The 231,178-nt window shown below is 37.9% G+C and overlaps 10 protein-coding genes and 1 long non-coding RNA gene across 19 annotated transcripts; 6 read left to right on the top strand and 5 right to left on the bottom strand.

Annotated features, from left to right (window-relative positions):
* Positions 1–7,002: 7,002 nt before the first annotated feature.
* LOC134815365 (cytosolic carboxypeptidase 1-like) lies at positions 7,003–57,734 on the top strand. Of its 4 annotated transcripts, none has more exons than XM_063823893.1 (28): positions 7,003–7,099; positions 8,067–8,188; positions 17,304–17,371; positions 18,642–18,708; positions 18,969–19,109; positions 20,102–20,208; positions 20,974–21,050; positions 21,409–21,528; positions 21,726–21,897; positions 22,449–22,572; positions 37,927–38,072; positions 38,170–38,286; positions 38,770–38,884; positions 39,048–39,183; positions 39,447–39,585; positions 43,082–43,234; positions 43,456–43,587; positions 43,787–43,894; positions 44,059–44,215; positions 44,392–44,630; positions 44,769–44,919; positions 45,098–45,237; positions 55,185–55,319; positions 55,484–55,609; positions 55,729–55,905; positions 56,191–56,315; positions 56,473–56,509; positions 56,924–57,734. In XM_063823893.1, the coding sequence occupies exons 1-27, from the start codon at positions 7,077–7,079 to the stop codon at positions 56,483–56,485; spliced, it is 3,330 nt and encodes a 1,109-aa protein (XP_063679963.1). In that variant the 5' UTR covers positions 7,003–7,076; the 3' UTR covers positions 56,486–56,509; positions 56,924–57,734. The 4 variants fall into 4 exon arrangements, with proteins under 4 accessions (XP_063679963.1, XP_063679962.1, XP_063679961.1 ...); XM_063823892.1 differs by having other exon boundaries at positions 39,444–39,585; XM_063823891.1 differs by lacking the exon at positions 56,473–56,509.
* On the top strand, positions 21,342–70,594 carry LOC134815367 (uncharacterized). Its single transcript, XM_063823898.1, has 4 exons — positions 21,342–21,364; positions 68,952–69,087; positions 69,287–69,396; positions 69,582–70,594. Exons 2-4 carry the CDS (start codon positions 68,953–68,955, stop codon positions 70,198–70,200), a joined length of 864 nt encoding a protein of 287 aa, XP_063679968.1. The 5' UTR covers positions 21,342–21,364; position 68,952; the 3' UTR covers positions 70,201–70,594.
* Positions 45,968–47,837, bottom strand: LOC134815707 (uncharacterized). Its single transcript, XR_010160278.1, has 3 exons — positions 47,291–47,837; positions 46,449–46,898; positions 45,968–46,237 (listed from the first exon to the last, which is right to left on the bottom strand). It is a non-coding gene; the product is annotated as an uncharacterized LOC134815707 (long non-coding RNA).
* Positions 70,595–74,999: 4,405 nt separating the features above from the next.
* Positions 75,000–76,282, top strand: LOC134815430 (uncharacterized). Its single transcript, XM_063823965.1, has 2 exons — positions 75,000–75,959; positions 76,076–76,282. The coding sequence occupies exons 1-2, from the start codon at positions 75,321–75,323 to the stop codon at positions 76,280–76,282; spliced, it is 846 nt and encodes a 281-aa protein (XP_063680035.1). The 5' UTR covers positions 75,000–75,320.
* A 1,973-nt stretch (positions 76,283–78,255) lies between these two features.
* Positions 78,256–109,589, top strand: LOC134815366 (small ribosomal subunit protein bS16-like). 4 transcript variants are annotated; one of them, XM_063823894.1, is made up of 10 exons: positions 78,256–78,552; positions 94,928–95,002; positions 96,909–96,965; positions 99,864–99,932; positions 100,092–100,184; positions 101,748–101,867; positions 103,021–103,278; positions 105,447–105,608; positions 105,777–105,810; positions 108,816–109,589. In XM_063823894.1, the coding sequence occupies exons 1-9, from the start codon at positions 78,370–78,372 to the stop codon at positions 105,792–105,794; spliced, it is 1,035 nt and encodes a 344-aa protein (XP_063679964.1). In that variant the 5' UTR covers positions 78,256–78,369; the 3' UTR covers positions 105,795–105,810; positions 108,816–109,589. The 4 variants fall into 4 exon arrangements, with proteins under 4 accessions (XP_063679964.1, XP_063679965.1, XP_063679966.1 ...); XM_063823895.1 differs by having other exon boundaries at positions 78,277–78,552; positions 103,024–103,278; XM_063823896.1 differs by lacking the exon at positions 100,092–100,184 and having other exon boundaries at positions 78,277–78,552.
* A 3,795-nt stretch (positions 109,590–113,384) lies between these two features.
* LOC134815597 (uncharacterized) lies at positions 113,385–126,860 on the bottom strand. 2 transcript variants are annotated; one of them, XM_063824148.1, is made up of 6 exons: positions 126,635–126,860; positions 126,094–126,200; positions 117,829–117,864; positions 115,899–115,987; positions 115,289–115,436; positions 113,385–114,088 (listed from the first exon to the last, which is right to left on the bottom strand). In XM_063824148.1, the coding sequence occupies exons 1-6, from the start codon at positions 126,741–126,743 to the stop codon at positions 113,876–113,878; spliced, it is 702 nt and encodes a 233-aa protein (XP_063680218.1). In that variant the 5' UTR covers positions 126,744–126,860; the 3' UTR covers positions 113,385–113,875. The 2 variants fall into 2 exon arrangements, with proteins under 2 accessions (XP_063680218.1, XP_063680219.1); XM_063824149.1 differs by lacking the exon at positions 117,829–117,864.
* A 17,075-nt stretch (positions 126,861–143,935) lies between these two features.
* On the bottom strand, positions 143,936–180,098 carry LOC134814673 (eukaryotic translation initiation factor 3 subunit D-like). Its single transcript, XM_063822839.1, has 9 exons — positions 180,095–180,098; positions 156,754–156,903; positions 156,449–156,562; positions 156,050–156,241; positions 155,752–155,903; positions 147,283–147,489; positions 146,494–146,733; positions 144,862–145,014; positions 143,936–144,392 (listed from the first exon to the last, which is right to left on the bottom strand). The coding sequence occupies exons 2-9, from the start codon at positions 156,898–156,900 to the stop codon at positions 143,978–143,980; spliced, it is 1,620 nt and encodes a 539-aa protein (XP_063678909.1). The 5' UTR covers positions 156,901–156,903; positions 180,095–180,098; the 3' UTR covers positions 143,936–143,977.
* Positions 157,578–161,241, bottom strand: LOC134815429 (mitochondrial import receptor subunit TOM40 homolog). Its single transcript, XM_063823964.1, has 7 exons — positions 161,086–161,241; positions 160,104–160,291; positions 159,834–159,943; positions 159,455–159,555; positions 159,195–159,306; positions 158,367–158,550; positions 157,578–157,635 (listed from the first exon to the last, which is right to left on the bottom strand). The coding sequence occupies exons 1-7, from the start codon at positions 161,239–161,241 to the stop codon at positions 157,578–157,580; spliced, it is 909 nt and encodes a 302-aa protein (XP_063680034.1).
* On the bottom strand, positions 178,269–179,501 carry LOC134815428 (craniofacial development protein 2-like). The gene has a single exon (XM_063823962.1). The coding sequence runs from the start codon at positions 179,499–179,501 to the stop codon at positions 178,269–178,271; it is 1,233 nt and encodes a 410-aa protein (XP_063680032.1).
* A 4,968-nt stretch (positions 180,099–185,066) lies between the features above and the next one.
* On the top strand, positions 185,067–186,872 carry LOC134815427 (uncharacterized). Its single transcript, XM_063823961.1, has 4 exons — positions 185,067–185,276; positions 185,747–185,797; positions 186,036–186,082; positions 186,467–186,872. Exons 1-4 carry the CDS (start codon positions 185,067–185,069, stop codon positions 186,504–186,506), a joined length of 348 nt encoding a protein of 115 aa, XP_063680031.1. The 3' UTR covers positions 186,507–186,872.
* Positions 186,873–189,325: 2,453 nt separating this feature from the next.
* Positions 189,326–197,030, top strand: LOC134814699 (von Willebrand factor A domain-containing protein DDB_G0292740-like). Of its 2 annotated transcripts, XR_010160189.1 has the most exons (20): positions 189,326–189,488; positions 189,690–189,822; positions 190,384–190,523; positions 190,832–190,993; positions 191,267–191,406; positions 191,552–191,642; positions 191,787–191,893; positions 192,031–192,227; positions 192,561–192,673; positions 192,785–192,910; positions 193,157–193,290; positions 193,769–193,920; positions 194,092–194,192; positions 194,446–194,554; positions 194,748–194,846; positions 195,032–195,301; positions 195,345–195,406; positions 195,612–195,746; positions 195,886–196,020; positions 196,308–197,030. XR_010160189.1 is itself a non-coding variant. In XM_063822879.1 (19 exons), exons 1-19 carry the CDS (start codon positions 189,375–189,377, stop codon positions 196,406–196,408), a joined length of 2,664 nt encoding a protein of 887 aa, XP_063678949.1. In that variant the 5' UTR covers positions 189,326–189,374; the 3' UTR covers positions 196,409–197,030. The 2 variants fall into 2 exon arrangements, 1 of the variants encoding a protein (XP_063678949.1); XM_063822879.1 differs by having other exon boundaries at positions 195,032–195,406.
* The last annotated feature ends 34,148 nt before the right edge of the window (positions 197,031–231,178 follow it).

Here is a 231,178-nt window from a genome sequence, read left to right as displayed (position 1 = left end):
ATGTCAGGGTACTATATAAAGTCGAAATATAAACTGATATCTTCATTAATAAGGAGGAAATTTCAACGATTTCGAAATTTTTCCTTTAAAAACATTTCCTTGTGTTTAAATAAGCATATCGGTCGATCATTGACTGAATTTGCCACTTAATACTCATTCAAGTTGGCATTAAATTCATATATAATGACATTAAACTGTCGCGGCAAAGCAGAATTTGTTGGAAATCACGAATGAGCAAAATTCTCACCTTTCGCACGTGCAAACTTTGAGCGAACGTTGCGTGCGCATCCAATATTGAATCGCCGTAAATTTTTGCATGTAATTGTTTTATATATAGTTTGATAAGTATGCAAAGTTTCAAACTATTTCAAGAAGAACTGTAATCACAACGGCACTCTAAAGTTGACAGAAAATGACGAAAACAGCAATTTTCAGTGATTTTAGCGATTTTCTATCAATTTGGGCGTGTCCCCACGTGTGCAACTTTTTGATTTTCAACTTTAAAACTAGCCTAATGCACAATTTATACCTATAGGAAGCAGAACTGAGCTCCACAACCCAAGGCATGGCCCAACACCAGAGAATACTAAATCGCAAAATTGACCTTTTTATAAAATAATTTCTCAAAAAAGCACAAACTTCAATGACGAATATCTTTATGAAGGAGCAAGCTAGAAAAACTTTCCGGTAGATTTTCAGAATGCTTGAACAATTATCTAAGATGAAAATTTCGTCAGATTTTGAATACAATTACTTTTTAATGGTGTAAAATCATTTTTTAAAATTATTACTTTGTCAAAAATCAAGTTTTAAAAACGGCTAACTTGATGACGTCATTAAGGGGTGTTCATGACGTCAAATAATTTTTGTATACAATGTAAACTGAAGTGTAAACAATTATTTTCAAGACCTGTGGTCGGAAATGGCTGTATCTTTTATACTTTTGAATCTATGGACAATTAAATACAGGCTACAATTGACTGGCAAAGCGTCTATCCCTGAATATATATGTATATCTATCTATGTCACGACAATCTGTCGTAAAACAGGGGTTCTAGAAAACCCACTTCCCGATGTTCCTGAAACCTGAAACTTTTTTTGCAGTCGATTTGGTGAACGTCTAGACGCCCTGAAAAATTTCAGATCTCTAACTCGATTTTAACATGGTTTTTAAGGCACCTGAATATGGCGATTTTGGGTTTTTTACCGAATTTCGTATAACAGTGCTGGCGAGTATTTTATGCAAATTTCTTAAAAATCTCAACATAACTATTTTTTATTCCTGTCATCTCAGACATCAAATTAGAATGTTTTGAACTAAAAATAAATCTGCTGAACGACTTCCGATGAGTCTTAATGCCTGAAAAACTCCTGCCGGAGGCGGCGGCCTTCGGCCGCCGCCTCCGGCCGGAGTGCACGCTTCGCGTGCACGAAAGAGGCTTGTAACGTGTACCAAAGGGGGTATAATAGTAAAGGGGGTATAATAGTAAAGGGGGTACATAGTAAACCCACAATAAATGCACCGGTCGTGCTTACCAGCACTGTGATATAGGGGGGTTCGGTCTTGATTACGGTTGATTGCGGACGACCCCTTATGAACAATGAAGGCTAGGAAATCATTTATGAGACTCAACACTTGTACTATTTGTATCACGTCGTGACCCTCAAACGACTATCTTACCTGGGGACCCCAGGCTATTATGTTCATAAACATAAAGATTCGGCGGAATGACAGGCTGAGCGCCGCCCAGTAAACGAGTATCCAGTATCGTGGCGTAAGCCACGATACAGCCGCGCACTCATGCGCAACAGCTGTCTACAGCATGTGCATGACAATTTGACGGATGTTACTCGTCTAAATTTCTTCGAAGTAGCACGCGCCGCTTTCTTCTCGACATGGGCCAGACCATTAACAATGGTCAACATGACATAATGCACTATTAAACATATATCACAAGGCTGAATGCAGCTGTATAATCAATATTTGTAAACAGTAAAAGTTAAGACGAGCGCCAAGTTACATTCAAGTTTACTTGCATGGTCCCAGGTCTGGCCTAAACTGATCGACGTTAAATTAACGTAATTACCGAATTGATTGACTTAATGTCAACCCTTTCAGATTCTTGCTCTGCAAAACTAAGCAATTGCTTAATAATGATAAATCGCGCGGTGCGTTGTTGTAGCGCGATGCGTTACTGGGCACTCAATTATGCTTTATCTTTGGTTGACGATGTCAACCCATCGAAATTGTTGCTTTGCGAAGCAGAGCAACGATCGACGATGAATATGAATGCTAGTTCGCGCGGCGCGTCGAAGCGGAGAAGTCCTCCAAGCTTTATATCACAACGTCTTCCAATTAGTATTACCGAATAATTTGAAAAATCAAATTGACTCATGTTGCGATTATACTTGACGGATGTTACTCGTCTAAATTTCTTGAAAGTAGCGCGCGCCGCTTTCTTCTCGAAATGTGCTACAATTAAGTAGCGCGTGCCGGGCCAAACCATTAACAATTGCGATCGTCAAGAGACTGCGAGAATTTTCACAGTACCAAATTTGTTATACCTTTTTGGAATGGTCAGTGAGTTTCGCTTAGGTGCCATATTTGACGGTGCGCGGCTTTTGGAGCAAAATTAGGTGTAAAATTTCAACAAAATTGTCATATGGGAACTTGTATCACGTTGTGAACCCCACGGTCGTTTCACTACAGGGGAGACGCGCACTCGTGCGCGGCGGGTCATACAACGTATGACAAATATAATTGGAACTAGGAAGTATTATCAATTATAATACTTCTCATATAACAATTTTGATTCACGATGTCAATCCTTCGCATCTCGCCGATCTGCATACGTGTGGTTGCGAGAAGCATTATTTGTTGCGCGCGCGACCCAGTAGTGCATCGCGCTACAAATAACAATTTTGTTGAAATTTTTTATTGTTTCCTAAATAATGTGCTGCATTAATCAATTTGCTCTATAACCAGAGCCCTCTCGCTTGCAGTAGCGCGCGACCACTTGCAGTAGCGCGCGACCGCCGCCGCGTCACGCAGTACGCGTATACACATGGCTATGTAAATCAATCAATAAAAATTAAAATCAAATCTTTTCCATATGCATTCAAAATCAATTTATGCAATTAAACAAATCCCTTGAAATACTTTTAAAAATAATAACCCTGTCTTACTTACTTGGGGACCCCACGCTCTAGCTATAATATTCATAAACATAAAATAGAGATTAGGCGGAATGACAGGCTGAGCGCCGCCTAGTAAATGTCAAATGTTTTACCAGCTTGTTGCATAATCAGGGGGCTGATTTACCTGGGGACCCAGGCTATTATGTTTGGTGAAATTACAGTAATTTAAGGGACTGGTTTGGAATGAGTGTCCAAATTACATCGATGATCTAGTGATGCTATTTTAATTTTTCATATGCAGCAAAACTATATCTATTGAATCAATAAATTTAGGAGACCACTTGCGCTATACTAATGCGCTATACTAATGCCAATGCTCTATATAATAGGTGCAGTTGCAGTGTTGAAATGTGTTAAGAAATAGAGAAACAAATTTTTTTTAGAGAAACAAATTTGAATTTTGATCTTTATTACAGATTAAACATATCATATATAACCATAAAAGCCGCGCGTCGGCTGATTGCCTCAACTTGGATTCAGGCACGTAGCCAGGGGGGGGCTAGGGGGGCGGCAGCCCCCCCCGGAAAAAATCGAACCCCAGAAAAAAGATAAGCCCCCTAGTCCCCATGGTCGCCTGGTAAGAGGGCTGTGTTTATGACTGCAGTCAGTCAAAGATTTGAACTGTGGATTAGTAAATATATGTCATTAAATCCAAGCAAACATTCTAGAAGACTTCTATAATTATAGTCAATAGTGTCCCCTAGACCGTAGGAAATGTAAAAATCTTTAGACGATGAGGCCTGAGTAAGTCGTAAATTCTGATTGGAGAATGCAGATTGCTGTTGTGAAGTTACCAAATTTACGTGAGTACTTGATTCTTTTCAATCCCAGTTTATTGCTGTCCTACAAATTTCTTTAATGCCAAATGTCGTCTAAAACACCCTGTTTCGCAAAAAATTTCCGGGGGGCTGAGCCCCCCTAGCCCCCGCCAAGGGGCTCCGCCCTGGACCCCGCTGGGGGCTGCGCCCCCAGACCCCTGCCGCAGCTTGCTCGCTGCGCAGCTTGATTGGACGCGTCGGCTCGCTTCGCTCGCCGACAGCCCCCCTCAAAGAAAAATCCTGGCTACGTCCCTGATTGGATTGGTAGTAATTTCAGTTTACAGAAGCTGAAGGACGGCAGCTCAAAAGCCCCAGTGGACCATCGGAAAGATCAAGGACTCGAGTGCCAATAGTGGCTTTTTCGAACCCATTTTCGCCGATTTGCTGTGGTCCAGATGAGCCGCGCCCTGCTGCTTAGCGGCACATGATGGTTTTTGTTTAAATACTTATTTAAATTTAAGCGATAATTCATTTGGTGGTTTACAGTTTTTGAATCATGTTCATCATTTATTTTTCGTTCAATTATCACGTGTTTACAATTCAGTCATACCATGCATAGTCAACATTGTTGAGGCAACCAGCTTCCGCAGTTCAATAATTGGAGACCGAAAAATATAAATTGATCGAAATTTACAATTCATCGTTATCAAATATAGTCAATAATATTCTTGATTCCATTTAGTACATAATAAGTTGGTTTTATTCTCTTGCAACACTACTGCACAACAAAAACTGCGCCTGTCCACCAGCAACAGCGCAGTCATAGGTGTGCAGCCAAAGCTAGGCCACACACCCATGGCCGCGCCGGTTAAACAACTCTATATTCAATCGTTATATTAGGAAATTTTAGTTAATTCTTTGATCACTCTTCAGTGCCGGTGGGCAGGCGCCCCGCATAGTTGGCTTTCAAAATTTACAGTCTCAAGAAAGCCGAAACGGTAATCGAGTCCCGGAGCAGAACACACATTTAGAAAATTGAAAAATTAAAATTAAAATAAAAATAACAAATTAGAAATTAAAAATTAAAAATTACATGACTACGAGAGTCCAGACAGGCGACAAACACACAAACCGGACGAAGAGAGGACCCACTGCTGAATTCGACATATAATGAATTGTTGAAAACATAATGATTCCTACACTAATATGATCTTGAGGCATGCCCTGCATGTACTGTGCGAGTACATTGTAAATAATATCTGATAAGATGGGCCAAAAATAGCGGCACAGCGCGCAAAATGCGCGGCGTGACCGCCGAAATTTTATACTTTAGACATTAACATTTCAATCGGCTTTAGCGCTCAGCATATCTTCATTGAGTAGACATTAGAATTTCAGTTCGTTGGAATCAAAGTTCAGTTCACACCAATCTATTTCGTCGTACCTGGACTGCATGCCGAGTAACTCCTTTTTTATTGTGGATTTCACAAGGTTCGTTGATGTAGAGAAGTTGATATTGCTAGCAGTGTTTCTACAATCGTTCCACATTTTTGTCGATTGATATATGAAGGAGGTGGATGGGGTTGGAGTGATGAATCGATCAGCACGTCTTGATGATCTGTGAAATAGATTTAGGAGTGGGACTGGGCATTCTAATTTATTGATTTTGAACATTTCCAATAAACATGTGTGTTTGAACAAACTGTGTATGGTTAGTAAACCATTTTTCTTAAATAGCGGTTTTGTGTGCTGTTTTTCATAGAAGTCGCTTCCTAATTTTTGCTTGTCTTTACTTCGTGTTCTAGCACAAGTTCTAAACTTTTCTAAGTACGCCTCTCGGTTACCAAATAGTATTCTAACACATTTCTTCTGAGTGATAAATATTGGTTCAAGCCTGTTGTTACTAAGGCCACCCCATACTGATATCCCAAATCGCAAGTGTGATTCAAATAGTGTGTAGTACAGTTCTTTGTAGAGTTTTTCTGGAATAATGTGCCGTATTCTACAAATTTTCCCACTTTCACATTTCAGCTTTGTGTTGAGCGACCGTATATGAGCATCCCATTTAAGCTGATCATCAATAATAACACCAAGAAACTTCACCTTTTTGACTTGCTTTATTACTACATTGTTTATTACTATATTGACAATTGACAATGTTGTTGCATTTCTATGGATTTGCAACATCGATGCATTAATTTCCCCCGAGGCCCGATTCATGGCTCTTGAGAAGAACTAAGAAGCCACATTTCTCGTTCGTGTGAGGTTGCATTAGGCTTTAAGTATTATTTTGATCAGTCAATATTTCAAGTTCGTCAGGTAGAGTTGAACACATTTATATCCACAATCGATACACACATGTATTGATTGTGGGATAAAAATGCTTTAAAAACAAAAAGTTTATTTTTTGGGCTAGAAATGCAAATTTGCATCATAAACATTTTGCCCTATTTCAGGTTATTATACGGAGAAAACGAAAATAGTACAAACATGAAATTAGTACAATATGCTGTTACGAGTATTATCTTCTCGATACATTAGAATCATAAAACCTAGATTTTAGATCTATTTCTGTCTGCTGAATTGATTAAAAAGGTCTTATTTAGAGCGAATTGCAACAGTCAAATTTGTCAAAACTGCTAAATTAAGCTAAATTTTGAGCTAACTTTGTCTGACATCAATACATTTGCTGTTTAAAAGCAATGTCTTTGAAGTGAAATCTGGCTAAACTACCCCACCTTTGCATATGTCCACATCTATAGCATATTTGATAACAAAATGATTTAGGAAAGTCCCTGTCCAGAAAAAATTCAACCCTTCCACGTCATGTACTTACTTGTCTGGCTTACTAAATGTAAAGCAAGCCAGACTTCAGGCTTTTCTGACCCCCTCCCTCCTCTAAGCCACTTTACACATAGCTATTCTATAGAAATAACACTATTGTAGACTTTTTCAATCCCCCCGCCTGGTTTACATAACACGTGAACGATCCCTAATTTCATAAAGTAACAAAAGCGGATTTGGTTTATCCAAGATTTCTATCTCTAGGGAATGTAAGCAAACTCTGCTGGATCAAATGCTGCAATGATTCATCTGTGACTGAGCGTTGAGGGGAGCAACATGTCCAACCCTAAACCAAGCAGGTAAATCCCCACTGTATGGATGAAATTAGTTTTATTCTTTTGAATTAAAAATACCATGATATGAACATTCTTTTAGTATCCAAATGGTACTACACTAAAACACTTGAATATATTTTGTCAGACACTTAAATGATTGGTATACATTTTTTGAACTTAATTCGAATGAACACAGATCTCGTGACCTTAAATAAAACTATGAAAGAGGACAGGTCTGAGGTAAGTCTATATTATATGATACTAGAAAGCCTGTGGTCACAGTTAGGAAGCTAATAGTATTCTTTGGTACTGGTAGTCAGTTTTAATCGCATCAAAAAGTATTCATCCCCACCGAAGATACAGTCGATTTCGACAACCCTTGTTACTATGGTTACTATGCAACTTCTTATTTCTCATCTAATTTGCACGTGGGCGGTCGTACAGTAAATACAGACAAACAAAATCTTTTGAATTATAATATTGATAATACACTCAGTTCGTTATATAAAGACGGTTAACTTTGGCGAAGGCTTCAGCGTCTTTAATTTTGACCATTTTATAGGCTTCACTGTCTTTAATTCATCGCAACCCGTCATTAATTTTGCTGATAAAGTAAGACTAAGGTCAGTGTGTGAAATGTGCTTTATAACATCTGATCTATTTTGAGACCTGTTGTGGCATCTTTAATTTTTCAATTTTGAAGCCTTGGCGTCAGTGTATATTGTTGTTGAGAAATGTCCATGGACCTTACCCTTTGCTATGTGGTTATCATCATTTGGTTTGAAACAGACTTTATTAGATTATAGAGGTATAACTTTCATAATTAGCTATTGCTTATAAATTGTTATGTGGTGTTCAATATTCATGAATACCTACTTTTCCAAGTTTTATGGATGTAAGGGGGACACATGCTACAAACGCCATATAACTATAATCTTTAAAATGAATATGAGAATCGTTTTCGGAATCATGTAATTTATTCACTTTGCAGCTCGAGGGTGTCAGGATTGCTTCAAGTGATAGAAAGAAGTGCTGGAACTGGACTTGACGACAAAAATGTGGAGAACGTCTCACAAGCAACTGCTAAAATCCTTAGAATGCTCGGCCAACAAGGTGAGGTGAACAATAAGAACATTTCAATATCTCATGAGGTGTCTAAGTGAGATATTTCACATATTAAGTATTATTATCATATTAAGGTTTTCAAATTTTTGAAATGCCAAAAATGTGGTTCTTTATCTTTTATAAAGAGTGAAGAGATACATAAGCTTAAGCTGGTAGTTTGATATTTCCATGTTAGATTCACTTTATGTTAAAATAGAATGCCTGTTGTCAAAGGGAAGGAGATAACAGACTCTTTTTCACCCTATCCTGCAACATTAGTTGTTTATTCGCTGAATATTTTGCATATTCTGCATATTCTGGAATATTAACATCTTCTTTCGAATCTTTCAGTTCACAAACAATAACACTTATTTTCTATCCTGTTTTTTATATTGGGTCTCAACAGATTTACGTCTGTTATATTTTTGCACTTTACGGTTCCGGTAACTGTATCAAAAACATTCTGAATTCTGTCCCCGAAATTACGTAGAGCATTTTACGAAAAGTTCATGATTTCCAAAGTAGCATGGCCGGTAGTGTTCACAGTATTCAAAGGGTTACGAGATATAGAGACTTATAGAGAGCTGAATAGTTGAAACTACTGATAAGGGACAGCAAATAACATACAAGTTTTTTTTAATTAAAATAAAACTTGTATTAATAATGATCATTAATATGAAATACGAATTTGTCATATCGTTATTTCCCAAATGTTTAACGGTTTTACTTTAACTTATAAGGCTGCCTGTAACTTACTGCTGACGCAGGTTTTTTTAGTATATAATCAATTTTTAAAAGATTTCATTACGTCGATGCATGTTTATGATATAATATGTAGACACGTATCTATTTCAGATATGCCTATCTGATACACTGACACAGCACTCGAGTGCCCCGGGGGCACGAGGTGTCTGTCTCTGTGTAAACACGCGGCGAGTGTTTACACTCAAATATATAGTTTATGAGAAGTGTATATGAATTATAAATGAGAGCATTTTTCAGTCACGTGACAACCCAAGGTCACTCCAGTAAAAGCCCGGACGAATCTATATAAACAAATTTAGAACCATTATTGACATTAACACTGTGTCAGTTTAAAAAGTCTAAAAAATCATGAGCAAGGTTTAAATTTAAAACGTACCAGACCCCTTTCCCGAAAGTTTGGAATTGATGACAATGCAACAGTAACGTGTACACACTGCGTTATTGTTAAAAATTTCTGTAGTTCGACCTCTTCTCAAAAGTCGCGTACCTACTCTACAGCAGTACACACACTGCACCGCATGCCCATTTATTTTCCAATGTTTGGTCAAATGAGCATGGGCGTCGACGGGGTTGCTCCCCCCCCCCCCCTCCCCCCTTAGTACCTGTCCAATGATATTATAATTCGAAAAAGTTGTCGTCTTTTCCATTCGACCATTTAACTCTAGAATATAGCTGGACGTTACTGTGAGCCGAAACAAGAACTAGTGACTGGCTCCGAGACGTAATACACGATAATCTGACTATTAATAAACCGCTAACTGATCGCGTTTATAAGATGTATTAGTTCCTGTATCAAATTATGCTTGTTGAGACGTTTAATAATCGGCGAGTGTTATATGTTAATATTTGAATACATTTCAAGATGACCCGAGCCAGAGGATCATTGTAAGTCGGTAAGGAATATTGTTAAGGAACATTGTTAAGGAACATTATCAAGGAACATTGTTAAGGAACATTGTTAAGGAACATTATTAAGGAACATTATTAAGGAACATTATTAAGGAACATTGTTAAGGAACATTGTTAAGGAACATTGTTAAGGAACATTATCAAGGAACATTGTTAAGGAACATTATTAAGGAACATTGCACCGTTCAAAATATATAACGTATAAGCTGACATTTGGGGAAGGGCCTAGGGGGAATGGGGAGGGTTAACTCAAAGTAAAGGCTGCAATATGTAGTATGTACACAACAGCTTAACTTCCACAATAGAGCTGATTTGGAACCATCAACCAACAACCATCACTTATGATCACTGTACGGAGGTTATCGTTGTTGTTTTATCTACACGATATATAGTAATCTATGTACGCGATTCTTTTTTGCATCATATCTAAGTTGAGGATTAGCGTTAGGTGCCATTTAATGACAGCGAGCGACGGCTTAAATTTAACATACCAATTAGTTCAATAATATTTAGAATTCTTTAATTTTTCGAATAAGGAAGCAATTAACACGTTTTACCCAAGTTTTGTCATAGAAAAAGCATCATTAAAATGTTCATTTTGAAGTCGTATATATTTTGATATCTGGAGTTGAAGGAATGATTTATAAAGTGGACGTGGTCAATGTTAAGTAATAACTTATGTCTGAATTCTGAAATGTTGGCATGTCAATGGCAGCATGCATCGAGTAAGTGTTCAGTCGGCGTGGCCCGAACTTCCCTTTTCATTCCCACATCTATAGCATGCAACTTGCAACCCGTACATCATCACACGACGGGGCAATTATAATTCAGCGCGCTGTTTTCATGTATAATATGCTGCACGATTTATGACATTCTGAATCATGGTATAATCTGAATTATTTGCATTCGAGCCGGAACTGAAAGATCTTTCCGCAAGTAATAGGGAGCGACACACAAACACACATTTAGCACAACAACACGTGTCAAGACAGTCGTGGAGCGCCTCCCCACTGGGAAGGAAACACCCACTCTCGTTACTCACCACTCTCAATGACGTTGTGGCAGCAGAACGGTTTGGTAGTATAGGAGAAGTCCCCTCCGTGTTGTAGAGAACACGTGATCTCCTCATCTCCGGAGAGAGTGAACTCGTTATCACATGCCAGTGTTACTGTAGAGCCGATAGGAGCAGGAAGAGAAGCAGTTTTCATGTTCTTCCAGGTCGGATCTAGTTCATCACATTCTGAGGTGAATATATTATGATGAATGGTAGTTAGAGTGACAATTAGATTGTTCCAATATAATACCCCACTACAGTAATATTGTAGTGGGGTATATTACGAGTGAAAGTTGCGATGCAGCTAAATAGTTTGATCTTCATCTGTTAACATGGTAAGAGTAAGAGACCCACAATTAAATATTGCAGTTAAAAAGTCTACAAATAACGAATATTTGATGACCTACCTGCAAGTCGCCACTTAGTCACTTTTTCAAACATAATCTTAGTAGTACTTCTCTCTGACCACTTGTTCACACAATCTTCCTCCACAAAGGTGAAGTCCCTCACAACCTTGTCATTGCACTGGCAATTCAAACTCTCACTGGTAAACTTCAGTGTCCAAATACAATCGTCCTCTATTTCCACGTTAGAAACGTAGTAATCTTCAAGATTACTTGTTGTGAACCTAGAATATATCGAGTGTTTGTTGTTGATTTTACTCGGTTCTATACCCGGTACTGATAGGAATGTTTATATTTGTATCGCTGTTTTGGATTTGTGGTAAGGGCTTCAAAATTAAACTACTACCAGTAATAATAACATACCCGTCACAAACAGACAGATGACTGGCGAATTTTCCGTCCTTTTTCCCAAGCCGGAACTGTCTGACATTACTTTCGCCTAACACTGAAAACTTGACCGCCGCAAATATTCCTGCAGTCGTTTTTTCGTCGTCTTTGAACTGTATAACTTCTCCTTCAATTTCAATGTGCTCTTCCTCATACCGGGTCCAATCTAAAAATTCATCGTATAATGATTTTTTTTCATTCAAGAGATAGAAGAATTTCATCGTATGTTTTAAATATCTGTTGGGTCTGTAGGTATCTCGGGAAATAGTTTTCATGCAGTTCAACATTGGAAGTTTATAAAAACTTATAATCTACCTGTGGACTGTGAACATGTTATCACAAGAGCTGTTAGTAAAGTGAACAACATCAGCTCTTAGAACACCCCGCACCCTCTATACTGCATCACTAGTAAAGAAAAACGTTAAGGAATTTGTATAGTAAAACATTTGTAACCGCTGAAAATCAAATAGCTCACAAGCTCAGACATTCTTCCGCAAAATAGCTTATTTTTCAAACGAGTACATATTTTGCAAAAAACATCTACTTAAAACAAGTATATAATATACTTGTTCTAAGTATTGTATAATACATATTGTGACATTGAGTCTAGCTGACAGTGCTGTTGATACTATTCAGCCGAAACAAACAATGATGGAGCTCAGGAGTCAGGAGCAATTAGATATTAGTGCAAAAACGCGAGCTTCAATAGACTTGTCAAATAATTTAATTAAGGCTATGGGGAGGGGTAATTGTTATTCAATATTTTAGGTGCCATCTGCTTCATTCTTTGGCCCATTTTTGTAACATTAATAGCATAGCAGCTGACTCAGTAATTATTGGTAGTTTACTGTGCGTCAAGAATATAATATATTACTTTGAACTGTCGGTTACTTTGAACAAACGCCGCAATGATTATAACATGTCAAAAAAATATCACAAAATGTCGCTTTAGGATCCAAATAAGTATTTCTTAGCACCGATCAAGAGTTGAAAAAACTAAAAATAAACTTAAAGAAATATATTACGCTTCAGAATCCAAATAGCCCGTTTCTTAGCACCGTCCACAGAACTAGAGCTCAGAACTATTAATAAAATAATAAATAGCTCAGACGGGGATTAGTTTTAGGGCTGGTTTCAAGGACTAGATTAGATCTGGTGACTCAAGATTTGGGAGGTAATCTATGATCTGCTCAGCTGTTAGGTGCTTTTATAACCACCGAGAAATACAGAGCCTAGTGTGCGCCAGGCTTCCACAAAAATGGGGTTAAGTATTAGATTAGACTGTATGATATTGTAGAAGTAACTTTCTTCTGCTCGACTAACAACTGTTTTTCCTGGACACCTCTTATTTCCGCTCTAGTTTTCTTTGTAATTTTGGTGGCGGAAAATGAAATCTCACGGATAAAACCTAATTGATCCTGATAGAATTTAGTTTTGAGCTACAACGAATCCTGGTGCCCATTCATCAGCGTGTATATTGAGTAATTATCTTTCATTACTATAAGTAGCATATTATCATATTTGCTATTTTAGAAGTAAAGAGTTTTTAAAAGTACGAAACAGCTCTGTGGAATTAATAAAGTACTCCTGATTCATTATACGTAATCAAGTTTGCACTCAGTCGCCTCATTGCATTCTCAATTTCAATAAAAGAGTCTAACAATTTATAAAGCAACATTGTGATGACCACTACAGTATCATGCCACATTCTCTCCCCTCGCCTCTGTATTGGTCAGGACAACAATCACAGAGCTTGCAAATAACTCCAGATCAGCAGAATACCAACCTTAAATGTGACTTTTCCAACCATAAAGAGCATGTCAACAAGTTTCTGTAAAACCACCACACTCGTGAGTCTGTTGAACTGAATAGGCAGATTCAAGACAACTGATATAATGTTTGCCTGATAGTTGAAACGTGTAATTCATGGAGTTTAGCCAATTCTTAGTTTGTTATCAAAAAGCGTCTGTAGGTAAATGTTTGTTAACTGTAGAGTGTAGGTTGAACAGTTTATCTGTATTTTTTATCCAACATTGAACAACTTATCACCAGGCTGATCAAGTCTTAAGAGGATACATTATATAATATACATTTATCACAGTGGGGGGGGGGGGGGGGGGGGTGGGGGATGCAACAATTTCGCCATCTAGATTATTCAGTATTCTGTCAATATCTGGATAATTATAAATTCCTTATCGAGCAGCAAATAGAAATGCGTCCTAGTTTGTTGTAATATGTCTCATATTTACTCTGACCAAACATCTATCGGGATCCATTCACATTGGCTGATAGGCCATTATAATTGACGCGCTTAATACTCTGAATGTTAATATGTATCTTTTTCCATATTAAGCCGAGACGGCAAGCTTAGCGAATAAAATGTTTCCAACTTTAATTTTGGCCAAAGCTTAAGGGGGCCGGGGGGGGGGTCTTCATCAAGAGATCGTTCAAGCCAAAATTTTGAGATAGGCCTTTAAAAATTTTTTATTAATTTTTGAAAATCTTCGACCTGAAAAAATCGTAAAAAAACGAGGTCCAAGATTTTCAAAATTGAATAAAAATTTTTTAAAGGCCTATCTCAAAATTAGGTCCTTAGAACATATCCTGAAAGTTTCAGTGTAATTGCTCAAAAAATGTAGGAGAAGATAGATTTTTAGACTCGATTTTCAGAATTTGCGATTGAAAATCGCTCGCGCAATACAATTACACATAAGCGCTGACCTTAGACCGGCGATAATTTCGGCTAGGAACAATATTTTTCCATGGGACCAAAAGCAGCTCGTAGATATCACTCCCTTCTACCAGAAACAACTATAAAGTCAATTTCGAGAGAATTTTGATGAAGACCCCCCCCCCCCGGCCCCCTTAACAGTGTTCAGCTATTTCAGTTTAAGTACATATTAATTACATTTTTTTTATTGAAATCTTTTAAATCAATCAATTACATACAAATTACACAATGGTATATTAAACTACAAAATATACCCTGTGAGAAAGTGTTGATTTGCAAGCTAGTTTACTATGCAAAATACTTAAAATGTAATCAATTGACTTGTGGGTCACCAAAAACCAGATATCGAGTGCAGATGCAACTCCTGTACAAGCATATTTAGAATGGGCCCACCATGCAAAGTTACAAAAGTTACAAAATGTGTTCACGAGGGCAGCCCTGTGTCTGCAACTTACTTTAATTTACTTTAACTTACTTTAACATAGTAGCTTTGTTATAATATTACTATTTACAATATGATACACTGAGTTACACGTTGTTCAAATATGTCCAATTGTAATATGTACTGGCTAGATTGCAGTATATTATACTATTATATTGAGTATAATTGCAGTTTGAGCGTGTTGTGATATAATATTGTAATATACAACGTTGTGATAATATGTAGAAATATATTGCAATATATCTAGCATTACAACACACAGTAGTAATGTAATGGTGTATACCTATATCTGTAACCCTCTGTATCCCAGACCACTAGAAGATCATGACAATTTCCCATATTACAGGACCATATTAATACACATGTAATACGAGTGTTCACGGTCTGTTTCTGAACTGTGTAATATAACACATGATTGTGTGTACTACTACTCATTGCACGGTTGGTGTTGCAAGCAGGAAGGTTCTCTTTAGCTGGGAGATTTCTTTGTTATGATTTAAGTTTTAATCAACGTTGAATAAGTAAATATTATTATTTAACAAGATCATATTATGTAGTACAAATCTACCGTGGTTTAATAACATCTTCACGCCGTAAACTGTGCAAAAAAATAACGCGTGTAATCTACTCGCGTATCGTAACATTTTTACTGTCGGAAAATATTTGTAAACTTGGCTGCAAACAAGTGAGATCCCTATAATAACTCTCCAGTAAAAATTGTACGGAGATTCGGTTTTGAGGCTTCTTCGCCAGTTACCGTAGTTTACATGCTTTCCTCAAGTCTAGGGCTTTGTCATGTAGAAAGTATATGAAACATCATAACGAATGTCAAGATGTTAGTCCTAGACAAACCCCTACCAGCTCTGGTGTGAGACAGATATTTGAAATATTTGATGATTCACAGTGCAGTGAATTACTTCCAAATCCCATAATGAGGGATAGTTTTTCTGTTAAGCTGTTGTCACAGTGACATGGAATGCTATGAATCTTGTAGGAACCCCGATACATTTCTATCAATCAGATAATGTTGGACCGGTCGGATAACTCGGGTTCATATTACTGTTGCAATACTGCAGTGTTATAACCATTTCACAATTACTTCTGTTATCTATACAGCTCGTGAAACTTCAGTTTATCACCCCCCCCCCCCCTCCCCAGCGGGTGGAAACTGACAAAAACTAATTTTATACACAGCCATCACGTTTAGTAGGATGAATAACTAAAATAACCAGTCTGTGTTTTTACTGATTTTGGTTGTATCAACTTTTAAACAGTTGACACTTTGACACATTTAATTCTGGACCAATAACCTGTCGTATCTGTTGTTCAAGAACAACGTTTCCCTTCCAAACAGTTTATATAGATAAACGGACTTACTTCTTGATGGATCTAGACTTTATACATGATAATTACAACTGCAGAAAATACGGGAATTTTCAAATTTTCCAAAACTCAGCCGGCTGATGCATAGCAGCCCATCTTTCAAACTGCAACTGCAGCATGTGTAATATGGTGTAGATACTTCTAAATGAGAGATCAACCCAAAGTTTCCCATAAACATAATTACCATATATCATACATAATATTGTACACAACATATCTCAGCTTATCAGATCTGATAATATGTTTACAGTGCAACTTTAACAATCAGATCTACATACTTTAAAGATAGTGGATATGTTATGAGAGAGTCATGTCGCTAAGCCTACAGTTACATTACCATGCTCCTCAACTATAAAATATTTCCCCAGCACGATATACAGAATATTAAACTAGCTGCGGGGATGGTGTAGGCGGGATATTGTGTTGTAGCTCTCCGATCTTGGCAGATTTCACTTGATACATGTTATTTACAAGGAGGATGTATCAGTATACTACATAATTATTAAGTATTATAATTTTCTACACGGTAAAGTATATAGTATATACTATATATATATATAGTATACTGATGTCTGATATAGGTATATTCTAAAAATAATAACTAAGATTATGATCGCTGCTTGTAAATGACGCAGCTCGCAGATAGTCTGTAGAAATTAATAAAATTTTTGTACATTTTCTCATACTTTGCTCAGAAGCAGCCCCGTAGATATATATGGTATGGAGGAGAACCACATTTTTTTTCGACACAGTTTTAGCGCTAACAAAGTTAGATATATAGATTCCCATTGCTAGATAGGAAAGTTCTAAGTTCTATGTGAGTGTTAATTACATAATACAGTACAATATATGCACAATATTATCATGATATTTTGAATAATGTTTTTTACAAAAGCCGGTACTAAAGCTTCTTATCAATCCGACAATCCACAATTCTGTACTAAATTGATTAATTCTGTATATATTTACGTCTTCTGTATATATTTAAGTCTTCAGTTTACAAATAATACCTACCATAAACAATTATTCTCAAACAATTTCTACCTCAGAGAAGACCCTGACGGAAAGCATCCTCCGAAAATCCAAAGTTTCACAATCCCTTGTGACTTTACTCATGGTAAGCGATTTAGTTTGCTTAGTCGATAAATTAAAGTCAACTTATTAGTTTCTTAGTAACCAGTTTAGTTAATATTTAAAACTCTTGGCTATAATTACCAACTCAATTAGCTAATTACCTACCCAAACTAGTTTATGTAACATATTCTGTATGTTTGAAAATTCGTAAAATATATTTACTAAAATAGCTCTCCTTTGAAATACTCACAAAATACTGTCGTAGAGTTGTCGCAATTTGTCAAAATATGTAACCCTATCTAACCATTTATTACACGAGTATTGAAATCTAATAAAATATCCTTACATTACATATTAGAGCGGACATTTTATTGGATTTTACTGGGAATTCAGTAAATATAATATCACGTACTAGCCTTTTACCTTACTGCTCACCTTTATAAGTAATAAGTTTGAAGTTTTAACAAAGTTTCGCCATTTATACGGAATGGAAACAGAAAAACAGTTTTAAAATAAGTTGAAATATTTAAATGATACTTTAACTCTTTTGAAACCCCTCCCTGAACTTTTAAAACTAAGAACTTTTAAAATATTGTTAACTTAGCACTTAGCAGGAACCTGACCTGATCAACAGTCAACCCAGCTATAATACGCCTAGTGAATCTAATACTACCTCAAATCTAATTACAAAACTAATGAATACTCACATTTAGCTGTGGTGGGATATTACCACTGGTAGCAGTAACTTATAGTAGCTGCTCTTGTTCTTTGATACTGACATTTTACTACGGAGTGAAAATTAATTGTAGCATGCTTTTCCGTACGGCGCACGCAGAAGTGTGCTCATATGTCGGTAGAAAACCGGGCAAGTACCTGATATGCTGTGCATATCATGTTAATTCAATGTGTCCTCCAGAATTCGTGGCAAATTTAAAATTTCGGTGGATTTATATGAAACGCGCAACGACATGATTGTGATTCAAGGTTCAGACGGTCTTTGTTGAGTGTGGATTTTCGAAAGAGCGCACGAGCGTACTTATCAATATTTTGTAGAAGTTGTAATACCAAGAGTCAAAACAACCCTTCTCGTCCATAACGATTTAATCTTCATATTAAACTTATTAAGCCTTCTTGGCTCACTGATTAGGAGATGTGCTGATGAGTGCTTCATGTAGTACCAACGTGCTGCATGTTCTGCTTCTCACACACAAGTTTAGCAACGCAGGCTGCATTTTCTGTAGAAAATATTACAAATGAGCTGAGACTGCAATGATATTACTTTGTTATTATACTCATGTTGGTATGTATTTCAGACGACTCAAGACGTGGCCCTCCATCTGAATACGGTTCATATATTAGTTCACATCGCTTCATCATCAAGTAAGCAAACATACTTCTATAAGAGCGCAAGAAATTCAAATCCCAATCGCCGAAATACCCTAATTTAAAGTTGAACTTCTAATTAAATAATCCTTAATTCGGATTCCTTTGTTGAAGTTAACTTCGCACGGGCCCACATCTATATTTTTTACTAAAGTCAGTTTACAATAACTTGCCATACGGATACAACAATGAAACAGTTCTTACCCCCCTCTCAACCCCCCTTTCCCAACCCCCTTCATCACAACGTACCCTCCAAGACAGCAAGTGTACGAGGTTGGTGCGACAAGGAGCCCCTCACGCCCTGCTAAGAAGTGTTGCTGCCACATCACGTGTCCGACCCCTACTCGAGGAATTGTGTCTTCATCAACACTTGTTACTCATCAAACTTGCCACCAAGGGTTAGTATTTAGGGGTTATCGAGTTTGCCATTGTGGTAACCGTTCTTGGAATTCCACCGAAGTATTATGCTAGAATTGCAACGAAACTCGATTACTATGGACTTAAACTGTATCTCTTTCGTAATAGGTCTCATTAGATGCATTTATTGTCTTCGGTGGAATTCCACCGTGGAATTGAAATGTGATCTCGCTTGAAATTGGCATCATTAGATGCAGGTTGAAAGCGGTGACCGCTTGAAATTGGCATCATTAGATGCAGGTTGAAAGCGGTGACCGACAACTAAGAACCTCTCATTCCAGCTAAATAGAGATTTCCCGTTACATCACGATCAATTGCGGGATAGAACTATCGATTCATGGATATTTGGAGGCGTCCGATTTCTAATTTATAAATCGGTTTTCTATATGACTGATCAACTTTATCACGACTTTGTCAGGCTTCTTGAGTTCTGCCCTGCAGTAAAATCAACAGTTTCTTAAAGGGTTTGCTAGTCCCAAGAATATTCACTAATATTCACTTATATTCTAAGTTTAAGCGAGGAAATAATATGTTTTGATAAACAAACAATTCTAAAGAAACAAACCGTGCAAATACAAGTGCCCTGTTTTAAAGAACAAGCGACGGCGTTGAAATTGTAACTTATTTCTAAGTTTTCTCCACAAGTAGCTGTCTCAATTCCTTGCTCTTGATCAACACAATTGTGTCACGCCTTCCGTCAAAAATGCCAACTTTAAAGTGCCAATTTAAAATCACTAATCAATTCAGAACTTGTAGGATCAAACAAGTTACAAGATACAAAATATCGAAATCTAAAAATGTATTTAAAAACATTAAGGAAAAACACGAGAAATTCTTTCATTAATTAATTCACTTCTAAACCACAACGCATCAATGTGACAGTAAAATACACCGTATTATCATTCTTGCTGTCTTCACAAAAGAAGCTATATATAATTACAGTATAACCAACCACGGTTCCACCTAACTTCAGAGAAGAAGCTAGCTTTGAAGGCGCGATTGTGTGGTGTTGTGACGGTGACGCTAGACCTTGCTAAACAGTGCATCAACAACATCGACCTCAGTTCACCCTTACTTCAGGTTTATACTGTTTACTTGTGCAAAAATAATCCGGCTTGATTAAAAAACGTTATAACTGCTATCTTTTGCCCAAATAATCCGAATAGATTTGCTTAATGATGTCGAGTTTTACCAATACCCTAATATCATGAATAACAAATCGACGTAAAGATTAAGAACATCGTAAAAAGAGTCCTTACGAAAAACTCTAAAATGATGATTTCGTAATACATAGCAATTATCGCTGAAAAATTAAATCCCGACTGATTGCCGCCGACCTTACGCTTCGACCTTCACCGACCAATAAGCATCATGTTATTTTCGAGCAATCGATTGGAGCTTCTGAAATAGTAATTCGTCCTTTGACAATTTTATATCTGTGTCGTGACTGTTGACTAATGATCAAATAATTCATGCTTACCTCGGCGAATGATCATCGATTATGGGTAATTATCCAAGAGAAATTGGAAACGAAACGCCCAATAAAGCAGGGATTACAATTATTTTTATTTCAACTGCAGTAAATCGTAATTTTCTCATATGAAACGTGGCCAGATGTTAAGACGATTCCTGTAATTTAACGTGGAGATATTTTATAATCGCCTATTACCCCAACCGATGCTCATCTTAAATGGTCTATTTCGGATTATTATTGTAGCATGGAAATGGGAACGATAGGGACTGAATCTATCGTCAAACGTTAAGACTAAGAGAGCCTTCAAGCGTGTTTAAAAAATCTATGTATATATTAATATTGAAATAACCTAATCTAAATATATTGAACAGGTGCTAAAGATTTACGCTACCAACCACTCCAACTCCTTATCGCTGGTTAAAAACGGTGTCCTCAACCTTATAGAACGGTACGTCCCATTTCCTTGACTTCGAATCTAGGAAATTCCTTCAAAAATTCCTTCAATTGCTTCCTTTCAAAAACATTTTCATCAACCAAATTATTGAGTACTTCAAGTCTGATCTGTAACCTTCGTCCTTCCCACCGTATCCCAACACCAACTCCTCTCTCGGAGTTCAATAAATTTATTTGCATTCAGTTCTTAAAACGACCTGTTTACAGTTGTTGTCCGCAACACGCCCACACACCGTGCAGTACTTAACTATTTAATTAAGTTAAACTCTTTAAATACTTCCAACACTACTATATAACAAATAATTTGAGATTAAGAGCTGTTTAAAAGACAAAATAATATTAAAATATTTCAGATATTTCTCAATGTACGGTAAACAAAATATAGCGGTGTTCAGATACGCTCTGGAACTGTATACACAGGTACTGGCTATACGGGCCAACGCTGTCAAGGCTGCTGCCAACGGCGCTACAAGGTCAGAACCAACTGTTTAACTGTTACTTGTTTGAAGTGTGGGGAAATTTTGGGGATTTTTGCCTCCATAATATTGAGGGGTATCATGAAATGATTTTGAATAATAAAAGATTCTTGATGTACAATTTGTTCACCCAGTATTAGAACTGGAAGATCGTATTATTAATAAATTGCACACGGTTTAAGGTAATATTACAGGAGAATGTTGGATCTATTCAACTACTGGACGGATCTAGACAAGCTCCACAAGTTTGTGCACATAAGAAAGTCCATACTGAACTCTATTAAACATCTGGTGGGAAATGAGAGCGGCAGGAAGTCTCTGATAAAGTGTGATGGTATATCAATACTATACGCTACTGCTAAACAGGTTGGTTCAATAGGTAATGGTTTGGAGATCATGACTTTAACTTGTTTTAACAGCGATCAATAGAACGAGTTAGCCACTGTGCAAAACATACTTGCGTCATCTTCCAACCAGTATAAACACAATTCAAGTCTACTTTTCTTTTTTTTATAAAACAATTATTTAATAAAACGTATTTATATATAATCAAATTTGATGTAAAACATCAAATTCTACGCACCAAAATTCCTAAACCTAAGAATTCGCGTTGCTGTTTTAGTCGCGGCATTTACTTAATCTGTCGACAATAAAATGCATAACTCGTCGGAGAGTTCAAAATTAAATTGCATTAACAATTAAGCATCCATTTTCCTGCACAAAATGTATGTAAAGTAAATTTCCTCTACCGTCGCTCTCACGTTTTTTATTTAATCATCAGCTTTAAAAAAGGCATCAGAAAATGCACGTCCAATTTTAAGACGAACCACAAAATTCTCAGCACTTTTTAATATTGACAAATTACGTTTGTGACGTGAACTAAATGGTGCTAGAATGTTTTACAGTATGTATTACAGTCTGATGAGATGAAGCAGGAGATACAGAGGAACTGTTCCACTCACACCTCTTCAGACTTCAAACTGAGGGTCACTGTTAATACACAGGATATATACAAGAAGACAGACACTACCAATCCAAACGGTAAGTTCCATTCTTACAAGCCGGACGTGGTTTATATCACCCAACAACATTATGCCAGTCCACTCACCAAATTAATCAGTTTTCAATTTATTATGGTTTGTGTCAATTTAACTAAACGTGTACTGGATAGAAACCTTTCATCAACATCACATTTGTATCCTGGACAGAGTTTGTATTAAATCAAAATCTTTTCAAATTTTATATAACATTATCAACGACGAGGGCTATAAAATATAATGTAGAAAATATGCAACCGTCTGTAAATATGACGGGTATCCAATACACAGTTATTTCCTAGCAAGCTATGTCTGGGAATACACTGACGCCTTTTAACTCTTTAGGAACAGAAATAAAATCAAATTGTGGGATGTGAAAGTCATGCCTGGACGATCATTGTCTCTGCCAGCACTGGTTTTATTGTTGTTCTTAATGCAGTGAACTCTATCTGGTTCTGATCTCTGTTACTCTGATAACTGTTTCTTCTACGGTTCTTTCGGGACATGCACACTTGATATAAGGTACTTATTATATGGTACGAAGTTACCATTGACATGGAGGCCTCTGGCCTAGGACGATAGAATGTAATAACTCATAATTGGTTCGTTATCATTTCACAATAAGTTTCAACTCCTGTACAATTGGTAGTATATTAGCCGTAAGAAACTGATGCCGTGCTTCTTTCGTAGCCAATGTCGATAAAGCACCGCCCAGTTCTTTATAGCTGATATGACAACAGCTGTAGAGTGTAAAAACAAACCTGTCTCATCTTTGTAATGCTTTAACTGGTCTATTCAATTTATCAAATATTTGATATTCTTTTAATTGTGGTCACCAACCTAATTGAAATCAAATGAATTTTTTCCTTAGTTAATTTTTAAAACAGAATCTTTGCCGTATATAATATATACGTGCGGAGAAGCAAATACTGTGTTTCGTTTCGTATTAAATGTATCAAATATATATGATATCAAGTATGCTTTGGGAGGCGTCGTCTGTTAACAGTGCTCTATCGGCTAGTCAATAGCAGAATACAAGATGAAACGACGTTTTACATCAAACAAATGTTTCGATCAATATCAGAGCATGAGCTCTACTTGTGCGTGTTATCAAATATATCAATACCAGTCAGTTTATAGCCTGGTCAGGTTCATTTAAACACGTGACAGCTGCTTATGCTGTTGACATATCAACAAAGAGACCTGATCTCTGAAAGAGCCACTGTATTTCTTTCTCACGGTTTGTTGTAGAAGTGTCTTACAACACGTGCAGTGAACATACTGCACGTGCACATGCGCGAGTTGTGGTAGCATGTCTGAAAGCTGAACATGCCCAATATGCGTCAACTAACTATTCGCCTGCATTCGAAACGGGGAATATTTAGAAATTTTCACATACCGCTCCGCTAGCAGCAGATATATTAAATTGAGTCAATGTTTTTAAAAAGCCCACGTGTTTTCGCATGAACGTGTCAAAATAGAGTTTCAGCCCACTCATATGCAACTCCTGTTGCCCCCGAACATAACTCAACTGTCGTTAAAAAACATAATATTATCTCCGCTGAACATGCTCTACTTCGCATAATTATGCTGGATTTATTCTGGAATTGGAGGCGATTTAAAAAGTGCACAAAAAGCACTTAAGAGAAGTGTGCAGGGGACCACACCGCCACCTGGAGTGAGCAGTACCGTCCCACATGTGGGTGGTCCACAACTTTACTTGCCATGTCTCAGAGAGAGAGCGAGAGCGAGAGAGAGAGAGAGAGAGAGAGAGAGAGAGAGAGAGAGAGAGAGAGAGAGAGAGAGAGAGAGAGAGAGAGAGAGAGAGAGAGAGAGAGAGAGAGAGAGAGAGAGAGAGAGAGAGAGAGAGAGAGAGAGAGAGAGAGAGAGAGAGAGAGAGAGAGAGAGAGAGAGAGAGAGAGAGAGAGAGAGAGAGAGAGAGAGAGAGAGAGAGAGAGAGAGAGAGAGAGAGAGAGAGAGAGAGAGAGAGAGAGAGAGAGAGAGAGAGAGAGAGAGAGAGAGAGAGAGAGAGAGAGAGAGAGAGAGAGAGAGAGAGAGAGAGAGAGAGAGAGCGAGAGAGAGAGAGAGAGACTCTGATAATAAGACTCCTTGTTTTTTCCTGCGTCGGTAGCCGATATGACTTCTCGAGTAGCGGCTCTCGGTTATTTTAAGTAGTGCTCTTCTGATTGGAGAGGCGTGTTTGTTTTTGTTTTTTCACGTTGTGGCACGTACGGAATTTGGTTTTCGGCACTTGTTTTCGGAAGGTTGCCCTTTATTTCCAGCTACTGTCAAAAAATGGTAGCTCACCCAATCAATACCTCTTCTTAAAATCCCCAGGTTGCGGGGTTAGCAGCAGGAGTTGTTCTTTTTATAGCTGAACAAAACCTCTAACTTCATTAGAAAACTATTAACACGTCGTGTTCTGTTCAACTTTCAAAGGAGTGTGCACGAATTTGCAGCTGTGCGAGCCCGACATTCAGATCTGAAGATACCGTAACGCAACCAGCTTCTCGCTCTGAATTTAATCAATCACAGGTCGGCCAAATTGTTAAAGTAGCTGCACGTTAGAGTTCACGTCAGATTGCCACCAACTGTTATCAGTAACGGCCGGCACATGTTCAGCGGCACATCATACTTAGGAGAGATACTTATCTCCTGCTGGAAACTTCCTCTGAGGTCAGAGTGGTTTTGTAACTTGCTTTTCTGCGGTTTAATTTTGATTTTTTTAAAGCTGAGCGGTTATGTTATTATTATTTGCTCTATTATAGATCATATTTTTGGTTCTCCCCCTGTCAACTCCATCTTAGTCAAAGTCATGGAGTCACCAAGAAAATATAAGTAAAATCAATTTTTGTTGAGATCTCCTCGATGAAAACAAAGACCCACACCACCAAATTGTTTACCTTTATTAATTAAGAACTTCACTCTATCATGATAGGTTAAAAGGCATCGTCACTCACAGTTCAATTTCATTATAATGCTGCGAATATGGTCAAAGTACTGACCGTCAAAATTTTTATGATACGTACCATATATTGCTTGCGTGTGAGTGGCAATTTCTGTTACTGGTGTCAGTTTACAATTGTTCATTTTTAGGTGGTTAACTGCTGATTTAATGCCCAATAAGCCAATAGAGCGAAACTACTATTTTCCGCGGAGTTTGTGAGAAAAAAACGGTAAATCGGGGTTTTGTTGGTTTACATTGTGCTCGTAAAGCCCTATTTTTGGGATTGAGGTAGCCGCGATAAATCAGGGTTTGCGGTATGTCGGGGTTTTACAATTTACTGTACTTGATTTGGTGGTATGCTGTATAATACTAATAGAGTGGTTGGTAGCTCAATTGAAAATTAATACCCTGGTGTAACTGTTTTGCAAACAGAGTATGTTTCTTAATTTATGTTAATTTACAAGATTTGAGAAAATATATGGTTATTTTAGGAATTCAAAAAATTGCCGGGTATGGCATGAGTTGCATTAAACCACAAATATATCCAAATTATTCCGTCAATTAGTCATATTAATATGGCTACCATATAAGCCTCTTTTACCGCTGACATAAGCCATTTAATTAGCCTTAAGATTAGCCACTTCTACCACTTTTTGGCCACTTTTATCATAATATGCTATCCACTCTTACCGTTGATTTCAGTGACTTTTGCCACTTTGGGCTATTAGCACCTCTTTTTCAACACTCTATCGGAATAACACATGAACTGGGTAATTTACCGTTGTGAGTCGTGGCACGAATATGTATGTAACATCGACAGGTCTGACTGATCCTATTCTTACTATATTCTACAACACTACACATAACAATATTCTAATATTCTAATATATATATTTAAATATTCTAATATTTTGGGTATTGTTAGACCTCCTTTACTTGTTTCTCAATGGACAATGAGGGACCTCCCATGTCTTGTGTTTTGTTTTACTATCTTGTCATACGGATTACGGTTACTAAATATTATTTTTCCTTTTTCATAACCCCACCCTATATCTATTATAAGTCTTGCTGCTAACACCCAGGTTTTTTCTGCAGATTAAACAAGTATTCAAACACGTAATCTGCCATGTAGAGGGTACCCACTTTCCAGCACACTGAAGCGATATTTTTGTCGCAAAATCTTAGATGTAATTTGTGAAATACTTTTAATTGTTATTAGGTACCACTAGTATCATCTGATTAATTTGGGAATTATTATTTTTTGTTATTTGACATTTTTCCGCTGTGCGTGTACCTGATTTTCGTTGGCCTGCATACCACTCATCTCTTGTTCCAAACTTCCGTTAACTGGTCTCCGGCAATCTTAAAACGTGTCCGAACCACTGCAGTCGAGCAGAACCGATGGAAGTTTTGATGAACACAACACCAGCACGCCTGAGAACGTCACCACTTTATCGTCAAGATTCTTCTCAGGGAGGTGAGATGGAAAACCTCAAAACGTTTCATCCGCATTCTGCATCTTAGTTGTTTGAGCTCCTTTCTCTTTGCTTGTTCTCAGCGCCGTATTGACTGAGATCTTGAAGAAATCACCATAAACTTCAGAAACTTATCAACTTCTTGGTTAACAATAGCTGTGAAAATCAGAAGAGTTTAAGTTGTATGGCAGGTAACCATCATTATGAGAAGACAATGGATTATTGTTTGAACGTTTTGTCAGCCTATGATTCCTATGTAGTATATAATTTAACGGACTTGATTTTTCTGAATGGATTTTTTTGAGACGATTTAGTTGTTTGTTGCTGAATATTTCAACCCACTCTTTAGAACGACTCTGAAATGGCTATTCCCTAGCACTTGTGTCAGTTGCTATCCATTATATGGGCGTGGTATACAACTACAAGCACATTATGTCATCTTAATTTACATTTCATTACCACGATAAAGACTTACATTACTGAAATACAAATCATTACAATGCCCTATGATCATGTCGACTAAGATAAAACCCGATAATAAGCCTGTATCTTGATGACGAGGTATAATATGTACTTGGTGATATCGGCACAGCTTTCCTTTTATTAGGTTTGAAAGTGGCCTATGTTTAACTGCAGCCCGCTTTGTATGTGCCGTCGTTTAAAAGTATTTCTGAATTCTTGAGAGGATTGTTTTCTGTAGCATTTCGCTGTGATTTTTTGTTGGTATATTTAAATTTTAACTTTCAGTAGAGTTGCTCAGATTTGTGTAAATTATTTATCTTATACAGTATCTTTACCGCATAGGAGCGGGGCAGTAAATACTGTGTTTCGCTAACTTTCGTTTCGTAGTATATTTGTTATTACGTTCTATCGAGCGTTGATTTGAGCTAAACATCCTTCAACCATCAACAACATATTTCCCTTCTTAAGTTAGTTCCGTAATCTTAAACGTTGCAATTTCAGTCCAACAAGTGCTGAAACAATATATACCCCACCTCTCATCATATTATAATAATACGTAATAATACGTGCAGTTTGCGCGGTGCTGAAATAGATAAACGTACGTGACGCTACTTATTCCATTATAAAACTGTAATATACCGTATAATATACCTTATGATTTAGTATAATATACCTGTGTTGGGTGATGGTGTGTTTAATACCATCCCCCCCATCTCATGTTACACACTACTACTCACTAAGTCACTAGTGAACTATCCCTAATTTAACAGCAGGCCCCTGTTTAGTGTTTACTGTTTAGAGCTGTTTATAACACTTATACGTCACAATATTATGATATTTGAATATTATAGTATATTATTCTAATGTTGTGCGAGCTCTTGGTTCCTCAGATAGGGACCTTCCTTTTCTTTTCTTTTTTGTTTTGTTTTCTCCTTATTACAGTGCTACAGTGCTACAATGCTACAGTGCTACAGTGTACATCACACCTACAGCTGCTAGATACAGGATTATGAATTATGAGCAATTCTAATATCATGTTACTTGTGAACTATTTACACTATTTGTAATTTGACCAGTGATTATGTTTTATCTAGTTGCTGGCTGACAGTGGTCCTGTTAAGAGTTGGTCCCTGCCCCTTGATAAGATCTAACCAGGCCTGGTACCCGATGTTAATGAGCTTGCTGCTGTCCCGCGGAACACCATAGCTCCGTATCACAACATCGTCAACATTTTATGTTTGTGACCTGTATTGATTATAACAGCAGGCCCGATGGTTACAGTTCATGACCGCTGATAGGTGTCTTTCATTGACCGCTCAATTTTCCATTGTAATATTTCAAATCATGGTTTTATCTTTTAATAGCGGTAGTGGTATAGTGGTAAAGTGGTAATGGTGGTGATGATACTTTTATGGAGGGCTTGAGACAATATTTATCAAACATTATTACTTTGATAATTAATAAGGTCTATCAGATGGTGGAATTTAATGTGAAGAACCTTCAATCAATTAGATGAAGCATAAAAATAGCTGTCACGTAATACAACAAAGCTGTAAGTTGGTCTTGGCACGTCCTGACAACGCGGTCATATTACTAGCTAAAGCAAGGATTTAGGATACAGCACTCAACATGGTAGAATTATAGGCAATCAGCGGTCACAACATGCAGTCAACGATGCTTAATTTATAGGCATTCAGTGGTCTTGAGTGACCTACTACTTTGAGCCTGGGCATGATTGAATGCTTTTAATCAATAATAGTCGCGAGTTTAAATTTATATTGCAGTTTTAAATGTTGCTAATTTGTTAAACACGTATTATAACTGGTTCTTAGTTCAGTTTAGCTTGTTCATGTATATTGTTCTAGAATGTACTTAACATAGTTTTAAAACTTCTTCTCAATTACTTTGTGTGTTATTAAATCACAATTCAACAGCTGTAATATCTAGATATTGTATACGGACGGGGAGATGTTGAAACATAATGTTACATTGATTACTGAGTCACTATTATATAACTTGGGCTTCTTCGTCTCGTCATCATCTTACTTCATCATCGCCAACAAATATGACCTTTTCTATCGTTAAATTTCGTGTAGGTGACCTTTAACCTCACCATGACCATCAGTAGATCGCTTCTCATTTTACATTACCGTTACGTTTTGTTTTGTTACGTTTTGTTACGTTTTGTTTTGTTACGCTTGTGTAGCTCTCCCCAATGTTTTGTTCTCTGATTTTGTTGAATTAAGATATAGAAATGTATAAGGGTAACAAGTACTTGATAGGTCACCAGAACGAGGAAGGTAATATGATTGTTATGTTTTTATCTTGATCTGCTTGCTTATTTTAACCTGCATTATGTGCTTCGGCCCCTATTCAATTAAATATATGCATAATAATTTGTCACTACACTGCGATCATGCTGTTTTTTTCGCATTAAACTGAATCGTCGTGGAGATCAAAATATAAACAAATGTTGTCGGAAAACCTGACGGAACAACATTGAGCATTATCTTATCATGCAATTTAAATCTCGTAAAATGGTAATTAATTATGTAATTATGTCAATATCAATATGTAAATATGTAATAATATATAAGGGCTGGATTACATGGAACAATGTATCGGAGGGCGGGTATCCAGGAGCCTAGCTGAGCGACACGCTGAAAGAAGGAAACTCAATATTACGAGATGTTGGGTGGAAGGTTCAGGTAATGTTCTTCTTTCCCTGGTTTCCTCTTACCTTTTAGTGGTTTCCTCTTACCTTTTTAGTGGTTTCCTCTTACCTTTTAGTGGTTTCCTCTTACCTTTTAGGGGTTTCCTCTTACCTTTTAGTGGTTTCCTCTTACCTTTTAGTGGTTTCCTCTTACCTTTTAGTGGTTTCCTCTTACCTTTTAGTGGTTTCCTCTTACCTTTTAGTGGTTTCCTCTTACCTTTTAGTGGTTTCCTCTTACCTTTTAGTGGTTTCCTCTTACCTTTTAGTGGTTTCCTCTTACCTTTCCCTGGTTTCCTCTTACCTTTTAGTGGTTTCCTCTTACCTTTTAGTGGTTTCCTCTTACCTTTTAGGGGTTTCCTCTTACCTTTTAGTGGTTTCCTCTTACCTTTTAGTGGTTTCCTCTTACCTTTTAGTGGTTTCCTCTTACCTTTCCCTGGTTTCCTCTTACCTTTTAGGGGTTTCCTCTTACCTTTTAGTGGTTTCCTCTTACCTTTTAGTGGTTTCCTCTTACCTTTTAGTGGTTTCCTCTTACCTTTTAGTGGTTTCCTCTTACCTTTTAGGGGTTTCCTCTTACCTTTTAGTGGTTTCCTCTTACCTTTTAGTGGTTTCCTCTTACCTTTTAGTGGTTTCCTCTTACCTTTTAGTGGTTTCCTCTTACCTTTTAGTGGTTTCCTCTTACCTTTTAGTGGTTTCCTCTTACCTTTTAGTACAGGGAAATCCGTCTGAAAAAATCGATTTGCCGACACACAAAGCTTACAAAGGATTTTTGACGTTTTTGAGTCCTAATAGGTGTCCTTTATGGCTGACCAACTTTTCCAAACTTTTCCACGTGTCTTAAGGCCACTTTTTGCCACTTTACCACTTTTTACCACCTTTCTTGTTTGTCAAATATCTTTAGTTGTGAACATCGTAGAAAGTTGCAGATTAAACGAGGGTGTTCATATTATCAAGAAGAAAAACTTTTGTTTAGACAATTTTTTCCTCAGATAATCAATTAATTGGATAATTATCAATTAGCTAATTAGCAAAAATTAAACAATTTTTTATTGGCTCAAAATGATTGGAATAGCTTGAAACACGGAGAAAAGTAGTTTTTAGAAAAACTTCGAAAATTTTTCACTTACATTTTTTTTCAAGACCTTGGAAAAAATTTCGAATTTCCGACAAAAGTTATCAAATTGCATGAAACGTGGAGAAAAATGCTTAAAAAAAACTTCGTGAATTTTTGTTTTCAAGAATACTAAAATCACTTATATTTGTAGTTGGAGTTCAGTAAATCTCGGCAGATTTTAGTAATCAGGAATTATTAAATCGAAATAGATAAAAGGACTGAAAGTGAAACTGAAAAACGTTAACCACAGGATATTAGAGTTTTATAATTAATTACAGTATATCCTTATCGATTTTTACAGAAACTGCACCAAAGGCACATTTAAGATCGAGCCGATAGCCTGCTGTACTACGATAATATGTAATAAATAAAACATCTCTGAGTCTGTACCGTCAATCGTGCTAATCTGAACCAGCCTACCTGGATTACCATCTACCTCTTCTTTTCATCAATAATTAGACCTAGTTGTGCAAGAAATGTGATTTATTATAGCTCATATTGCAATTAGTGGGTGATGTAAGTACTTATCGAGCTGTATTCATTCACAATAGTAATATACGACACAATACCTTTGTATTAAATGGCCCTTAATGCGGTATATGAAACGCTTTATACCTCGATAGACCCGCTATAGTTTATCACGAAAACGTCTACTTGGCCTCATGGCTCATTTACAGCTCGAAGAAGGCAAGAAGAGACCATGGATAACAAGGAAGAGCTAGGAAATAGGAAACAAGTGTAAATACACCTTCCAACATCTATTGTGACTTGTTTTCTATTGTTCTGCATACCACTTCATTCGCTATGCGAGATACCTCATACCTCAAATCACCCCCATATGTCAGGGTTGGCTAAATTTAAAAAGAGTAATATACGGGCAAAGGTAAGATCTAGATACGAGCGTCGGACATGGGCAAGAGCCGTGGGGTAGTAAAGAAACGGTAATGATTATGCTGGTTTGCAATCCGGATGTTCTGAAGTAAAAAGACAGGTTCTTGCCGCAGGATATTTGGGGGCCATGATGATAAGCTCGGGATCAACGTGGGACGGATCGAAGAACATTAAAATGAGCGAGTTGACATTTTAGGCTTTCTGATGTTTTCTTGCCTTCTTCGAGCTGTCAATGAGCCATGAGGACAAGTAGAAGTTTTCGTGATACAGTAAAACCTCTCTATACCGGCCTTTCGCGGGAGAAACGAGAAGTGTACGGTATAGTCTATAGATTTATAGAAACACCCCGATAAAGAGCGTTTCATATACCGCATTAAGGGCCATATGATGTACACGTATTGTGTTTTATTGTGATAGTGTGATTGAAAACAGCTCGATATTATTTACAGACCCATCAAATGCGATATGACTCATATTGCATTTGGTGGGTGATGTAATTATTAAGAGCTATAATAAATCACATTTCTTGTACAACTCGGTCTAATTATTGATGAAAAGAAGAGGTAGATGGTAATCCAGGTAGGCTGGTTCGGATTAGCACGATTGACGGTACAGACTCAGAGATGTTTTATTTATTACATATTATCGTAGTACAGCAGGCTATCGGCTCGATCTTAAATGTGCCTTTGGTGCAGTTTCTGTAAAAATCGATAAGGATATACTGTAATTAATTATAAAACTCTAATATCCTGTGGTTAACATTTTTCAGTTTCACTTTCAGTCCTTTTATCTATTTCGATTTAATAATTCCTGATTACTAAAATCTGCCGAGATTTACTGAACTCCAACTACAAATATAAGTGATTTTAGTATTCTTGAAAACAAAAATTCACGAAGTTTTTTTTAAGCATTTTTCTCCACGTTTCATGCAATTTGATAACTTTTGTCGGAAATTCGAAATTTTTTCCAAGGTCTTGAAAAAAAAATGTAAGTGAAAAATTTTCGAAGTTTTTCTAAAAACTACTTTTCTCCGTGTTTCAAGCTATTCCAATCATTTTGAGCCAATAAAAAATTGTTTAATTTTTGCTAATTAGCTAATTGATAATTATCCAATTAATTGATTATCTGAGGAAAAAATTGTCTCAACAAAAGTTTTTCTTCTTGATAATATGAACACCCTCGTTTAATCTGCAACTTTCTACGATGTTCACAACTAAAGATATTTGACAAACAAGAAAGGTGGTAAAAAGTGGTAAAGTGGCAAAAAGTGGCCTTAAGACACGTGGAAAAGTTTGGAAAAGTTGGTCAGCCATTAAGGACACCTATTAGGACTCAAAAACGTCAAAAATCCTTTGTAAGCTTTGTGTGTCGGCAAATCGATTTTTTCAGACGGATTTCCCTGTACTATTTCCCTGGTTTCCTATCACCTCTGAGGGGTTGCCTCGTTTCTGCCTGGTTGAGAAGTCGTATTCTGACTTCTGAGAATATTAGTATTATTAAAATATTTGGTCCCTCAAATGATGAAATGTATACCTAGTTGGTCCCTACCATGATACTTGAGCTTAAAACAATCTTATGAAAGAATAATAATATCAAGCCAAAAAGAGACGACCTTTCTCCGGCTGTCAATTATTTCACTAAAAGTTGCTTTACATCCAGTATAATAGGCCAGCTTCACATCTTCATCCAGCAAAAATACTGACCATCTCGTCTATACGTTGGCACTGTATTGTTACATGTATCAGGATTCAGGAGGCTGAAAGTCTGCTACTGTAGATGTGTCACTGTCAATCTCTCTATTGTATATATTATTATTACCTATTTGACCAAAACCCATAATCATGGGTAGAGTGTACCGCTGCCAGTGTCTCTCTTTTCCAAAAAAAAGGAAATGATATTAATTTGAGGAACCGTCCGCTAATGCAAATTGATACCGAGAATGAAATCGGTCGCTCGCTTTTCCCATTCATTCACGGCTAATGAATTGTAATAAAGCTTATTAAATGGGAAAAGCGAGCGACCGATTTCATTCTCGGTATCAATTTGCATTAGCGGACGGTTCCTCAAATTAATATCATTTCCTTTTTTTTGGAAAAGAGAGACACTGGCAGCGGTACACTCTACCCATGATTATGGGTTTTGGTCAAATATCATCTCTTTTTGATTATAATGTCAGGATAATTTACACAGTCGAAACTTCATTAATAAGGAGGTAATTTCAACGATTTCGAAATTCTGCCTTTGAAAACGTTTCCTTGTGTTTAGGTAGGTATATCTGTCGATAACCGACTGAATATGGCACTTTTTACTCATTCAAGTTGACATTAAATTCATATATAGTGCCATTTAAATATCGTGGAAAGCAGAATATATTCGAAATCACGAATGAGCAAAATTCTCACCTTTCGCACGTGCAAACTTTGAGCGGACGTTGCATGCGCATACAATATTGAATCACCGTAAATTTTTGCAGAGAGGTATTTAATATATAGTTTGATAAGCATGCAAAGTTTCAGAAGATTTCAAAAAGAACTTGGATCACAACGGGACTCCAAAGTTGATAAAAATCGTGAAAATCAAAATTTTCAGTGATTTTAGCTATTTTAAATCAATTTGGGCGTGTCCCCACGTGTGCAACTTTTCGATTTTTAACTTTAAAACTAGCCTATAACACAATTTACACCTTTAAGAAGCAAAATTGAGCTCCACAACCCAAGGGATGGCCCAACACCAGAGAATACTAATTCACAACTTTTGTGTTTTTATAAAATTATTCTTCAAAAAAGCACTAACTTCAATAGCAAATATCTTTATGAAGGAGCAAGGTAAGAAACTTTTCCGGTAGATTTTCGGAATGCTTGAACAATTATCTAAGGTGAAAATGTCCTCAGACTTTGAATAAAATTACTCCTTAATGGTGTAAAATTGATTTGAAAATTTCTTACTTTGTCAAAAATAAAGTTTTAAAAACACTTAATTTGATGACGTCATCAAGTGATGATGATGACGTTAAATTATTTTTTGATACAATGTAAACTAAAGCTTAAACGATTATCTTTAAAACCTGTGGTTCAAGATGACTGTATTGTTTATACTTTTGAAAATACGGGCACTTAAATGTAGGCTACAATTGAATGCCAAAGCGTCTATATATATATACATATATACATATATATACTTCACGACAATCTGTTGTAAAACAGGGGTTCCAGAAAACCCACTTCCCGATACTCCTGAAACACGAAATTTTGTTTACAGTCGATTTGGACAAGGTCTAGACGCCCTGCAAAGTTTCAGATCTCTAACTCAATTTTATCATGGTTTTTAAGGCACCTAAATATGGCGATTTTGGGTTTTTTACCTAATTTCGTATAACATGCTGGCGCGTATTTTGCGCTAATTTCTTAAAAACCTCCACATAACTATTTCTTGTTCCTGTCATCTTTAACATTGAATTAGAATGTTTTGAACTTAAATATACCTGCTGAACTACTTTCGATGAGTCTTAATGCCTGGAAAACAATAAAGGGGATATAATAGTATAGGGGGTAAATAGTATTGTGAATATAAGGGCGACGGTAATGCTTGCCAGCATTGTGATTATCAGTGATAATATCACGGCACCGGTTTCAAAACCGTAATCACAACAAGTCTGTTACTTTCCTCCTCCCTCCTCTTCTGTCACTATCAGCTACTTAGGTGCGCTATAATCTCTCTGTTTGTTAACACAGAGCTAATCATTACGGCACCGGTTTCAACAGAAAAATCACAATAAGTCTGCTACTTTTCTTATCGGAAAACTTTTTACGTTAAGCACAGCCTGTTTTAAAACATGCGCTCTCCACGTACTCCGGACTAACTTTCAGAAGCGCAAATGGCGCTGTTTAATAAGGAAAAAATTTTAAAGACTAAACGTTAGTGGTTACTTATATTGTTGGCGTTCCGGACTTGTATGTTGAGTATTATAGTGGTAAGATCATTTGTTATGACTTACGGCTAAGTAGGTTCTAGAATGTGTTAACGGGAAGTTATTGAGCCGATCTGTCAGTCAGTCAGTGTCTTTTTTTGCTGATTTTTGAAGTTTCTCGCCCGGGGTTCTATTTGCCTTATGAACTAAAATCAGAAAAGCTTCGGACCATATTTAGATTAGGATTTACAACAATTATCACACGATATGAGAAATTATACAGCTATAACTTATGAGCAAACTAAACGATAACCCTGACCATAACAGTTAATGGCAGCCGCTTAAAGCTCGAAATTACAATTGAATTTAAGCTAAAAGCTTGAAAATAAGAGACCAGCTTTTTCGCAGACGTGGTTTGAGTAACCTTTCGAATGAGAAACATATGTTTCCCTAGAAATATAAAAACTATCTTCTTCATAGTTTAAGATCCCCCTCTGCCCGCCCCTACTACCCATAATCCATATGATATTTAACACTTCTGTCCTTTAACCTGATAAATAATAGGTATTCTTTACCCTTGTAACCGACTTGTAGTGTTTAACTCTTTCCTCCTTCTCTAATCTCCTCCTCCTCTCCTCTCCTCCCCTTGTAGCTGATAGTGTAATATCAAATCTACCGTCTCTGTGATTTTGGTATGCACTAATTTGCCACAAGCACGGTAAGACCACACTCATCTTGTTAAACGGGCAGCAAAGTAAGGTTAATACAAAATTACGTACCACGTACATATACAGCAGAACTCCCCAAGGAATATATCTGCAACCGACCAATCACAGCCCTCCCTCCACTCTCATGACCAGACCTGTCCAATGAGCGGCCGGAGCGTTTAGCGGATTGTAAAGGTCACACTGCTCAGTGTGGAGGCCGGGGGAGGTTACTGTGTACGAGGACTGTATCCCCGGAACTGTAGCCCCTCGTGACCTCCACTAAGCAGTACTCCGTTCTTCTTCCCATACCAGCTGGCAGCTGGGAGGACTGCGAGTATTTGAGTGTGTGGCCTGGTCGTGGTGCAGGTGGCAGGTCGTCGTGCAGCTGTCCGGCCCGCCATTCTACGACGTGGCATGCAAACCTCCAGCAAGTCTTCATTATCCATGTACTCAGATTATCACTATATTCTTGCCGCTGTCTGCTCCGTTCTACATCTCCGCTCCAATCTAGCGCTTATAGTTATACCAGCCCCATATTTGTAGCGTCCCTCGTCACCTCCCCCGTCGGATATTTGTAGTTCCGCTCCTCGGGGAACCTCCACGGGGAGGCCTGATCAGTCACGTGTGTGTTCCCTGAGAAGGGTCCTGGACCCATGCTCCACAAGAAATGTGCCAAGTCTAAGAGGCGGAGGAAAAGGCGGGTTAACAGGATCCAGCCGGAACCAAAACCTGTTATTAAACTTCCTGATGTTATTGACCCCACTGTTTTACTCGTTGCTAATGATGCAGGTGATTGAACCAACTTTTTACTGTTCACTGTTGCAGGTTGCTCATGATCATGGTGATCGGAAATTAATCAAACAATTACCTTTATTAAGTGATCGTCAGGACTTTTGTTTCTGAATTAGTCAGCTTTCAAAACATTTAGGAAATTGCTAATAGCGCAGGGAGCTATGATCACGAATAAAAATTTGTTTGCTTGTTCCACAAGACATAACATGCATGGTCTTGACACGGATATCACATTTAAGAAACAAAATCATATCATTAAACTATCCACATCACTACTCTAATTCTCACCATCTTCTCTATTTTAACTTAACATTTAAGAGAATATTAATCCAGCACAGACATTTTACTCTTAGGTAAAGCGATTGACAACCTAGCGCTGACATGCAGCCAGATCATCCGGAAATCTATGCCGAAAGTGTGTCTACCAATCCCCTCGCTACACGGCCCCGTTTACTTTGACGAATCATCACTCGACCCAACAGATCCGTATCTCCTTCAGGTACACTTCATGTAGTTTCTTAAAAAGTTAGGCCGGTTAAAAATTTATTGAAGTTTTGGCATCTGTCTCCGTTATCTTTACACCCTCCCCTCACCAGGAGTACAAAGAAGACGGGTATGAAGACGAGGACGAAGCCCCTGCAGAAGAAGTCCCTCTCACCCTCACCAATGTAGAGGACTTCTTAAAGTTTTTCCCCGAGCTCACCGATTATCAGGTACATCTCCTCAATTCTTTGGTTAGTACTTTTAATTTTAAAAACGTTGTTTGACTTTAAGAAACTGCCTCTTTAAATCTCAGAACAAAACTACATTCTTTCATCAGACTCAGAACATGTGCGTGAATCTGGTTTTACGGTCTCAAAAACAATGCATTTATAAAACTCAAACCAAATCGATCAAACCAACTTTGAATGGCGGTTTGAGGATTGCGTCTGACAATTGTCAGCTCTAGTTACAGTCGAGATGGCTGATGTATAAAACCACTGACCCATCTACTAAGCCACTGACCCATCTACCAAGCCACTGACCCATCTTCCAAGCCACTGACCCATCTTCCAAACCACTGACCCATCTTCCAAGCCACTGACCCATCTTCCAAACAATTCACCACACTACATGCTACATAACTCAGCTAAATATACACCTTTGTGGTCTGTGCACAATTAGTTACAAATAGTTACTGAACTTTACTGCTTCAGAACAACAAGGTAATATTGGATCAGCTGTCAGAGTACCGTAAGGAGTTCATCACTCTGGTACCACAGACCCCAAGTAACAGTCAGAACGAACTGTCAGACGAGCGCTCGGATACAGGTTATTAATGTTTAGTATGATTAGATAGTTAGCAGTTCTATGATAAACTTATTTATTGACAGGATAGGATTTGTTGGGTTGATGAACCATAACTTTGCTGCAGAAGATTGTACCCTCGATAAAAGTGATTCACACTGACTGTTAACATAACAACATTGACCAGGTCCGATAAGTGTGATAGTGAAACCTGTCCTCCAAAACGGTTCCTCGCAGTCGATCAGATCTCAGAGCAGTCCTAAGAGCTCCGGATCCGACCCTCTTAGAAAGATATCTAACAGCTGTGACCCCAACCTTCCTCCGTGAGTACTCTCCCTGCAAAGATCACGACTCTTTCGTCAAGTTATATTTTCTCTATCGTACTACATCAAAGTTGTAGATCTGTAAACATTTCTAGCTGGTTTTTATCACCCATAATAATACATAATAGTTAATCGATCAATTATCTGACGACCAGCTCATTAATTAACTAACTCATCATTTAATAACCAACTTATCATTCAATAACTAACTCATTATTTAATAACTAACTTATCATTCAATAACTAACTCATTCCTCCAGAAGATCAGTGACCTCTAAGAGATCATGTAGGAACGTGAAGTCTGTAACCAACTCTCTGAGCAACATGTCGCTAGGAGATTCCCCCGTTCTAACTGCCTCCTACTCGCCTCCCCCTGCTAAAGCAGTCAAACACTTCGCCAAGGTAATTGGTTGTTAACTGACCATTTGTTTGTTATTTCTCACGTATGTTTCTAAAGTATGTAGTAACTGGATTGTGACTAGCCATCCTTTAATTGTTTCTCACGGTTTTTGGCTTGGAGGCAATTGGTTGTTGACTAGCCATTCATCTACAATTATTTCTCACGTCTTAATTTAATGTATTTTTCTATGAATTTCTAATTACGACGTGTCTGGCACAAGAAGGAAGTCAATCTGCGAGGTGTCACGTGATCCGACTGTGAACCATCTTGTTACCTGATCTCTGGGGTAATGTCACTGGTTGTTATGAGAACCATGACACCGAGGTTATGTGATCCCTGTAAAGCGTTTGACTGCTCAAATAACTTACTATAGTCGCATGATCCACTCAAAACGAACAGACGAGACATGACTTGATGCTATTTGAGACCGATCACATGCAGGCAAATACACAGTCACAAGGATCAATTAACAGCCACATGGATCAATTAACATTCAACAGTGGGGTACTAGTAGTAGTATATATAGACGTACGAATTACACAACAATCATTCTCTTACCATTCCCAACTATTACTTCCACTCATCTACCAACTAACAATGAAGATGCCCTCAACTCTCCAAAAGCTCAGAGACAGAGTCACCTCCAGGAGATCCCTCCCTCACCGTCCTTTCACCAAGAGATGCGTCTCTGCTCCCTCCTGTCTCTATGATGTTAACCTCAAGATGCTCTCCGAACCACAGCCTGAGCTCAAGAAACATAAACTCTCCTCTCACAGCTTCAAGTCTAGTTTGAAGTCTTTGAAACGTCTTGGTACCACCCTAGCTCCTCCCTCAACCGGCACCCCTCTCCTAACTCGGGAACACACTTCAGAAACACCCATACAACGCTCCAGTCTTTCTTTGGTTCGATCCAAAAGTAGGAGGAGGAGATCAGTAGCAGTAGCCGGGCCCCTGTCACCTGTCTGCGAAGAACCCTGTCCTGACCAATATTGTTTAATGTGCTCACTTGTGAAACCTGAGCTGAAGAGACGACACAGTTCTATTATGGAACCAACCTTCATGAGGAACTTCTATTGAGACCAGATTTGGAGACCTCTCGTTGAAACCTTCCACTAATTATTTTATTTATAATATCAAATATGTGATATAAGCTGTATCTATCTATTTTCAATGCACAAATACAAGTTTACATTCTGGATACCCACGTCTAATAGGCAACATAATTTAATGTTTCTGATGATTCCGTGTATGCGACGGGAAAATGCTCTTTTCGGGTAAATGAAATTTATTCAACGTTCCAATGTCACTACATCAAGTGTATAATGGATTATTATGACATTAACTTAAATCAAATTACAAATTACTAAGAATATTCAACAGGTAAAAACTACCAGACCCATGTTCCTTTTTCGGCGATCTGTCCAGTACTTCTTTGCGCAGGAAGGAGTTATTGATTATACCAGACAACTCAACCCAATATGGACTTTTCCTAGACAGGGTAGCTTGGGAAAATAATTATAAACCCAATCAGTCTGCCTCGTAGTTAACTTTGAAACAACAACTGCGCCCAATCGTTACTAGAAATATAGAGATCACTTGAACAGGTTTCCAAACACAGCTCTACTAGTTTAGCTGCTGTCTGGTTTCTACTGCAATAATTTCAGGGAAAATATACAGTTAGGGTTCTATCCAAAGATTTTGAGATACGTGTGTTCACGAAGCGTGTCAGAAAGGATGCGTTTTAATCAGTGGCGTAACGTTGCCTGTTGGCGCCTCCCTGTTGGCGCCCCCTCCCTTTTTGGCGTCTCTCCCTAAAATTGAACAAATTAGGTGATTTTAGAGGATACGCCGGTAAAATCTCTAAAAAAGTATGTTTCTAGATCAAAACGCGCCGTTTTGCTAGTACCTCAGTTAAGTTTTTCAAAATTGTCCCACATTCAAACGACGATTTTGCGCCCCCCCCCCCCCCCCCCCCCGCACAGCGGGGTCAGCGGGGCCCTTCGTTGCGCCACTGGATTTAATGCTCCCCAAGCATCAAAAGGCACGAGATCTGAGCCAAGGCAGGCCCTCTTAACTTAACTTAACCTGAAAATCTGATCTACAAAATTGTCGGTTCAGTTGTCGTATTCAGGTGCAGTTGTCGTATTACCTGGGTTCAGTTGTTGTTTTGGGATTTAGGCTTGGTCACTCCTAAGAACGGGCAATCTCCGAAGTGGTAACCGCAAGCTAATCTGCTGTTACCCCAAATAACAAACTATCTGGTAATCCTTGTTAAAATAGGGGCCGCAGCTAAACATTACAGCCATTAGAGCCTTTAAGGACTGTTCAATGAAGAGTCGCTGGATCGCAACAGGCAGTCTATGGTCATTAATGATTTGGTAATATTTTGATAGTAATAATATGAACCCCAAATATTGCCGTGTTTAAATCGTGTTCTTATTACGACAAGATCCCTAAAGCCAGGGAAATGTGATCTCGGTACGTTTCAGCTGTCAGCACGTTATCACCAGATCAAATAACGGCTAGATCACTTGATCTACCAAAAACAAACTGACGAGATATGATCTGATGATGTGACGCTGTGTTATCTGAGACTGATTACATCCATACTAATAATAATTAACATGAGTCAGTTAACAGACTGATGCTGGTATAAATAGAAACATGAAGTAAACAAGTCATTATCAGTTCTTCTTACTCTCAACAACTACTACTCATCTACCAACTAACTACTCTCACAATGAAGATGCCCTCATCCCTCAAGAAACTCAGAGACAGAGTCACCTCCAGAAGATCTCTCCCTCGCCGCAGTTTCACTAAGAGAACTATGTCCGCTCCCTCCTGCCTCAACGACGTCAGCATGAAACTTCTTACAGATCTCCTGCCTGTTCCGGCTCCAAAGAAACAGAAATTAGTATCCTCCCACAGCTTCAAGTCCAATTTGAAGATTGTCCGACGAACAGTAAGCACTCCTTTCTCTACACCTGACATCAGCTCGGAGACCCCAATTCAACGATCTAGTCTGTCCCTTGTCCGGTCCAAGAGTAAGAGGAGATCAGTAGCTGTACCACTCTCACCTGTCTGCGAAGAACCCTGTCCTGACCAACATTGTTTAATGTGCTCACTGGTGAAACCTGAACTGAAGAGACGACACAGTACTATCATGGAACCAACCTTCATGAGGAACTTCTATTGAGCCCCTCATCATTTGCAACCATTACATTAAAACTCACTTTCCTGCTTTTTATTCTGACATCTTCACTTCGTCACATCTCTGGATCCAAATTTTAAAATATTTTTTTGTATTGAAAATGTATGGTATTCTGTATTCTATCTATTTACCAACAATATTTATGTTTCATTTAAAAGAAATAATTAGTGGGGGTGCTAAAAAGTTTACTTTTTCTATCCCTATCGCTCTCCATAACTCCCTTCACATAAACTCCCTTCACACAGACAAGCGAGTCTGTATTATTTATTAACGAACCAATTGCTCAGGTTGCAGCCCCAGACATGTACTCACACCGACCTCCCCACTACTTGGAGCAACTATACGACCCGATACAATCAGTACAGAGAACTCTTATGTTACTGGATATTGCTCGGGCTGTTCACCCGGAGACACTGATCAACAGGATCGCTTACGACCAGGTTTAAATTATTATTGTGATCTTGATTAACAATATATCTGTTTTTCCTCCCAATTATTAGATGCTAAAACTGTGAATCCCTGGTTCACACACTATTGAGAATGACCAGCATACAAAAATCCGCAGTGTACCGTATACACGACCTTGTTGTTATTACTCTGCGCTGACTGATCAGGTTTGTGACTGATCTTAATTTGTTGCCAACAATACCCCTTTGTACAGGACGAGTTAGTAAAGACAGAGGAGCCAAGTAACCACGCCCTCAGCAACATTAAGTGGGACCCTGCCCTCAGAAGATGTAAGATACTCCCCTCTATTCCTCAGACCAGACTTAACGCAGATCCTCCTCTTGATGTGAGCATGTTTTACTATTTTTGTCTTTTACACAATTATGTAATATCCGGATCAGAACATCATTTATTAGTCGAACACTACAAATTTTGCATCAGAATCTTTACACAGCCCTTATATTACTTTTAGATAAACTTATTTATTTTTAAAATACTTTTAAAATTCGTAAACTATTCATTAACTCTACTAATTGTCCGCACAGGTACTGAGTCAGCACATGAACGAAGAGAACTCAACAGGAACGGTTAATATCCCTATTCTACAATTCGAATCGCGGCACGAGTGCGGGAATCTCCGTAAAGCTATTCAAGTAAGAATAACTTTTGTTAATTGTCTTTATTCTTTAGAATGACTGCACATTCTGGGTTTCAGTTAGTGTGTGCCTCATAGATTTCATAGACTGCAGCTGTTGAAAACACTGCTAACTGAGCGAATTCTGTTAATAACCCAAAATAACAAAGTTACAATCCCCAGGTGCGGATATTCGAATATGATCTAGTGTTAAATTCAGACATCGGCTCCACCCGGCACCACCAGTGGTTCTACTTTGAAGTCCATAACATGGTCGCTGATTTCCCCTATAGGTTCAATATCATTAATTGTGAGAAGAGCTGCTCTTCATTTACCCAAGGTTTGTGTTTTTCGGTTTATTACTATTATCTCAGCAATATCAATTTCTTAATTTCGACAACGAAAAAAAAACTACCAAGCCTTATGAAACTTTAATAAATGCATTTGAAACCATTTATGGGCATGATCGATCAGCAGCCCTTGAAGCGGCTTGAGTAAATACTGGTCCCCACACAGGAATGCAGCCGCTGTTATACTCGGCCCACGATGCGTTAACAAACGGTACAGGATGGCAGCGATGTGGTAAACGTATCTGCTACTACAAGAACAACTTCGTGAGGAAAGCAACAGAGGACACGGGTAGAGCAAGTGCGGCACAGAACATGCACACTCTTACCTTCACTATCTGCTTCCCCCACTCACATGATACCTGCTACATAGCCTACCATTATCCTTACTCTTACTCTTCTCTACAGGTTAGTGTCCGTGTGTCCGTGTGTCCGTGTGTCCGTGTGTCCGTGTGTCTCTGTCTCTGTCTGTCTCTGTCTCTGTCTCTGTCTCTGTCTCTGTCTCTGTCTCTGTCTCTGTCTCTGTCTGACACTCCCCTCTCCTAGGCACATCTACTAGAAGTACAGCACCTGCACGGTATAAGCTCGGTGTTAAGAAGACAGACTCTGTGTACCTCAATAGGGGGTAACCCTGTAGACCTCCTCACCATCACCCAGTTCTCTCCTTCTCACAACAAATCCTCAGCTAACAGCATCAGTATGTTAAGATAACGTTGCAGTTTTATCTCTTGAAATGGACGAGTATTTATTTATTTACTCACTGTTTTTTGGAATTGAATGTCCATGTCGCTCGGAAAAGTGATATTTCTGTAAGATTAGCTAGTGGAATTTTAAACTAATCTCCTAGCCTGTCAAGTAACATCTATAATCTTCAGACGATAGAGAATACGTGGTTTTATCAGCCCGGGTGCATCCTGGCGAGTCTAACTCTAGTTGGATCATGAAGGGGGTCATCAACTTTCTTATTTCTGACAGCGAGAAAGCACAGCAACTTAGGAACAAATTCGTCTTCAAGGTAAAAACTAGTAACTATCTTTATTCTTAATTATCGGTACAAAGCAAACTATGCAATTGTCAAACTATAAGTTTCATGTTTGAAAAGCAATCTTCAGTGACATAATTAACATAAAAATGGCAAACATAATACAACACAGTGTTCCTTTATCAAATTTTATAATTAACAATTAACAATTACTCAATACTACTAAACCTATATAAATAACTACAAATCCTAATAACTAATAAATACTAACTAAATATGTCTAACTAAGAATTTCCTAGAGTGCCTACATTTAGAAATAATTTCTGATCTTTTATTAATAATGCCTGGGGTTTTAAGTATGTATAGTTTCTCGTCTAAGCAGAGGCCACAATGCCCCGCTCCAGCCTTATATTTCTTCGATTTAGTAATAATCTTCCAGTCTATGCTATATTCAATCATCTTCTCCTTGAGGTCCCATATCAATTTTGATAACTCGGTACTCAGTCGAGCCCTCAGAAAAAGGGCTCGCTAGCTACAGCTAGTAGAGCCCTTTTTCTATAAGAGAAGAAAACCAGTTTTATTCTTAATTATACTGTTAACACAATGTCCGTAAGATTAATAATAGAGCAGCTATATTCAAACTTCAGAAATTTAATATAGTTTATCAAATCCTAGAACATTAAATTGTCGCGAATCTGCTTTTCAAATAATAATTTAATCGGTTACGATGATATGCACTCTAACTGATTCTTATCATCTTCATAGAAATCACAACAATAGTGCCGAAATGTCCTAACTAGTGCTAAATTGTGCGGAAATGGCCAAAATTACGAATATGTGCGGAAATGAGCCAATAGTGTGGTGCCACACCCGCCACACTTACATGTTGCCTCTGAAGTCTGAATTTGATGACAAAATAGTTTACTGGTCGACCGTTTCCTAATCTAAACATGGCATCCGTCCAGACCGTCATGGAAATATGTCTTGAAGAACTCTATTAGATTCTGTGTCACTGGCATCCCTTTAAAATGTCCTGAAAATATTAAGTGTGAAAATTAACAGTGAAAAATATAGTTCCATGTGATAGATAACGTGAGATGTGAAATCTAAGCTTATTTTTTGTTTTTCCAAATCCTATCCTTACAGCCTGCCAAATGCCAATCATCGGTTATTCTATTACCAAAACGTCTCTTATTCAAATTAGGTAAAATATTTCTTCAAACAGCAAAAAACTGTTAAGTTACTCAGTTTTTCCCAACTTTTGTAGAGGATTTGAAGCATGTCTTCCGTCAAGACTTTTTCAAAAAAAAGACGATGTGTATAGCACATCCCAATGCGAAGAATTCGTCAATCTAAAACAGTCGTACCCAGAGATACTCTTCTTTATCTTTTCTAGCTCCTCCTCTAGTTCCTCCACATCAGCCAGAGTTTCGTTCAAGTTGTTTTGTATTTCCTCTAAGTCCTTCTCTGTCTGGTTCAACTGGCTGATAGTTGTTTCAAGGTTAACTACAGCCTCTCCCAGCTTCGTCTCCGTTTGGTTCAGCTTTGTCTCCGTTTTTCTGCTTTGTCTCCGTTTATTCCAGCTGTGTCTTTGTCTGGTTCAGCTGTGTCTCTATTTGGTCCAGCTGTGTCTCCATCTGGTTCAAATTTGTCTCCGTTTAGTTGAGCTTTGTCTGTGTTTGGTTCAACTTTGTCTCCGTTAATGGAGTGTCAAAGACCAATTTAAAAAAGATATTGATACAGATAGCGTGGCTGCGTGGCATATGAAATGTGCTTGAAGTATTGCTAAATTATCAAAATATATTTACCGTTAAGTTTCATAGTTCTCGTAAATGTTGTCAGATGTGTCATCTACACTAGGAGAACTTCCCTCTTCTCCACCCAGGTGCACTCCACTTGAAGCATTATAGGCAACCTTCCCAAGTCCCTTATCTTCTTTCTTTCCCTTCCTTCTCTCACAGCAGAACAGCAAGCTCATAGCAATAGAGACTAGCATTAGGAGCCCTGTGGTACAAGCTAGTACCGGCACTAAGATAAGTTTACTAGTGACTGCATACAATTGTTTCCTCATTACCTTTAGTTGCACTTCTTTTTGGTTCAGCTTTGTCTCCGTTTTGTCCAACTGTGTCTCTGTCTGGTTCAGCTGTGTAACTGTGTTAGAAAGCTGATCTGTAGTTTGCTCAAATTTAGCTCCAACCTCTTCAAGCTCAGATGACTTCTTCGACAGTTCCCCTTCTACAAACTGGAGCTTCTTTTCAAGTGCACATGTTTCGATAATTTCACCCACATCACCAGTTCTTGATTGCTGCAGAATTTGTTCCCACTTTAGCTTACGAGTTTCACCGTGTTTCTTCTCAATATCAGAACAACGTCCTGCAGAATACAGTTCGCTCACTTCAGATGATCTCAGCCTCGTGGAAAAGATGTTTAACTTGTAAAGTTCACCACCGAAAGCTTGATGGGATTGAAATGATCCACCGTAGGAATCCTGATCTTGCCCCAAAACAAGATATCCATCTGCAGTCAGTCTCCTTCCTGAAGGAGTTGAGAAGGAACCAGTTTGTCTGCCGTTGTGGTGAATTGTGGCTGTCAGGGAAGCAAAACTCCAACATAAGCAATAATGATACCACTCTCCTACCACAACACCAGCTTGACTTTTTACATTTTTGTTATAACTACGGAATATAGTATTTGTGGTTCCGTCATCCACAATGACAATCTCGTTGTCATTTGAATCGCTTGTCGCGTACGAGAACCAGTTCTTGGTGGATCCAACTCTTAATTTCCTTATCCAAGAACACAGGGAAAACGCTTCGGAGAAGGGTTGCATGTTGGGTTTAAACTTGATAAAATCTCCCACAGTACTCCCAAACTTAAGTACCTTGTAGGATTTGTCATCTGCAGTAGTAGATATTATCAGGACAGTCAGGATCATCACTTGACAGGACAACTTCATCTTTAGAGTTCGCTCTAATAACAGTCGCCGGATTATGGGAAAGGTGTAGATGTGAAAGTAAAAAATAACAAAGGGATGTTCTTAAAACGTCAGATCTGCCGTTTTCTGACAAAAGTGCTTAAGTAACACAAGGCGCATTTTGTGCAAATTGACTTTAAAGATTTCAATTCTGTAATTGCTCTGGGCTAGCTGCTGTCAAATTAAAACTGCACCCACTATGTTTCTAAGGTGCTTTGTCGACTTTTGAGACTTATGACAAGGTTTCATCATCCTAACTTCTCGGAAAGTGCCTCAAAATCACAAATTATAGTTTGAATTTCTTAGAAAAGTGCTTAAGTACAGCCACATCGGCAAAAACTCCATGTTCTGATGAAAATGACCCGTTCAAACCATTGGTCATCGAAAATAAGACGAAAAATGAGCCTTAAACTGTTGTGATGAAACACTTGTTGTAATATTGGGACACGCTGAAATAGAAATTTCGTTTTCTGAGTAAAGTGCTTAAGTGCACCAACATTAGTGGGAACTTTATCTGCAATCATTCTGATCTAAAAATCTCCCCACCCAGCGGATTAAAAAATAGTGGCAACGAGCGGGAATGAAACGTTGCAATTCCTTATAAAATTTTGTTTTCGAATCAGAATTCTACCAGCATTTCGACGCTTGTTTTGACGAAGAGTCGATTGGTGATAGTACGGGATAATAATAAATAAGTTTCTTTCTTTAGAAATTAAATTAAGAACTCAGATAAGGCTTTCTTCATAAAGGCCAAGGTTTTGCGAATTATCTATATTATATTTTAAAATTGACGAATTCCCTTCGGCAACGGGGACATAAAGAAAAAAAACTGAAAATTGACTTTAAAATGACCCTCTGGCGTGACCAATTTCAGCTCGCAAATGGAGTTGAAACCTCGCCATTTTTAGCAGGGTTGTAAATAAAGGATAGGAATAGGCTAAAGCATTCTTATAATTTTGATTAAGGCTTTAGATTTTCTATAATTAACGTCGGAAGTGAGGTAAAATAAACGTTAGAATAATGGCGTTATTTTAACAAAGGTAAACAGCGTCGTTGCTAAGCAACATCAATGATCAAGAGATTTCACGTGCACGAGCAAGAACAGATTAGCAACGCGCGCTGTCATGCTCTATGATACGTCATAACTACTAAACTAGCTCACATTACAATTTACGCTATGACTATCCATAACTTTGGTTGTGATTGATGTTTTTTGATGCAGTAAAAGTATTAAAGGGAATACTTAAATAAAACATTTATCGTTATCGGCAAATAAAAATCCATACAATTTATATTACGGAGCTAGATCGTAGATAGATAGATGATAACAAGAAACTATAACATAACTGATTTTAAATTTCCTTGAATAAAGCGTTCAGCTAGCGGATGTACAGGTTTGAGGAAGCCTATGAGCTAGGTAAGCAGATAACTTAGTGTTTACCATGTTATAAGGCACAACATTCATACTCGAAAAAAACTTTAAAATCGTACAAGAAAAATGTATGGTCAGGAACAGGTTGTAATAATACGGAATATTAAAACTTTCCCTTTGATCACGAATCAATACTAAAAAAGGTAGTTTGATAACAGCGTGAATATGAGGTATATAAGATGAGCTATAGAAATGAATAGATATGTTTCGCTCTATAAGGCAGCTGACCCAGGCCGAGTCTATCGAGCACAAAATACAAGGATGAAACATTTTTCCTGTAAGCTTGTAGTAAAAATATACTACTACTAGCTTGTTGAGTATTACATGCGATAAGCTATTCTTACTTTACATCACAAGATCCAATCATGTCCTAACATTCCCTACTCAAAGTCAATATCCCATTCACTGTAATTGATGAGCTAAGAAGGTACACGAAACGTTTGTGAACAATGTTGCGTTATCCTGATCCAGCCATTGTCGTGCGAAGTACCTACAGCTTTACCAGTTTACACGTCACGAGGCACACTGTTCCTACTCAAGTATTGTATCCTACAAATATTCTCTCCAGATACTATTTATTCAGGGAATACTATCGAGAATATATCTATTTATATTTAAAACTTGACGAAAAAATCCATAATTTCTGATTCGGAGACGAACACCAATCGAAAATTTGCTTCATTTTAGGTCAGGCAAGCTAAAACTCTGCAGTCTCAACTGATTAGAGAATAAAAATTTTAAAGCAAATTTTGAAGTATATTTTGAAAAGTTCTGCATTGACAAATCGGCAATTTTGACTGCGAAGCTAGCGTTTCTGAAGTTTATGACCATCACCAATCGATCCGTCATGAAAATGTAGATGTGTAAGTACCGATTATATAGCGTCAGTTGACAGAATCAACATTTAATTAAAAGTATAATGGCACTTAAGCACTTAATTTGTGAGAAAACGAGCTCGTTTTCACAAAAGTGCTTAAGTGCAATAAATTGTTTTTTCCAGGCCAAAAGACCCACGATCACCAAATTGCCGTCACTAGGCCAGTTTTGGACGTAGAAAACAATGCCACCATTTTCAGTTCCCGAAATGGCACCATTTTTGAAATAAACGGCTCCCGTTTTCCAAAATGTTACTTTTGCACTTTTCTCAGAAAAATGACCATTCTTTGCATTTTAAGGGGTTCCAAAAAGGGGGTTTCGGGGGTCGGCGAATGTATCCAATGGTCCTCAGGGACAGTTCTTGACCCAAAAACAAAAGTTAGACCAAAAAACCCGAAATTTCCAAAATGTTACTTGAGCACTTTTGTCAGAAAACGGCAGAGATGATGTTAGTGATAAGAAATGAAGGCTACGTTGTGAATTGTCATTAATTTAACTTACTGTGTGAGTATTATGCGAGTATACGTGGCTCCCGAAACTCGAAACTCGAAAGTCAGAATCATATTACATGCTAGGACGGATTCTTGATCTGTAGGTGGCTTTTTTCATTAAGTTGGGAGGCCTGGCACTTCTTATCATATTCGCATCTGAATAACCATTCAAGTTGCTGGAATATAATATATATTAGGACAATATTATGATTTTATGTTACCGTTAGAATGCTCATAATATAAAAGATCATGTTGAATCTTCACCAGTTTTAAATACAGATTGCAGTACGGAAAATCCATATTTTAGTGCAACATCAGGACAGTGAGGGGTTTCCCTCAGTTTAGTGTGCTCCAGTATTTCATGGAACGAAATTACATTATATCTTTATATGGGATAACTTACACCGTATACGTTATCAAATCGCGCGCTTAATTTCAACCCTCTATAGATGTAAGATGTTATTTATCACAAAAATCATTGGGGTGGGACATACTATAAAAAATTGGTAAATTTTAAAAAGCAAATTAAATGTCCATGGATATTCCATTGATATTCTTACTTAATATTGTATATAGGGGTGTAGGAAGAGGGGGGGGCAGATTCGTCTTCAAGGTAAAGACTAGTAACTATCTTTATTTTTATTTATACTGTAAACACAATGTCTGTAAGATTAATAATTGAGCAGGTATAGTCAAACTTCAGAAATCTAATACAGTTTTCAAATCCCAGAACATTAAATTGTCGCGAATCTGCTTTTCAAAAATAAATTTAAAAATCATAATTTAATCGGTTACGATAATATGCACTCTAACTGATTCTTATCAATGAGTTTTCCTTCATAAAAATCACAACAATAGTGCCGAAATGTCCCGAATAGTGCTAAATTGTGCGGAAATGGCCAAAATTGCGAATATGTGCGGAAATCAGCCAGTAGTGTGGTGCCACACCCGCCACACTTACATGTTGCCTCTGAAGTCTGAATTAGATAACAAAATAGTTTATTGGTCGACCGTTTCCTGATCTAAACATGGCATCCGTCCAGACCGTCATGGAAATATGTCTTGAAGAACTCTATTAGATTCTGTGTCACTGGCATCCCTTTAAAATGTCCTGAAAATATTAAATGTGAAAATTAACAGTGAAAAATATAGTGCCATGTGATAGATAACGTGAGATGTGAAATCTAAGCAGATTTTGTTGTTTTTCCAAATCCTATCCTTACAGCTTGCCAAATGCCAATCATCAGTAATTCTATTACCAAAACGTCTCGTATTCAAATTAGGTAAAATATTTCTTTTTTGAAAAAGAGAGTCAAACAGCAAAAATCTGCTAAGTTACCCAGTTTTTCCCAACTTTTGTAGAGGATTTGAAGCATGTCTACCGTCAAGACTTTTTCAAAAAAAGACGATGTGTATAGCACATCCCAATGCGAAGAATTCGTCAATCTAAAACAATCGTACCCAGAGAAACTCGTCTTCATCTCTTCTAGCTCTTCCTCTAGTTCCTCCACATCAGCCAGAGTTTCGTTTAAGTTGTTTTGTGTTTCTTCTAAGTCCTTCTCTGTCTGGTTCAACTGGCTGATAGTTGTTTCAAGGTTAACTACAGCTTCTCCCAGCTTGGTTTCCGTTTGGTTCAGCTTTGTCTCCGTTTGGTTCAGCCTCGTCTCCGTTTGGTTCAGCTTTGTCTCCGTTTTTTCCTGCTTTGTCTCCGTTACATATTTCGACAATTTCACTCACATCACCAGTTATTGATTGCTGTAGAATTTGTTCCCACTTTAGCATACGAGTTTCACCGTGTTTCTTCTCAATATCAGAGCAACGTCCTGCAGAGTACAGTTCGCTCACTTCAGATGAACTCAGCCTCTTGGAAAAGATGTCTAACTTGTGAAGTTCACCACCGAAAGCTTGATGGGATTGAAATGATCCACCGTAGGAATCCTGATCTTGCCCCAAAACAAGATATCCATCTGCAGTCAGTCTCCTTCCTGAAGGAGTTGAGAAGGAACCAGTTTGTCTGCCGTTGTGGTGAATTGTGGCTGTCAGAGAAGCAAGACTCCAACATAAACAATAGTGATACCACTCTCCTACTGCAACACCAGCTTGACTTTTTACATTTTTGTTATAACTACGGAATATAGTATTTGTGGTTCCGTCATCCATAATTAAAATCTCGTTGTGATTTGAATTGCTAATCGCGTACGAGAACCAGGTCGGGCCGGGTCCAACTCTTAATTTCCTTATCCAAGAACACAGGGAAAACGCTTCGGAGAAGGGTTGCATGTTGGGTTTAAACTTGATAAAATCTCCCACAGTACTCCCAAACTTAAGTACCTTGTAGGATTTGTCATCTGCAGTAGTAGATATTATCAAAACAGCCAGGATCATCACTTGACAGGACAACTTCATCTTTAGAGTTCGCTCTTATAACAGTCGCCGGATTAATATTATGGGAAAGGTGTAGCTGTGAAAGTAACAAAAAACAAAGGAATGTCCTTAAAACGTCAGAAGATGTTAGTGATAAGAAATGAAGGCTACATTGTGAATTGTGATTAATTTACTGTGTGAGTTTTATGCGAGTATACACTATACGTAGACTAGGGGGGTTTGGAAATGCTGACGGTTGCTGACGGGAGGGGGATCTGAGCCTTGCTGACGTCAGCAGAAATGTAACGTGAATTTTGGCAAACATTTTTGTTTCAAATCAATTTTATTAACAATAAAACTTTGCTAATTTCCTTAATATTAGTACCTCGGTGAACTGAACTCTGTTGACCAACTGTTTAAATCAGTCGTATACTAATTTTTCCTGCTTACACCCGTCAGCATTTCTATACGAAAAACTTACTAATCGTACTGATCAACTAAAGGCGTACTCAAAACGTGAAAAATGGAAAAATAGTTCAAAGTTTAGTACTAAATTATAAATGATATGGTTTATAATATTAAGCATAGCTGTGGTCAATTTACTACCGCCCTCATCAGATACAAATTTCAATTGTGGCAGTGCAATTGTTTCGTATTGTAGCTCAAACTTGGCTCTCCTTCAAAGTTTTATCTATGTTGGTTTTGTACCCGTAAACTCTTAATAACTTTTACGTCTTTGTTTTTCGGAGTCAGTCGATACTTTCCCTCATCGTATCATGTCCTAATACCACCTAGTCATAGTATGTAGTACTATTATAATAGGGTACTATTATAGGGTCACTAAGGCGGGGTTTGTTGACATACCACCATTAACATTATTGTGCACCGACTAATTATATCAATTCCATTGGTATCGACGTGATGAGGGACAGTCTACACTTATAGCTTTATAAGTTTATAGTATTAGTTATACTGATAGCTTCAAAAGTTTGAGCTGGAATATTGAACAATTGATTTGTGGGTATGGGAGCGTTCACATTTCAGGACGTCAGCAGCCGAGGGAAAGGGCGGGTTTGGAAATGCTGAACGGGGGGCCGGCAGGGGGGGGGGGGGGGGGTCTGAGCCTTACAGAAATGTAACGTGAATTTTGGGAACAATTTTTGGTTCAAATCAATTTTATTAACAATAAAACTTCGCTAATTTCCTTAGTATTAGTACTTCGGTGAACTGAACTCTGTTGACGAACTGTTTATATCATTCGCATACTAATTTTCCCTGCCTACACCCGTCAGCATTTCTATACCCCCTCGATGGTTGACGGGAGGGGGGTAAGTATTAAGTAAGGGGGTTAAGAAGGCAAGGGGGTCTGGCAAATGCTGACGTCATTGGGGGGGGGGGGGGGTCTGTAAAATTGGCTAAAATCTTGCTGAATGCTGATGTCATATGTGAACGCTCCCTATGCACCTTTTTCAAACCACATCTTTTTACTATTTAGCAAGAGCTGCTGGCAGGCTATAATATACATTTAAAATAATTGTAATATTTGAATTTTGAATCGTTCATAATACTGTGTTTGAAAATGATCTCCAATGCCAAATTGCTCAGCTAGGCCTTTTGCACGGCGAAATTTTCTCCATTAATACTCATCTGGAATTTGGACAGGATGCTGCTCGCGGCGGTCCTGTCATAAAGTTTAAACTTTAAACTTTTTACAGCCATGGTTGACACTGAATGTTTCGCAGTCGCTGTTTTGACATTCAGGCGCACAGCGCACTACATTTACACCCCTGATTGTATAAACTGATAATAATTACATTACAATAACTAACCCTATACTCCGCAGATAATCCCCATGTTGAATCCGGACGGTGTTATCAATGGTTCACACAGGTGTTCCTTATTAGGGGTTGACATGAACCGACAGTGGATTAATCCGCATCCAAACCTTTACCCCACCCTGTACCACACTAAAGGAGTGGTTCGTCTGTTTTTTATAACTTCTCTGTTTCTTAATTTGATATCACGTTTCCTTTTATCTTCATTACTTATTTTGACTTTTTTTCGCCAGTGATGAGCTATTTACACAGAATAATGACTACCCGCATAGCATAGTGAGAAGCTGTTACCCATGTTTAACTTCAGATACAGCTGTTAGTAGCACTAGGTAAACGTCCTGTCTTGTACTGTGATTTCCACGGTCACAGCCGCAAGAAGAATGTCTTTATGTACGGTAACATCACTCAACCAGCAGATAATGCCACTGTCAAGGTAACTTATTATTTTAGTTTAAATTAGTTGTTTCTTTTTTATGTATAGTTCCATCGACAATAAACATAATCCCTAACTCCCTCTGTCAACTTTATCTCTAACCCCTCTCCCCATCTCAGCTACTCCCAACAATCCTGGATATCCACGCCCCAGCTTTCTCTTTCTCCAACTGCTGTTTTACGGTGGAGAAGTCACGTGAGAGTACAGCACGAGTAGCACTCTGGAGACAGTTCGGGATTACACGGAGTTACACACTGGAGAGTTCTTATTGTGGTGCCGACCAGGGTCTTTACAAGGTACAAACTCACATTCTACTTGTTGACTCACATTCTACTTGTAGACTTTACAAGGTACAAACTCACATTCTACTTGTAAACTTACATTTCAACTGAGGGAGCAAAGCCCAGACTATACATGTTGATCTAGAATCAAGATAAAAGCTAATTTTGATGATCATGTACATTATCAGAAAGAATGCACTTTAATTCACTTCACCCTATTAACTAAAGCTATTATTTGTTGTCAGATGGTTCTGTATCCATGATAATTTCCCCAAACTATAACCTGACTATAAAACTCAGGGATGTCAGCTGGGTACGCAGCACTTAGAGGAGATGGGGGCTAAGTTCTGTGAGGGTATCCTCATCATGTCCTCCGCTGATCAACCTTGCTGTCTAAGCGATGAGACGGACGAAGACGAGGACAGGTAAATACTCCAGACAGACAGACAGACAGACAAACACGCTGACTGAGGGTTATTATGCTTTCCAAGGAATTTGTTTTCGAATTTTAACTTTAACTGACTGATCGTACCTGGATTTCATCACATTATACCAGTTTTTGTATGCATTTTCTTTGTACAGAACCAAAAGATAACGTTTGGATATACAAAACTTCAAAGTATGTAACGTGTGCTCCACTTGATAGACTGCAGCTAAAAACATAAAATGTCTATCAAATATTTATAGTAGAAAGACTGGATTACTGGTGGGGATGTGTTCGTAAAAACTAAACGTGTCCCCTTTAAAAGAGTCTTAATAAATCTGAGTAATACTCATCCTATTCTGCCCGATTTACAGCAGCTCCCCACCAGTAGTCAAGTTCGAAGTTATGTGATTCTGATTTGGTGTCCTTGATTTGGTGCTATTCATCTGCTTTTGCTTTCCGTTAAATCAACTCCGCTGCTCCGATTTGAAATTATACACGGGTAACCTAAATCACTTAACAATCAGTAAAGTTTAAAGTTATTGTTAAAGGCTTATTGAAACTGTGTAACAAAGTAATTTAATAAAGTCGAATACCTTTCCTTTTCAGTTATTTTTCTTCCGATAGCGACGACTCAGAGGATGACGATGATTCGAGTGCTGAATGAGATGAGCTGATCACACCTGATGATGACATCACGTGACATTTTATGACGTCACTAGTTACTCCGCAAGACCACAGTGTTGGTCCAGAGACTGACCAAATGCTAACTTTAATCAGAATTCAGATGATGAGATGTGTTTTTATTATGATATAATGGCCTTGAAAGTAAATAGGTTCACTTTCTACATGATATGATTTCATCAGGATCCTGTTTTATGGATTCTTCAAACCATAGGGTGGGCCAAGATTGGCTTGTAATGTTATATTGCGTTGGCCTCGTGGAATTGTGTGAAACGGTTGTTCTATCCAAATTGATGTGAAGGTAATTTTGGCCCACTGCTCAATGTTAATATATAACAATAGTTTTACTCATGGGTAGTTTCACTTTTAGTTACAATATCAGATTATATAGTGATTAAATAAAGAATGTGTATTGTGATTTTTATGGGGACAAAGATTTTAACTTGTGTCTAAACAAACGGGTAATATTCTAGTGGTACTTTAGTTAATCATGTACATTAAGTTTTATGATTTTACTTAGATTACGAGGAATTGATGGCCTAACAACACAAATACATAAAAGTAGATCATTTTGTTGAACTGATGATAATAATTAACCTTCACCTTAATAGAGATGATATTGATTAATTGATTGATGAATGCTGGTATGTTGAAATGAGAATATAAAAGTCATGAATGTAGAATAATGTGCTTCTGTAAGTTGAAGAGTTTTTGAAGAATTTATTCCTCATTATAATACATGTTTTATTCGTCTGATTTTAAGCTCACACATGTTTGATGGTTCATAGAACGACGGTTTTGTTATAAAGCCCAGACTTGTGATGATCAGGGTCTTAACAAGGTACAAACTCACATTCTACTTGTTGACTTTACAAGGTACAAACTCACATTCTACTTGTAAACTTACATTTCAATTTTCAACTGAGAGAGTAACGCCCAGACTAAAGATTTTGATCGAGAATCAAGATGAAAGCTAATTTTGATGATCATGTACATTATCAGACAGAATGCACTTATTCACTTCATCTTATTTATATTGGCGCAATATTTGTTCTTGGATGTTTATATATCCATGCTAATTTCCCCAACCTATAACTTGACTATAAAATTCAGGGATGTCAGCTGGGTACGCAGCATTTCATAAAACGACTGTTTTGTCCCCAATCGATGGCTTTTGAAGCAAAGTCATCATCGAGGGTAAGAAGTCAATATGATTTCTCAATTTTCTTCGGGATTTTGACTTCCAGTACCTCAATATGGTTTCATACCATCATCAATTAACTGACTTACTGGTCTCTGGGCAAAAATTGTATCCAATCTGTCAAATTTGTGCTCAGAAATTTTCATATATGAAAATGGGACAGAAATTGGAAAATATGAATTTTCGTTTTGTTAAGCTTTCTCCCACGATCGAGCTTCCTCCGATCGAAATCAAACTTGCAGCACCTCAATCGTGTCATTTTTCATCTATAGTTGACTGATTAATTGATTGCGGGAGAGAAATTTAGTTAAAACTGTGAAATTTGGTTCCTGGCAATTTCAACTTCAAAAACCGAAAATGGGACAGAGAATGGGACAATATGATTTTGCAATTTTATTCGTGATTTTGAATCCCAGTACCTCAATTGGGTTTCATGCCATCATCAATTAACTGACTTATTGCTCTCTGGGCAAAAATTTCATCCAATCTGTCAAATTTGTGCTCAGAAATCTTCATATTTGAAAATGGGACAGAAATTGGAAAATATAATTTTCGTTTTGTTAAGCTTTGCCATTTATAGTTGACTGACTAATTGGTTGCGGGTGAGAAATTCAGTCAAAACCCCGGGCTGGACTGGGGATGCAGTGCAGCCTAAAACACGGCCGGGGACACCCTCTGTTGGAACAGAAGGAGATTCTGAGAGGGTATTTGAGACAGGTGTGTGCTTGTTGATCTGGTTACTTGTCACGTGCTTGTTGATCTGGTTACTTGTCACGTGCTTCTTTATCTGGTTACTTATCACGTGCTTCTTTATCTGGTTACTTGTCACGTGCTTCTTCATCTGGTTACTTTTCACGTGCTTCTTTATCTGGTTACTTGTCACGTGCTTCTTTATCTGCCAACTGATGTGTTCATTTATTTGGTAACTTGGAGGTTATCTAATATTGTACTGTATCAGTATTACTATTAGTAAACAAAACAACTTACTATGCTTTAATTAAACTTTTCCTTGGTTGACGATGTCAACCCATCGAGATCGTTGCTCTGCGAAGCAGAGCAACGATCGACGATGCGAAGCAAGAATGCGAAGAATGCGAAGCAAGAATGCTAGTTCGCGCGGCGCGTCGAAGCGGCGAAGTCCTCCAAAACTTTTCCTAGATAGTTGAATAAATAAATCACGTTTGGATTTGGTAGGGTTACATTTTTTATGTTTAATTTATTTTAATGACTCAAGAAGAAATACAAATTATTGAATGTTTTTCTGTGATCTACAAATATCTTGCCAATCGGTAAATAATAATTAAATTAATAATAACTGTTTAAAATTTCATATAAAATTTCAAATAAATTCCACGCTCCATAATTGGAAAAATGTAGTAAACCAAATGATCAGTTAAAATATATTAAAAGTGTCTTAGAACGTGTATAACTGGATTTGCACGGTTATTTGTTCGAGTGATTAAACATTCAAAATACCATTGAAATATACATTAACTGTAGTCTGTTCAGATTTTGTTATCTATTTGCAACAAGACGTTATCACAAGATTTGCATTGTACTCGGGTGAACCATATGAACAGCTTTGGCGACAACCAATGGAACTGTCCCCGAATGTTATTGGTTGTGTATACCCATTACTGTTTCTAATCGTGTAAATTCCCTTCATATGTCCGATATACCTAGTAAATCCCACCGGGCAACTACCACCTTTAGATAGAAAACAGTAGGATCCCTCTGGCCAAGAAGCAGGTTCGTTCTTTAACGAGGAAGTGGTACTTTCCAACTCAACCTGTTTCTCTGCAAGGCTATCCACTTTCCCATTTGTAGTTGACAGGTTGCTTTTCAACTCACTTGTAAGCTCTTTAGATTCATTTTTGAACTGGACCATCTTGCTTTGCGAGTTTAAAAGTTCACTCTTAAGCTCTTCTATGTCGGCTTTAGATTCGTTTTTCAACGAAGATGTTGCATCTGCTAACTGTACCATCTTGCTTTGCGACGCTGAAAGTTCGCTCTTTAGCTGCTCAATCTCCGTTCTTGCTTCATCCAATTGTATCGTCATCTTTGTCGTCATAGAAGTAAGCAAAGATATGCTATCTTGCATCGAAGCCATTAGGATACCCTTGAAAAAATTTATGATTAACGAATCGCTCGTTGGTACCCATGGTTTCGTTTGAACGATATCTGTATGGTTTAGAATCTGAATATTGATTTTAGAAAACTGTAGCTAGCATTCTGCATTTGGAGTGAAGGTTTACTGTAGATTTCAAATCATTTTGAATCGTATTAATTTATTATCACCATTCCGATTTAATATCACTTACCGATTCTGGTCGTCGTCGTTTAGCCTCAGCTCCCCCAAGTAGAATGCAAAACAGAAGTATAGCGCAGGAGAATGCACGTAACCAAGCAGCCATTATAGCTTTATAGCTAGTTCTAAGACCAAAGTCTGGGAGATATTCACATGTTATGATCACGTGATAATGGTATCTTTTATTATAATTATGTTAGCAATGTAATTATGCGATTGAGAATAAAAATTATGATTATGTTGAATTTAAGGCTTCAAAATCTCAGGAAAATTTTAAAAACTTTTTGCGTTTAAGAATAATATTTGTCAGACCAGTGGCAGCAAGGCTACGCTAGTGTCGCAAGAATAATACAAAGCTAAGGAATGGAAACTGATCGCTGCAGGGAAATAAAGCAGCAAATTAAACGTTGAAATTTATAACTATAAGTTACTTTCCAGACTAATTTAGTTCAGTAACGGCGTGACTGTGAATACAGTAACGAACTGTTTTACAATAGAACCGGACCCTTTTTCGAGGAAATTAGTGTTTTTGTTGCTCAAAAGGGGAACTCTCGACCCAGTTTAATTAAGAATCATTATCAATTATGTTATCGTAGAATGTACCAGGAGGAGTGGCTGATAGGGGTAGGTGACAAATTATGATAATGTTGAATTTTAAGGCTTAAAGAATCGCAGGAAGATTTAATAAACTTACTGCAACACAATTCATGTCTTCTGAGGTGCAGAATCAACTAGGAACTCATTAACCGCTATCTTTTACGGATGTGCCACTTGCTGAGGTTGCCGGCCACAATCAATCAGCCGACCTTAACTCACTTAACTTTTTAAATAAATCGTACAGTATTCAACTCGAAACAGTACCAAACGATCTCATCCAATGGTGAACATGAAACATCGTTCATCAAGTTCAGGTTGGAAGAAGAAACAAGAGTCATTAATTCACTGCTAACTTAAGAACGACAAATTAAGTCTACCATAAATTTAGTCAAACTTTTGACTAAAATTGTTGTAAACCAAATTTCATGTGACTAAAATTTTCGGCGACTAATTTTGAAGTAGACCAAAATTTTAGTAGAGCATATACATATGTATATATTAAGTCAGGATCACGGAACTTTATATTTTATATTACCTTAGGGCCAACAAATTTGGGTCACAATAAATTTGGTTACTATAATTTTGGTTACTATAATTTTAGTCACAAATTTCGCAAATTTTTAATCTACAACAATTTTAGTCACATTTTTTGACTTTTCGAGACCATTTTCCATTCCATTTATTTGATTTTTCCATTATTAAGCTATAGTTTTTTTTTCAATTTCGCATATAAAGTCATACTTTATAGTGAACTAAGTACAGACAACGGAACACATGTATCAGAAATTTCCCATGGGCCCACGTGCACACCGCGCGCCAAACGGTCACGTGGACAAATTATCAACCTCGTGATCCTGTAACTTACACCATACACGCGTATTTTGGTAAGGAGGAATATTCTCGATCTGGGAACATTCCAACGGCGAGCCAACATGTTAGTGTTACATACATTAGTTACATATCATAGCTGATAGCATACAATTTCTTATTACAAGCAGTAGGGACCTGATATGTGTATAACAGTTATTATTATTATTATCAAACTTTACACAAATCCAAAGTAGTTACTAAGAACATCCTAAAGACCTGATAAGTCTACTTAAAAGACTTGTAGAACTGAAAACTTACTATAAATACAAAAAATGGAACTTAAAACTGAACTTATCAAAAACAAAAATTATGCAAAAATTGAACTTAAAACTGAAATTATCGAACTAATCAAATTTAAAATAAATTTCTCCACAATTGGCGGTTCGAGGCTAAATACCTTAAAGTCTGTCAAGTCGTCACTATTATTCAAATTAATATTTCTTTTATTCAAATCGTCTAAAATAGTTTTAAAAATATTACATTGATGTCTACCAATCCTTCCCCTCATATTTGACATACTATCAACAGCAAAATTTAGAGCTAGTTGTGGTGGTGAGTTGCAGTCGCTACGAAGAATGTGCCCAAACATTTTCCAGCGGGATTTATGAACTCTCTCTGAGAGTGGAGTTACATTGCAACGAGCATACAAGTCCTTGTTGCTGATGATGCGGGGATAGGTCATGTTGATGATACGCCTTAGATGTTTGCGTTGACACACATCAACTTTATTGATAATGTTCTGTGGAGCTGCCCAGCTGTTACAGTTGTATAATAAAACAGGGGTAACAAATGCTTCATACAGCTTGATTTTTACAGGAAGAGAAATGCGGGATTTCTCTGCCCATACCTTGCTGTATTTCTCAAAGGCAACGTAAGCAAGGATGCATCGGCGAGAGATATCAGCCTTACTGCAGAGCTTGGATCCAAGAGAAATAGTGTTGCGCCAGGGCTCTCTGTTCTTCACGGGTTCACCCTTGGCGTCTACCTCGTCCTTATCTGCAATGTAGAAGTGGACATGTTCTGTTTTGTCCTCGTTCACAAACAGGTTCCATTCTTCAAGGATCTCCTTACATATGGGCAGCATTTCTTTAAGAGTTTCCTCATCCTCGTCTGCAAAATCGCCATCGTCGGCGTATTCCCATTCAATAGGCATGAGGGTCTCGGGGTTGAACGGTGGGTTAGGCCGAATGGTAATCACTACTGCACGGAAGTGGTATAAAGCTCCAGCAAAGTACAGTGTGAAGAATGCACCAGATGCAGCATCACCTTGAAACGAACCCTCGGATGTTTCAAACTCTAAGGAAATGGTGTTGTTGATTTTTATCCTCAATTTGGTGTTGGAGAGCAAGTATCTCGCCAAACGAATGTCATCCTCACAACAACCAGCATCAGCCAAAAGTTCCAGGATAACTGATCTCTTGATGGTATCGAAGGCCGAGCTCATGTCGATTCCCATCTTGTGGAACTCCCATCTCTTCTCTTTAACAACAGAAATCAGAATTCGTTGAGTCCAGACAATATTGGCACAACTATGACCAGCCTTGTAGGCATTTTGCCATGGTCCTGTGTACTCTGCAATTTGTCTTTGAATTCTGTGTAGGGTAATCAAGGAGAGCAGTTTCCTAGTTCCATTCAGAAGGCAAAGAGGTCTGAGGCTCTTTAGAGGTCCTTTTGGTTTCCCTGGCTTCTGAAGAGGGGTTAGAAACCCTTCTGTAAAAGAGGGTACATGCTCATGTACTTCAAATGATCGATTAATGAGACATGCATATTGCTGGAAAAATACAGGTGGTGCGTACTTCAGCAGCTCGTTAGGAATCTCATCAGGACCTACTGCTTTCCCATTTTTCAACTTTGAAGCAGCATATTGGACTTCTAAGGAAGTTATAGGAGTATTCAGAGGACGTGGGGGTCCAGTGAAAGGTACCAAAGGAGGGTCTGAGCTGGTGTAGTGATTTTTAAACCACTCTCTAATGATACTTGCTTTCTCATCGTCACTTGCAACTAGCTGATTTTCAGAGTTGAAGACAGATATTGGCTCTGACTCTTTGTTGGCAGCAAGAGCTCTGGTAGCCTCGAACATCCTCTTCGTGTCATCTGCAGCGTTGATGGTGTCAGCTAGTTGGTTGGCTAGAGCTGTCTCTAGCACTTTAAGACGTTTATTGATATCGTTCTTGAGTTTATTGATACGTTTTCTCAATACTGTCCTGTCTCTAACTGAAATTGTTGTTCAGTTCTTGTAAAAGTTTGTGTCTCTCGTCAGACATATCACATACATGCTGATCTGATGAATGATGATGTCTTTGGGTTTTCTTCTTGACACCCACAGTGTTAGAGGCTGAAGACTTGATAGTTTCAAACAGCTGTTCGAATCCTGTCTTAGTGTCAGCGGAAGGTGAAAGACTGTCAATTTGCTGAGTGACAGTTTGCTGGTACTGATCTTGTAGTTCCTTGTTACAAACCAGCGATGTCGTGTTGTACCTTTTAGCAGCTGATGTTCTGTTTCGGTATAACTTAGTTTGCTGCCTCAGGTCTATGGTAGCTTTTACAATCTTATGATCAGAATGTAGTTTAGCTCCTGCATAGGCCCTTGCAGCATTGAGAAAAACAGTGCTGCGTGACCGGCATAAAACATAATCAATCTGAGAAAAATAAGGGCGACTTCTTTTGGTCTTCTTGTCTTTCACCCAACCAGTTCTTGTGGTTATATGACGACTGGAATGACGAAATGCAGTGTTTGCAGCAAACAAACCATTAGAAACAAGAAAATCCAATAATCTCCCACCATTTTCATTTCGTCTTCCAACGCCATGCCTTCCAATGTTCTTATGAAGGCCATTTTGATAGTCATGATCAGACCTTTTGCCAAGTTTGGCATTGAAATCTCCTAGGATCCAGATTTCGTGTCTTGCAGGCACATTAATTGCTTCCTGAAGCTCACAGTAAAACTGGTCAGTAGCAGCCGGATTTGATAAAGTTTTTGGGTTGGTTGGACTGTAACAGTTCACGATTCGCATTTTGCATGGTGGTTTGTTAACAAACTTGGATGGAATAAAAAAGTCCATGAACGCAACTCGATCACTGATCTGATGAAATGAACGGAAATAATGATTTACACGAGCGTTGATTAAGAAACCCAGTCCACCATGACGTCCTGTCTTCTGATCAAACAAAAGGAGGCGATGATTTCCTGGTAGTTTCTTATCCTCAAACTGACAAATTTTAGTCTCTTGAATCCCTATAATGTCCAAGTCATACCTGTCACAGTCGTTAGCAAGCAAGTACTGCTTGTCTGTCTTCGTCAAACCTCGAACATTCCAAGTAGCAAAGCCGAGAAGAGCAATTGGTAACAAGGATTACGGTGACCAGTTCTACAGCGATCTTTCGCGTAGGGGTAGATAGTCTGGTTGCAGCAACCATGCGAGTCCATCACGAACTACACGCCATCCTAGAATATAAATATAACAGTTAGCGATATTTAACTGTTTATCATAAACATATGACTTATTAAGGTACTTATCAAACAGACTACAGAGTTCTCGCGAGTAACGTGACGTCATTATCGAGTGGCTGATCACGTGGCGCTTCCCGCTCACCTCAGGACAGATGTATGTATGTGTCCGTTCGGTCGCGCAGTGCGCACGCAATCATTTCACAAGTTTATTCAGTCAATGTAGTGTGAAGAGTCGAGACGTCTTGAATCTTGATATTTCGCTTGTATGGCTATTGCCTATTAATTATTATTATTGTATTAGCTTGTTTAACTTTAAGGTTAATTTCTTATTGGTTCATCTTCCGCCGCCTGAAATGAAGTCCCAGATCAATCGACCAATCACAGTTAACCTGTAACTTACCCAACACCCATAATATAATTATTACTGTTTACAATGAACTTAACTTAACTTCCTATACTAACACATTGTTTGGCTCTAACTGCATCAATTTCACTGATCTCTTTTTTTACTTTACTTATACCTACTATATATTCAATTGACCTCTTCTTGCTTCGCAGCTGTTGTACATTTGCATATCATATCGACAGTATAAATAAATTATCCGTATCGTATGTTGGTCGTTATATTAGTATATTGTATTGGCCACATCGCACACACTGCACAGTGAAACGTATTGTGATCGGGTCTCGTTGCCCACTAATAGTTACATCAGTTTGTTTAGTTACTGTCACCATGGCGGGTTAAATTTGGCGGTTTTTCGGAAATTCCGCCATTACATTTTTAATCGCCACAAAATTACCCGCCATAAATATACGAACTATGGTATGTAACGTTTCAACTCTCGAGATAATATCTTATATCAGGAACTTAAGCTTCATTGATGACTGATATATGACTGATCACCTCCTTAACTCGTGATCACCTGTTGTTGTAGATAAAATGACTTCATACTAGGAAGTCAAATCAAATTTGTCCACCCCACGTTGTTTGATAAGTGCTGACATTTGCAATTATTATTATGTAAGTATGTATCTCCAACTCATCGCTTACGGTCAGTTGCTCGGAAAACACTTACTATTCAACTTGTAACTTGATTCTTCGGTTTAATCAGTGATCATGATTCTTCATGCAGTGTTGAATATCCACCTGCTTACGATTATATTCTACAAACAAAATGAGTAATCTTAGTTGGAAGGTTACATCTAAATTATTACTAATTACACATCTTAACTTTTGCGATTTTGAGCTCATTCTTGGACCTTCACTTTATTGGTATCATTCTTTGTAGTGGGACAGTATTCTTTGTTGTGGGATAGTTAGTATGTGGGACCAGGGACAGTATGTATGTATAATACCCAAAATCCAAATCGTTTTGCATAATATGTAAATATTTAAAACTCTGTGGGGTACACGCATCCTACTACTAGAGTTACACACAGTTGCACGTATAATTTACCGTGTTAATAAGGACCTTGTGGCACTCTGACCACTCTTTCGACTTTTGGGTTTCAGCTGTGTTCCTTATTGGCCTTGCTGTGCTCTATACCATGCATAGGTTCCCATAAGACTAAATCACTGGCAAGTAGCTCAGGATGTCTGATGCAGTGTCCCGCCATTTTTAATCTCCTGCTTCGTAACTTGTTTGACAGCCTTGGTAGGCTACCATACAAAGTTATATTGCTGACCTTGTCCTTCCATGAGATACCCAGCAGTTTGCTGATCAGTGCTGCAACATTTGATTACGCATCCCATATTTACTAGTGTTACACACAGTTGCACATAATTTACTTACATACAAGTTACCGTGATAAAGGAACTTGTGGTACTGTGACCACTGGCCTCTCTTTCGACTTTTGGGTTTTGTTACTTATTTGTGTTATTTAATCTCATTAGTATACGGATGAGATCACTTCATTTCAAAACCCAAAAACCAAATTAAGCCTCGCTGAGATCATTCTATCACCCTGTACTTGTAGATCATTATTTTATTCTGAAGCCCCTACTTTTTTCATTGTCAAACCTCAACCCCACTGCCTGCACCAGTTCGCTGATTTGGCAAATGTTAGTTTAGGTGGCAGATATGCCAGATTGGCCGGTGTTATTTTCTCTCTCTTCATATTATTTTCTCTCTTCATATTATGTTTTATATTCAGTACCTGCATACTACAATGCACCGAATGAGCATGTATAGGAGGGAGCATCATGAGGTTTGAGTCCCTGATTATTCCTTATAAGGAGATGTATAAAACTAACACGTTATCTTACATCAACACTTCACCGTAAAGTTTTGCAGTCTGCTATCGTTCAGAGATAAAGCTGGTATTCAGCGTCTCTTCCAGCATTTTTCTGGTAATTTCGTTAACTTACGTAAGGCTACTGACTTCATTTGTTCAGAATGCACGTGTTTTAGATAAGGAGTTTTTCTTGCGGCGGCGGGCGGACTAAGATAAGGATCAGTGGTGTGGACTGCCATTTGCACTGCTTTTGCTTTGTTTAGTTGTCGGATTCAGCTGAACCAGGTCTCCTCAAATAACCCCTGATCCCTTCGTCCTGTGTGTTGTTTATCAACTTTGGGAAGAGTTTAAAGTATCGCCCGAGTAGTATCTTGGCACGCATAGGATTGGCTATCGATGAATGAGAACGTGCACTTGTTTCAAGCACTGAATGAGTTTGAACTTCAAACTCGAAGGTTTCTACTTCTAATGTGGATCCTCTAGTTTCGCATAATTCGCATTAATTTTGTTCAAGCTATTACTTGATGACGTATATGTTACCTTACTCGGGAATATTATGACTGGGATAAAGTGGTGGGTTTTGGAAAATTCCGCCATATTTTTCCCGGTCATTAATTTTCCCAGTCATAAATTAACCCGCTATAATGTTCCCAAGTAAGGTAAACTAATAGTAATACATTTTGATGCTTGGTGGGTTTTGGAAAATTCTGCCATATTTTTCCCGGTCATTAATTTTCCCACTCATAAATTAACCCGCTGTAATATTCCCGAGTAAGGTAGATTGGTTTTGTAGAGTCTGGCAACCCTTGTCATCTATACTCCACAGGACGCTTTTTGAAATATAATCATAGATAAGAGAGTCATACATTAGAAATTGGTCTTGGATTACATATTGGGCACGGTCTAGGTACTCAGATCGCTCTTTTGTGGTTCTCAGGAATAAAAACTCTGTGAACAGAAACTGAAACCTGAGAACGCATCGTGCAAGGACCTACCCCTCATACTTTACTTTACTCATTGTAAATTTTACATAACATTTCTGTTTCTCGGCCGCCTCTCTGATTTCAAAGATTTCGAAAAAATTTGAATCTGAAAATGAAACTGTACTTGAACTTTCTTTTATTTTTTGAAAACAATTCGTGGAACAAAATGTGACTTATTAAAAGATAATCCTCACAGTGGTCCTAGTATGCTACAATCAGTTTTATTCTCAAATTGTCTCCTCTCAAGTTTTAGGAACGATATTCGGTCACACGCTTACTACCAGACTAATCCATCTTTACTTTTCTAGGATGTATCTCTACCAACTAGCCAACAACTTAGGGCAGATCCCACCATGCCACGCCTCCAAACTGGGGCACCAAAACGACAGTGGTCCGTACTGGTGTGTGCTCGCTAACACTCCCCACGGTCCCATACCGGGCAAGGTAAGTTCAAATCCAGGTGACCTCTTGTTCTAGTAAAGTTAAGTTTAAAGCTACCTCATAGTTACCCCCGCCCCCCCCCCCCCCCCCCCCCCCCCCCCCTCCCCCCCCCCCCTCCCCCCCCCCTCCCCCCCCCCCCTCCCCCCCCCCCCCACTACTGGTGCATGCTCAAGAACACACCCCACGTGACATTACCACACAGGGTCGACAAGGAAGAGCTTGGTATCCGTACGGTGGGAAGGAGCATGAGACCTCTAGCTTCTCTTATATCCACATGATGCCTGGATGTACTCTTTCTCTTCATAGGAACAGGTAAACTATCATTACACAATAAACTATTATTATATTACGTTGTTTATCAGATCTCGAATTAATGAGCATCTCGTGAGTTGTGCAATTCTATTTCCCCTGTGGGTCTGGTACTTCCAGGTTCTACTGAAATCTAAAAACTATTTACTAATTATAATTAGGTAATTAACCAAGGTTTTATTTTCCAGCGGACCCCACGCCCCTCACGGTGCTCTTGATCTAGGAAGAATGCAGGACGGCTCTGTGTACTTTGTTGTGGTGTGCCACACTCCACACGGACAAATTCCCGGAAAAGCTAAACTGCACACCCCAACTGGTCCTAAAGGCTGGTACTCGTTCGGAGGTAAAGAGCACGAGATCAGGGACTTCTCCTACGTCGTGGCTCACTCTCCTCCTCACCAGGGAGGCGGTTACTCTCCAGGACACCCTCTCTCTCCTGGAGCTACAGTCAGACTAACCTCCAAAGCTCACGGGAAAAATCTGAGGATCAACCAGAACGGAGTTATTGACGGTAGAGGAGGTAACGGACCATGGGCTACCTTCACAGTCCACAGTCGGGGACCTTACATTGCACTGTCTCTAGCCGCTCATCCTAAAAGGTTCCTGGCCATCAAGAACAACATGCTCACTGAGGGTACTGGTGGCAAGTTCTGTACGCTGATTGCCAAGCACCATCCTGGAGATGGAACTGTAACTCTTGAGTCTGCCGAGCACCGCACCCAACATGTAGGAATACTTCCCAGTGGGGACATTAAAGGACCACACCAGACAGGACAAGGGGATCATGGCAAATTCTACGTCAACTAGTCAGACGGAGATCATGTTCGAGATTCATCGCTTTCTGGATTACCATTAATGACCAGTAGTCAGCGCACCCTTGATTTCTGTTTTCAAATGATATCTGTTAATAGTAATACTCTTAGTCTTACTCTTTTCAATTTTATTGTTTTAGCTAATTATTTTTTCCAACGAATTATATTTTATGACTCGTATTTTTAATTGCAATTAATGTTCATGTGAATTATTAGCTGTTTTGAGAATCAAAAATATTTTAAGCATTAGGGCATGACACCTCACACCAGTAGCGTTTGTTATTTTTATCCACAGAAACGTAAATGAATTCGATTTTCATATAATTTAATTATCATTATATCAACCAGTATGTTTTTGTTTTTGCTTTTAAAGGATCCGTTTTTCTACACCCCTTGTTTTTATGAATTCGTGTAGAGTGTAGAGTGTCAGTGATAAATCATCATCCGGTCCATGGTGTCTCAAATGTGCATAAAACCGAGAATATCCAGCCAAGCTCAGAAAAAACTGGGTTCTGGCTCTGCCGGATATTAATTCGGTTCCTACCGTGATGTAAATAATTAGCACATCTAAATAAAATGAAAGTAAATGGAATGGAATAATGTGCTTGCATGAGCTGATTGAAAGTAATCAACCTCGTGGAAATCTTTTAAATTGCAATTTGTTTTCGAATTTCTTAAAAAACGTAGCGAAATTTCATGCCAGAATTAAATAAAAATGATCAGAAGCACGCGGTAATTGTAACGTCCGTTACTGTTAGTAACCCAATTCGGAGGTCGTGTTGTTTGACAATTGCAATTGGATAATCTGCCAATTTCAAAATGTATGCGTGGAATTGGAAAGCTCGCGGTTCACACATACAAGGGAATAAAAGGACAATTAACTCACGGTAAACACACTCCGGCCCCCCAACCCTTTGCAACCAAAAAATTTGTCAATATTTCTCTTGATGTCCCTTCAATATGCGGTCTCTCAGAAGGCTCTCACTGCATGTCCCGTGATCAGCTCACATCAAGGCAGACAAAAACCTGAGTATATATGACATGAAACACACTTATGACACATGCTTTTGTAACGACTGTGTTTTGCTGCTTTAGTTGTTGTAGTATAAGTTACACAATCCGAATATTGTTCAGGGATTTTCATGATCGTGTGATCAAGAAACCATGGGCTCTAAATCTCGAGGTAAAGATAGAGTCCCGAGGAACTCTGGAAACTCTCAAGAAGAGTATGAACCAGTGTTCCAGGCACCTCCTAACTCACTAGATTTCAGTAACTACCGTTCTCCTGCCACTTCACCTACTAACTTAGCTTCCTCCCCTGAGCACCTGGTATCGGATTTGTCTCCTCCGCTAGAACCAGGACAGTGGAACCAGACGACCTGGAACACCAACAGGAACACAAAATCTCCTGCTGGCATCTTTAGTAACCTGGCGTTCAGAGGACCACACTCTCCTGAACCAGCGGACCTTCCCTACTCACTTCCCGTTATCTCCAGATCAACTAGATCCAGTGAGGAGAGCAGATCTGGAGATCTGGACCAGCGGACTCTGGCCAGTATCCTGGACAATCATCACAGCTCCCTGCTCGGTTCAGTTCGGTCTGCTCTGGAGATAAACAACAGTTTCCTGCACTGCAGACTTGAGGAGGTGGTGGTGGAGCTGGGAGGGTTGAGGAAGGATCTGGAGAGGGTGAGGAACAGAGGAAACGGGGAGAAGAGGTTGATGGAGTTGCAGGTCCAGCTGGACAGGGAGAGAGAGATGAGGAAGAGGCAGGCTGCTGAGCATAATGCAGAGATGGAATGCTTGCTCAGGCAGCTCTCTGACGTCATGTGAGGTTATAGGTCCAGTTGAGAAATTATCAAACGTCCTCAGTCCTCACCGTTTTCAGTTGATTTCTAAGTTTAGGTACAACTGTAGGCTTGATGCTTTTTCAGCTGGTTCCGGTTAATGTTATCCATGTTAGTTTCGTAAGCTAATTTACCTGGGGACCCCAGGCTGTTATATTTGCGTTCATAATCATAGAGATTAGGCGGAATGACAGGCTGAGTGCCGCCCAGTAAAAGATAATTTGTAATGGTCATATATATGAGCAGTTAATATGCTGTGCAGCAGTTGTGTGTATTCAAGTAAATTTGAAGGTTGTATTCGAGTAGTGCGTATTAAAGTTTGCAAGGTAATGGATTATCATAATACGCAAACAACAACTGCAAACTGCCAGCATCAGGCTGAGCCTAAATAAATTTAGGCTATTTTAATTGTTAAAATGACGAGAAGCCGGAATGCAAAAAAACCCACAAATGTGGTAAATTGGATTTGTTACATTCAAATGTTATTGTTGGTTTGGTTATGCATGGTACATTGTGATTTACTTTGGGTATATTAGATACGGTCAAACTTAATAGGGCTTGAATCAATTAAATATTGAATCATTCATTAATGATAATTAACTGTCTGCTGCCACAAACAAACCAATTAATTTGACTACATTATTGTAAGAACTTTTTCACTTTATCACTGATAGTATAGCTAACTTGAAGTTTTGTCGATTTTTACTAAAATCGAATCAGCTTATGAGTTAATGAAACTTTTGTTGCGAGCAGTTTTTTGCAAATAACTAAGCAGTTCTCAGGTAATTTTTCCTAATTAGAGTCTTTCTTTGCCAAGTTGAAGTATTATTTTTATCGCCGACTAGACTAAATAATTTCGTTGAGTTAACTTTTATAATTTCACCACATCCATTCATTGCACTCTAATTATTTTCCGTCTCGACTCTGTGATGGTAATAATTGTATTTTGCGGTTTAAAACGTCCGTTGATTGATTAAACAATGTCCAATAATCAATTATTTTCATTCCAGTATGTTACAATAAAACCTATCTTTCATTTTATTGAGTTTGAAAGGGAATTAGAGATGTGTGAAGTTGTGGTTTCTAGCTGAAAATGGTCGTCATTCTTCAAACACAAGATTTATTCATATTGATATTTTTAAATTTGATCTCGATTGTTACACCTTAACGCCTTGTATTAGGTATCGTTCATTTACCTCCCCCAACCCCTCCGTAATCACTTTTACACTTCGCAATTGTGTAAACCCACAGAAACCCTCTCCACTAGAGCTTTCTATTTAATATGTGAACGAACGAGCCTAAAATATTAACAAATAATGATGTAAAGGTTAATCGTGATTAGTGAAGGATTTGAGTTTTTATTCGACAATAAAACTAGCTGTACAGTGAAGATATGACCGGAAAGTTTGGCTCCGTTTTTTCGAAAAACGGAAAGGTAAGACTGTAAGCTATAAATATGGTTGCATCATTGCCCTTTTTGATGTGGGTGATTTTAAGATTCGTTGTTGTGAGTTCTGTTGGGATTGTCTCCACTTAGTTATTATTTCGCTGTTTCTGTTCCTGATCAATCCTGTCGATATTACAATATAAGAATATAATTACAGTCTTGATACTAAATGAAAGTGGCCTGAATGCAGGATACATTTATTCATTAATTTCTCAACCAGCAGACTGTCAATGGTATTGACACGTACGTGATCGACATAGTATTGTTTGATCATTTTTAAGTTTGAGTATACCTAAAACGCTCGGCACTGCTCAACAGCGCCATCTCGCAGAATATTATCAAAAACACGGTCATGTGCAACATATGAAGTTCAAAAGTTAAATTGAGTTGGGTTTATTCCTATTTGTGTTATTATTTAATTCTGCTCCAGAACATTGTATAAATAGCCGCGGTGCGACGGAGACAGATAATCCAATTAGTATCTGAAGCCTTGCTTTTACGTTTCATCTGTTAAACCGTGGTTTACCGTGATATATGTAATAATCTAATATGGCTGTTTTAAAGTCAAAAAGTCAGCCAAAACGAACCACCAAAGGTGATCAGTGGCTTCCCTCAACAACTAAGTCCAATCTTAGGGAATTGAAAAATAATGTGAGTTTTATAGCACCCATTTTTAGAGTTGTATAATTGTGACGTGATATCATTATGTGGTTGACAATTTGTTTTTGTTAATTAGCCTGAGTGTATAATTTCATGAAGTTATTTTAGAATTATTGAATATTGTCCTAAATTCTGTTGAATTGTTTGAAGCAGTTTGTTTCTCGTTGTGGTAATTTTCAATATTTCTTTTTATCATTTTTGATCAACTCTAAGGATCAGTTACAAAAAAAGCTAATGTTTTGATGTGAACGTTTTCTGAGTGAAATTCTAACAATAGGATTGTCAATTTGCTGACTTGAAAATTATTTTTATCCTTAGATGGCTGACGAAGACGAAAAGCCAGTACCAGGTATTATTATTTTATGCTTAATACGCTGTTTATCTCAGAACAAAATCAGAACAAACACAATAATCCCAACATAACTTCTTCAATAATTCATATGGCGCTCAACCAGTCATATCAATAAACGAGGGTAATAGAGGGACGCGGTCGAGCAGGTCTGTTGTGACTGCGATTACCGTTAGAATGATCAGCTAATGGCATCGACTAACCAAACTATTTCATCAACTGTGCAACCTTTCCAGCTTGTTACTTTAGTAATAATAATTCTATCCACCCAGATGCAGAAATAGCACCAGAGATCGCTCCAGCTAACAGTAACCAACAAAACCAGGTAGACCAAGTTTACTTCAATCTTTATTTAATATTCACTCTTTAATAAACGCAGGAATTATTATATAAGAACTTTTTTTTCACTAGCTGTAGTAAGCCACCACAATTTGTTTCTTTACATTTCATTCTTGTTTCAAAAACATTACTGTGTCGCGTACCAATTGTGACTCTTAGAGACCAATGTGATTATTTCTTTACTTAACAATACCCGACAGACTGACGACAAACCACTGACTAACAATCTGGAGAATGTAGAGAATGTAGAGAATGTAGAGAATGTGGAAAATGTAGATCCATCAGAGGTTGCAGATTGTGCGGATGCTACCCTAGCTGATGCTGCCGATATAATCACTGACGGTGGCTTCACTATCACTGACGGTGGATTCACCATCACTGAGGATGCTGCTACTCCAGTTCCTGCAGAAGAAGGTGATGATTGTAACGATGGTGAACGAGTCAAACAGTTTGTTAATGAAGAGGAGGAGAAGATGGTTGGTGGTGATGGTGAGCAGGAAGAAAATAAATGTGAGCCGGATGAGAACACTATCTCAAACAATGATCAGGAGTCCATGATCATATCAGCAGTCACCCCAACACCAGCTACAGTTGAGACAGAAGATAAAATACTTAACACAGCACCTCGTGAGGAGGAGCATATCATCAGTAAGGCTCCTTCAATAGACTCCTTAAACAAGGCTCCTTCAATAGGCTCCATAAACAAGGCTCCCTCAATAGATGATTTACAGACTCTTGATGAAAAGAGCTTGGTATCTGAAGTAAATGTGACAGGACAACCACTGAGAAAATTATCCACCCCCATGGCAGGCTTTATCGAGGTCGAGGAAATAGATCTAGATCAAGGAGGATCAGGGCCTAAAGATGACTTTGTGGTGATTGGGGATACGAATAAGAAGGGTGAAGAAGGTCTGAGGAATTTAGTGAAGGATCATGAGAAAAGACTGAGTTGTGCCTCAATTTCCGTCTCAAAACTGTCTTCGAGAGACAAAGCTAGGGTGAAGAGGGTTTCGGAGAAGAATCTTAAGACGATCAAAAAGGAAGTTGAAAAACTGAAAGAAATTGACCTAGACTATTTGAAGACATTGAACAGACACAATAATACTGTTGACGTGAGTCGCGACTTTAAATAAATCAAATCCAATCACTGTTACCGAGTCAGATCAACTAATCGACTGTAATCATTTCGTTAAATTTGCAAATATTAATTTATAAAATGATTTTCTAGAAGGAAGAAGAGAAACGGAAAAAGAAGAAAAAGAAGAAGGAGGGCGAGAACATAAAGCCGGGGGAGGACAGGACGATAAAGAAATCCAAACGAGTTTTCATCGAGGGAGATAAGGAAGTCATCGTTACAATTACAGAAGAGACTGTAGTCAGACCGATAAAAAAAGGGAAGAAGTCCAAAAATCGTAGAAAGGTACGACTAAGATAATATCTATACTTATAAAATAGGTACAGCCAGAAAACTTCATATGTAAGCGATTTTTAAGGAAGGAAAGGAAATCATTTAAAAAGATTTATGACTATCCACGTTCGTATTACATATTAACTATTATCTAAAAAAAAGAGCGTGCTCTGTTATATTAAGGGGACATACACCAAAACCTTTTTTGCCGGAATTCGGGATTTGACTTCATATTATGAAAATATAGATAAAAACAGTAAAATTGGATACATTGAAAAATTCTTTTGAGAGTAAACGCACTTTCGAAAAAAAATTCTTTTTGGAAAGTTTTTTAAATTTGATAAAGTCTGTCACTGAAATATTAATAATTTAGTAATTTTAAAAGTTTTTTGGCTGATTTTGTTACCGAACATTATTTACAATCCGTACAAGATCAGAAGCCCTCTAAAAGATCATATAATTGAACAATAAATGACAAAGTTACAAAGCAAAGTTGAAAATCAGCTTGATGAAAGGATGATGATTAACTATTCTACACTCGACTGTCACGTGACTTTTTCAACCTGTTCTCTAGCTGGTCCTGACGACTATTCGAAACCCTAACCCTTTAATCTGATCCCAACCCTACTAACCCTAGCCCAATCCTTAACAAAAGCATGCAAGGCATACGGTGAAACCCTAACCCTAACGAGATCAGAAATTAGACTTACTTCCTTCATCCTTATACGGTCATATCACGTGATCGGGACAATTTTTCGCCAATATCTCGTTAGGGGAGCATTTTAACCCTATGTCATGGGGTTGTAGCGCGATGCGTTACTGTGCCGCGCCGCGCACTTAATAAGGCCGATCTCTGGCTAGATCGGCAAAATGCGCTACTGTGCCGCGCCGAGCTGCCATGAATTGACATCGTCAATTAAGTCATGGGGGTGATTCGGAATCAGCGTCCGAAAAATACATCGATTGAAGTTGGTTTCAACTGCATGCCGGGGGCCTTTTTAAAACAATCTCGAAGATCTACTGTAAAGTGATTTAGCTAAAATTTAAAATATTGGAGGACAATTCGTCGTTGGAGGACTTCGCCGCTTCGACGCGCCGCGCAAACTAGCATTCTTGCTTCGCATCGAAGACAAGATCGTTGCAGACAAGCTTGTCGAAGACAAAATCGTTGCTCTGCTTCGCAAAGCAACGATCTAGAATTGAAGGGTTGACATCGTCAATCAAACTCCGCCGCTTCGACGCGCCGCGCAAACTACAAACTAGCATTATTGCTATCTATTCTACTTGTGAAACAAGCGCGTCACGCAGTACGCGTAGACACATGGCTTTGTGAACTTCGCATCGAAGCAGACTGCAAGAGCGTTGCTTTGCTTCGCAGAGCAACGATCTGGAAGAGTTGACATCGTCAATCAAGCTAAAATATAATGTGTACAATTATGATTATACTAAAATTATTTGAAACCGTACCAATGTATCGTGACCACCTTGTATTATTGCAATTATAATAAGGCCAAACATTTTTTAATCATTTTATCATACGCGGAAATAATTAAATTTTTACCCAAAGCCAAAAATACCATTATTATTTATTATTATTAGTTATTATGCAATTTCCTCAATATATTAAAAGATGAAAATCAAAATTTTTGCAGGTTCATATCAAACATATTTTGGGTCTGAACAAATTTAAAATTCTTGTGTATATGATATAAAGTACTCAGTTTAAATTTTACTAATTCTATAAACACTTTTTTGATACGCTTTCGCATGAACCCACTCCTCCAACAAATTTGACAATGTATGATAAATAATATAAATGATTTTGTAAAGTTAAAATGTTCCTTACATCTTAGCTTTATAATATTGTTATTATAAAACATAAAACACCACACGCTCACAGAATCTTTAGTTTATCCATCACGAGCCGCGCGCACTTATCAGAAATATTCCATTTTTGTGGAACAAATATTTCGCTTTGGATAAAATGGTTTCGCGCTATTTCATGCCAACTATCTGCTTTCACAATCTTTTCAAACCACTTTTGCTTGAACCACATTTTAGCTTTATACACTGATCCCTGCCTATTACCAGTCGTCTTACGCCATCTTGCTACCATGGTATCAGAAACTATCGCAGAAACTGTCAACGAAACCCCTGTAGTCATAAAAACTGAAGTAGACCTCGAGAATCACACCGTGGAGGAATCCGACTCAGAGAAGAAGGATTTGCCAGAGAAGAAATGCGAGGAGCCGGAAGTTGCTGATAACAGAACTGCAGAGGAAGCACCTGAAGACATTGTAAGTTTTATTTCATGTACGGCATCTTTAGTTGTTGATACCCGAGAGTCGAGTGACCCGTCATATTTTCGATCAGACCTGTAGATCATAGTATCACATTTCGAGTTTCAGAGATTGAACCCAATAAATACGAGCATAATCTAATATGATATAATCGAATTTGTTGAATAATTTATGGGTTGGGACGTTTTGGTATGTACATAGTGGAGTGAAACAGACATATCCATTTAAGGACATCATTAGATTGCGAGTTAGGACTCTAAATTGTCAATGCTATATTATTTGTCCTGGTGAACAACCGCAAATGTTTTATTAGCAGCGGGCATGTTTGTACCTCTCACCCCTCGTGAGCATCGGAAACATTGTCTTCATTTTAAGATTCAAGGGAGCGTAGCTGTAGAATTGAATTGCTGCCAACAGCAAATGGGCGATTGAGACTAAGGAATTTTACGTAACTCTCCTTCAAATTAGCGGCTCACTTTTCATATCGTATCCCTGTCACCTTGCCAGGATCCCTGCGAAATTTCCAAACTTCTTCCTTGATCCCGTATTACGCCATTTCATCCTTATCTACTCTTCTATATCTAACGAAGCCACTAGTTACTGAATTAATACCCGTCTATATTGAATAGCTGTCGATACTCCCCAAATCACCAGGGTTACGTCACCCCAACTAGTCTCTCTGATATTTATAGAACACGCCTTACCAAGATACTGTCCTGATTTCTCTGTTAAGTTTGCCAGACCCTTTGCTGCCGTGGTGGCTCCAGTATCCCCCGGATGTACACTGGAAGTGCTAATATATCTCTATCTCTATAATAGCTCTCACTAGTATTATGTAGTGTGTGTGTGTGTAAAGCTGTCAGATTATATCCCACCACTGTAATTAGTGGGGGGAGCTGATCAGCCCGCTGACCGGCAAGCTAGAGGGGCGTGTGTAACAGTAGCCTCCACTTTTCATCACCCGCTCCTCCCAATCCCCTGCTTCCCTCAACACCACCTGACCTCCCCCACCAATCACAGCCCACCTTGTCACTATGAACAGCCAGTCAAACTCCAGCTAGCTATCACGTGACAGCTTATGTCACTATCTCTAAGTTAAGAAGACCGTCAAGACACTTCTTCCTCAACACAGCAGGGTTTGCTGCGGGGATATACTCCCTCAGTGTTCGCGGCTAGTGTCGCTACCAGCGCAGCTCCATGCTCAGCAACAATCTCCCCGCGCAACTATCCCTAGTAACCCTAGCAACTAGTTACCCTAGCAACTATCCCTGTAGTTACGCCTCGTCATAATTTCTGATGATCTAATGGGAGGTAGTTCCGACAGATACTACTTCTCTTCTGTACCTGTCAGCTCTTATGAGATGACTTAATCTTGTACAGCGTCTCCTGCTTTAGGTCTTTTAGGGAATTTCTGAGTTTCATCTTAATCAAAAATTCTGGATTTAGGGTTGCCTTTTCATTTGAACTACTCAGTGTTAAGATTGAAAGTGAGCCAGGGCAAAATGTATGGCCTTTTGATAAGTCTCCTTTGTCATTTACAATTTCTGTTTGGGCATCTTTCTTTTGACTCCTTTGACGGCAATGATCAAAACTATACAAGCCACACTCCTTTAAACTAATAATTATCTAATTTCATATAGTTCTCTATATTATATATTATACATTCGAAGTCGAAAATTTCTTTAGAAGTTGCAGGTGTTAAATTTGCAAGCGGCTCGTGTACGTGTTTTTTACGCTCTTTTACTCCTACGAAGAGAAGATAGTCATTAGTGAGTCAGTACTTATCTATTGGTTTATCTTATGGGTAATTTGGTGCTTTTGTTAATATCCATCGGACGTAAATTAAATGAGTTTTTGTTATTCGATATTCTTAAGAAATTATATTTTATTTATACCGTTAGTTATCAGCTGCCTTATCAGGGCTCAATAAATCATGAATTAATGGTGGATGGGGTTGCTCGGTAACTTTCTTGATAAATTGTCGCTGATTCTCGGTAATTTCGAAACAAGTTCTCGACGTTTCTCCGGTTAAAGTTTATTAATAAGACACCGCTGCTGTATTTTAACTCAGTAGTACTCGTCATTTGGCCAGAGTCGTCGCTTGTGACCTGGATCTGTGTCAATGGTCAGTAGAATATCCCGTAAGTTACTGTTTTATAATACGTATCTATAAGAAGCTGTGCCCACCAGGGGCGCTATTACCCAGATACACACTGGTCACAATATCCCGTGATAACAAACAGGACGCAGTACAATAAGTAACAATCTCTCCAAACCAGGACTACTCATCTTGCAAGTCATGTGACATAGCTTACTCAACTCTTATCAACTCTAATTATCCAATTAGCAAATCATTACTCAGTAAACACTCGTTCTAACTTAACTGTAGGTGACAGATGTTCTTTAAGCTGAACAGCTCGTCAGTCACTATTTCTTTAATTTTTATATTCAACATATTTTAAGTTTTATCCCCAAGTCACAGATCTATTCGACACATTTTTCTGTTTTATCTTCAAGTCATACTCATGTTAATAATCCTTTCTGCATTGCCGCTCTACACATGATAACGATTGTGATTTTCTACTTAAAACTGCGATCAAACTCAACTCCACACGGCTCTTATCTAATACCTAGTAATCTCCCAAGTTTTACCTCATCATTAATATCCTCGCTTATTCTCCTACTCTACTGCCGCTTATCATGACGTACTACTACCACAGTTAACCTATATAACCCCTCCACTCTCCAGTAGACCGGTATCACGTGACAATAACCTCCACAATTAAGTTACATTAGTTGCAGTACAATTAAGAGTATTGCTTGCTGACTCCCACTGCAGACCACTTCACCCTCCCGACCAATATATTATAATGTTTTACTGCCTATCCAACGTATTACAATATATTATAATGAAGCTCTAAAGAATATTAATACAGATAATGGAGACATTGGGAGCTAGAGAGACAACTCCGTTATTGTGATTATGTATAGCTACAGATATAGCTACAGTCTGCAGTAGCCTACAGATCCTGTGTTGGTATTGGCGGGAGTTGCGGTGTTGCGGAGTTGTCCTTGTCGAGCTCTTATCATTAGCTGTGTAGCTAAATAGCGTGGTGGTCTTTAGTTTAGGCTTTTGTTGATTGTAGCCGTGTGGAATGTGGATTGTAGCGTAATTTACGTTCAATCTGGAATCTGGAACTAACTCTGTTACTAATTCTGTTACTACTTATATTAACTCTGTCACTAATTCTGTTACTTTCAATTGTTAATGGTGAGTTTTATTAATATTATATAATATGTACGCGCGGCTGCAGCGTTTCTTTTTCAAGCTGTTTTTTTGTCGAGACATGAAAGTTAAAGTTGTCTCTTTTTGTTTCAATCTATCAGTTGTAATCAGTTCAACATGATATTGGATACAAATACTGAAAGTGAGTTGTAAGACTTAGTACTAGTGTATAATGTAGTACACACTGTAGTATACCTCACGTGAATACACTACAGGAAGTGGATTACAGCTGGTTAACATGGGCTAAACAATGAGCCCACACATGCCTCCCTAACTGTAGTCATCTAAGTAGCAACTCTCACTGAAATTACAGTACTTTAATGTACGCACAGGAACCGGGTGATAAAGTCACCTGACACGGCGAAAAAGTCACGTGGTTAGCTGAAACCAAGCCGGTATTCTGCAGTGGTTTCAAAATAAGAAAGACCGTCGTCTATTCTGGTCTAAATTTAGAAATATAGTTTCTATTTTGGAGAGCGTAAGTGAGAAAGGTGGTATATTGAGGAAACACACGTACACAGCAAGAATACTGTCTGTTTAGGAGGTCTAACCGGTGAAGCACGGTCCATTCTGTTACAGGTCTTTCAGTGAGAGAGAGTTGAAACACTGAAACATCTCTATTGCCGCTCAAGTGGGAGGGAGGGAGGGAGGGAGGGAGGGAGGGAGGGAGGGAGGGAGGGAGGGAGGGAGGGAGGGTGGGAGGGAGGGAGGGAGGGAGGGAGGGAGGGAGGGAGGGAGGGAGGGAGGGAGGGAGGGAGGGAGGGAGGGAGGGAGGGAGGGAGGGAGGGAGGGAGGGAGGGAGGGAGGGAGGGAGGGAGGGAGGGAGGGAGGAAGGGAGAGAGGGAGATGGCACTGAAACATCTCTAGTGACTAGCGACTACTGTGGAATGTGGATAGCAGTATCCTTAACTTCATATTTAAGTCGTTATCCGGATATATAAGACATGATGTCATGCCCCAGTGATAAATCTAATTGTAAATAATTTCTGGCAGAAAGAGAGAGATCATTCTCCCTGTAATTTGATAGAATCTCCTCGATTTTCTGAACCGGACAAGTATTACGTTATCCGGCTGTACCCGGTACTGCTATTACCTACCTATACCTCTTAGTCTATCACAGCCATTATTAATAGTCATTACTTCCTTTCAATACGAGATCCAAATTGTATCTTGAGTATCTAGTTTTTCTATCGAACAATCTACGCTAACAGTACCTGATAAGATGTTGTGGCATTGTTCGTTCCCGTGCATTGTTCGCTGCCTCCCCACATTTCCCATCCTACCTATCTTACATATCCTACCTATCTTACCTAGTACCTATCCTACCTTCCCCTCGTTACAGCGACAAAGCAGGTCACATTAAGAGCTGTCACGTCATTGGTAGAGCGGGAGATTTGCGTTAAGAACTGCTGTAGCATGTACCCTGGTTTGATAATGACCTCTGTAGGCCAGGATAATACATATGTTTATATGTATGGAGGGTAGGGGGCAGCTGCCTGATGCTTGGAACGTGTTCTCGGACATGATCTCCTTCTTGTTGTTATTACTCCTCCTCCCGCTCTCTTTTATCTGATAATAAGAGTAGTTTCACAGGGTGATTTTTGGTTTTTATTGTAGTAAAAGTAAGGTATATTATCTGGTTAAGGAGCCGAGGTAACATATGTGGGTATTATGAGGAGAGGGGCTAGTATAAGTACACACTCTCAACCACCCCCTTACAAAGGCTCCTTGAACAAAGAGAGGAGGAATACGCCTGTGTAATTATAAAGTCTGCACCCCCTCCGACCCGGGCGATTGTGTAGCTTGAAAGGTTCTTGGCAGGGGCAAGTCACGTGGGCACATGTTTGGCGAGGTATTGGCTGGATGCCAAGGGGCTGAGGAGACCCCGGGGCCCACGAGAGAGGAGTTAAGCGTGGTTTAGTAATCGTTTGCGTTGTACAGCTTGCCTGTGGTTGTGTTTATCTTGAGGTTTTGTGTTATGCGGGGAATGAATGCTATTGTTTCTGTGCTGACCTTGTACATTCCTTACGCTCCTCAGTCTGCTCTTCGTACCTTTTATAGCTCATAGTATATACCACTATCTGAAACTATATTCTAGACACGATCTTACACTCGATACTCCTCTTCATTACCGAATTGAGAGTTGTTTAGAAGGGGGGAAATAGTTGGAATTTTTGGCAATGAGTCATGTTCCTGTTGATGTTAATTTGTAAACCGAAGTTTGATAAGTAAAGAAGGCTTACTTTCCGTCGTTCCTTGTACGACAATGTTTTGACTGCCTGTAAATCAGATATCTCTATTTTCCCTATATTTCACTCGCATTAACCCGTACTTATCCTGAGTGTGAGGTAATTGTCGTGTTATTTTCCCTCGAAATACTGGTATTATTACGTCGTTTAACTGGTATTTAACTGGTATTTATGTCGTTTTCTGACGCCAATATTCCTTTCCCTGTTCTTTCGTATCTTGTCATCGTTATTCGTATTCTATTCTAATTCTTCAAACCTCTGCTGGTTACGAAATAATATCTATCAACACTTCATGCTCTGTACAGTGCACACGCCCTAAAATGACGCTGCAGCTCTGTTGTCTAATTTTAAGAAAAAAATTATCGTTTTTTGCTATTGACGTCTTTAAAACCTGCCAACATTATTTAGGTCCGGGATTATTTTTATCAGAAAGTCAGGTAGTTAGTTTTCAAGTTCAAACACAGAAAGTGCTCAGTAATACAATTTGCTGATATTTTTATAATATATATTGTTTATGTGTTACATTTACCTTTCATCTAAATTTAATATTTAGGCTCCGCCGAACTCCTAAAAAGCCAATATCTCAGTTTATTCCATATCTTGTATAATCGATATTCTCATTCAACCCACAAATTATATGCAAAGACCAAGCACAAGCTTTAATGGGAAGCTCGCCTTAATAAGAAAGTTTCAGTTACGAAATGGCTTCGAATAATATCACTCAACAGTCAACACCCTATATCCTGCTGTGCACGCCTCTATTATTCCTACACACCCTGGTCTGGTCTAACAATGAAAAAAGTTCAGATTTAGAACTTCTCAACTTTAATCCACACACCCAGCTCCCTACTTCACAGTCACTGTTTTTCATAGTCCACTCGAGTGTTCAGTGTTCAGTTCACTCGAGAACATAAGTTAGCAGCATCTTACCAGGCTTCGAATAATCTGAGGGAAGGTTACAGTAAGTCGGTGACTCATTTAAAGGATTCGAGCGCTTTTAAAGGTATTCTGTCGAGAAAGCGCATTTTAAACGCTTCCCGTCAGTTTTTAATACTTTCAACACTACTATATTATAACAAACAATTTGAGGAAGCGATGTAACCAATATATTTAATGTTGCCATGGGGTGGCAAGTCCCCATTCATTGCAGTTACTTAGTTCGGAGAGATCACCGTCTCATAGTTACAGTTTTACTGCCTCTCAATATGAGATCCAGTTAAGATGACTTTATCCGCGGGGTTTGTGTAAGACAGAGAGTTGCTGCGGGATTCTGATAGGTAATACCGGTGAACTCATGAACATTTAATATATAGTCACGGGCGTCGTTCCTCCTCAAATTCCACAAATATGATTCTCGGTGCTTTTTATTTGTTGTGTCATGTCCGTAGCACGTGATCAGCACGTGTCATGTCCTCAGCACGTGATTCAATCGTACCGGAAACGCTTACACGATGTTTTCTGTTCTACAATTTTTCGGGATTCTTCGCTCGAGATTGCCCATATTTGGTGTGCCTTTTTTTTCAGTACTCAGATTCTAGTGCATGGTATGTTATGGTACCTAAACTACTCAAGCTATTAGCTCCGCTAACGTACTGTTCCTACTGTTATAAAAATAAGGAAATGAACAAGAAGGAAGTCTAACCAAAAGGCTCCTCTATGCAATATTTCACCAGCTTGTTTTATCAGCGGCTAGGCTCTTCTACTATTTCTTAGACTCAGCAAATGGTCACTAAAAGGATTTACCAGTTTTACCTTATTTTCTCAGACATTAAAGACAGTGGAAATGTAGAAATGTTAGAGAATAAAAACGGTTGGAACATGGTTTACCCTGGTTACCCTGGCAATCACTGAAGACACAGCGTCTTGGCAGTCCACGGCACCAACTAATCTCTTTTGTAAACTTTGTTACAAGTTACTACAACGACCTTGCTAACGTCTCCTTTGTTAAAACTTGTAGTGTGTCATTCTGACAGCTGTTTAAATCACCAGCATAGTTTTAACTCTTTGAATTCTTGCAATGCAAAAAACCAACAACAATTTCTCTCACCATGAACACTGCTATCAGTGCGTAATTTTCCTGGATTTCACTCATTTTTTAAACTTCTTCTATACCACAATCTAAAATGTAACTCAAGTTATGATAAGCCAAACCCGTTTTAAGTTCTCACAACGAACAGGTTCAGCCTTCCTTCGCAAGATACCATTACACAGATTCAACTTGTTTAACAGGTGCTAGGGTGTCGCTTGTGTGTCGTAGCGTGTCTCTCAGATTTTAAAACTCTCTCAGATACTGACTCAGTATTACTGAGGAGCGTGCCCTCACTTCGCTCTGTCATCGTCTGCTCCTTCATCAAATACTTCGCTCTGTCATCGTATGCTCCTTCATCAAATACTTCGCTCTGTCATCGGGAGTCAGGGCACGGCATGTACTCATCTCAGATTGTCGAGCTGCTTTTAAACTTTCTGTTTTAACGTATTTTTGTGACCAGGATAGTTAGGAGATGTTTTCTCGGAGCGGCACTCTGCAGCCATCTTTTGGGTTTTCTCCGTCTTTTATCCACTATTTCTCCTCACTGGTTTATCCAAACTGTGCAATGTTTTTTTCTGTTTAGGGGGTGGGGGTCATGAGTTATTTTGAGAGTCCCGACGAAAATAACAAATTCTCATTCTCAAAAATTATTTTTGAGTATTTTTGAGAAAAGTTTCCAGGAGCGAGAGGCGAAAAACTCATTCTCAAAAATTGATTTTGAGTATTTTTGAACCACATTACACTGACTAGGAGGAACCCGTCTAACCCTAAAGTGGTGTCAAGACTCAAGAGACTTAAATAATTATTACCTATTTAATTCGCGTTTTTGACACCACTTGGGGGTCCAAATTTTGGGCTCTAAAACTCCTATTTCTTGGCCAATTTTTTATTTTTTCATGCTGATTTGAAGGCCATTAAAGCATTTGACCCAGTCAAAAAAGTTTCAGTTGTACATCTTTTACGGTTTTTGCGGAAAGTCGTGTTAAAGTTGATGCCGTGGTGTCAGTAAAATGGCACGGATAAATAAATACAGGGTGGCCCATAAGTGACTACCCACACGCAACCTCTTAATAACTCACGTAATTCGTCTCCAAATTGCACCAAAATTTCAGAGATTATAGATATGGGTCAAACTTAGATTTCCTGAAAGTTTCGTAAGCCACGCCCAATTACAGTGGGCGTGGCGTGACACTCCCTCTTTTTCACTATTGTCTTCATAAAATGAGAACGCTTTAAGCTAAGAACTCAAAATTTTTTGCACACATTTGGCTTGATAATTGAAAACCTTTCCCAAAGTTTCTGCTTATGGGCCGGCCTATACAGCTGACTGCACCTAAAACGCTATCACACGAATTTATGGTGGTGTCACCATTTCAGGGCTTGTTAGCCCTGCTAGTCACAGGTTCCTTTTGAGTTCTTAGCTTAACTGTCCAAGCAGAATGTGGATCCCTACTTTGAGGACGAAATCTGGTACAGCGACAAGGCCATATAAACGGATATGTCAACTCCCAGAATGCAATTCACTGGGGCTCTACTAGACCGGATGAAGTGGTGGAGAGAACGGCTTTTCCTGAAAAGGTCACGATCTGGTTTTTATCCTAAAAATTTGTGTTTCCCTTTCTAGCAAAGTCATCATCGGTATCCAATCAAAGCCTAATGAACCTCATTAATACACGCTAACGCCTTACTCTTGATCAGATTGGGTGACGAGATCACTAATTGAGTGCAAATATCACTGACTGAGTGCTCGGATCACATATCCGATGGATTTTAAAATGGTCATAACTCAGCCATATTTAAACCAATGAACTTGAAACTTTTGGAAAAGTTTTCAATTATCAAGCCAAATGTGTGCAAAAAATTTTGAGTTCTTAGCTTAAAGCGTTCTCATTTTATGAAGACAATAGTGAAAAAGAGGGAGTGTCACGCCACGCCCACTGTAATTGGGCGTGGCTTACGAAACTTTCAGGAAATCTAGGTTTGACCCATATCTATAATCTCTGAAATTTTGGTGCAATTTGGAGACGAATTACGTGAGTTATTAAGAGGTTGCGTGTGGGTAGTCACTTATGGGCCACCCTGTATATATATATCGTCTCGCTTTATATATAGTAAGATATGAAGAATGATTTGGTAATTGGTATATCACTATTTTTGAGTGGACAATTTTTGAGAAAATGAGAAATCCATGCTGAATTTCTCAGATTCAAAAATAATTTTTGAGACATTTTTGAGTATCCCCGGCGACTTCCAATCAGAAATCAGACTGAAACCCCATTAAGTTGTAAATACTCGTTTAAAGTCATTAACACATGTTATAACTCGTGCTGATGTGATTTGTCCCTCGAAACCCCTTGTCAGGATTCCTCTGATAACGTTACAGACTAGGACTAGCGGGATAGTTCCCTCGTTATCTGCCGTGATATCACTGACACCTACTAGATAATAATATCACGTGACCTTGCTAGTGATATACGTTACTCTTATCTGTTAACTGGTCTGATAATTAATAGAGGCACCGGGGGGTTACTGTTGGCTATTTACTGTTAGGATTTTTGGGATTTTAAAAGACACATTTTTGACATGGTGGAATTGTTGAATCACTTAGGAATTGTTTTTTACCATCTCCTATCCAAACTTTTCCAAAAACTCGATGGTAAAACTGATGGTACCCCCCTGGCCCCATGAATTGTCAGTTTATATATACACGTGCTGAAATCGGATTGTTAGTAGCAGTTAACACAATAGTATAGGCGACTAGATAGCGAGGTATGACTGTAGTAGTTGTGTTAGTATATTGGAGGAGGAGGAGGGGATCAAGTAACATTTCCTGCTCTCTGTTAACTTTCAATTGTTTGCTCCTTGATCTTGACGCTTTTCTCTTATTTTCTATGCGTAAAAAAGGTGTGTCCGACCTTTTTCTTCCTATCTGATGTATATTCTGTTTCCCATTTTGCTTAATGTGTGTTTTTACTGTCTAGATTTGCTAAGCTCTGACAGCCCCAGCATTTGTGTTGTTCTCTACAATAGTTAAAGTAATTAGCTGCTGCACGGTCCGCTGTGTCCCTTATATTTTACATTTTGCAAAACAGCTCTAAACTGTCACCTGTCCTCCCTTTTGTTGAACCCTTCTTTTCAAGCTCCCACAGTGTAAACGTGGTAAAGCTAGAGCTTTGCACAGTGTTTAGCTCAGCAGGTATTAAAGATCCCTCGCTCCACAGTTAACTAGATAACATCAGCATCTCCTCAGAGAAGTGTTTGCTATTCAAAATGGCAGTTATGTTTAGTACTCAGAATAATAGTTAGTGTTTAGTATTCACAGTTATTATAATATGGTAGTTAAATCTTTTAGCAGCTATAAATATGATATCACAATAATATGTATTTAGTAATTAGTATGATATCATCCCAGAGTGAGAGATTACAGATCTATCAACCTCTCTCCTCTCTGGAGCAAAGCGGCGCCGTGCAGTACCTCATTTTGTAGTAGCCAGAGACAAGGTCTCAGTTACACGGACCAAACCTCCTGACAGAGTGTAGTGATGTCACGTGACCAAGTGTACTGATGTAACGTGACATCTGAGAGTTAGACCCTGGTAAACTTTAGTACTGCTAATTAGACTGCCTTGTTGTTCACAGATCAATATCCAGCCTGAGTAGCAGCAGTAGGGGGAGTCTCTTGTGGATACATGGGGTCGGGGTTTTGTTGCGGGGAGGAGATGCCCTGAATTACTGGATATCTCTATATCTGCTACACACTTACAGGTCTTTGTACCCTTTGTGGCTTTTACCTTTATCTCCTGAGTTTTGAGTCTTGTTTCTTGCTCTGAGCAGACTTTAATGGTCTCTTTACCGCGGAACATCAGCTTGGTATTCTGAGAATAGTATGTATTATACGTGCTCTCTTAAACGAAGGTTGCTTTTTAGTTTGGCCGTGTTTAGCTAGTATGCAGTGGTTCAGTACCATGCACTTAGTTTCTTATCAAAACAAACCTTGTCAGAAGGATGCGGATGACGTCATGTCACACTATCCTTGCTTTTGATTGGAGAATCGCCACCCCACGTGACTAAATACTGGCTTCTCATTGGTTGGCGACAATAGGAAGGGTCGTACCGCAATTAAAATTGTTTGTTTTACTACCTACCTTGCCATTTTTCTCCCCCCAATCACAACCCTCTGTTCTGATCACATGACCAGGCAGACCAATGGAAGAGTGTCGTGTCAGAGGGTCCCGTTGCTCGCCGAGAACAGCTGTCTCAGGTTAAACCTACTCTCCTCTTTTCTCAGTTATTTGTGGGTGATGTGGGCGAGGACTGAACCACTTGTCCTTGTTAATTTGGTTTACATATGTCATTTTTAACTGATGTTCAACTTTTGTGGGCAGTTTTCATGAGTTTTGGCGGTTTTGTTTTTCCCAAGCTGTAAGTTGTTACACTTCTAATTTGAAATATTTAGTTCTGCGGTCAGACCTCTAGGCTAATTCTCTACAGACTGTATGCGCTATGATTTCATCCTTGTGAATGTAGCGCTCGTATTTAGAATTTAGATCATCACTAAGAATTTCGACCATTCGGCTGATGGATTCAGTATCAAGTGACAAAATTTTGATTTGCGAGTTATTCTGGCATATTCAGGTTACCCTCACATGTTCTAGTAGGTTGAAACATTCCGTGAAATGTTCGATATCGTCAAGTTCTTGATGTGAGAGTAGGGTTGAGGTCATGTAAGGCAGTTTGTGAGTCATCCTGTAAAAGTACCACTAGAGGAAGTTACCGCGGCAGTATCTTTGAACATATTCACAAGTATGGGTACCCGTGTATAATAACATATTATGTCTACCCTTAAATAATATTATTTTATTATATTACATTATATTATATATTATTTTAATATTATGTGTACGCCATCATCGAAGTCACGGGTGGGTCTCTATTTAACTTTGTGCTTTATTTAGCTTTGCGCTGTTTTCTGTGAGAGTTTAGCCGGACCAGGAGAAGGTCATTGACGCTAACTCTGGCCTCTCTGTTCGTTTGCCCCAAATTGTATATTATAACTTTATGAGCTAGACTCCACCAGCTGTGGCAACTGCACCTGTTGCCCTAGTTTAATATGTGTAATACCCATGAAGGGACCTCAGACCATACATTCACTATCTCTTATATATGTCCCCAGTCTCTCTTAATTAATATTCGTCCTCTTCGTTCGTGATTATACTCTTTCGAGTTAACTACCTCTAGTTAATTCTGGAAACATGGCTTTTATTTAGGTTTTATAGCCTATTTTAGTTCTATTTAGTTCATAGCTTTATTCTATTTTCTCGCGTGTAACAGTAAGGAAGAGTTACCAGATCATAGTTAGGTGTATAACATGAGACTGATAAGAATTAGACAGATTACCCTACTTTATTGTAAACCACTGCCCTCATTTCTTTTGTTGCAAATAACAGGTTTTATCTTGTAATCTTGTATCATGACTTCCAATGATAATCAGCTATGATGGTAACGTCTATTCGTGATTTATAATTCGAGACTGCTCATGTTACCTTGTCATTCGTTTGTCACTGTGTGAGAATGTCACTGTGTGAGAATGTCACTCTGTGTTTGTCACTATGCTCGTACGCCATTCTCAGAATTATAGTTCGGTAGATTCTTTGTTGAGGTCATTAAGTTTAGGTTTAAGTTTTATACGCTTTGAAGGTTTAAGAATTGTAATTTTATTGAAGCTGTCTATGTGTCATAATGGAAACATTCTCAAGATTCAAGGCTTCACTTTCATTAACGTTTATCAGAGCTAAAATAAGCTGTAAGTTTTTCAGCTTTGAAGGTTTTAGCGGCAGTTTATGCTCGTCTAACAGTCCAGAGGATGACAGTTGTTCGTGGTATTGGCTACTCTGTGCTGACCTGTTAAGAGCTGACCTTACGCTCTGCCCGCCTCATTTACAGTTCAACACATATGATATCACTTAGTTGTAGAGTGCGGCATAGATTTAATACTCGGCATTAGAGTAGCGTAACAGTTATGTAGACGTTGTCGTAGTATTATAATAGTAGTATTATAATAGTAGAATTATAATAGTAGTATTATAATAGTAGTATTATAATAGTAGAATAATACTAGTTTAGTAGGGATAGGTTTACAGTAGCATGGTGAATGGTCATAGTGTAATGTGTATTGAGATTACATAGTAGCATAATAGCAAAATATTGGTATTATAACGAATATAACGAGGTGTAACAGATCTCTGAATATTATACCCTAGTATTCTTTTATTTTACGCTTGTTTTCATTTGCACTAATAAATTGTCTCAACAGATTGTAGAGTAACACTGTTAACTGTAGACACAATATTAGTTGTATCGGAGAATACCACCAGGTAGCTTGATCCTCCCAGTCCTGATTCCTATAATTCTATCTCAATACAGATCAAATTATCGCTGCTCGGCAAATGTCGTCAAAAGTCGAACTAGCTTCATCCTCACCATGCATCTTAGTGAGGAATGCCATCTTAATTGTACGTGATTTTGTGAAGTTTAGAGCACGAAGAGCTAAGTGCCCAATCAATTTCAGGACAAAGGAGGCTAGTTGCATATCATGAGTAACCACCATTTATCTGGAATTCGAACTAAAATCGTTCTCTGGATGACAGTTAGCCCACAGTTAGCCATGCACTCCCATTCCGTAAATCTCTAAGTTTCCAATACAGTATGTGACATTTCATTACAGTTGGCGCCGTACTTGCCATTTGATCACGTTTTATTTTGATCATAACGACATACCGCGCCGGCCATATGGCATTGCTTGAGGGCGTAACTCATTCGCTGAGTAATAAGTTAGTGTTACGCATGGAACTACTTCAATGACTCTGCCGATTGCTTTGTCTGATAACTGGTAACCATTTGTACGTGACTTTTCGTTCGTGACTTTTCTAAATCGTGGACCACACAAACGAGGCTAATCGTTTTTGTGGGCATGTCGTTTGTCTCCCAACAGACTATGGTTATCTCAACATTGCGCGGGATATTCTCATCTCTCGACCAAGTAGCGTACCTTAATGAGTCATACTCACCTAATTTGCTTATGAATTCCTCATCAAATTGCCATAATTACACACACAAACTCACCACAATACTTTGATGAGGTCCAATTAGTTACACATTGCTCCCACTTGCCTCTCTTGATTGGGTCCACGTGCCTCTGTTACCAGCTTATTGTCCATATTTCCAGCTAATTGTACGTTAATTGAGTCTGATTGGACTGCTCAAATAGGACCATCACCTAGATCTTCCATCAGTTGGAAGTGTGGCAGATAGTAGGTAATTTATAGTGTTGTTTGAAGGTATGACGAGTTCTGGTAATTGTTACGGTGATATGTAACAATAGTATTATCCGACAAATTGTAACGGAGCCCTGATTTCGAGGATCAGTATCGAGCGCATATCTGCTAGTTTTGTTGTGTTTGTTCAGGTATTTTGCACGAGTATTTTAACAGTTTTTGGCCCAGCAATTCTATCCAGAGAATATCCTTGAAATAACCGCGTAGTGGCTGCCTGGCAGCCTTACATCTTGGCAGCATGGCAGATACTTAGCACTATGGTGACACTGAAATGTGCCTGTAAGGCGGATGTTCTGCTGGTGGATAACGTAAACATGAGAGCGTGGGAGAGGAGGATGTCCAATAATAATAATAATAATACCCCCTCACCAGCTCCACTGTTTGCATATTTTCATATCATTATTTTCATATTTTATATCATTACGAGAGAGCTGCCCTATCATCATCATTACATTCCGCCGGTCCCCCTAATATAAGCTGCTTGTCGATTGTTACTTATGATTCAGTTACACCGCCTCCAAATCACGAACGTTTCCTTTCTTCATACTGAGAGCTGCTTCGGTATTTGCGAGGTATTCGACCTGCTGCAGCCGTAGATTTCTAAAATCTCAGTATTTGTAACATTCCCAACATTTATATTATAAGTTATCAGAGTACTCGATTATAAGACAAATCACTGTTGTAATTTCTGAATAATTTCTACTAGAGTCCCTCATCTTACAATCAATTCTGGAAACATTCCAAAAGTTAAGAATGAGTAGTTGAAGAAGCAGCAGCCAGCAGCAGCTCTATAACAGAGAACTATTTTGTCGTATACAGTGTCAGCTATTTAGCTCCGGGTATTTTGAAGATCATGAGTTAAATATTTGCAATATTAAACCTCCCCATCAGTCCCGACTTATCTGCATTCCAGCGAGCATTCCAATATCAGGATGAAATACATTCTGATCCCCAGCAGCGGACCCTGTACTTAGTTTGTGCAGCTACAGCAACAGGATATTAGCCCCTCTTTGATTAGATTCTATTGTGCTTAGTTAGCTGGTCGGTTGTTTAACAGTTTCTCTTTATATTGTTTATATTGTCTCATCTTGTTTGTTTTATAACGTATAATGTGTGGGTGTGTGTGGGCGTGTAGCTAAGATATTCAATATTCATCTTGACGGGGATATGATCAGATATAGTCTAGGGTTGGGTTCAATCTACTTTTATAAATTTCGTTTTTCGATATTCCGCTTCTGGAATTCGTTTTCTTGGTATTTCAATAATTTGACGTTACATGAAATATTCATGATCACAAGCGCAATCTTTCAGAACTTAAGTATTTTTTGTGGTATTTTAACAATTCAAAGGATGCCGTTACAATGTTACATGTTATATTTATTATCGTATCAATTACCATGTATGTGATTCAATTTCTGAGCTGTTTTCTTAGAATAACTCCTCATATTTCAATACTTATTCGTTAAACATTTAGGAAGAAACAGAAGAAAACGAAAAAGAAACAACCCAAACACCAACAGCAGACAACAACAGAACATTTTCCAAAAAAGTAAGTTCTGCCTTGTTTATTTATATTTTTAGTTTTGATTCCTCAGACCCTAAACTTTTAACTTAAATCCTGACTCCACCACTTTTTTGTTGTCCTCTTTCTTTTTTTTTTAATTTCAGACTGACAATGTTGATATTATTTTCTAACCAACCAGACTCCAAGGGGACAGATTACCGACCAAACTACTTACCATTATCTTGATCGTTTTACACAGGTATCCGAATTAGCCATTCAGGGAATTTGAAATTATTGATATTCAGGGCATATTGGTAAAAGCGCCATATGCCTCTAATCTGACTACCTTACTTTGCATCGAGATTAGAATAAACTGTTCCTAAATTTATAACACATAATCTGATAGGGCCTAGCGGTAGTTATGAAGTATCTGATTTAAGATGAGGCCCCCTTAAACTGCACCATAGGTACTTGATAAGGCTCACAAATTTAGAGCCAGCGTCATGCTAAAAAGGGAAGGAAACATATCATACCTGTTTGTTTAAAAAACTGTAGTCGAATTTAAAATAAGGGTCAAGTGTCAATATTAAGCTGCAATTTCATTGGTGTGACCGAACCGAACTTTTCATTAAATTAGCCCTGCCTTCAGTTCATCTGACAAATTCAGCTTAAATTTCGGTCTGTGATTTTAAGAAAGATACGTTTTGTTATAAAAAAAGTTTTGTATTATATTTGAAAGCTGTGGGAGCTGTCATCAAGGATATCTGAAAGTATGAAAAGTATCTTCTTTTTTAATTGTGTGTTAATTCCTTTTAAAATTATATTGCACAAAATTAAACTGCACAAACGTGTTAAATATTACATGTTTTTTCAGCTGTTTGAAAGTTAAAATCACGACCAAAATGGCCGCTTATCAAACCGTTTAAAGATTAAGAACTGATTATGAGTCCAGGATAAAAGAGCTAATAATAACTCCGATAATGTTAATGAATGGAAATCTGGCGCCGGTGAACGTCTTAGAAAATGAGAAAACACTTCTTATCGCACCAGTTCTGGCTATGTTCACGATTGACCCAATTTTTCTAGACTTTTCTCGGTTTTTTCTAGATCCTACCATCTGCTATTCATTAACAAAAATGAAACAAAGGTCCTAAATGAAACCATCTGTGAACTACTGCTACTGATTCGTTCAGAACTACACCAATCAAACGACTCCCAGCACGGCCCTCGTGGTCAGCCACCTCCCACGAGGTCAGTCTCATGTTTAAAAGGGGGTATAATTTAATACCCTTATCAAATCCTGTCAGCGTTACATTTCACCTTGTACTCTGACCGGTGGCGGGTTCTCATTGGTTACGTCTGTGTCACGTGGTTCACTGATTTAGGTGATGAGATAACTACGGACGTTTTTAACGATCACTTTTCGTTTTTTGTGTGATTCTTCCGTCTCTCAAACCTTGGTCAGGTAATGATAGCGCCCTTATTGTTTAACCTTTTCAGTGTGTACTAGACTGACAGACTGACATTGAGTCATGGCTGTGGAATGTGGAGAGTAGACATATTGACCGACTCAATTTGTATAAGTGCCGACTGACATAAGATTATGGGAACATCAAAATCATTCAAATTGGTGTTGATTGACATCTTTATTTTGATATCTCTTTTTAAATCCGTTCTAAAATTGTGAGGATAGTATTTAAATTTCGATTCTAATCAGCCTGGCCAAGTTTTAATTTTGTTATAATGAAATTATTTTAAACTGACGAGTTACATTCCACACCTACAACTGACTATTACTGCTTATCTCTTGCGCGCAATTCCTTATCTTATCTTTTTAATCCCACTCGTTTAATAGTTGTTATCTTGGCATTTTAGCTGTAACTTTCGAGGCTGAAATTATAAATGAGAGTAAAATTTGTGGTTCAAACTTAACACCTTTCATCCTTTTCAGGTTAACAAGTCAATAAATAATCTCAGAAGTAGTTTCAGAAAAATAATGGGATCTAACGTAAGTGATTCCAGATTTATTGAGTAATTATTCATTGCTAATTGATCTAATTAAGTGATAATTTAACAGTAATTTGAATTTAACTACTGATAATTAAGTGATACTAGCTACTGAACGCCGATAGTTTTACAAGTGGCACGAATGAGAGAGTGAGATAATGGGGTGAGAATGAACTTGAGAAATAATTGCAACAGTGATAATTAAATATGCAAATTTGTGTATTTAATCATATTATATTTTCACATCAGAAAGAAAGAAATTGTGTGATTCGTGAGTTCCTCGCGCTAGTGTGTTGTTAAGATGGCGACTGTTGTGCTCCTTCAAACAGCAGTCAACATTGCGACATCACAGCAACATCCCACAAATTAATAATACTCCCTAATCTTAAAAGAAAAGAATGAAAATTGTGAGTTGACATGATGCGCCGTGCTAAGTTGTGTGCCTAGCCCTATGCGGCCCGAGTAGTACGCTCAGTACTGAATAGTCGTCTGCTCGTAGTCTCAGTTTTACAATTGATGAACGTATTCTCCTGTTGCACAGTAAAACCGGTGTGCGAGTTTCATTTAAAGTTTAAATATAATCTGTCTTCCCACGTGAATCAAACTCCTAATCCATTTGGACTTTGTTTGAGCGGCCGAAATTCTCGATTCCGTTTTAACAACCAGGACTAAGCCATATGATAGTGTTATAAAATACAAATGATAACATGTTATGTTTGAATGTTACATCATATTTATAATATTCAAGTTCCAACTTTTATATATAATATATGATTGATAAAGTTAAGCTAAAGATAACACGTTACTTCAAACTCCATAACCTGTCTCTCTCCACAATTGTATTAAAGATAACGAACAGAAGTAACCACATTAATTCTCTCTCACAACTCCAATAAAACACGTACCAGCTAATGTACTGGAACATTCCACAGTTTCTACTAGGTGTCCCACCTGCATATATAATGCGCCCCTGTTAACCAGGTGCCCCTGTAATGATAATACCTTCTAATTTGTACACTGTATTTACTCACCAGGGGAAATGGTTCTTTAAAACGGGGAGCCGTGCTAATTCTGGTGCGGCTGGGGTTGATGTGTACATTTTTTAGTGGTGTTCTCACAAATAGTTGACAAAAAAGCGTTGACTCTGCGATGGTTGAGATGGTCTGCTGGGAGGTTGATCAAATTGTGCTGGTCTCAAGGTCCGTGATAACAGAATTAGGTGGCAAATATACAGGCCCCTGTAAATGGTAGATAATGTTGCTTAACAGCAGCTGTTAAAACGGATATTTTGGCTATTTTACTCCCCCAAAATGCAACATACATAATATATTGACCGTTACTTTGCCTCTTGTTACAGTCTCTTTGTATAGAATTTAAAGGAATATTCCAGGAATTACCACTACTCTCCCCTGCCCAAGCTCATACCTGGCTATATTTACATGACCAGCTGGTTGCAGCAGAATCCTCTCTCTCACAGCCCGTGTAGTTATAGTACCCAGCCTCCTCTCTAGTCTCCACACGACCCCTACCATATGTGTGCCGTGTTTCACTCTAGTTACCAACAATAGCGTAGTAACCAACCTAGTTACCAACCTAGTTACCAACTTTACATCGTAGTTACCCAGTACCTGGCTCCGAGTTAGGCCTCCCCGTTTGTTACTCGCTCTCTGTGAGAGAGAAAGAGTTGATTTGTATCTCAGTTCCTGTCTCCACAAACTGCCCTTTACCGTAAATACCTCGGTTCTTGTTCGGTACTTGTCGTCATTTTCCGGTATTTCTTTATGATTTAATGCCGCACGGCGAATAAATGGCCCTCCTTAATTCCCCCGTGATCTCCATAACTTGTTGTGTATTAAGAGCTATAATAATAATAATGACTCACGACTAGATCTCTAGCTCGTTTAATTAGATATCCTTTTTATTTTCCATTTTTCTTGGACATGAATACTGAACTAGGGGTAAATACGCTTAGGGAGTAGGTATTTACAGCAGAGAGAAAGAGAGAACCCAGAAAAACGACTTGAGCCTTGAAAATGGTAAGATTTGATCGAGACGTCTGGTTGCAGTACTATTATATGATGAACATTATAATATCACGTCATTCTGTATATATATATCGCTCGTCTAATTGGCTTGTTTTGTACTCTAGACAATATAGATGAGCTGTAATAAGAATATTTTGTAAATCTGTAAAGTAAATAGTACAAATGTGAACTGATGCTCTAGGATCGGCTGGTCATTTTCTAATCTCGGGTTGGTACCGAGCGTGGATAAATTATACAATTTAAAGATCGAACTCCCGCGAGATGAAGTAAACTGATTTACTGTCTGTCATTAAAGAGTTCGCCGAGTCCAGTAAATGATCCTCAATTAGGTCAAATGGTTCTCCCATCTCTCTCTGACCTGACCTCGTTTCCAGAAAGCAGCCAACCCAGGCGTACCCCCTGAGTATCTGCTGCCGACAAATATGGTTACAAATACCAGGAGCATTGTTACCAAATGCCAATGTATCATTTAGTGGGAGACAGATCTACTGTAATGACATATGTGAAGGGTTGAAATATTAGGATGGGTTATTTTCATGCCAATTATCGTCTCTATTTGTCAGCAGCCAAACCCTTTATTACTTTGTAAACAAGTGATTAGTGCTAGTAAGGGTGATTTAGAGATAATACCTACTGTGAGCAGAGTGGGGGGGGATGGTCATTTAAGTGAACTCGTTAGTTAAATACACCAGAGTACACAACTTCTAATAGTTAAATCAGAGAGTGTTAAATTCAAGGATGAGAAAGAAATTGAATATTCATTAGAGTGAAAATGTCGTGTGTGCGGATAGGGCGCATGTTTCCGTACAAACCCAAAAAAAACCTCTGATGATTAACCCAAAGTTCCCTTACAGGCAGACGCAGCTGAAGCCGCACCAGAAGTAGCCCCAGAAGAGACCCCAGTAGAGGAAGCAGCCGCCGAGGTAAGAACTTCTGACTTTCCGAGAACTTGTGAAGTGTGTGATAAGTGCGGGCGTGTGTGTGAGTGAGTGATAAAGTGTGACTAGTGAATATGTGAGCAAGTGTGATAATCTATTGTTTTTTTTTTCTTTGTCCCCTGTACAGCCCGTTACTCGTACTAGGAAGTCAACACTGAAGACAAAGACTCCAAGAAGGATGAAGATCAGGAGAAAGTGGAGGAAGTAGTGGAAGAGGAGGCTGCCGCCCCCGAAGAAGTAGGTCCCCCACGTGTCACGTGATACCCCTGTCTGGATGACTCTGACAGCTGATTCATGGGTCCTGCTTTGCATGGCTCATCCAAGTTTCACCGTATGTGCAAGTATTTGGACGAAATTTGTGTATGAGATTATTTTGCGTTTGGAAAGAGGATTTTGCTCCGATATCGTCCAAATGTTTGCCAATACGGTAGCTTCCATCACGTATTGATCTCTGATTCTGATCTTCTTCAATGCTTTTCGGAGGCAGTTTGGTTAAAACCACAGATTTGTGTTTGTGTTCATATGTAACTAAGTGAAAAGCATCTAGATTCAACAGCATTTTATGATTTTGTTTTGGGTAGTGTGCACTTTGATTTGTGTGTGTTTATATTTCGGTTGAGATTACCAACTTTTTTCACAAAAACAACCGTCTTGTAGAAGAAAAGTAAGAAAAATGGTAAGAGTAAAGAGAAGAAGGCTAAAACGAAAGCCGTCAAGCCTAAGAAGGCCGACAAGCCTAAAAAAGCTAACAAGCCTATTAAAAATGGCAACAAGGAAGACATATTGGTTACTGACGTAAGACCTATGCTGACAATAAGTGCCCGTTTAAAAACTATGATTGTGCCGATAGTGAATATGTTGTGTTTATTAACATTGTGAATTTTCCCATTTTCAAGCAAAATTATCAAGCAATTTTCGTCGGTTGTCGCTCTTTTCAATAGAATTATTATAAGCAAGTATTTTTGAAAAGCTGTTTAAGCTCTGAGTATGTTTATTGTTCAGTGGTTACGTTAACGTCATGAAAGACACTGCAGTCATCAAGTTAGATTAATTTTCGGTTTCCGATTTGCAGTGAAATATGAATAAAACTCGTTTTGAATGATGTGTACTCGTTACATTACGTAGCTACACGTCCAACATTAAATCAGTGAGGATTTACTCCTGACTGAGCTGCTCTAAAAATGTGGGTTTCTGCAACAGTTCTTGCGAAATAGTGCATTAGTTTAGTGTGTTTAAATGGTGGATTGATTATGCAGATTCTAGTAATACCCTTTATATGGTAATGCACTCTCTTTTCATCCCTCGACAACTTACCAAGTTTGATCCCACTTCCCATCCCGGTCCCATTCTTAACGTATCCTAAAACCTAAACTTAACCCAATCCCCGACTAGTGACTGTATCCTCCTCCAAAACCGTATGACCTCAGTTTCTAGTCCAATAAAAGTGGATAAAATGAGATGAAATATCCGCTCTTAGTCAGCTTACATTATGGCACATGAAGTACCAGAATCATATTTTCCCCTTAACCTTTACCAGACCACCATTTAGACTAAACTTCATTTAACATTATTGTGATTTTGCGCTGAGAAGAAATACGGTACATCATTACTTAGACAACCTCTTGTGAATGTGAAAATAACGCTGTATATAATTTGTACTAACCTTCCTAACTATTAAACTGAAATATAAATTTTCCAGCACACACTTATTAACAGCCTAACACCGACTTATCATCTCTACACTGACAAGACCCACATTCCGCACATAGTTTTCGTTCCATTATCGCTAATCATTTTCAGGACGCTGAGGAGAAGCAGAGCGAAAAGGAAAAGGAGGATGAGCCCAAGGGAGAACCAGTGAAGAGACAGAGCACATTGTCTAAAATCAGGGATTCCTTCAGGAAAAAGAAGAAGACCAAGGTTTTTATTATTATATTATATATTATTTTATATTTCATTTATTGCGTCTTTTACCGACCTGTGTTTTCTCACGTAGCTGTCAAAGCTCGGATTTTTGAAAAGTCGTGTGGTGTAATAGTATATTTTTAGATATTATTTAATTATCTGAGAAGACTTACGGAATTCAACATATTTTTCTCAACACTTGGAATGTCTCTGTAATTTCAACTAAACGACTGTGTAGGGACAAAAGTAATATAATGGAGAGAGAGAGAGTACGTGACATTTTCCATCAAAAGTGTGGGTGTAGTAGAGTGATGAGTATTGAGTGTGTGTGTGTGTGTGTGTGTGTGTGTGTGTGTGTGTGTACATAACATTAAGGGTATATCACAATGGGTGTGTGCAGCATATGGGATTTCTTCATCCATTTCATGTCACCACCATTCCTGAGAACTCACAAACCTCAGCTCGTCATATTTCACAGTAACTCATAACATTCCGACTACATGGTTCTAATTTTAAATAAATCGCGGGAAATTATCTGCTACCAGTCACCTCTCCGAACTGCCACACTGCATCAACTAATTTAGTATGACCACATCAAATACGTCACACTACATGATATATCATCCAACCGTTCCAAGCAGTGGGAGAGACCCAAAAGTTATACTTTCTAACATATAGCTCTTCGTCGATTATTCCATATTTGGTGTGTCCCGATAAATTAAGTGGTTATCTAACCGTTCCGCGCGTACACCTCGAGATTAATAACTTACACTCACATTCTCTGTCATGCTTGGTATTTGAACATTGCATGTCATGCTGGGAGTTCGAGAGGAGACTAAATTGGAGTTCATTTCATTAGAATGGTAGGGTTTTCTCTTCTACTCAGGGAACACACTGTATGAGACAAAGTTCCCATTGTAGCGGTGAGAGTCAGAAGTGAGCGTAGTGTGGACTCTATAGTGTTACAGTGAGTAGTACAACTCAGCGAGTAGTCTACAACTACTCAGGTATATCAACTTATAGAAGTACTTGGAGAGAGGTGAGATTATTTGTGACTGACTCTATTAACGGATCTATTGGACATCTTGACCAGTGACCAGTGACCAGCTGGACACTCCTCAGACAACACCACATATCATTGTTCCCCTTCTAAATATCTCCACACCAGGAGCCAGCTGCTGCTGAAGAAGAAGCCCCCGCCGCTGAAGGTGACGCCCCTGCTGCTGAAGCCGAAGCCGAGGCACCCGCTGCCGAGGAGGCACCCGCCGCTGAGGAGGAACCTGCCGCCAAGAAACCAGGCTTCTTTGCCCGATTACTCGCCAGGTTCAGGAGGAAGAAAGCACCCAAGGCAGAAGCCGAAGAAGCTCCAGCCGCTGAAGAGGAAGCTGCTCCTGCCGCTGAGGAAGCTCCTGCTGCTGAGGAACCCGTGAGTTTTATAATCTCCGACTGACACTTCTGACTGGACAGATGACTGACTCTTCTAGAACAATATGATCGTTCTGAACGACAGTTCTAACTGACAATGACGGATACCCAACCCAGAAATTGTTACAAGTAACAATCCAATTGGTCGGAATAATTACCTGCTGATAAACTCCGCGAATTAGTTTGAACATTTGAAATGCTTCAACAGTCTGGACAATGTCACTCCCCCAAAACCTGTGATACCACCCTTACTATTACTAACGTCTAACATATCTCTACCTTTACAGCTGTTACTCTTTTATATCTCGTCTAGACTGATAATATATGTGACCCTTACTGTAACTCTTCTAAACAGTTAGTACAATAGAACAGTGGTCGCCAATATTTCCCTGGGTAAAACCATACACAAATGTGTCCCGGCAGCTGTCCCCCCGGTAAAGCCTTACACAATATACTCTGTTTTACCAGTCAGCATGGTCTGTATCATGTCCCTGATAACTCCTCCCCATCTGCCTGTCCTGGTATACCCCTATCTCTCTCTCTCTCTCTCTCTCTCTCTCTCTCTCTCTCTCTCTCTCTCTCTCTCTCTCTCTCTCTCTCTCTCTCTCTCTCTCTCTCTCTCTCTCTCTCTCTCTATCTCTCTCTGAAAACTTATAAGGTTCCACATATCCTCCGAACTTCATATCTCTTCTTTTTTTGTCCTGCATTTCTCCTTATTTGGAGATCGTAACTCTAAATATTATTAACTTGAAACAGTTATGTTGAGTGTTTTAAAATTATTCTGTTACTTCCAGACGATACTGCGCTGATTACTGCACATCTGATATATAGGCTTCCTTTTCAATGTGACATTGTTCAGTTTGGACTTGGTTCAACCAAAGGTTTCTGAAAGAGTTCATAGCATAACCCAAGGCAGATGGCTATTATTGGCGGTTGTAACTTTAAATATCATTAACTTGAAACAGTTATGTGGGTTTTAATGTTCAGTTTGGACTGGGTCCGCCCAAGGTTTTCAGAAAGAGTTCATAGCATAACCCAAAGTAGATGGTTATTTTTGTCAAGAAACAGCCAACACCCGTAATTAGGAGGGGTTATTTTTACCTGGCCTTGTTAAAACCTACCTACAGTAATTACTCTGGATATAATATCCCCAAATATAGCACTTTTATTCAACATGGACTAGATCACCGCCGGGTTTAATTTTACCCCTCCTACATTATACCTCTCTCTCTCCTCAACTGTGGGTGATTTAATCTGTTTGTTGGACTGTCAACTTCAGATTAGGAGTGGATCCCTCACTTAGTGTTGACAGATCTGAACTACCAGGGTTTCTCCTGATCCTGCTTCAGGAGCACGTCAAGCTTAGTTGGGAGGCGTCCTCGGAACTCTGGCTACAGTGTCATGTCAGCATATGATGTGAATACTGACAAGTGCTTGACAGGGTAAATTACTCCGTCAGGAGAGAGAAGGGATAGAGGGGATGGTTGAGATAGAGAGAGAGGGTGGCTGTTTTAAACTTATTATCCTGTCATTAGGTCACTGAATTCCATTGGTTGACGTTATCATATTAAACGAGACATTAGTCCGTATTACTCCGCTTCCTCCCTCACAAGAGCTCTATCTCTACACACACGGTTACTAATTAAACTAAGAATGTCTAACCCACTCTACATGCTACATATTATAATATACCTGTGTGTGTGTGTGTGCACTACGTGCACTGCCTACTCCTGCTGAGCAGGAGTAGGCAGTGCACGTAGTCCTAATAGTTCACCTGTCAACACCACCCCGACCACGCCCTTTCTACAACTTCCTGTAGTTCTCTTTATCATCTACTTCAACCTTCTTTTATCCTTTCAATTCCCGAATTAGAGTTGAATTATCGGCGATTAAAGTTTAGTACTTGGGACTGGGTTGAACCCAGCCAGGGGTATCTGTAATCTTGATAATAACGCATATTCCGATGTAATTGGGTTGATTGGTGTGACACAACAACGGACTTAACATCCGACTGACTGTCCATATTCTATTTAATGGTTACCCCTTATTTCTGGCGTACTAAGTTTCGTTTTGACAGCTGCCATCAATTATTCCCATACTTGAAGAAACTGCCCTCTTCGAATGAAACCCTCCTTCACTAGACCCCTCTTTGAATGAAACCCCTCACAGGTGCCAGATAATGAAGCTGCTGCTGAAGAAGCCGCCCCTGAGGAACCCGCCGCCGAGGAGCCAGTAAAAGCTGCCGAGCCAGTTGTAGAAGAAGCTAATGCAGATAGTAACGTAGTGATCGAGGCTAAAACGGAATCTCTGGTTGAGAATAATACAGCCGAGGTGGGTTTTTCTTCAGTTAAAAAGTGTTTTTTGCTTTTAAAACCCTCTTCAGTTTTGCCAGTGCAGTGATCGGTTAATATATTTCTCGCGTTTTGTCCGTGATTTTCGGAATTGTCCGTGAGACGGCACGTTTGAATATGTAATTTTAACATGGTAACATTTGTTCAGGCTGTAGCTGTCGCCTAAGTTCCCAGTTAACATGGTAAGTTTATCACCCATCTACCAACTCTAGCCGCTGATTCCGCATGTGCTGCTCATGATTTATACCATTTCGGAACACAATGATTGTTTCCTAATCTCCACACAAACAGTGCATGAATATCCCCATTATTACCCCATTATTCCCCCATTATTTGCACATTATCACAGTGCCACGTCTGCCACCTCGGACCTGTAGCCCCGGCTATTCTAAGTGCTCCCTCACTATACCGGAAGAGCACACATAATATGAGAATAAGGGGAGCGCGTGTGTAAGATTAGTGTGTACCTTACACACATACCTCTGTTATAATAGACTCTTAATAATGCTAATATGCATGTTTACCAAGTCGATATGTCTCGGCTCGATCACGTATAAACAGTACAGGGTCGTTATTCCACGACAAAGTATATATGATTGGAGTGAATATTCCAGAATATTGGTGGAATCTGGCAGAAGGCCAGGTACCCTTCGATATTATACATGTGTTATTAGTTATTACATATAGCCGGGATAATGACCCCTTAATGCGGCCCTCAGGGCTGGATATATCACTCACCACTCCCTCCCCTGTTCCCAATTAACACTAATTAAATGTGTCACATGTCACATAGTGCGTGTGTAAGTGTACAAGGTAACTTGTCGCGTGACTGGTTACCATGGTAACGTGACTGGATATGTACTAGCTGGTATTCTCGTCCCTTTGTGTTAAATAAAAGGAGAGCTGTAATTTGCAGAGTACAGCGTTGTTATTGTTATAACCATGCAATGGTCCGGTACGAAGTCGAGTACAATTGTAGTACAATGGGTAAATAGCTGATACTAATGGTACTAGCTCGTAATCTCGGGGAACTAGTCGGTAACAATGGCGGGGGATTGTGAGCACTGATTCATGATTGTAGTGGTAAATACCCTAAATAGTGGTACAGTGAAACCACGATTTATCGCGCCCATATTTACCGCAAACCCCGATTTACCGCGGACATATCTTTCCCCCAAATATGGCTTAACGTGCATAATATAAACTAACAAAACCCCGATTTACCGCGGACCCCGATCTATCGCGGATGTTTCCTTTCTCCCAATCTCCGCGGTAAGTCGGGGTTTTACTGTAGAATGTACCATGGTAACAATAGTGCCATAGTGATACCAGGGTTACAATGTCAGTATGATCTGTGGTGTCTCCTCTATTAATAAGTTAATACACATCTCGTTACAGGAAAATAGACTCTCTCCTATCTGAGACAGGACTGCTGGACGGTACGTCACATTTACAAACTTACTTACTTACTTACTTACTTACTTACTTACTTACTTACTTACTTACTTACTTACTTACTTACTTACTCACTTACTTACTTACTTACTCACTTACTTACTTACTTACTTACTTACTTACTTACTTACTTACTTACTTACTTACTTACTTACTTACTTACTTACTTACTTGCTTACTTACTTACTTACTTACTTGCTTACTTACTTACTTACTTACTTACTAACCAACTTACAAAACTCCAAATTGAAACTAACAGACTTACTCCCGAACACACATTTTCCTACAAACACTACAAAACAGCAGTCCCCTAGAAACAACCTGTCTTAAGGATTCACATATTACGTAATCAGCTGAGGGGGGGGGTTTCCGAATGATTACGCTAGTGTACTTTTGACACAATAGCTATGTGTAAAACTGATTACGGAGGGGAGGGGGCGGGGGTCAAAATGTTCCAAAAAATGATAACGTAATATGTGAACGACCTCTAATTCATAATTGTGTCTCCTAAAACTCTTGGTCCACTGAAATTTTGTAATTTTCATGTTCTGTCAAACAAAACATGTATTAGATCCGTCGTATGTCAAAGTCAAAGTAGTTGTCTCTTGAAGTCAGTCTGTCATTAAGGCGAATGTTGAGACCGCTCCCTTTTACAAATTGTTGAGTAATTTCAACTCGATGACACACCAATACTTATTCAGGCTCGGGCAGGTAGTGAATTGCCTTTGAGATAGATAAACGGCGGGTTTTTGGAATTACTGGACTTATTTCCGGAAGATCCGTCATGATGTTCCTGTAATATAAATAACAAATTACGCGTCTCAATTACACAGTGACTGGGTATTATTAAATTTTCATATTTAATCTCCCGGAATTAGGACATGTATTTAATTGTCGTCTCGTGGGGGAGAAGGAGGAAGAGGGGGTGGGAGAAGGAGGAAGAGGGGGTGGGAGCTCTTCATCGGCATTGACCTCTTACCCATTATATCTATAATACGAAAATGGAAGATTTTGTTTCTATAAACTTTCGGGAAGGTGAAGAATGGTTCTCTCTCTCTCTCTCTCTCTCTCTCTCTCTCTCTCTCTCTCTCTCTCTCTCTCTCTCTCTCTCTCTCTCTCTCTCTCTCTCTCTCTCTCGTTATTCTAAAATGCTATGGTGAAATTTGTGGTGACCCCCACTCGTACAAGACAATCCCTCCATTCTTCACGATAACGACAGTTCAGTCCACAAAGAACGGTCTTATAAATATTCAGCATGCTCCTCACATTCCCACATGCATGATACCCTATTAGATCACTTTCTTAGATTAAACCTTCCTCACTATCACTTCACTATCCATATTTCTCTTGGTGTGGATTAACTCATATCACTCGTGAAGCATTCCATGTCTTTTTATTGCACCATTACATGTTGTTCATTACGTGTTGCTTGACATGATTGGAAAGCATGATGGGATGTTTATGATAGGGCACGGCTCTCAAATTATCTAAAGGTGATTTTACTGAAAACTGTGTAAAAACTCCGCTTAACTTATGTTTTAATCCAAGAATGAGCAGGCTAACCTGCCTCGTTGCAACGCTTTATTTCTTAAAATATAGAGAAACCGTCACAGTTCCTTTCAGAGCACTTTAAAATTCCCTAATGAAATAAGACCTTCACAGGGTTAAGTAAAATGTTAATGTTAGCTGCTGTAACTACTAAACATGTGTCTTACCTATCATTTTCTTCCAGGTTACAGTCCCTTAGTTGAGCCGAGGAGCCGAAAAAGAAGTGACGCTGATCACGCCTCTTGTAAAAAGACTACATATTTCTGCATGCTGAAAATAGAGGGACCATCCCTCCTCGAGACTCGACTCAACACTACATCCCTTTTTTACTTCTTTTTCGCGCTCCCTTTTTATGATTTTGAATATTACAATATATTGATGCCCATTTAGATTTTTGAAGAGACAATTAGTTCTGTTTTATTACTTTTACACTGAAAATTCTGAATGAAAATTCTGAATGTGACACTTCTGACCAAGGAATGAATTTGCTGGCCCCTGTTATTTTACAGGGCATAGTTTTTTACTATTTTCGACGTTATTATTTGACGTTGTTACCATAGTAATATGACGTTGCCACTGCGCAACTCCTATAGCCGGCACGGACGGAGATGACTGAGTCTAGGACGTTTGTTTGATTTATCTTTTTGTTTGAATGATGACTTGATATGATACATCAATATTATTATCATGGTACCTTTTGAAATTATTTGGTTCCACTTTCATTAGCTTATGTTCGGTGAGACCGTACTTATACTAGATGTATGTTTATTGCCTTACTCCTTTAAGAGATACGATTAAATTATATTTCATAACTTGGTGTTTATGTTTCACAGTTTTGATTTAGCAACGGTTAAAACAGGCACTTTAAAATTCAACGATTGGTATTTTTATTATTAAAACAAGTGAATTTGTGGTGTTAAATTGTAGCAACAATAAATTCCGTTTTACTGTGATATAAGAGTCTCACTTCAATCAAAGTATTATAATTTCGTCTACAAAAAGGCAGATGTACCAATTGAAGGTTTATTGCTATTTTCTGGGTATTGGGATAGACTTGTCGCTTTGTATAAAAACACAGAATGCTCCTTTGTCGCCACCCTATCTCGAATCTCGATCATCAAATTCAATGTCTCAAGAAGGTCTTGATGAACTGACTACTAGAGTAATTTTCGCTCACATGAGAATGTCCTATTACTAGGAGGTTTATGATACTAACAACCAGCAGGTCTTAATTTGAGAGCGTTAAGAGGGGTAACAGTATTTTGCGTGTTGGTTCATTCGATAGCAGATGGACCGGAGGCCTTCGTGTATGAGCTTATACTGTCGTTGGACGTTGAGCTTAGGATCCTATAAAAGTGTGGCATTTTATAGATTGGAACAGTCTTTTCACTATGAATTGGAATCCCGGATCAATCTGGTTTGCCCGGGGTTGAAAAGGTCAGTATGTTCCGAATTTGTTCATTCCTTTTTGGCGAAAACATTGTGTCTCACGTATACGTCGGACGCGGATAATTCTGACAAGATTAAACCGCTGAGCACGTACGTTCGTAACGCATGTTATAATTTGGAATTGGCGCGCACTATTTCCACCAAAATTGAAGGGATGATGATTAGCTAATTAATATGTAATACCTAAATAGTTCGTTTAATTATGCATTACGGCGGGTTAAATTCGGCGGTTTATCGGATATTTCGCCATAAAAAAACTCGCCGAGTCAACTTTTGGATTTCTGACCGGGTATATGTCATAATAATTATATCGTGTTCGTTCCTATTTTACTAATTGCTTTAACCAGAGCCCTCTAGCGTGCAGTACGCGTAGACTCATGGCTAGGTGAACTATTTTACATGGCTTTTACTTATTTACTCGCCCAAAAACTTCACGTGAGTTTGGTTTTTATGTTCACATAGCCATGTCAATGTGTCTACGCGCGCGCTCACTAAATCGTCTATTATTTTGCTTTCCCAATTAATTATTAGCAATAAGGAAGTACTACTACTAAAATGACAACGAACCACTCTGACTATATATACTACCGCGATAAAAAGAGTTTTGATATGATGCAACATGGCAATATCTCGTCTCTGAAAACCACAAATGTTGACTTGTCCGCGGGCGCGGAACGTTTTGAGTGAACTTTATTTGTATCACGTGGTGACCCCCACGGTCGCTTCACTATAGTGTCTTCGACGCTACAGCGTCTTCGACGCTACAGGGGGACGCTACAGGGGGAGCCGTGCACTTCGTGCGCGGCGGGTCATATTGTAGCGCGATGCACTACTGGGTCGCGCGCGCATCAAATAATGCTTCTCGCAACCACATATGCAGATCGGCGAGATGCGAAGGATTGACATCGTGAATCAACGGGTCATACAACGTATGACAATGTTACCCAAGTATAATATCTCAGTTGATATGACATGATAAGTATTAGTTTGATATAATGAATAGGTAGTAAGTTTGAATTGATAATAAGCATCATATTACCTGGGGAACTCTTGTCATACGTTGTATGACCCGCCGCGCACGAAGTGCGCGGCTCCCCCTGTATCGTCAGGACGATACCATAGTGAAACCATAGTGAAACCATAGTGAAACGACCGTGGGGGTCGCAACGTGATACGAGGGACCTCAGGCTATCATGTTTATAAACTGAATAGAGATTCGGCGGAAATGGAATGATGGCTGAGCAGTGAGCACCACCGCGCGCCCAGTAAGTATTATAGTACGGTATCATCAATCATTTTGACAGTACTTTTTTGTTTATTAAAACCAAAGTATTTAAGTAAAAACACCTCGCTATGGTCGGGCTCTTACTAATTCGCTCGCCCAAACCATGCCAACAGTGACAACTTTTGCGCGTCTCCTTGATTCACGATGTCAATCCTTCGCATCTCGCCGATCTGCGTGTGGTTGCGAGAGGCATTATTGGATGCGCGCGCGCGACCCAGTAGTGCATCGCGCTACAACGCGTCTCCTAAATGCGCGTTAGTTATCTATGATAATTTTAGCGCCTGCGAACCACATGGTGTGCCTTGCACAAAGTTTTGTCATACGTTGTATGACCCGCCGCGCACGAAGTGCGCGGCTCCCCCTGTAGCGCGATGCGTTACTGTGCCGCGCCGCGCACTTAATAAGGCTTCTCACAGCTTCTCTGGCTAGATCGGCGAGATGCGCTACTGTGCCGCGCCGAGCTGCCATGAATTGACATCGTCAATTAGCGTCGAAGATGCTACACTATAGTCGAAGACGCTACACTATAGTGAAGCGACCGTGGGGGTCACCACGTGATACAAGGGTAACACTTGTAGCGCGATGCACTACTGGGTCGCGCGCGCATCAAATAATGCTTCTCGCAACCACATTCGGTAGATCGGCGAGATGCACCACTGTGCCTCACCGAGCTGCGAAGGATTGACATCGTGAATCAAGGGTAACACTAACAGGTATAAGCTAAAATTTCACTTGACCATTGTTAATAATTTGGCCTGGCGCGCGCTACTTCGAAGAAATTTAGACGAGTAACATCCGTCAAAAATTTTACGCAAAATTGACTACCGCGCGCCAATAATTTTGACAGTGACACCCTGCTGTACTATGTACTACAATTGACAATACTTGTAATTTTATTTTGAAACTGCAAATAAAACAAAAACGCAGTCTGGAAGCAAAATTGGATAAAAGTTTGCAATATGACTGGTAAATTCGCGCGGTGGGTTTTCAAAATTTTTTCTGAAAATAATATTGGCAATATAAATATTATTGATAATGTGTGAATGTGGGTTACGACGTGATACATACAACATAACATGATTGACACGTGATACAGTTTTTAGTACAATATAATTAGAAAATAAAGTTAAGCGGCGCGCTTTTTCGAAAAAATATAGACGTGCGCTGCGTAGAGTGATTATTATTAATCATCATCCGGATAATAGTGATACTCGGATGATGATTAATAATCACTCTACACTCGACTGTCACGTGACTTTTTCAACCCGTTCTCTAGCTGGCCCTGAACGACTATTCGAAACTTTAACACTCTTACCTGGGGACCCCAGGTAAGGCTATTATGCAAATAAAGATTCGGCGGACTGACAGGCTGAGTGCCGCCCAGTAATAACACTATAATCTGATCCCAACCTTAATTGACGATGTCAATTCATGGCAGCTCGTTGATACATGTTACATATAACAAATATCAGCGGCGAAAAATGGCATGCAACGTATGTCAAGCAGCTCGGCGCGGCACAGTAGCGCATCTCGCCGATCTAGCCAGAGAAGCCTCATTGAGTGCGCGGCGCGGCACAGTAACGCATCGCGCTACAAATCCCAACCGTAACCCTAACCCAATCCCTAACAAAAGCATATGCTGAAACCCTAACCCTGACGATAAATTTGACCAACTTCCTAATACGGTCATATCACGTGATCGAGACAGTTTTTTTGCCAATATCTCGTCAGGAGAGCATTTTCATCCTGTCATGGGGGGTGATCCGGAATCAGCGTCCGAAAATACACCTAATCCAAGTTGGTTTCAACTTTCGGGGGCCCTTTTACTTTTATAGAACAATTTAGAAGATCGAGTGTAGAGTGATTAGGCACGCTCGTCATCATCCATCAACCTTAGTAAATCAATGAACAATCGTGAATCGGGAATAAGCTTGTATAAATTGCTAGTTGCCAAGGCTCTGAATGAACAGTTATACGTGATATTAATATATATTAGACCGACGAAATAAAAACAATAAATTAGTCGTTTATAGAAAATTCGAGAGATCAATCTCCGTAATATATATATAAAAACAATCAATAATTATTGTAAATTAGTCAATTAGTCAGCACGTCACGTGAAAATCATTTTATAAGAACCGTCAAAAATCATATTCATCTAGAGAAAATTGAGCGTTGGTAAAGGCACTAAAACATATTGCTGTAAAATGTCAAACATGAGATCTGCGAAGGTTCGAGAACATCCTTGATTGACCCCGCCAATCAGGCAACAAGACACTTCGATTTTATAAAAATCAAAAATCCAATCACTTTATTTCAATACCAGGCAATAAAATTAGGTAATATTACAAATTTCATATGACATTTACATTTCAATTTGGAATCTTATAATTTGGCCAGCCCTAATCAAGAAATCTGGATTTAATAACAATTAGCTATGCACCACAACTAGTCCAGCTGAGCATGTCCGTCTGTGAGCATGTCCGTCGTTTTATCTGAGTGTTAAGTGTTCAGGACTCCTCGTCAGAGTAGTCGCTGTCGCTGTATTCCTCGTCACTGTACGGACCCTCGTCGTCGTAGTTGTCCCCTTGGTCGTCAGCATCGGCGTTCTGAGCGGCAGGCTCCTCCGGTTTAACCTCGTCTTGGGCGATTGCAATGTTTCGATGTTTCATTGCTTTGAAAAGCTCGGGTCGGTTGGTTTCTTTGGTCCTGACTTCTTCGTCCTGAGTGGGAGAACGAATTAGTGATTGTTGGAGACATCCGAAACTCACCGGCTCTTACTTTAAATGGCGTGAAATTTAAAATACGCTTGTAGTTGTAAGTCGACAGATATCTGTGATTTTGATTGGATTGGGTATTTTCGGAAATTCGATTCTCAGCAATATGATTAAAGGAGCGTCTTGTAGCAGCTATAAAGATTCAAGCTCTTGGTTGTAATAAGAAGGATTTAACCGTACTGACAGGAGCAAGGCCGATAGCTCGGTAAAGCAACAGCAAGACCGATAGCTTGGTTTATATGTTTTACTCAAGGAACTCAGGCCCCTAAGTTGTCCTTCAGTTCTAAAAAGAAAATAGGGTTTAAAATATTGGTCAAAGGATCTTATGACTACAAACAATGTGCACTACAAACAATGTGCATGAAGGATTTAAAGAATCTCTTAGGAAAGCACAGTTAAAGTTGATATGGTGGTACTGGTACTGCGTCTAGTATTAAGGTAGTTTACAATTCTATTAACTTTCAGAACTATTCAATACTTCGATCATTCCATGTTTAGCGCACTAGCTTTTAGGCTTGATAAAATCGGCAAATTTTACCGATTGTATTTTAATTTGCTCCGTGACTATAGCAGATTATTGGCATAGTTTTAGATGAGCCTGGTGGATGATATCGATTTCCTTCTCTCTTGCTAGATATGCTTTGTACAACATGTCCATTTCGTCTCCCCACACGGTAAAAGACTCCTTTCGTATATAGAACTGACAGAACGAACATTACTGCAATTATAACTACTAAGCTATTCTGTGTTACAATTTACTTCAGCTATTGATTACTGAGGAAAAAATGAGAATCTCCACTTGCTCTTTAAAACAAAATACATCAGGTATTGTCGACGTTTCGGCTATATGCCTTTGTCATGTATCTCTCATTTCGTCCTCAGTAATTCATTGTGACTAACCCACTCAAGAGAGCGAACAATAAAAAGTATTATAAGTTATATCTTAATAGTAATACAAATAAAGTTGTATATTATTAGAAAGTTGGAGAGGATTTCTTCTAGATGCTTCGCAGTCTGCATAATATCAGTTGAAATTCAAAATGATCCAGTCTAAGATAATTCTAACCTCTCTAGATTCACATGAGGCAAAAAATAAAGAGCTTGTGAAAAAAATTCCCATCTTCTCTGTGTGTGCATTGGACGTACCTCTTCGATGATTTTGTTTCTCTTAGCGAGCATTTTCTGCAGTTCCGACGACATACCATCGTTGGGGTCTACCTTGTGCTCCTTTCTTTGTTTAATAGGGCCTGCTGTTCCCTTCTGTCGTGCTGCTAACACGTTTGACAGCTCCGTGCTGTGAAGAGGAGGAGGATTAGTTTGAGATAATTACTAATTGGATCATGAGTACAACAAAACCTTAACCTCAGGTTAAGTTAACCTGGTAAACTTACCTTGTGTATCATTTTATTAGAGAAGCATGAAGATTGAAGACCGTATAGAGTTATAGTCTTCCGTAAGGGCTGCAATCACCTTCGGGTTGCAGGTTGCATGTATAGGTTTTTTCTATTATGTCGAGGGGAAAAGGTGCAGGAGACCACCTACTCCACGATGGCATCTGATGCCACAATACAATACAATACAATACAATACAATACAATACAATACAATACAATACAATACAATACAATATGTATGTCGAGGTGAAGGATAGTATGCTATTAGCAGGAACTGTGAGGGTGAAGTTTGGATTCAATTTTTTCACAATCTCGGCAAAACTTGAATACTAGTTAATACTAATCGAAACTTGTAAATTTACCTTTTCTTGTCTGTGGCAGTCTGTTTGGCTCTGGCGTTGATTTTCACCTCTTTGGCGATAGCTGCGATTGCGGCGATGTCCATGTCTGACTAAAAGAAACCGAGTATTAATTAAGAGTCATTATAGAATAAAGTAAACGTTATAATCTAGCTCAGTATTATGTAGAATAAATAAAGTTTAAACTTTTAACAGTAAGGGTAAGCGAGATTATAAGTTGAACACACTAAATAATTTTACAGCGCATAATTAGAGTAGATGGTAGCATTGTAATTAGCGCATAATTAGAGTAGATTGTAGCATTGTAATTAGGGCACTACATCTAGAGAGGTATTGTATCTCTACTAATTATTCATTTGTTGTAACCGCGGGTTGATTATTTCTACACTAAACTTAGGAAGGCTGTATAGTATACTGAACAAGCACTGTGTTTAATACTAATAGTATTAGTAGTGGTAGTAATAGTATTAGTACTAGTAGTGGTATTAGGTGGTATTAGTTATAGTAGTGGTACTAATAGTGTTTGCAAACAAAGTTGGCACCTGAAAAGTGAGATCATCATATTACATAATGTCTACACCATTTTAAAAGAGTATTTCTATAAGCAAACACACTGTAACGGCACCAACAAACACTATTGAGAGAATTTAAACAAAACACAGTTCCCGAACCAGTGTTATTATTACTAATCTAACAATATGCAAGAGAGAAGAACTGGATACTATTAAACGTTTTATCATAGCTAGTACTGAAGAATTTTAGATATTTTAGTTTCATTCCCTTTTTATTGCATACAGTTTAAGTTTTCTAGCAGTAGTAAGTTTTAATGTTTTTTCACATCTCGCTCACAATCAGTAACCACTCACTATATTTTCACTCAAATAGTGTATACACCATCTCACATGTATTGTATCTTTTACCTTATCATCTGTTATCACTTACATCTTAAATCATCTGTTATCACTGTACGTATGTCATTCCATCACACGATCACAATCACGTACTTGCTGTTTAGTGGATGTTTTAAGTTTATTGAATAGCAGATCGAGTAGTGTTGTATATATATAGATTTTGATTCTAATTTTAGTCGAGTATTTGAACAATTTGTTGTCGTTTAGCCATTTTTGATTAATAAAAATTTTATGAGACAGTTTTCTCACATATTTACCAATTTTGTCAGCATGAATAAGAAGTTGTTACTTTGAAACGTCGTTTATCCTAACAGTGCAATATCATTTGTCGCAAATCAGAATAATCAGAAACTATTTGGAAAAACCCAAAAACTGTCTAATATGCGATGTGTATTACACACTGTGTAACTGTGTATTATACATGGTTTCTATGAGTACACACACAGGCTAACAATGAACAATTTCATGCGAATGTCATGCGGTTGATTAGATCGTTCGTTCGAGAAGGAATGAATTATACAGGGTGGCCCAAAATTAACTTTATGTCAGCTGGATTACTTGGAGATCTACTCGACTTACAACACCTGCCGTAATCTGACATTATATGGTTAAATCGGGGAAACCATCTATACCCATCCTTTTAGAAAGGGAGATAAAAATCAAAGATGTGCAGCTGATCGCATCATGCGCTGTAACAAGGATTAAAAATAGCTGCTGTTAAACTTGCAGAAAATTTTACTAATACAAATTTCAGCTCTTTTTAATTACAAATCGGTAAGAGAGAAGCATTTAACTACCCCAACTACAAGCTATCTTAACTGTACTGCGAAATCAGCACCATGCCTCTCATATATATAAACTGACAGTATCTTAATCAATCATGCCAAAGAAACTGCTGAGAATTGCTGAGTATAACCGTGCTAATTGCGATTACTTGACAGTTAACTGATCTTACACTGCCGTCTGTCACCGTTAATTAAATTGCATGCACTAATTACTCTCCCGGATAGAAGTTAAGCTACCTGTCTGCTGTTTATGTGCTCTTGATCCGCTGGATCCTGTGTGCAGTAATAGGATCTGTTATAAAATCCTTGTTTTAAACGTTATGCTCCTCTTTTTTAAACGTTATACTCCTCTTTTTTAAACGTTATACTCCTCTTTTTTAAACGTTATACTCCTCTTTTTTAAACGTTATACTCCTCTTTTTTAAACGTTATACTCCTCTTTTTTAAACGTTATACTCCTCTTTTTTAAACGTTATACTTCTTTTTTTTGAACGTTATACTCCTCTTTTTTAAACGTTATACTCCTCTTTTTTAAACGTTATACTCCTCTTTTTTAAACGTTATACTCCTCTTTTTTAAACGTTATACTCCTCTTTTTTAAACGTTATACTCCTCTTTTTTAAACGTTATACTCCTCTTTTTTAAACGTTATAAATGTGCTTTTTACGGGTGCAGGTGGTTATTATTTTGTTGTTGAACTTAGCTGAAACCGCGGATTTTTGAATTTTGTTTAATTAGTTTTTAAGTTTTTCTATTATAAATGGGGTTAAAAAGATAGTGAGGACGGTGTACTGGGAAGAATTAAATAGTTTTCAATAAAAATGTTGCACGAAAAAATAATATTAAAAAAACCTTTCTTAAACTACCAGACAACTGACTAAAAAAAACGGCCTCAAACTCAAAGAGGAACAGCTTCAACTAATTGACGACCAGCCAAATATGCATCGCAATACTCCGCATACTTTGTTCTAATAAATGGCGTCCAGACAAATTTCGGGCATATTTTGTGAGACTCACTGAACTGGGAACCACTCAGCTGTTAGATGATCCAGGAAAATGGAAATCATCGGACGGGGGGAGCTGGCACGTCAACTTGCTCTAACTTCCTTCCCCCGCTAAATCTGAAGTCAGGCTACAAAGACTGTAACAACAACATATGAGTTGCTGAGTGACAATCTGTTAACGACGTGACCTCCAGTTGTCCATGACGTTCTTCCGGGATTAGTAAATTAACACTCTCAAATCTTAATCTATTGTTGTTAGTTGAGTGGTGTAAGTTAAAAATGGACTATTTCGCTTATTTAGAGATGTCAAAATATATCGGCCCACGTACAAATCACAACTGTCAAGGGAGTTCAGGGAGAAAGGATTAAAATACTTAGAGGGGGACGGAAACAGAGGAAAATAAGAGACGAACCATGTTAACACTATATAATATGTTAACACCCCTGCTAAAGTCAGTTAACAGACAAAATAACAGCGATGAGCGGCATCAAATGATCACAAAGCACAGTTACTACACTAATGGACAATCTCATACAAACGATAAAAAACATAAAGGAGTTGATGTGACTTAATACTGAGCGGTACGCGAAATCTTAAGATTCCTGAGTACAGTAATGACGTTACTGAGAGTAACTTGATCGTAATCTAATTTTAATGATAAGGAAAAACAGGGAATTATTTTGTTGATAATAACTCATTGTCCATATTAAATCTAATAAAATACTCCTTTACTTTTAAATAAAGTTAAAGAGTTGGACGTGCAATAGAGCTGTGTTAGCTAACAGTTACCAGTAAAATATACAGAGTAATATTCCACAGAATTTGACCCGATAATCTCGCATGATGCTAAAAAGCCAAAAGGAGAAAGTATTACTGGATACCGGAGAACTGCAATGACCAAAGGAAAGAAACATAACCCACACACAAACTACACAGTACCAAACTACACAGTACCAAACTACACAGTACCAAACTACAAGGACACTGGCAGGATAATCAAGTAAATTACAAAATTTAAACAAAGTTCCGCCCTAACAAATTACAATGGCACGTTGCACTGTAAGAGCCAAGAGGTAATATCAGATTACAAGTACCGACCCCAGCAAGACACAATCCTTAAAGCAAGCTTGCTAGAAAGTGAGAGGAATGTCCTGATATATACGTTATGTGTGAGACGTATCTCATCTTAAGAATTGGAGGAGTTGTTTTCTACTTTGTACTTCCGACTAACAGTGCAATATTAATTAACATTACGCAGAACTGTGCTGAAAACACCACGATTATATTCCTCAGAAGAGTGACAATGTCAAAAGAGGAAGTGAACTGTGAAGTGACACTACACACTACACAGGTGGACTATTCGAGAATATTCCACGAAATTAAAAACGTGATATGGAGCGAACTAGTTACTAGGTGCAGCGTAAGAAACAATCACATTTCACACGCACGCAATATGTGAGAAATACACATACAGTATGTGAGAATAAGGAGTACTCTTCTCCGCGGAACTACACACAACAAATTCCAACTACACACACAACAAATACCAGCACAGTGAAATGATCGCACTGAGATAATTAGCCACAGTCAGAGAATGTAAAGGTGCAATGTCTAGCAAATTCAATTAAACTGTGTATTTCAGTCGTGACTAGCGTCAGATCGCGAGATTCAATCACGCTTGTCCCTCCGTCACAATATTTACTTGCCTGGAGGGGCTGACCACAACTCTTACATAATCCTTGCACAATCATTACATAATAGACTGCTTTGCAAAATTAGACTATCTCATTAACGAGTAAGAGGAAATAGAGTGCAGGATGATCAATACCTTATTTGGTAATAAGTCAGACCACGGCGAGGAGTCAAACTAAATATCGGTTTGTTCATTGTTGGAATCTTGTTAGGACAATGAATATCGCTCTCGCAAAATTAATGAACCCGTTTAAAATAGCCCACTCTCGAAGCTTGACTCTGAGTCAACTTTCGTTCTAAGTTTACCTTATTTGGTCAAAACGCGGACCATGTACAATTGAACTAAGATGCAGTCAAGTATATTTGTTACTCAGCAGTTTGCGGTAAGTCAGACTGTGTTATATTGCCTGTATTCAAATACTCAAATGCAAATAGTTTCTCAAGATCTAAATATTTGTGGAATGCTGACCTTTTTATCTATAACAGACAGAATTTTAGTGTGTGATTCTCAGAAATATATGCACTTTATCAATTAGAACAACACAAAGCTTTGGACTGCAGACTATTCGCTGCAGTAATTTAAATTACTAATTATAATCAGCATGCTAGGTAACTTATGATGGAAAAACGTGAGAAAATGGAATCAGTATGGATAGTTGAATGCCGAAGTGTCCTCTGTGCCCTAAAATTATGAGCAGCACAGAAACAACAAAATTCTGTCAACTCAGCATATACCCTGGTAACAAATACCTCAAATTTTGGTAACTATAACAACAACAAATTACGTAACCCCATATTTTGGATCAGAAAATTGGCAGGAGTGAGAGAGAATGTTTCTAATAATAATATGCAGAGAGCACCAAATCAGTACTAAGAGAGTACGAATTTATGGATAAGTGATTCTGAAAGCTCTATAGATATCACTCCTTCACGGAAGTTTTTTATCTCTTATTTTGTTGGAGTGGGCGGTAACGTTTCCTTAAAAACAGTTAGTATGATTCATACAGCGCACAGGTGCATCTGGAGACTGTTTCTATATTAGAGAGCAGGATACTATTCCATTTACTCAAAAACACTCGCATTTTGACGGGGTGGCAACGGAAGGTTTTCAATATTGAAGGGCAGGAAATTGTTACTGTTAACCCAAAAACACAAGTATTGGGCAGAACACATTGCTGTCAACACCTACTCAAGGAAAAAGCAATTACTCAGATCATTATTATCCTAAATAAAAATGGGCACAGTTCTCACCCCGCCAGCCAGTAGGTTTTGCGTATTACTTAACTTGAAACAGTTTTTAAAAGACCCGCTGATAACTATGGATGGGAATAAACTCATATCAGAGATTTATAATCTACCAGTACTGTAGTCCACACCCCGTACCAGATACATACCGAACTGAGCTGGGTTCCAGGTCTCAGATATTATGATCGGAATGTTTCGAGCAACCCAGCTTTGCATTGTGGGTCGATATGGTATTCTATCACCGCGTTCATCTGATAGGCCAATCAAAAGCTCTCAATCATAGAAATTGTTCAACTCACAAAGGGTGTTTTAATACAGTACTATTTTGACCCTAGCACTAAATTGAACGCCTGGTTGTAGTATATAGGGGCCGAACACGGCCCGGCTTTCTATTCTTCTGACAGTTCATTTAGTAACATTCCTAAAGATACCAGGTAGCTTCTGTTGATCTGATCTAGTTGCCAATACCCGCTACAATACTTCCGGTAAAGTACCAAATATTTAGTAAATCCAACTTTGGACAGGTTCCAAATGTTTTGGCATCCGTATTGAATTTGGCAACATATCGAGAAAACAAGCGAACAATTGTATGAGCGCAAAATGCAAATCTTTTTCCTGCTGCTGATTGCAAAATGTGTTCAAATCAATACCAGCTATATGGCGAATGTGGGGCGTGGGCATGATTTTACCTTCACGTGCCTACAACCTTCTAATAGAATCTAAACGGAAGTTAAAACACCTTGATGATTTTGTCGTTGCCAGTGTACAACCTTAAAATGTCTCGTAGTTTTAAAAACATTAATATTAATGAAACAAGTTGAAAAGTGACCTATCGTTTTTGTTTTGAACACCATTTAAAATGATGAAATCATGATTCAGGAATTCGGCGGTTTAAAAAGCATTGACACCCTCAACCATTTTAATCAATGTTCGGAAGAATATCGATATTTCTGGCGAGGAAGACCACGTACCTATTTACTTGACGAATATTGAAAGTTGTGTCATATCACCAACTCCTCCCGTAACCCCAAATAAAGGAGCCTCTCAAATCAACACATACACCATGATCATATAATATAGCACCAAGTTTCTAAATAGACCTGATATCGCCCCGGGTATCATTATCGGAGAATACCCTCGTTGTCTGGGGTAGAGACCGTAAGGCGAGTGTTTTAAACCGATAACTTGCGCGTCAAGTGTGCACTGTGCACAATAACGGGACACATGTATGTGATAGTGGCAGTGGTGGTGACAGTAGTGTATACGTGTAGTAGCAGTAGTTGGTGGAATCATTACAATACCTGTCCACCAAGATACCGGGCTAATCTTCAGGGGTTACACCACCATACAACACCACGCAGCAACAACGGGGCACACCATACAAGAGCTGTAACTCAGATAAGAGAGACACTGATATAAGATTCAGTGTTGTGCTGCTGTAACAGTTTGTGTGTGTGTGTGTGTGTGTGTGGTCTCGACTCTCGTAATAAGCTCTATTTCGCAGGGAACCAGATCAAAGTAACACGAGTGATTACTATTAATAACTGGCTTTATTAAAACTAAGTGATTGCCTTCTTAATCCAGTGCTGTAGAGTGTTGTAATATTATAGGAATGCCACCAGAGATATAAATTAGGCGTATTAAGTTAAAGTAACGAAGTAAATATTAAAACAAAGTGACCGATTTCGTTTGTTGACCAACATGGCGGCCAGTAAGAACAGTTCAGTGCTCGCCAGATAGTCTCAGGGGACCCTGTAAAAGGCTTCCTGCCTCCAGCGAGGTCAGATACCGGTGACCATATAAAAAAGAATAACGTTACTGCTTCAGATTTCCTAAAACTCACGTACAGGTCTAAGACATCGTACTTAGACACTTAATAAGTTTAATAAGTTTAACAAGCGATAATCATTGCCATGACAACCAGCAATTGACACTTTAGAGCGGTGTTTTTGAGGTAGAAAATAGACAATTTGTTTGGTTGTTGGGAAGTTTTCAGTCTAAAATTACGTTATAAATAAAAATAAATCATTAGTCTAGTGAAGGGAAACAACAAATAATCCAAAAAAACTATTAGTTAATTAACTTGAAGGTTCTTAAAAATAAACGCGGGGAAGCTGATAGCAGCAAAATAAAGTTTAGCTCAACAAACTGATTCTTCAGAGATGACAGGAATTACAGCGTAACAATCAAGTAACAGGTAATATCTATCAGAAATCCCAGACGAAGAACGACAAATTGAGAAATCTCTGATGTGGGAGAAGCGTCCAATTTATAAGTCTAGATAGTAATTTTAGATCAAGATGTCAATTTTCACCCCTTCTTCCTTAGTGCACGTTTACAAACCATGCTGCGAGAATCCCAGGGAGATTCCCTGCTCTATGCTATTGCTCGGTGCTTTATGCTCGGTGCTCTGTGCACTATAGATGTGGATACTAGTGGGGAGGTGATGTATATTGTTTTTGACAGAAGTTAACTATTTAGCTTCGACTATTGAGAAATCGAACCGCAGAATAACTGTCACGTGTCAAAAAATATGCCTCGCCAGAATCCACATCTACACTCTATGCTATAAACAATAAACAATAAACAATGAACAGTAAACAAAACACAATAAGAGATACAGTGTGTCCCGACAGTTTTTACAAACAAACAATTCATATTCGTCAGTATGGTGCGGGCAGATGGAACGACTGCTTTTAAAGGATTTTAACTATGTCCCATTGAATGACTAATTATGACTAATACCTATTCGTGTTTCAGTTTCTTGAAACGTTTCAAACACAAAGTTTTGAGCGATTAGAAAAAACGATTTTATCGATTTTTAGTCCTCTTTAAACATTCGGGTCAAATTTTCGATGTTTTTCAATTTAAAGTGTTCAAATATAGAGATATAGCAATTGTTTATCCATTCGTGACGAAAAATTAGCGATGAATTAATAAATTTCCCGCCGTTTTTATTTAAACAGTTCCCAAAAGTAAGTGGCAAAATGGCGTAACACTAACCCCTCCCTTATGTTATAACTAGAACTCCAATACACTGCAATATGTTATAACTAGAACTGGACGGGATTTAAAAAAAGCTATGTTTTAGACTTTTAAAAACTGAAAGGGGAATATGGAATAGGCATGCGGAAAGACTTCAAGTATCCCTCGCAATTATCAAAATTACAATTATATAAAGCCTCGAAACAACAAAGAAAACTCGGATACAATACTGAAAAAAATTAAAGAGGATCAGACAAACTTAGTCGGAGGATTACCTCAGAGGAAACAATAGTAGTAAGGTAGTGGAATAAAATCCATACAACTTTACCGGGAGATAGCGTCTTGTCATGGTGACATCACACACTAACTCCCTCCCACGTGGGCCCACTACAACCGTCACGTGGGCGAGTATAGGTATCACGTGATATAATACGAGAATCACGTGGTCAAAGTTAGAGGAGTTCTCAAGAACTGCTGAGTTGGGGTTCTGGGTGGTTTAAGCGTCCACACGTGTCACAACTCAATGGTTTAAATGCGGGTTTATACACATAACAAAACTGCCACAATATCCAGAGAGCTTGTCATTAGAACTTACAAGGGTATCAGCATCTTTAATGGGTATTAAAACGAGCTCGGAGGAACTGCATTTTTCTCGGCAAGACAAATTGATCGTAAAAATTCGGTCGGAAGAGCGACTGATGTCTTGACAGTTTCACAAGTTTACCTACAAGAGAACTCCTAAAACTCATGTTCTCAACGAATATAATGTAGGCGATATCTAATTTTGACAGCTTCCCCGTGAATGAGAGGGAGTAGTGGCGTACGAGTTCATCTGTATATTTATTGCGACCAGAAAATAAGTGAGGGTGAAGCGAACCGGAGAGATATTGGATTGTAGCGAGGGCGGGTTTAGAGGGCAATTAGTGGCTATCGGGAGAGATTGTATTACAAATATGGTTCTGTGGCATTTTACAAAGAATAAATATTCGATGAGCATAAATTAAAACTGTAAGATTGAGTCGAGACATTAAATTCAACACAGAGTATCGAAAATAGTTAGCATATGCGAAATATATAATAAGCTTTAAATTAGGAATAACAAATAATACGATAATATCGATGTTTGTTTTCTAAAATTCTGCGCATCATGGACACGATTCTTATGACAGCATTAAAGGTGTTGAAATGGGTAAAAACACGACATAAAAAAGTAATTTGTGCCAGGGTTAACATATTAGTAAAGCTTTGTGCAATCCAAAGTTAGAAAATTGAAAATTTATTCGACTGCCTCGGTTCGAAACTCGCAAATTCAACGTACGCGTTTTGCTTGATCAACATCTCAGTTCACTTAAGTCGCATTTATCGGAACATTATTCTAAGGACAAAGCTATTAGAAAGTAAGGCTATTAACATTGCTATGCTTTTAAATTAAATGATTTCGTGCATAAACCGGGTTTTATTTAACACGTAAAATTCTATTTACAAATAGCTAGCCTTAATAACCTTCAACAAAAGAAAGAAAAGTATTAAGTCTTACGAAAATTTCAACAAATGAATTTAGTTTGTTTTACTTACGATAGGTTTGACGTAAGCAGAGGGGATGTAGCCGATGGTATCGTTACCCAGGCACCTTGCACCCCACCACTCCCTGTTGGGGATGGAAAACACTTTGAACTTGTCGCCTGGAGAGAGAGGGGGTTGAGTGGTATTGTGAAACCTGCCTGATCGCACCTTTACCTGACACGTACTGTTACACTATATAGTATATACTTATATAAGGTAACGGGTGCTTACGTTCAAGGTTATTCTATCGCAGAGGATGCCCGATGCTGTGCTCAAGTTTACTACTTAAACTTTAAATAGTATTCTCCTACCGAGGAGCATTGAGTGAAATGAAGGAGATGGGCTCATGTGCTAAACATGAAATAGGAGTTTCCCATTTGTTGTGATCACACGAATTATTCTTTTGCAGTCATTGCAACGACAGGAGAAAAAGCGAAATAGACACCCATCCAAAATCACCAATTTCGGCTTAAGAATCTAAAATAAAGAAAAGCATATAATGTTTCATTAATTTATACTAATAAAGCACCGTTATTTCCATTCACAAACTTACCTTTATATACAAGGAGGGTACGGCTCTTTGCTCTGTTGAGCCCCAGAGTTCCCGGATCAAAGTCGTGTGTCGCTACTACAGTCGCAAACTTCGGTTCATCCATCACCATCCCTTATCTTCTCCTATCTTATCTTATTCTTATCTGGAGATCCTGATATACTATCCTTATCTCTGTATCTTATCTCCTTAGACTGTGTCTCATCTTCTAAACTGATATCCCGACTTCCTAGTGGGATATAGTAAATAAACTGTTGATAACTCAAATACTTACCTAGCGTTATTATTATTATCATATATTATGACAAATTTAGTTATTGTAAGCTATAAATATAAATAGTTGTTATTATGATAATTTAGGACACTAACTATAGATATAAATAACAAGGATTACAGCAACGACTCTTTAAGTTTAGTACGAGGATCATTCATCCGAACGAGCAGTAAATTTATTAATTTACTGATACAAATCTTAATCATACATTACATTTACATTTGCAGACGGTACAGATCCAAATGGAATTACCGAACCAAATGATAGTCCGGTACATCGAGTACACTGTCTAAAAGATTCTATACACTGTTAATCGTTATCAGCATTATAATTTACATCACCTCAACAATTCAGTGTTCCAAAGAATTGTTTGTACGTTAGAAGGGTTACAAATACTTACTGCAGTTGTAATGAATCCCATGAATAAAAATACAATCACCATGTTAAGGATTCGTCATTTATCAAACTGACATGTGTGACAGTTATAGCACACAAGGTTTAAAGATTTGTGTTAATTTCGCATCGCAACGAGGGATAAAAATTACCCATATATGGTCATTTTCAGACACAATAAATAGAGCCGTACAATCACAGCTAGACGTTGTGGAAACGAACTAACAACAATTGGCGAGTAAAAGTTGTTGGTATTTTCAGATTTGGGAAGATGTTACAGACATTAAAGCTAGCCGCGGTGGATCTATTTAAAAAGCTCCGTGATTCTGCGAGTAGAGCTAACTAATGTTCCACATTTGGCTTAATCAAGAAATTATGTCTTGCCGCGTGAGCTTCCGTCTTAATTTAACGGTTGAGAGAATTCAATACAATAATACTGACATCCATTCTCTCTGTCCTTGGTTTCGCACAATTACACCTCCCAATCTATAACAACACGTGCGATTGGAATTAGACTACTTTACAAAACCCAGTAAATCTATAAATAAACAGACCGGACAGTCATCGTGACGACGTACAAACCAAGGGAAGGTATTATTCAATATACAGACACTAGTACACTACGCAGACACTAGTTGTAGGACCTGTCCTGTAAGACCGAACTAGTTCTTAATACCGTAATCGGTGTGTAAAGTGACACCTTTAATTAACGGACGGGTACTGTATAACGGTACGGGGTACTGACTGTAGTATGATAAATATGTTAGGCTCTTAAAATGGTTCTGTATTTAATGGTACAGTAAAAAGCTGTAGGGGGCGGCAAAAAAGGAGGCCCGAATTTTAATATTTTAAAGGACAGTAGAAACATTTTGGTAAAACTATGCAGGATCGCCATTCTAATTATACTGGTGTGATGTTTTGCTAAGAAGTGGTTCTCCCAGACCCACATTACATCAGAAAGTTTTGAATTTCCTCGCAGATTGAAGTTTCCCCCAAAAAATGTATCATGCCCTAAAAAAGGTCTGGTCTCCTAAAAAATTTTCTCTACCAAATTTCTTCAAAAACCCAAAATTTCCTCTCAGATTATCTGCCGATGCAGTTGAAACAGTAGGGTAGTTTTGCATACTTAAGCGATTTTAAAGAGATTCTAGTTTCTAGAGCATTTCAATTTAAAACTGTCTACTGATATTCTGAATTCGTACCACGGTCCACGATTTTCAAAACTGAATACAAAATTTTTAAAAGCCTATCTCAAAATTTTGTCTGAGCAATCTCTTCTAAATGGTGCCTAGAACATATCCTCAAAAAATGTGGGAGAAGATAGATTTTTAGACTCGATGCTGACCTTTGATAATTTCGGCTAGAAACAATATTTTTCCATGGGACCAAAAGCAGCGGTCATATGACATCTATATAGTCTCAACGGAGAACAAAGCTAACAACATAAAGACAAACTACAGATCACTGATCTGAGATAACAATAAACAGCACTGTGTTAAGTACGATGAGGCAGCCAACAATTCTAAGTGTCCTTCATTTGGAAAACACAAAGTACTGTGCGGTCATTATTCACAATGATCTCACAGCGAGATGAACCATAAAGTGACAGGAAGATTAAAAGTGTCATAATCCTCCCTGCTACTTGAAGGGTCATAATCCTCCCTGCTACTTGAAGAGTCAAGGAAAACTTATTTTAAATCCTTTTATTTAATTTTGTATCATGCATAGCCGATGAATTTGAAAATGCGAAGGAAAATATCGGATTCGTCATAAAAAGCTTATAATATTGTGGCTGGCCACGTGACGCAGGATGCTTAATAAAAAGGGTATGGTCAACTGTACACTACACAGCACACATCATGGTATGTGTACACTATACAGTACACATCATGGTATGTGTACACTATACAGTACACGTCATGGTATTGGATTAAGATTGTCTTGACTTCAATTCTAAGCAATCATTTAATACACGAGAAGCATATAATGCACTATGTAGAAAACTTCATCTTCAAGATTGAATCTAAGCCCCACGTTTCAACATTCAAATCATATTATTAACTCGACAATGAGGGTTCACCAATTTCACCCAGTATTCATATTAGCTTATTCAAACACCACTGTCCTCTACACAATTCACATGGTATTGGATTGGAGTACAAATGAAAAGAGTGACTGAAGTTCGAGTAAACCAACGCTTAACAATTATAAATCATAAGAAGCATCCGAATTTGCGCTACGCGGAAAACAATCCGTTCCCACGAGTGAATCTGAACTTATTTGAAGTTCGACATTCAAATCATATAATTTGAGAGATTAGAGAATGAGCATCCACTAATTTCATCCAGTTTTGAGGATTTAAATGCCATGATTTGTCGGATAATTTTGATGGCTTTCGCTGTGATATTGATTCATCACACGTAACTAACCACACTTACAGTATATTAGAATTGGCGCATTCTTTCGAACCATTATTCAATATTCATATCGAATTGGAAAACCCTTTGGGACAAATTGATGGTATAATTTTTGCTCGTAGAAACCATGATTTTTAGTGTAACTAGATTTGAAAAGATCAATTGGTGGAGATTAGTCCAACAGATCACTGAAGGAAAAAGACATTAAACAAGTTCACTGGCCTAAGAAAAATGCAAAAAACTTTACCCAACACTATACTACCCACATATAATATATAATTTTCTGTGCAGAGATTCTGAAGGCAGACCGTGTTGAATATTGATTATGCAGATGGTTTAAGTTTGAGTGGGAGCCAGATAATATCGGCAGTGAAGAAGAACACAGTAAAAGGGCTTGGGTAAAGGCTGTGGGTTGGGTAACGGCTGTGGCGGTGCCAAGTTATACTGGAGTTTGCATTGATTTAAGGAAGCTCGTAAAGTTTGTTAAACTTACGAGGAACGCTAGCAGTTCAGCTGAAGTGAATTAACCGCAATAGTTAATAGTTAATAGTTAAACTGCAAAGAAGCTTGTGATATTTACAAGAAGGGAACAACCTTGGAACTCTATTTTAGGGTGTCAATATGTTTGCATTCAAGGAATTATGAGTTTGATAATCAGGAATTTGACAATATTACCTACTTTGATGATTTATAACAGTATAATTGACTGTCTCTTATCATGATTTTGGTTTCTATGGGTACTGCATAACGTCATGGTGGCTAGGTGGAAAGGTTAGCGAGCACACAACCATTCGAGATTACGCTACAAAATTAGCGTAAGCTGCCTAGCAAACTCAGGTACTGCCTGTTTGTATGTTGCCTAGCAAACTCAGGTACTGCCTGTTTGTATGTTGCCTAGCAAACTCAGGTACTGCCTGTTTGTATGCTGCCTAGCAAACTCAGGTACTGCCTGTTTGTAAGCTGCCTAGCAAACTCAGGTACTGCCTGTTTGTATGTTTGTCTGTCTGTCTATCTGTTTGTCTGTTTGTCTGTTTGTCTGTTTGCCTGTTTGTCTGTTTGTCTGTTTGTCTGTTTGTCTGTTTGTCTGTATGTCTGTTTTTTCTTGAGTCTGTGTGTTCAGATAAAATAGACGACGAACTGAACAAGGTTTTGAACAACTGTCTGCTGAGAAAGCAGAGTATTATGAAATGAGCTGTGAATTGGAGAAGTGGGGAAGGAGGAACATCATCGTCAGATGGGCGATATTAAGACAGTTGTGGATAGTGGCATTGAGTACATTGTAACAACATAACACAGTGTACTGCAACAAAACACAATGTGTGAACTGTGAAGGTACATTTTAAGAATCATACCAAAAGCAAAAATAAATTACTCGGGCCACCTCAGTTATGCTCGGTAATATAAGTTCAGGTAGTAATTAATGTTGAATAACATACAAACATCGTCTAATAGGGAGTGTGTAGTACCACTTCGGAGAAAAAAATGTAACATTTTATAGAGTGTGACACACCACTGCACTGTAACAGTGTGACACACCACTGCACTGTAACAGTGTGACACACCACTACACTGTAACAGTGTGACACACCACTGCACTGTAACAGTGTGACACACCACTACACTGTAACAGTGTGACACACCACTGCACTGTAACAGTGTGACACACCACTGCACTGTAACAGTGTGACACACCACTGCACTGTAACAGTGTGACACACCACTACACTGTAACACTGTGACACACCACTACACTGTAACACTGTGACACACCACTACACTGTAACAGTGTAACAATACAACTGTAACAGTGTGACACACCACTACACTGTAACAGTGTGACACACCACTACACTGTCACAGTGTGACACACCACTACACTGTAACAGTGTGACACACCACTACACTGTAACAGTGTGACACACCACTGCACTGTAACAGTGTGACACACCACTACACTGTAACAGTGTGACACACCACTGCACTGTAACAGTGTAACAATACAACTGTAACAGTGTGACACACCACTACACTGTAACAGTGTGACACACCACTGCACTGTAACAGTGTGACACACCACTACACTGTCACAGTGTGACAAACCACTACACTGTAACAGTTTGACAATACAACTGTAACACTGTTTAGTGTTTCACTGTAAGTTACACTGAACTATACTTATAACTAACACTTTTAGCACTGGATGTAAACACAAAAGAGCGTAACCGGTTAGAAGCTTTCTCTCACGTGATAAAGTAAACAAAGAGCACAGTGAAACAATTGATACATCTTCAAGGTCCAACATTCACGCTAACTCTACATCCGAAAACGCAAAAGGAATGAAATAAATTAAATGATTAACATTCGCGCAGCAACAAGAAATGTACACCAAAATTTAAACTATATTTACAGGAGCACAGGCCGGTAGTGGCAATGATATGTATAATAGTGCCAGGTGCATTCTGCAGTAGTGTAGCTTACAGTGTTACAAGCTTGCAACATACGTGACGACAGTAGTGTTACAGTAAGGCTGCTGCGTGGTTCACTTCGACACGCATCATTTTAAAGATAATATTGAGATTCTGAGTTTGTATTATGCGAATCTGGAATTACGACGCCTCGTCAAACATGAGCCATTTTAAAAACAACGCCGTTTTGAAGCCCAAGAAAGTTGAAATCGGTCAAATTGAGAAAGTGACTAGAAAAAGGCTCCATGCAAATTTGGTTCATCCTGATATATTCGGATCAATCGACAATCAACAGGTTTCTCATACCTGTCCACAGGCTTGATAAACAGGTGCAATGGGGTGTTAAAGTTAGCAGGTGTAGGTGTACAATTTGATGCAAGTTGACGCAAAAAATACCTCTCAAAAAATACCTCTCAAAATACTACCCAAACATCAAAATTTCAGGAATGCAGCCAATAATTGCAGACAATAATTGTAAAATTTTGTTGTGACAGGAACTTTTGGTACATAAATCCTTTCAGAGCCATAAGGAATTGATTTAAAGAGCAACCTGTCAATACGTTCAAATAATCGAATTAACAAATGATTGAGATTTGGTACACACAATTTTTGATGCTATCGTTACTGGGACGGACATGAAATATGAATGATTACGCTCAAATAACTTCAACTACATTATTTCGTATTTTGAAGTTTGAAACGTACAATCCCGATTTTCACAGTAATACGGGAATCCGATTGACGAATATTTTCTTGACTTAGTGGAAATACATATATAGTCGGTATACAAAATAACACGAAAAAATGCGTCGCAGAAGCATATTTAGTTATACTTTAAATAGGAGTGCCCTTGTCGTTCCTAGTTATTTTCTCAGTAGAAAATGTTCCCAAATCTACTAAAAGTGGTGGTTGGTTAGGTCTGGAAACGGCTTCTGGTTGTTTTGGTTTTTGACGCCATGGTAATGTTTTACCATTTTGAAAATATGATATACTGTAAATTAGTTATTTCAGAAACACAATTAATCGTCTGCTATACAAGTGAAAGCGACCAAAAGTCGAAGGAGCAAAGATTAAAGAAAGCCGTTGTCTACACAACATAAATGTGATGGAGTGGATCAGGATAGAAGGTTGAACAAGAAGGGCTGCCGACTAAAACACTAACCCCAAACAGAAATAAAGGTCAAGTACAGTGTACACGAGTGAAATAGACTATAACCTCAAAGACAATATTATGCCAGATAATGATATTCATAATATTTCCAATGTTTGCAACGGCAACCTTATATTCATAATCACATAATTCTGAGGAGTAATCCTGACTCGATTAAACACACAATACATTTTACACAGTCTGGGAGATGATGGTATTACATTTTAAAATAAATTTCACCCATTTACTTTAATTAAGTAACTAGAATTGATCACTATTGTTAGTGGTAGTAGGATATAAAAGGAGGTGCGGCGTGACGCTGCCTTCATCTCGATATATTGTCCTAAACGAAAGGTAACCTTTTTAAAGTAGTAATACTTCGGCCTTATCTAGATCATAGAATCATACCAAAAGCAAAAATAAATTATTCGGGCCACCTCAGTTAAGCTCAGTAATATAAGTTCAGGTAGTAATTAATGTTGAATAACATACATTATACAAACATCGCATAATAAGGAATGGGTAGTACCACTTCGGAGTGCGATCTCTTGATAGTTGTTGCGTAATGACAGTATAAAATATTAAAAACATGAAATCACACAGAGACTAGAGAGCATATATTGTAAATTAGTACAGTAAAAACTAACTTATACTACACCAACTTATACTACCCCGATTTATCATATCCCGATGCACCGTACTCTTCCCTTTCCCCAAAATGTTTGAAGAATGACAAGATTTTTAGCTCAATATAACAAGGTGATCCTTTACAATACGGCTTAGAAACGAGATCCATATGTAAAGCAAGCAAGTCAGATTGGTTTCCCTGTATATCCTTCAGTAGGGTGCTTTGCAACGATTACCCTAGATTGTGAACCATCGTTTTCCTCTCCCCAAACTGAACAGTAAATCGGGGATTTACTGTACTGGAAACAACTTCACAGAAAAAGTGTATAAACAATGAAAAGACCCCCAGTTGTAAGGTTGACTAATTACAACACCAGTTCCACACCAGTTCCCACAGATTACCCTCCAGCCTCCTTCCCACTTCCCAGTGGTGGAACATTACAGTTTGTTGGAAAATATAATGTTCTCCTTTAAACAAAGCCATCTCATCCCTTCAATGACATCCCTACCTACCCGATAACCCCTTTATTCCCCCTCAAAGCTGCAATTTACTGTAGCCAGTTAGCAGCAAATAGTAGAGATTAACACACCAGTTCTTAAAGCAATACTTTAACGGTTCCTTTCCTGCCCTTTAGCGACGGTTTATTGCTAAGTAGTTCCTGTTCTTACATTTTAACGGTTTTCGGCGTTCCCCTGACTCACGAGTTCATGAAAACGAACATTTCATGGAACTTAAAATATGAAGTTATGAATTGACATTATAAGTGATTAAACACCGAGAGTACGTGGGCTCAAGTAGCGCATAGTTACCAAGTTTGTGAGCGTAACTGGTGGTGTGAGGAATAAACACGAAGTTAATTTTATTACACATGGCAACTGTAACATCAAAGTGGAAAGTAAAAGAAATACATGATAACAAGACAGTAGGACTAGGAGGTATGGAATTTCTGGAACAATAAAGCTCTCTCTCTCTCTCTCTCTAGGAAACGAAGAAATGAGAGCTTCCTTTAGCAACTTTCTAATACTGACCTATTCATGAACCTCGTACTAATTATAGAATAAACATTGTTACAGTACTGAGTTGCTTCTATATCGAGTGTTTTAAAGGTGAGTTCCTAGAGAGAATAATAATCGGCAAACTGCGAAATTGGAGTATGAGAAGATTGTGTCAGGTGGTACACGTGCGTGACACCTCCGACACTCACAAATCACCCGTACATCCGAGGAGAATCTTCTAGATCATTAGTCTCTGATACGTATTTTGATACAGTAACTTAATAATCGTTATGTAATGCATATGTTTAATGTTTGTTATTTAATAATCTTTGTTTTCCGTTAATTCAGGGATTAGTTTTACACTACCCAAGAGGAGATTTCAGTTGAAATATTATGCAGGTTACACTAACAGTTGAGAAGGGGTTGTTTTTAGTTAGCAGTGGAAAAAATAAATTACTTCTCTGTACCTCGGACAAGGCTACTAAAACAAGTTATAAATAGGAATACACTATGACTTCAGTATGACTAAAGGTAGAATACACTATGACTTCAGTATGACTACAGGTAGAATACATTATGACCACTTGTGGGATGTCGAAGTAAATTTTCTTAAACCTTGAGCAGATCGTACAAGCACAGTATCGGTAAAAGTACAAGCACAGTATCGGTAACAGTACAAGTACAGTATCGGTAACAGTACAGGTACAGTATCGGTAACAGTACAAGTACAGTATCGGTAACAGTACAAGTACAGTATCGGTAACAGTACAGGTACAGTATCGGTAACAGTACAGGTACAGTATCGGTAACAGTACAAGTACAGTATCGGTAACAGTACAAGTACAGTATCGGTAACAGTACAAGTACAGTATCGGTAACAGTACAAGCACAGTATCGGTAACAGTACAAGCACAGTATCGGTAACAGTACAAGTACAGTATCGGTAACAGTACAAGTACAGTATCGGTAACAGTACAAGTACAGTATCGGTAACAGTACAAGTACAGTATCGGTAACAGTACAAGTACAGTATCGGTAACAGTACAAGTACAGTATCGGTAACAGTACAAGAACAGTATCGGTAACAGTACAAGTACAGTATCGGTAACAGTACAAGTACAGTATCGGTAACAGTACAAGTACAGTATCGGTAACAGTACAAGCACAGTATCGGTAACAGTACAAGCACAGTATCGGTAACAGTACAAGTACAGTATCGGTAACAGTACAAGTACAGTATCGGTAACAGTACAAGTACAGTATCGGTAACAGTACAAGTACAGTATCGGTAACAGTACAAGTACAATATCGGTAAGAGTACAAGTACAGTATCGGTAACAGTACAAGTACAGTATCGGTAACAGTACAAGTACAGTATCGGTAACAGTACAAGTACAGTATCGGTAACAGTACAAGTACGGTATCGGTAACAGTACAGGTACAGTATCGGTAACAACAAGTACAGTGAATCAATATTATAACAAATCGGACCAACACATATTACAGTATGCACATCGCACTGTGACAAAAACAGCAACATTTAGCCACCTTTCTGGCAGTGTGAAAAGTTCAAAGTGTGAAAAGTGTACAGTGTGAAAGTGTACAGTGTGAAAAGTTCAAAGGACCATGACTTTAATTTATTGTGTTTTCAGATTTGATACAGCTTCAGCTTGATATCTTTTAATTAAAAATGTTTGTGAAAATTCACACACCAAAAGGTATGAGAGGTTATACTGTCATCAGGGGAACGGTGCACGTTTATTTGAACTATCAATCAATTGTTTAATCCATCTACCTCCAACAATGAATAATGAACTTTAAAGCAAATGCCATCGCCAACAACAAGAGCATTACAATAAATGAAAGTAACACCTTTCGCACATTTATTGGTAGAGAGAAAACACAGGTAGAAAAGTTGGCGGAGCAAACACACATTATAAAATAAAGATTTTCATTGCAGTGATATTACACACACACGAACTATAAACGGTGAGCAACAGGTGCAGAGAGGAGTGTGGTCATTATTGGGGCTCCAGCCGTGAAATTAATTAATAGGAGCTTGTGCAGCTGCATACAGTTTAACATATTCATTTGCATATTTATAACTTTACTACTTGCAGTATAAATATGCAGCTTTACTCAGAGAATGGAGAAGTTCTGATCTATTGTTAGGACTAAGTATGTTATTACACCAATTAATATGTTTAATGTGCGAAATTATGGCCGCAGGACATACCACAGCAGGAATGAACATGCAAATAATCTATAATTGGCAAATATTTACAAGTAGAAATCTCTGAGAAGTAGTGCTAAAGAACACTTTTTATGATAAAATAACCTTTCCGGAATTTAAAGTTTGTTATGAACAAAATCCTTATAAGCTCTGTAAAGTGTAAAGGAGCTTTTTTAGTGAGCAATTTTAATCATCGACTTCGGGATTAAGCATGAAACAAGATATTGCCCACGTTTTGGCATGGATTCACCTTTGACGGTTTAAAAGCCGATATGGGACTAACATTCCTGAAGGAAATTGGAATCGCACTATCCACAATCTTTCTGACTCACACTCGGTCATGCAGTCAGTATTAAATCTTTTAAGTTTCTTCGATTCGCAAATTCTATATAATGAATCCACTAAGACCAAGGAATACAGGAGTATTGTAAGAACTGGGTAAAGCCGATCCAAGGCCTCCCACTGCGAGGGAAGCAAATTAATGTGAAACTGCTGGGGTGTGAAAGCCCAATTAATTTAATATTAATTACATAGTTACATGATTTTAAAAGGAAGTTTTAGTCTGACTGCTTACTGATGTTCTCATTTGTATAAGTTTTCGAGCAATTGTAATGAGAATAAATAAGGAACTGCAGGTTTTAGTTTCTAAATGTACTGCAAATCAAAAAGACTAAGTTTTCATTTTATGTTCTTCTGTGAGGGGTCGTTCACATATTACATGATCTTTTTTTGGACAATTTTGAACCCCCTTCGCCCTCCGTAATCAGTTTTACACATAGCAATTTTGTCAAAATTGCACTATCGTAATCATTTGGATTGGTACTCGGAATGGTACTGGTAGTGGTACTGGTACTGGTATCCACACCCATCGTCCGACGCCCATTATTCCCAAATTTCTATTCCATTGCTTTCAGAATACTTTACAACTTCTATTTTATCCTGGTGTACAACGTTTGGACGTTAAAATATAAAACATTTTAAATGCAGAAAACATAATGATACGCTGACAGCTGCTGCCGACAGAGTTGAAAATGATTATTTTGAGCTTACCTTTTCCATGTACGACACATGTTTATACAATTTTTATCATGAACTATTAAGAATCGTCCATCCACGAAATAATCGACACTATTAACATTAGCCCTACATATCATGATGCTATAGAGTTGGCTGCGAATATTCTAGCTCTACCCTACGTATTTCAAACAGATGGCTCCAAAATGTCGGGAACGATTTGAATCGCAACACACGCTGATTTCTTTCTCATTACATAGAAATCAGAACAACAATAGAATTGTAGTTCCAGGATAAAATTTAGAAAAGCTCTGTGTGCTGTGATTCGATCGGACGATCCTTTAATTTGGAGCTTCTGATTGTACATTACTGGACGGCGCTCAGCCTTGTCACTCCGCCATATCTAAACAGCTGGGGTCCCCAAGAAAATTGTACGATACAACGCCTACGTCCTACATCATACATAGAACTGCTATTCTGTATCATAATAAACAAATCATCTCACAGCAAGGCAGAGAAAACCATTATCACAGACACAACATGATCAGAAAACATACGGTATATAATTAATGAACAGTTAAACCAGAGCGGATGGAAAATAAGCCACACAATATACTCATAATTGTATTACACACACACACACACACACACACACACACAGACACACACAGACACACACACACACACACTCACACACACACACACACACACACACACACACACACACACACACACACACACACACACACACACACACACACACACACACACACACACACACACACACACACACACACACACACACACACACACACACACACACACACACACACACACACACACACACACACACACACACACACACACACACACACACACACACACACACACACACACACACACACACACACACACACACACACACACACACACACACACACACACACACACACACACACACACACACACACACACACACACACAGGTTATGATTATTTTAGTCTCTTGAGTCTTGACACCATTTAGGGTTAGACGGGTTCCTGCTAGTAATCACTAAACAACACATTATAAATGAAATACGGATGATAATAAACGACACAACGTGAACACAGCCGCTCTTCTGAGAAGCTCATTCGCCGCTAAAATCCACTTTATTTCATTAGTGGAGAAAGCCTTTGTAACAAAACCTAATGATAACAGTCAAATACACGCACACACACATTCTCTCTCAACAGCCCAACAGGTTCAATAGGAAGGCAGGCTCACAGTCTCACTGCCAACATAATCACTAATATAGCAATCATACACTAGGTACAGAAGTTATACCTGCCAATATTCGCACTAAACAACACATTATAAATGAAATACGGATGATAATAAACGACACAACGTGAGAAGCTCATTCGCCGCTAAAATCCACTTTATTTCATTAGTGTAGGAAGGGTGGTGGTGGGCGGAGCTGAGGGAGAGCTCATTACAAACGCGAACGGGACTGAGTAATGTTACAGGACCGGGCTAGACATTGTGTAATATGAGAGGGACCGTCACGTTGTTACATTAAAAAAGGGGGTACGCTGATAACAACTTTATTTATTTATAAGCAACAATGTAGAGGTGTCAGACCGGTTTTGTCGGTTTGTTTTTGGCTCCAATTCCTCAGATTCCGTGTTATCTAGACCGACAATTACCGGGATCGCACCTTAATTTCCTACCCCAGAACTCATTATTCTTACCTGGCACACTCTGGCACAGTAACACACATTAGACAGTCCCAAAACCTCATCTTTGCCGGCCCCTCCATCGCATGCGCTGACATAAGCTGTTCGAGGAGGTTTGTGGAGGAGAAGTTGTGCGGAGGAGAAGTTCTACAGCTACAGGAGAGAGACACATGTCAATTGTCAGGGTGGGTGTGATCTCTGAAGTGGTGGTGGAAGTGATGACTGTCAGGGCAGGTCTATGACAGTTCCGGGCTAGACACCATCCTGATAAGGTCTATAATTAAATGGTAATTATTCCGACATATTTTGCATAATTTGGCTAATATTAGGTTGGTGGCATTTCAATTATAGATAGCATAATTCGATTGCTATGAGAATTAGTCTGGGAGGTTGTCCATTTTGGTTATGAGGATTGACATTAAGAGAATGTTCGCGATTGTTGATTTTGGTAAATTTGTCCTATTATCCTATAGCTATAGTTGAGAATGAATACAATGATTAAACCAAAGAAAAAGTTAAATGTATTTTGTTATCAGTACAATCAAAAATAATCCAAAATATAACACTTACACATACTTGTAATTCTCAAAAGACAGAAAATTTTCCAATATTTACACAATTTCAAAGTCGTAATTACTGTATAAACTTTGATTATCAAAATAAACGATTAAGCTACAATTTTGCAAACATATTGATTAAAAATTAGATCCAGAAATACGACAGATCAAACGTAATTTATCTCTCTTTCATCCAATTCAATAAACATACTTTATTTCTAAACCTATATTAAGCTACGGACCTAATCTAAGCGCTATAATCACAATTTACTATCATTCGGCAAAACTGCTTCCATCGATTCAACACAAAACATTTTAAAAACATTTGGCAACTCAATAATTTCGGATGGTTAACTTCGTTCAATGCACAACTTCGTTCAATGGCCAATGCACGGCATCTGGAATCGGAAATCATTTCAAAACAAATTTGTCCGGGTAAACGCTCAATGACTCATCCAAGAGCCTGACTTCCGGTACAACATACGGTCTGCCACTTTTCTAAACACACAACTCAAAAACAGATAAAACAGAACGCAACAGAAGCACACAGGAGCACGACTCAGAACTGGAAGTGCCCAGTTTTCTAAATATTGCAGGATATTGCAGAATACAGGCCTGAAAGTAGTAATTTATTACTTCAATATCGAATCATGAGTCTTCATTGATAAAACTTGTCTATCACTAATTCATATTGTACGATCTACGCATCACCACTCAGCGGTATATCAGGATCTAAATTTTAATATAAATCTAACATAATATGATCTCTGGCAAAAATTCAATTCTGTCTGACCGTTTGTGCACGCATGGTGCTGGTCTCTGAACGCTCGCTGAGTGCGAGTCTCTTAAACATACAGGCATCCTAATGCGGGTTTCACGCCGGATATATCGAGTTCAATTCACCTGAGTCCCCGTGGTTTGATCCCCACAGAGTGCAGCAGACAGTAGACCACATAGCTCGTCACGATGAGGAGCACAGCGTAGCACACGGAGCCCCAGTTCACCAGTCCTCTGTCCACCGGGTTCCCGTCAATATATCGGTATTCCACCAGGTTATCTTTCCACACTACGGACTTCTCTCTTGATAGGCGTTCTCGTTCCGGTGATTGCAGTATCGATCTGCTGGGTCTGCGTTGTCTCATCTCAGAATTCAGGATCGAGCCTGAGAAGAGATCGGTATTCCCTTCGTCTTCGCTCTGGGAGAATTCAGTCTTGGATGGCACTGGTTTTACTGTGAATCTGGAGCTTTCGGTGGGCTCAATCTGAAGATCGTTTGATCCTGTGTAATCGGGACTGGAGCAAGACCATTGGTTGAGAGGCGGCAAGTGCTCGCTTTCACATTTCATCCTACAAAGAGAAAGGTTAACGGTTGGATGAGGATGATAAAGGAAAGCAAGACGAGCACGAATTAAAGAAAATAATTTAACCTGTCAGCGATACCGTATAAAAAGGCTCAACAAATTTAGTTGGTAGAATTATACTTAGTAAAACATTCGCAAATTCGGGCTATCAAATATCCGAGACGGCGGCCCTAGTACTGAATCGTACTGAATTATGCGGACTGGCATTGTGTAAATATTGATGAAGGGGGTCCTCTTTATAGTACGTTAGCACCTCACAAATTACGATTAGAGAGCAGAATGATTTAATAAGATCAGTTAAAACTTTTACTGCAGACAAAACGGGGGTGCTACACGCCAACGAAATGTCACGTCACCCCGTGGCAAGTCATTTTCCTGGAATGACATCGTCATCACGATCTCAAAGGTAAGACGACCATCCTCATTGTACATTGGTCATACAACCGTGATGACAGGGGTCTGTAACGAGAGCTATTATAATTGCGTGGACGGCGGACGGTTTTAACACAGGCTGTTATTCGGGGAGTCTGAGAAATAACATCCCCTTCAAATATACACACGAGCTTGTGTTACATACTAAGATATATTCCGTAACGCCCACAAAATACAAAGTGTGCATGACGATAAACGTCCTCACTTCTCAACTCTATGAGACTGTTGTCAGCTTCGCACCTCAGGTTTAGGTCAAGTTCCGAAGGATATTGAAAGCTTTTAACCGCGTCAAGTAACTGAAGTATTTTTCATAGCTACTTTGTAACCAGGCAACAAGCCAAAACTTAGAGGCTGCAATGCAAAATGGACGTCACGTCTGGCCAGCCCGACACTCGAATCATTACTCATGCACTTAATTAATAAGTTTATCAATTGGAAGACGGCGGGAAGTATGGCATATTCTGTATAAATAATACGCAAGGAAGTTAGGTTACGTTCGGTAAGGGATGATCGATCAGTGCTCAAACAACTTCTAAACATAAAAGAGCTATTCGGGTGTAGCAGGTGCAACAATTTGTCGGGCCTTATTTGGACACTGTAGTAGTAAATCAATTACATGGACATAACAAAGTAATAAACTTACTCAAGTTCTCATCTAGCGTCTACCGAGATCGACTTGCCAGCACAGGCAAAACCTGGCACGGTCAAAGCCCCACAAAAAAAGTCGGCATGTTTAAGTCAATTAACATTTTACCGGGGAAAACCCCGCAACAATTAGATTGGCATGTGCAAGATATGTCGCTAGATCAGCATGGCCAGTGGCCCTGTATAACACAACCCTAAACGACCTAATCCATGGCCGAAACCCTAACCCCACTTTAAGCCAGACATGCGGCTTTTTTGTGGGGTTTTGTCTGTGGGGCTTTTAATCACACACAAGAGATAACTGCACAAAGACAAAAACCCCTGACTCCCCCTTCTCTTATCTGTATGATACCGCAATCAGTCTCTTCTTGTAGGGTTGCCATAACTGAGAGGTAGGCAAAGAATCTACAGGCTATAATCTACTGAACCACTCTGGTCCAACCTTACAAAAAATACAGAACTCCACAACAATTAAGCTGTCCGCTCTGTTCCTCCGCTACCATCTCAACTGAATGTGCAAGTAATAAATATGAACGATTCCTGACTTTTCTGGTAGAATTCAACTTTAACATAACGAACTAGGCTTAAATTGAGAGTTTTAAGCAGATCTCTAAACTCCAATTCAAGAAAAACATACTCAGTAGTTGCTGTTTCATATCGGGCCAGTACAATAAGCCAGAAGCCTCATATCAGATTAAGATGAATGACTTGCTCATAGACAGCGAACTATCAGGTAAGCCTGACCACTTCTGAGGAATAGAAAGAACTAAACCCATCAACGCCTATCACTTCAAGGTATCGTAAGTTTGACCCAGGCCAGGCACAAGCTTGTAAAGTAACAATACGTGCCCGGGACGCGCGCACCAATTGAAAATTTCGTAATTTGCGAATGTGAGCCATTGGACTTTTCATATGGAAATATCTCCGCGTGTACCAGAAACAAACATAAGCACTTGTGACAGCCCGAATTTTCGGCGAATGTGAAGCAGATTAGAATGTACGAGATCAATGATACGCAACACTAAAATATCCGTCAACCCCCACTTAAATTAATAAAAGGCAAATTATTTCCCTTCTTCCTCTTCATCGCTGTCGTCATTGTCCTCTTCGAAAGTATTGAGAGGAACTTTGTAAATCCTCAAAATTCCCTTGCCTGGCTCTTTGTACAAAACATACTTTCCATCTTTAAGCTGCATACAACGATCCACAATAACTCTCAAAATACCCCACGCGTTGTTCATATCCAGTGAGATTTGAGCGGCAAACTGCTTTGGGATGAACTCCTGGGTTCCTAGAATGGAATGACCAATGGATTCCCCGGAACTGCGCGGCATTGACCGGGTTACATAACCAAACTTTAGCAGATCAGATCCCGCCAAAATAGAAGATACCGTCCATTTAGCTAACTTGCATTTGTTGTTCTTCATCTCTGTGGTCAAGATGTCTCCCCTCTGGGTGTCCAACTTCTGTCTCCATTCACTGAGGACGACAACATTTATAGTCCCATTCTATCAAATCATAAAACAAATCGTGAAATCATTGCCTACAGCCTAGACAAACAATAGGTCATACCATCCAACATAAAAGCGAACTAAGTGTTAATGGTTTGGATCGTAGTACAGGTTGAGATAAACTGATAACAAAATGACTTGATTATAGGCGATAGGTGAAGGAGGTGACGTAAGTATACTTCGACGCATGACAGCAATTAATGAATCAGCTTAAAGCAACGACAAATCAAATTCGTAAATAGCTGCCTCGTGTCAAAACAAATTTAGTGAAGTTTACGCCAACTCCCCAGTCCCTACAATTAAAAGTAGGCATGTCTAACTGCAAAGTGTGTGTGTGTGTGTGTGTGTCATTAAGATTATTCTACTTTACTGCACTCATGAAAAATAATTATGCGCCAAATTTTAGAACAATATAAAGATTTGAATACCAAACATACCTTGCTCCTCCCTTGAGATCCCATTCGTTTAGCGCCTTGATGTTCATGTATTTCTCCTCGCCGTTAGCACTGGTGGTAACAGCATCTACCTCACAACGGCAGATCAGGGTCAGGGGTTCCGCTCCTGGTCCCAACAGGGGGATCTTACGGTACCTGCCAGATAAATACATTTTAGCACCGTAAAACTGAAATTTACCGCGAACTCCCATTTACCGGGGCTGTCTCCGTTCCCCCAAACTCCGCGGTAAATCTTGGGTAATAACACGCTAGGGCAATAAAAATAAACCCAGGAAAAATATATTCAAGCCATTCGAGTTTGACCTAGTACAGAAAAACAGCACTATGCAACTAATCAGATAGCAGCTTATCATGAAAAATACCTAATATAACGTAACAAATAGATAATATATTCCGGACTAAATCTGCGTGTCACTGAAAATATGAAAGTATGTTTGGGAATCTGACGGTACGTAACAGATAATATATCATAATGAATAGATCATAATATATCTATTAATATCTTGTAAGATAGATCATATTATAAGTTTAAGTATCTATTCCGGTATAAAAGTGTTAATGACCCCCAATAGTATGTTTAGGGAATTTACAAAACCCGGCAAGTAGTATCTCGTTATATATAGATCATATCTTGTAAGTTAGATCATAGTGTATCAAGTGCACATTGGAGTTACCAAATTTTTCGACGTTGATCTTCGGAATTTCGGAGAACCATAAATGTTGTCCAACGTTCAACATTTTTATACACGTTTTTAAACATGTCGAAACAATAACATGAAGGACATATTGTCTGAAAATTCGAACAAATGTTTGTTTTCGCGTTGAAAATGCAACAAATCTAGGATAAGAGCGTGAATTGTCCATGACAATAATATGTTTGTGGTTGCCATCCATATTTTCGAAGTCTCTCGGAAAAATGGCGAACAAAATGGTCACAGTGATGACGAAGAAGGCTTCTTGGATACTGCTATGTCCTTAATGATTGCGAAAAGGGTAAAAAGAAATCACAAGATAGCGAAAACGGAGACAAATTTTCGCTATTTCGCCATGGTCAGAAACCTTTTTTTCTTGAATAAATTGTCATTACACCCTCAAATCAAGAAGATTCAGGAATTTCAATTTGAATTATACAAATCCTGATCAATATGCTTTGTTTGTTGAAACTAACACAAAACGGCAAAAAAATGCAAGACGAAGAGAAGATTAGATAATAGCTATGCAATATGCATGTCGTTGGTGACTATTACTAAGCACAATTAAATTTGTTGACTAAGCACAACTAAACACAACTTATTTACAACTGATAATCAGTAACTTACACAACTCACAACCAAGAGGATAGAGACTTCAATACGATGATTTTCGTCCGTGGAAACAGCCCCACAGTACAGTACGGTATACATACGAGGTCCGTGTTGAAGGTAATACAACGAGTATAAGCATATTATGTTCTGTCATAATGACAAAACATAGTAACAATAGTTAAAAACATGACATTAATGTCAGTAACGGACAATGGACAACTAACAAGTACACCTCAACAGTCAACAGTCAGATCACAGCAACAATAAATCTTACAAATCTTACAAATCTTACAAATCTTACAAATCTTACCTGTAAGCAACGGAACTTGGTTCATTATCATCCTCCTCGTTAGCAAATGGGTTGGGACGTTTGTAGGTCTTAGCTTCCCTCTTCAGGCACTGCTGGGAGAAGTTCTGGTTGATGTAGGTGGCTTCCAGAGAGAGCTTGGTCAGAGAATTACTTCCACCGTCTCCACCGGGCAGCTCGTTAGCAGTCTCGTTAACCGTGAGAAGGTCAAAGTCGGAGTCATCCCGCTTGTCAAAGAACAATCTGAAATACGGGACGAGTTGGAAAAAAGGGCTAAAAAAGTGCGGGTGGTGAGTTTTACTTGGTATGTTTGGAAGCGATGATTAGCTGGGCCACTAAACTCTTTTTAAAAGTGCAATTCAGTGCTACGTGGGCAATGTTTAACTGTCTGTAGTTTTGTTATACAGATATATAATTTATAGCGACAAATTATTCTAGAGGTGGGAGTATGAAGTTTGGGTTTAACACTGTTAATCTAGACCGGATGTATGGCAACACAACCCAACATGACAGGATGGAGAGTATGTAGTCGGGGTGACATGAATCTTCTGCCAAAAATTCAGATGAGAATATCAGATACTAGGGATGCTTACCTTGTGAAGTAACATATCTGAATATCTGCAAGTGTGAATACCGATTGATAAAGTAACTGACCTAAATATACATTTGCAACCATCTCAGATCGCTGGATGATGATGACATCTCAACTCGGGTCCGTGATGGATGATGCAATCTCAACTTAAGTAAGAGTAAAAGTGAAACTATAAAATCAGCTGAAAAAAGTTCGCTCACCTGCTGCCAACACGCTGGATGATGATATCCCAACTGTAGTAAGACCTGGGGCAGGTCATGATAGTAGCGAGGATAGAGTCAGTAGCAAACACGTGACCCTCCTTAGCCAGCTCCCTGATGATAGGGTCGTCTGTGGTGGACACATAGTGGAACAGTCTGTTAGTCATGGTCAGGGGCCGTTCTGCTTTAGTTGTAATACGGTCGTATCTGGAGGGAGAGAGTGGGAGGTTAGGAGGATTGGTGAAGTGAAATCATTTACTAGGATTTGGCGTTTGGATAGTATATTATATGCATCGACGAGACAAGAATAATCTAGCAAGAGCATATTTTGTGAGATTATATATTATTAAATTATGTAACAGGACCTTACACGCAAAAACGATTAAAATAACTTTATTCTTTAATTCCTTAACGGTGTTATAGGTGCCTATATAATACATTTTGTTACATGATCTTTAATTTCATTCAGCCCGCGAAAGTTGTACCTATATATTTATATAATACTAAAATTTCTCATATTCCTCTGAAAACGCATGTCAAAATTCGACAATTTTCGGATTCGGTCCGCCCGCACCAACCATACTCCATTTGTTTTAACTCAACTCAAGAAGATTCATCTTATAAATCCCATATCAATTATCACACCAACATAAATATTCATATTTGGGGGAGGGCAAGGGGGACCCCATTGATGTCCATTTTACCAAAAGTTGAGGAATAAATAAATGGGCATGGGATTGACCACCCCCCATATTAATCACTCTCAAGGCCAGAATTATATACAGGTACTGTTATAGCTACTACTGTGTGCAGCACGTGCTCTAAAGTCACTTGGCAATACCCAAGGATACTAGCAATAACAAAGAATACTAGCAAGGGGCATGCCCCTTGAATTCTTATGACAAAGTATGGTTTCAGGGATGGAATTCAGAGATAAAATTCATATTATAAATAAAACAGTTGGCATAGTATAACACCAATGTCCACTAAAAATACTGTATGTGATGGCACCTGTTCTATCTCTATCAAAGCACGTCACCATTTCACGAATGGGTTTTTTGCGACCAGGACCATTTAAATGCTGACGCTGCTTTATGGAACCCGCCACCCGAGACAGCTTTACAATTACATTTTCTTTGAACTTGCCCCTACGTCGCTGTTTTAAGAGAATCCATTTTTAGACACAACTTAACGGATATTATTATTAAGTCGTAAAACTTCTAGAGAACAGCCACCGTTTTGATAATGTATAATTTACACTCTCCTCCTCAACACTAGCCCCGCTTGTATGTGATGGCACATTTGATGGATGGGTTATTTAAGGGCCTAATGGGTCATATTTTGAGGAATGGATAATTTAATGAATGAGTTACAGATGTGGATTCTCGTGGGGAGGTGATGCACATTCATTTACTTTAATAGTAAGTACCTGTTCAGCAGAGGAGAGAGGTGAACGATTGTTTCTGGACGAAAGCTTAAAAATAACCGAGAAATCGACCTTGTTATCAACTCATTTTGATGACTGCTCTTAACCTAAAATTGCACGAGAAATCGATTTAACTAGAGAACTAGGTCCCAGAACCGACAAACACTTCCTTATCCCTCAAAATTGATATTTTATAGTTAATACGAGCAACAAGCAACCTATATTTTGATCCTTCGGTTCTACTCATGACCTAGGGAGTTAAGCTGAAACCGAAAGATCGAAGCAATCGTCACCTTAACTGATCGAACAGGTACTAACACAATTTTCAGAGAGAAATGTTCGTTGCAATATGTTTATTGCAGCTTTGCAACTTGAGTGAAGAGCAGAGTACGAAAACATACAGCAGGTAAGCAACTCATTTTGGTGATTGTTCCTCACCTAACTAAACATTGCAAGATAAATCGATTTCAGATCGGCTAATCCCTCTATTTGAGTCGATTTCCTCTATTTCCTCTAAAATCGTTGGAATATTTCCAAATATGTGACTTCTGACTCACCAAAAGTGCAACAAGTCACCTTTGTGTGATTTCGTCCATCATGCTGCATGTTACCACAATACCTAAACAACGGCTCTCTAGCTCCCACAGTTTAGGTCACGTGGTGTCCCACGTTACCACGCTAGTAACGGCCCCGCCACCGCAATGCTCAACAACTTGGCGGCGTGCAGCACCAGTAAAATCCACTAAGTTTCTTGGAAATTAGACATACCTAACTTGAACAGGTACTCCTTTTCTTGGCTATATATATTTAATATAATATGTTTGTTGGAATTTGTCTTTCATTGTTTGTTTATTTCCGTGTTAAATATACGGCTTTTATCTAAATCCTGGACGTTTATTAAGCTTACCTGGACGTTTATTAAGACGTTTATTAAGCTTACCTGGACGTTTCTGGTCTTGTTGAAACTTGAAAGTATTGCTAATTTGCTATACTTATTACTTAGTTATAATGCTTGGTCCTTTAATATTACTCCACTTTACGACCTTTTGCGTCAGCGTTATGCATCGATGATTTAATTCGAGCTAGAAATATCGTCCACACGCGGCATAAAACATTACAGTATCATAAAAGCGATACATAAAATCAACACTTTATGCCGAATCGTCAAAAATGTAACAACAGTCTCTGTTTTTATTGGGTGTATTTGAACACAACATAGTGACTATAACTATAACTACTAACGTTAAAACCTTTTATCTTCAAACTATTCAATAAAATGTCTATTTCCTTAATTTTTCTGTGTACTGCCTTTTGGGCGCTTTTTTTCCGTGAAACATTATTTTGCGAACTTAAGTTTAACTAACTGCTGTTAAATGTATCAGTAAACATAATATTAGGTCTTAAGTTAGCTTCTAACTACAGGGTGGCCCTAAAGTGACTACCCACACGCAACCTTTTAATAACTCACGTAATTCGTCTTCAAATTGCTCCAAAATTTCAGAGATTATAGATATGGGTCAAACTTAGATTTCCTGAAAGTTTCGTAAGCCACGCCCAATTACAGTGGGCGTGGCGTGACACTCCCTCTTTTTCACTATTGTCTTCATAAAATGAGAACGCTTTAAGCTAAGAACTCCAAATTTTTTGCACACATTTGGCTTGATAATTTAAAACCTTTCCCAAAGTTTCAAGTTCATTGTTCAAAATTTGGCTGAGTTATGACCATTTCAAAATTCATCGGATACGTGATCCGAGCACTCAGTCAGTGATCTCTGCACTTGGTTAATGGCCTGTTTGGCTCACATGCACAGCTTGATTGGTTGCAGGGCTTGTTAGCCCTGCTAGTCACAGGTTCGTTCCTTACAATCGATAAAAAGGAATGAACTATCCATTGAATCATCGAAAATGGTTCACTATCCTCCCTATACTGCGGAACAACGATGGTTTGTCTACCTGAAGAAAGAGAATGGGGAGTTCTGCCCTCAGCTTAAACGACAATTTAAAATGAAATTCAACCGACCATCCCCTTGCCGGAAAAGCTGCTTTGATATGCATCACAAGATCAAGTTCACTTTTTCTGCAAACGATCGGCGAAGAGTCGGCAGAAGACGACTGCGAGGACCGAAGAAAACATCACCATGGTTGTTTATGACGTGATGGATACACCTAAAATTGGCACCCGAAAACGAGCTCCTGCCTTAGACCTCAGCAGAACATCCCTTCAACGAATCCTAAAGCGAGATCTTTCTAACCGGGCCTATCGGATCACAAAGAAACACCAACTTTTAGACCGTGATTCCTGACTTTCCTGAAAAAGTCACGATCTGGTGCGCCATTAGTTCTCGTGGAATCCTAGGACCTTACTTTTACGAAGAATTTGGTGTTTTCCTGTCTAGCAAAGTCATTATCGGTATCCAATCAATCATGATCAGGTCGTCATCTCCTCAGTATGTTTGGTAAAGCCTAATGAACCTCATTAATACACTCTAACACCTTACTCTTGATCAGATTGGGTGACGAGATCACTGATTGAGTGCAGAGATCACTGACTGAGTGCTCGGATCACGTATCCGATGAATTTTGAAATGGTCATAACTCAGCCAAATTTTGAACAATGAACTTGAAACTTTGGGAAAGGTTTTAAATTATCAAGCCAAATGTGTGCAAAAAATTTGGAGTTCTTAGCTTAAAGCGTTCTCATTTTATGAAGACAATAGTGAAAAAGAGGGAGTGTCACGCCACGCCCACTGTAATTGGGCGTGGCTTACGAAACTTTCAGGAAATCTAAGTTTGACCCATATCTATAATCTCTGAAATTTTGGTGCAATTTGGAGACAAATTACGTGAGTTATTAAGAGGTTGCGTGTGGGTAGTCACTTATGGGCCACCCTGTATATTTTCACTACTAGACTTACTGATATTATATTGTACTTATTTCCTTTATTTATTTGAGGCCAACATCGCCGTTAAATCATATTCTTTCGTTTGCTCGGGTTCACACATTTCGTCGGGCATTCAATCTACGTTGAACATGAGAGAAATTTCAGAACATTCATTGTAAAAATATCAACTTGGTATTTAAGCCGATTAGTGGCTCGAACTTTCTCGAATAATCTACCGATATCAAAGCTCGTTTTTGGTAAACAATGTTAAACTTGAGACGACGAATAGGAACATACAAGACGGCTGACAATACGCAACATTAATTGAAACTGTACTAGCATCTACACACTATCAGTACGCCATTTATTACCATTATAATTAGTTAAGAGCTGAAGGATCTGTAGAGGCCTCGTCACAATTATACAAGTGTATTACCCAGCAATCATACTCATTGAAACATGTTTCTGCTCATTTGGTAGAGTTGAGTGTGGGGCACCGGTTGCACCGGGCCAAAAGAGTCCTTATTTAATTAGTCCGTAATTAATTAGTAGAAATTCTCAAACCAGTGCCAGGGCACTACGTTCCGATTAAAAACAGCCGCAGCTGATCAGGTTTATAGTCCACGGGTGACCCCGACGAAAAAGGAATACAGTTTAAGAGGTATATCTGCAGGCAGTTGCAGGTGTGCCAGTGCTGGTGTAGTCGTGTAATCATTAGATATCACACTCCCAGATAATCGATTTGTAATTTCGTGGTAAAAGAGGTGAGCAGCTGTTTGAAATGTTTCAGCCAAATTTCAGGTGTTCTCTTGCCTGCCTGAATAGGAGGCTTATACAGTTATAAAAAGGTCACGTGATGCGAGTTAGAAAGTTCTACTAAACCACCCTTGTTTTTAGTTTACGTACTAGCCATCTTTTCTACAGCTACCCAGAACTAACTTTTTTACTGGAAAAAATTATTCGAAAGTAATTTTCACTAATTAGGAGGACTCACGTTATTATAGTTCTCTGGAATTTAGCATTGGCCAGATGCTACAAACGCGCACGAGGGACAATTTTACGATTCCTTAGTTTTGAAATCGGGAATTAGACCAATTACTCCAGCATTCTTGTCATTTTCAGTGCACTGTGCAGTAAAGCATTCTAGCTTCTAAATAGCCACTTTTCGATACATCTCTATTTTTCTGAACCCTCGTGTTTTTTTGTTTTTAAAGAGAGGCTGGGCCTCTCGTGTGTTAGAAGTCAGAATATTTTCTGACTTTTGATAGGAGGATGTTTTTAAGGGTACCAAAATACAGGAGGAGTTCCAGTTCCAATATAAACGCCAGTTTCACTGCTATTTTAGTGATGTAAGATGTCAAAAAGAAGGCAACCTTTCTAAGATGCTCTTAAGAATTTCTTACTATTAATCTACTAAGAAATGTGTTGTGCTAATGGCCAAATGGCCGCCCTCTACTTTGCATAAGGTGCAGGTGGCCATTTGAGAATTAGGGGTGGCCGCTACGGTTCCACGACTAATCCAGGTTGTTTATTTTACATTATTTTCCTTTTCATTGTTAAATAACCACTTAAAATATATAACATTTTCTTATTCTTATTCCAAAACGGAAGCGGTGCGATGAAATTGTTTGGCACGTGCAAAATTCTAAAATCCAACCATTTTAAATTCAATATTGAATATTTGTTTGCGGGCTTTGTCCAAATGAGGCACACAAGTCACAATGAAATAACAAAGGTTATTCAATGAATTTGTATATATACATTAATATTATGAAAGTTAGTTATTCAAGAGAAGTGAGTTGCTGTGCGATCACGTGCTTCCAATTTGCAGTCAAGTGTGGTCACACAACGCAAAAGGTTTAGAATCTCGTGAGCGAGTCTAGTCGATAATAAATGCATTAAAACTGTGATTTCTAGTTTATGATTTTTCTGAAAAAACTGGATTCAGTGTATATCGAAGTGTACGCTGATTACGTCGTTTCGGATTTTATGGGCACGGAAAGTATTTAAAAAAATTATTTGTAATCTAACTTGTTTGAAGCCTCAGAAACCCCACAAAAACTAAACAATTGTCTCTAACATAGGATGCTGCTGTTCTGGACACTAGAAATGGTGGGCTACAACATCACCACCACCTACGAGGTAACCAACACAGAACAGACGATAAACCACGCCTTCTCTATCATCCTGCTCTTGTGTTTCCTTGTCTCCACCACCCTAAACCCTCCCTTGCTACACTACCACCGCTCCACTGGTAAACACGGAGCCACTGTCTTTCTCTTCTCAAGTCTGGCTGTCTCGGACTTCCTGACTAATGTGGTTACTCCAATCGTTTACACGGTCTTCATGATCAGACCTACACTCACGTCCCCTACCAACTTGGTTATCTTGTCTTTTGGTACCTTTTCCTGTACGGCAGGGTCTTTTTCTCAGTGTGCCACAACCCTTCTCGCTGTTACCCGGTTTCTAAAGATAATTGATCCCTTGAAAGTGTTAAGTAAGAGTTCCATCAAAACATATTTAAGAGCCTACACTTTCACTATGTTTATGAACAATCTGGCGCTCATAATATCGTTCCATACCGAACAGTCCGATACGTTTATCTGGATATTCGGTAAAATTTACGTTTTTTCAAACGTCCTTCACTGCCTTTTAGGAGTCATATTCTCATTCATAACTATTGTTTACATCTACATCCAGAAACAAGAGTTGTTCCAAACGGACAGTGTTACTAAGCGTGTTTGTGGAACGATCCTGCTGATGAATGCTACTTCTATCGCTTCTTCAATCGTTGTGTTACTACCATTAATTACTTTACTTGACTTGCTACGGAGTTTTGATATTCTCTCCTTGAAAATTGGTCTTTTCTGTGCTTCTTTTTATTTGATGCCAATCTTAACTTCAGCATGGAATCCGATCATTTTGTTTATTAGAGTTTCGGCAGTTCGTAAGAATTTCGTTTCACTATTGAATTCGCTTCTTTCGGTGAAATGTTGCTCAAAAATGTATAGAGACCCTTCCGTCAAGAATGACAATGAGCAGCCAATAATAATGGAGGCGTCTGAAAACGTTGGAAGCGCAGCCATCACTGATACAGACCTTTGATCACCTTCAAATAATAAATAAGTGTACTTCTAATAACGATTCCGGACTTCGGATTTAATTGGTGGTTTACAGAGAAGGTTTTAACTTTTACCTTCACTCTCTACTATTATACGACCCACACTCTTTGAGCACATTCTTTGAATATGTGGCCATTCTTGGAATATTTTAATTCTTCGGACTTGAATTGTATAATATTAATATACTTCGATGACAGTTTCTCAGATGCTAGTAATAATTTTACTGACTATTTCATTGATTGTACTGAACAATTTTGTTGGGGGGGGGGGGGGGGGGGGGTGGGGGGCTGACCATATTAAAGTATATTAAAATGTAGGTTTTTTCCCGATTTAGGGGCGGGGATATACTTTAATATACTTTATCTTTTTGGAGGCCTAAATCGAAAATCGCTGCCCACAATAAGCTTGAAATGCAATTTTTTATCGATTCCGAAAATTTCATGCAAAAATATTGAAAACTGATGGAGTTATTTCAATTTTAATAAAGTCATTTTGGCTAGTATCCCGAACCGAGATATTATGTGCAATTTTGTTCATGGAAGTCTTTTTACTTAATATCCACTATTCAACAGATATTGAGCTATGTCTTTCACATAAAGTTAGTCTCATTCAAAATTATTGAAATTCTATCGAATTTTGGGCGAAAGCTTTCAAATTTGGTGCGTATGCCCAAATATGGGCATATGCAATGGTTTAAAGCTCATAACTCAGCCCATTTTTTGACCAAACTGGGTGTAAATTCATGTACTAGTCCAAAAACAGGCTTATCCTGCAAAAAATCTGAACGAAGAATATAGCTTGACTAATTTTGGGTATATTAAAATATATTAAAGTATATTAAAATGTAGGTTTTTTTCCCGATTTAGGGGGGGGGGGGGGGGGGGGGAGATAATATACTTTAATACACTTTAATATGGTCAGCCCGCGCCCCCCCTCCTTTGTTTGTACTGCGTGACATAAGTGTACAGAATACTGTATGGTGTTTCATAAATAATGTATAATACACATATAATTTGCATAATTATACGCATAAATGTACTTTTTGTCATAGTGCTCCAATGTTCCACACTCCACCAGATTAGTGATGTCCTTCTCTGGGTAGTTCAGATACTTCTTAGCTATCTGCGAGAACTCTATCTCAATTTGGAGTTCCCAGTCCTTCCTCACCTCCACGGAGGACTTCAGTTTGACCTGTAATCATTTAAATTCTATCAAGACTCTGTAGCGGGCCTGGTTAGCTGTTACTTTAAGCATCACAATTCAGAGTCTTGGCAAATCCTGGTTAAGTACCAAATTAAAGCTGCACTGGATAATCGACAAGATGGCTAACAACTTACATTACTCTTGTTGTCGTGACCACGGTTGTTCCAGTTATTTCTCCTCATCGGATTGTTGTACTTAGGAATCACAGTCATTCTTCCGGTTTTCGGGTCCTGTACACGCTGTGTTGGACGCTGGTGGCGTGTGCGCTGGTACCTAGCGCGAGAGCGCTGATACAGACTGCGCTGTGGCTTAGAAGAGTCTACCAACTGAAAAGGTTTTGTTTAGTTTGTCAATCTGTAACTCAGAGATGGAAATTTTAATTTTAAACTGAGGATCTATTACACCACTCTAGTTTTTGATGTCCAAACAAATTCCTACTCTAATCCGAATACAATAGCATATAATTTGACCGGGACCCATGGATTAATAACTAAACCAAACATTCTATGAAGCTATTATACAGCAGTATGAACCTGGAATGAGCTCTCATCTTCCTCGTGGAAGTAGCTGTAATGTTGTCCAGTACCAAACTGCTGGTTGTAGTTCCTGTACCTTCTCTCTAGCAAGTTGCCTGTCCAGTCTGTGATCTGAGTTTTATGAACTGTTGGCACTCATTACACTTATAGCACGAGATTTAAACAGTCAAATACAGTTATCATCAGTAAGCAATTATGAAAACAAAGCAATATTTGTAAGAAATAAGCAATATGAAAGAAATAAGTAACAAAATTTATGTTACTGAGAAACTAAAATTTGGACCTAGCTTGATCTTAAATACCTGGCCCAAGTTGTCACTCTTGCTGAAAGGCTGATAGGGGATGTCCCTGAACTGCTCGGGTATAGAGATAGGGCCCCATCCTACTGGGTTATTGACCACTCCAGGGGTCTGGAAATCTGGCTTGTCTTCTTCTTCTGTCGTTAACATGCTTTATGATAATTTATAGTTCAGTCACTTAGGCATTAGTCAATACCAGCTATATTTCGGGTGTCAAACATGACTCATGTACGTTTGGTATGTTTCTTTTGCATGGAATTCTGGTTTTTAGTTCAGCTAGATTGATAAGGGACGATCAACGATCAAGCAACGAGACAAAACAATAAGCATATGTATCAACAATAAAACACTGTTATTTATCAAAATAGCTTCCAAAAGGATCATGTTATAAAACTTCTAGAAGGTAGCTTGCTATAAAATTACAGTGCCAAATAAAATAGAACGGATGATCACTGCCCAGGTGCCCACTGATCAGGCAAACTTGATTAATATGTTGCATCAGCCAAGCAGCTCCATTTCTGTTGAATATATCAGTACACATTGCATTACACAGGTACCGTAAATATTGTTATAATTTACCATGATTATCAATCCATACACACATGATGTACTATAATTGTGATGTACTATTGTGATGTACTATTGTGATGTACTATTGTGATGTACTATTGTGATGTAGCAGACATGGGAAATACAGCACGTGTACAGAAGTTGTGTATAGAGACCTCACCTAGCAGCACAGGGGTTACATGGTAAATGGTAATGTGTAACGCGGCCATTATAATGCGGCAATTAAGTTGAGGAATCCGTTTACTAGTTTATAATCATCAATGCTGACTAATGCCCGGTGTACTTTTAACTGGGACAATTCCCTTGACTGTCAGGCTGTCAGTGGAATGTTCGTAAGTATGAGTTTTTATAAGATAGTGTTATCTTGCAATGTGGATATAGTTAACGTTAAGGTAAATGAGGCCCAATATCCACAACATTCCAGCAACATCTAAATCGTAGGAATGAATTGCAATCTTGTATGTGACTTTGTAAATGTGGATATATTTTATAGAATGGCTGAACCGCAGAGTGGATCAGGGCTGACTATACCTGTATAGTATACCTGCTGTATACTATACGTATTTCCTGGTCTCGCTATCATTATCTATTTAGTAACTCGCGTGACTACTGTAATTAATAATAACAATTAACTTAAATAATTTAAGCTAAGAGACCAGTGGCTGTAAGATAAATATTAGATTTCTAGAATATTACCCAAATAAATCTATATAAATCAGAGTTAAAAATTCAGGCTACTGAATCAGAGTGGCTAACTTACATTAGAAACAGTCTCGATATCTAAGCGAGGAAAAATAGTTAATATAGGTCAAATTTCATAGGAAGTTCGGAGCTCTGTTTAAAAAAGCTATCTCAATTAATTATAAAAATAATAACTTAATACTTTACACAGCTGACAAGGGCGTCTCTAAACACATTTACTCATTTACCCTATTGTAAATCCTATACCAAATTTAGCTTGATTCTTCTTGTGATTCAACAGTCCGCTAAGCGAAAAACAAAACGGGAACGCTTCGAATCGTTTTTCTAAAACCCCTGTAACCGACCAGTCCGAATCTATGGATCCCTTAAATTTGGAGAGTCCTTTGGGTAGGTCGATGGAGTAGCCGAAGGTGGTGACGGACTCGCCGATCTGTTTGACGTACTCGAACTCCACCCCACATTCCACCTGCTCGTTTCCTTTCTGGTAGTAACAGAAGTGGGTTCCTGGTTCACCCGTCTTTACCACGACTGGGGGACCAAGGGCTGGTTAGTGGTGTTTTTAACAACATGTACAATAATTCAAAGCTTACAAACTATAAGTGACATATTTTGTTGGTGGATTTTTAAACAAAGTTCAGGCGTTTCTGAAAGACATGACAGCAAATCTAAATCCGTAGCAAAATCCTTAAAAATGTATAATATAAAACTGCGCTTTATGCCCCAAACTGTCACCAAAACCAAACTTTAAAACAGATCTGAAAATTATTTCTCTATCTGGTATGCGAAATATTCATCCAGGCCACTGCTAATTTCCTCCCATGGGACACTAAGACTCTGCTAGCTGGACTCTCACTCATGCAAACCTCATTATGAATATCACGAACAAAATGAGTTTCCAGAGAGGGAGAGCCCGTTTAAAACTAACTTGTTTCATTATAATGAAGTCAAATGGTGAGTGACAGTTACAGTGTCAGAAGAAAGCAAATTGAAGTTGCTCGGAGAATTGAAGGTATGATTATGAGATTCAGATATCATATTGAAGCTCGGCCATTTAGCAGCAGAGTGATTTGGGTGACAGTCTGGGATATGCACACTACACTGGAGCAGAGATCTTGTAATATTCTATCAAATAACCTGTACAACAAAAAGTAAATTTAAGTTTCATAACTTACATTCGCTTTTGTCGTCTTTGTACATTCCTCCGTACGTGATAACAGCAGCTTTAGATCCCATACCATGTTGGAACATTAACTCTCCTCCCAGTGATAAGTGCTTTGATACTTTCTGTAACAGAGGCTGTTAGTTTCTTTTTTAGATGATATCACGAGAAAACATAGAATAATTCATAGAGTCATAGCTTTTTCAACATTATTTCGAAGTTATGAGTATAAAAAATAGAGGGAACAAAATTATTACAATGAAAGATATGAACCTGAAGATAGTGGCCGACCCAGATTCCCTGTGGATTAATAATACTGGCATTAACACCAGTTAATTGAGCTGAGAAATCGTCCCCCTTGTAACCAATGTCAGCTGAAAAAGGATTTAAATTAGCTAAGAATAATTTGGCAATACTGATATAATCGCAAAAGTCAAAACTTGGCAGAGATTACACTTTTTAGGGGTGTTGTTGACGGTAAAAATCATGAATATAATATGATCTTACTATTTGTGTAGATTTAGCATATCTATGATAATTATAGCACATTACATTAAATTTCAATGCACACACTATAATAGTGTACCAATCATACGCGTCCAGCAGTATAATAGACTCGGTTTTCATTTCTAATTTTTAGAATAAATCCTACCTTGATACATCGAGAATGATTTGTCAGTAGCATGGATGACTGCCTTGGCTTGTATCTCACTAGTAAATGAATGAATTCCTTGAAACTGGACTGTTCCACCTCCGTACTCACTGAAATATATTTAGCATTTTTCGGACACTTTTTAGATAAACTTAATGTTTTCTTATAATAACTGGTAATAGTTTATGATAGAATAATGTACAGTGTATTGGTACACGACAGCACAATTAATAATCAGATTTCAAATATCAGTCCCGGTTATTGAGTTACCTGATAAGAATAGGATATTGCTCATTAGGCCCCAATTTCTTTCCTCCAACGTAAGTGGTACCAAACTTATAGGCTGCAGGTTTGAATGAGGACATGTTGATGGTATGAGTGGCTTGAAATCTGTCTGTAATCATTTTGTTCCAGGTGAATTTGCAACCCTCAAACGGTTTTGCAAGGACGTCTTTCGTCTGAAATTTAAATTTGTCAAATCAATGAAACAAAAAATGTTTTTCAATGAAACAAGAAATTTAATTTTAGCACATTTTACATCAGCAAATTTTCAACAATGAATATATAATGCTCATTTGGTGTATGACTTGGACCAGATAACAATTTTTGGGAGAGATAAAGTGTTGTTACTGAGGATTGCATTTTTGTTGTGACAGAAAGTCTACACTGTAGTATGATTAAATTTATGTTGTGTAATTCAAGGATATAACATGCAACTTGAAGGTGAATATTATCTACTGGGGGCTGGCAAAAGATTATCGGCTTTGTACATATCAATGGTTATAATAATCTATAAATATTCTTAAATGACTACGAGAACTTAAATGGAAACCCAAGCATGGGAAGAGATCAAGAGGCAGGCCTAGGAAGAGCTTAAATGATGTATTTATTGAGGATGCTGAGCAGAGATTGGACCGGAATGAACTCACGATTGATTGTAATTTGTATGATTAGCTGCAGATCAAAAGGGATGGAGAAATGTTACCCGCCGAAGTTGTATGATACAAAGTAATGACGCAGTCGACACAGACTAATCCTTTTGGCTGGAGATCTCGCCATGTAACATGTATGTATGAGAACTTAATTAAACTTAACCAAAAAAACCATAAAAGAATTTTATTGTGAAATTTGATTTTGAGAAGATGACTACATACATAGTGCAATAGCCACTAGCCAGTAGCTATTATCTTAAGACATAACATGCAAATTTCACAGATTAAACCAAGATAGCAACAATAAAGACATTACTGACCTTACGTGGAAGTTCCTCAAAAGACCCAACTCTAGAAGAGTCAGACTGATCATTATCTGGAGCTGGATCCTTTGCAGGATCTCCTGATCCAATACCCAATTCAGGTATGTCATCTGGCGGTGGTGCTGACTTTGCTGATGCAGCAATATTCCCCATGTCTGCTATAGAATGTTTTCATCAGTACAAAATAATGTAATTTTCAGAACATTTACCACCAGTAGAATAATCTGGGGGGGGGGGGGGGGGTAGCTGACCATAATAAAGTCCTCCTTTCCTGACTTATACTACAATTTTGTTGGCAGACACAGTGAAACGCAAAAAATGTTATTATCTCAAATGTTTCCTGAAAATCCTTAAAAATTAAAAGCCTAGAATAATTTAATTTAAAGCATAAAACTGACCTGCTAAAGGATGTTAATTTTAAAACATTTTCTAGTAATGTATAAATTACTCCGTACATGTCAAAGGACTTTCTAAACAGGTGAGCTTTTATTTTTCCCTTACACATTTCCTGATTTCTTGAGGAAGATTTCTCCATAATAATAATCTTGGAGCAGAGAAGGCTCTGGGTGGACTGTTTAAAGGGCAATGAAGAGACACATCTCTGCCACCACTGGAATTGTACTCGAAAAGGTCTGACATCTATGAAGGTCAGTGACGTAACGAAGGGCCCCGCTGACCCTGCTGTGCAGGGGGTTGCCGTCTTAGGGGGGCGCCAAATAGTCGTTTGAGTGTGGGACAATTTCGAAAATTTAACTAAAGTACTAGCAAAACTGTTTGTTTTGCTCTAGATACACACTTTTTAAAAGATTCTACCGGCGTATCCTCTAAAATCACCTAATTTGTTCAATTTTAGGGAGGGGCACCAAAAGGAGAGGGGCACCAACAGGGGGCGCCTTTTTGGCAGGGGGGAGGGGGGCCAACAGGCAACGTTCGCGTTACGCCACTGATGAAGGTGCAAGCCCATGGAGCAGTTTAAAAGTTAGCAGGGGTATTTCAAATTCGATATGTCCTTGTACCTTGAGCCAAGTTCTTTTACGTAGGGCTTGACTTCTTCTCTCCTCTTTAGACCTTAAACTAAAAAAATTTTAGCTGTTTCAAAACAGAATGATTAGTTCCAATAAAAGCGAAGTGCATTGCAGTAGTCAAGGGAACTGATGAAAAGAGATTGCATGGTGATTTGAATTTGATATTCAACGAGGAATGGTTTCATTTTTGCATCTTGTGCTTTGCATCTAGTGCGGTTTGCAGCTGTAAGCTTCGGGTGTGATGACTTGGGCTATTGAGTTGTTAAGTAGATTAAGATTAGTGAACAAGCACTTGCATTGTATTTATAAAAACTAGAAATTAGGATCCACGGTAAAATGGAGCTAAGCAGGCTGATCTTGGAGAGAGCAGACCGTAAAGTTTACGAACCTACCAGGGCTACCTACCTAGTACCTACCCCAGTTGTTCTTTTTGGTTTAGCAGCATTTATTGTTATATTTATGGACCCAAGTCACCACATTAAGAAGAAGTATGTAACGAAATAAGTTAAGCTAATGTCGTTCACATAGCCATGTGTCTACGCGTACTGCGTGACGCGCTACTGCAAGCGAGAGGGCTTTGGTTAGAGCAACTAATGTCGTCATATCAGTTTAAAACAGCAAAAATTTTACTGGGCCACGCTCAGCCTGTCATTTCGCCGAATCTCTATTATGAACATGATAGCCTGAGGTTCTCAGGTAAACGCTGCTTAAAGCAAAGGTTTCATGAATTCGAACTCATTATGTAGCGCTCGATTTTATCGAAACACATGTCAAGATTTAAAATATCGTGCACGACATGATTAATTTAAGCCGCGCATTACACTGATTTAAGACTTTCCAAATGCCAAAGTTTATTCTAGTTTTAATTTTATGTTGTATATTAAATTGTAAATTATATGTTACCTGGCCTGTCACGCCAATCCCTTTGAGCGTGCGCGGCGCTCTTTTCAGCCTTAATTCCTGTACAGGAATGTTAAAGGAGCGGGCAGTAAACAAACAAATTAAATAATCTCAAGCTCACACGGTACAGATATCATTAATCAATTTTATTGTCTCGCAATAGTTTTAATTATACATTTTTTTCATCTCTATTCTGGAAATTACCCAACCTTAGGTTTTTACGTAGTGATACTCATTAAATATTTGTTCCATTCCATGAGAATATATTAAAACCACGTTGACGAGTTTATTTCTGCGCTCGTCTTGGTAAGTTATAAACCTACAATACGTTATATTATATATACCTTTTATCTTTTCTTAGAATAAATAAAAAATATGGAATTACTCGCTCCGGGAGAAAAATTAAGTACTTCTATTCTATATATTATTGATTTTAGTCGAAATTCTACAACTAGAGTATGGAAAGAAAAATTTTTTTAGGAAAGAAAAATTTTTATTTACCACAAATAATCAATACATAATGTTATATTCATAAATAAATTCAAATTTCAATTTCAAACCCATATACAGTACGCCGCGCACACAGCCAAAATTTAAAATTGTTCAGAAATTCGTAGGTCAGCTGTGGGCGCCGCGCACAGGATCTATTTAATTGTTAACTTACAATTACATGTCACATTTCTTAATTACTAGAGCCAAAATTTCAGAAGCAAAATAATTTAAAAGATATTTCTGTCGTTTACTCAGTACAGGCCGTGAGCACTGCGATCTAATTAATATAATAATGGAGGGATTCCAAAAAACCGCGCGCTCGTTATTTATTGTGATTAAATTGAGTGCGCGCCACTTTGAACAGCAGTACCGCTCAAGCATGAATTAGTACTGAGCGGTACGCAGTTCTGCGTGAGGCGTAGACATTTGTAGCACACGTTTCATTCAACTAATCCATTAATCCATGTGACATGTAATTATATTAAAGCAAAAAGAATATTAATTTTAGTAATAATTGACGTAAACATATGTGTTTAAATAACATCTATAATCTAGCGAGTTACTAATACCGTTCGCGTTTGTTTGTATTCTTGATTATATATCTTTACACTAGCCTATATTATGATGGAGATATACATTATATAATTGCTCCAATATTCAACACTGCTAAACAACAAATACCTATAGTAGAGGCTCTTACGGGCAAAAAGACGTGTTTTCTGCTACGAGTTTAGAGACCTAACCGCTAATTGGACACAATAGTATGATGTCTAAGGATCGATAATATGTTAAGAAGTATAAATTTGGCCTTATTAGTCACGTGCTATACCAATGCGCGTTTTAAACTTTGACAGTCTATTACTCTAAGGCAAATAAAGTAATTATATCCATATTTTGTCAGCAATAAGATCACATTATTTTCTATTTAGTGTGAAAATATGAGCTAGAACGGACATAATCTCGCTGAGTTATAGCTGTTTGAAATTTATGATGAACGCGCGGGTGCCAATTGATAACAACTAAATGCTTGTGCGCGTAGTGCGCGTCGAAAATTTGGCAAAAACGCTTGCGGAGTGACAATATTCAAACTTCGATTAAGTATATGAAGTGGGTACTTCTCGGAAAGGAAAAATTTAGGCAAACACGATGTGACTATTTTTGGGTTGATTTAATACAACTGCAAAAAATTATTCAAACTTAAAGCAAAAAAGTCAAAATTTTTACCACTTTTTTGGATTTTTACCTCAGAACAAATAGAGGGATTTGTTTTATTTTTATACAATCTTGTGCGGCTGTCTTTTAGCTATCTTTATGCAAGTTTTGCCGACATGCCAACAAAATTAACTTGCTCAAAATATCAAAAAACATGGTTTTTTGGCCTATTTTTGGCCCAAAAATCGGGTTTTTGCGATTTTACCCCAGAACAATCAGTCCAATCATCTTGAAACCACTTTCAATCGATTCTACGGTCAAAAATACGTCTAGTAAGGTGTATCTGGGGTCCCTAACGTATCGAGCAGACAATGCCCGTAAGAGCCTCTACTACTACTCGCCCATCGATGAAGCAGTCGCCAAAACAAAGCTCAAAGTTAATATATCTTCGTACTTCGTTTTGGAAACTGTAGAATTCCAATAAATAATTAGTGTTTCAATCGTGTATTCGATGGGCAAGCACTCGCCACTTGAGGCCGAGACAAACGGCACCAGCTCCGCCCCGCAACCGTGAAGTAAGGCGGGGCGGTGGTGTGCGCCGTTTATACGGCCCACAGCACGAGACTTGGTAAGTTATCTTTGTTAAATCAGAGAAGCAATGACACACGTTGATAAGTCAGGAAAGAAGTCAATAGATATACAAAGACCCCACGGCTAACAGAGACATCATATATATAACATACTCCTGAAATATAGGGAGTTAACTCACATTCAAATATACTTACTTTACTTATTAAAAATCCCTAAAAACAACATACCCAAGTATCAAACTGGGCTACCTTTAAAACACAGATTCTGCCGTGGGTCAATTCAATCAAAACAATAGAATTATATCAAATAATTCATTCTCATTCATTCACACTTTTTATTTTAAAAGTTCAGTTCTAACTTTCATTATACATTACAGTTTAATAGTTCAATTCCAACGTTCATTACACATTACATCAATTACTGAGCTTACAATACAGAGTACTGTCTCAGTTCACTAGGAAGTGTCCCTTTTTCTAACACCTCACGCAACAAAGACGAAGATGCACCAGCCTTTGTCAAACAGTCTGCAAGCTGGAGATTTGTTGGAACCCACACATAACGTACTTCATTTCTGTTGAATCGTTGTCTTAGACAAGCCATGGGAATCCTCAACCCTTTGTCTTCAAGGGTGTTTGTTGTTTTCACAGCATCAAAAAGAGACTTGCAATCCGTTATACAGACTATAAGAACATCTATTTTCACAATTTCATTCCACTGCGCTTTAATCAGCTCTGCAGACTCCAGGCCGTCAACTAATGCCCAACTTTCAGCAGCTAATGTGCTCTTACATACTTTCTTTATCTTTCTACTCTGCCATGTAAGTGGACAGCACTGACCAGATCGGTCAACCATCAATACAAGATGCCCACCTTGTGAGGATCCATCAGCCAGGTTACCAAAGGAAGCATCACTGAATACAACCATTGTTGTGTGTTGAAGGTCAAGTGAAGGAAACCTGATTGACAGTGGGTTTTTCTGCATAAACACAATTGTCTTGTTCACCAGTTTCAGATCTTTGATTGTTCCCGAAGCATAGGAGTTGGATGCAATGCATGTGCCATACGCAATATCTGGTCGTGACTGTGTTGCTGCCCAGAGCAGCTGTCCTGCTACTGATCGCAACTGACTTCTTTCTGCCTCATTGATTGGACATGCATTCAGTTTTACTTTGTTCTGGTCGATTTTGATTCTGCTCACTTGATTTACATAACCCAGCTGTGATATTTTGATTGCCCTGTAACTTTGACTGAGATCGAGCCCAGTGTACGTAAAGGATGTATCGACTTCCATACTGAGCTTGTATTTCATTTTTAAGGCACCAATGACCTCTTTGATGAATATTTCCAGTCCTCCAAACATAAGATCATCAACATGGATCACTATGATCCCACACGGCTTATCATTTCTCTGTAAAAAGAAAAATGATTCATCGTACACTGACACTGCTACACCAAGCTCTACTAGGGGCTTTTCAAGCTCTGCCTCTTTAGCATCAACAATTGCTTGTTCACATGAATCTGTAACGCTTGTAAACATAACTTCATGTTCCTGCTCCTCTTCTGTATCTTCGTGCCATTCCTCTGTTAACTCAAACCAGTCGACACAATGAGTTTCTTCCTCCCCATCAAGCTGAATGTTCAGGCAGTTTTTGTATTTTCCTCCAGCCTTACCTGCTCTACTAAGGATGTAAGCCTTCTCCCAGACATCCTCTAATCCTTAAAATTCCTGGAAGAATCGGAAGCAAAAGAATCTTGATTGAGGCAAATGTTGTCAAATGTGATATTCCTCTTCTGCTTAGCAAGCCTGCATTAAAAAAGGTTGGTGCAATCCTTAACTTTCTTGAAGATACTCTCGAGTTCAATGGAGAGAAAATACCCCTTTTGGAGTGCAAATCTGGACACTATTGTGTGCCTATCTGTAACAAAAAGAGGAGTCTTGTGGACTCCAGTGTGAAAGTATTTCTCACAGTTACAGATGAAACTTTTGGTGGGAACAACAAAAAGCTTATGGCGAAAAAGGCACTTAAACTCCACAGACAGTTTGCCCATGCACCGATGTACAAACTAAAGACCCTCCTAAAGAATGCAGGTTTTGACTCTAAACTATTTCTTGAGGTACTAGAGGATGTATGCCAAAAGTGTGAAGTGTGTCAAAGATACTCTAAGCCAAAGCCCAGACCAGTAGTTGGTCTCCCACGAGGAACAGTGTTTAATGATTGTGTAGCTATGGACTTGAAAACGGTCCAGGGAGAGGTAACATTTCTGCACATGATTGACTGTGCTACACGATATTCAGTTGCATTGTTGGTTCCAAATAAACGAAAAGAGACAATTGTAGAGGCAATCTGTTCTGGGTGGATAGCACAGTTCTGGCCTCCCCGCCGTTTTATGGCCGATAATGGAGGGGAGTTTTCTAATGCAGAATATGTAGAAATGTGTGAGAGATTCAATATCGAATCACAACAATCGGCAGCTGAAAGTCCTTTTAGCAATGGTATGGTTGAACGCCATCATCAAGTTCTAGCTGAAAGTATGATAAAGACAAAGCAAGATTCGAATTGTTCGTGGAAAACAGCTTTGAGCTGGGCACTTAGTGCTAAAAACTCTTTACAAATGACGGGTGGGTATTCACCCATGCAGTTGGTTATGGGTAGAAATCCATCTTTCCCCAATGTGATAGACAGTAAGCTTCCTGCAATGGAATCGAGTAGTAGTGTCTGTAGTGAAACTGTAGAGAATCATCTAAGAGCAATGAGGATTGCCAGAGAGGGGTTTATAAGAGCAGAGAATAGTTCCAAGATCATGAGAGCTTTGAAAAGCCAGGTCAGAACATGTAATGATGTTCATCTCGATCCAGGGGAAAAGATTTTCTATAAAAGAAACAACAGTGACTCCTGGCATGGACCAGGTGTTGTCATAGGTCGGGATGGTCAGACGTTTGTGGTAAAGCATGGATTTCAGATCATCAAGGTACATCCTTGTCACATTAAGCCAACATATGTCCCTGAATTAGAAGAAACTGGTAATTTGAAGGACAAAAGTGATCCCGTCAGTGTCAAAGCTCCTTCAGAATCGAATAATGATGAATTATCTGACTTTGAGAAAAATATGACAAGAACAGAAGAAAGAAATCAGGATGAAAATGACAGTTTGCCATTGGCTCAGGCGCAAATAACTGATGAAATAGATACTCCTTCTAGTGCTCCTGTAAGCACAGCCAGTGTTAATGGTAATGGAAATAAAAACCTGCCTAAGACGAAAACTTCTGTGATGTACAAACCCAAGTACCCTGAAGAGGGAGAAGAGGATGTCTGGGAGAAGGCTTACATCCTTAGTAGAGCAGGTAAGGCTGGAGGAAAATACAAAAACTGCCTGAACATTCAGCTTGATGGGGAGGAAGAAACTCATTGTGTCGACTGGTTTGAGTTAACAGAGGAATGGCACGAAGATACAGAAGAGGAGCAGGAACATGAAGTTATGTTTACAAGCGTTACAGATTCATGTGAACAAGCAATTGTTGATGCTAAAGAGGCAGAGCTTGAAAAGTTTTGTACCAATAAAGTCTATGAGGAAGTTCCTGATGAAGGTCAGAAAACGATTGGTGTGAGGTGGGTAATTACAAAGAAGATAAAGAATACCACGAATGTGTACAAGGCACGGTTAGTTGCTCTAGGCTATCAGGAGAAAAATCAAGCAATACGATCAGATTCCCCAACATGCAGTAGGGACTCAATAAGATTGGCAATTACTCTTTTGCAAGCAGAGCATTGGAAACTGCAGCACATTGATGTACAGGCTGCTTTTCTACAGGGAAAAGATATCTCAAGAACAGTATACATTAAACCACCAAATGAAGCTAAGGTATCTGGAAAATTGTGGAAACTCCTCAAATGCATCTATGGCTTGGTCGATGGTCCAAGAATGTGGTATGTCGAACTAAGAGATACCCTAGTAGAGCTTGGTGTAGCAGTGTCAGTGTACGATGAATCATTTTTCACTTGACAGATTTGCACTGTTTAGAACTCTATATGCTAGTATTGCATCTGGCAGTTCCATCTTGTGTTTCCTCAGGTCTTCATACAACTTAGCGAATTCAGAAATAAATGCCTGAAGATTCATACCCTCTTGACGTTCAAACTTTTCAAATCGACAATATGCTCGATATGCCATGTGAGATGAGTCCTCCTGGTATATACTGTCCAGGCGTTTTATAACTTTGTCCAACCCGTCATCAGCAGTTAAGACGTCTATTCCTAACGATCTCACATGGTTCTTCACCGGTCCTTCAGACAATTCCAAAAGGAATGCAGTTGCCCGACGCTTCTTTTCGTAGGATGTGAAAGTATTCCATAGGTCAATATCCAACCGCCAGTCTTCATAATTCTGACCTTCCTTGTATGCCGGTGGGGCCTTTTGTGGTCCAACAGCTTTCCTTTCTACCACTTTATCTTCACCTGTCATTTTTGAACCGCTGCCTGCTACCAATGTTAAATCAGAGAAGCAATGACACACGTTGATAAGTCAGGAAAGAAGTCAATAGATATACAAAGACCCCACGGCTAACAGAGACATCATATATATAACATACTCCTGAAATATAGGGAGTTAACTCACATTCAAATATAGATACAAACATATAAAATATAATAGGAGAATATCAAGTTCACAATCTTGGTAAGTTATAAATGTAATACTAAACACCATGAGTTGGCACAGAATTTTGGTTTTCCGATTTTGATAAATTTGGTACCAAAAGTTGCCTTAAAATGCGAATAAAATAATTCTACCGTGTATAGTAGCAAAATTTTAATACTAATATTTTAAGATTCAAAGGAATATTATTATCAAATTTTTAAAACCTGAACACAAGGGTCCCCCTTTGTGTGAAATTTTAAACAAATTTCGGGTATTAGGTTTTTACGTAGTGATACTCATTAAATATTTGTTCCATTCCATGAGAATATATTAAAACCACGTTGACGAGTTTATTTCTGCGCTCGTCTTGGTAAGTTATAAACCTACAATACGTTATATTATATATACCTTTTATCTTTTCTTAGAATAAATAAAAAATATGGAATTACTCGCTCCGGGAGAAAAATTAAGTACTTCTATTCTATATATTATTGATTTTAGTCGAAATTCTACAACTAGAGTATGTAATACTAAACACCATGAGTTGGCACAGAATTTTGGTTTTCCGATTTTGATAAATTTGGTACCAAAAGTTGCCTTAAAATGCGAATAAAATAATTCTACCGTGTATAGTAGCAAAATTTTAATACTAATATTTTAAGATTCAAAGGAATATTATTATCAAATTTTTAAAACCTGAACACAAGGGTCCCCCTTTGTGTGAAATTTTAAACAAATTTTAGAAAATATTATAATTTCGGTAACAAAAGTTCCGTTTGACTAATATCATATAAATAGGCTTATTACGGTCCGGTAAAAATTATTTTAAAATATTCGATATTTTAGCAGTTATAGGCATTTTAAACAAGAAATTATCCATTTTTTGTCCTTTTTATACTCTTGCAAGGCATACTACACATACAGCTCGAACTTATCGTGCTACACAGTGAATTTGCATTATTCACACTTTGAGGCAACTTTTGGTACTTTGAGGCAACTTTTGGTTCACTGTGGCTCAGTGGCTTAGTTGATTAATCTGCTTGTCTACTGGCCCTGACGTTGCGAGTTCGAATCCACCATTTGTTACTTTAAAAGCTTCTATGAGGTCCCCACGTATTCGCCGATCTGCAGTCTGCCAGCTTTGTCAGTTGTAAAATTGAGGATTTCCAGTCTACGACTGTAAGGAAGAGTACCCACCTTATCAATCAGACGAGTAAGGTGCCGCGGGAAGCTGTCCAGCTCCAAAACAGTCCCTCAACTTTCATGAGCCACAGGTGGATTCCACAATTGGACACAACAGGCAACGTTACGCCACTGCTCAAGATGAGGTCTTATTAATGCTTTATGTATAGCAATCATAACAAATTTTCCTCTAGTAATAACTAATCATACGATTTGCCTTAGAGATACATGCTTTGATCTGCTCGTTCTAAAATACAGGAACTCGAACTCAATCTGAGTCCAGAAGAAGTTACTTGCGGAGAATTTCAATTGCTTAAAATCAACAATTTTAAAAACGGAAATAAGACAAAAATCATCGTAAATTTCTACCGCTCGCCATCCACAAGCCCTAAAAAATTCCTTGAAAAGTTTGAAAACGTGCTCAGGGGTCTTGATAGACACTCCAGAAAGCAGATAGTCTTTCTGGGTGATGCAAATATTGATCTTATAAAATACGATACCGACGCTTACAGCCAGGATCTTATAAGCTTACTAGAAAAATATGGGTTTGCCCAGACTGTCTCCAAGCCTACCAGGGTAACTGACCACAGTGCAACGCTTATTGATCACGTGTATACTAATCACGTGACAAACGTTATTAGTTGTAATGTCGTGACGTTGGATATGTCAGATCATCTCGCGGTTAGCACGACCATTAGTTTAGGAGCCACACCTAGTTTGAACGAGCGATTCCGTAGTCAACGTGTAAAGAACAACAACACTAGCTTGAAATTAGAGGCCCGTGTATTTAACGAAGCTAATCATGCTAAATTCAAAGAGCTTATTGTAAGTGAGACCTGGGATGATGCTACCTCCTCAACGTGCGCTGATGAACAATACAATTCCATCTATCAAACGTACATGAAACACTACAATACTGCATACCCCCTGAAGCGCGACAGTTCGAGAAGAAAATTCGAAAGAGCTGACCCAAAGCCTTGGATCTTACCCTGGCTTGAGGCGGCATGCAACCGCAAGAAGTTACTTTTTTTTGAAAAAACTATAAATTCATCACAAAAAAACTGCGACGCGTATGATAAAATGAAAAAGTTTTGTCACAAACATGTGAATCTAGCCAAAGAAAAGTACTATAAAAAAATGTTTGACAAATACCAAAACTGCTCTAAAAGTCAATGGAAAATTATCAATGGCCTCCTGAACCGTAACAGAAAAAAGTTCGGACACACCCGTCTGAAGGACGACGATGGCACGATTATAAGCTCCGATCTGGCAGTCGCTGAGAAATTTAACGGCTACTTCTCCGGTATTGCAGCCAGTATCAAGAGGCAAATCGCTGCCCGTCGAACCTTTGACCCAGGTGGTTTCAAGCATTTTCTTAAGGCTTCGTGTAGTAACTCGATGTTTCTTAAGCCTACATCACACGGTGAAGTCCAAAAGATAATATCAGGGCTTAAGAACAAGTCCACACTCGATTGTAAAATTGAGCCATTGAAAATTGCAAACAGCTGCGAAAACTTTACCAGGGCACTAGCTAATGTCATTAACTGTTCGTTCTCCAGTGGTACCTTCCCAAATGCTCTAAAAACTGCGAAAGTCGTTCCTATCCACAAAGGTGGTTCAAAATTGGAAGTAGCTAATTATAGGCCGATCTCTCTTTTGGGATCATTCTCGAAAATTTATGAGAAACTTATGCATGCTCGTGTTTTAGAATTTTTAGATAAGAACGATTCTCTTTTCGAAAATCAATACGGATTTCGGCCAGGAAGATCGTGCGAACATGCACTGCTCAATGCCCAAAATTCCATACTACACTCTCTGAATAAGAAACAAATTTCCCTACTGCTCCTGCTCGATTACAGTAAAGCCTTTGACGTGCTTGATCATGAGACCTTGCTTAAGAAGCTTGACCATTATGGGATCAGGGGAGTCGCGCACGAATGGTTTAGATCTTACCTTTGTAATCGATCTCAATACGTAACTTTAAACGGAACTTGCTCTTCTAGCATGCCCATAGTTTACGGCGTACCTCAGGGTAGCATTTTAGGACCTCTCTTATTTGTAATTTATATAAACGACCTACCTGGAATTAGTGATTTTGCAAAGTTCATCCTTTAAATTATGCCGACGACGCAAACATATTAATTAGTGGAACCACCCTAGAAGAAATACAATTAAAAGCTAATCAGCTAATTTCACGTCTTGTAGATTGGGTAGGTGTTAATGGGCTATCTTTAAATGTAAAAAAGACGTGTTACATGATTTTCACTAGAAAAAGAATCGACTTCAGCGGCTTTAATTTGTCCATTGACAACACTGTAATCGAACGTAAGACTGAAGCAAGATTTTTAGGAGTGATCCTAGACGAAAAGCTCACTTGGCAAAAACACATTACGGCCGTTAGAATAAAGATGGGTCGCTACCTCGGAGTTATGTATAAGCTAAAGCACCTTCTACCTATCAAAGCCCGCCTAAACATTTTCCAAAGCCTTATCCAATCCCATCTAAATTTCTGTTCTTTAGTGTGGGGATTTGCCTCAAAATGTCACATTGAATCTCTGTTCACCAAGCAAAAGCAGGGAATTAGAGCTGTTATGTCAGGATATGTAAATTATAGATATAAAGACGGCAATCCCCCGGAGCACACAAAAAGTGCGTTTAGATTGCATAATATCCTAACAGTCCATAGCGTCATTGTAAAAAACGCTCTTATTCTACTACACAAAGTAAGGAACATGCCAAGCCTTCTCCCTAAATCCATCAAAGAACTTTTCCCTCACGATATTCCCACCTATAATTCCACATTCGAACATAACCTTTCTTGGTTCACAACTTACAACGGCCCAACATTTAGAAATACTCTTTTCTTCAAAGGACCCATGCTCTCTATTACAAAACAAAGTAAGGATATAACTATTCCAAGTTCTACCTTTTCAATTGAAATCTTTAAAAATTCAGCTAAGCGCGAACTCCTCAAGCTGCAAAGCTCAGGAGACGATGAAAATTGGCCAAATTTCTTACTTTATAGTATACCTGGGCTAAGAAAGTCTCAAAGAGAAGGGCGCTCGCAAATAGACTACAGCACCGAGTTAGTAAGCGACAACGCGTAAAGAAAGATCACTCGCGTCAAATGACTATGATCTGTTATCAACAACATATCATTTTAATTTCACTGCCATTATGCAATGCCGAATTTACATCTGCCGCGCAAAACTTTTTATCTATTACTATTAAATAGTAATTAGCATGTTTACAAATTGCGACTTCAACCAGTTTTGCAGACCGTTAGTTATATAGTACTTTTAGTAGGGCATTTATTTTAATATATTTATTTTACATTATTATATTTTAGTGTGACTTCTATAATTTCATTTATGTAATAACCATTGATCAATAAATTGCGGCACACGCCAACCTCCACCGTGGGGTTTCAAAACAAACAAAAACAGGGAGCTACATGGGTTATAACTGCAAAATCTTTTTCCTATGCAGATACTTCAAGTTCTATACCATTTACCTTATAATTTAAAATAGGATTGCTGTTAAAGCTAATATGCACTACTTTGCACTTGGCAAACTATATTTAATCACATGCTTTTCTTGTGATTTTCAGTATTATAATGTGTTCAATTGGCATAAATTTGATGATTCGTTTTATTGACATGGTCACTAACAATTATTTTAGGTAGATAGTAGTGAAAACTCCACTACATGCTCCGTGCTCACGATAACCTGTAAAGATGACGTGTACAAGTTTAAAAGGTGAGCTTTTTTCCATATCTCAGATTGATGATAAAACATTTTAAACGGTTTAATTTTGTAAATTGATCACCATTATAGGTATCTGATCTTAGAGGCAGCTCTATATTTTATAATCACATTCTACCATATTTTATTTTATTCGAATTTGACGAGGTAACTGATTTACATATTTCAGATTTTCTGTTTGTGATGTCATTATTTTCTGTGTTGATGATACCAGAAAACGTGTAAGTTTCAATTTTCAGGGTTATAGCTTAGAATCTAAAACTAATTAAAATTGATCAAGTTTTATTAAATGATCATTCCCCTTCAGCCTCGCTCCCTGGAAAATCTGTGTGTAAAATTGCTAAAATACTGCCTATTTAAATTTATGATGAATCTGATTCATGCTCCTGCTGGTTTGCTATCAAAACCTTGCTAAATTGAGATGTAACATTTTTTCTATGGATATTTCCTACATTAACTTAGGTTGCTCTGTTTCAACGAATAAGTGCAAATGGGTACAGTTTCAAAGTGTGGTGTGGTTATGCCTAAAAAGCACAGTCAGGATTTTGCCACCTAACTATTTGTAAGACTAAGGAGAAGGTATATCCGTATTTCGCTGCTAGTGATACATTTGTACATTTCTTGGTCTGGCAATCAAGGCTTCTCTGCCTCGAATGAGGGACGTGCGTAGGTTGAAGGGTATTGCTCATCTCCATAAAGGAGTCAAAGAAGGATGTTGTGAGGGTGTGTGTGTGATTAGCGTGAGTGAGGACAATAGGCCGAGAGTTTGTTTGGAGGCTTCTGGTATTTTGTATGGTGTAGACTGTAGAGGGTATTCTGTATGTTTACATTTGCATCCTTAAAACTGTGCCTCAACCCTACTGTCCCTACTGCTGGGATTGGCCCATTACTGTGGGGTAAGGCCCACAAAGTGAGACAATGAAACAATAAGTTTTCTGTTCTTGTGATTTGCCTTTTCAATAAGTGTTTACCTAGTTCACTAGATACAACATCACCCTAGAAGGAACCTTCGTGGGAAGGTTCCAACGAAATAGTGTCATCATCAACTTTGCAGTTTGCATTCACAAAAAGTATCTTTCAAGGCGTATGTTATCTTCACAACAGCCTGCATCTGCTGAAAATCCTAAAATAACCAGTTTTCTGAGGGTATTAATAGCTGAGCTCATCTCAATACCAATCCTATGAAGCTCCCATCTCTTCTCTTTAACAAAAGATATCAGAAATTGTTGCTGCATACTTTGTAACACTTTTTAAGGTGGACAGTGTTTTGATAGATCTGTTTGAATTCTATACTATAAAGTGTTATCTGGGAAAGTATATTGCTGACCGTAACATTGATAGTCAGACTGTTCTTAGGGGCTTGGGTACAAACAAGATAAAACAAGATAAAACAAGTGACTTACTTGACTTAAGGCGGGTAGTATTCCCGAGATCCATTGACAACAGTTCTCCACAGCTTTCTGTCTTCCATCAGTCTAGCTATCTCATCTACTGATTTCAGCCCAGTATCTGCTTTTAGGTTATCTAGTAGTGTTAGGTAAGGTCGCCCCCTGTTAGTATGCCCATGACTCGGCTTCCAGAGGATCAGTTTGTTCAGTGTCAGCTCCGGATGTCGGTGAGCATGACCTGCAAGTCTGAGCCTTCGTTGGGTTATCTTGGAGCTGACTTTAGGAAGATCACCGTACAGACTGTGGTTGCTGACATGGTCTCGATATTGATTGATGTTAAGGGCCATTCTTAACATTCGTGTATAGCAACCATCAACCATCTTCTCCAGCCTTTTCGTCATAGTCCAAGTCTCAGAACCATATAGAAGCACCGACTCGACTAGTGCTGTGAACACTCTGGTCTTGATAGACTTTCTAAGGTTGGATTTCCAAAGTTTTTTGAGAGTGTGGCATGCTCCCCATGCTCTTCCTTTCCTAACCCTGATATCACTCTCACTGTCTCTGATTCTAGAACCAAGATAGGTAAAGTCTTCCGCGTGCTCTATTGTGTTGTTACCCAGGGACTTGATGGTATCAGGGTTCTCGATGTTCTGAGTAATGAATTTGGTTTTCCCTTCATTCATTTTAAGTCCCACTGTAGCAGCAACTCTTTCTACCTCTAGCATCAGCATCTCTGCCTCCTTTACAGTATCTGCTATCAGAGCAATGTCATCTGCAAAACCAGTGTCTGTTATCTTCTCCGCCTTGACTCTCCTACTCCGATAAGGCTTAATGGTAAATCCTATTTCAGGATGCTTGCTTAAGGCTTGTCTCATGCAATAGTCAAGGGCTATAATGAACAAGTATGGTGCTAATGTATCCCCTTGAAGAACTCCTGCCAGGATATCAAATAGCTCGGTATCCCCATCTGGTGTTATAACTTTGCCCTTCGTGTTGACATAGAGAAGATTAATGATATCTACAATACTGTCCGGTATCCCATAGGCCTTTAGTATTTGCATCAAAATTCCCCGGTGAAGTGAATCAAAGGCCTTCTTAAAATCAACAAACACCATAGCTGCTGGTAAATTTCTCTGTCTAGCCCCCTCTAGAATCCTTCTGAGTGCCAAGATGTGACTAGTAGTGGAACGTCCTTCCCGAAAACCATTCTGAGTGTCCCTAAGTACCCCCTCTATAGCCGGCTGGATCCTATTAAGCACCATTCTATTAAGAGTCTTAGCTACGAGAGAAGTCAAAGATATCCCCCTCCAGTTTCCAGGGTTGGTCAAGTCGCCCTTTTTGGGGACCGGGATGATGTTACTTATCCTCCACTGATCTGGCGCAATACCATCTGTCAGGGCTTTGTTGCAGAAGGACAGCACGATTTCATCCAGATCGCATCTTTTGAGGACTTCAGGTGGTATGCCGTCATCACCTGGTGCTTTACCTTCTTTTATCCTGTGTTTAGCAGCTTTAAACTCATCCACAGTAAAAGGTTCTGTACTGATGTCGAGTCCTTCAAATTGAGTCTCGATCCTAGGATGCTCGTTTTCCACATCCGGTGTACTCCCTAACAGATTCGTGAAATGCCCAAGCCAATTTTTCTTCCTTTCTTCGGCTCCGTTGCCCCTTATTTGAGTTGCCCCCTTGGCCTTCCTGCCAGTTATCTCATTTATGACATTCCAACTTTCTTTGTTTTTGCATCTGTCTGCAGCCATTTCGACCCTTCTAACCTTGGCAACTAGATCTTCTTCAAAGATGTCCTGGTACACCTGATCCAGTTCAGTTTTTAGTAGCTTAACAGACAGTCGACTGTCTTCACTAGGATCCCGGTGATAGACAGTCTCTGCTCGCTGCAACGCTGTACGCACGCTTTGTACTCGCTGATCACTCGCGAAATCGTCACGTCTCTTCTTTTCTCTCTTAGGCAGTATGGCTTTGTTGGTATCAGCAATCGCATCAGCAAAATGCCCATACAGTTCCGTAACCTCACTTTCATCGATTTGCTCGCATTAAGCAGAGTACCGATTCTTGACTTCTACTGCATATCTCTTCTGTAGGTCTTCATCCGATTTAAGTGCTCCCCAATTATACCAGGTTTTCTTGGGTTGCTTTTTTGCTCGTCGAAGAGATAGCTTGATCTTAGACAAAACAAGTCTATGATCAGTACCCAGTGTACTAAAGAAGCTGTAGACTTCAGTATTTTTGACACTGTTCCTCCACTTCTTCCTCACTAGAATAAAGTCTAACTGAGACTTATTCAGGGTTCCATCCGATAGGTGAGTCCAAATCTTACCACGCTTCTTTCTGAACCTGGTGTTTGTAATCTCCAGATTACATTCCAGGGCAGTATCCCGAAGCAGCTCCCCATTTCTGTTGGTTCTCTCATGGAAATACCAACCAAAGTCATTCTCGTCCCTCTTTGATAGGTGAGCGTTAAAATCCCCAATCACCTCCAAGAAGTTGTGAGCAGGGATCTGTGAGACTGCACACCTTAGATCGGTATGAAACTTCTCTGCTGCTTCTACACTATCTGCCTCCGTAGGTCCGTAGACACAGACGAAGGTTGGTTTAGGATTACCATTTAGAGATATCTTAAGGATTCTCTCCGTCACTGGTGCTATCTCCGTAGTTGCGTCAAATGCCTTGCTAGTTAGGATGAATCCCACTCCGCCCACTGCTGCCTGGGCTCGATTCCTAGTAGCTGATGAAGTAATTAGATAGCTGCTCTTGCCAACTCTCTCTACTTTGACAGGCTCTTCATGGATTATCCTGTGCTCTTGGATACCTACAATCTCTGCTCCACTCTTCTCGAAAAGATGTACCATCTCCAGTTTCCTCTGGGCAGTTCTTATCGTTCTAGTGTTAAGAGTGCCTACCCAGGTAATGTCGGTACATGAAAATAAACTTTTTTTGTTGTTTTCGTTTATGCTGTTGGGTGTTTCAGGTTGATTAGGCTCATCATTCACCAACCTTCCATTCGGATTTAAGTTGGTGAAATCATTACCACCTTCACGTCCAGAAACAAAAGTAGGGGCTGATACCCTAGTGCTGTAAGAACTATTCATCATGTTTCTTTTCTGTTGGCTATGTGACACGTGAGCCACCTGCGCCACTGGAATGGCTCTCTTGATAGCTACTTCATCAGTAGATGTTCCCACATACAGTAAATAAAACGGTAAGATGACAGATGGTGCTCCCATAGTTCCGGAATCTGTTACATCTTCATTAACCCAAATCACCATCATCACGAGCTTGTTCTGAGGATGCCCGGCTTTTTTTTCGGGGGTGCACCCCTAGATCCGCTGTGTTCAGTTACAACTCCATCACTGAAGTTTCATGCAGCCCCACCTCGAGCAGGGTGTGGCTCTTCACCACGCACAGACGGTCTGAATGTACAGAGTTGAATCTGCAGCATCCTAGGTTTACCCGTAATAGAGCAAAACCTTTGGGGCCCATAAAACAAGTAAAAAAAGATAATGCTGAAAATAAGGTGTAAAATACCGATTTTAGTAGCCCATTAGATATTTGGGCAGGGCCAATAGCTTTGCAATTTTCAAATTAGAAGCTGGTGTAGCATTTGAGAAACTCTGATGATGCTTGCTTATTAGCGTCACTAACCAATATACTGTAGTTAGTGCGCAAAAAAAGGAGTAGTAGTAGTAGGCATAGTATTGTTACTGCCTCTTTGCTCTGGTAGCTACTAGCTTTGTAGATATTTTCCTTATGTTATAAGCTAGCTGCTTTGCCAGCTTTATAGGCTACCTTACAAGACATTTAAAAGTACGAAAGTCGGTGGTTTTTCGAAAATTTAGGTCACGGGACTCATTATTTTCCCCAAATTATTTTTCACGTATTTTCCTTATTATGACTTTATCGATTTACTATCAATATAAGTTATAATGTAAGTTATAAATATGATTCATCAAACAAATGAACACTAGTATTCGATCATGAATTGCTTTTAAAATATTTTCTCGAATATTGGGTTTCATTTTTGTAAAATAAGGAGATAAACAAAATCCCTAAATATCATGATTTAATTTGGGGTACGAAATCTGGCGGTTTTCGGGAAAAAATCCCCATATTTTCGTTCCCAAATCATTTAGGTCACCGGGATTATGTCGAACATAAATATGTCTTGTAAGTTAGATATATGTTAAGTTTCGAGGTGTGATCTACAGACAGGTAATTGGTATCCCAATGGGATGTGATTGTGCTTCCCAGGTCGCAGACCTTTTTCTATACTGGTACGAGCATAATTACATCACATTGCAAGTTAAAAACAAGAACCCTGTGGTTCACACTTTGAAACACGCCAGTCGATACATTGACGATTTAACCACCCCCAATATCAACAATAAGACTGTCGATATTATTTGCAATGATATTTACCCCGCAGAGTTGAAGATTATAGTTACAAACTCTAGCAATTTATCTACGACTTTTCTTGATTTAGACATTAATATTTTGAACAATCGTTTCTACACTAAATTATATGACAAACGACGTGACTTTAGTTTTAAAGTCGTTACTTTTCCTAACCTTCACTCCAACGTACCTATTAAACCTTCGTATGGAGTATTTGTAGGTGAATTATATAGGATATGCAAATCTTCCTCAGTGCAGTAGTTACTGAATTTATTCATGATGTTAAATTATTAATTGATAAACTGATTACCCAGAATTTTGAACGGAAAATCTTACATAGATATCTTAAATTATTTATTAATAGTCAGCCAGCGTGTATCCTCAGACACTGGCATATTTTCACAGTTAATGACTTCATGTAATTATAGTGTGTGTGAAGCCCTCTTGTAATTCCTTATGCATGTTACCTTTTGCCTTTCTCCTTTAGCCATAATTTCTTTGATCGTATCGGTACAGTTTACTTTCACAGTTTATTGTTAAACTTACAAGCGGTAAATCAGTTTATTTTCTATATTCTTCAGACTTTTATTTAAGTCTAGTTAACAGTTATACATTATTATATCATATTTTATTGATCTAAGGTGTAGTATTGCCAGATCCTAGTTCATTTTGTAACGGAGTTTTATACTAACAGGAAACGATGTAACAGAGTCGATATATTTTAATGTTGCCATGGGGTGGCAAGTCCCCATACATCGTGGTCCGGTAGTTTCATTGCGTCCTAATATAAGTAGTAACTTATGTGTTGAAACATAATATAACCAATATATTTAACTGCATTTGTATTATAAATTACATTTCAGATCTGATTGGTGGGATTGGTTAGTTTTCCGTGACCTGTGTGTTATACTTTGGGTATTATATGTACTGGCAAGAATGTATCTGAACAGTTCTGTTCGGTAAGTAATAATAATAATAATAATAAAATTTGGTAGCTTAAACACAAACTCTAAGCCCAGTGGATAAACCACAAAAAAAGTATATACATACATTTATATTTTCTGGGGTTTGATTGATGAACAGTGGATAGGATTAGGATAATTGCTGTCAGGTGTCAAAAAATATGTTTCACCTACCCACCAGATGACCAGAATCCACGTCTTTAAAGAAAGTTCTCCTCGTGTATTAATCGTACATTATATAATATTCAACGTTTAAATGTACAATATTACAAATATTATTCCAGGTCTAGGTCACTTGATTTAGCTATTATCCCCCTGTGTATCATTATCACAGTTACCACTAGCGGAAAGGGGCTGTATACCAGGATACCAGATATTTCCAGGTTAGTTTTATTTTGAGTATTTTGTATTTTGTATCATAGTTCCTGCTCTGTACTGTTAGGCGTTACCTAGTAGCCACAATACATCTTACAATGTAACACAGGATGAATTAGTTATCATAGTGTGGGTTTATGTTCAGATTTTAGTGAATAATTGTGATATAACAACTTGTTTAAATCCAGTTGCAGCTTCAAGTTTAAATAGCTAGCAATATGTTTACAACATTTGTTTTACGTAAATCTAATTGAGTTATTGCAACTATCTACTTATTTCAGATCACATTGTGTAGAACAGTACATGGTAACCCTGCATCTTCTAATCAACATTGTATTCGCTCTGTCTATGTATTTTGATGGAATCGTAGAAACTAATAAAGTTGTTCCCCGTCCTGAAACAGATATAATCCCCTCCTGTTGTACTGAGTTAGTAACTGATGCTAATCTGGAGAAAGTATTCCGGTCTAATTGTAAGGATTATGAAACAGCAAAACTCGAATGGATAGGTGTTTACAGTGTGCCTTTAGATGCTCCATTCAAAAGTTCCAACTCTTGGCCTGTTATTAAAAGTTTTTTTCAGAAGCAATTTTCCGTGGTAGACTACCATGTTTTTGTCGTCTTACAGACAGAAGATGGAAGATACGTTGCAGTTGAAAAACAAAGAGACGGTGTATATGTTAGTTTTGGAGGAAGTCTTGACTCGGTTATATTTTACTTTAAAGAAGTACCGCGTGCAACTCCTATCAGGGAGTTGATAAAAGCCCAGTCTACTTCATTACTTGGTAACGTAGTCTGTCATTTGAAAGACATACTGCCGAAGAATGTATATAAAACATTGAATAAAAACTGTCAGCATTTTGCGAAAGACATCTTCGATAGATTTAATGCAGATAACGCAAAATGGGATTTTATTTCAGTCACTGATCTTCATTTACTTTTCAGTAGACCTGGATTTCCTTTAATTGTCCTGCTACTATTTGTTTCTTTTATCTACGAGCTGTATCTTCTGAACACCGATAATGAGACACAGTACGCTGTGTACATAGTGATACCAGTCTCACTGTACCTACTGTTTAGCACTAATAAGAATGCGATTATACTTATAGCTGGGCTGGTATTGGTGATGTTTCCCTTTGCTCTGTTATTGGAAGGTATATTGTATACTCCTCTCGGTGCTTTTAGAAAAAGAGTAGCACAGTATAGTGAGATGTGGAGATCTGGTTCTTGGTTCTACAAATGTTGGTTACCACTGTGTTATGTGATGGCTTATGTATACACTATCTGCTGGTTTCTTGTAGAACTACTATGCATGCTACGTTATCTGTTGCAGTACCTAACTACACGTGTACCAGTCTTATCTCCGTTACTTGCTATTGTAACCTGGTTGTATGATAATGTTGTAACCAGAAGAAATCTTGCAGGGTACATCATCACTTTTTATATTGCTACTGTAATATACTTCAGTTTACTGGACTAAGTAGTAACAAGGTTTCATTAACTTGACCTACTGACTTAGAGCTGCTGGTCTGGTTGAATAATAAGTGAATTAAATAGTAAATTTATATTAACCTTTGCATGAGTTGCTCATTTGATTTTAATAATGATAATTTGATTTGCCTTGATAATATACGATAATATTGGCAAAAAATAAATTGTTGTGTGACTATTTATGTTTTTAATCCATGATATATTTTCTAACCTGTTCTCATTAATACAGCGTGAATTAAATAACCGAGAATTGTTTCTTAATAACATTTATGATTTAAAATATCTTAGAAATATTGATTTTGTCAGAGCAAATTGGCGCAGAATGCAAGCCATATTATTCTGTTTTTTAAAGAAAGATGAGACAGCAGCGTTGTGTTTACACTATCTGTTATTTAGAACTTAAATATATAGTAGACATTTTTTTTGTATACGGTTAAGTTTGTCAATCTGTGAATTTTTAATGGAAAACGTAAATTTTATTTTAGATATTTTACTTCAGAGTTTTAGAATTGGGATCAGTTTTGGATCAATTGCTTTTAACTTTTTAATTTACGTCATGTTTTTATTCGAAAACTGTAGTGTAGATTATCACTTTAGCCGTTACTGTAAGTTTAGAATTAATGATCAATTTGAGTCCAAGTGTTGAATATTAGGGCTAATCAGGGCTAATCACCATGATTATTAATTACAAGCCCCCTCCCAGCTATCTTCCATTCTTCAAGGTTGAACAATCAGACGAATTATTCAAGTGCCAATCTATTAATAAACTATTATATCACATATTATTTCCTATAACTCTGTTCAGAGCATGTTACGTGATTATAGAACACTCACTATGTCTAAAACAGGTATAGTGCAATGAATAGCAAGTTCCTCTTAACAATCAGTCTATCAACATTATGGCTGGTGTGCATTGTGCAAGCATGTTTAAGAGCATATTTAAGATTCAAGCTATTTTTGTAGAAATTGGTATAGAATTATTACGGATTAATGATTATATTTAATCAAAAAACTTGTGTTTTATTGAAGTTAGAAACCTGTAGACCACTACTGTTCTGCTTGTTGACCTTGAGAAGTAATTTGCTAGTCAGATCTGTATATTATTTAGCGAAAATAATATAGAACTTGAACATGAGAGAAATATTATATAATGAAGATGTATTTATCTGCAAAAATGAACTGTTTCAATGTTCCAATGCTTCTATTTTCTCATTGCTCAGATATCCGACCTCTTGAATATAACGATAATATACTCCTTTGCAACTAATACTATCATCTCTTTATATGATACTATCATTGGCTTCTAGTATTCCCAGATACTTTTAACCCTCGTTATCCAGATCCTGTGGGAAGGGAGATACCACTATTATAGACTGCTTTTGCTTTTGCTTTTGCTCCCTTATTCACCTTCACTACAGCCACTACTATATGTTTGTGTTAAACTCTGATATGGTATTGAAAAGTGTACATGAATGTCTTCATCACTCCGCATAGAACTTGAGATCATTTGAATGTATAGTAGAGCCTATGCAACATTTTGATCTATTTTTATTTAATGTTATTATCATTTTATATCTCCAAATTATAAGCTTTTCATCATCATTCAGCAGCTATGTCTGGCAGAGGAAGATTGTTTGCTACTAAAGCCCCCGCAGCAAGAGCTACCTCTAAACTCCCTAGATGTTCCCCTAATGCTGGACCTACTATCACACCAGCTAGAAGTACCTCTAAACTCCCAAGAATCCCCCCTAATAATCGAGCTCGGAATACTGGGAATACTGGAAATACTGGAAATACCAGCTTGAGGCATGCCCGTACGCAGGTTAGTTGATTTGCTAATCGTTCTGTGATCAAGTATAGCTATATCACATGGTATATCATATGGATGTAAACATGACATTCTTACACAACATGTTGTGTTACTCCCTTATTTAAGAACACTTCAGGGCATTCGGAGCAACCATTTTAGAAGCCGTGCTTTAATTGATTGTGTATGTCTGCTCTGCTGAAAGTTCTATTAATTTGCTATCTATTGCTGTGTTTATCGTTTAAAGTTTGAAATTATGAGTAGCTCTTGAATACAACTGGAGTGAATGGTGTCTCTCTCGTTAATTTATAATTTATATGCCGCTATAATCATTGTTCAACCGGCACAAAAGTTTAACAGCGATAGTATGTTGTGTTCACTTTGAGCAATCAATACATCACGTTCCATACTTTAATCGTGAACGTTTTTTTTTCTCATTCACCTTATCAAGTATCAAAAGCTTTAACCTCACCCTAACTTTACAGATACTATCAGATCAGAGGAGGTACAACAGAAACTCAACTCCCAGGGTTCTGGTAGGTTGTTAATATTGATAGAGAGTAGCTGGTCATCTTGTTTAATAATGCTGCTTTGTCACGGACCGTCATGTTAGAAAATGTCTCCAAGAAGTCCATAATATATATTTATAAGTCATTTGACAGTCAAATTATAAGTCATTTGACAGTCAAATGTCAAGATTTGTATGTGTTTTATTTTAAACCGGTGTTTCTTAAATCATTGGGTTGCTACTGGTAACCTTTGTCATTATTTCAGCAAGGTTTTAACCAAAGTAAGCCCAAAACAATGGAGGAGTTACGACAGTAAGTAATTTATAAATTATATCAATATTCCAACACGTATTACATCACCACTACCAAGCATGAAGTCACTTCTTCTTATCATGACCTCACTTCTTATCATGACCTCATGTTTCTTATATATATATTGTCACGCCGGTGAAAACCGCACTTTCCTAAATTCTAGTATTGAGTTTTGAGTTTTGAGATAATTTGTTTGCAAATTTTTGTAACTGTGTGTCTGAATTTTTATCATAACTTCCGTTCACCGTTATGATTGGTACTAAAGGTTGTGTCTGCGTAATTTTCTATTTTTGTAAAACTTCGTTACGGCGTATTCGATCTTACATAAATATGTGACGGATATTGAAAAAATTAGCAGAAGTAATACTTGCTTCTTTCTTTCAGAGCCCGTCTCAAGAAGTTTGATAACAACAACACAGAATGAGAATTTGAATTACACAACCGTGTACTCGTATGGGCATCTAACTTTAATTAAATTATTTGGCTTTTAAAAAGTTTGTATATAATATTTGTACAAACTTATATAATCATATATAATATGATTTCAGAATCATGTAAATATGTAATATAATAAACAATATACAAGCTTTAAACAGATTTTTTATATTATCTTCCAGATTTTAATAAACCAATTTGTAATTTGCATAATCAGAGGCGTATTTTATGGAAAAATGCGTATTTCCTGTAATTTCCGCTCTAATTGCATGCATAGTTTTAATTAATCAGTGCGATCAGAGTTTTTCAGACAATAATAGAATGCAGGTTATCTCATAATAATTTAGTAAACGATTGTTTGTTTGTATATATCATATATATATATCATATGTATATATCATATATATATATCATAGTTACTATCAAAACAGCAGTGTAAATATTTACAACAAAATTTGTGTATAATCATTATTTGTGTGCTCATTGCAAGTGTGTAGAAATTTAATTGTCATCATGTTTTATTTTGACGTTTCTGACAGTACATTCGTGATCATGATAATTACTTACTTCGTTACTTCGTTGAGTTCATCTGTGGAGCCGGAAGGGTTATCAGATATCTGACCATCTGGATGGCGAGTAGTCAACCAGTGAGTTTGACCAACTGCTGCTGTATCCGGCGACTGGAGGGTTGTCCGAATGGGTTGTCTCGTACACAGTCAAGAAATGCACATATACATATCAACACGTTTATACCTAACAAAATTTACACATTTAAGGGGGCATACACCAAATCTGTCCAGACCAAATGACCTCATAGGCAGTTCAATGACCTTCTAGCGCACCGTTTCCACACCAAAAAAAATTATTTTGAGAATACCCATTTTTGTAATCGAGCATTTCCTGGTTGAGAGTGCAATTTTCGGAAAAAATTATTTTGCGGTTGAGACGCTATAAGTTAATCATTTCTTGCGGTATCGGGTTGAAATTTTGCTCGCCGTTTATTCACATCTATTTCAAGGTGTGTGTAAAATCTTGATATCGTATCTAAAAAGGCTGGTGTGTTATGAATTTTTAAAGTCAAAAAGCTAAAATTGTCCTTTTCAGGCTTATTTTAACAAAAAGACAGTCAGGGAAGATCAGATTGATTTGATGCTTGACATCAAATTGTTCTCTGAATTCTGGCGCAGTTTTTGATGCCCTCAAAAATGTTTTTACTCATTCAGCTTCAGATCTATTGGACCTCAAAGCCAAACAACAAATTTAGGCACATTTTTCGTTTTTAATATTTACTGATTTTTCTAAAATTTTGATAGGAATGTGCTAGTGACTTTTTGAAGGGTGCAAAATAACCGCAACTAGCACATTTATATATGAGTTATGAACAACAAAACACCCTTAAATGCTTCCCTTTGAAGTTATTGGAGAAAATGTGATTTTTTATCTGCAAAGCCAAAAAATCCCATTTTCTCCCATAACTTCAAAGGGAAGCATTTTAGGGTGTTTTGTTGTTCATAACTCATACATAAATGTGCTAGTTGCGGTTATTTTGCACCCTTCAAAAAGTCACTAGCACATTCCTATCAAAATTTTAGAAAAATCAGTAAATATTAAAAACAAAAAATGTGCCTAAATTTGTTGTTTGGCTTTGAGGTCCAATAGATCTGAAGCTGAATGAGTAAAAACATTTTTGAGGGCATCAAAAACTGCGCCAGAATTCAGAGAACAATTTGATGTCAAGCATCAAATCAATCCGATCTTCCCTGACTGTCTTTTTGTTAAAATAGGCCTGAAAAGGACAATTTTAGCTTTTTGACTTTAAAAATTCATAACACACCAGCCTTTTTAGATACGATATCAAGATTTTACACATACCTTGAAATAGATGTGAATAAACGGCGAGCAAAATTTCAACCCGATACCGCAAGAAATGATTAACTTATAGCGTCTCAACCGCAAAATAATTTTTTCCGAAAATTGCACTCTCAACCAGGAAATGCTCGATTACAAAAATGGGTATTCTCAAAATAATTTTTTTTGGTGTGGAAACGGTGCGCTAGAAGGTCACTGAACTGCCTATGAGGTCATTTGGTCTGGACGGCACAAACCACTGTTTTGGTGTATGCCCCCTTAAGCCTCCACTCTCCATGCACCCCACACATCAACTACAATTATCATAATCATATGTTTCTCTTCTATTCTCTCATCATGACTTACTTTCTCCCAATTCTTCTCTCCACGACTAGGTCCATGAACACCGTATTCCCCCTAGATTCTAATATTCATTCCTCTCTACTCCTTGACAGCCCACGTTATCTTATACCATTTCTTGCTTGCTCCCACATTAAACTTTTCTTTGTAATTATCTCCTCATGGTTTATAAGAAATGTTCTTCTCCCTGGTAAGATGAATAGAGTCAAGTATTCCAGCCGCTGCTATGTTACACACCGTTGCTATGTAACCTTTTGGTTTTTACCTAACTTCCTATTTCTCGTCTGATTTGCACGTGGAAAGCCCGTGGTCACAGGGAAGAAGGTAATATTATTTTTATCTATCTTTGGTAGTCAGTTTTTATCGCATCAAAAAATATCCGTCACAACCGAAGATACAGCCGAATTAAATGTAAAACACATTAAACACAATGTAATTACCACAAAACCGATCAAAATGGCGCTCGCAAATCTTTGCACGTGCACGTGCGTGTAACAATCCTCGTTACCATGACATTGGTTACTATGGCCCTTACTATGCAATCTTTTGCATTTTACGTAATTTGCACGTGGGTGGTCGTAATGATGATATATTCTCTTGTCCACACTTTTCAGCTAGTTTTATGCACAAAATGATCGTTTAGGTAGGTATGCCGTTCAAGAATACCTACACTACATTTGACGATGTTGAATGTGGGTTAGTCTCCATTCATGATGGCTTTTGTCTTCCTCTTTATCTCGAGAAATGCCAAGTTTTCGTCGAGGTATGTTCATATCATAATAGCCTTTTCGTTGGTAAAGTTTCCTTATTTACATTTTCTACTCAATCTTAGATTCTGTACTTATTGTAAAAACCTAACAGTTTTAAATATTGTGCTGAAATCTGCTCTTCGCAGGATTCAGCTAAATAATTTCATCATTTTCTACAACCTCTAAAACTTTGCTAACTCTACATTTTACCTCAGGTTATAAACCATATTGGACACTACACTATAAAACAGAGCTATGTGAACTTGATGGATGATACACTGGAAGCTACTTACATTTTCCCTATACAAGAAGGCGGTGCTGTACATTATTTCACTGCTGAGAGTAACGGTATGTGAATACATTTGCACTGTGTATTGTACATCGTCTTATACATTTGCACTATGTATTGTACATCGTCTAATACATTTAGACGGTGTATTGTACATCGTCTAATACATTTAGACGGTGTATTGTACATCGTTTAATACATTTGCACTGTGTATTGTACATCGTTTAATACATTTGCACTGTGTATTGTACATCGTTTAATACATTTGCACTGTGTATTGTACATCGTTTAATACATTTGCACTGTGTATTGTATATCGTCTTCTACATTTAGACTGTGTATTGTAAATCGTCTAATACATTGGCACTGTGTATTGTACATCGTCTTCTACATTTAGACTGTGTATTGTAAATCGTCTAATACATTTGCACTGTGTATTGTACATCGTCTACTACATTTAGACTGTGTATTGTACGTTTAATCTAGCTCATCGGTGTTTTATTAACAAATATATTAGGATCACTCTCTTTAGAAGATTTGCGTGGCAATCTATAACTGGATAATATCTATCATTGATTAGTCACAAAACCTTTCCTTTAAGTGGCTAATATTTATCTCAGGGGTTTTGATTGAGGGAAAAGTGAAAAAGAAGGGTGATAATGCGACAGCTTCAGATATTGATGAAGATGATCTGGCTATGGGGGACAACAGAACTGCTTTTCTTTTGACAGAGTTTAAACCTGATCTTTACCAATTAGCTGTGAGTATTTTCAGTCATCCAACTTACTTTTATCTATTTATATTCGATCAAAAGGTTTCTGGTACACATGATATATATATGGAACAAGTGAACTCAACTAGCTGCGACAAGACCTGTCATATGAGTCTTATTATAGAATGTATAATAAATAGTGTTGTAACTTTGATACAATTAAGAATTATATAATTATAGTGCATTTTAACGGGTCCGCGATTCAATTTTCTTTAGTCTAGTTAAATCATGCTGACATGCAAGTGCTTATTGATCGTCTTTATTTCATTTTAGAAATTTACTGAATGAAACCTCAGTTGGGGGAACTTGCGCCGAACAGTATCACGGTTATTGAGTTGAAATACGTTTGCGAGCTACCAATAGAGAATAGCGCGGTGAAGCTCAGCATACCAAATACAGTTGCTCCACAGTATTCTAGTCCGCCCAATGATTGTGCTGAGAAGACAGCTGCTGATCAGGTATGTTGGTTTTCATGATGTTAACATGCAAAACTGTTAAATGTTTAGGAGTGAAGAGCCATTCAACAGCGATTAACAATTTGCTTCCGCTTTTGAGAGGTGAGATATTTCGGCATATTTGTAACGCGCAAGAATTATATTTTAATTGTAGAGTGTGCGGCGCGCCAATAATACGGCCGGCATGCATGCATGCTAGTAGGTTCGATTCCAATATGAGTTACTTTCGCTTTTGGTATAGCCGCACTTTAATTGTGACGATAACTTCCAATTTAGTTGGTAGACCTGGATAAAGCGTTAGATGTGGAGATAACAATGAAAGTTCGCCAAACTGTAGCATTTAATACAGAAGCTGACCCGCATGAAATAGAATTTGTCGCCGGAGACGCTGTGGACGAGGATGGTTTTTATTTCAGGTATGTTTCTGAGTCTCTGAGTCTGTTAATTGCGAATTCTCACTGTCTTGTCCGTCTTTACATTTGCTTCTATCAATTGAAGAGAGTACCCTTAAATAACCTTTATTCAATGAGTAATAAGACCCTTTCAATTAACTGTATTCAGCACGGGCTCTTTGACTCTGGAGCGCACAGCCTTTGAAGAGGAACAGATAGTATTTGTAAGCACTGTGACAGGGAAATCTTTCGGTGCCCGGGTAAGAGTTTTAACAGGATAAATTTAAAGATAGATCTGACTGATAAGTCGTATCTGCGAGTGTTCCATTACCGTATAGGTTATCATATATCAGTGTTTGCTGTCGAGAAATGTATTATCATATCATGTGCGCTATTCATCCCAGATATTGATTGAGGAGACGAGTAAGGGTGAGGTTGCAGCTATGGTGACACTGGTTCCTGAGTTCCCTGCTGTCGACTATCAGTCTGAGATGATCTTCCTTGTTGACCGGTTTGTTTTACGAAACTGAACTTCTTTTTTTACTGTTAGCAAATATATGTGTCTTGAATACTACTATAGATCTACGAATTTTCGTGGTAGATCACGGTCTAAAATACATCGCAGTGTATTGATCTCATGTATATCAGATCAGGTTCGATGATGGGGCGGAGTATCGAGAAAGCGAAGGAAGCCCTCCACATCTTCCTAGCCTCCCTTCCTTCAGACTGCATGTTTAACATCTGCAGCTTCAACGCTAGTTTCGATTTCTTGTTTGAGTCAGTTCAGCCGTACAACGACAAAACTCTGGCGGACGCTCGAGCTTACACTGATAACATGAGAGCAGGTAAAATATTGTGGGTGGTTACCTGTTATCATGTATCTTTCTCCTCATGACCGTCAGATACTATCTCGCCTCAAAAATAACGACAAATTTGGATTTGGGGATGGGGATGAGAGAAAATGTGGTTTAAACCCCCAGTAAATAGTAAATAGTGATCTATTGCAATGTATATATTGTATATCAAACCTTATCCAGAGTTGTTGAGGTTGCCTAGGTACTTAATACTTATTGTTTATCGCGTTTGACCGTATTTGAGGATGACGAAATTAACGGTTATAAAATGACACCAGAATAATTAGTTTTGGATATACTCATTACTCTACGACCCTATTTTAGGTGGAGGCACAAGGGTTTATGAGCCGTTGGAAACGATCTTCAAACAGAAAGTTGGGGACGGATGTGAGCGACAGATATTCGTTCTAACTGATGGTCATGTGTCAAGACCATCGGTAAGATCAACTTTTTCAGCTTAATTAATAAACTGATTACAAAATAGTTTTGCGACGAAATGTAGAAATATACGTATATGTATGAAGTAGTTTCAACTTTATTTATGACAGGAGTCGGTGGAGATGGTTGGAAAGTACAAAAAGGAAGGGAGAGTGTTCACTTTGGGTATCGGAGAGGGGGCCTCTAGAGAACTGGTTAACGGTTTGGCTCGAGCTGGTAAAGGTGTTGCACTATTTGTAAGTTTCTTCAAATTACTTGTCTTCGCACTTGATTATCTTGATAAGGATTGATATGGCATTTTGATTAGTTTTGGGTCCACACTGGTTATATCACGGCTAAACAAATCAACTTGAAATTCGTCAAGTAGTGATTGTCATTAGGTATTCAAAATAATTCGTTACCCAAGCCTCTTTTTCTCTTTGATTTTAAATTTCCCAAAACATTTCTTAAAAGCACGGCAGATTGATTAATGCTTGTGCCAGGTCACCTTAGCTGAAGATTTGAAAGACAAAGTTCTAGATTTACTGAGTCGGTCTCTCCTTCCTGGTCTGTCCAACATTACCTTCGATTGGTTATCTGACATGAAACCTCAGAAGAGCATTCTTTCTATCTTCAAGTGAGAACTATTTAATTCAGGGTAGCTTAGAGTTGACGGTTGGGGACCGATTGGAAATCCGGTCCGGTTCGGTGTTGGGCATTTTTGCGGGGAAATCCGGTTCGGATACCCAATTATTGTTTTTTAGTTTTTCGTCCAGTATAGTAATGAAAAAGGCAATCCGGTAAGTTCTTATGTAACAAATGCTTATGATTCAATAAAGTGATGTGAGTATATTTACTTGCTAGTTCGTTAATTATGGGCTTCTCCTAACGGGAAGGTTAATGTTATCTTACGATTCTTCAGCGTCTGTATCGATTGGTTTACGTATGTAGTAGTATTTATTGCCTAGTGGCGATTTTTTACCGAAAACAACAAGTAAGTGTGCCGCCAATGCGTCTTACACCAGCTATAACTATGGACAGGTGTACACTTCATTTAACTCTATCTTTATTCTTTGTAAAGGCTTATTCAAAGGTAAACCTTACGTTCTCCACAGGACAGGAAATCCAGACGTAGGAACAGTGATGAGACTAGGGGAGAAATCCGCCCCCAATCCCATTCCTCACGGCTTTTCATCTCAGCTGTCTATCGTATATCAGAGTTTGGAGTTTGGAAACCTGCCTGTGGGCCTCCGCATATCTGGAACTGGTCAGAGTTATTGTTATTATTTTGATTTTTCCACTTGGTATTTGACTTTTTGGTTTCGTTGTCAGCTTGGTATTCTTTGGCCGCTGCGACTTATGTACAGACAGTACAGCAGTGAGACTATAGATATTTTTCATTGAAGTCCACAAATATTGAACAATATTGATACCACAGGTCCAAATGGGGATGTTATGCTTGTGGTCAACCTCGACACTACTAAAGTTATGAAGAGCGAATTACTCCACAAACTCATGGCCAGAAGGATGGTCAAAATGGTACGGTTAAACCCTGAATTTTGTTTGTTATTCTGGGTTGATTTACAGACAGGAACCAGTTTAACTGGAAATTAATTGTTAAAGTCCGGAATTCTTCTTGACTGTTCCAAATTTGGACGGGATTATTATTCGCTGTATTGTGTATAGTAGTTTAAGATGATTTGGATCACACTCCCAAAATATAATCCGTGCGGACTGCGGCGTGCAATGCCACTGTATTTTTCATTTCGTTATTATTTGCACATGCCCACAGTTAGAGGAGGACGATTCAATGTCAAACGACGCGCACGTGCAGACTAGAATGACGAACCTGGGAACCAACTATAACATCACCAATAAGTGGTGCTCCAGTGTCTCCACTGGTTAGTATAAGAGTGTGCTGTGTGTTTGGGTAATGGGTACCTCGATGTATCTCTATTTAGTAGTTTTAAGTATGGCACCCACGACATATTTGTTTCTTCTTTATTCTGGGGCCATCAAACCTGGCCCTATTCGAAGTTCGGCCTGTCTACGCATCTCATTGGTATTTTTAATGTTTTTCTAACATATCATCAGGTCAGTTTGGAACCGCTGCTAAACGAGCACCAGTGGCAGATGAAGCGAGTGGTTCATCTTTAGGGGAAGCCAGCTTCATGGCCGCACCTCCGGGAATGGGTTGGTGTATTTGTCATTTTAACGGCAGAGACATTTTCTTTAGTTTTGATTGATAGCATTTGGTAATATTAGCGAAGAACTTACTTTGGTCAGATAGCATGTTTGCTTGTAATCAACCAGCCTATATATATGCAAATCTGCAATTTGAAATAAATTATAAATATTCAATTTGTCTCTTTTTTCAGTGAAGTCGTCCCCTAACTTGGGCTACAAGAAAAAGGGGGGATCGTTTGGCGGTGTAAAAGGAAACAAACAATTTAAACGAAGTGTTGGGTCTGCACCTTCGTTTGATGCCCCACAGAACAGGTCCCAAGTTTCCAACACCCGATGGGCCAAGAGCAAGATGATGAGCTCCCCATCATCTGCACCCCAAAGAAGTCAGAAGACTAAAATGTTAACTCGATTTATGACTCAGAGTGCTGCACCACATGCTGCTAATCAGAGTGCTGCAAGCGGTGCACCGCTGGCTAATTGTGCGCGGATCTCTGGTGGTTCAAGCCCCTCTTCTGAAGAAGACGACGCAGACGCGAGTCTGATTTACGTTCCACCAGCTAACATAGGTGTGTAAGACGGTCAGGTGACATGTTTAGTTGTTTCTAACTCGTCCATCGGCGATAAAAATAAAATGAACGTTGCAACGAATATCGAACCTATTGATTATAATAACGATATTGTAAATGTACGTGTGTAATGTGTATAAGCGGAAGCAGGTGTCCGCTTTCTAGGTTGGCGACGAGTCTTTATATTTACTCATTTTATTCCCAGGCAAAGTGAGAGATGAGATGCTGATGGGATTCACTGTCCTACAAAAAACAGACGGTTCCTTCTCCTTTGGGCCTGCTTTTGTTAAAGACCTCAACATGAAAGATGCAGATGTGGATACAGGCTCTACACAACTGGGTACAATGTTATTGAGAAGGTGGCCGTTTGAGCCATCTCTGACTTAGCCTCGTTCATTAATAATTGATCGGCATTCGTAGCAGCGTTTATTGTCATTATTTAGTTACAAATATTTAATTAACCACTAAATAAATGCCAGGTATAAGTAAAGAGCTTCTATTGACTCTGATCGTAGTGATTTATCTTCGGTCTGCCATGGCCAGTAGGAAGAGCTCTTGGAGTCGGATCGGGGAGAAAGCAGACGGGTTTATCGCAGCTAACATTGGGGAAACTGGTCAGTTTTAACTAGAATCAAATGATTGGCGGGTTTATTAATTATTTGACTACTACTACTACTACTAATACTACTACTACTACGATTAGTATGGACTAATTGTTAATTAATTAATTGATAATTTCTCACCTGTTGGTTAATCAATTAACAAAATGTTCGTGTTTTTAAGGGATCTGCTTAACCTAGTGATTTAAATTACGCCTCATACGCAACATGTGGCGTAACGTTAATCGCGATTATATGTAACATTTCAAAATGTTCTTTAACATACAATTACAACATTTCAGACCTTTCTAAATTGGAGTTTGAAGTTCAGAGATTTATGGATAGATTTGTTAAGCAAGGTCGTAGCAGCGTTCTCTTCAAAGGGTACAAGCAGAGAAAGTAAAGAAAGAAATAGCTTCTAAAGTTTATTCACTGAAGATATGTGTATAACATGGTGTTCATAGCGTTGTCAAACACAATCGATGAAACCTTTGCTATGATCGGATCACATTTTTTAATAGGTTCATTTATAAATTGAATTTATGTAGTTTTAAGACGGACTATCATTGTAGCTTGAACTTTTCATCGCCATATTCCCACAATTAGTTTGGGATGTTTATATTACGATTTTCTTTTGTTTCAATGTTGAAGTAATAGTTTTGAATATTGTTTACGTTACTTTTGCTTGTTTTTAATTGTAAATTTCTTACAATAAGTTGTTTGTTTAGACTTATAAGATTAGACTTATATGTTATATATATTAATTAATTGACAGAAACATATTGTAATTTAGTTCTAGAGGTTAACGTTATAAAAGTATACAGATTATGCTGTAGTTAAATGGCTGTGTTGTACTTGATTGACGATGTCAACCCTTCCAGATCGTTGCGAAGCAAGAATGATAGTTTGCGCGGCGCGTCGAAGTGGCGTCATCCAAGTGTTATTATTAATTGTACTTGTTTGTTACGATTATTGTTGATTTCGTTTGAGAATGTTCTTTGAATTAGAAATTTATTTCCGAATAGTAGATTTGTTTCACTCAATTTATCCGTTAGGGTTCGTTCACATATTATTTCGTTAAATCACTTTTTGAAAAAGGTTTACCCCCGGCCCCCCTAATATAATCACATTTACACAGCTATTGTGTCAAAATTACATTAGCAGAAACCCCCTTCTCCTCGGCTGATAACGTAATATGTGAACGACCCCTTATTGCTTATACTGAATTAAAAGCTATTCAAAAGAGAAATTCAAGACTAAAAATCAGATTAAACTGTAAAAGTTGGATACAATAAGCTCAATTCCTAATATAATACGTACGCTCTGAAACGGTTTGAAATTATCGAATTATTGGTTCCACGTTTGACGTGCCAAAATACAAAATGGTGAGTTAAGATTCTGATTGATTTCGAAACTGTGTTCGATCTTTAACACTGACGAAATTCCTATCATGTTTCTGAAGAGTTGCCAATTTCTTTCATCGGAGTTTATATGCTCTATGTTTTTGGAGATGTGATCAACAAGATGCGAGTGAGACCGGCTTTCATTTATCACTGAAAAGGTCAGTAATTCTGACTGTTCTTCACTTCTCTTCATCTCTCTTCGATCACGTCTACAGACTACAAGCAACTATTCTCGTGACACAAATCATGCTAACACGACACACCTCCAATTATTTATGTGTATGTATACCCAGTGGGGTCAACTTCTGACGTCACATATGATTATGACGTCATCATCAGATATCGTGACGTCACAAATCACAAAAAAGCGGGAACAAAGTTTCCACCCCTGCTACTCGTGAGCATGTGCCCCGTTCCAGTTGTGCCAGATAGTTGAGGCGGTAACCAGCCAGACGCCCAGGGTCATGAACGAAACCTGCAGGAATGTGCCGCGAGTTATTTCAGCAACTTTATATAAGTAACCTCTGTACTTATATAGACAGTTTTTGGGTTTTCCAAATAGTTTCTGATTATTCTGATTTACGACAAATAATATTGCACTGTTAGGATAAACGACGTTTCAAAGTAACAACTTCTTATTCATGCTCAAATTTTTTGTTATATAGTAGTGTTGAAAGTATTAAAACTTATAGCTTTATAGTAAAACCTCTATAGTAAAAATCGGGATTTTGTTTGTTTACATAATTATATACGTATAATGCGTGTTAAACCCTATTATTAGTAGTTGGGGAAAGGAAAATCTTGAATCTTGATGTAATTATGATTTAATGAATTACACGTTGTATTATATTTATATACTCCTTTTTGCACGCTGCGGCCGAAGGATAAAAAAAGCCTTTTTGTGGTATACAGCGTGTATCAAGGTGAATCTATTTATAGATAGATACTGTCTATAGATATATATCTATCAATAAATAGATACTGTCATCACTCATCGATAACCCAACAGCTGATAAGAGACAATATGAGTGACTGGCTCAAACTTAAATGATATTAATATGAAACTCGTGTTTGTAGAATCGTTGTTTTCACTATATATTTATATATATATATATATATATATATTATATATGTACTATATATTATATTTATTATATTATCTTTATTATATTTTTAAACTGGACGAAATTTTCCCGGCATCGGGGACATAGAAGAAAAAACACCGAAAATCGTACCTCAAAAATGACTCTGGGTGATGCAAACCCAGCTTCGCAAATGGAGTTGAAACATCGCCATTTTTAGCAGGGTTGTAGAAATAAGGATAGGAATAGGCTATAGCAATTCTTAGAATTTTGATTTAGGCTTTAGATTTTTTATAATTAACGTCGGAAGTGAGGTTAAATAAGTCGTTAGAATAATGGCGTTATTTAAGCTAAGGTTACTGCGCTGTTGCGTAGCAAACGTTAAAATGCACGTGCGCGGAGCAACACAGATTAAAACGCGCGTTGTTTGCTGTATGCTACGTCATAATTTCAAAACTAGCTAACAATGTACGCTCACGCTATGACTTCTTATACTTTGTTTGTGATTGGTATTTTTGATTGCTGCGTTTATAAAGTATCGTTTTGGGGAAACCGAATACTAACAACGCTGTCGCCCATTGTTAGATAAATTACATTATGTCGACAGCGTGGTAGTATTCGGATTCCCAAACAGATCTTTTTACCGCATCAAAAATACAATCACAAACAAAGTATAAGATGTCATAGCGTGAGCTAAATGTGTGCTAGTTTTGAAATTATGACGTACTTTACAGCATTACCAACGCGCGTTGTTAATCTGTGGTTGCTCGCGCACGTGCTTTTTAACGTTGCTACGCAAACAGCGCGGTAAACCTTTGCTTAAATAACGCAATTTTTCTAACCCGATTATTTAACCTCACTTCCGACGTTAATATTATAAAAAATCTAAAGCCTAAATCAAAACTTTAAGAATGCTATAGCCTATTCCTATCTTTTTCTACAACCCGGCAAAATGGCGAGGTTTCAACTCCATTTGCGAGAGTGGGTTTGGCATCACCAGAGGGTCATTTTACGAGGTGATTTTCGGTGTTTTTTCTTTCTTATGTTCCCCGTTGCGGGGAAATTTCGTAAGTTTAAATATAATATAGATATATATATATAATCTTTATATATACATTATATATATATATATATATATATATTATTTATTTATATTGTATATGAAAACTAAGATTTACAAACTCAGAGTTTCATGCAATGCAATCATCAGTGTCAGAATAACTTATTAAATTAATAAATCCATTGTTTTCCTTACAGCTCTTCATCACTTTCATAAAACTCTCGCTGCAGAAGTGACGATAATGAAAAAAATTATATTGAGTGTTTGGTACTATGCATTAAACATTCTAGTATGGGGTTCAGTTCTTAGGAAGTATCTTACTGAATTAATTGACACACGTAAGCAGTTATTTCCCGCTGCAATTAAATGGTCCAATGTGTCTTGCTATTAAGTGTTTATATTCTCATAGCAAAGAATGTTATTGTTTTTAACTATCTACTTTAAAGACTTATGACATAAAGAATAATTGCGTGTGTTCCTTGATGTTTCTTCAAACTTTTTTAACTTCGAGACTTTAGATCCTGTAATGAACTTCTATACATGATTGGCTTCATTCAACATGACGAGGTGTAGGTTTTACTGTACTTGGGACTGAAGTTTGTTGTAAACGAAACACAGTCAGTTTTGACAGGCTTGTAAATAATCTTCTGGGAATTTAAATCTTTGATCTTTTCTTTATTTTAATATTTAGATTAAGACGTTGCGCCTAAGAAATTAAATACTCAAACAAATCTCTGATTTAATCTTTTTCTCAATTTTATGCCTCCTATTTCAGGTAATTCGGTCACTGCCCATTTTGTCCATATGATTAGACATGAACGTTTTTTCGCTTTGAATAGGTCTTTTGCATGCATAAGCCTGTTCACTGTTCATAGGAATGCACATTCTAATATAAACACGTTTATACCTATAACAAAATTTGTACACTTTAATTCTTCCATGCACCCCCACACTCAACTACAATTATTAATAATCTTATGTTTCTATTCTATTCTCTCATCATGACTTACCTTTCTCCAATTTCTTTCTCTCCACGACTGGTCATAGAACACGTATTCCCTAGATTCTAATATTCATTCTCTCTACTCCCTTGACAGCCCACGGTTATCTTATACCATTTCTTGCTTGCTCCCAACCATCAAAATTTTCTTTGTAATTAATCTCCTCATGGTTTATAGAATTGTTCTTCTCCCCTGGTAAGATGAATAGAGTCGAAGTATTCCAGCCGCCTAGGGTTAGTATCTTTATTCATTCTTTGGGTTTTCTCTTTAACTTTTTATGATAACTCTTGTAAATCCTTCATGCTTAATCCAGTCCAACTCACTATCTATACTTCTACCAAAATGGTCCAAGGTCTTATTTCTTTCAGTAAACCTAAGCTCCTCCCATTCCCCTTCTTGATGGGTATAAGATTGAAACTTCAATCCTTTGCTAACATTAGAAGCAGACTGTCATAATTGCCCTAAATGAGTCTTGGCTCATAAAAATCTATTTCTAGCAACGAAATCTTTCTTCTTCTCAATTATGAAATCTTCACGCAATGACCGGCAGAGAAAGATCATCCTCAAGTCTAATAACCCTAAAAAAGTTTTTTTGGAAATATGGAGGGTGGTGTTATTTTGGCTGTTCGGTCTGATCTCGATGGCCACTACAGCCCGACTTCCAGGTTGCCTAGGTAGAAGAAATGCTTGCCGTTTAAAAATTGCTTGTCCTAACAAAGAGAGTATTGTAATCTCTGTACTTTGTTATAGAGAGGAAACTCTTGGGTTACCTAATCATTGAATGTCATAGTTAGTTTATTTTCGCAAGCTAGTTTCCAAAAAGAATCCCTAAATTCTATGTTATTGGTGATTTTATATCCCCCATACAACTGGCTATTTCATCAGTTACCGTACTATTGTGCAATCCTTATAGATTCTTTCAGTGACATTTCTCTCTCCAGTGATCACATCACCCACCATAAAAGTGGTAATACATTAGAATTCTTATCTGTAATTATGATACAACACAATCGATAATTTGAATGTCTGTGATTCCTCATTCGTGTGCAAATCTGATCATTTTCTGTCACTTTTTTCAATTAAAAGCTCCTTTCCCGCAAGGAAAACTCTAAACGTAAAATAAATAATTAAAGGAAAAAGCAAACTGGGACATGATTAATCGTGATTATGCTCGATTAATTGGCAGAAGTCCTAAAATGCCTAGGATCCTGTTGTTTGGATGTTAGTTAAAGACTGCATTATGAATTTAGTTGATAAATATTCCTAAAGTAAACTATTTAAATCAGAGTTTCAACCCCCGTGGTTACGTTAGTGAACTCTTTTTCTTCATGCCGTAAAAAAAGGTAGGATCAGATCTAAATTTAAAATTTCTTGGGTCTATTTATGATGGAGTTAAAGGTTTGTAACTAGCGTCAAGATTTTAAGAGGTTTCATCAGCCACAAAATATGAGACAATCTTTTCAATAGTGATGTTCCAGCGCTAATACTAAGGAAGTTTTGGTCACATGTTAAGTATAAATCTAAATCCTGCCGTATGCATAATTGTGTTAGTTTTTCGGGACAGCTTCGGTTCCAATCAAAGCTCAATAAAAAAGCTGAACTTTTCATTCTTGCTTTTATAACCAGGTTTTCGGATCCTTCACTTTATGACAATGTATCTCCTATGTCAATGATGTTGATCTTTGATATTGACTTGTTCATCGGGATGTTCGTAAGCTTCTTTCAAAATATTAATTCAAATAAAGACAGGGACCAGATGGCTTCACGGTAAAATTATCAAAAAATTGTTCCGTAGGTTTAGCTGACCTCTAACATGCATTTTTCGTTGGGATCTTACAACAGCGGCTACAGTCCACAAGAATGGAAACTTGCAAATGTCTTGTCCCAATACTTTAAGAAAGTAAGAAAAGTGAGGTGAAAACTATAGCCCAATTTCCTTACTTGTTTAGTCATGAAAGTTGTTGAGGCCATTGTTAATCGTAAACTGTTTCTTTGACAAGTACCATTCTTGATCAGGCCAGCATGGTTTTCTAGAGCACAAGTCATGCACAACCAATATGGTTGACTTTTGTGATAGCTGGATTGTCCTTAACGAAAACAATATCAATCATGTTGTGTATTTGGATTTTTTTGTAAGGCATTTGATTCTGTAAATCATGATATCCTGTCTTCATAAGCTAAAGACCTTATATAACATTGATGGTACACTTCTCAAATTTCTTACAATTACCTTCAAGGCCGTTACCAAAGAGTGGTTAATTGGTAATGAGTGTATCTACCTATCAGTTAATTCTGGTCCCAGGGTTTATTTCGTGGTCCCTTACTTTTTTGTATTGTTTTTCATTGATATTCCTCTGGCCTTTCGGATAATATGATATTGTTTTTGTTTTGCCGAAGATACAAAAAATCTGGCCAGTTAAAATACATTCATCTTCTGATAATACTAATTTACAATATGGATATAGGATATCTCTTGACTGGGCACTAAGAATACAAAATGCGATTCTCCTGCAAAATTGTAAAGGTGCTTATTGTTTCGGAAAACCTTCTTTATCTCCTCATTCGCACATTACAATCTGCTGCGCTCTCCTTTGTTTATGTCAGAGGTAGAAAAAAGATCTTGGAGGTCGATGTTAAGCTAGCTAACGTTGGAATGTCGTGCGACAGAATTTATTATAAGGCCTCCTGCCATCAATTGGTATGGTCTGAAGAGATGGCCATATGTTCATTGTTCAGAAACGTCGCGGGCGCTTTACCTCTCCTGGTTCGTTGCAATCGAATTGTTCCATATTCTGGCGCCCTTGTAATAAATTCTTAGGTGATAATATTAGTAAGTCTCAAAAGAGAGCTATTAAATGGATTCTGTTGAAGAGGGCCCGCAGTTATCCACCTGAGCAATATGTTCAAAAAGGGCAAGCTTGGTCGACATTCTCCCTTTGTCTCAAAAGTTTGACTTGAATGATTTATTTTTTTCCAAAGTTCTTACAATTTAATTCCTGTATCACTGCTCATATTCTCTTTATATTCAGGGACTTCTGACTAGACGTTGCCACCTCGTCAGTCTGTCTATTGTGTTAATCAATTTTACTAAGTTAAGTCAGAATTCACACCAACATGTACCTCAAATAGCCCCTGGCAAAATCATTTTTATACAGAAAAACCCATATACTGTGGAATGACTCCGGTACAGGTAAGACAGATTGTGGTTACTAGTCTTTTCAAAGCTGAGGTCATAAGCATCGATGGAAATGTTTATTGGATAGTGAAAAACTGTCTAGCCTAGTCTCTTTGCTACATATTATTATTATTTTGTTTTATTAATTTTTTTCATCTACCTTCCTATAATTAAATCATATCACATTACCCGCACACTTTCACACATTAATGACCATTTAGAACCTGTATCTAATGTATCTGGAATTTGACTTATTGGTGAAATACAAATTTTGGATCTAATATCCACAGTTATTCACCATGGATTTGTTGTTATTAAATAGTTTTTCATACATTTTTGGATTAGATTAGTCGATGTTAATGGGTCCAAGCTTACTGCGCATAGTTCACTTTGTGTTACAGTGTTTGGGTGCCCATATATTTTACTGATGGGGGCGATATTTTGAAACGATTTATTTTATATTCTTATGCTGTACTCTGTAAACTATTTGAAGTTATTTATAATAAATAATTAAAATTAACTTAACTTACTAAATCAAAAACAAAATCAAACGGATACGAAACGTATTTTGAAATCGATAAATTAAATACAAGAACAAAAACTAAAATTAAAATAAAATTCCTAAAAAGATTTCTTTCTGCATAAACTTGTTGGGGTGCCTACATTTTCTTTGAGTTCCGAATACTATATTTAATAGATTGCCATTCTTTATTAAAATATATAAGTTTTTTCAGTAGGCAGAGAGGAAACTCGTTGTACCCCCCTTGTACGGATGAGCAATGTTTGATTATTTCAATGATATTTATTTGGTGTTTGTTTATCTTTCAACTCCAAATTTTCTTAGTAGCTCCGTCCGGATTGTAGCTTCTCGAGGTTGAAAGAGATTGTGTGTGGAACTGATCGGTAAAAAATAAAAAATTCATGTGTCTTAATGTGTTTTCAGTTAAGCCCTCATATATTTGTGCTTCTTTCGTTTATGTTCCATGCAATAGTTGCTTCTTATTCACGGCTGTTCCAGGCATTTGTCGTTCAGGGGGCACATTTCGGCTTTCTGAATGATTGCCAGGTCTTGCGAGTGTATCGGTAGGTGCGTGCTGAGATTGGTGTCTGGTGCTCGCCTAAGTTGGATCCTCGTTGGGTAGGAATGTTTATGATAGCTTAATTGTGTTCTGTTGAAACTTTTTGTGAAATTGGTTGTTCTGGTGGAGTGCTCGTTCTTTCTCTTTTCCACTGCAATCGGTTGTTATATATCCACTGCTGCTTCAGCATTGTCCGTTCAGTGGGACATTTCCGCTTTTGCATTGTAAACAAACACATAGGCAAGAGTTCCTCGATTATAGACAAGCCTTCCCCTGAGGCCAACAATTTCACAAAATGTTCAACAGAAACACAATTCAGTATATACAGTTGCTACCAAGTAGGATCCATTCTATGCGCGCAACCAGACACAAGCTCAGAAAGAATACAATTAAATCGAAAACGTGCAATTGCAGAAAGCCGGAATGTGCCATGAACGGACAATGCTGAAGCAGCAGTGATATATGAAGAAACTCTTGAGTGGAAAATGAAAAGAAGAGACAATTATTGGGCTTACTGAAAAACACTGTTAAGACCGTTCACGTTCATACACAAGCTTTTTCAAACTCAAGAGTACGAAATCGACGGAGCTTCCTAAGAAAAATATGGGTGTTGAAGTAAAAAAACCATGTAAAATATTTGGAAAATAAATCAAAATGCTCATCCTTTAAAGGGGGGTACGAAAGATTGTCATCTCTGCCTTATGAAAAAATTTAATTATTTTAAATAAAGATGGCAATCTAGTCATTGGCGGAGGGAATCATAATGTAAATGTAGGCACACCAACAAGTTTAAGCTGAAGAAAATGCTTTTAGGAAATTTTATTTTAATTTTAGTTTTGTTTTGTATTCATTTCGTTCCAATTTTCGTTTCGTTGTTTGATTTTGTTTTTGATTTGTTTAAAGTTAAGTTAATTTATTTTTTTAATTAAATACTTTTCAAATTTTACAGAGTTCAGCAAATGAGAATATAAAATAGATCGTTTCAAATTATCGCCCCATCTGTAAAATATGATGGGACCAACACGGTACAATAGTGAACTATGTCCGCAGTATTGGACCCATTACATCGAATTAATCTAAATCCAAAAATTTATTGAAAACTATTTAATAAACAAAACAAATATGGTGAATAACTGTGGATATAGAGTCAAAATTTGTATTTCAATACGTCAATTCCAGATACATTAGATACAGGTCTGAAATGGTATTAATGTGTGAGAAGGTGTTGCGGGAGAAGGGTGCTATGATGTTGAAAGTATAGGGTAAGGTAGATAAAAAATTAATAAAACAAAATAATAATTATATGGGGAGCAAATAGACTAGGCTTGACTGTTGTTTACTATCCAATAACATTTCATAGATGCTTATGACTCGCTTTGAAAAGGACTAGTAGACACAATCTGTCTTTACCTTGGTAAAGGGAGTCTTCCACAGTATATGGTTCTGTAGAAAAAAATTTTGCAGTGGGCTCTTTGAGGTACATGTAGTGTGTGAATTCTGCTTAACTTAGGTAAAATTGATGACACAATAGACAGACTGTCGAGGTGGCAACGTTAGTCAGAGAATTGCCCTGATATAATGAGAGATAAGTGAGGCAAGTGTACAGGATTAAAATTGTTAAGAACTTTTGGAAAAATAAGTTCATTCAAGTCAAACTTATGAGACAACGGGAGAATGTCGACAAGCTTGCACTTTTTGACATATTGCTCGGGTGGATAAAATGCGGCCCTCTTCAGACAGAATCCATTTAATTAGCTCTCTTTTGGTAAGACTTGCTCTTTTTCACTAAGTGATTTATTACAAGGGCGAAGGATTTATGGAACATTTTCGAATTGGCTACGATCCGGGAGAGGTAAACGCGCCAGGGACGTTTTGATCAAATGACAATATGGCCATCTCTTCTGAACTACCAAGTTGTTGGCTGGCCTTGTATAAATTCTGTCGCAACTGACTATCAATTAGTTAGGAGTACAGCGACTCCAAGATTTTTCTAACTCTTTTTTTTTTACATACACAAAGGAGAGCCTTCAAGATTGTTGCGAATGGAGAAGATAAAGATGGTTTTCGAAACAATAAGGCACTTTTCATTTTGCTGGATGGATTCGCTTTTTGTTTCTTAGTGCCACGTCAGAGAGATAGTCTATTCCATTTGTAAATTAGGAGTATCAGAAGATGATGTATTTTACGCAGATTTTTTGTATCTTCGGATACAAACAATATCAAGTATTATCGAAAGGCAAGAAGGAAAATTCATTGATAAAAATACAAAAAGTATAGGGACCAAAGAATAGCGCCTGGGGGACCAGATTAAACTGAGAGGGTAGATGACATCTCATTACCAATAACACTCTTTGTAAACGGCTTGAAGGTAATTGGTAAGACTTTGGAGATGTGTTACCATCAATTGGTTTATATAGGTCTTTAGCTTATGAGAAGGATATCATGGATTTACAGAATCAAATGCCTTAGCAAAATCAAAATACACAACATGATTGATAAATGTTTTTCGTTAAGAGACAATGCAGGCTATCACAAAGTCAACATATTGGTTGAGATGGCTTGTGCTCTAGAAAAACTGCTGCCTGGGATCAAGAGGGTACTTGTCAAAGAAGCGTTTACGTTAAACTGCGCTCCAAACTTTCATGATAAAAACAAGTAAAAGGGATATTGGTCTATAGTTTCAACCTCACTTTCTTACCTTTCTTAAATATTGGACAAACATTTGCAAGTTTCCATCTCTTGTGGATGTAGCGCTGTTGTAAGATCACGAAAAATGCATGTTAGGGGTAAGCTAAACTACGGTAACAATTTTTGAGAATTTTCACCGTGTAGGCCATCTGGTCCTGGGCTTTATTTGAATTAATATTTGAAGAAGCTTACGACATCCCGATGATCGAAGTCATATCAAAATCAACATCATTGACATAGGAGATATCAGTGTCATAGTGAAGGATCGAAATCACTGGTTATAAAAGAAAGAATTGAAAAGTTCAGCTTGAGCTTTGGGTTTGAACGAGCTGCTCCAGAATGCTAACACAATTAGAATAGGCAGGAGTTAGATTTATCTTAAAATGTGACCAAAACTTTCTTAGTTACTTAGAGCTGGCTCATCACTATTGAAATGATTGTCTTAATTTTGGATGATGAAAAGCCTCTTAAAATCTTACGGCTAGTAAACACAACTTTAACTATCAGAAATAGAACCAGAAATTTTAAATTAGATTGAGTTATCTTTTACGGCATGACAGAAAAAAGTTCACTATTCGAACCCGGGGGTTGAATACTTGATTTAATAGTTACCTTTTGTAATTATGTATATCAACTAAATTCTTCAATCAGTCTTTAACTAACTTCAGAGATCAGGATTATAGGATTCTACGGACTTGCCAATTATCGAGCATAATTCACGATTATCATGTCCAGTTTGCTTTCTCTAATTAGATAGATTTTACGTTTAGGCGTTTTTCTTGGGGGTAAAAGGAGCTTGTAATTGAAAAAGTGACAGGAAATGACAGATTTGCACACGGATAGGTGGATACAGACTTTCACGTTAACTCGATTGTGTTATCATAATTATGAAGAAGAATGTCTAATGTATACCATTTATGTGTGGGTGATTGTGATCAATGGGAGAGAGAAAGATCATGCAAGAATTATGAAGGATTGCTCAATAGGTACCGGTACTGGATGAAGATAGCATCGGTATGGGGGAGATTAAAATCACCATACATAGATTTTAGGGGATTTCTTTTGGAAAACTAGCTGCGAATATAACTAATATGACTTCATGATTAAGGTAACCAAGAGTTCCTAATCTATAAACAAGTAAGATTACAATACTCTCTTTGTTTAGGAAAAGCAATTTTAACGGCAAGCATTTTGCACCTAGGCTATTGGTGTCGGGTTGTAGTGCAGCGAGATCAGACCGAACAGCCAAAAGTAACACCACCCCAATTTTCCCTTAACTTTTTAGGGTTATTAGGATCGTGAGGTGAAGTCTTTCTCGTGCGTCATTGCGGGAAGTTTCATATTGAGAAGAAGGAAAGATTTCGTGCTAGAAATAGATTTTTTGAGCCAGTCGCATTGAGGGCAATTATGTCAGGTGCTCATATGTTTAGCAAAGGAATGGAAGTTCGGTACATCTTATTACTCTAGAAGGGGATGGGGGAGCTTAGTTTACTGAAAGGATAAGCTTGGAACATTTTGGTAGAGTATAGATAGGGGAGTTGGGACCTGAGAAAGCATAGAAGGATTAACAAGTGTGATCAAAGAAAGTTAAGAGAGAAAACCAAAGAATGAATAAAGATACTAGGACCGCCTGAGGCGGGTGGAATACTTGACTCTATTCTTTCTTACCAGGAGAAGACATATCTTATAAACCATGAGGAGATAATTACAAAGATTAAGTTTGTTGTGGGAGCAAGCAAGAAATGGTATAAGATAAACGTGGGCTGTCAAGGAGTAGAGAGGGAATGAATATTTAGAATCTAGGGGGAATACGGTGTTCATGGAATAGTCGTGGAGAGAAGAATTGGGACGAAGGTAAGTCATGATGAGGAGAATAGAAGAGAAAATATGATTATGATAATTGTAGTTGTGTGAGGAGTGCATGGAGAATTAAATGTGTAAATTTTGTTAGGTATAAACGTGTTTATAGTATATGTGCATTTCTTGACTGTGTACGCAGGCCTTTTGATCAAAAAGACTATTCTAAGTCTAAACGATTCATTGTCTAACATATGGAAAAATGGGGCAGTGACCGAATGTACCTGAAATAGGAGGCATAAAATTGAGGAAAAAAGATTAAAATCAGAGATTTGTTGAGTTTTAATTTTAGGGCAGTCTTATCAAATATTAAATGAAAGAAAAGATCACAGATATAACGTCCCAGAAGATTATTACAACCTGTCAAAACTGTGTTCGTTTACAACAAACTTAAGCCAGTGGACAGTAAACTATCCTCTCAATGTTGAGATGAAGCCAATCATTGTATAGAAGTTCAAATACATGATTAACAAGTCTCGAGTTAAAAAGTTGTGGCAACGTCTTGGAAACACGCAATTATTCTTTGGAATAAGTTTTAAGTAGCATTGTTAAAAATCTAGAATCTTTGCTAAGTAGGAATATAAAACTTAATAGGAAGACAACATTGGACAATTTATATTGCATGCGGGAAATAACTGTCTTAGTGGTGTCAATTAATTCAGTAAGATACTTCTAAGGAATGAACCCTATTAGAATGTTTAATGTCATTAGTACCAATACACTCAATATATTTTTTCAATTCGTAGCATCTGGAGTGCATGAGTTTTTATGAAAATGATGAGGAGCTTGTAAGGTAAACATGGATTTATTAATTTATAAGTTATTCTGACAATGATGATCTTGCATTTGCATGAAATCTGCGTTTGTAGAATCGTTGTTTTCATTATATATATATATATATATTATATATATATCTATATATATGTATATATATATATATTATATATATCTATTTTATATTTAAACTGACGAAATTTCCCCGCAAGGGGACTTAGAAGAAAAAAACACCGAATCGACCTCAAAATGAACCCTCTGGTGATGCCAAACCCTGCTCGCAAATGGAGTTGAAACCCCTCCCCCGGCCAAAATTTTCTTTTTTTAGCAGGGTTGTAGAAAAAGGTTCGGATCGGCTTAGCATTCTTAGACTTATAATTTAGGCTTTAGATTTTTTATAATTAACGTCGGAAGTGAGTTAAATAATCGTTAGATAATGGCGTTATTTAAGCAAAGTTTATGCGCTGTTGCGTAGCAACGTTAAAATGCTCGTGGCGCGAGCAACCAAGTTTAAACGCGCGTTGTTATGCTGATGCTACGTCATAATTTCAAAACTAGCTCACAGTTACGCTCACGCTATGACTTATTATAACTTTAGTGGGTGATTGGTATTTTGATGCGGTAAAAAGGTATCGTTTTGAATCCGAATATAACAACGCAGTCGCCAGTTGATTAGTTAATTTCCATTATGTCGACAGCGTTGTTCGATAGCGTAGTCGGATTCCCCAAAAACGATTTACTTTTTACCGCATCAAAATACCAATCACAAACAAGTTATAAAGTCATAGCGTGAGCGTTAATGTGAGCTAGTTTGAATTATTGAGTGCATACATTTACAGCAATTAACAACGAGCGTTGTTAATCTGTGGTTGTCGCGCACGTGCATTTTAACGTTTGCTACGCAACAGGCGCGTAAACATTGGCTTAAATAACGCCCATTATTCTATCGATTATTAACCTCACTTCGGACGTTAATTATAAAAATCTAAAGGCCTAAATCAAAAATTCTAGAATGTTAGCTATTCCTATCCTTTTCTACAACCCTGCTAAAAATGGCGAGGGTTTTCAACTCCATTTGCGAGCGGGGTTTGGCATCACCAGGAGGGTATTAGAGGTCGATATTTTCGGGTGTTTTTTCTTCTATGTCCCCGTTGCCGGGGAAATTTCGTTCAAGTTTAAAATAAATATAGATATATATATAATATATTATATTTATAATTATATTATTTATATATATTTATTATTATATTATTTAATGAAACTACGATTCTACAATACTCAGAGTTTCATGAAATGCAATCATCTGTGTCAGAATAACTTATTTAATTAATAAATCATGTTTTCCTTACAGCTTCCTTCATCATTTCATAAAAACATGCAGCTGCAGAAGCTGACGATATTGAAAAAATATTATGAGTGTTGCGTATTATGGACATTAAACATTCTTAGTATGGGGTTCAGTTTCTTAGGAAGTTCTTACTGAATTAAATTGACACATAAGCGTTTTTCCACGCTGCAAGTATAATTGTCCAATGTTGTCTTCTAGTAGGGTTTATATTCCTAACATAGAAAGAATGTTTAGTTTTTTAACAATTACTTTAAAGATTATGCCTAATGAATAATTGCGTTTCTAGATGTTTTCAAAATTTTTAACTCGAGACTCTTTAGATCATTGTATTGAATTCTATAACTGATTGGCTTCATCCTCAACATGAGGAGGAGTAGGTTTACTTGTCCACTTGGCTTAAGTTTGTTGTAAACGAACACAGTTTGACAGGGTTGGTAAATAATCTTCTGGGAATTTATAATCTTGATTCTTTTCTTTCATTTAATATTTTGATAATTTAGGACGTTCGCCTTAAATTGAAACTCAAACAAATCTCTGATTTAATCTTTTTCTCATTTTATGCTCCTTTTTCAGGTACATTTCGGTCACTTGCCATTTTTCCATATGTTAGGACAAATGAATGTTTTTTAGGAATAGAATAGTCTTTTGCATGCAAAAGGCTCGTACACCAGTCAAGAAATGCCATTATACATATCAACACGTTTATACTCCTAACAAAAGTTAACATTTAATTCTCCATGCACCCCAGCACATCATACATTATCATATATATGTTTCTCTTTCTATTCTCTCATCATGACTTACCTTCTCCCAATTCCTTCTCTCCACGACTAGGTCCAGAACACGTATTCCCCTAGATTCTAATATTCCATTCCTCTCTACTCTTGGACAGGCCCACGTTATTTATACCATTTCTTTGCTTGCTCCACATCAAACTTTTCTTTTAATTATCTCCTCATGGTTTACTAGAAATGTTCTTCTCTGGTAAGTTGAATAGGAGTCAAAGTATTTCCAGCCGCCTCAGGCGTCTAGTATCTTTATTCATTCCTTGGGGTTTTCTCTCTTAACTTTCCTTTTGCTAACTCATGTTAATCTTCTATGCTTAAATCAAGGTCCCAACTCCCTATCTATACTCTACCCAAAATGTCCAAAGGTCTTATTCTTCAGTAACCTAAAGCTCCTCCCATCCTTCTTGATGGAGTAATAAGATTCCGATTCAAATCCTTGCTAACATAGAGCGCCTGACATAATTTTCCTAATGAGGACTTGGCTCAAAAATCTATTTCTAGCAACGAAATCTTTCCTTCTTCTCATTATGAAATCTTCACGCAATGGACCGCTACGAGAAAGATCATCCTCAAGATCTAATAAACCCTAAAAAGTTTAGGAATATGGAGTGGTGTTCTTTATTGGCTGTTCGGTCTGATCTCGATGCCACTACAACCCGATCTACCAGTTTGCTTGGTGCAGAGTGCTTGCCGTTCAAAATTGCGTTTCCTACAAAGAGAGATTGTAATCTGTACTTGTTATATAGAGTAGGAACTCTTGGGTTGCCTAATCATGATTTCATAGTTTGTTATATTCGCAAAGTAGTTTTCCAAAAGAATAACCTAAATCTATGTATTGGGTGATTTTTAATATACCCCATACAGACGGCTATCTTAATCAGTACGTACTATTGTGCAATCTTCATAGATTATTTAGTGATCTTTCTCTCTCCCAGTTGATCACATCACCACCATAAAGTGTAATACATTAGACATTTCTTTCAGTAATTATGATAAACACAATCGATATCTTGAATGTTGTGATCCTCATTCTGGTGTGCAATTCTGTCATTTCTGTCACTTTTTCAAATAAAGCTACCTTTTCCCGAAGAAAACTCCTAAACGTAAAACTATACTTATAAGAAAGCAAAATGGGACATGATTAATCGTAATTATGCTCGATTAATTGGCAGTCCTAGATTGCCTAGCATCCTGATTGTTTGGAAGTTAGATAAAGACTGCATTATGAATTTCGTTGATTTATAATATTCCTAAAGTAATATAATCAGAGTTTCAAACCCCCGTGGTTCGATAGTGAACTTATTTCTTCATGCCGTAAAAAGGTTACGACTCAGATCCCTAATTTAAAATTTCTGGTTTCTAATTTCTGATGCGTTAAGTTAGTATAGCCGTAAAGATTTTTTTTTAAGAGGCTTTCATCAAGCCAAAATAAGAGACAATCTTTTCATAGTGATTGATCAGCGCTTAATTAACTAGAAGTTTTGTTCACATGGTTAAGTATAAATCTAAACTCTGCCGTATTCCTTAATTGTGTTTATTTCATTCTGGACAGCTTCGGATTCAAAAGCCAAAGCTCATAGCTGACTTTTCAATTCTTTCTTTTATAAACCAGTTCGGATCTTCACTTTATGGACACTATAATCTCCTATGTCAATGATGTGTGATTTGATATGACTTCGATCATTTCGGGATGTTCGTAAGCTTCTTTCAAATAATCATTTCAAATAAAGCCAGGGACCAGGATGTCCTACAGGTAAATTTCAAAAATTGTTCCGTAGGTTTCGCTTACCTCTAACATTGCATTTTTCGTGGAACTTACAACAGCGGGCTTACATTCCACAAGAATGGAAACTTGCAATGTTGTCCAATATTAAGAAAGGTAAGAAAATGAGGTTGAAAAACTATAGACCATATCCCTTACTTGTTTCGTCATGAAGTTTTTGAGCGCATTGTTAAACGTAAACTGCTTTCTTGGGACAAGTTACCCTTTCTTGATCCCAGGCGCATGTTTTCTAGAGCACAAGTCATGCACACAATATGGTTGACTTTTGTGATAGCTGGCATTGTCTATTCACGAAAACATGATCAATCATGTTGTGTATTTTGATTTTTGCTAAGCATTTGATTCGTAAATCATGTTATCCTTCTTCATAGGCTAAAGCCGTATATAACATTTGATGGTACAATTCTCAAATTTCGTACCAATTTACCTTCAACGGACGTTACCAAAGAGTGGTTTTTGGTATGAGTTGTTTCTTCTCACCCTCTCAGTTAATTTGGTGTCCCCCCAGGGGCTCTATTCTTGGTCCCTTACTTTTTGTATGTTATCAATTATATTCTCTTGCCTTTCGGAATTATACTGATATTGTTTGTATGCCGATGATACAAAATCTGGCGTATAATACATTCCATCTTTGATTTAAAATTTTTTGTTATTTTTTTTTATTTTTTTTTTTTTTCTAATTTACAAATGGATATAGACTATCTCTCTGACTGGGCACTACGAAACAAAAATGCGATTCCATCCAGCAAAATGTAAAGTGCTTATGTTTCTGGAAAACCATCTTTATCTCCTCCATTCGATACAATCTTGATGGCTCTCCTCTTGTGTTTGTAGAGTTAGAAAAAAGATCTTGAGTCGATGTTACTACTAAGCTAAGTTGGAATAGTCAGTGCGACAGATGTAATACTTAAGGCATGCAAACAACTTTGGTATGGTCAGAAGAGATGGCCATATTGTATTGTCAGAACGTCGCGGGCGCTTTACTCTACTGGTTCGTAGCCTCAATTCGAAAATTGTTCCTTAATCTGGCGCCCTTGTATTAAATCACTTAGTTGATAAATTAGAAAGTCTCAAAAGAGGCTATAAAATGGATTCTGTCTGATGAGGGCCGCGTTATCCACCTGAGCTATATGTCAAAATGCTGCAATGCTTGTCGACAATTTTCCTTTGTATCAAAAGTGTGTCTTGGGAATGATCTTATTTTTTTCACAAAAGTTCTTAACAATTTAATTCCTGCTATCACTGCCTCACTATCTCTCTTTTATTAGGGCACTTCGGACTATGACGTGCCACCTCGACAGTTGTCTATTGTGTCATCAATTTTTACTAAGTTAAGTTCAGAATTCACACACCACATGTACCTCAAATAGCCCAACTGGCTAAATATTTTTCTACAGAACCCATATACTGTGGACATGGACTCCCTTTACAGGGGTAAGACAGATTGTTGTCTACTAGTCTTTTCAAAGCTGTGGTCACTAGATCTTTGGAAATGTTTATTGGATAGTGAAACAACAGTCTAGCCTTGTCTCTTTGCCTCCACATATTATTTTTTTTTGTTTTACTTAATTTTTTTTATCTACCTTTCTATACTTTCAACAATCTATCACACTTCACCCGCTCACCGGTCTCACACATTATTGACCATTTCAGACCTTGTATCTAATGTATCTGGAATTTGACGTATTGAAATACAATTTTGACTTATATCCACAGTTATTCACCATGGATTGTTTGTTTTATATAGTTTTTCATTAAATTTTTGGATTTAGATTAATTCGAGTAATGGGTCCAAGTTACTGCGGGACTTAGTTCACTATGTGTTTTACCGTGTTGGTGCCCATCATATTTTACAGATGGGGGCGATATTTTTGAACGATTCTATTTTATATTCATTCTTTGCTGTACTTGTAAAATTTGAAAGTATTTAATAAAAATAAATAAAATTAAATTAACTTAACTAAATCAAAAACAAAATCAAACGAAACGAACGAAATGAAGAAAATGAAATACAAGAACAAAACTAAATTATAAATAAAATTCCTAAAAGCATTCTTCAGTAAACTTGTTGGTGTGCCTAATTTAACTTATGAGTTCCCTCCTCTATTTAATAGGATTGCATCTTTATTTAAAATAATATAAAGTTTATCGTTAGGCACGTGATGGACAATCTTGCGTACCCCCTTGTTTCGGAGGAGCATGTTTGATTATTTTCCAAGATATTTAATATGGTGTTTGTTATCTTTCAACTCCTTTTTTTTGATAGCTCCGTCTGATTTCGTAGCTTCTCGAGTTTGAAAGAGTTTTGTGTGAAATGAAAAACGGGTCTTAAAGTGTTTTCAGTAAGCCCATTTATTGGTGCTCTTTCTTTTCATTTACCATGCAATAGTTGCTTTATATTTCACTGGCTGCTTCAGGCATTGGTCCGTTCAGTGGGACATTTCGGCTTTCTGCATGCACGTTTTCGATTTAATTGTGGTTCTTTCTTGAGCTTTGTTCTGGTGCTCGCTAGATGGATCCTACGTTGGTAGGCAACGTATGATTGCTTAATTGTGGTTTCTGTGAACCATTTTGTGAAATTGGTATCCTCTGGGGAAGTGCTCTTTATTTTCTTTTCACTGCATAGTTGCTTCATATATCATGCTGTTCCAGCATTGTCCGTTCAGTGGGACATTTCCGGCTTTCTGCAAATGTAACAACAAACATAGGCAAGAGCTTCCTCCGTTACTAGACATGCACTTCCCAGAGACACCAATTTACAAAATGTTCAACAGAATCACAATTAAGCTATTCATCAGTTGCTACCCAACGTAGGATCCATTTAGCGAGCACCAGACACCAAGCTCAGAACAGAATACAATTAAATCGAAAACGTGCATTGCAGAAAGCGGAAATGTGACACTGAACGGACAATGCCTGAAGCAAGCAGTGTTATATAGGAGAACTATTGCAGTGGAAAATGAAGAAGGCACAAATATATTGGGCTTACTGAAAACATTTTAAGACCGTTTCAGTTCACAACAAGCTATTTCAACTCGAGAAGCTACGAAATCAGAGCGGAGCTATATAAGAAAATATGGGAGTTGAAGATAAAACAATCCCTATAAAAATCTTGGAAATAATCAAACATGTCATCCGTACAAGGGGGGTACGAAAGATTGTCTCTCTGCCTTACTGAAAAACTTTATATTATTTTAAATAAAAGATGGCAATCTATTAAAATAGGAGGAGGAACTCATAAGTATATGTAGGCACACCAACAAGTTTCTGCTGAAGAAATGCTTTAGGAATTTTATTTAAGTTTAGTTTTTGTTTTGTATTTTCATTTTCGTTTCAATTTCGTTTCGTTTCGTTTGATATTTGTTTTTGATTTAGTTAAGTTAAGTTAATTTTATTTTTTTTATTATAATACTTTTACAAATTTTACAGAAGTAACAGAATAGATGAATATAAAATAGAATCGTTCAAAAATATCGCCCCATCTGTAAAAAATATGATGGGCAACCAAACACGTAAAACATCGTGACACTATGGCAGCAGTAACTTGGACCCATTACATCGAATTAATCTAAATCCAAAAATTTATGAAAAACTATTTAATAACAAACAAATCCATGGTGAATAACTGGGATATAGAGTCAATATTGTATTTCAATACGTCAAATTCCAGGATACATGAGATTCAGGTTGAAATGGTCATTAATGTGTGTGAAGTGTGCGGGTGAAGTGGATTTGATGGTGAAAGTATAGGAAGTAGTAAAAAAATTAATAAACAAAAATAAATTAATAATATGGGGAGCAATGAGACTAGGCTAGGACTGTTGTTTCACATCCAATAAACATTCCATAGATGCTTGGTGACCTCAGCTTTGAAAATGATAGTTAGACACAATCTGTCTTACTGTAAAGGAGTCCATACCCACAGTATATGGTTTGTAGAAAAAATGATTTTGCAGTGGGTATTTGACGGTAATGTGGTGTGTGAATTCTGTAAACTTAGGTAAAATGTTGACACAATAGACAGGACTGTCAAGGTGGCTACGTCTTAGTAGAGAAGTGCCCTGTTTATAAAGAGAGATAGTGAGGCAGTGATACAGGAATTAAATTAGTTATGAACTTTGTGGAAAAAATAAGATCATTATGTCAAACTTTTGAGACATGGGAGAATTGTCGACAAGCTTGCCTTTTTTGACATATTGCTCAGGTGGATAACTGCGGCCCTCTCCAGACAGAATCATTTAATAGCTTTTTGGAGACTTTCTAATTTATCATAAGTGATTTATTACATGGGCGACAGAATTATGGAACAAATTTTCGAATTGGTACGAACCTGGGAGAGGTAAAGCGCCGGCGACGTTTCTGATCAATGACAAAATGGCCATCCTTGACCATACAGTTGGTGGCAGGCTTAGTATAAAATTCTGTCGCACTGGATATTTAACTTAGCTTAGGAGTAAACATCGACTCAAGATCTTTTTCTACTTTACATACACAAGAGGAGAGCCATCAAGTTGTATGCGATTGGAGGAGATAAAGATGGTTTTCCTGAAACAATAAGCAATTTAATTTTGCTGGATGGAATCGCATTTTGTTTCTTTGTGCCCAGTCAGAGGATAGTCTATATCATTGGTAATTACGTATTATCTAGAAGATGAATGTTTTACGACCAGATTTTTTGTTATCATCGGATACAAACCAATATCAGATTATCCGAAAGGCAAGAGGAATATCATGATAAACAATACAAAAAGTAGGGACCAAGATTGAGAGCCATAGGGGAACCAGAATTAACTGAGAGGGTAGTTGGATATCATACCAAAACCACTCTTTGGTAACGGCCTTGGAAGGTTATTGGTTAGAAATTTGTGAAGTTTGTTCCGTCAATGTTATATAAGGTCTTTAGCTTATGAAGAAGGATTCATGATTTACAGAATCAAATGCCTTAGAAAATCAAAATACACAAAATGATTGATATGTTTTGTTAAGAGACAATGCAGGCTATCACAAAAGTCAACCATATTGGTTGTGCATGACTTGTTGCTCTAGATAAACCATCGCTGCCTGGGATCAGAAGGGTACTTGTTCAAAGAAAGCAGTTTACGTTTAACAATGCGTCAAAACTTTCATGATAAACAAGTAAGGGATATTGGTCTATAGTTTTCAACCTCATTTTTCTTACCTTTCTTAATATTGGGACAACATTTGCAAGTTTCATTTCTTGTGATTGTTGCCGCTGTTGTAGATCACGGAAAAATGAGGTTAGAGGGTATGCTAACCTACGGAACAATTTTTGAGAATTTTACCGTGTATGCCATTTCTGGTCCCTTGGGCTTTATTGAATTAATATTTGGAAAGAGCATACGAACATCCGATGAATCGTAGTCTATATAAAATCAACATCTTTGTCATAGGAGATATCAGTGTCATAAGTGAAAGGATCCGATAAACTGGTTCTAAAAGAAAGAATTGAAAAGTTCGCTTGAGCCTTTGGGTTGAAACGAAGCTGTCCAGAATAACTAACACAATTAGGAATTGGCAGGAGTTAGATTGATTATTAAACTGTGACCAAAAACTTCTTCGTTATTAGCGCTGGATCATCACTATTGAAAAGATTGTCTCTTATTTGGAGATGAAAGCCTCTTAAAAATCTTTACAGGCTAGTAACAAACTTAACTCATCAGAAATAGAAACCAGAATTTTTAAATTAGATCTGAGTCTATCCTTTTTTACGGCATGAAGAAAATGTTCACTATCGAACCACGGGGTTGAATCTCTGATTTAATAGTTCTTTAGGAATAATGTATATCAATATATTCATAATGCAGTCTTTAAAACTAACTTCCAAGACGAATTCAGATCTAGGCATTCTAGGACTTGCCAATTAATCGAGCATATTCCACGATTAATTCCATGTCAGTTTGCTTTCTTATAATTATAGTTTTACGTTTAGGAGTTTTCTTGCGGGATAGGAGCTTTTAATTGAAAAAGTGACGGAAAATGATCAGATTTGCACACGGAATGAGGGTCACAGACATTAAGTTATCGATTGTGTTATCATAATTACTGAGAAGAATGATACTGTTTACCACTTTTATGGGGTGGGTTGATGTGATCAACTGGAGGAGAGAAAGATCACTGAAGAATCTATGAAGGTTTGCTCATAGGTACGGTACTGGATGAAGATAGCAGTCTGTATGGGGGAGTTTAAAAATCTCCAATAACATAGATTTTAGGGGGGATTCTTTTGGAAAACTAGCTTGCGTATATAACTACTATGACATCATGATTAGGTAACCCAAGAGTTCCTACTCTATAAACAAGTACAGATTACAATTATCTCTTTGTTTGGAAAAGCAATTTTAACGGCAAGCATTTCTGACCTTGGCTAAATGGTAGTCGGGTGTAGTGGCATCGTAGATCAGACCGAAATAGCCAAAGAACACCACTCCATTTTCCCTATACTTTTTTAGGGTTTTTAGGATCTCCTTTAACCTTCTGGGAGAGTCTTTCTCGGTGCGGTCATTGCGGAAGATGTCTATTGAGAAGAGGGAATGATTCGTTGCCTAGATATAGATTTTTTGAGCCAAGTCTATTTAGGGCAATTATGTCAGGCTGTCTATGTTAGCAAAGGATTGAAGTTCGGAAACTTATTACCTATCAAGAAGGGGATGGGAGGTGCTTAGGTTACTGAAAGGAATAAGACCTTGGAATTTTGGTAGATGTATAGATAGGGAGTTGGGACTGGAAGTATGCATAAAGATTACAAGAGTTATTCTCAAAAAAAGTTAAGAGAGAAAAACCCAAAGATGAATAAAGATACTAGACGCCTGAGGCGGCTGGAATACTTGACTCTATTCATCTTTCCTGGAGAGAAATTTCTTATAAACCATGAGGAGGATAATTACAAGAACAGTTTGATGTGGGAGCAAGCAAGAAATGGTATTAGATAAGTGGGGGCTGTCAAGGAGTAGAGAGGAATGAATATTAGAATCTAGGGGGGAATTACGGTGTTCATGGCCTAGTGTGGAGGAGAAAGAATTGGAGAAGGTAAGTCATGATGTGAGAATAGAAGAGAACATATGATTATGATAAGTTGTAGTTGATGTGTGGGGTTGCATGGAGATTTAAATGTGTAATTTTTGTTAGGGTATAAAGTGCTTGATATTGGTATATGTGCATTTCTTGACTGTGTACGAGGCCTTTTGCATGCAAAAAGACCTATTCTAAGTCTAACGATTTCTTTGTCTAAATATGGAAAAATGGGCAAGTGACGGAATGTTCTGAAATAGGAGGCATAAATTTGAGAAAAAGATGAAATCGAGATTTGTTTGAGTTTTATTTTTAGCGCAACGTCTTAATCAAAATATTAATTGAAAGAAAAGTCAAGATTTAATTCCCAGAAGATTATTTACAACCTTCAAAAACTGTGTTCGTTTACAACAAACTAAAGCAAGTGGACAGTAAACATACTCCTCTCATGTTGAGATGAATCCAATCATGGTATAGAAGTTTATTACATGTTCTAAGTCTCGAGTTAAAAAGTTTGAGAAACAGTCTTGGAAAACACGCAATATTCTTTAGGGCATAAGTTCTTAAGTAGATTGTTAAAATTAGAACATTCTTTGCTTTTGTAGGAATATAAAACACTATAATAGGAAGATCAACTTTGACATTTATATTTGCAGCGGAAATAACTGTAGTAGTGTCAATTAATTCAGAAAGTACTCCTATAGGATCTGAACCCCATACTTTAGAATGTTTATGTCATTAGTACCAACACTCCAATATTAATTTTTTTCCCAACATCGTCAGCTCTGCAGCTGCATGGTTTTATTGAAAATGATGGAAGGAGCTTGTAAGGAAAACATGGGATTTAATTAATTTAATAAGTTATTCTGACACTGTTGATTGCATTTGCATGAAACTCTGGAGTTTGTAGAATCGTTGTGTCATTAATAATATTATATATGTATATATATATATATATATATGTTATATATATTTATATATATATATATATATTTTATTTTAAACTTGAGAAAATTTCCCCGGCAACGGGGGACATAGACAGAAAAAACACGAAAATCGACCTCAAATTGACCCCTTGGTGATGCCAAACCCAGCTCGCAAATGGAGTTGAAACCTCGCCATTTTTAGCAGGGTTGTAGAAAAGGATAGGATAGGCTATAGGCATTCTTAGGAATTTTGATTTAGGCTTTCGATTTTTTATAATTAACGTCGGAAGTGAGGTTAAATAATCGTTAGATTATGGCGTTATCTTAGCTAGGGTTTTACTGCGCTGTTGCGTAGCAACGTTAATAATGCACGTGCGCGTGCAACCACAGATTAACATCGCGCGTTGTTATGCTGTATGTACGTCATTTATTTCTAAACTAGTCACTTTTACGCTCACGCTATGGACCTTCTTATAAAACTTTGTTTGTGATTGGTATTTTGATGCGGTAAAAAGTATCGTTTTGGGAATTCGTATATACAATCGCTGTCGCCATTGTTAGATAAATTCCATTTATGTCGACAGCGTTGTTAGTATTCGGATTCCCAAAACGGGTACTTTTTACGCATAAAAATACCATCACAAACAAAGTTATATAGAGTTCATAGCGTGAGCGTAAATGTGGAGCTATTTTGATTTATGAAGTAGCATACTGCTTATCAACGCGCGTTTGTTAATCTGTGGTTGCTCGCGCACGTGCATTTTTAGTTGCTACGCAACAGCGCAGTAAACCTTTGCTTAAAAACGCCATTATTTGAACGTTTATTTAACCTACTTTCCGGACGTTAATTATAAAAATCTAAGCCTAAATCAAAATTCTAAGAATGCTATAGCCTTTTTTCCTATCCATTTTCTTCAACCTGCTAAAAATGGTCGAGGTTTCAATCATTTGCGAGTGGGTTTGCATCACAGAGGTCATTTTGAGGTCGATTTTCGGTGTTGTTTTCTTTCTAGATCCCCGTTGCCGGAGAAATTTCGTCAAGTTTAAAATTTAATATAGATTTATATATATATATATATATATACTATTATATCTATATAGATATATATATATATATATATAATGAAAACAACGATTCTACATTTCAGAGTTTCATGCAAATGAATCATCAGTGTCAGAATAACGTATTTAATTTAATAAATTCCTGTTTTTCCTGACAAGCTCCTTTCATCATTTTTCATAAAACTCATTCTGCCTGCAGAAGCTTGGTCGATATTGATAACATTTAGATTGAGTGTTGGGGTACTAATTGACATTAAAAATTCTAAGTATGGGATTCTGTTACTTTAGGAGTTTCTGACTGATTTAATTGACACCACGAAGCAGTTATTTCCGCTGCAATTATATTGTCCCTTGTTCGTCTTCCTATTAGTGTTTATATTCCTACATAGAAAGGAATGTTCTAGATGATTTTAACAATCTACTGAAAGACTTTTGCTAAAGAATAATTGCGTGGTTTGAATGTTTCTCAACTTTTTATCTCGAGACTTTAGTTCATGTTATGAACTTCTATACTTGATTGGCTTCATATCAACATGAGAGGAGTTGGTTTACTGTTCACTTGGCTTAAGTTTGGTTGTAAACGAACTCAGTTTGTAAGGGTTGTTAATATTCTTCTGGGAATTTAATCTTTGATCTTTTTATTTCATTTATTATTTTGATTTAGACGTTGCGCCTAAAATTAAAACTCATATCAAATCTGCGGATTATTCGTGTCTCATTGTTAGGCCTCCTATGTCAGGTTCATTCGGTCATGCCCATTTTTCCATATGTTAGACATGAATCGTTTAGGACTTAGAATAGGTCTTTTTTGCATGCAATAGGCCTCGTACACAGTCGAAATGCACATATACATTCAACAGTTTATACCTAACTAAATTTACAATTTAATTCTCCATGCACCCCAAAATCACCTACAATTATCATAATCCTTTGTTTCTCTTCTATTCTCTCCATCATGACTTACCTTCGCCAATTCTTCCTCACGACTAGTCATGAACAACCGTATTACACTAGATTCTAATATTCATTCTCTTACTCCTTGACAGCCCACGGTTATCTTATACCATTTGTGCCTTGCTCCACATCAAACTTTTCTTTGTTAATTATCTTCTCAGGTTTATATGAATTGTTCATCTCCACCACGCGTAAGATGATTGCTCGTCTAGTATTCCAGCCCGCCTCTGGCGTCTCGTCTCTTTTTTCATTCTTTGGGTGTTCTCTCTTAACTTTCTTTTGTAAACTCTTGTTAATACTTCTATGGCTTAACTCCAGGTCCAAACTCCTATCTATACTTACCAAATGTCCAAGGTCTTATTTCCTTTCAGTAACTAAGCTCTCCATCCCCTTCTTGATGGTACATAAGATTGTCCGAACTTTCAATCCTATGCTACATAGAGCAGCATCCTGACCTAATTTCGCCCTAAATGAGACTTGGCTCATATATATTATTCTTGCAACGAACTTCTTTCCTTCTTCTCAATATGAAATCTTCCGGCAATGACCGCACGAGGAAAGACTCATCTCAAGATTCCTAATAACCCTAAAAAAGTTTAGGGAAAATGGATGTGGTGTTTCTTTTGGCGTTCGGTTGATCTCGTTGCCACTACAACCGACTAACCAGTTAGTAGTGCAGAATAGCTGCCGTTAAAATTGGCTTTTCTAACAAAGTGAGTATTGTAATCTGTACTTTGTTATAGAGTAGGAACACTCTTGGGTTACCTAATCATGATGTCATAGTTTGTTATATTCGCAAGCTAGTTTCCAAAATGAATCCCCCTTAATATCTATGTTATTGGTGATTTTTAATTCCCCCCATTCAGAACTGGCTATCTCTTCCAGTTACCGTACCTATTGAGCAATCCTTATAGTTTCTCTTCTGTGATCTTTCTCTCTCCCAGTTGATTCACACTCCACCATAAACGAAGTGGTAATACATTAGACATTCTTCTCAGTAATTATGATAACACATCGATAACTTGAATTTCTGTGATCCTCATTCCGTGTGAAATTGATCATTTTTCCTGGTCTCTTTTTCAATTAAAAAGCTCCTTTTTCAGCAAGAAAAATCTAAAGTATAAAATCTATAATTATAAGAAAGCACAAACTGGGACATGATTATCGGGAATTATGCTCGAAATTGGCAAGTCCTAGAATGCTAGATCTGATTTCGTCTTGGAAGTTTGTTAAGGACTGCATTATGATTTAGGTGTTATACATTATTCTTAAAGTAATATTAATTCGAGTTTCCACCCCGTGGTCCGCTAGTGAACTTTTTTCTTCATGCCGTAAATGGATAGACTCAGATCTAAATTTTAAAATTTCTGTTTATTTCTGATGTGTTAAAAGTTTTGTTACTAGGTAAGATTTTTAGAGGCTTTCACAGCCAAAATAAGAGGACATCTTTTCAATATTGATGATCCAGCGCTAAAAACTAAGAAGTTTTGGTCACATGTTAAGTATAAATCTAACTCCTGCCGGTTCCTAATTGTGTTAGTTATTCTGGATCAGCTTCGGTTCAAACCAAAAGCTCAAGCTTGAACTTTTCCATTCTTTCTTTTAAACCAGTTTTCGGATCCATCACTTTATGACACTGATATCTCCTTTGTAAATGATGGTGATTTTGATATTGACTTCGATAATCGGAGTTCGTTAAGCTTCCTTTCAAATATTAATTCATATAAAGCCCAGGACCCAGGATGGCATACAGGTATATTCTCAAAAATTGTTCCGGGAGGTTTAGCTTACCCTCTAACATGCATTTTTCGTGGATCTGTACAACAGGTACATTCCACAAAAATGGAAAACTTGCAAATGTTGTCCCAATATTTAAGAAAGGTAAGAAAAGTGAGGTTGAAAAAAACTAAGCCCAATATCCTTACTTGTTTTGTCATTGTGTAAGTTTTTGTGCGCATTGTTAATCGTAATCTGCTTTCTTTGACAATTACCTTCTTGATCCAGGCAGCATGGTTTTCTAGAGCACAAGTCATGCACATCCAATATACGGTTTGACTTTTGTGATAGCTGGCATTGTCTCTTAACAAAAATTATCAATCATGTTGTGTATTTTGATTTGCTAAGCCATTTGATTCTGTTAATCATGATATCTTCTTCATTAGCTAAAGACCTTATATTACATTGATGGTACATTCTCAAATTTCTTGCCAAGTACCTCAAGGCCGTTACCAAAGTGTGGTTTTTGTAAGGAGATGTCATCTACCCTCTCTGTTAAATTCCTGGTGTCCCCCAGGGCTCTATTTTGGTCCCTTACTTTTTGTATTGTTTATCAATGATATTCTTCTTTGGCCTTTCGATTATACTGATTTGTTTTGTTGCCGTTGATACAAAAATCTGGCGTAAAATACATTATCTTCTGATAATACTAATGTACAATGGATATAGACTATATCTCTGATGGGCACCTAAGAAACAAATGCGTTTCCATCCAGCAAATGTAAAGTGCTTATATGTTTCAGGAAAACCATCTTTATCTCCTCCATTGCATACATCTTGTTGGCTCTTCCTCTTGTGTATGTAGAGTTAGAAAAAGATCCTTGGAGTCGATGTTACTCCTGAAGCTAAGTTGGAATCAGTCAGTTGCGACCAGTATTTTATACTAAGGCCTGCCAACAACTTGTATGGGCAGAAAGAGATGGCATATTGTCATTGTTCAGAAACGTCGCCGGGCGCTTTATCCTCTCCCTGGTTGTAGCCAATTCGAAAATTGTTTCCATATCTGGGCCCTTGTAATAAATCACTTAGTTGATAAATTAGGAAGTCTCCAAAAGAGAGTATTAAATGGATTTCTGTCGGAAGAGGGCGCAGTTATCACTGAGCATTATTTCTAAAAGTCATGCTTGTGACATTCTCCTTTGTCTCAAAAAGTTTGTCTTGAATGTTCGTATTTTTTTCCACAAAGTTCTTAACAATTTAATTCCTGTATCACTTGCCTCACTATTCTCTTCTTTTATCAGGGCACTTCTCGACTAAGACGTTGCCACTCCGTCAGTCTGTCTATTGTGTCATCTATTTCCTAAGTTAAGTCTGAATTCACACACCACATGTACTCTATAGCCCACTGGCAAAATCATTTTTTACAGAACCCTATAATGTGGAAGGGACTCCTTTACAGGTAAGACAGATTGTGGTTTTACCTAGTCTTTTCAAAGCTGAGGTCACTAAGATCTATGGAATTGTTTATAGGATAGTGTAAAACAGTCTAGGCTAGTCTCTTTGCTACCATATTATTATTATTTTTTGTTTTATTAATTTTTTAATCTACCTTCCTATATTTCAACTCATATCACACTTCACCGCCACACATTCTCGACATTTATGACCATTTCAGACCTGTATCTAGAATGTATCTGGAAATTTTGACGTATTGAAATACAAATTTTTGATAATCTATATCCACAGTTATTCACATGATTGTTTGGTGTTTATATAGTTTTCATAAATTTTTGGATTTAGAGTTAATTCGATTAATGGGTCCAAGTTACTGCGGGACATAGTTCCTATGTGTTACGTGTTTGGGTGCCATCTACTATTTTACAGATGTGGGGCGATATTTTGTAGTTTCTATTTTTATTTTTCATCTATTGCTGTTTCTCTGTATAAATTTGGAAAGTATTTAATAATAAAAATAAATTAAACCTTAACTTATCTAATCATAATAAAAATCAAACGAAACGGAAACGCAATTTGAAACGAAAAAATGAAATACAAGAACAAAAACTAAAATTAAATTAAAATGCCTAAAAGCTTTTCTTCAGCATAAATTGTTGTGTGCCTACATTTACTTATGAGTTCCCTCCTCCTATTTAATAGATTGCCATCTTTTATTTAAAATAATATAAAGTTTTTCAGTAAGGCAGAGATGACAATCTTTGTACCCACTTGGTACGGAATGGCATGGGTTTGATTATTTCAAGATAAGTTATTTGGTGAATGTTTATCTTTCAACTCCATATTTTCTTGAAAGCTCGTCTGAATTCGTAGGTTCTCGAGTTGGAAAAGAGTTGTGTGTGAAACTGTAAGGGTCTAAAGTGTTTTTTCAGTAAGCCAATATATTTGTGCTCTTTCTTTTCAAATTTTCCACTGCAATTCGTTGCCTTCATATATCACAGCTGTTCCAGGGCATTGCCGTTCAGTGGGCTAATTTCGGCTTTCTGCAATTTCACGTTTTCGTTTAATAGTGGTTCTTTCTGAGCTTGGGCTGGTGCTCTCTAAGACGGATTCCTTCGTTGGGTAGGGCAACTGTATGGTAGCTTAATTGTGTTTTTGTTGAAAATTTTTGTGAAATTGGTGTCTCTGGGAAGTGCTTTTCTTTCAGTTTACCACTGCAATAGTTGCTTCATATATCACTGCTGTTCCAGGCATTGTCGGTTCAGTGGGCACATTTCGGCTTCTGCAAATGTAAACAAACAACTTAGCACGTTCCTCCGATTACTAGGACAAAGATTCCAGAGGAACCAATTTCACAAATGTTCAACAGAAAACAATTAAGCTATCTTAACAGTGCCTACCACGTAAGGAATCCATCTTAGCGGCACCAGACACCAAGCTCAGAAAGAACCTACAATTAATCGAAAAGTGCAATTGCAGAAGCGGAATTGTGCCCTGAACGGACCACTGCTGGAAGCATCAGTGATATTTGAAGCAAATATGCAGTGGAAAATGAAAGAAAGAGAATTATTGTGGCTGATGAAATCACTTTAAGACCGTTTTCAGTTCACACAAGTCTTCAAACTCGATGAAGCTACGATATCAGCGGAGTATTTAGAAAAATATGGAGTTGAAAGATAAACAAACACATATAAATATCTGGAAAAAATAAACTGCTATCGTACAAGGGGGTACGAAAGATTGTCATCTCTGCTTACTGAAAAACTTTATATTATTTTAAATAATGATGGCAATCTATTAAATGGAGAGAGGGAACTTCATAAGTACTGTAGGACACCAACAAAGTTTATGCTGTAAGAAATCGTTTAGGAATTATTTTAATTTAGTTTTTGTTCTTGTATTCATTTTTGTTTCAAATTAGTTTCGTTTCGTTTGATTTTGTTTTGATTTTGTTAAGTTAAGTTTATTTTATTTCTTTTTATTAAAAAAACTTTTCAAATTTTACAGAGTTCAGAATAGAGAATATAAAAATAGGAATCGTTCAAAATATCGCCACCATCTGTAAAATTGATGGGACCCAAACCACGAGTAAAACACATAGTGAAACTATGTCCGCAGTAATTGGAATTACATCGAATTAATGCTAAATCCAAAAATTTATGAAGAAATATTCATAACAACATAATATGGTGAATAACTGTGGATATAGAGTCCAAATTTGTATTTTCAATACGTCAACTTCCAGATACATTAGATACAGGTCTGAAATGGTCATTATGTGTGAGAAGGTGTGCGGGTGATGTGTGTTTGATGTTGAAAGGTATAGGAAGTAGATAAAAAAAAATTAATAAAACAAAAAATAATATTATGGGGAGCAAAGAGCTAGGCTAGATGTTGTTTTCACTATCAATAGAATTTCCATAACTGCTTAGTGATAGCTTGAAAAGATAGTAGACACAATTGTACTTACTGTAAGGGAGTCCCCCACCCCACCCATTCCACAGTATATGGGTTTGTAGAAAAATGGATTTTGCCAGTGGGCTATTTGAGGTACATGTGGTGTGTGAATTTGACTTCTTAGGTAAAATTATGGGACTCAATAGACCAGACTGTCGAGGTGGCAAGTCTTCGTCGAGAAGTGCCTGATATAAAGAGAGATTAGTGAGGCAGTGATCCAGGAATTAATTGTTAAGGGAACTTTGTGGAAAAAAATAAGATCATTCAAGTCAAACTTTTGAGACAAAGGGAGATGATTGTCGACAAGCTTGCACTTTTTGACATATTGCTAGGTGGATAAACTGCGGCCCTCTTCAGACAGAGTCCATTTAATAGTCTCTTTTGGAGGATTTCTAAATTTATCAACTAAGTGAATTTATTACAAAGGGCGCCAGATTATGGAACAATTTTCGAATTGGATAACGACCAGGGAGAGGTAAAGCGCCCGGCGACGTTTTGATCAATGACATATGGCCAATACTCTTCTGACATCCAAGGTAGGTGGCAGGCATTAGTATAAAATTCTGTCGCACTGATATTCCACTTAGGTATGAGTAAATCGACTCCAAATCTTTTTCTAACTTCTACATACACAAGAGGAGTGCCATCAGATTGTATGCGAATGGAGGAGATAAAGAGGTTTTTCCTGATAATAAGCACTTTACATTTTGCTGGATGGAATCGCATTTTGGTCATTAGTGCCCAGTAGAGAGATAGTATATATCCATTTGTAAATTGTATTTATCATGAAGATGATGTATTTTACGCCAGTCCCATTAATTTACAATTGTAATAAATTAAGAAGAACTACCCGAAGGCAGCTGTACTCAGCAATAAAGATTCAATAAACTTCAGCTAATTCACTAACTACCAGTACCACCCTTATCCCGAAATACTAGGTATATCGACCCGAACGCAACCCAAAGGAATTTTTACAGCATGTGATTAATTGTAAGCCGTGAATGAATGGGAAAAGCGAGCGACCGATTTCATTCTCGGTATCATTTTGCATTTGAGAACGGTCAATCAAATTAATATCATTTCCTTTTGTTTGGGAGAGAGAGACACTGGCAGCGGTCCACTCTACCCATGATTATGGGTTTTGGTCAAATATATTATATTGCATGTATATTTTTTAAGAAAACCAAAAATTTTGTAGAAATAGAATGGACTGTCGCCATGGTGAGAAAAGCGAGCGAGCGACTTTATTTTTAATATGATTTTGCGTTCGGGTACGGTAACAGTATAGTATTAGTATTACTTATATCAATATTAGTTCCTTAATTGTTTGGGAAAACTTTGTAAGTTTACAACCTACCAGGACGCGCGCCGAGTTGGACTCGTCGACGGTCCAATATATGGAACAGATATTTTACGAGTATCACCCGTTAAGGAAAACTAAAAGGAGACATTTGGTTTAAAAATGTCATCTCTTTTTGGTTGCAACAACTTTAAGTTCATAGTGAAGCCTGTTTTGATTTGATAGAAGATCAAAAC

This window comes from Bolinopsis microptera, chromosome 5 (assembly GCF_026151205.1).
Source record: "Bolinopsis microptera isolate Bmic1 chromosome 5, MBARI_Bmic_1.0, whole genome shotgun sequence".
Classification (NCBI taxonomy): Eukaryota; Metazoa; Ctenophora; class Tentaculata; order Lobata; family Bolinopsidae; genus Bolinopsis; species Bolinopsis microptera.
This window is presented reverse-complemented; position numbering and strand designations above follow the sequence as displayed.

What these genes read in the sequence shown, in the direction of transcription:
- LOC134815366 (XM_063823894.1), top strand. Translation starts at nt 78,370, where the DNA reads ATGGTATCAGAAACTATCGCAGAAACTGTCAACGAAACCCCTGTAGTC. An exon ending in TAGAGGAAGCAGCCGCCGAG is followed by an intron (nt 99,933 to 100,091) that starts GTAAGAACTTCT and finishes TACTCGTACTAG; the next exon opens with GAAGTCAACACTGAAGACAA. An exon ending in CTCCTGCTGCTGAGGAACCC is followed by an intron (nt 103,279 to 105,446) that starts GTGAGTTTTATA and finishes AACCCCTCACAG; the next exon opens with GTGCCAGATAATGAAGCTGC.
- LOC134814673 (XM_063822839.1), bottom strand. Translation starts at nt 156,900, where the DNA reads ATGTTAACGACAGAAGAAGAAGACAAGCCAGATTTCCAGACCCCTGGA. An exon ending in AGAGTGACAACTTGGGCCAG is followed by an intron (nt 156,563 to 156,753) that starts GTATTTAAGATC and finishes CATAAAACTCAG; the next exon opens with ATCACAGACTGGACAGGCAA. An exon ending in TTGGAGCACTATGACAAAAA is followed by an intron (nt 147,490 to 155,751) that starts GTACATTTATGC and finishes CTCTCCCTCCAG; the next exon opens with ATACGACCGTATTACAACTA.
- LOC134815428 (XM_063823962.1), bottom strand. Translation starts at nt 179,501, where the DNA reads ATGGTGATTTGGGTTAATGAAGATGTAACAGATTCCGGAACTATGGGA.
- LOC134815427 (XM_063823961.1), top strand. Translation starts at nt 185,067, where the DNA reads ATGTCTGGCAGAGGAAGATTGTTTGCTACTAAAGCCCCCGCAGCAAGA. An exon ending in ACTCAACTCCCAGGGTTCTG is followed by an intron (nt 185,798 to 186,035) that starts GTAGGTTGTTAA and finishes TCATTATTTCAG; the next exon opens with CAAGGTTTTAACCAAAGTAA. An exon ending in ACAATGGAGGAGTTACGACA is followed by an intron (nt 186,083 to 186,466) that starts GTAAGTAATTTA and finishes TCTTTCTTTCAG; the next exon opens with AGCCCGTCTCAAGAAGTTTG.
- LOC134815429 (XM_063823964.1), bottom strand. Translation starts at nt 161,241, where the DNA reads ATGGGGAATATTGCTGCATCAGCAAAGTCAGCACCACCGCCAGATGAC. An exon ending in ATCATTCTCGATGTATCAAG is followed by an intron (nt 159,556 to 159,833) that starts GTAGGATTTATT and finishes ATCCTTTTTCAG; the next exon opens with CTGACATTGGTTACAAGGGG. An exon ending in GGATCCATAGATTCGGACTG is followed by an intron (nt 157,636 to 158,366) that starts GTCGGTTACAGG and finishes TTCCACTGACAG; the next exon opens with CCTGACAGTCAAGGGAATTG.
- LOC134815597 (XM_063824148.1), bottom strand. Translation starts at nt 126,743, where the DNA reads ATGGTGATGGATGAACCGAAGTTTGCGACTGTAGTAGCGACACACGAC. An exon ending in AGCACATAAACAGCAGACAG is followed by an intron (nt 115,988 to 117,828) that starts GTAGCTTAACTT and finishes GGTTTCTTTTAG; the next exon opens with TCAGACATGGACATCGCCGC. An exon ending in ACTGCCACAGACAAGAAAAG is followed by an intron (nt 115,437 to 115,898) that starts GTAAATTTACAA and finishes TCCTCTTCACAG; the next exon opens with CACGGAGCTGTCAAACGTGT.
- LOC134814699 (XM_063822879.1), top strand. Translation starts at nt 189,375, where the DNA reads ATGCCGTTCAAGAATACCTACACTACATTTGACGATGTTGAATGTGGG. An exon ending in GGAAATCTTTCGGTGCCCGG is followed by an intron (nt 191,643 to 191,786) that starts GTAAGAGTTTTA and finishes TATTCATCCCAG; the next exon opens with ATATTGATTGAGGAGACGAG. An exon ending in GTCATGTGTCAAGACCATCG is followed by an intron (nt 192,674 to 192,784) that starts GTAAGATCAACT and finishes TATTTATGACAG; the next exon opens with GAGTCGGTGGAGATGGTTGG.
- LOC134815367 (XM_063823898.1), top strand. Translation starts at nt 68,953, where the DNA reads ATGTATCTCTACCAACTAGCCAACAACTTAGGGCAGATCCCACCATGC. An exon ending in ACGGTCCCATACCGGGCAAG is followed by an intron (nt 69,088 to 69,286) that starts GTAAGTTCAAAT and finishes ATTACCACACAG; the next exon opens with GGTCGACAAGGAAGAGCTTG. An exon ending in CTTTCTCTTCATAGGAACAG is followed by an intron (nt 69,397 to 69,581) that starts GTAAACTATCAT and finishes TTTATTTTCCAG; the next exon opens with CGGACCCCACGCCCCTCACG.
- LOC134815365 (XM_063823890.1), top strand. Translation starts at nt 7,077, where the DNA reads ATGTCCAACCCTAAACCAAGCAG. An exon ending in TCAGTTCACCCTTACTTCAG is followed by an intron (nt 20,209 to 20,973) that starts GTTTATACTGTT and finishes TATATTGAACAG; the next exon opens with GTGCTAAAGATTTACGCTAC. An exon ending in ACGCAGATCCTCCTCTTGAT is followed by an intron (nt 43,588 to 43,786) that starts GTGAGCATGTTT and finishes TTGTCCGCACAG; the next exon opens with GTACTGAGTCAGCACATGAA.
- LOC134815430 (XM_063823965.1), top strand. Translation starts at nt 75,321, where the DNA reads ATGGTTGGTGGTGATGGTGAGCAGGAAGAAAATAAATGTGAGCCGGAT. An exon ending in GACACAATAATACTGTTGAC is followed by an intron (nt 75,960 to 76,075) that starts GTGAGTCGCGAC and finishes ATGATTTTCTAG; the next exon opens with AAGGAAGAAGAGAAACGGAA.